Source organism: Pinus tabuliformis, chromosome X (genome assembly GCF_031772625.1).
Source record: "Pinus tabuliformis cultivar Carrire ecotype Pingquan chromosome X, CPIR1, whole genome shotgun sequence".
NCBI lineage: Eukaryota > Viridiplantae > Streptophyta > Pinopsida > Pinales > Pinaceae > Pinus > Pinus tabuliformis.
The window spans coordinates 1,344,036,166-1,344,324,523 of NC_142308.1; the positions used below are offsets into that span (position 1 = coordinate 1,344,036,166).

The window sequence follows — 288,358 nt, forward strand, 5'->3', positions numbered from 1 at the left end:
TAGGAAGAAGGGCAGGCATTATTCCTATGTGACTAATACATGATGATTTCAGGTTTTTTGACATTAAATGGAGCAAAGACCACGCAGGAGGAGACAAGGAGACAGCAAAGGTGGCATTGCAGGTTTATAGGGAGGTTGTCCACAGTCTTGAATGACCTCCCTCGTGATCTCCACCCCAACTCCGAGCTCCAACAGCTATCCCCACCGAGCTAAAAGGCAGCCAACGGATTCTACAGGAACAACAGTTTACTTTTAGTTGGACAGCCGAGCTCCACTAATTGAGGAAGCCAGCTTGATCCTCATCATGTATAAATATTGAGGCCGTAGCCTTTGATAGAAGCTTTTTGAACTTTTGAACTACTGTTGCAATTTCTAAGCACGAGCTACAGCTCGGTTTTTGCTTTTTGTAAGCCAGTTTTGGCATGTTGTTAGACTCATGATTATTTAATAAAGGCAGGCAGCTTTGGATTCAATTCTGAGTTCTTAAGGGAGCTATAGCTCTCAGGTTAGGGCCCAACCTAAGAGCAATAGACCTCCTTTTCCTTGTATTGTTACTTGTCTTTCCTTTCAGCACTTCATTTCTTTGCTTTGACATGCATTTGGAAAACACAGTCTGCTGATTTAATTTCTTTAATGTGATTGAGTAGGATTAGTTTATGGTTAAAGTGCTTTCAGTAGCTTAGATTAGAGTAGGAGGATTAGCATTCATTAGAGCTCCAAGAAAAGGTTGACAGTGCACTCACTGCCATCTCTGTTTAGAGATTGGGGGTGTAGACCGTACCAACCACAAAAAAAAACGCAGTCTTATACGTTCATGCAAGCTGCAACACAATCATTTCAATCATAGAACCGTCCATGCATTCTGATCTTGAGCAGTACTTCTTCGTTCCAACACCATGCACGATTTCTCTCTGAAGTTTACATTGTTGTTCGTTGGTTTAATAACACAGTTAAAATAGGTTGATGGAATTCTCGGTTTTGTGCAAGACATAGAGGATTTGTTCCATTTACATTGCGCAGCATTGTTCTATTATCTTCTTCTTCTTCTCAACCGCGCCTAAGCCACCTGCTTAACCTCTGTTCAACTCGTTTGCCTTCCAACCCTTCTACTGTTCACGTAGCTCCATCTTTTTGACTTTTCATTGCTTCCACCCTTCTATCCACCAACCAACTGCATGCACTCTCTCTCCATCCCATCTCTCTATCCCTGAGCCATCACTAGCCCCCTTTTCATCCTACCTATCCACCCATACCGCTCCTTCACTCCTCCATCACCAAAAACTCCAACCGCAGAACATCCTGTAGAAGTTAGCAGACTTCCTGTAGAAATCCCGAGCTTCCTGTAGGATCCCCTGCAGACATCCTGTAGAAGCCTGCAAACTCGGTTGCCAAGCACCTGAACGTTGTGGACTCCTGTGGAATGATGTTAGGGATCCCCTGGAACCTCTCCTAGCCCTCCTGACCTTTTTCAAGCCTTCCTTCCCTTCGAACTACCCCTGCACAGTCAAAACCTAATAAGAAACAAAGTCATAATAACTCCAACCACTTAAGCAAAAATATAAAAACAATGTTCTTTTCAATGGAAGTAGTTTAAATTCATGCATCTCATATCACTAGAAGTAATGGCACCATTTTTAGGAGTTACATTCCCATCGTTGCATTGTAAGGATTAAGCTAGTCAGATTAGGGTTTACTAGGGTTTCCATGTTTGGTTGGCTTTCAGTTCATTCTTGCAAAGTAGGTTAATTTCCTTTGAGATAGTCTTCGTTCATCATTTAGAAAGCTTCTTCTGAGAACATATAGAAGTTGGCTTGAGCCCTAGCGGACTTGTGCCAGCTGACCAAGTGACAGCTGCGACAAGAGCTAGTACTTGTGCATACAGCACCGTCGCTTCCAAGTTTGTTACGAACTACCGGGTTGATAAAATTAGAGATAGGAAGCTCCAGGAGTTGTAGCATTATTGCTACAATATTGGAGCCCACCACTCTCGACAAGGTATTACTACTCCTTGATGGCATCCCGAAATGAATTCCAAGTGGGTGCGGCTGAAAATAGTGAGCCTGTACTTTCATCCTTCTGCTCACAGTAGGTTTCCCACCAATTCTTGACATGGGGGGCTGCTTTGAGAAGAGCGAAAATATTCTTTTCTCGACTGGAAAAATCATGAACAGAAAAATAACCCTCTAGCAGATTTAACCATTTATCGATGGCATCTACGTCTATTTGACCCTTGAATATGGGGATTTCATAATTAACTTGTACCTTAAACGGTGTGGCGTTTCCAAAGTAGTTGTTGGAAGCCGATGAGTCGCCCCTAGGTAGCCCCTGAAAGATCTGGGCAAAGTTGTCCATCATCGCATTCCTTTGTCGCTTGAGGGCTTCTTCGAGCAATATTTTGATAGGATCTTCTGCCCCCTCATCTTTCTTTTCATCCTCCATGGGATGCTGTCGGGATTTGTGAGGCTGGTCTTGCAAAGGTTCGACCAGTTCAAGCCCTAACTCCTTATATCCTGACCTCGTTGGGGAAATGCAAAGAAAAAAAAGAAAAAAAGCAGACTGCTCTGATACCACTGATCCAGATTTAAACATGAACACAACAAATTACAGAGATAACCATAAACACAAAGATGCAACAAAAATAATATTTCATTTCATTAATGTAAAAATACTGAAATATGCTTACAAACAGAAATGGAAATAAACTAGCTAGGGCGATGGTAGCTTATCTCTGAGAAGAGATGTGGTGGCTACATGCCTTTGAACAGCCTTACAATGAGGCTCAAGGGCCTTTTTATTATTGAACTATCAGAGCAAACCCTAAACAACCAAAACCCTAACCCGAGGAGATGTAACACCAAGAGTTTATGGTCCCCGTTGGGGTGAGATGGACAACCAACTTCCTGGGGTTGTGACTTGGTCATATTATCTCTGTTTGATGCGCATGATAACCCGTTGGAAAGATCTCTCCAAGGACTAAGATGACAAAGAAAATTTTAGACAGAAAATCAATGGTGGTAAATTTCCAAAAAAACGTCGTTTAGGGCCTCAAAACAGCTCCAGAGGACCCGAAAAAACTGCTAAAAATAGTAAACTGTGCTACAATTAAGGAATTTGAAAAACTAAAAGAAGCAATGGTGGGGGTCCAAGTGGAATTGGTGGATTGCCACCAATATCCACCTGGATCAAAATCACTCACAATTGATGGTCGGACCATATAACTAGATAGGGCTCCTACACCAACGGTGTGAGGTCTAATTGGGATTTCACATCGGGGAGCTCCCCTATATGTTGGCAACATCCAACACCGTAAACACTTAGTTAAGGGCTACCAAATATAAAATGATCATTTCATAGTTAGTCTTGAAAAAATGCATGCATGTCCATTTTAGTTCATTCGATGATATTGATGATTCTAATCCCTTATGTGACTTGGCAGAAAGAGAAGCTAGTTTTTATGATTCATTGGTTATTGATGACATGGAAGCATTTCACCCCATGGTTGTTGTGAGTGTGTTATATATTTTGTACAAATACCTCCACATGTTGTATGTCATGTTAGGTATAGAAAGCGACTCGCAGGAGAGTGAAATCCCCCCTACACAGGGGTTTGGGGGCAATGCCCCCAAAAATAATAGGGAGAATTTTTCAATCTATTTTTTGTGGTTTTGGGCACAAAGTTTTCACTTTAGCATTTTTTGGGTGCATGGTGGTTTAACCCATGGTTTTGTAGTTTTAGTGGTCTAGATTGGATCATTATATTTTTTAACATCCATATTGATGGTTTCAAAGTAGAAAAATGGGGGATTCAGCTCACAGGGCCATTTTACCGACGGGACTTAGTTTGGAAAATTGAAGTCTAAAACCTTCCTAGAGTAGTTTGAGGCATAAAATGGTGTTTTGTGGGTGTAAAAATGTGTTTCTTAATCATGCAACTTTTTTTTTATTTTCACACAGAGAACTTTTCAACAACGCTATAATCGCCTTAATCAGAGTCTATATGTCAAATTTATGCCTCTTAGAAGTTGAACTTCTTGTTTTGACCACCATAATTTGATAGGATGCCACATCAACCCCCATTATCCATGGAAAAGGGTATAGTCACATGATCAAGATAAAGAAAACTCTATAATGGTCAATATTGTAACTCTAGTTAAGAGTTGAAGGATTCAAACCTAACAACTAGTAGGATATTGAGATATATTATAACTAGGCCACTAGGAGAAAAAGGGGTTCAATTTTATTTGAGTGAAGTTTGTTCCATAGATGAGCATAGTAGTCAAGAGTGGATAGGGAGAGAGAAAATAAATAGGATTTGTGCACTGTAGCAACCCACAATCCATATGCGTCAATTCTTCCTTCTTACATCAATTTTTCTTTCAGATAAAGAGAGTAAAGTAGCTTCACCTTTCAACTGGGTTTTCTCTTGAAAGGGTTTCTCAAGGTATATCTTGTGTTCTTACAGTTGTGAGTTATTGGATTTTTTTCTACTCTTTATTTTTTGCAGTTTACATATTGCATGCATGAAATTTAAACGGAAAAATAATGGACATAATATAGATTTCACATTTTTAAGTATAATTTTATAGATCTGTTGTGATAAACTATCCAGTGGAATATCCATGGAAGTTTATGGATCATTCAGTTAAATAATTATTAATGTATTCTAATCTAGAGTAAATGGATTGGCAGTTTATGAATGTCGTGGGATATATGATTGTATGTATGTATGTATTGTAGCACTATAAAAAATAATATATTGGAGAATGTTTATGGTTTCCCTAGTTTGGGTTTCCAAAGTAGAATCTCTATATTAATGTGTATGTTTTCCATTGCATATTTTTTGTTTTATTTAAAATATGTTTGTAGCAATTAATAGTACAGGGTTAAAACCTACATTTGGTATCAGAGTAGCTTTAGGTTCTGGGGGTTATTTCATGGCTAAGGGGTTGCGCTCAAGCTTGTGGTAGACCCTATTATAGTGTGAGATATATGGAGTCAACTCTTGCAGTGAAAGGAAATGGAAAGTAGTTCAAAGATAGAGATTAAGAAATCAATGGGAATATTTTTGAGACGTGGAACATCAAATGGAAGATTTGTTGGTGGACAAAGATCGATGGATCGTTGTTGATGTCAGTACTACACTAGTATGGATATTAATAGAATATTGGACTAAGTTGGATTGAAAGGAAAATAACACAATATAATTATGTTTATATGATTCAACATTAATAAATGTTTTAGCAAAAGTTATAATGAAGGCATTGTGGAAGTTAGGTACTTTGTATCAGTCTATGTATCTAGTGACCAAATTGTTCATATAGAAAAGTTGTATAACCAATTGATGAAGAATGAAGACTCGATAACCTAGAACCTAAATGCCTTGTTTCGTCAATTTAATGTTCTTAAATTGAAAGCATAAATTATCGACCCGAGTTGGCAAAATTATGAAGTGCAGGCACACTATATATGCTAGAAGCCTTTCCTTAGTTTGTAAGATGATGGTTATGTTTGTTTTGGGATTTTCGTTGTTATTTAGATTTAGATTTCTATAAGTTAATAAGTAGAAGTTAAGCTACTGTTAGATTTAATCTACCAAGTTATATCTATATTGAGTATCATCCTAAAATATCTTATGTTATTCATCCTAAAATTATGAACCTATCTAAACACCTTGCTGCTATGAAACAAAGTATTGAAATTCAAATTATTCTAATGATCCTTCAAAAGCTTGTCTACAAAATATATATACAAATTCTAATTTTAAAGAGCATGAAAGAAATCTCTAATTGCAGACTACAAAGTATATACAAATTCTAATTCTAAAAAGCATGAGAATACTAACTATAATGAAGCGAAAAACGTTGAAGAACTAAACCATTAAACGACTATAAGCATAAACTAAATAATGAAATGGTCAACGAAATAACTGAGTTATAACAAAATAATAGAAACAACGAAGTAAGCAAACTAAAATATAATGCAGTGCTAATGTGAGAACAAAAAGCGATTAAATGAAAATAATATAAAACAATGAAATGAAATAAACTAAAACCTTGATTGTCTGCTTACAAATAGAAATGGAAAAAAACCAGCTAGGGCAATGGTAGCTTATCTCTGAGAAGAGATGTGGCGGCTACATGCCTCTGAACTGCCTTGCAATGAGGCTCAAGGGCCTTTTTATTATTGAACAATAAGAGCAAACCCTAAACAACCAAAACCCTAACCCGAGCAGATGTAACACCAAGAGTTTATGGGCCCGTTGGGGTGAGTTAGACAACCAACTTTCCAGGGTCGCGACTTGGTCATATTATCTCCGATTGACGCGCATGACAGCCAGTTGGAAAGATCTCTCCTAGGACTACGACGGACAAGATTATTTTAGACAAAAAATCATTGGTAGTAGATTTCTAAAAAAACGTCATTTAGGGCCTCAAAATGGCTCCAAAAGTTTAGGACCTGAAAAATTGCTAAAAATAGTAAAATGTGCTACAATTAAGGAAACTAAAAAACTGAAAGAAGCAATGGTGGGGGTCCAAGTGGAGTTGGCGGGTGGCCACCAATATCCACCTAGATCATTCCTCCCCCTTAGGAAGCAATGGTCCCCATTGCGTTGAGTTCCTCCATGAGATGAGGGAACTTCTACTGAACTTGGACCCTGGTGAGCCACTTGCCCTGGTGAAGGAGTTGGCCTGCTTTGACAACTCGATACAATTGGATATTCTGCTAGCGAGTGTTCTTGATCTATGTGTCCATGATCTGATCAGTTGCAGCTTGTTCCATGCAATCTAGATTTAACTATGTGGGTGTGAGCTGTTCTGTAATGTCGAATGTGTCTAGTAATGGTGGAAAGTATGGCCGAAGGTGGTCCACATTGAACACTGAGTGCAAGCCAAGGAATGGGGGAATGTTGAGCTCAAATGCATTGTCTCCCACAACCTTGGTAATGGTGTAAGGACCATATCGGAGCGGCCTGAGTTTCCAATAGGCTCCGGTAAGGCATTCCTTTTGCAAATGCAACCAAACTTTGTCGCCCACCTGAAACTTGTGTGGCACCCGATGTTGATCATGTCGCTACCTGTACTTGGCATTTGATTTCTCCAAAATGTCATGGACCTACTGGCAAATATGTTGGATGTGCTCAATGAAGCTGTTTGCCTTATCTGTTTTAGACTGGACATGAGTCGACTCTGCGTGAGTAGCTACAAATGGCATGGCCACATCAATGGGACATAGTGTCTGGAATCCCAAGCCCACCTAAAAAGGGTTGTGGCTAGTTGAGCTGTGGAGAGCCCGGTTGTAGCTGTGCTAAACATAGGGGAGGCTCTTGTCCCATGTGCGTGGATGCTTTGAGTTGTACATGCGCAGAATGTGTACGATCATCCTGTTGACAACCTCTATCTGGCCATCAGTTTGAGGATGGAAGGTTGTGGACTTAGTGAGTTTGGTGTCCAACATCGACTAGAGACTGGACCAAAATGTACTGAGGAACCTACTATCCCAATATGAGATGATAGACTGTGGGATCCCAAAGTGTACCCACACTCATTCAAAGAAGATTTTAGCAGTGGCTTTTGCTGTGATATTCTTCTTGCAAGGTGCCATAATGGCCATCTTCGAGAACCTGTCGATGACCACAAAAGCACAGTCATTTCCATGCTTAGTGGAAGGAAGGCCTGACATGTAATCCATGGAGATGGATTCCCAAGGTTGACTAGGGGTAAGCAGCGGGGTATAGAGGCCTTGCTTCTTGATGGTCGGTTTGGAAATGGCGCAGGCATTGCATGATATAATGTACTTCCCGACATCCTGTTGAAGATTAGGCCAATAGAAATACTTCTGCAGTATTGCCACCATTTTCTCAACCCCGAAATGCCCAACAGCCCGACTGTAGTGTGCTTCCAAAATCATCTTGGCATGCTCGCTTGAAGGAACACAAAGGTGACCCAGGTGGAATAATAGGGCATATTGGAGGTGAAAATATGGAACATGTTGACCCTCCAACAGTGTCTGGTATGTGTGGCTGAATTCTGGATCGCTTTTGTAGAAAAGTGGCCAATCAGAAGTCTCGTGCCTAGAAGAGTTGAGCACGGTGGTTAACACCATGATCGGTGGTCGACTGAGGCAATCTGCAACATTATTGGTGCTGCCCTTCTTATACTTGATATTCAAATGGAACTGTTGCAGGTACGTGGACCACTATTGATGACAATCATTCTACAATTTCCCTTGGTTCTGTATGAACTACAGGGTTTAGTGGTCTGTGTGGATGACCATTTCCTTCCCCAAAATGTAATGCTTCCATTGTCGGCAGGCCTGCACAATGGAATACATCTCTTTGTCATAAGTGGGATAATTCCATACTATGTCTGAAAGTGTCTCACTGTGATATTCCACTGCATGCCCGTGTTGAGTAAGGACTGCCCCAATAGCATGGTCAGAGGCATCTGTCTTGACCTCAAACGGTTGTTGCAAGTCTAGTAATGAGAGGACTGGTGCCGAGTAGAGGTGATCTTTCAACTCTGTGAATGCCTTTTGTTGAGATTCAAACCAAAAGAATTTTGCTTTCACTCCTCCCTTGGTGACTTGACTCAAGGGCCAAGTGATATGAGAAAATCCCAACACGAACCTGCGGTAGAAGTTGACAATATCTAGAAAGCTCCGAAGCTCTGTCAGATTGGTTGGAAATGGCCAATCTCGAATGACTTGGATCTTGGTTGGATCCACATGCACCCCCTATTCATCAATAATGTATCCTAGATTCTGAACCTGGGTCATGCCAAAAGTGCATTTCTCCATATTGGCACATAACTTGTGTTTAGATAGAGGAGGAATGACCTGTTATAGAGTTTTTGTGAACCCAACGTTTTGGACTACCAAGTGAGTCCATCATTAGGGGATGCGTCAATAGATATTCTCTAGATCTTAATGATGTATCCAAGAGCTAGATTTAGGTTATATATATATATATATATATATGATATTAAAGAAAACATGTAAGAAAATAGGTACAATTTTTAAGAAAATTTAGATTGTAACTGAGTTTAGCTCTGGATAATCTTAATTTCTCGAATTCTGATGCGCTGTCCATCATATCCCTTCCATGGTAGGATTTTATGTTGTTAAATAATGAATCCATACAGGTGAGGATAGTTTTTAGATAGAGGAGGAATGACCTGTTATAGAGTTTTTGTGAACCCAACGTTTCGGACTACCAAGTGAGTCCATCATTAGGGGATGCGTCAATAGATATTCTCCAGATCTTAATGATGTATCCATGAGCTAGATTTAGGTTATATATATATGATATTAAAGAAAAGATGTAAGAAAATAGGTACAATTTTTAATAAAATTTAGATTGGAACTGAGTTTAACTCTAGATAATCTTAATTTCTCGAATTCTAATGCGTTGTCCATCATATCCCTTCCATGGTAGGATTTGATGTTGTTAAATAGTGAATCCATACAGGTGAGGATAGTTTTTAGATAGAGGAGGAATGACCTGTTATAGAGTTTTTGTGAACCCAACGTTTCGGACTACCAAATGAGTCCATCATGTTGAAAAGTGTGCAACAAGAAATGCTTGTTGAGAGTGCAACAAGATGATGGAGCTTAGTGAAAAGAGTCGCCTTCACTAAGTGGGCCCGCGGGCTATTTTTGGCGCAAGTCTATTTTTAGACTATGTCTATTTTTAGACATATGGATCATGTCTATGGATTGCAGGTTGTTGTTTATGGATGATTGGTCAAGTTGGGAAAAATAGATGGACTTCTATTTTTGATGAAAGTGTGAGTGATCACAGTGTGAGTGATCACAGTGTGAGTGATCAAAGTCTATTTTTAGACTGGCTGTCAAAAATAGAAAAGTCAAATATTATTGTCTCATAATAATATTTGGACTATAAACTTGATCTTATTCGCTTGGAGCACTTCAGGATGAGCTACGGATGTGGTACATGCAGATCCCAGAGGGAAATACGTGGTTACCTATGGGATGACTAATATTTGCATGCAAGACTTCAGTTAGAACTCAAGTGAGTTGAGTTTAGTGGACTGGAGGTGCAGTTGATGGAGTTGTGTTCAGTTTAGCTTTGTTAAACTGGTTGTATTTAGTCTAACTGATCAATAGACTAGAGATGAGTTGGGTGAATTAGTTATTAATTAATTCACAAGTTATTAACTCATAATACAACTATAGAATACATCAGTTAACTCAGTTGCATGTCAGTGCATGTTCAGTTCAGCAGGGACAGGTGGTAGAGAATCAGATTGCTATCAGTTGTGACTATAGTTGTGCACCAGATCTTGCACAATCAAGGGATTGAGTATGCCAATGAGTTTGCTCACGTATTTTCCCAGTATTGTAGCCTTTGCTCACGTCCAACAAAGTGTGAGTGATTATTTTGAGGTGAAATACGAGTTTGGTGAGCCATTCTCATCAATTCTTGAGCAGGTATTGAGTAGTGGAGGCAGGCAAGCAGTGGAATAGATTTGGAGATCAGATCTGAGCTGTATTGTGTGTAACAGGTGGAGTTGGTACTGGATTGCTTGTGATAAGCATTGTACTTTGTAATGTTACATGATTCAATCAATATAATATACAGATAGTGTGGGGTTTTTAGCGAGATGCTTTCCCCGGGATACATACTGTGTTTATGAGTTTGATTGATGCTTCTATGTGTGCCTGTGAATGTTTCTGCTTCTGTAAATTGATGATCAACGTAGAGGAGATTATGTATTATACATGTTCCGCTTATAATTGTATGATCAGGATAATCTCTGTGAATATGTGTCATATTATTCAAAATTTCTACATGGTATCGGAGCCCTTTGATTTGTAGGAAAAGTTCTACAGGATATCAAAGCGAGGATTGATCATCAGATCTACTATTCAGAAAGTGTTTACAATTTATTTCTTCAGGCAGAGTCTGTAATCGGGCCAGGTAGCCTCTGGATTCATCCTTCTTTTGGAAGGTGAGATATCCGGTGAATGCCCATACAGTCGATCTCTGTACAAGAAATACTTTGTTCTCACGAATTCTAGATCGGAAGTGGTTGAGTTTTTGAGCTGGTGGAATTCGAATTTAATTCCAAAGCAAGAGCAAAGCTCAGAAACATTCAGTGTGAGAATGGAGACAGTATGCCCCAGTATCTCATGAAGTTCACCCAATTCCAGGATGAGCTGGGAAGTGTGGGGGTGACTGTCAGATGAGGATGGTGAGTCTAGCACTCCTTGACCTTCCTAAGAGTTGGCATAGCTACCAGGACTCGGTGAATGGAAGGGAGAAACTACCAGGATGGGAGAGACTTTGGTCGGATCTTGTGCAGGAGGAGATTAGATGGAGCACCAGAGACGGTTCTTCATCCATGCAGGATGAGGAGAACTGTGCCTTAGCGAGTAAGGTGAAGAAGGGGAAGGAGAAGGGTTCTCTTTCCGAATCCAATTCTTCCAATGATGGGAAGAAGGTTGACAAGGCGAAGGTGAGATGCTTTCGTTGTCATGAGTTGGGTCATTATGCTACTAATTGCCCAAAGAAGAAGTCCAAGAAGGGATCCGGGGAAGGATCTGAAGGTGAGGCACTTGCTTCACAGTTTGAGTTGGATTTCACACTCTTCGCATGCATGGCTTCATCCATGGTGGGAAGTGGTTGGTTTCTTGATAGTAGAGCTTCTTTCCACGTGACCTGTGACAAAAGTTTGTTCAGTACTTTTGAGGAGAAAGATCTCCAGATACTCATAGGGATGGGTAATGATGAGAAGTATAGTGTCTCAGGTGTAGGCATGGTTATTTTTCAGAGGGAGCATGGAGCTCGCCTTACCTTGACCGATGTCAAGTATGTACCAGGACTGAAGAGAAACTTGGTGTCGATCGCGATGTTGGAAGACAGAGGCTATGATGTGGTCTTTAGTAAGGGAAAGGTTTTCCTTAGACACATCATCACTAGACAGGTGAAGCAGATTGGTTCACGGGTCAAGAACCTGTATGCTCTTGAGGTTCAAGATGCATGAAAAGCCTTGAGCAGCGAGGCAACCGATGGAGCCTTGGTGGTTGAGAGGGAGCGTATATTACCTCTCAACATGTAGAGCCAGAAGAAGTCTCAGACGATTGTGGAGGAGCCACGATTGGTGCAGCAGCTTCAGGAGGTTGTGGAGGAGCCACAACAAGAGAAGCTGAGAGGAGATCGAGTAGAGACATCTACTCATCCAGAGACCTCCAGTAGGGGGAAACTTCGAGCCAGGTGGGCTGAGGGATCGCATGCAGCCATACCTCCAGGTAGGAGGTGGGGTGATGTGGATTGATTGTCCCAAGGAGGAGGGGCAGGATCCTTGAGGTACCCAACCTCTTGGATGAGACCTTGCTACGGGAGCCCCGATGTGTAGTAGCAGGAACTGACTGATTGGGTAAAGACAGATGCGGATGGAGCGGCAGAGAGAGCGACAGTGCAAGGAATCCCAGGACAGCGCATAGCTAGCAGGCTGTAGCAATGCGAGAGGCACAAGTGTTTTGCACAGTGCTAGGTGGCACAGAGAGGTGTGCAATGGTGCGAGATGCATGGAGATGTTGCAGTAGCGCAGATGTCAGAGAGGGAGCACTTGTCAGCAGCAGGTAGAGCTTCAGCCTCAGAGGATGTTTCTATCCCAACAGGGAGGTCAGTTGGGAGGTGCAGTGCGGATGCAATGCTGGGAGATAGAACCAGCAACAGCACGGATGCAGTCAGAGATCAAAGTGACAGAGGCTAGAGCAGTCAGATACTGAAGAGCACAGAGATGCAGAGTTTCAGTCGACAGAGGCAATAGCAGTCAGAGACTTTGATGACAGAGCAAGTGGACCGGCCAGATGTGTTGCATGGAGAACATTCCAGAGTTACAGGATCGGGTTTGAGAGGAAGCCTTTCTTGTTGAGAGGGAGTGTTGAAAAGTGTGCAACAAGAAATGCTTGTTGAGAGTGCAACAAGATGATGGAGCTTAGTGAAAAGAGTCGCCTTCACTAAGTGGGCCCGCAAGCTATTTTTGGTGCAAGTCTATTTTTAGACATATGGATCATGTCTATGGATTGCAGGTTGTTGTTTATGGATGATTGGTCAAGTTGGGAGAAATAGATGGACTTCTATTTTTGATGAAAGTGTGAGTGATCAAAGTCTATTTTTAGACTGGCTGTCAAAAATAGAAAAGTCAAATATTATTGTCTCATAATAATATTTGGACTATAAACTTGATCTTATTCTCTTGGAGCACTTCAGGATGAGCTACGGATGTGGTACATGCAGATCCCAGAGGGAAATACGTGGTTACCTATGGGATGACTAATATTTGCATGCAGGACTTCAGTTAGAACTCAAGTGAGTTGAGTTTAGTGGACTGGAGGTGCAGTTGAAGGAGTTGTGTTCAGTTTAGCTTTGTTAAACTGGTTGTATTTAGTCTAACTGATCAATAGACTAGAGATGAGTTGGGTGAATTAGTTATTAATTAATTCACAAGTTATTAACTCATAATACAACTATAGAATACATCAGTTAACTCAGTTGCATGTCAGTGCATGTTCAGTTCAGCAGGGACAGGTGGTAGAGAATCAGATTGCTATCAGTTGTGACTAGAGTTGTGCACCAGATCTTGCACAATCAAGGGATTGAGTATGCCAATGAGTTTGCTCACGTATTTGCCCAGTATTGTAGCCTTTTCTCACGTCCAACAAAGTGTGAGTGATTATTTTGAGGTGAAATACGAGTTTGGTGAGCCATTCTCATCAATTCTTGAGCAGGTATTGAGTAGTGGAGGCAGGCAAGCAGTGGAATAGATTTGGAGATCAGATCTGAGCTGTATTGTGTGTAACAGGTGGAGCTGGTACTGGATTGCTTGTGATAAGCATTGTACTTTGTAATGTTACATGATTCAATCAATATAATATACAGATAGTGTGGGGTTTTTAGCGAGATGCTTTCCCCGGGATACATACTGTGTTTATGAGTTTGATTGATGCTTCTATGTGTGCCTGTGAATGTTTCTGCTTCTGTAAATTGATGATCAACGTAGAGGAGATTATGTATTATACATGTTCCGCTTATAATTGTATGATCAAGATAATCTCTGTGAATATGTGTCATATTATTCAAAATTTCTACACATCATCAGGGGATGCATCAATAGATATTCTCCAGATCTTAATGATGTATCCAGGAGCTAGATTTAGGTTATATATATATATGATATTAAAGAAAAGATGTAAGAAAATATGTACAATTTTTAAGAAAATTTAGATTGGAACTGAGTTTAGCTCTGCATAATCTTAATTTCTCGAATTCTGATGTATTGTCCATCATATCCCTTCCATGGTAGGATTTGATGTTGTTAAATAGTGAATCCATACAGGTGAGGATAGTTTTTAGATAAAGGAGGAATGACCTGTTATAGAGTTTTTGTGAACCCAACATTTCGGACTACTAAGTGAGTCCATCATCAAGGGATGCGTCAATAGATATTCTCCAAATCTTAATGATGTATCCAGGAGCTAGATTTAGGTTATATATATAGGATATTAAAGAAAAGATGTAAGAAAATAGGTACAATTTTTAAGAAAATTTAGATTGGAACTGAGTTTAGCTCTGGATAATCTTAATTTCTTGAATTCTGATGCGTTGTCCATCATATCCCTTCCATGGTAGGATTTGATGTTGTTAAATAGTGAATCCATACAGGTGAGGATAGTTTTTAGATAGAGGAGGAATGACCTGTTATAGAGTTTTTTTGAACCCAACTTTTCGGACTACCAAGTGAGTCCATCATCAGGGGATGCGTCAATAGATATTCTCCAAATCTTAGTGATGTATCCAGGAGCTAGATTTAGGTTATATATATAGGATGTTAAAGAAAAGATGTAAGAAAATAGGTACAATTTTTAAGAAAATCTAGATTGGAACTGAGTTTAGCTCTAGATAATCTTAATTTATCGAATTCTAATGCACTGTCCATCATATCCCTTCCATGGTAGGATTTGATGTTGTTAAATAGTGAATCCATACAGGTGAGGATAGTTTTTAGATAGAGGAGGAATGACCTGTTATAGAGTTTTTTTGAACCCAACGTTTTTGACTACCAAGTGAGTCCATCATCAGGGGATGTGTCAATAAATATTCTCCAAATCTTAATGATGTATCCAAGAGCTAGATTTAGGTTATTAAAGAAAAGATGTAAGAAAATAGGTACAATTTGTAAGAAAATCTAGATTGGAACTGAGTTTAGCTCTGGATAATCTTAATTTCTCGAATTCTGATGCATTGTCCATCATATCCCTTCCATGGTAGGATTTGATGTTGTTAAATAGTGAATCCATACAGGTGAGGATAGTTTTTAGATAGAGGAGGAATGACCTATTATAGAGTTTTTTTGAACCCAATGTTTCGGACTACCAAGTGAGTCCATCATCAGGGGATGCGTCAATAGATATTCTCCAAATCTTAATGATGTATCTAGGAGCTAGATTTAGGTTATATATATAGGATATTAAAAAAAAGATGTAAGAAAATAGGTACAATTTTAAAGAAAATCTAGATTGGAACTGAGTTTAGCTCTAGATAATCTTAATTTCTCGAATTCTGATGCGTTTTCCATCATATCCCTTCCATGGTAGGATTTGATGTTGTTAAATAGTGAATCCATACAGGTGAGGATAGTTTTTAGATAGAGGAGGAATGACCTATTATAGAGTTTTTGTGAACCCAACGTTTCAGACTACCAAGTGAGTCCATCATTAGGGGATGCGTCAATAGATATTCTCCAAATCTTAATGATGTATCCAGGAGCTAGATTTAGGTTATATATATAGGATATTAAAGAAAAGATGTAAGAAAATAGGTACAATTTTTAAGAAAATTTAGATTGGAACTGAGTTTAGCTCTAGAAAATCTTAATTTCTCGAATTCTGATGTGTTGTCCATCATATCCCTTCCATGGTAGGATTTGATGTTGTTAAATAGTGAATCCATACAGGTGAGGATAGTTTTTAGATAGAGGAGGAATGACCTGTTATAGATTTTTTGTGAACCCAACGTTTCGGACTACCAAGTGAGTCCATCATCAGGGGATGTGTCAATAGATATTCTCTACATCTTAATGATGTATCTAGGAGCTAGATTTAGGTTATATATATAGGATATTAAAGAAAAGATTTAAGAAAATAGGTACAATTTTTAAGAAAATTTAGATTGGAACTTAGTTTAGCTCTGGATAATCTTAATTTCTAGAGTTTTTGTGAACCCAACGTTTCGGACTACCAAGTGAGTCCATCATCAGGGGATGTGTCAATAGATATTCTCCAAATATTAATGATGTATCCAGGAGCTATATTTAGGTTATATATAGGATATTAAAGAAAAGATGTAAGAAATAGGTACAATTTTTAAGAAAATTTAGATTGGAACTGAGTTTAGCTCTGGATAATCTTAATTTCTAGAGTTTTTATGAACCAACGTTTCGAACTACCAAGTGAGTCCATCTTAATTGTACCTATTTTCTTACATCTTTTCTTTAATATCCTATATATATAACCTAAATCTAGCTCCTGGATACATCATTAAGATCTGGAGAATATCTATTGACGCATCCCCTGATGATGGACTCACTTGGTAGTCTGAAACGCTGGGTTCACAAAACTCTATAACATGTCATTCCTACTCTATCTAAAAACTATCCTCACCTGTATAGATTCACTATTTAATAACTTGTGTTGCCGCAATGTTTGGAGAACCTGTCGGATGTGGTGGAGGTGCTCTTCCCAACTCTGGCTGAAGATCAAGATGTCATCCAAGTATACGACTACAAATGAGTTGGTGAATGGCCGCAAGATGTCATCCATTAGCCTCATGAAGGTTGCAGGAGCATTCATCCATCCAAAAGGCATAACCAACCATTCGAAAAGGCCCTCCTTGGCTTTGAAGGCATTCTTCCACACATCAGAGGGTTCCATTGGTACCTGGTGATATTCTGACTTCAAATCGATCTTGCTAAAATATTTTGCCCCCTTCAGTTGGTCCAGAAGGTCATCAATCCATGGGATCGGGTACCTATTATGGACAGTGATCTTGTTCAATGCCCGATAGTCAATAAAGAGTCTCCAAGTCCCATCCTTCTTCTGTACCAACACAATCGGGCTCCCACAGGGCGATGAACTCAGATGGATGTGACCTTCCTGCAGCAGATCCTGAATCTGCCTCTTGATTTTGTCGTTCTCCAAAATGGAGCGCCAATAGATTGGTCCATTGGGCAGCGACGCACCTGGGGTCAGATCAATGGAGTGCTTGACCTGACAGTGTAGAGGAACCCCTGCAGGGGAGGTGAAGATGTCCTCGTACTCCTCCATGACCTTGTACATCTGTAGTTGTCGTGCGGAGGGGCCCCATCTGGAGGTTGTGGCCACCGTCTTCTTCTTTCCTTGAGGGTGTATCATTAGGAAAACAAATTTCCCAATTTTGGAAATGAGCTTACTGCATTGTTTTGCAGTAACCAAAGAGATGGCAGTAGGCGGTGCTACCTCTGGTATCCTATACAACTTCTTTCCCAAAGTAACAATAACAGCACGGGGCCTTGATTCATACACAACATGTCGCTTCCACAAGTTTTGTTGTCCTAATAATACATCAAAAACTTCAAGGGGAGCAATGTCACATAATACCTCATCCGTGAAGGGCTTGATGTTGTATGGAAGGCGACATTGTTGGCTCACGCAAAGATCCCATCCTTGGTGAAGCCACCCGATGGTGTATGGTTGTGGATGTGTTGTGGTCAGTAAGCCCAGCCGCTTCACGACCTCTACCGAAATGAGATTCTTTTGGCTCCCGCTATCGAAAATGAATTGTAGCGGGGAGCCCTTTACCCACATCTGGGAGTGGAAGAGACGCTCCTCCTCCTCTAGATCTTCTGGTTCCTCTTTCTGGATCTTCGTGGTGGCAATGGTGGTGTTGGGCTTCGCATTGATAATCTGCTTTCTTTTGTCATTCTCCTTGTCAAGTTCGGACTTAGAGTCGGAACATGCATCTAATTCTAAGACTTTAGCTTGGCCACCAGTGACTGCTTGGCCCGACACTAACTTGTGTTGTGAGTGGAGCTCTTATTCAATTCACACCACTTTCCACTGTCCATTTTTGGCTTCACGACGTTGTTCTTTGCTTGCACCTTTGGCGGGTTGTCTTGGGTCGCCCTGCCTTGGCTTTGTCCTTTGTTATACGGTTTGGGGGCACCTTTTCCTTGCTTCGGATTCACAGATCCAAAGTCTCGCTTCTTCTGTTTAAACTTTTGCTCAACCTTGACGACGTATCAGTACGTCATGTCGAGCAAGGAGATGTTCAGGAATTCTATTTCTTCCTGGATGTACTTGTGCAGGCAGCCACGGTATTTGAGTTCCAAATTTTGCTCTGTATCCTTGATACCCAACTTTGTGCGAAGGGTATGGAAAATATTGGTAAACTCCAGCACGTTTTGGTCCCTTCCCTGCCGTAGCGTGGTCCACTTTATGTATTGATCCTCATGGCTTCCGACAGGGTAGTATTGCTCCTTGATGGCATCCCGGAATGAATTCCAAGTGGGTGCAGCTGAAAATAGTGAGCCTATACTTTCATCCTTCTGCTTGCAATAGGTTTCCCATCAGTCCTTGACGTGGGGGGATGCTTTGAGAAGAGCGAAAATAATCTTTTCCTGATTGGAAAAATCATGAATAGAAAAATAACCCTCTAGAAGATTTAACCATTTATCGACAGCATCTGCGTCTGTCTGACCCTCAAATACGAGGATTTCAAAATTAACTTGTACCTTAAACAGTGTGGTGTTTACAGAGTAGCTGTTGGAAGCCGATGCGTCGCCCCTGGGTAGTTGCTGAAGGATCTAGGCAAAGTTGTCCATCATTGTGTTCCTTTGTCGCTCGAGGGATTCTTTGAGCAATATTTTGATAGGATCTCCTACCCCCTCGTCTTTCTTTTCATCCGCCATGGGAGGCCGTCAGGATTTGTGAGGCTGGTCTTGCAAGGTTTGACTAGTTCAAGCCCTAACTCCTTATATCTCGACCTCCTTCGGGACATGCAATGAAAAACAGAGAAAAAAAGCAGACCGCTCTGATACCACTGATCCAGATTTAAACATGAACGCAACAATTTACAGAGATAACCATAAATACATATTCAGTGGAAATAATACTTCATTTCATTAATGTAAAACACTGAAAAATGCTTACAAATAGAAATGGAAATAAACCAGCTAGGGCGATGATAGCTTATCTCTGAGAAGAGATGTGGCGGCTACATGCCTCTAAACTGCATTACAATGAGGCTCAAGGGCCTTTTTGTTATTGAACAATAAGAGCAAACCCTAAACAACCAAAACCATAACCCGAGAAGATGTAACACCAAGAGTTTAGGGGCCCCGTTGGGGTGAGTTGGACATCCAACTTCCCGGGGTCGCGACTTGGTCATATTATCTCCATTTGATGCGCATGATAGCCCATTGGAAATATCTCTCCGAGGATTATGACGGAAAAGGTAATTTTGGGCAAAAAATCGCTAGCGGTAGATTTCCAAAAAAACGTTGTTTAGGGCCTCAAAACAGCTTCGGAAGTTTAGAACCCGAAAAACTACTAAAAATAGTAAATTGTGCTACAATTAAGGAAACTGAATGAAAAAAAAATAAAAAAATTGAAAGAAGCAATGGTAGGGGTCCAAGTGGAGTTGGCAGGTGGCCACCAATATCCACCTGGATCAGCCCTCCACATCCAGTAGTTGTAAATCACACTCAAATACACATCGAATCATAGAAAGGTAACTTCAATTAATACGAGAACAAAGGTTTGTTTCACAATTCTTTAGCAATTAACTATTACTTCCTCCCTGGTATCATTTACAGAGGATACATAATTATATATAAAATGCGTGCTCAACAGTTTGAGACTTATACGCCTACAAGTCTGTTGATCAATCCTTATTCAAATTTGAAACTAAACAGAAAAAGCGTTATCTCGTCAATTTGCTATTTGGAAAGCAAATCAAAAAAACGTGATGCATTCGGACTTCTGTTGCTATGTGTTTGACACATGCCTTTAACCACGCCACTATGTGATTCCTTCAGTGAATTGACTCGAGCGAATAGGAAGAGATCCATGAGGGTATCAATCCTCAACTACCCATGTGCTTATTTGCTTCATTGGCGTATTAGAACCCAACAAACCATGGAGGTACCTGCACATTTATAAAATAGCTGCAGAATCATGTTAATTTTGTAGCTAATGCAATATTTAACATAACAATAAGAAACATTAACGAAATATGAAAAATAAGACATGTAAGAGTTTTTACCTTATCAAAATTTATGATTTACTACTTTTATTGAGTTGATAGTGATGTTGAAAAAGAGGAAAATGGAGGGAAAAAGATGTCAAAACGAAAGAGTTATGGAACTCTACATTCCCCCACACCGAAGATTTTGTATGTCCTCATACAAAATGAAAAATTTATATCTTTATTGTACCACTGCATTTGCTTGGACACTTCTACCAGTACATCTAACTTCATCCTTTTCACTTTCTTTCCAGTCATTTATTTTCTTGGTTTCCTCATGAGGATCTTGTATTTCAAATTTATAACCAGTCTTTGTAAAGCCTTGTTTTTTTCTTCAGTTTCTTGTTCTTATTAAACCACAAAATTAGATGTAAGAGGAGGTTGTCACTCTTAGATATTTGGATTTCATTTTGTGCTTTCAAGGCTTGATTTTCATTTTTAATGTACATGTTTAATGTCTCTAGTTCGAAGATTTATTGTTTCAATATATTGATTATTGGAGGTTCTAGTGGTTCGTTAAACTAGACGTCTTCTTCCTCTTGAATTGGAATTGATTCTCTTGTTGCGTCCCTTTTCTCCATGGATTCAATATAATCATAGATCTCTTGCTACACCAGATAAATATTTGGTGTTCTTCATCTTGGGCTCTGAGGGGGCACGGTGACAGTTGTTGATGAAAACCTCAATGATGAAACCCTTGGAGTAGTTCCTGAATCTTTTTCTTCTACTTTTGAGTTTTCTTCTATTTCTATATTGACATGCTCTGTGCTCTTTGAGGGTAGTTCTTTTGTTGAGCTGAGTCTAGTATTCCTTATTAAAACTATGATAGGGGTCTTTTGAGTTTTCTTCCTTTCTGTTTTAGGCTTCTCTGCTTGTGGTGAAATCTTTGTTTCTTTACTGGCTTTCTTTCTTCTAACCTTTCTTTTGTTTATTTTCTTTAAAACTTATGCAAGAGGGATGTCATCTTCTAACAGTTTTTGTGGTTGTTGTGGTTCTTGTTCCTGTGTCCTATCAATTTTTATTTTCCTTCCCCTCTTAGTTCTGCGGCTATTTGACTGTCTATGAGTTTCTTCCTGAAAGTGATTTCTTACTAAAAATATTTCCCAATTATCACCTATGTTTTGGAGATGAAATTCAACAAGTATTTTGACCAGACCATGGTGATACATTGTATTATCTATAAACTGAATTCTCCTCTGAACATTTCCTAACATCTTTCTAAGACTATTCAGCAAGAAATACGGAAGATTTATCTCATTTTCTTCAAGAAAATTCATTAGCAGCCGAATATGATAGAAAAACATACATCCAAACCTTCCTTCGCAGGTAACAAATTTTTGGATTATTAGAAGTAGGTTCCTCCACTTACTTTTCAATGTCGTGCTTGGGATGCCCTTCTTGAAAATGGTGGTGTCCATGCTTGGTTTCTTCAGGAAAACCTTCCAGTCTTATTTTTCAATACCTTTGTTCTTGAACCATTTCTCTCCAATCTGTGGCATTCCAGTGGCTTTGGCTATAAATGACTCTGTCACTATGAATTTTATGTCCCCTATCTCCACTTCGACTCCATCAAAAGCCCTGGCGAAGGATTTGGTCACTTCTCTATAGAATCCATCAAATTTCTCTACAAATTCTAGCCATTGAACTTTCTATAATAATTCTTTTGTCTGTGGATACCCCTCCAAAAATTTATTCCTTGTTGGAAATGTTCTGACTATCACTCCCATGGCCGAGAAGCTTTGTTTCAAAACTGTTTTGTTTGACGGGGTAGGATAGCTTGGTAGGGTTTTTAGAGTGGAAAGGTCGAGAATGTGAGTGATGGAATAATGAGAGCGTAGGTAGTGAGGGTATAGGGGAATGAGGCAAAATCTAACCATTAAGATCATTTATGCTTATGTTTTGGGAGGCTGATTCAATAGATCGGGATATGAGTTATGATGATTGGGAGTGAATGGTGGATTATGAAAGATTTGACATGACACGATCAACTCTTTGCAATAATGATTTTGATTTTTTCAGTAGTACTATGTCTTATAATTCATATATGTAATGTTTTGATCCCTATTATTAAATTAAAGAAGTGCATACCTTTGAATTATTTGCTTGCTAACCTTTGGTTTCCTTTTATGTTGTCTTCAGGTACTTTGCAGTTGAGGGAGTCAATCATTCCTTCAATTGTATGATTAGAGGTGTCTGTCAAATTGGCTACAGAAACTCATTAGAGCTACAGAAAATCAATAATTCTGTAGCTATTTATTATTTTTGAAAATAAATGGATAAAAGAAGATGGATTTTTAGAAAATAGGATACAAATTAAACTTAAGATGCCAAGAATTCTTGGTTTTCACCTTGAATTTTCTGCATAAACATGCCAACAATTGTTGGTTTTCATGTTTATACATTATTATTATCATTATTATTATTAGAAAAAGAAAAGTTTAAGGTGGAGAAGAAGAAGAAAAATTCTTAACTAAATTCAAATCAGAGTTGTCCTGGAAAATCTTTACATATTCATCCTTTGTCATTGGCTTATGATAGATCATGAGTTAATCTCCATTCACTAAGAGAGGAACTTTTTCTTCATCAATAGTACTAATTCTAACTGCTCCATTATCAAAAACATTTTCAATCTCATAAGGCCCAAGCCAGTGTGTTGGGTCCCTATAATACTAGTGATTACCCCATTACTATTGTAGTTATACCCCTTATTAATATTGTTGTGCCCCTATTGCCCCCATATTGTTATTACTGTGCCCCATAGAATCCCTCTATTGTTATTTTTGTGGCTTTATATTATTATTGTTAGGTCGGTTGGATTATATTGTGACTCCTTAGACTCCTATATATAGAAAGGAGGTTTTGTCATTTGAATCATCCAAGAATTGTTCATTTATGTAATGTAAAGGAGGTTTCCCCCTCGAAGAGGCTGAATTCTAAGGCGTTGATCTATCTTTTATATCTTTTCTTGAGCTGGTTTCATAACATTTGGTATCAGAGCTTTGGATTTTAGGGTTTCACTGCTCCAAACAGGTCATCGTGGAATTTTCACTATAACATTTTTTTTGCGACGTTTCAGAAGTTGCAAAAAAAACCCATTTGAGAAGAAATCACGCTGAACCTCGGGTCCAAATTTCAGAGCTTTTTGCGCTATATTTGCGGAGATATGATCTGAGGAATTTGGTATTTTTGCAGACTCCTAAATTACATTCCAAACAGGTGACCTAGGGAAAATCGTCATAACTTTCATTCTGAGCATCGGATTGAAATTTTGTAAGAAGGTACAGAAAGAGGACGGAATGTAGTTTTTTTGTATATATTTTGCAGAGTCAAAGGTCTAAACAGTGACACGTGGCACTTCATACAAGTTCGCTCTACTGAACTAGTCTATAATCAGGTCACTGCGGGAGATTGTGCATAACTCTTTCTTGGAGAATCCAATTTGGATCAGACTAGTGGCATTGGAAAGAGGACACAGAAGGCTACTACAGGTCACAATTTCAGAATTGGATGATTCGAAATTACAGAGATACATCAGATTCAATATCAGGCTTCTACAAAGTGAAAAAAGGTGTGTAGTTTTTTTTTTTAATTTTTGCATAAGCTTTGTTTGAAGGAATTCAAAGGGCATAGTAAAGCATTATTATCGGTAATTGATGCCCCGAGGAAAGAAAATGCAAACACCTAGTAAGAAACCTGAAAGCTCTAGCATGACTTATGAAGAAGAGGAAGAAATGCAACATGATATAGCAAAATTACGAGACCAAGTGCAACAAGTGTCACTTGCACAAAAAGGAACAGAATCTAAGATGGATGGTTTAAAGAAAGACGTAGAAGCTAAGATGGATGGTTTAAAGAAAGGCGTAGAAGCTAAGATGGACGATTTGAAAATAGATTTGAAGACAGACATGGAAGAATTGAAGAAGTTGCTACAAGAAAGGGTCACTAATGGTGAAAGGGTAGTAAAGGAAACTCATGATGAGAACAAAAGAAATGTTAATCATGATTCCATAGACTCTAATGTTGGATCGAAGACCCACCATATTCCAAAAATCGATATGAGGAAGTTTGATGGCAAGGATCCCGCAACATGGATATTACAATGGAGCAATTCTTCGATCTCAATAATGTGCAAAACACACAAAAGGTACGTATGGAAACTTTATATTTGGAACCAAATCAGTTTGTATGGTATCAATGGCTTTGCTCTCGTAAAAAATTTATCACTTGGGCAATTTTTACGGAAGAATTGATAGCACATTATGAGGATACAAAAAGCAACACTTTTTTTAGCCAATTGATAAGTCTCAAACAAAAGGGTTCAATAATGGAGCACATTGAGGAGTTCCAAAAATTGAACATAAGGGTAAAAGATATTCCAGAGGAGCATAGGATTGATGTGTTCATAGGGTCTTTAAAGGATAATATCCAACATGATGTTCGCCTTTGGGAACCTGATTCATTAGAGAAGGCATTCAGGTTAGCAAGAAAAATGGAAAGCAAAATTATGGCAACCAGGAAGCATACCACTCACAACTATAAAGACGGAAGTGTTGTTGCCCCTAGTCTTCCACAACCTATAAGGTTGACACCACAACAATTGGAAGAAAAAAGAGAAAAAGGGCTTTGTTACAGTTGTGATAGCAAATACACTAAAGGTCATAAGTGTGCTGAGAAGAAATTATTCTACATAGATTGTGAAGAGGAAGAAGAAAAGGAGCAAGAAAGGTCAAAAGAAGAGGATATACTTCAGGAACAAAGCCTAGATGAAGAACAAATAAATCCGACCATATCTTGTAATGCATTGGCGGGAATTACCACTCCTCAAACCATCAAGATAGAAGGACAAATCAAGAAGAAAAAAGTAATAGTGTTGATTGATTCAGGAAGCACCCACAATTTTATTCATTGTAAGGTAGCAAAAGAATTGAATTGCTTCCTATATCCAGCACCAGAGTGTCAAGTGATGATTGCAAATGGAGGAACAATAAATTGCTCTGGAAAGTGCCATAATATCAAGCTATCCATGGGAGAATATGTATTGACTAGCCCAATGCTTTCCATTCCAATGGGAGGTGCTGATGTTGTACTAGGAGTCCAATGGCTACAATCCTTGGGTACAATAGCTTTTAATTTTCAAGAACTTTTCATAAAATTTTCTACGGAAGGAAAGGAAGTTGAATTAAGGGGTATTGCAGGGAAACCAGGAAAGATAATCAGCTCTAATGGTATGACAAAGCTTCTAAAAAAGGAGCAAAGAGGTGTAATTGCACAATTATGTTCGCTAGATGTTTCCACATCGAAATCATCTATTTCTCCAGATCTCCAAAAAGTCCTGGACAATCATTCCAAGGTATTTGAGACTCCCAAAGGTCTCCCACCTATGCGTGATCATGATCATGCTATTCATCTGATTCCAGGAAGTGTTCCTCCAAACATCAGGCCGTACAGATATCCCTATGTCCAAAAGAGTGAAATTGAACGTATGGTTGCAGAAATGCTAGAGGCTGGTATAATTCAACCAAGTCAAAGTTCTTTCTCTGCTCCAGTAGTATTGGTGCACAAGAAGGATGGATCATGGCGCATGTGTCCGGATTATAGGGAGCTCAACAAGCTCACTATTAAAGATAAGTTCCCCATTCCTGTCATTGATGAATTACTGGATGAATTGCATGGATCAATTTACTTCACCAAGTTGGATCTTCGTTCAGGATATCATCAAATCAGAATGAAGATTGAAGACATTCCGAAAACAACATTTAGAACTCATGAGGGTCATTATGAATTTTTGGTCATGCCTTTTGGCCTTACCAATGCACCTTCAACATTTCAAGGTTTGATGAATTCAATTTTCAAACCATTCCTTAGAAAATTTGTGTTAGTATTTTTTGATGATATACTAATCTACAACAAGTCTTGGAAGGATCATGTTGAACATGTTGACAGGGTGCTACAACTATTGGAGGAGAAACAATTATATGCAAAAAGATCCAAATGTTTCTTTGGAGTCCAGGAGGTGGAATATCTGGGTCATATTGTATCTCATGAAGGAGTTAAGGTAGACCCTAGCAAAATTAAAGCCATTAAGGAATGGAAAATCCCCACATCCATAAAGCATCTGCGAGGATTTCTCGGGTTGACAGGGTATTATCGCAAGTTTGTTAAGAATTATGGGAGAATAGCAGCACCTCTAACAACATTATTGAAGAAAGATGCATTTTCATGGACTCCGGAAGCAACAAAGGCCTTTGAACATCTTAAAGAGGCAATGTGCCAAGCACCGGTCTTAGCTACACCGGACTTCACAAAAACCTTTATTGTGGAATGTGATGCTTCAGGAAATGGAATTGGTGTTGTTCTAATGCAAGATGAAAGACCCATTGCTTTTGAAAGTCGTCCAATCAAGGGAAAGTTTTTAAGAAAAGCTATTTATGAGAAGGAAATGTTGGCAATACTCCATGCACTTAAGAAATGGCGACCCTACCTAATGGGAAGACACTTCAAGGTAAAAACGGATCATGATAGCCTTAAATACTTTTTAGAACAAAGATTATCCTCTGAAGAGCAACAAAAGTGGGTCACAAAGATGTTGGGTTATGACTTTGAAATCATCTACAAAAAAGGGAAGCAAAATGTGGTGGCAGATGCACTCTCAAGAAAGGATGAGGATGTGGAAGCATTGTTGTGCGCCATTTCTATTATCCAACCAGATTGGATAAATGAAGCAAGGGAGGAATGGAAGAATGACGAAGAAGTGTGGGCACTTATTCGAAAGTTACAACAAGATTCCAGTACGTCTGATACATTTAGCTGGCAAAATGATTCGTTATGGTACAAAGATCGCTTATACCTCTGTAAGAATTCCCAGCTAAAACAAAAGATTCTTATGGAATTGCACACTTCTCCCTTAGGAGGGCACTCAGGATTTTTAAAAACTTACCACAGGGTTAAGAAGGAATTTTTTTGGGATGGCCTTAAATCAGATATTCAAAAGTTTGTGGCGGAATGTTTGGTTTGCCAACAAAATAAAGTTGAAACAATTAAGACACCGGGTCTATTACAACCTTTATCCATTCCAAGCCAACGTTGGGAGGAGGTTTCAATGGATTTTATCACAGGTTTACCCAAGTCTGAGGGAAAGAGTGTCATCATGGTGGTAGTTGACAGACTTACCAAGTATGCACACTTTTGTGCATTATCACATCCATTTAAAGCCAGTACAGTTTCTACTGCATTTATGGAAACAATTCAAAAGCTACATGGAAACCCAAAGATTATTGTAAGTGACAGAGATCCCATTTTCACTGGAAATTTTTGGACAGAATTATTTTCTTGTCTTGGTACTCAGTTAGCTCATAGCTCATCTTATCATCCTCAATCTGATGGGCAAACTGAGATAGTAAACAAATGTTTGGAAGGATATCTTCGTTGCTTTGTATCTGATAAACAGACACAATGGGTCAAATGGTTGCCTCTGGCTGAATGGTGGTATAACACTTCCTTCCATACAGCAACAAAAATGACCCCATTTATGGCACTTTATGGGTATCAACCACCATCCATCACATCATATTTAAGAGAAAATTCTAAGGTTCAGGCAGTGGAACATCACATCGAACATCAACAACAAGTCCTCCAACTCTTAAAGGATAACCTCGTGTTGGCACAGAATAGAATGAAACAACAGGCAGATCAACATCGCAGTGAAAGAAGTTTTGATGTAGGTGATTGGGTATTCCTACGGCTACAACCATATAAGCAAATGTCCCTCAAGCAAGCTAAGAAGGATAATAAATTATCACCAAAGTATTATGGTCCGTACAAGGTGTTGCAAAATATTGGTACTATGGCATACAAATTGGAGCTTCCTGCAGCTTCTCGATTGCACCCAGTTTTCCATGTTTCATGTTTAAAGAAGGTTATAGGTGACAAGCTCCCAGTTCAAACAATATTGCCAGAACTTGACGAGGAAGGAAAAATTATATTGGAACCGGAAGTAGTCACAGAAACAAGAACTCGACAGCTACGAAATCGATCAATTTCAGAGTATCTTATCAAGTGGAAGAACTTATCCGCTGAAGATTCCACATGGGAGGATGAGAATTTTATGCAGAAGTATCCAGAACTACTCAAGCGTTGAGGACAACACTTTTTTGAAGGAGAGGGGCATGTTGGGTCCCTATAATACTAGTGATTACCCCATTACTATTGTAGTTATACCCCTTATTAATATTGTTGTGCCCCTATTGCCCCCATATTGTTATTACTGTGCCCCATAGAATCCCTCTATTGTTATTTTTGTGTCTTTATATTATTATTGTTAGGTCGGCTGGATTATATTGTGACTCCTTAGACTCCTATATATAGAAAGGAGGTTTTGTCATTTGAATCATCCAAGAATTGTTCATTTATGTAATGTAAAGGAGGTTTCCCCCTCGAAGAGGCTGAATTCTAAGGCGTTGATCTATCTTTTCTATTTTTTCTTGAGCTGGTTTCATAACACAGTGAGTTCGAAATTTTCCTTGGAAATTTTTGAACTTTGAATCAAAGAGTAATACCCAATCTCCTAGCAGGAAATTTCTTTCTTTGATGTATTTATAATGATATCTGGATCTCTGTTGCTGGACTAAACTAGTCTTATGGATAACATCTTGCCTTATTTCATCAAGCTCATTGAGTTATCCCATTCTTTGCTTTTTTGCTTCTAATAAGTCAAGTCCCAACTTGACTGTTGTCTTGTAGGCCTGAATCTGGAACTGAATTGGAAATAGGATCTCCTTCCCATAAACAAGTTCATAGGGAGTATGTCCCGTACTGCTTCTCCATATGGTATGGTAGGCCCATAAAGCTTCTGTAATATTTTCTGCCCAGTACCTTCTGTGCAAGTGAACTGTCTTGGTGATGATTTATTCAATCACTTTGTTGGTAGACTCTACTTGTCCCATTTCTTGTGGATGGTATGGAGTATACTTCCAATGCTTGATTTTCTATTTTTCCACTATCTTTTGCACTACACTTGATGTAAATTGCTTTCCTTGATTTGTTACAACTTCTCTTGGGGCACCATAACAAGTAAAAATATCCTCAAAAATAAATGAAACTACAACATTTTCAGTAGCAAAGGAAAGTTCTTTAGCTTCTATCCATTTAGTAACATAATCAGTGCATACAAGAATATCTATTTTTTTGTTTTGAAGATGGATTAATTGGTCCAACAAAATCCAAAGCCCATTTTTCGAAGGGTTCGATGAGTACCTGAGGTCGTAGTGGCATTTCGTCTGAAGGAATAGGTTTCCCTATTCTTTGACAGTTATCACGTCTCTTAACATATTCCTTGGCATCTCTAAAAATGGAAGGCCAATAATACCCCAAGAGAAGGACTTTATAAGCAGTTCTTTTGTCAGCAAAATGACCCCCATATGGTTCATCATGGCATGCTTTGAGTATTTCAAGTATTTCATCTTCTCTTACACACCTTCGGATGATGAGATATGGTCATGTCTTATATAATTCTTCATTTATCCATGAATAAGATGCATTTGTTTGGATGATTCTTCTCTTTTATCTAGGAAACAAATAGGAGGGTAACTTCCCTGAAACTAAATAATTGGCAATATCTGCAAACCAAGGTGATTTAGTAGATACTGCAAAAATATATTCATCGAGAAACTTATCCTCTACAAGTGTATCATTGTTATCATTTTGAATTATGGATAAAAAGTCAACAATTGTGTTTTGTTTTCCACGTCGGTCCAGAATGGTGATATTGAATTCTTGTAACAGTAATAGCCATCTTGTTACTCTACCATTAGTGACTGATTTAGTCATTAAATATCTAATGGTAGAATGGTCTGTATGAACGAAAGTTTCATAGCCAGTAATGTAATGTCTAAATTTATTAATGACATGAATGGCAACTTAAAACTCCTTTTCAGTTACAGTATAATTTAGTTCTGCAGGAGTGAAATTTTTACTGGTATAATAAATGGCATAAGGAGTGAGGTATCTTTTTCCTAACAGAGCTCCTAGAGTTGTGTCTGAAGCATCATTTGATATATGAAAGGAAATTTCCAATTAGGTCCTTTTAAGATGGGTGCTTCAGAAATATTCTTTTTCAAAGTTTCAAAAGCCTTTTGACAATCAAATTTCCAACTGAACTCACAATTTTTGGTGAGTAATTTGAAGAGTGGAGTTGCAATATTTGTGAAGTTTTCTATGAATCTTCTATAATATCCAGTAAAACCAAGAAAACTCCTAACATCTCGTTGACAACTTGGGATTCATAATTTGGAAATAATTTCTACCTTAGATGAGTCTACTTTAATTCCATTTCCTGAAATATGGTGACCCAAAACAATTCCTTCATTAAACATCATAAAACATTTTTCATGACTTAATGAAATATTTTCTTATTTGCATCTTATGAGAACTTTTTCTAAATTTTCAAGTGCTTCTTCAAAAGAAATTCCATAAACTGTAAAATCATCCATATACACTTCCACACAATCATGGATAAGATCAAAGAAAATTCATAGTACTTCTCTTTGGAATGTTGCTGGAGCATTGCATAATCCAAATGGAAGTACTTGGTAAGCTTAAGTCCCCCATGGACAGGTGAATGTGGTTTTGCCTTGGTCTTCAGGGGCTACCTGAATCTTATTGTACCCACTAAAACCATCCAAAAACGAGAAATGTTTTTTTCCTGCTAATGTATCTAAAACATGATCTATGAAAGGAAGTGGAAAGTGATATTTCGAAGTTGATTTATTCAATTCTCTGTAATCAATGCATACTCTCCATTTTCCATTTTTCTTAGGAACGATTACTAGGGGTGAAACCCATTGACTGAATGATATTGGATAGATGAAATTTACATTTAACAGTTTCTGCAATTCCTCTTTAACAATTTCTTTTAAGTTTGGATTCATTCTTCTTTGTGGTTTTCGAACTAGTCTAGCATTTTATTTAATATAAATATCATGCATGCAGGTTTTAGGATCAATTCCTTTCATATCAGTGTATTCTCATGCATATGCAGAAGAGTGTTTTTCCAATATTTCTACCAATTTATTTTTCTGTAATTCTTCCAGGTTTTCATTGATGTTCAAGAATTTTCCTGGAAAAATTTCTGTTGAAGAATTTCCAAAATTTTCCATAGAATGTAAAGAAATTTGTCTAGATGATAGATATTCAATATTACATTGTTCTTGAAAATTGACTATTGTCATAATATAAAGAGGGTTCATTATTTTCTATTGAATTTAAAATTTGGTCCTCTTCATTTATTTGTGCAATAGTGAAAACTGGTTGTATACCATTATCATCATCTATCCATTCTTCATTTTCTACTTATATTATTGTTTTTGCGGGCGGGTACAATGTAAATTTCTTTATCGAGCTTCCATCTGAGATAAACATGTCTCCTTATCTACGACTGATAAAAGCATCGGTTGTAGCTAACCATGGCCTTCCTAAAATTAATGGATGTCCTCCTAAATTATTCTTGGGTGTTAGAAAAATGAAATCAATAGGATATTCCCAATAATCTAAGGATACATATATATCTTCTAACACGCCATCAGGTTTAATTACAAACTTGTCTGCTAATTGTAACAATGTTGGTGTGTATTGAAGATTAGGAAGTGTCAATCCATAGTTTGTTTGCTCATTATGTTTATGGTTGCTCCTAGATCAATCAGGGTGTTTGGTATTTCAGTTCCATTGATGTGTGTTTTTACAATGGGGCTTCCTGGATCTAAATATTTTTGAATTGTTGTCTTCCCCATCATGATATCTGCAATTCTCTCGACTAGTTGAATTATTTTTATTTCTTTTCTTTTCCTTCTTGATCCTTTAGTAATCAATTCCTTAATTGATTTTGCAAAAATCAGTATTTCTTTTATTGCTTGTAATAAAGGAATTTTATACAGACATTTTTCAATTAATCTAACATATCATAATCAGGCAATATGATTTTTTTTTTCTACTCCTTTATCGATTTTCAACCTTTTAGGAAAAGGTGGTCTTAGGAGTATTATTAGAATGTGTGGGATTTTTCTCTGTTTCAATATTTTCTTTATGAGGAAGGGAAATCTCTTCTTCAAAGTTATTATTATATTTTTTAAGAATTATTTTATGTTTCCTGAATAACAATGGATGGTTTCTTCCTTTCTAATACTCTACCAGACCTTGATTGAACATTATTCAGATCTAATGGAGTTATCATATAAGTTTGAGGATTCTATTCTTCTATGTTGTAAACAGGTTGTGAAGTTTTATTGTTTGGATTTGGGAGTGGTTGAACGGATAAGTGATTCGGTCTTTGTGAAAATGGCAAAGAAAGTTGTGGATTTTCATTTTGAGCTTGAGCTTGAGGTAACTGGTTGGTTTGAGGGAAGTATTGTGGTGGAAAATTTGGATAAGGTGGTGGATATTGTTGATATTGAGAATATCTTCCATAAGGATTTTTCCATCCTTGATTCCAAGATTATGGTTGAGCCCAAGGCTGCCATGGCATAGGTTGATTCCAATTATTTTGTGAAGATTGGGCAAATTGTTGAGGATTAAAACCTTTATTTTGATTTTTTTGGGGATTTTTCCATGGTATTTTGGCAGTAAAGTAAAGAGGGTCTACCTGACTTGGCATTCCTTCTTCACTAAACACAGCCTTAATACCTGGTATAGAGGGACATTCTTTTGTATCTTGATTTCTCGCGCATATAGCAGAGGTTTCTATGAATTTTAAATCTAAAGGACATTCTCTCATAACATGTTTCTTTCTACACCTAGGACAAAAGATGGATAATGTAGCATTTTTGGCTTTCTGCTTCTTTTGTATTTTAAGGGTATCAATTTGCTCACTAAGACTCCCTAAAATATATGTTTTAAAGTTAACAAGAAAACTACCTATTTTTGCCCTACTTATTGTCCCGGCTACAGATTTATTTACTCTTGATAAAAGAGGATCCCTTGAATTTTTCCCTATTATTGCTTTACCTCTTGAAATATGTACACATAGATCACAAATATCTGCAAATGGTAACTGATAAATATCTCCTTTTCCCATTAGGTTGAGAAGATAAATCCACTCATCTTTAATGGATTTGAGTAAGAGAGCTTTCAAACTTTCCTCTTCCAAATTATTCGTTTTTTCCCTTTTGATATTATAAACAAATCTTTCAACAAAGTCTTCAAGATTCTCATCTTCTTTTTGTACCATTTTAAAGACTACATATTTAATGCCATGAGGCATACAATAATCCTTATATTTCTCTAAGAATGCATCTTTCGTTTGTGCCCATGTCCTTATAGAATTTGTTTCTAAACTCATAAACCATTTTAATTTTGAATCCTTTAAGGTGGCAGGGAACAATTTTAGTTTTTGAGCATCATGTAGATAATCATATGATCTACATAATACTTCAAATTCAAAGAGGAATGTCTCTGGGTCTTCATTTCTTATTCCATGAAAATTGGGGAGAATAGGAGGCGATATGTTTTTCATTGCTAATGTTATATCCTCATCAAGGATAAGAAACCCAAAAGGTTTTGGATTTCTTCTTCCTCTACCTCTACCACCTCCTCTTCCACCTCCTCTGTTTCCTCCTCCTCCTCCTCCTCCAATCCTATGTTGTTTACCATTAACATTGTGTACTTCTCCTTCTCCTTCTTTAGTCATGATGGATTCCTCAGAATAGATATCTGGTTCTACAACAGGATTATCTAGTTTTTCTTCTAATTCTTCTGGTTCCTTTATCAATGGTTTGAAGTAAGTTTCTCCCTCTTCTTCTTCAGTAGACACTTCCAAATCTTGAGCTAAAATTTGTTCTCCAATTGAAGATAGGAAAATTATTCCAGTTGTTGGAGATGTAGGATCTACTTCTATCACAACCTCCGTTGATGAAGTTGGTGAACCTTTAGATTGGATTCCGGATCTTAAGACTTCAAGAAGTCTATATTGGCATGCTATGGATGGAGTTCCAATTTGTATGGGCGGCATGGAACTATGAGTTCGTGGTGGAGTGAGTGATGATGTAGGAATTAAACTTCTTCCTCAACCTACAAACCTACCTATAGATTCTCTTTCCCTATGCATGTCATGTTTTTATTTGATGATTTTTTTAAGCCTTCTATTTACACTTCCTCAGTGACGATGCTAAAATATTTGATCAATTTAATGTTCTTAAATTGCAAACGTAAATTATCGACCCGAGTTGGTAAACTTATTAAGTGCAGGTGCACTATATATGCTAGAAGCCTTTCCCTTGGTTTGTAAGATGATGGTTATGTTTTTTTTGGGATTTTTGTTGGTATTTAGAGTTAGATTTCTACAAGTTAATAAGTAGAAGTAAGATACTGTTGCATTTAATCTACCAGCTTATATCTATATTGAGTATCATCCTAAAATATCTTATGTTATTCATCCTAAAATTATGAACCTATCTTAACACCTTGCTGCTATGAAACAGATTATTGAAATTCAAATTATTCTAATGATCCTTCAAAAGCCTGTCTACAAAATATATATATACAAATTCTGATTTTAAAGAGCATGAAATAAATCTCTAATTGCAGACTACATAGTAGATACGAGTTCTAATTCGAAAAAGCATGAAAATCCTAATTGTAATAAGCGAAAAATGTTGAAGAACTAAACCATTAAATGACTGTAAGCATAAATGAAATAACGAAATGGTAAACGAAATAATTGAGTTATAACAAAATAATGAAAATAACAAAGTAAGGAAACTAAACTAGAATGCAATGATAATGCGATAACAGAAAGCGATTAAATGAAAATAATATAAAACAACGAAATGAAATAAACTAAAACCTTGACAGTTTGCAGGGGCCCTTTGCATCCAGTAGGTGTAAATCACTCTAAAATATGCATCGAATCACATAAAGGTAACTTCAATTAATACGAGAACAAAGGTCTGTTTCACAATTCTTGAACAATTAATTACTACTTCGTCCTTGCTATTGTTTACATAGGATACATACTTATATATAAAATGTGTGCTCAACAGGTTGAGATTTATACGACTACAAGTTTGTTGATCAATCCTTATTCAAATTTGAAACTAAACATAAAAATTGTTATCTCGTCGATTTGCTATTTGGAAAGCAAATCGAAGAAACGTGATGCATTTGGACTTCTGCTGCTACGTGTTTTACATGTGCCTTTGACTGTGCCACTGTGTGATTCCTTCAGTGAATTGGCTTGAGCGAATAGGAGGAGATCCATGAGGGGATCAATACTCAACTACCCATGTGCTTATTTTCTTCATTGGCATACTAGAACCCCACAAACCATGGAGGTAGCTGCAGATTTATAAAATAGCTGCAGAATAACGTTAATTCCATAGCTAACGCAATCTTTAACATAGCAATAAGGCACATTAACAAAATATGAAAAATAAGACATGTAAGAGTTTTTACCTTATCAAATTCTATGATTTACTGCTTTTATTGAGTTGATAGTGATGATGAAAAAGAGGAAAATGGAGGGAAAAGGATGTCAAAACAAAACATTTATGGAACTCTACATGCCTTCAATATTGTGGTAAGTCAACCATTATCTATTGATATTAATATGAAGATGAGTGTATCATTTTGTTGTGTTCTTTGCTAAACTCATGGGATAGTTTGGTTGTTGCCATAAGTAGTAATGCAACTAAGTTTATGTTTCAACGATATAGTCACCATCCTTATTATTAGAAGAGTTGAGACAGAAAAATATGGAAAGTCAGAACACAGTTTCCTTGTCTATACAAAGATGCTCCCATAATAGAAATAAAAATAAGGCCTCAAGTGGGAGATACAAATCTAGGGGAAGATCTAAAACTCTAGGAAATTATATACATTTATGGTGTGGGTGAGGAAAAGAAGGGTATTACAAGAGAGAATGTATATTTGACGTTGCTAATAAAGGGAAGGGATCCGATGATGCTCCTTCTTCAAAATCAAAAACCTCCTTAGATGAAGGAGATGATGTGCGTTTAGCTTCTTCAAGTACATATGTAGATCATGAGGTATGGCTAGTTAGCTCAGGTGTATGCTTTCATATGCCTCCTCATAGGGAGTGGGTTTAGTGAGTATGAAAGATATCATGGTGATGATGTTTTCTTGGGAGATGACTTGACAGCTAGAATCATAGGACGAGGAAAAGTCAAGTTGAAGCTCATGCTCCATGGTATTTTGCACAACCCTAGATTAGCCAGAAATTTGTTATTAGCAATATGAATGGTGGAGGTGTAAAAATAGGGTTTGAAAAGGACACGTGTAAGATGATTTGAGGAGCAATTATATTGTTGGGAAGATTTTGGATTGGAACTCTGTATAAACTAGTAATAAGTAGTGTTAGTGATGGGTGCAACTATTTTCTTATTCCTAAGAGTGGAGTTGAAGATGGAAAAACTCCTATAGTCTATGGATAAAAGACTATGATGTGGCATCAAGGATTGGGACACATCAAAGAGAAGGGCCTTCAAGTACTAAATGGTAAATATATGGTAGAAGGTATACAATTGGTCTCTAGATCTATATTTCAATGAACATTATTTATATGGGAAGTAGAACTAAATAAGATTCTCCTTTAGTAAGTTTGGACCTGTATTTTTTCCATCACAAGGTAAATTTGTGTATGATGTCTAATTTATAGATGACTTCTCAAGGAATACATAAATTTGTTTCCTTAGAAATAAACCTGATGTCTTTGACAAATTCAAAGGTTTTAAGGCTCTTCTGAACAATTGGACAGAAAAGAAAATTAAGGTGTTGAGGATAGATATTGGTGGATAATTATTGGAGAATGAATTTTAAGAATATTGTAAGAAATGTGATTTAGCAATACAGAAGACTACTCCATATAATGAAAATACAGAAAGGACGAATAGGACATTTATGGAGAAATCAAGGAGCATGCATAGTGGTGCCAAGTTGGAATAGGAATTTTGGGCAAAGGCAGTGGACACTATGTGAAACTTTTTAAATAGACCACCCTTGTCAATGTTAGATGACAAGACTTCACATGACTTGTGGACTAATAAGAAACCCTTTCCTAAACATTTGATGGTATTTGGTTCTGATTCATGTACATGTTCCAAATGAGAATAGGAGGAACCTATATATGATAGTTGAAAAGTGTATCTTTATTGGATATAAAGATGGTATGAAAGGTTATAATCTTTGGAACCTAGAAACTAAGAATTTCATGTATAGTAGAGATGAGGAATTTAGAGAAAATAAATATGTTTGCAAACAAGAAGTCCTACCAAGGGAGAAAGAACTAGAAAAGATAATGTTTGTATCAAAGGATGATATTTCAAATTCTACAGAACAACGAGAATTAGAAGAAGAAGAAACACATACTCTAATATTAAGGAGATTAGTTCGATAAATAAGGTAGCTAGAAGGATATACCCCACTCGATTAAGTTGAAACTTTACTTTGTCTATTACTAATGATGATCCTAGAACTGTTAGGGAGGAAATGGATTTAGAGGATGGTAAACTCTAGAAAAAGGTCATGGTTGAAGAAACGACATCCTTGGACAAGAATGAGGATTTGAATCTAGCATAGTTTATGGCTAGAAGAAATCCCATTGGCAGCAAAGGGATATTTAAGTAGAAGTTGAATGCATAAGCCACAGTGGAGAAATACAAAGTTTCGCTAAAGAGAGAAAAAAAGAAGAAGGTTATCCCCAAGTAGAGGGAATTGATTTTGGTTAGATATTTTCTATTGTTGCCAAGTTACCTTCTATTAGATTTATTCTATCTATTATTGTTACTTTTAATTTTGAAATAGAATAGATTGACATAAAGACAACGTTCTTGCATCGAGATCTAGAAGAAGAAATCTACATGAAGCAGCCAAAAGGCTTTACGGTGAAGAGAAAGAAAGAGTTGGTATGTAAGATGAAAACGTCTCTATATGGGTTAAAGCAATCACTAAGGATGTGGTATCAAAAATTGATATTTTACTTCAAAAGGAGAAAACTGGATCAACACATGTATTTCAAATTGTTGGCACGCTCTGGCCAAGGGCGTCAACAAGAAGAAACAAAATGCTAAAAAACTAATTGTAGCAATAAACACTCATTACAGAAATAAACACCACTACTAAAACAAATAAAATACTGAAAATAGAAGGACAAAGAAATTGATGCAAAGCAAACTAACAACAAAATTTACCAGCCCATTGCATCACACTACATAGCTACAAATACGACTGCCATAAGCACATAACACAATCATGATATACAAGAAATCGGATTCAATTTTCCATTAACATGAAACGGAAGTGTACATTGGTTACAAGCCTCCCTACCATGGCAACGCGAGGGGTTGCACTGCCTCTACAAATCCTCACGCACGCTCCAAGCCTACGCAACCCTCTCAAGATTCAAAAGATAGACCCCAAATCTGCCTTACCTGCTCCTCAAAACCTGTGACCCTAGAGAGAATATTTTAATGTTTTTAATAAAATATCTAACAACCAACTTTCCCTCCAAATGAAACACACATTTTACAAGAAATAATTTACATCTCATGTCATTTCACTTTCACTTACATATAAGTATTCTAATAGTTACATTCAGGCTCCAACAGACCCCCCCGCAAAAATCACAACTCTTCCAAAGCCAATAGCAGGCGAACATCCACTTGTGTTGTCACTGCACAATCACAAGCTACTTCTGAATTATGATTTGCAGGATAATCCTTAATTTTCTGCTCGTAAGAACCCATGTCATCTCCTCCTCTCTACTCTACTATATCCCCTATTGCAACCTACATCCAGTGTCCTATTGCCCTCTCCTCTTCCACTGTCCACGTCCATTACATCTTCTCGAATTCGTTGCATACTATCACTTGATGGTGTCGTTGGACTCTGTTGCTATTTAGGGTATTTGTTGTAAAACTCTATCTCTGTCCTATACCTTTTGTTGTTCTAGGGCATCTGAAAAATGCAGTGTGCAAAATTGTTTCTTAATAAAGATTTCCCATATATTTTTCCCACATTTCATTTACATGCTATAGGTTCTGCGTGAGCTGAAAAACATAAAATAAAGCAATGAAAATATCATAAATAACCAGGCCTGTAAAAATTTGTTGTAAACATTTCTCAGCTCTATGGTTTCAGGATTGTGACTCCCTAACACAATCAGTTGCCAAGTAAAGACAATTAAGTGCCTGCATTGTTATTATACCCAACATCTTCAAGATCACCCATACACCTTTGCCAATTGTTGAAAGCAACCCTTCAGCTCTTCTTGGATACTCCTCTAATTAACCAATCATTTTATACACCTTTATTCATAAGTTGAAGGTATCGACACTAGGTTCAACATAAGTATCCCTCATTTTTTAGTATAGTGACTTATCCATCTTAAGTCAACCCGCACCTACAAGGACACTGAGTAAATATATAGAATTAGGTTGCGGTTCAAGTCTCATTACCTCCATTTCCTTGAGAACTTCAAAGGCCTGGTCCACCATGTCCCATCTCTTCAAAGACAGTTCACCTTGTAAAGCCTAGCTAATAGAAGTATCCCCCACACACTACTTAAATCCAATAGTATATATCAATGGAAGAATTTAGTACACCTCATAACAAAGGTCAATAATAATGAAGTAGAATAGGTTCCTTTAGGACTCATACTTCTCTCAAGTGTCTTATGGTTTCACACTCGAATAACCTATACATGGTCAAAAGACCACTCCTAGGTACAATTGAGCTAAAGTACCAATTCTCTCTTCACCAAAAGAGTGATTTCAATAAGAAAACTTTGATACTATGTGGGTATTTTGTGAATTGAGGTTCTTCTGCAAATTTAGAGGTTACACCTCTTTAGATGTTTTAAAGATCTAATCCTTGTGAATTAACAACCTTAGGGTTGAATTGTGATATATATTATTACAATAAAAAATGGACAATATTGCACTTTACATCAACCACGATACACTAGGAAACCCAAAATACAAGATACCAAATATATGGTGACAAGTTTCAACTGTTTAAGGCAATGTTTTCATGCATAAACCATATCTAAAACCATTGTAGTTAATGCATATTTATGCCAATAACTATATCTTATTGTCTTTGTTGGATTCTAGATTTGGCACATTTTAATAATCTTTGTACACCCTTGTTTCACCCTTAATCCTTTATATTCACCATTTTACTAGTTTGTCACCACGTTATTCATATAAATTACTTCAAAGCTACCCATTGTCAATATCATTATGGATTTTTTTTGTTTTTTAATGAATTTATGAATTGAATTATGTGTTTTTATGAATTCCTCTAAATTAGAATTTTCTTAATTTTAATGAATTGAATTGAATTATGTGCCTTTGTGAATTCCTATAACTAACATTGAATTTCAGTAGCCACCTCCATAATTGGAATATCATCACAATTCCGTAGGGAAATATATCACATGGGTTTTGTTGACAAATGCATCATATGGTTATTTGTTGTTCAAATCATGCCCAAGTCAAACACAGATAGCTCCAAATAATGATTAATGTATCAAATCAAATTGTGTCAAGTAGAAATGAACAACGATATTGACATATAATTTTCAAATCGATGAGGCTAAATTTGGAGGATCCAAGACATGTGTTGTGCATAGAATGTGCCCAATTAGTCAAGTTCCATGTATATTTCGCTAGAAAATGTGTGATTTGGGAGATACACGTGTTTCTTCAAAGTGGATTTTTCCTTTTGTGGTAATTTTTCAAAAGGATGATATTGAATTAAATGATGAAGACTATTCTCAGACATTTTATAATATGGGAATATTATCCAAATATATCACTTTTTATCTTAGATAATAACCAACCCAAATTGTAATGAAACGATTTACATGTCACGTAATTGGATGATTATGGTAGCTTTAATGTTATCACTCCAATGTAATTGAGTAATTCCTGCAAAAAATCATAGATTACTAGAAGGGTTGCATTCAAAACAAGCACAATTAGAGGAAATCCAAATTAACATTTTGTAATAGCTCAACACTATTATATGACTACATTTCAACTCCACGAGATTATACATGTAACCTTTTAGCTCCATGAGATTGTACATATAATTTTATGGTTTTATTTATAGCATGGAAAGCAAACTTTAAGGGATTCAATGATATCTCTTTAGCAATTGACTCCTCCGATTTTCCAAATTCTATATATATGATATAAATAATTGTATCTAAAAAAAGAGGATAGAGATAGGAATGGAGATATAATTTATGAAACTAAAATGATCTCAGTTGTAATAGTCTTAATTCAAAGTCAATACAAAACTTTATTTATTTTATTCATATATTGAAGATTACTTGTGATCTTCTTGACTTGTAGTAGCACATGCCACATGTACTTGGCCAAGAGCCCCCCCTTGCTTTTAGTTCATGTTGCCTTGTTTCTTTTATGTAAAATCCTCCGCACACATCCATACACACACACATACATACATATATTTTTCTTGCATCTCCTATGTCTACAAACTCCATATTGATAATTTAATGTCACCAATTTAAGAAATTTAATTGCTTAACAAGTTAGTATAATCCTCCAAGCTTTCTAAACCCCTAGTTACAAAAAACCAAGAGAAATTTTAACTCCCCAATGATTCCACAGCAAGTTGGAATAACCACTAGCAAGTACTCGTTGGCCTTATGTAAGTTGTCTTCTCTTCTCTTCCTCATCAACAAGTACAATTTATGGTTTATCACCAAACCAAACTCTAATTCCTTCTTAGGGATCAAACCCTAGATTTAGACTTCGAGAATGCTCCAAGAAACCTTAGCTCCTAAAGATTAAGAGAGAGAGAGAGAGAGATAGAGTATAAAGAAGATTGAATCAGAGAATAAGAGAATAATACCCATCCTCTTACATATTTGACCCAAATGTAATCAAGAATAATTACACATGCATGGTTGATGATGATAATGATTTTGTCCTTCCTTTATCTACATGATAGGTAAGTGGGGTCTACAATCACAAATGAACCTAGTCCATTATGACAGTGTACATGACAAAAGAGGGTCTACAAATGTGAAATTCTCTACTCCAAGTGGTACATGTCAATCTCTAAGGTGATGATAATCAACAAGAAAGACTTTGAGGCATCAATGACTCTCCATAAGGTATAATGGTCCTATTCAAAGGCTTTGAAGCCCCATTGCAACCAAAAGGTTACGTGCCTCCTAAAGGACTATCATACCCACACATCTACTTCCTTAGCCCATGCATCCTCAAGTGAAGTGTAAGCCTCAATGCAAGAAAATTAACAACCCTGTGTTGTTAGGGCTCAACCTCCTCCTCCAAAAGTCCCAATGGCCCTCCTCCAATGGAGAGAACCCCATAACAAAGAAACCTCCCTCTATATGTTGGTTACGTGAGGTCACCAATATCCATAGATCTGCAATGCTCTAAGGAAAGTTGTCATATTAGTGTCCTTGCAAGGTCTAGAAACTCAAGAGTAAGCCACTTCCAATCTGCAATTCTATCAGGGAAGACCATAGGTCAATCATACACCATGGTCCCCACATATTATGAAGCACCTCTAAACATTATGTAAGCACTTTTGGAGTAACCATAAAAGTGAACAATGTCCAACATGGGATATGGAACAATTGGATTTTATTATCTTAACAACAATTATATTCAATTGTAGCTATAGACCACAAAAGATATAAGGTTTTGAAATTTGTATAACTTCTTATTTCCTTTTTGTCTGTATAAAAATGACTATTTATGATGAATAAAATAAACCCATCTTGTCCTTTCTAGAAAGTGTGTAAGAAATGTTGGGGTGATTGCAAGACCATAGGCAATAACTATGTAAGCACTATAGAACACTTGTGATGAATTTGAAATCTTTATTATGCTAACCATCCTATAAATTTAAAATTTGCAATATCCTTCCTAGTTTGAGGGTTGCACTATTTTGCTTAGAATTGCACATATGATACAATGGACAATTGTTGTAAATAACAAGCATATTTAATTTGGGCTACAAAATACAAAATACAAGCTTTTCAAAATTACTCTAATTTTGTATTGCAAGAACATAAGCAATGACTTAGAAAGCACCCTTGAACCCAAGTGAAGGGTAGTCGCAAAACCATAAGAAATAACTAGAAAAGTACCAATAAACCTCTTTGGAAGAATTAAATACTTTTAAATTTGCACTAAATTGTGCATAAAATGATTGCCAATTTTGAGTTCTTAGCCAACTCATTTCCAACCCAAGGTTATGAAATTCCTACCTTTTATTAGCTTAAAATTACATGTATTATGATATGCATAGCTTCCAATGAGAAACAAATGTACTTGAGTCTAGTTGAAAATCACAAAAGGTGCAAGCTTTGGAAATTCTAATTTCTTATTGCCTTTTATATGTAAAATGATGACTATGAATTATGAATGCAGGATGTCCACCACGGAATTTTTGGAAACTGTGCAAGAAACTTTAGGAAAATTAAAAAACAATAAGCAAAATTATTAACATACGCATGGACCTTTATAAAGGATATAACTAATAACAAACACAAATCTTAACAAACTACAAGAAAAATAACACACCGTGGAGATGAAAGGAGAAGAAGAAGAAATCGCAATAAACAAAGTAGACAAAGAAAAATGATGTTAATGACAGTTGGAAAAATATCATAACAATATTTGCATTCTAAACAATATGGGAAAGGAATTGTAAAAAGGCAAGGACCAAAGATGTCATCAAGTAAGAATTTTTTATGCACATCAACGAGTAGTACAAACAAATCTAATAACATTGATATGATAATTAACTCAAATTGGATGATTATATAATTTATCATCTATATTGATACTTTTTGGGGAGGGGAATTTGGAGGAATTAGCTTGCAAGGCCCATTTTGGTGGCAGGTAATAGTTTGGAAAATTGAGGCCTAGAACCTTCCAGAGCCATTTATATGCATCAAATGACATTCTTTTTGGTCAAAACTTTGTGAGAATATATCACACTCATGTGATGCTATTCTACACCTTGAGATCTTTGTAATGGTGCAAATATCACCTTAATAAGAGCTCATATACAGAAGTTATTCCTCCTGCAAGTTGACCTGCTTAGTGGATCACCATGGTACGAGTGGATGCCACATCAATCCCCATTACTCGAACTAGTGGGGCTAGTCGCATGAGTAATTTCAAAATATTCTAGAAGGAACAAAACCTTATCACATTTAGGGATGAGGTAGTCAAACCATTAACCTTAGATGACTATTTGACAATGTTAAATATTGGGTTGCTAGGAGGAAAAGGGGTTCCATTATTTTGCATTATACTTGTTCCATAACTAAGCAAAAACATCTAGGAGTGATGTTTTCAAACATAAAAAAGGATGAGGAGGATTCTATAGTAGATGTTCAAGCCATAGTGTCAAATGTAGCTCCATAGGAGTGTCAATTCCTTTGTATGTGCCTTTTTATAACTAAAGCAAAGGGAGAAGAGGATAGGCCACACCTTCTAGCTAGGTTTTCTCTCCTATTGGATTTCCTAAGATAAATCTTGAGATCATTGGTGTGGATTGTGTTTTTATGTGCCTATTCTTTCTATTTCTTATTTCAATTATTTCATAAATTCAAATAGTTAATAAAAAATAATTTTGGTTCTAAGGAAATAGCTTGCATAAATATGAGATTTCATATCATTGTAAGATTTGTCGTGATGAATTGGTCCATTGAAATATCCAAGACAATTTATAGATTATATTGGTACCAAGAAAATTTCTATCTCGAGCATTTGTAGAAAATTGAAAGATCTAGGAATTGGCTCAAGAAAAGAGTCACAAAACCCTGGCCATGGTAGATGATTTTGTTCATAACAACCCTCAAGATCTAGCATAATAGAGATTTGTGAGGCTAGAAGAGCAAGTCATTGATATCTCTAAAAATGTGGCCCTCCACACAGTAATTCTAACAAACAAGCTCAAACCATTAAGGGACGTTGGAGGCTCTAACTTAGAGATCAGATCACAAGGGAAATTGAGAGATAACGAAGACTCAAAAAAGGAGTCGAGGAAAGAGCCTATGAAATAGCAACCAAGTTTCAATACCATTACCCCTTCATAGTTTTTATTTAAAATCAAAGCGAAAGTGGATATGAAACCATACCAAGGTGAGAAGGATGCAATAAAGTTGAATCACTAGTTGCAACCATTAGAGGTTTACTTTGGTGCACATCATATATATGAAGATTGGAAGATTTATTTTGCTAGATTGAAATTAGAGAGCCATGCAATAACTTAGTGGGAAAGTGAGAAGGAGACAATTAGCCTTGAGGGTGATTCACCATTAACTAAGTGGGAGGATTTCAAAATATTTAATTAAACCTTGATTTTACCCTATTGAGTATGTAGAGGACTACTATATAGATTGGAATTACTTCAGGGAATAGTAGGTGTAAAGTATGTGTTGTCACTTTTAATGGCATTCATAGCACAAGTGCTCCGGGAGACATAGAAAGATTCGTAGAGACAGCTTCTGGGTTGATTGTAGATCAGTTCCTATGACATCTTAAATAGAGGAATGCATGGAAGGTTATCAATAGGGGCTCTTGGTTGCACTCTAATTGTCACGAAGTTTAAAAATCTAATAAAAGAGGGCTTGGTTCAATAGCCCTTCATAAAGGTAGATTGAAGCCAATACATGGGTCCAAATTCTCATGGGGTAAATCACGTTGACCTCAAATAGAAATGTCTGGTTCTGGTGGCCGACACACAACAACGGGCAACTTAATATTAATGTTGTATCAAAGTGAAGAGGAGGAAAGAGAGGACGAAAATCGGTGCGTAGGGCTGACTGTAATGCAGAATCCTAAGCCACAATGTTCCAGCAAAAATATGGAAGAGGGAGGAGATGAAAAAGCAGTAGGAGTGGAGCGCTAGTCATGGTTTTAGGCCATATACTCATGGGAACATTTGCATCCAAAAGCTCAAGAAAATATGTAGCTGACACAGGTAATGTTTCTACTTGGTAACAAATATACAATCATGAACAAGAGAGAAATTGACAGCGTCATCACACTATTTTAGAGAAATACAAACAAAGATGGGATGAGATTACAAAGGGGAGACATATTGTGCATTGATCTGCTTGGAATCACCTGGATAGTTTCATTAATACTTGGAGGGTCCAAATAACCAATCCATTAGATTCAGTAGTGCATCCTACGAGTCCCTTGTGAAAAAGCCATTAGAACCAAATGGAACCAAAGAATTTGGACCACTTGGGTGAAAAATTATGGAACCAGTATTAAATGTTTCTCTCCCTTATTTATACAAAGAAGGGGGGATTTGAATCAACATTTACAAAATATCTCAACCTAGGGCCTGCTGTCAAATCGACTAGCTGCCTAGGCCTGCGATAGGTCTACTACCCAAAATGATTTCCAAGGATTTGATTCCTTTCTTGAAAACAAACAGAAATTACAGAATAATGAAAAGAAAAGGAAAATGGAAAGATGATGAAGTGTCCCTCTGTTGTTCCTGTGAAGGCCTTTGATCAAGCCACGTCTCTGCCATGATGTGCATTTCCTGTTGCTCAACCAATTCTCGTCGCTTTCATCTTAATTGTCTGACTTCCCCACTCTCTGGAACCGATAGCGATCGATTGTGGTTGCTTGTTATAGAGTAGAAGCAGAGTTTGTTGAGACAGTCCTTTACATTTACGATTGAGTGGATATCCATGCAGAGACATTAATCTTCCTGAGTCCCCCCATACTGATTTGTCCCTGCACCATACCCTTATTTAATACTTCAACTGCCGACTCATCTGCCTTCAAATCTCTATACAATGTGAAGCACTTAATACAAGTGTATCAAAGCTCAGAGACTGAGGGCTTTAAAATTAAACATGCTTTATAAACCGCGAAGGCTTTAAAACTGAACATGCTTTTTAAACTGCGAACGTCAATCTCCTTTGGCCCCCCTTTCATTTTTTCTGCATCATAGGACCATGGGCTGTGACCTGGAGCTCAACCAAATAACGAAGGTCGGAAAATCAACGATTTCCTTTCAATATCCTTTGGTGCATCCTCCTGAAACTTTTGATCGTCGATCACCTTTACGTTAAGACCTTAGATCTTTGGCACCTGATGTGACCGCAGCTAACCCCTACATCGGAGCCCCTTTTATCAGTGGATCATAGTTAGGGTTCAAATTTAATATAACAACATGCCTCAACCTGCAAACACTAATTTGTGATCTCCGATGTGACGTCACGCTCTGCCATGTGTCACCTTGCGGTGACACGTGTCACTCGGGTATGCTCTCTTTGGACCCTTGAAAATTCCAGATTTGCGTGCCACATGTCCTTCGTACCATGATGTCATGTTGACATCAGCTTCCATGTGGATTCATCGGGACCAATGGTATTCCGCCACGTGGCCTGTTGGAGGAGAGAGAAAAGGCTCGTCCTTCTCTGGTTTTGCAACTAATTTCCTTTGTTAATCGCAATCGGCCCTCTCTAGCGTTTTAACACTAGAGGCCTAAATCTCGGTGATTTTTAATGTTATTAGCCTTTGGAAATTTCATGATGTTGTATTTGGTTGTACTCTCTGGTACTTGCGATCGTTGATATGTCCTTTCCCCCTGAACCTCTGATTGCCTACTCATCTGTCACTGCCAAGACCTCCGATCACTAATAGATTGTTCCTTGAAACTCTAATTTGCAATTTGCAATATCGGTGATCATTGATCGTAAATTTCATTGTCTTCCTTGGCTGCTGCTTCAGTAAACTTCGATTGTGATTTGCGATGAGCCTTACCCTTGGTCTTTTTCTATTTGTTTTCTTGCTTTCAAAGGGTAACTTCAATATGCTCTAACTTCTGATCCAGAAGTCCATTTTTGGACTTCCTCATACCGCTGGAAAGCTTATTCTAAGCACTATCTAATGGAGAGGGGCCAATTTATCTTTGAGTGATTATTCATTTTGGGAGATGGTTGCAAATGTTTCTTCTCTTTCTCACCCTTTTGACAACTGAAAACATGTTTAGTAGCGAGTGACAAAATTGGCTCCAAGTCGGGGACAATGCCTTGTTGGCAAAGTGCTGAGAACCTGCAGACCAGTAGCCTTCACCATTTGGAATGGAGTCAAAAATATAATGAATCTTATATAACCATAAAATATCCATGAAACTTTACTCACAGATAGTCCTTTCCTCATCAAACTAAAATGCGGAAAAATAAATTCTACCAACTGGAAAGTAAATGCTTAGCTAGCGAACTTATTTATATACACTCCTACTTATATACAGGGTTCAATTCACCTAAGTGAGTTCAACCATCCAATGGAGCTAGGACAACATTTGGGTGCTGGACCTAATGCCTTCATGATGTTGAAATTTAAAAATTACAACCAACATGCACCATGAAAAATCTTTGGATAAAATTTTTGATATATGCCCCCACCTTGGAAGTTAATGATCAACTATTTTAATATCCTCCATGAAACTTCTAATGGGTTGTGTTCTTGAAAATGAGTAACATGCACATGCACCCCATAGGAGCTTCAGACCAAAGGTTTGCCATATACCTTGGAATAGATGTATATTGTTGCAGGCCAAAGAAAGATACCATGTAGTCAACTATTGGATCATGAAATTGATGAGGAAAATTTGTAGCTATCTCCCTTTCTTGAAAAGTTTCCAGGGATGAATCTTTCTGCAACAAGCAGCCACATACTTTTCTTGGCTCTTCAACTTTGGGCTCTTCTTGAAAAATTTATCGTCGGAAGCTCTCTCTCCAATTGTTTGTAAGTAGATCCCTTTGATAATCTGTAACCATCTCATCCTCCTGAGAATCATATGAATCATAAATCACAGGAGGTTCTTGAACTTGTTCTCCAAGTGAATCGTAAACTGGAGCCTCTTCTTTTTGTGCATATTCCCATGACTGGGACTGCTGTAGTTCTGCATCGCTCGACTTCCCATCAGAATCATACACATCATAAGAAGGAGGATCATCAAATTTGGATGAATAATATCTCTGAGGGTTGTTCCATGTATTCATGATCTTTGAGGTGTTGTTCAGGCCTTCTATCTATGTCTCCGCTGAATCTAGGCAAATAGGTATTCCATTCATGAAACGAAGGAACATGATTGGGATAACCAACAATAGAAGAAAAATCCAGTGGGGAAAATTTGTTGGCCAAGAATGCAGGGATGGCCATTTCGAAAGCCTTCCTAGATGAGTGATCTCACATTCAAAGGTACAAAAAATTTTCGGTTGCTTTAGCATCAAAGTGAGTACGAGGTTGCATGAAATCCAGGGCGATAAAATAGAGATATTTACAGTGGAGTCGTTGGGATGTTTACCACAAAATTGAAACAGTGGAGTTATCGAGATGTTTACCATAAAATTGAAATTGTGGAGTCACCAAGGTGAGAGATCTTCAACCCACACTTCCCTTGCTCACCTAACAGAGGGAATGTGAAACTTTGTTGTACCCAGGGAAAAATATTCTAATCCATTTTCCGGCAATGGCACCAGAAAGATGTTGTCACTTTTAATGGCACTCATAGCACAAGTGCTATGGGAGACATAGAAAGCTTCCTAGAGATAACCTCTAGGTTGATTGTAGACCAGTGCTTAGGACATCTTAAATAGAGGAGTGCATGGAAGGTTATCAATGGGGGCTCTTGGTTGCACTCCAGTTGTCACGAAGTTTAAAAGGATAATAAAAGGGGGCTTGGTTCAATAGCCCTTCATAAAGGTAGACTGAAGCCAATACATGGGTCCAAATGCTCATGAGGTAAATTAGGTTGACCTCAAAGAAAAATGTGTGGTTTCAGTAGCCAACACACAACAACAGGTAACTTTATATTAACGTTGCAGCAAAGTGTAGAGGAGGAAAGAGAGGAGGGAAATCGGTGTGTAGGGCTAATTGCAATGCATAAGGATAAGCCACAATGTTCTAGCAGAAATATGGAAGAGGGAGGAGATGAAAAAATAGCAGGAGTGGAGCGCTAGTCAAGGTTTTAGGCCATATACTCATGGGCGCATTTGTATAAAAAATCTTAAGCAAATATGTGCACATTACAGGTACTTAAGTAAATATGTAGCTAACATAGGTATTGTTGCTACTTGGTAACAAATATACAATCATGAACAAGAGAGAAATTGACAGTTTCATCACACTATTTTAGAGAAAGAAAAACATGGTTGGAATGAGATTAGAGAGGGGAAACATATTGCGCATTGATATGCTTGGAATCACCCGAATAGTTTCATTAATACTTGGAGGGTCCAAATAACCAGTCCATTACATTCTGCAGTGCATCCTATGAGTCCCTTATGAAAAATCCATTAGAATCAAATGGAACCAAAGAATTTGGACCACTCGAGTGCAGAATTCTGGAACCAGTATTAAGGGTTTCTCCCCCTTATTTATACAGAGAATGGGGGGTTTGAATCAACATTTACAAAATATCTCAACTTAGGGCTAGCTGTCAGATCGACTAGTTACCTAGGTCTGCGATAGCTCTACTGCCCAAAATGATTTCCAAGGATTTGATTCCTTTCTTGAAAACAAACAAAAATTAGAGAATAATGAAAAGAAAAGGAAAACAGAAAGATGATGGAGGAAGTGTCCCTCTAATGTTCCTGTGAAGGCCTTTGATCAAGCCATGTCTCTGCCATGATGCGCCTTTCCTGCTGCTCCGTCAGTTCCTGTCACTTTCATCTTTATTTTCCTACTTCCCCACTCTCTGGAACCGATAGCGATCGACTGTGGTTGCTTGTAACAGAGTAGAAGCAGAGTTTCTCAGGGCAGTTCTTTACATTTACGACTAAGTGGAGATCCATGCTGAGCCATTAATCTTCCTGAGTCCCCCCATACTAATTTTCCGTTGCACCATGCCTTTATTTAATATTTCAGGTGCCTACCCGTCCGCCTTCAAAGCGTTGTACTATGCTTATCAGAGCCAATTATGCCCCGTGAAGCAGTTAATACAAGTGTATTGGAGCTCAAAGATCAAGGGATTTAAAAATGAACAGGCTTTATAAACTGCGAACGTCGATCTCCTTTAGCCCCCTATGGTTTATCCCCTTTCAGTGTTTTTGCAAAATAGGACCATGGGTTGTGACCTGGGGCTCAGCCAAATATTGAAGGTCGGCAAATTGACGATTTCCTTTCAATTTCCGTTGGGCATCCCCTTGAAACTTGCGATTGTCGATCGCCTTTATGTTAAGCCCTTGGATCTTCGGCACCTTATGTGACTGCAACTAACCCCTGTATCGGAGCCCCTTTTATCGGCGGATCACAATCGTGGCTTCAAATTTAATGTAACAACGTGCCTCAACCTACAAACGTTGATTTGTGATCTCCGATGTGATGTCACCCTCTGCCATGTGTCACCTTGTGTGGCGACATGTGTCACCCAGGTATGCCCTCTTTGGACCTTTGAAAATGCCAGATCTGCGTGTCACATGTCCTTCGTACCACCATGTCATGCTGACGTTAACTTCCATGTGGATTCATCGGGACCAATGGTATTCTGCCACGTGGCCTGTCGAAGGAGAGAGAAAAGGCCCATCCTTGTCTAGTTTTGAAACTGACTTCCTTTATTAATCGCAATCGGCCCTCTCCAGCGTTTTAACACTAGAGGCCCGAATCTCGATGGTTTTTAATTTTATCGGCCTTCGTCGGTTTCATGATGTCGTATTTGATTGTACCCTCTGGTACTTGCGATCGTCGATATGTTGATTCCCCTTGAACCTCTGATTTCCTACTCATTCGTAGCTGCCAAGACCTCCGATCGTCGATAGACTGGGCCTTGAAAATTCGATTTGCGATATCGGTGATCGATGATTGCAGATATCACTGTCTTCCCTGGCTGCTACTTCAGTAAGCTCTGATTGCGATTTACGATGAGCCTTACCCTTGGTATTTTTCTCTTTGTTTCTTGGCTTTCAAAGGGCAGCTTCAATCTTCTCTAACTTCTGATCCAGAAGTCCATTTTTGGACTTCCACATACTACTGGAAAGCCTATTCTGAGCACTATCCAATGGAGAGGGCTCGATTTAGCTTTGAGTGATTTTGTGATTTTGGAGATGGCTGCAAAATTTTCTGCTCTTTTCACCCTTTTGACAACTGAAAACATGCAGCGAGTGGCAACTGTATGTAAGAGTACACGACTAAGTTCAAGAATATGTTGATCATTGCTATGTGTTCCACCCAAGAAGACAAATGTACTCCTCAAGTATTTGGAGTGTCTACATAGTCATTTGCAAAATAAATTGATGCTTTTCAAGTCTAGGGCGTTGATGAGGCTTGTGTGCAAGCACAATGTCTCGAAAATATAGGCCATGAAAAAGGGAAATCAAGTGGTTTCAAATAGAATCAAGATGCTTCCAAGTAGGGAAAAAATAAGCAGAAAGGGAAATATAAGAAGATAATAGCTACTACAAATCAATGCAAGGATCCAAGTAACCATTGCAATGTAGATGGTCACACTAAAGAAATGTGTTGGAAACTAGATCTAGAGTTGAATCCTAAGAATCACAAGAAGGGTGCCAATAAGAAGAACCTTTTGTCCATAGATTTAAGAATTCATGTAAAAGTAGCTCAAATGTGGATGAGAAGGTTTCCTGCACTTTAGTACAAATAGAGGCGAATTTGAGTATCCTTCATTAGAAGGAGGAGAAGGAGATGAAAAAAACTCTCCCATATCAAGATACAAATCAAGAAGACCAAGGGAGAAACCTTATGTCATTCTAGTTCACAGACCAATATTGTAGGAAATGACCTACTTGGCAAGCTTGGTTTGAAGGTTCATAGTCATCCAAGCCCATACCCATTGGAGTGGGTGAACACAAATGAAAAAATAAATGTCACAAAACAATTTAAGATCAAATTTGTTATTAGAATAGAGTTTATTGATGAAGTTGAGTTAGACATAGTACCCTCTTGATGTGTGTGTTGTAGTGTTTGAAAACCCCAACATGTATATGAGGGACACAATCTTCATGTGGAGAGAAAGCAAGTGTCGCCTAATCAAGGATGGGAAATCATATATCATCAATATACACAAAGGTAAATTGAAAACCTCACCAGTAAGTGCTAACCAACTTAATAAGTTGATTACTTACAATAAGAAATACATGTTACTTTTCTTAAGAGAGAATCAAACAGGTGATGAATCAATAATGGAAAAGGCATTCTTAGAGGGATGCACTAAAGAGAAAAAACAATAGTTGGAGTTGTTATGGGAATATAGAGGGGTGCTCCAGAAGCCTAAGGGGCTACCACCTAAGAGGGGAGTGGAGCATGAGATATGAATCTTGCATGGTTCCCTGTTGCTGAATATTGGGATGGGTAGATAGTTTGTTTTGGAAGAAGATAAAGTGAAGACACAATTGTAGTAATTGTCAAAGTACGTAGTGATTAATCCAAACACCTCAACTTCTGGGTCACTTATCATTATCATGCCAAAGATGGATGGGAATTGGTAGATGCATATCGGCTACTAAGCATTGAATAATACTACACTTAAGAATTGATACCCTTTACCTAGGTTGATGATTTGATAGACCAGTTGTAGCATGGCAAGTACTTCACCAAGCTAGATTTGAAATTAGGGTACCACTAGGCATGTGTCAAAGAAGAAGAAACCTGGAAAACAAGGCAAGGCTTTTATGAATGGTTGGTCATTCCATTTGGTTTATGTAAAGCACCGACTACATTTATGAGTATGATGAATGGCATATTACACCCACATATAGATTCATTTGTTGTGTATTTGGATGATATATTGGTTTCTATCTCTACTTGGAAGGAGCACATCACATCTCATGTAGGTAATGGAGACTCTAAAGAAGCACCAATTGTTGGAACCTCAAGAAATGTGAGTTTGCTTAGTATTCATTGGTGTATTTAGGGTATGTAATCAATGGAGGGGGACTAAAGATAGATCTTGTAAAGATGGGTGCCAACATAAAATGACTAGTTCCTACTAATGTCATAGAAGTTAAGAGTTTTTCTTGGGGCATATTAATACTTGTGGAAGTTCATATTATCATTTTCAACGAGTAGTAAGAATTTCCAATGGGGAAAGAAACAACATATTGATTTTGACAAGATGAAATGGAAGATAAATCAAGCACCAATTCTCGCATTACCAACTTGCAATTTTTTTTTGAATTAGAGACATGTGCAAGTGGGTATGATATGGGACTAGTCTTGATGCAAGGAGGAACATTGGTTTACTATCATTGTGAATTGATTCAAAGGTGGTGGGGGGGGGGGGGCTTAAACTACCCTACCTATTATAAGGAACTCTATGGGTTGGTGCATGTTGTTAAGAAGTGGAAGCATTATCTGATGGCCAATGAAACTATCATTCACACAATCTAACCATTACAATATTTGCAAGCCTGGGGTAAGCTTCAACAAACCAGACATTATAAGTGGATGAGGCTCTTATAAAAATTTGATTTAGTCATCAAATACAAGAAGATAAACACTAATAAGCTGGAAGATATATTGTTAAGGGCACCAATAGCCAATATTATAGCTTTGGGAACTCTTACACACATGGATCCATTTACCCATGGTACGTAGAAATATCCATACATAGAAGGACATACTTCAAGGAGGTGTTTCAACGGATATAGGGTCAAATCCATGTAGAAGAAGGTGACAAAAAAGCTAACTATCCTCTCCAGCATGGGTTACTGTACAAGTTGGACAAGCTATGTATCCCTAAAGGTGAAAGGTTGCAAATTATGAAAGAGGCTCACACCTTTAATGTTGTAAGACATCTTGGTGTTGGGAAGACAATTGTTAACTCACAAAGATATGTGTACTAGCCCAAAATGTAAGAAGATGTAACATGCAATATTAAAGGATGCATACTATGTTTTAGCAACAAGCCAAGTAACATAAAACAACATCTATACCATCCATTACATGTACTGACATGACCTTGGGAGAGCATTCCATGGATTTTATAAGTGGGTTACCAACAACATAAAAAAGACATGACTATTTATTTGTAGTAGTTGACATGTTTAGCAAAATGTGCATTTGATGCCTTGTAAAATGACCATTAAAGGAAAGTAAGTAACAAACATGTTATTTGAATGGGTCTCAACGCACTTTGGGATACCAAGGAGCATCATCTTAGTTAGGGATATTATATTTATCAATGCCTTCTGGACTACACTTTTGAAGAAGATGGAAATTGGGTTTAGGAGGTCTACAACATTCCATACGCAGACAAATGGGAAGATAGAAGTAGTTAAGAGTACTTTGGTGGAGCTTTTGAGGATTTATAACTAGAACTATCCAAAGCCCCGAGATGAAATCTTATTTATATTCAACACTCTTATAATAGAGAAATCCACACTTCTACTAGTAAGTCCCATTTTGAAACTTGTTTTGGGTATTTGACACCTTCACCTTTGGATCTTGTACATGGGAAACTAAGAGGAGTGAGAAGTCACATATAGGTACAACACTTAACATAACCAACATATAATAGAGAACTCATTCAAAGTGGCAGACAAATTTTGGTTACAACTAAATACGGAAGGATTATATGGTCTTGGTAAGAAGATCAAGGCTCTGTCGTATGGCCTTCTGAGGTATTGGAGAAGGCGGGAGATAATGCCTAAAAACTTAGTCTACCCCTATACATGCACACTTACTTAGTAATGGATGTGGAGAATTTGAAACTCTATGACCCATCCACATTGGATTAAGAGGAGGAGAAGGTCTTACCTACCATGCAAGACTTAACACTATATACTCAAGCAAAGGTGGTAGAAGACACAATTTTGTAGAAGAAGTTCAAAACTACAAAATAGGGGCAATACGACCTTTGGTAGATTGGGTTGAAAGGACAACTTCTAAGGAAAGTAAAATGGCACTCCAAGGAGAAAGCAGAGAGAAATTTTCCTTGACTCATTTAGTAAACCTTATGGGAACTAAAATCCTCCCTAAATGGGGAGGTGTGATCCACATTGGATCATCATATAATTTGCAATCTATCTTGGTATCTTATGGGTGGAAAAATTGGAGGAAATGGCTTGTGGGACCATATTAATGGTGGGTCCCAATATGGAAAATTAGGGTTGGAAACCTTCCAAAGAAATTTGAGGCATCAAATATCAATTTTTTGTGTCAAAACACTATGATAATAGCACACATCTACACAATGTTTTTCTACACTTTGAGACCTTTCCAATGGTCCAAATATCACCTCAATTGAAGATCATATGTGGAGATTATGCCTCTTGCAAGTTGACCTACCTAGTTGACCACCATGGTGTGAGTGGATGTCATGGCAACCCCCATTACTCACACATGTTGGGCTGGCCACATGAGGGCTTTCTAGAATATTTTAGGAGGACTAAATCCTTATCACATTGAGGGTCAAGGAAGTCAAACCCCTCACCCTACATGGCTATTGGGCTATTTTAAATACCATACTACTTGGAGGAAAAGGCGTTCCATTCTTTTGCATTGTACTTGTTCCATAGTTGAGCAAAAACATCTTAGAGTGGTATTTGTTTAGAGCATAATAAAGAAGGAGGAGGTTTCTATTTGTTTCATCTATAATGTTAAAAGTAGCTTCATAAGAATTCCCTCCTCTGTATGTGCAATTTTTATGGCTAAAGCAAAGAGAGGAGAGGATATGCCTCACCTTCTAGCTGAGTTTTCTCTTGTATTTGGTTTCACGAGATAAATCTTGTAACTATTTGTGTAGGTGGTGTTTTTATGTGCATGTTCTTCCAATTTATTATTCCAGTCATTTCATAAATTCAAATAAAGTTAGTGATAAATAATTTAGGATCTAACAAAATAATTTGAATAAATACAAAATTTTAGAATATTGTAACATATGTTGTGATGAGTTATTTTAGTGGCATATCCATGGAAATTTATAGATCAATAACTCATTTTAATATTCTTTTAGGCACAATTTTTTTGGCTTTGACAATTGAAAAATGGTGTCTGCTTGCAATTCAAGACTAATTGACTAAGCAATGCACCATGGTCCCCACATCCCTTAATCACTATAAGATAATGGTTCAATATCATTAGCAGGTAAATAAGCTCCCACGCAGCAAGAAGACTACCATAGGCAATTGAAAATATTACAATACAACATCAAGTATTTAAAACACTTTTTTGATGGAAATCCAACAAAAAGGGAAGAATTTGCCTATGTAAATCAATCATTGACAATACAACCTTATCAAATTTCTACCTTGGAAAGAAAAATATATGCACAAATATCACTTTAATTTCAAATAAGGTTTATGGTTTAAAAAAAACTTAAATCAAACGCCAATGGAGGATTATAGACATGCATAGTATCCTTGCGTGTTTTATCTATTGCAACCAACCATGCTTGAGTCTATCTTACAAACTTCATGTATAGGCTCCATAAATCTTGAAATCATCAAGAAATAAACCATGGTCGACTACAATTCACTATTTAGACAAGAATGTTGTCATAATTCTCAAGCACATTTGTTTCACCTTGGATGTAAGTTGCTTTAAAGCAAGGCAAAATGAGACCCACAAGACTACGAAGTAAAATAAAATGAAGGCTACGATATTGCTACACAAATGTAGGTCGATCAACATGTTTGAAGTCTATGCTACTTAAGGTTCAACCATAAGAAGACCTGTAAAATTTGATTAGAGACACGATTCACAATTTAATCCACCACACCAAAAGAGTGGGCATGTTAGGAAACTAGTTTGGGTATTGTGCTTGAGCAATTGTTTGTCTAGGATCAAGAATTACAAAAAAGAAAAGGACAACCTCTCAAATAGAAGATCATGATCTATTGTAAACCAGATAAACAAGGTTATGAAATATATTATTGAATCTCCTCTTAATCAATTAGTGTATCCCCTGAGGATGGACTCATTTGGAAGTCCGAAACGTTGGGTTAAATAAACTCTTTAACATGTTATTCCTCTCTTATTAAAATTCTCCCCACCTGTATGGATTCATTATTTAAGAAAATCTATTGTCATTTTTTTGCTATTTCTTCCTTGCTTAACTATCGAGTAATATAGAGTTCAACGACACATAGTGGGAGATTTGCAAAAGGAAAACACAACTTGCCATAAGAATTCACTACTTAAAGCCTTGGTCAAAAAAACCTTCATATCACTTAAGCACATTTATTTCCCAAAATGTGCTTTGCTCTCAAGAAAGGAAAAACTACACTGAAATCACTTTCAAGAAAAACAAAACTAAATCTAAAGCAATGTCACATAATAAGTTCAAAATCTATTCTAGTGAAGTATTGAATTAGGTAGGCCCGGTATTAAATTATTCCACTATTTATCTAATTAATTACAATGACCTAAGCCAATGAAAGTAGAGTTGCATTGCAATTTTCAAAAGATCAATGCAAATGCTAATGGATAGTTTGTAAGTGAGGAAGGGATAACAACTCAACTATTTGCATAGGTTAATCCCTTTTAAGTTGTTTAATATTGTTGCCAGTGTCCGTTATGCAAAATGACCCCCACCAAAAATGTCTAACTCACTTGACAATGCAATGTAGGGAAAGTCATTGGAAATAACAACACTTGGATGAGTGGTTGTCAATAGAACTAGCAACCCAACAAAATGATAAGATCAACAATCCATGTTCGTGAATAGAACCATAGCCCTCTTTTATTGATCGATTCCTTCCAAAGATATCTAAAATTGTCGGGAACCAATGAGAATGACAACACTGCAAATAATGAGCAATTGTAGAGCTAAAGCACTAAATGAGAAATTGTATGAACAAATCATTGATATTGAAAACACCCATATGATAGGGTATAATAGAATTGTTAGCCAAACAAAGTGAAAAGAATGGAACTAGTTGGAACTATTTAGAACCAAAGGAACCTCTATTATAAGCTCCCTAAAATTGTTGGACACCATTGAGAATGACAAAAATGGTATACCAATTATTGAGAATGAGTAATTTTAGGTTTAAACGTTGAACAAGAGATTGTAAGATCCAAACATCTAGAAACATGACACCTAGGTAAGGAACCATGAAATAGAAATACCTTAGATATCATTTACTGGGATTCAACTGCGTTAAGTAAGTCATTCATATGATTTTTGAATAGTCCACTTAGCACTCATTGCATCGGGTGATGCTCACATGGGTGAATAAGTGGGATTGAAACTAGTGAAATGAATCACATAGCGTTAATCATCACTTCCGGGGCTTGCACCCAGTAACCAGGATTTCCCAGGAGGTCACCCATCCCAAATCGCCTCTAGCTCAAGCGCGCTTAACTATGGATTTTTCCCTACAATCAAGCCCACTTAGCTTTCTACCCCATTTGCAAAACCTTAACAAGTATTGTGCCTCATGAAATACCTTTTAAAGCTCTGTGAAATTGTTGCAAAGCATTGAGAATGAGAAAACATAGGAAAAATCCTTCATGACAAAGAAATGAGAGGGAAATAACCTCTACGAATTGGGAAGAATTCAATACTCCAACCACTAAGAATGAGTAATTGCAAGTCCCAAACACCCCAAAGGACAACAGACGTATAACATATCATGAACAAAGCTCACAACCTAACAAAACAACCAACATAACACTTGATGACCACAAACTCATTTAAGCCATCTAGGTAATATCCTCCACGACAAAGTAATAAGAGGGAAAATGTCTCCATGGACTCATAAGAATTTTGCACTACATCTATCAAGAATTCAATACTCCATCACATCCTTCTTACAACATCTTTAATGATAGACTTGCCATTCCTTGAATGTGATGGGTACCCAATGCTTTTTCCCTTAATTTTTCATTGCACCCAATTATGAGAAGTAAAGGGATTAAATGTTGGAACAACACACAAGAGAAAACTAAAAGAGTTAGATTTTCTAATTTTCTTAGAAACCATATCAATAGTGATATTTTAGAAGACTTAGCAAAACTTTATATTAAAAAAATTGCTTACATGTAGGGAGGGACTAATCAACATAAGTGATTGCTATAGTCATAGTGGGTTGGGACTAATGTTTTAAAAATTGGACTTAGTTGATTTGACTGAGTTAATCCCTTGCCGAACTATTTTGGTCTTCAAAACAACTACGGGGATTGGTTTTGTACCAAACTAGTGGAGTCATACACTAACTTGACTGGCTCAGTACCAAACTAGTCCAATTTAGGTGAGTCGAATCAAGTTTACATCTCAAAATTCCATGATCCATAGATTAAAGGAAAAACCTTAAAAAAAATATTAAACTAATATCTAATTTCACTCACTTTAAAGCCTAAAACATGTTTATAAAGAGACCAACCTCTTCTATTTTCCTCACACCTCTCTCATTGAGTTTTTGGAGCAACATTGGCCATGATTTCGATGCATGTGATAGTGACTTGGTATGGGTTGATTTGGTTGTGGATCCACTAGTAGTAGGTGACGTAGGTGTAGATCCAGACATGGCAGGCAATGACACCACCCAACATAGCCATGTAACTAGTGCTTCTATTAGTATTACTATTGCAATTATAGATTTCCTCAAGGAGTTTGAGGAGTCCAAGGACTTCAAGCTGGATATTGATGCCAAGGATCCCATTTTTAGTAGTGGTGATGAGTTTGTTGATTGATCATGTTGATTACTGACAAGCAATAGGCCAATAATTTGTAACATATTATTTTTTGGACTTCAAAGACCATTTAAAATTTCATTGTTCATATTTTGTTTTAGATGAATTGCACTCAATATCGTTTTTGATATATTCACCTTTACATGATATCTTAGACAATGTGTAAACCTATCATAATTCAGTTGTCAACCCAGTAGTGGGGACAACCATCATTGGTTGTTATTCACAAATCTAGGGTGACTCATCAATGTTATTCAAGGAAAACCACACCACTTGGAATTCCTCGTTGGCTATCTTTAAAGGGCCAGACTTTCCCTCCTGCGAGATGTCTCTAGGTCATGTGTCGTTAACTTGTTTCCTTATGTTTGAAGAAGATAATATCTAAGCCAAGCAAAAGCAGTTTTAATTCACCTTTACATGATATACATAAACAAAATTTATATATTTCTTTTTTATTATTGGATACCTTATTTATTTTTAATAATTAAATTATTAAATTTTAAGCCTTCTATAATGATTTTTTATTTTTATTTTAATTAAAATTAAAATTATATATATATATATATATATATATATATAGGTAAAAAAAAAATGGCTTTCAATTAGTTTTGAAATTTTTAAACAAACGAATTCTGTAAAGTTTATTAAACTTTAGGAAAAAATAAATATTAAACCGAATATTTTGAAAATGAAAATATATATACTCTTTATTTTTTAAAATGTTTTTTGCAAATTGGTTGACGGCTATTTTTATGTGGTTTTAAATTGAATTGTCATATATAAAAATTATATTAAAAAAAAGTTTATATTCTCTTAGTGTCATAATAATTTCGGCTTTATTACAATATCATGGTCCAATAACATGGCTTATTAATACCACATGACCAAAAACCATAACTCATTTCAAAATTAAAATATTTTATAAATATTATATTTTAATTTAATTTTATAATATTTTTTAAATTAAAATTCTTCACGTGAATATTTATTCTATTTTACCATGGATATTATTAACTTGTAAACAAGATTTGTTATAACATTATGACCAATAATATAGGTTATCAATACCACTTGCCCATAAACCATAACTCGTTTCAAAATCAAAATATTTTATTTTATTTTTATAATATTTATAGATAAAAATTCTTAAGAACCATCGAGTATTTTTGGTTGCTAGCCTTAATAATTTTTGTTTGACTTCACCTTAATAATTCTAAGAACCATTGGGTATTTTTGGTTGCTAGCGTTGGTCTTATTCGCTTTGAGATTTCGAGGATAGGAAAAAGTCTTAATCTTATCTCTGTGAGTTCTCGTTACATTTAGAACTCTCAATTTAATTTTTGCTGCCCTTTGGACGAGGATCGATGCGTGTTCAGCGTTAAAGGCTCTTCGGGTGGAGGATCTTTGGAAGAGAAAGCAGTATTTGAAGTTTATCAGTCTGTCTAGAAATACCTCTCCTCTTCCCTTACTCAATTACCTCCACTGTGGATGGTCAACCCTCCACGTCAAGGCTGTTATCTGGCTTGCCCCGCTCCCCTTTTTCATCCTTCGCTCTAGTTTCAGAATCGTTGTCCTTCGTGCCCCCCTCTAGAACTTATCGTGGCTCGATTTCATCGCCTAGTCCCGAGGTTTCACCCTCTTCCTATTTCTCGTTGACCTCTTTTGAGGTGCGTGGTAATTGGTTTAATTCTTCTGTTTCTAGGTTTAAACCTAGTAATGATTTTAAATCCGAGAATAATAATAACAATTTTAAGGATGCGAACATTAATTTTAATAGAATTGGAATTAATAATATGAATGATAATAATAATATTAATCAATTCTCGAATATAATAATAATTATAATAAAAATCACCTCTCTATTATTAAGAATCATAATAGATATTTTAATAAAATAGAATTGGACTTAATAATTTAATAATAATATTAATAGTATGAATGATAATAATAATATTAACCAATTCTCTAATACTAATAATAATTATAGTAAAAATCACTTCTCTAATATTAAGAATAATAATGACCTTTTTTCTAATAGCAATAATTTCTTTTCTATGGATTATAGGCACAATAAGGAAATTAAGACTTCTTCTAACAATAAGGTGGTTAATCTCTTAAATTTTTCTTTTGATCCTCATGTTTTAAACTTTGCCTTAGCTTCGAGAAAAATCCTTGTGCATGATATATTTGTGAGATTGAATTCAGGATTAAGGACTTACCGGATGCTACTAAAGATATTATTAGGCAAGATTGTGCGGTTATCCTAAGAAACGCGAAGCCCCCAAAGAACAACCTCGACAAACCTGAATTTGAGGTTCTTAATGCCTTGAACAATAACAAGGACATCGTTGTTCTTAAAGGTTACAAAGGGGGTGATGCTGTTATCCTAAACAAAGATGATTACCAGAGAAAGATGTTAGATCACTTGTATAATAGCGGGAGATATAGAAAACTTGACAAGAATCCCCTAAAAAAGGTTTCTAGAACAGATACTCTAGCCATAAAATCTAGTAGCATTGTTAGCTCCCTTAGCAAGAAGCTCATTCAGAATAGCCCTCTTACCCCGAGGATTTATGGTCTTCCAAAGATCCATAAGGAAGGCCCTCCCATATGCCCCATAGTCAACACCATAGGAGGCCAACTTATCTTCTCGCTAATTTTTTAGCTAATAAGCTTAAACTTCTCGTTGGCTGAACTGAATCCTTTGTCAAAGATTCGTCTTCATTCGTTAACGAGCTTAAGGGTATCATAATTGATTCAGAAAATAATCTGGCGATTTTTTATGTGGTCTCTTTATACACTAGTATCCCCATTAATGAGGCCATTAAAGTCATCAATCACATTACGGATCTTGACACTGCTTATCTAGTTAAAATCTATCTCACCTCTACTTTCTTTAGTTTCAAAGGGGTGTTTTATGAGCACACCTGTGGCGTTTCCATGGGTTCACCCCTTTCCCCAATGGTGACTAATATTTTCATGGAGGACTTTGAATCAAAAATCTTGTCATTAGCTCTATACCAGCTCAAACTTTAGAAAAGGTTTGTAGATGACACTTGCGTCATCTGGGCTCATGGCAAAGAAAAGTTGGAGTTGTTTTTCCAACATCTTAACATCCAATCTAATTCCATAAAGTTCACTATGGAATGTGAATTTGATGGTAGTCTTCCTTTTCTTGATGTTCTTATTTCAAAAATGGTTGACAGTTCTTTCTCTTATCAAGTGTTTCAGAAGAAAACTTACACGGAGCAATATCTTGATGTGAGTTTGCATCATTTCCTTACTCAAAATCCCAGTGTTCTCAACACTTTAGCCACCCGGCCGTTACAAGTTTCTGATGAAAATCACCTCAAATATGAAAAATCCCACCTCCTTAAGGTTTTTAGTAAGAATGGCTATAGCAAGTCCCAATGTCTTAGAGCCTTCCTTAAGGCGGAAGGAGGTCCTAGGAAGAGGAATGATCCCAAGGATCTATTTTATGGAGTGCACCTTCCGTTCATTCAAGGGACCACAGATAAGATTGCAAGGGTCCTAAAAAAGCATAATATTCCTTCGACATTTAAGCCCCTTAGCACTATTCAGAGCTCCCTAAGACTGGTTAAGGACCCCGTGAACCCTAAAAATGGGAAAAGTGTTTACATCATTCCTTGCTCCTGTGGAACTTCATATATTGGTGAAACAGGTCGATCAATAAATCAAAGGATTTATGAACACACTGTTGACATCAAGCATGGTAGATCTCGCTCCTCCGCTTTGGCAGAACATGAAGAAAAGACAAATAATCACATATGCATCGAAGTGGCTAGGGTCATTCCAAGGATCAACCACTTTTATCATCATAAATTGAGGGAGGTCATGGAAATTGAAAAAAGGCATAAAAATCGGAATAGAGATGATGGTTGGAGTATCAACAATTATTGGATCCCTGCACTATCTTCCTAAGTTTTTTTTTTAGAAGTTTTTTTTATTTATTTATTTGTTAATAAAAATATTTATACTAATATAAAAAAAAATTATAAGTTTTATTGGTTTTTTTCTATATATATCTTGTTTTGTAATATTATTATAATCAATCTTTTTTATAATAATAAATTTTATTACTAGTTATTTTTAATAAAGTTATTTTGAACATTTTTTTTCTATAGATTTATAAATATTATAAATAAATAAATAACTATTTATAATAAATTTACTTTGAATAAATATTTCTTACTTTTCAATAATTTTATTTTATTTTATTATTAACGGTTGTTTAATCAAACTAGCCGTTATAATCTTTGGTAGTATTATTATTATAATTCTCTTTATTAATAATATTACTAATTAATTTAAATAACATTACTTATTTATAATTTGTATAAATTTATAAATAAATATTATTATTTATAGTTAATTCATTTTGAATAAATTATTTCTATATAATAATTTTGATTAATATTAATAAAAAATTCTTGAGTCAAACTAGCCATTAGAATCTAATTACTAGTTGGCTTTTCTCTACATCTATTTATTTTGTTACCTAGATCACGTTCCTCATCTTGTCCTGAAGATGAACCACACTAGTTGGTTCAAAACGCAAAAATAAAAATTCTAATTTGACAAAATATTATGAAAAAACTCTTCATGGTATTACAATTTTGTCTTTGCTCATAATTTTTTGTTGTTTATCCATAGTTTAGCATTGAGAATTCAATTTTTGATTTTTTCTATTATTATTTAAATTTTTTTATTTGTAAGGTGATTGGTTGAGGTCTTATTATGAGTTGTTTAGTAACTTCCATTTTTATGAGTTACTATTTTTATTTTTATTATTTCCATTTTCATGAATTATAGTTTTTTTCTCCATATTTTCAATTTAATATGACTTATTATTATTTGAAAAAAGAGGTTTATCGAGAAGCTGAGAATGTTTATTGCGAGGCTTCATAGGAAAATGACCAAATACATCAACTAGATGAAGAAGCAATCTGTCCCATAGGCTATCTTTAGCCTCTTGGACGTTAAAATGATTTTCTTTCTTTCATATTTTAACAAGTGTTAAGTAGTAGCTAGTACTTCCCGCTTAGTTTAAATATAGCTAATTGGAGTATCAACTGCTAACATGATGTGATATGATCAATTAAAATCTTCATAAAAAAATAGAAATAAAAGTGAAAATGTTGCCTTTTGGTGAGCGCCCTACCTCATTGGTTGTAATGAAGATTTATAAGATGATCAAATAAAGCCTTCATAAAAAAATAGAAATAAAAGTGGAAATGTTGTGCTAAAATGTTGCCTTTTGGTGAGCGCCCTACCTCATTGGTTGTAATGAAGCTTTATAACTTTATTTTTTTGACATTGTTTGGTTCAAATTGATATGGAGAAACTTAGTTTCAACTCAATGAGATGTCAGTTCCAAGAAACTTGTTTTGCACAACCAATTGTCTCCTACAAGGTTAATGAGAATTGTACATGATTGATATAGAGTTGAATGCAATTGTGTTTGTGGTAGTGAAGACATGGCAATATGGAACAAAACTTTTAATGTTATCTCTCAGATGGCTTCCAGTTTTAAATAGGGCATCTTTCTTTTGCAGAGTAAAATGGAGTTGGGATGATTTATAATTTGTGATTTAGTATTAAATTAATTTTTAAATTAAATTGTAAAGATGATTTAATATTTATGAATAATTCGTAATAACAATTGTTTTACTATTAATTTAAAAGCTAAATTATGACTAGCACGGTTATATAAATTAAATCACTAGTAACTATAGATGGATATCAAAACACTTAGTTTCTAATCAAAATACTTAGTTCCTAAAACATTTCCTATCGTGAACATAAATAAATAAATTATTAAAATAAATAAAATATATCATTATACTTTTGTCTATGATTTGTGATTTGGTCTTAAAATGAATGAATTTGACAAAGTCACTTTGAATAAAACGAATAGAGTTGAAGTAGATTAAACCGCTTTAATAAAATTCACACATTAACTTTTTGCATGGTAAATGAGACCAATCTTATATGTTTGGTTAGAGGAAAGAAGATAAAACAATTTTTAACAAACCAATTGAAACATATGAGAAATTGAAAGCTAATCTCCCAATAAATAAATGTCGAGCAATCTCCAGTGACTTGAAATAGAATATGGAACTTCAAAGTGGGATCCTTTGACCTACCAGAACAACAGATATTAATTGAAAGGATAAAAAAAAAAAACTTCTTGAATTCAAGAAGATCAATTTATTGAATCCTTGAATTCAATTTCTTGTTATAAAATCAAAATTTTGAATTCTTCTACACGGAAATTATTACTTCAAAGTGGGATCCTTTGACCTACCAGAACAACAGACATTAATCACAGACACACGAAAGGATAATAAAAAAAAACTTATTGAATTCAAGAAGATCAATTTCTTGAATTCTTGAATTCAATTTCTTGTTATAAAATCAATTTTTTGAATTCTTCTACACAGAAATTATAAAAACTATGTGTAAATAAAACAAACTCAACAAAGTTAGGAAAAAGATGTTCACTAAATCCTAAAAATTAGTAATTATACATCAATAAAACTTTCTTAAAAAAGTTAGGAAATAAATGCTTACAAGATTCTAAAAACTAATAACTAATGATATAGTTATGAATTATAAAAGCTATGTGTAAACAAGAAAAACAATTATGATTAATGTAATTGGAATTGAAAATAGAGAAAAAAATAGAAAAAGAAAAAAAAAATATAAGTCAAATTAAAAAAATATATGGAGTTGTTTTTAGTGCGACTTTTGGGACTTTCCGGCAGAAAAAAATGAAGTGAAATCTTGATTTGTGTTATTTAAACTGGTTTTTGATTGTATATATGAGGCCTTCAAAGACAACAGGGAAAGTTATGCAGATACACTGGCAACTAGCTCTTGGGATAATCTATTTAACGAGGGGTTTGTCGAGAAGATGGGAGCATTTATTGTGAAGCTTCACAAAAAAAGGGCCGAATACATCAAGCAGATGAAGAAGCAATCTGTCCCATAGGCTATCTTTAGCCTCGTGGACTTTAAAATAATTTCCTTCCTTCCTATGGATTCAACACCCTAAAAAACCCTAGGGCACTTCCATTGTGCAGGGGTTACCCATCAAGCTTGTGATTTCAATAAATTCCTGTTGGTTTTAGAGAAGAGAAATTAGACAGGAAAAACCCACCAGAAAAACTTCCAAAAAGTCTCACTAAGGACAACTCGAAAATGCATATATATATATATATATATATATATATATATATATATATATATATATATATATATATATATATATATATATATATATATATATATTTAACAAGATCGGATAGTGGATATATTACCAAAAGTTGTGGTGGAGCAAGCTCCTATTACAATCAATTGTAGCATAGAAGGAAACTAAGCATTGAGAATGTACTGGGAGCGCAATCCCTTCTCCTGTGCATGTATTCAAAATTTCACAGATCTATATGGCTATTCTTGAGTACTGTCTAACATATTGACCTACTAATAAAGCAAATTTACATAACATTGATTCTCTGATAATTTTTCATGGCTTGTAAACTGACTGCTCCTGAGAAGGTTGTTTCTTCTTGTCATAGTTAACAGAGTTCTCACCTTCTTGGCTCATGGTATTGTTTTTTAAGTATGTCACTGCCTCCTCTAAATGCTTGCATTTATTTTTAAGAGCCATGATCTCTTCTTTCTACATTTCCATGTTCCTTTTCTGATAGTTATACTCCATTCTCATTTCAGACCTGATATCTTTCAGTGATTCTTGTAGTCGATTAATCATGAATTTGTTCGCTTTGCATGCTGGGCATGCATCATTCCTTGCTACCTTTTCAATGGGGTTGAATTCCATTTGATTTTCTTTCCTCTTGAGCTGCTTGTTGTTCTTTGTGTAGTTGTGCTTCCTGTGCCTTGTGTTACCTGAATTATTCCTTCTTTTGTTGTAGCTGCCTACAAGCCTTTTGCGTTGATCTTTACTGCTTGCTAGGGAGGATGTAACTTGGCGTTCCTGAGGCTGAAAAATAGGGAGGAGTGGCGCTGGGAGGGAGGGAGTAAACAGAAGGCGAAGGTAATTTCTAGTGAAGGAGTGAGCGGGGTGAAGATGATGACTGAAGATTTGCACAACGACTGGCCTATAGATGGCTGAGAGCTTAAATGGAGAGAGGACGATATGCAAAGCAAGAGGGAAATCTCCAGTGAATTGAAACAGAATATGGAACTTCAAAGTGGGATCCTTTGACCTACCAGAACAATAGACATTAATCGAAAGGATAAAAAAAAAAACTTCTTGAATTCAAGAAGATCAATTTATTGAATTCTTGAATTCAATTTCTTGTTATAAAATCAATTTTTTAAATTCTTCTACACGGAAATTATAACTTCAAAGTGGGATCCTTTGACCTACCAGAACAACAGACATTAATATAAACACACGAAAGGCTAAAAAAAAACTTCTTGAATTGAATTCAAGAAGATCAATTTCTTGAATTCTTGAATTCAATTTCTTGTTATAAAATCAATTTTTTGAATTCTTCTACGCGGAAATTATAAAAACTATGCGTAAATAAAACAAATTCAACAAAGTTAGGAAAAAAATGTTCACTAAATCCTAAAAATTAGTAACTATACATCAATAAAACTTTCTTAAAAAAGTTAGGAAATAAATGCTTACAAGATTCTAAAAACTAATAACTAATGATATAGTTATTAATTATAAAAGCTATATGTAAACAAGAAAAACAATTATGATTAATGTAATTGGAATTGAAAATAGAGAAAAAAAAAATAGAAAAAGACAAAAAAAATATAAGTCAAATTAAAAAAATATATGGAGTTGTTTTTAGTGCGACTTTTTGGACTTTCCGGCGGAAAAAATTGAGGTGAAATCTTGATTTGTGTTATTTAAATTGATTTTTTTACTGTACATATGGATTCAACACCCTGAAAAACCCTAGGGCAATTCCATTGTGCAGGGGTTACCCATCAAGCTCGTGATTTCAATAAATTCCTGCTTGTTTTAGAGAAGAGAAATTAGACTAGAAAAACCCACCGGAAAAGCTTCCAAAAAGTCTCACTAAGGACAACTCGAATATATATATATATATATATATATATATATATATATATATATATATATAACAAGATCGGATAGTGGATATATTACCAAAAGTTGTGGTGGAGCAAACTCCTATTACAATCGACTGTAGCATAGAAGGAAACTAAGCATTGAGAATGTACTGGGAGCGCAATCCCTTTTCCTGTGTATGTATTCAAAATTTCATATATTTCTATGACTATTCTTGAGTACTGCCTAACATATTGACCTACTAATAAAGCAAGTTTACATAACATTGATTCTCTGATAATTTTTCATGGCTTGTAAACTGACTGCTCCTGAGAAGGTTGTTTCTTCTTGTCATAGTTAACAGAGTTCTCGCCTTCTTGGCTCATGGTATTGTTTTTGAAGTATGTCACTGCCTCCTCTAAATGCTTGCATTTATTTTTAAGAGCCATGATCTCTTCTTTCTACATTTCCATGTTCCTTTTTTGATAGCTATACTCCATTCTCATTTCAGACCTGATATCTTTCAGTGATTCTTGTAGTCGATTAATCATGAATTTGTTCGCTTTGCATTCTTGGCATGCATCATTCTGTTTTGCCTTTTCAATGGGGTTGAATTCCATTTGATTTGCTTTCCTCTTGTTCCTCTTGAGCTGCTTGCCTTTCCTTGTGTTGTTGTGCTTCCTGTGCCTTGTGTTACATGAATTATTCCTTCTTTTGTTGTAGCTGCCTATAAGCCTTTTGTGTTGATCTTTACTACTTGTTGGGGAGGATGTAACTTGGCATTCTTGAGGGTGAAAAACAGGGAGGAGTGGCGCTGGGAGGGAGGGAGTAAACAAAAGGCGAAGGTAATTTCTAGTGAAGGAGTGAGCGGGGTGAAGATGATGACTGAAGATTTGCACAACGACTGGCCTATAGATGGCTCAGAGCTTAAATGGAGAGAGGACGATATGCAAAGCAGGAGGGCAATCTCCAGTGACTTGAAACAGAATATGGAACTTCAAAGTGGAATCCTTTGATCTACTAGAACAACAGACATTAATCGAAAGGATAAAAAAAAACTTCTTGAATTCAAGAAGATCAATTTATTGAATTCTTGAATTCAATTTCTTGTTATAAAATCAATTTTTTTAATTCTTCTACAAGGAAATTATAACTTCAAAGTGGGATCCTTTGACCTACCAGAACAACAGACATTAATCACAGACACACGAAAGGATAAAAAAAAAACTTCTTCAATTCAAGAAGATCAATTTCTTGAATTCTTGAATTCAATTTCTTGTTATACAATCAATTTTTTGAATTCTTCTATGCGGAAATTATAAAAACTATGCGTAAAACAAATTCAACAAAGTTAGGAAAAAAACATGTTCACTAAATCCTAAAAATTAGTAAATATACATTAATAAAACTTTCTTTAAAAAGTTAGGAAATAAATGCTTACAAGATTCTAAAAACTAATAACTAATGATATAGTTATTAATTATAAAAGCTATGTGTAAACAAGAAAAACAATTATGATTTAATGTAATTGGAATTGAAAATAGAGAGAGAAAAAAAGAAAAAGACAAAAAATATAAGTCAAATTAAAAAAATATATGGAGTTGTTTTTAGTGCGACCTTTTGGACTTTGCGACGGAAAAAATTGAGGTGAAATCTTGATTTGTGTTATTTAAACTAGTTTTTTGACTATATATATGGATTCAACACCCTGGAAAACCCTAGGGCACTTCCATTGTGCAGGGGTTACCCATCAAGCTCGCAATTTCAATAAATTCCTGTTGGTTTTAGAGAAGAGAAATTAGACCGGAAAAGCTTCCAAAAAGTCTCACTAGGGACAACTCAAAAATGTATGTATATATATATATATATATATATATATATATATATATTAACAAGATCGAATAGTGGATATATTACCAAAAGTTGTGGTGGAGAAAGCTCCTATTACAATTGACTGTAGCATAGAAGGAAACTAAGCATTGAGAATGTACTGGGAGCGCAATCCCTTCTCCTGTGCATGTATTCAAAATTTCATAGATTTCTATGGCTATTCTTGAGTATTGCCTAACATATTGACCTACTAATAAAGCAAATTTACATAACATCGATTCTCTGATAATTTTTCATGGCTTGTAAACTGACTGCTCCTAAGAAGGTTGTTTCTTCTTGTCATAGTTAACAGAGTTCTCGCCTTCTTGGCTCATGGTATTGTTTTTTAAGTATGTCACTGCCTCCTCTAAATGCTTGCATTTATTTTTAAGAGCCATGATCTCTTCTTTCCGCGTTTCCATGTTCCTTTTCTAATAGCTATACTCCATTCTCATTTCAGACCTGATATCTTTCAGTGATTCTTGTAGTCGATTAATCATGAATTTGTTCACTTTGCATGTTGGGCATGCATCATTCCTTGCTGCCTTTTCAATGGGGTTGAATTCCATTTGATTTGCTTTCCTCTTGTTCCTCTTGAGCTACTTGTTGTTCCTTGTGTTGTTGTGCTTCCTATGCCTTGTGTTACCTGAATTATTCCATCTTCTGCTGTAGCTGCCTACAAGCCTTTTGCCCTGATCTTTACTGCTTGCTGGGGAGGATGTAACTTGGCATTCTTGAGGGTGAAAAACAGGGAGGAGTGGCACTGGGAGGGAGGGGGTAAACAAAAGACGAAGGTAATTTCTAGTGAAGGAGTGAGTGGGGTGAAGATGATGACTGAAGATTTGCACAACGATTGACCTATAGATGGCTGGGAGCTTAAATGGAGAGAGGACGATATGCAAAGCAGGAGGTCAATCTCCAGTGACTTGAAACACAATATGGAATTTCAAAGTGGGATCCTTTCACCTACCAGAACAACAAACATTAATCGAAAGGATAAAAAAAAACTTCTTAAATTCAAGAAGATCAATTTATTGAATTCTTGAATTCAATTTCTTGTTATAAAATCAATTTTTTGAACTCTTTTACATGGAAATTATAACTTCAAAGTGGATCCTTTGACCTGCCAGAACAACAGACATTAATCACAAACACATGAAAGGATAAAAAAAAACTTCTTGAATTCAAGAAGATCAATTCTTGAATTCTTGAATTCAATTTCTTGTTATAAAATCAATTTTTTGAATTCTTCTACGCGGAAATTATAAAAACTATGTGTAAATAAAACAAATTCAACAAAGTTAGGAAAAAATGTTCACTAAATCCTAAAAATTAGTAACTATACATCAATAAAACTTTCTTTAAAAAGTTAGGAAATAAATGCTTACATGATTCTAAAGACTAATGACTAATGATATAGTTATTAATTATAAAAGCTATGTGTAAACAAGAAAATCAATTATGATTAATGTAATTGGATTTGAAAATAGAGAAAAATGTAGAAAAAGACAAAAAAATAGAAGTCAAATTAAAAAAATATATGGAGTTGTTTTTAGTGCGACTTTTTGGACTTTTCGGCGGAAAAATTTGAGCTGAAACCTTGATTTGTGTTATTTAAACTGGTTTTTTGACTGTATATATGGATTCAACACCCTGAAAAACCCTAGGGCACTTCCATTGTGCAGGGGTTACCCATCAAGCTTGTGATTTCAATAAATTCCTACTGGTTTTAGAGAAGAGAAATTAGACTGGAAAAACCCACCGGAAAAGCTTCCAAAAAGTCTCACTAAGGACAACTCGAAAATGTGTGTGTGTGTGTGTGTATATATATATATATTTAACAAGATCGGATAGTGGATATATTACCAAAAGTTGTGGTGGAGGAAGCTCCTATTACAATCGACTGTAGCATAGAAGGAAACTAAGCATTGAGAATGTACTAGGAGCGCAATCCCTTCTCCTGTGCATGTATTCAAAATTTCATAGATTTCTATGGCTATTCTTGAGTACTGCCTAACATATTGACCTACTAATAAAGCAAATTTACATAACATTGATTCTTTGATAATTTTTCATGTCTTCTAAACTGACTGCTCCTGAGAAGGATGTTTCTTCTTGTCATAGTTAACAGAGTTCTCGCCTTCTTGGCTCATGGTATTGTTTTTGAAGTATGTCACTGCCTCCTCTAAATGCTTGCATTTATTTTTAAGAGCCATGATCTCTTGTTTCTGCATTTCCATATTCCTTTTCTGATAGCTATACTCCATTCTCATTTTAGACCTGATATCTTTCAGTGATTCTTGTAGTTGATTAATCATGAATTTGTTCGCTTTGCATGTTGGGCATGCATCATTCCTTGTTGCCTTTTCAATGGGGTTGAATTCCATTTGATTTGCTTTCCTCTTGTTCCTCTTGAGCTGCTTGTTGTTCCTTGTGTTGTTGTGCTTCCTGTGCCTTGTGTTCCCTGAATTATTCCTTCTTCTATTGTAGTTGCCTAAAAGCCTTTTGCACTGATCTTTACTGCTTACTGGGGAGGATGTAACTTGGCGTTCCTGAGGGTGAAAAACAGGGAGGAGTGGCGTTGGGAGGGGGGGGAGTGAACAAAAGGCGAAGGTAATTTCTAGTGAAGGAGTGAGCGGGGTGAAGATGATGACTGAATATTTGCACAACAACTAGCCTATAGATGGCTGAGATCTTAAATGGAGAGAGGATGATATGCAAAGCAGGAGGGAAATTGAGAGGAGTCGAGACGGGACTTAGAGAATTCGAAGACGCTTGGAGCACGGCAGGGGATGTGAGGGGCGAATGAGGAAAACAAATTTGCCTGGGAATGGAGCTGCTGGGGATATTACAATTCCAGATGTATTTAAAGAGGCTGAGAGTTGTCCGATGCCTTTCGCTGATGAGATAGATTGCTACGTGATTCCTATGAACTTGATCACAATCGTCCTTGTAGCCAGAACACTTGTGATTTTTTGATCTTCTTTGATTTCTCCTCTGGATTCTCATGACCCTCTAATTGTTTTTGGAGTGATATTCTTTTTGTTGAAATCTTGCTGTTTTTTTTTTTTTTGGGGAATACTCATTGTTTCTTCTTTTTGAGAGGATTCATGCTTGTTATCCTTTGGATGGACTTATGGGACAGAGGTGTGATATTCCTCTTTGTTTTCCCGAGTGCTCCCTTCAGATCTTTTAACTGCTTGATTAGCGAAATGGTCTGCCTATTGATTATGAGTTCGCAAAACATGTCTGAAAATCGCATCTCCTGAGCCTTCTAAATTCTTCCTGATTCTCCTGTATACTTTGTTCATGAATTCATTGTTGGGATTTTTGTGACGAGCCATTGCCTCTATTATTATGGCTGGGTCTCCTATTATAATAGGGTCTTGTATCATTCTTTTTTTGATTATTATTGTTCCCATTAACAGGCTGTAGGCTTCAGCCTTATTATTTGAAGCTTCTACAAGTCCCCATTCCTAGGTAAAAATTTATTTCCCATCTGGATCAAGGATAATTCCCCCTGCCCCTGCCTTCCTGGGATTATGTTTTGAAGCCCCATCAAAGTAGAGACAATGTCTTTTCTGATTTTTTTCCATGTTATGAATTCTTCTTCACTCAGTCTAATTTTCCAGCTATGTTCTGAAGGTTTTTTCCTTTGTCCTTTTTTCCCATTGTTAGTTATTATGGCTTTGTTGAGCCAACTTTCTCTTCTTGTTGTAGAATGTTGTAGTCTATTGATGCTGTTCTTTTAACATTTAGGATTTCAGAAGTTAAACCCCATGTTTTTTGAAAGGGTTTTCCCTATTCCTGGGGTTTGGCTTTTGAAAATGCTTTTGTTTCTCATCAACCAAATTTGCCAACAAAGAACTCTTGGGATGCATTTCCAAAACCTCTATATCGTCACTTTCCTCTTTATTGTATATGGATAGGCCTTCTCCCAGGCTTGGAAAAAGTTCGACAGAGGCTTTTCAAAATTTATATTGATTTCAAGAGGACTTATGAGTTGTTGCCAACAATCTTTGGCAAAAAGGCAGTCCTGAAATAAATGTTGTATGGTTTCTTCTGCCTGCAAGCACATTGGACATCTTGAGGGACCTTGGAAGCCTTTTTTTTTAAGTTTTCACTAGTTAAAATCTTCCCTTTTAAGAGTGTCCAGGTGAGAATTTTGATTATAGGCAGGCTTTCAGAGTTCCAGACTGCCTTCTAGAGACCCCAATCTTGTTGGTTTGGTTGTTCTTGTAAAATTTTGTATCCAGTCTTGACTGTGTATTTTCCACAACTTGGGTCCCAAAGGAAGTCATCTTCTTCATCGTAGCTTATGGGTGTTGCCCCTTTAAGAAGCTGCCTTAATTTGCTCCATTGCACTTCCAGATTTGCAGGGATTGTTAAGGTTTGCCATTCTTGCCATTCTCTCTAATTCCAAAGAGAGATTGAGTGTAGTGTATTTAGACCTTTTCCTCTCATCCATTTTTGAATACCCTCAATTTCTGAGTGAGTTTTTAAAGGTTCTTTTCCCATAATTCTATCCTCCCAAATCGATATTGTTTTTTCTGTTGCCTGGGATTTTAGAAATATGATTGCTCATTAAAGGGATTGTCTTTTTTACTAACTTCCAGACTTGAGTACATTGTCTTGATGGGATATTTCCATTCAGCTAACTTCTCCTAGAGCTATCCATGTATTTTGAGGCGAGTTTTTTTTCTTTCCACCAGCTCTCTTTCCCTGTGATCAATCTCCATATTATTTTCATTCCCAAGGCAACATTCATGAGGCCAGGTAGCCAGATTGATAGGCCTCCTTGTTCATATGGTAATACTACTTGCTCCCACTTGACCAAACTGAATTTTTTGTTTTCTTGCTTCCTTCCCTGCCATAGAAATCTTCTTAGGATTAACTCCATTTGTTTATGGGCACTTGCTGGAGCCAAGATTATTGCATATTGGTAGATTAGGAGTGCTGCTAGGAGTGCTTTGATTAATATCACCCTCCCTGCCATGTTTAGCCACATCATTCCCCAACTCTGGATTTTGTTTTTCATTTTTTCAATCTGTTTGGTCCATATTTCAGCCTTCATGTTTTCTTTTGAGATGGGGAGTCCCAAATAAAAGAAATGAGTCCATTTTTCCTGTATGGGGATATCTAGGATTTGTGAAATCCTTTGCATGGTTCTGGGAGGGGTATTCCAGCCATATATTCTGCATTTTGTGTTGTTTAAGAGCCCACCTGAAACCTGTAGGAAATCATCCAATATTCTTTTGAATCTTTTTGCAATTATTGTAGAGGCCCCTCCCAATAACAGAGTGTCATCCACAAACAAGGAGTGGTTTATGGTCTTTACTCCTCTTGCTATTCGAAGCCCAGTGATATTTCTTTCTTTTCTTTGTTTTTCCAAGGCTCTGCTTAAAGTTTCTGCCATTATAATATATAGGAAGGGGGAGAGTGGACATCCTTGTCTGAGGCCTCTTGTGCTTTGAAAGAATTCGCTGGGCCTTCCATTTATAAGAGGAGCAATCCAAGGAGTAGTGATGCAAGCTTGAATGACCTCTATTATTTCTTTTGAGAATCCAAGTTTTTTGAGAACTGCCATTAGATATGGGAGGCTGACCCTGTCAAATGCATTTGCCATATCCAGTTTGATAATGATTCCTTTTTCTTTTCTTTGCATGCTGGAATGAACAACTTCCTGTACAATAATTACATTATCTATGATTTCCCTGTTGGGCACAAATCCTCCTTGGTTTTCAGATATTATTGTTGGAAGAACTTCTTTGATTCTATTTGCAATTATTTTTGTGATGATCTTATAGGAGGAATTGCAAAGGGAGATGGGGTGAAATCTATTGAAAGTGGAGGGGTTGGATTCTTTTGGGACTAATGCAAGATAGGAGGATTTTGTGTTGCTTCCTATTTTTTTTTTGAAGACATTCTTTACCATTCTTAAGAAATCCTTTCTTATTATGTTCCAATGGAATCTGTAGAAAGCTATTGTAAAACCATCTGGCCCTAGGGCTTTGTCTGGATGTAGGCTCCATATGGCCGCCACTACCTCTTCTTCTGTTATCTCTTTGCATATTTCTGAGTTTTGCTCTTTTTTAAATATTTTTTTTTGTATGCTGTAGGAAGCTTTCATACTCAGTCGTTTCTTCTCTAGCTGAAAGTAAATTTTTAAAATGCTTGTGGGCTGCTCTTTTTAGATCCTCTGCACCTTTGACCTCTTGACCATCAACTTGTATTTTTTCTATCTGATTTCTTGCTCTTCTTATCTTAATGGTATTGTGAAAGAAGGAGGTGTTTTTATCCCTTACCTTGAGCCAAAGGCTTCTAGATTTCAGTCTGGCCTCTTCTTCCTCTTTCCTGTTTTCCCTGTATATTTCCCAAAATATCTCCTTCTCTCTTAAATAATCCTGCTTGTCTTCTTCTTTGTTTTCTTTTTCAGTTTGTATGTTGTCCATTTTCTTTTGCAGCTCTGTTTTCCTTTCTTTTTTTTTTGATTTCATTTGCTCTTGCCCATTCCTTCAGCTTGGCTCTTAAATTTTTTAATTTTGTTTCCCAAATATATTGGGGTGATCCCGATATTCTTGGTGCCCATGCTTCCTTGATTAGTTTGCTGAATTATGTATTGTTGTCCCATATTGAGAAGTATCTAAATGGGTATGGAGGATTTTAGATTTAATAGAGTTGTTTACTGCTGCTATGTTTTCTTGAATCAGAATTCTATCTAGCCTCTCTTTAATATTATTTTTGCCCACTCTTTTGTTGCTCCAAGTATATTTTTCGTTGTTTGGGGGAATGTCTATTAAGTTGTGTTGTTCCATTATTGCTTCCAGAGCGTCCCTAGATGGGTTTGTGTGATATGTCCCTCCAAACTTCTCTTCTATACTTCTTACCAGATTTAAATCCCCTCCAAGGATTATTTTCCCAGTTTGTATTTCATTTAGTGCTTCCTTTATGGTGTCCCAACATTGCTCTTTTTCCTTGTAATGATTGGGGGCATATATGTTTATGAAACTGTACTTCTCTTTTGTGCTTGTTTTCTTTAGATCTATTTGTATCCAGTGTTGATCTTTCTTTTGTTGTATCATTTCCCAATGTCCTTTTTTCCATATTGTGCAGATTCCGCTTGAAGCTCCTATAGCTTGTATTGCTTCCCCTTCATAATTTTCAAATATTTTTATTATTTTTTCAGTTTCATAACTATTTGTTTTGGTCTCCTGAATCATAGAAATGCCTGGATTTTCTTTTTCCAGAATGTCTCTTGTGGCATTTTCTTTAAAGGGTGATCCCATTCTTCGATAATTCCAGGAGACCACTATCATTATTTGCTTGTTGGGTGGTGCAAGGGGCCTTTCCCTCTTTGTTGGCTTTTATCATTGTTTCCTGAGCTTATTCCCAGAAAGAATTCCATTGGTTGTTGCATTCCTAAAGCCATTTCCTTTGCTGCAGCTTCATCCCTCAGTTCTTTGTTTGACTTTCTTCTTATTTTTTTTGTTGTTGTTATATTTTACATTTTGAAGAGTTTCCTTTAAATGATTTATTGTTAGAATTTTGTCAACTGAAGGAAGGGGTGGAGATTGAGTATTTGAGATCGGAGGGGATGTTGGGGGGTTGAGAGTATGGGGAGGGGATCTGGATCTAGGGGATGGGGGGGCTGTGGGGTCCAATGGCCCAAAAGGATTTAGGCTAATGAGAGGGTTGTTGTCTGCTTTTGGTGATGGAGGGAGGAGGTCAAAGGATGCAAGGGGCTGCGATGAAGTGTGAAGGGGTTGTTTGTTGGATGTCTTCTTCCTTTTAGCCTGCTCCCATTTGTTTTTTGAGTCTTCAACATTTTCATTTTCATTTTTTTTGTACATCTATTAGCAAAATGACCATATTCGTGACATACCTTGCATTTGAAAGGAATTTGCTCATAATCCAGTTGTTGAATGTGCGTCCACTGATCCACTTTGATTTTGATTGCCTTCGGAAGCCCTTTCCCTAGATCCACTTCTACGCAGATTCTGGCACATGCATGCATATTTTCCTTTGGTTCACACTTGTCTATGTATTTCTCGACTGCATTTCCTATAGCTTTAACTGAATCATCTCCCCAGCAGTGAAGGGGGAGGTGCGACAGCCTGACCCAGACTGGTATAGCACTAGGAACGTCCATTTCTGGATCAAAATATGGTGTCCATCTATTTAGGTACAGACCCCTTGTACCCATGAAGTATGGGCCATTCCTAAATATCAGATTCTGATTCTCCTTGGTTTCGAAGTGGAAGGTGTAGTACCCTCTTCCACAGAACTTGATTGAAATTTTCCCGTTTATTGACGCAGTCCAGTTCCTTCCTATTCATTTTTGGGTGAGGGCCATAACCCAATGAGCTGCCCAACTAATCCACGCTCCGCTAGGGACAGAGCTGCTCTACATGGGAGAGCAGGGGGAAGAGAAATTTCAGGGGTGTCTTCCAATCTTTTAACAAACTTGGTTATTGACGGTCGGTTTTTGGCCGGACACATTGCAGATATGAGAGAGGCGAATGCTTTTGCTGTTCCTTCATTTTCTTGTTGGCGATCAAGGAGAGGATCTCTGTCCTCTAGAGGATCCATCGAGCCAAGGCCTCAACAGCAGGAGGCCACTGAGGAGCAGTTGCGTGTTGTTTTCTATTGGCTAGGGCTGCGCAGTTCAACGCTCAGCAACAACAGTGCGTTTTTTAAATGAATTTATAAATTTATCAAAATGTATATATATTGGAAATAATACAAAAAGGAAAAAAAAAATCAAAAGGTTAAATAAAAAACAATAAAACAAAAAACAAAAAATTAGTAACAAATAGAAATGAAAGTGTCAGACCAGGAGTAACTCCAGACTAGGCAAAAAACTGATTCATAAATTTCATTAGGTAGCTATTGTTATATACATGAATGTGACTGATCAGTTCATCTTCTTGATGATTGTTCACATTCCACATTCACCCAATCACAGAGGATTAGGTGTCAACATTCCCCCCCTTAATCTGAAGGGATGTTGGTGAGTCCAAGCATCGTTCTGAATCTTTCAAGCTTTTCTCTTCCAAGCGCTTTGGTGAAGATGTCTGCAATTTGCTCATTTGTGGAACAATGACGAAGATGGATTGTTTTGGCCTCAACATGATGTCGGATCAGATGATATTTAGTATTGATGTGCTTTGTACGATCATGGAACTTTGGGTTCTTGGCCAAGTTTATTGCAGAGGTGTTGTCAATCATGAGTGGAGTTGATTGTACTTGTTTTACCTGCAAATCTTCAAGAATTTTCCTGAGCCACACAATTTCTTTCGTTGCTTCAGCTGCTGCCACGTATTCTGCTTCTATTGTGGAATCTGTTGGAACTGATTGTTTGCGTGATCTCTAAGAGACAGCTCCTGATCCAAGACTCATAGCATATCCTGAAGTAGATACTCCAGTTTCTTTGTCTCCATCGAAGTCTGAATCAGAGTATCCAATCAAGTTGAAGTCGTCCACCTGTGTATAATTGATTCCAAGGTCTTGAGTTCCCTTCAAGTACCTTAGAACTCTTTTTGCAGCAGACCAATGTCCCTCACAAGGCTTTTGCATAAACCTGGAGAGGATTCCAACAACAAATGAAATGTCTGGTCTGGTAGTAGTGAGGTAGATGAGACTTCCTATAAGTTGTCTATACTTTGTTGCATCCTCAAATTCCTTTCCTTCAATAGATGTGAGCTTTAAGTTTTGTTCCATTGGAGTAGAAAGAGGATTGCACTCTGTCATGCCAAATCTTTTTAACAAATCTCCAATGTATTTCTTTTGAGAAAGAAATATGGATTTTGGATGTTGGGTTACTTCAATGCCAAGATAGTAATGAACATAGCCCAAATCAGTCATTTCAAAACTTTTTCCTAATTCTTTCTTTATGGATGCAATATAGCTTTCATTGTTCCCTGTCATTAAAAGATCATCTACATATACCACAAGATATACAACTGTTTTGCCAACTTTCTTGACAAATAAAGTTGCATCATCAAGATCAAAATGATTGAAGTTGAGTTTCAGAAGATGCTCAGTTAATTTTTCATACGAGGCTCGCGGTGCTTGTTTGAGGCCATACAAGGACTTCACAAGTTTGCATACTTTTTGTTCATGTCCTTTCACAGCAAATCCTTCAGGCTGGGACATAAAAACATTCTCTTTTAGATCTCCATTCAAGAATGCAGTCTTTACATCCATTTGATGGACTTTCCAACCGTTCTGAGCTGCTAGTGCAAAGAGTGTCCGGATGGTGGCCCATTTTGCTGTGGGGGCAAAAGTTTCCTCATAATCGACCCCTTCCTTCTGTGCAAAACCTTTTGCCACAAGCTTAGCTTTGTGCTTGTCAAGTGAGCCATCAACTTTGTACTTGTTCTTGTAGACCCACTTGCAGCCAATTGGTTTGGTTCCAAATGGAGGGTCAACCAGCTTCCAAGTGCCATTCTTTATGAGGGCATCATACTCCTTTTTCATCGCTTCTTTCCATTCATCATGAGAAGCAGCTTCTTTGAAGGAAGTTGGTTCAAAATCTGTAGACAAGTTCAATTCACAATCATAAGTAACATCCATATCAACAGGTGAATTAGAGTCATCTACATCACCTCCATTTTGTCGGTTTGAATTTTTGGTTCCTGTTTTTCCAATTTCATCAGGATGAACACTTTCAAGTGTCTTTGTCAGCCACTTTGGGGGACCTTTCTGAGATGGTCCAGGCTGTTCTGTTGATTGAGTTGGGACTGAATCAAGATTGAGTCTCCCAATTCTATCAATTACATCACTTAAAGCATCATCCGTTGTTGGAGTTTCATGCAGGGGAGATTGTTCTTCAGAAGAAGATTCCACATGTTGTTCTAGTATAGGAATCCCCCCTTCAAGATGTGGAATCTGATTATCAAATTCTTGAAATGATTTCGTTTTTGCGAATCTATCCAAGCGATCAAGTTGCCACTCAACAACATTGTCAGATTTGGATGATTCAAGAAAAATGACATCTCTAGATACAACAAACTTTTTATTTACTTCATCATAGAGGCGGTATGCTTTAGATGTGTTTGAATACCCCAGGAAGATACACTTACGACTTCTAGCACCAAGTTTGTTTCTATGTACCTTTGGTATCAAAGCATAACAGGTGGAACCAAAGATCCTGAGATGTTTTACCGAAGGAACATGTCCATACCACAATTCATAAGGAGTCTTGTTTCTTATAGCATTAGATGGACATCTATTCTTTATATATGCAGCACATAGAACAGCATCAGCCCAAAACATTATCTTTACATTTTTGAAGAAAAGCATGGATCGTACCATATTCAAAATTGTTCTATTCATTCTTTCTGCTACACCATTCTGTTGGGGATTATAAGGTACAGTTGTTTGATGTTTAATCCCATGTTGGCGAAGATAGTGTTCAAATTCATTTGATGTATATTCTTTTCCATTATCAGTGCGAATAGACCCAATATGAGATTGTGCATCATTTTCAATCCATTTATGAAAATTCTTGAATGTTTGAAAAGCATCAGATTTGTTCTTCAATAAGTAAACCCAACACATTCTGGTGTAATCATCAATAAATGTCATGATATATTTATTTCCATTTGCAGAAGGAACAGGCATTGGACCACATAAATCTGAATGAATGAGTTCAAGCTTCCTATGTGCTCTTGAATGTGAATCATGAAAAGACTGTTTGCTATGCTTTCCTAGAATGCAAGCATCACATTGCTTATGTTTCCTAGGAATTGTAGGCAAAACAGCAACACCATTTTTCTTCAATAAGCGGAGACTGTCATAGTTTAAATGTCCAAATCTAGCATGCCATAATAAACTTGATGGAAGTGTACCTTCTTCATGATGAGAAATATATGAGAAATGTTGTGCATGAGCAGAGGTTCCTTGCAGTTTGAGAAGCCTTTCTTCTTCTATTCCCCTCATGACAAGTGAGTGGTCAGATGCTTTTCTTACCTCAAGCTTGCCATCAAACATATGAATGGAGTGACCTTGCTGGCAGATGTGGACCAAGGACAACAAGTTTCTCTTGAGCTGTGGGAGATATAGAACATGATCCAGAAGAAAGTCTGGAAGACCAGGCAGTTTAAGCCTGATTGTGCCAAGCCCTGATGGCTTGATTTTTGACTGATCTGCAAAGTATACTGCTCCATCAACATTGTCAGTGAAATCTTCAAAAAAATCTTTCCTATGAGTCATATGACAGGTTGCTCCTGAATCAAGCAACCAATCATTTTTGAAGAAGCAAGTGAAGCATTAAACAAATCTTCATTTACTCCAATGTTACATTGTGCCTCAATATAGTGAGCGGATTCAGGTGCTTTACCTTTGTCTGTATCATCAGTTTTACCTTTCTGCTGGTTTCTTTTCTGCTCAATTTTGTCCCATGGTAGCTTGCATGTAGAAGCATCATGTGATCCATTTCGTTTGCAGCGAATGCAATGCAGATATGCTTTTTCTCCTTGAGAATGTCTGCCCCCCTGCCTCTGAAGTATCTTCCTCTTCCTCTTCGTCCACCTCTTCCTCTTGTAGAATCTTGAGCAGGATGCTTTTCTTTATGAGCAAGGCAAACAGTCTCTTCAGAAGATTCAGGGACTGTCTTCTTTCCAAAGGCTTTCTCTCTTTCAGCAAACTTTTTCACAAGAGAGTCAAAGGTTATATCTTTAAGATTTCCATTTGCTTGTAAAGACTCAAGATAATTGGAGTAAGTAGGATAGAGTGCCTTGAGAAAAGCAATAAGAGGGATATCCAGCTCAACCTTAGTGGATTTGATATCATGCATTATGGATTTAACTTCAGATGCAAGAGCAAGAGGATCATTATTTTTCAGTTCAAGAGTGAAGAGTTTAATCATGAGCTGAACAACTTCAAGTGCAGAATGTGAGTCATAGAGTTCTTTGAGCTTTTGTAAAGCTTCAAAGGCAGTTGAATATGATGAAATATGGCGACTTACTTCTTCATTTACAGATGCTGCGATTAATGCATATGCTTTGCTGTTCTTGTTATCCCAAATGACGAGCTCTTTGTCTGATGTAGGCTGTACTGGGTCATTGTCTCCTTCTCCGACACACACTCCCTTCCACAACTCATTGAAGATGAGGGTGTGTTTTATCATCCGGGACCATTCAGGATAGTTCTCCTTGCCAGTGAGAACTATCCCTACCATAGAGATGATTGAATGCATTCTGTAAAAATTCTTCTGCTGAAAAAAATCCTTATGTCACAGCCTTATGCACTTTATTTTCCTCTAACGTTTGATAGAAGCATCAACATTTCTTTGTACATATCACTTCAATATATCATGCAATACTACTATGTTGAAAAAACGCACAAGGGATCACTTCAATATATATCAATATATCATGCAATACCACTTTGAAAGCAGCGCAATATATCACTGTATCACTTCAATGTATCAATATATCACTTCAATATATCATGCAATACTATTTTGAAAGCAGCGCAGTATATGACTATATCATTTCAATGTATTAATGTATCACTTCAATATATCATCCAATACTATTTTGAAAGCAGCGCAATATATAAACGCTTTAAAAATTTTGAATGATACTGCATAATACTCAAACGTTTTAAACTCTTAGTCTTCACTGTTTCAGCAGATTGAGTCTCTTCCAAGCGCAGAGACAGTGTACTCTGCTCCACCGTCGGTCAATTTGTGAAATTGCTGTAGCGGCTGCAAAACATGGAAAGCGACTTTCGTTGCATTCTGGCTGGGGATCCCAAGAGTTTTTGTACTCGATGTCTTTCCCTTGCTTAAATGAATCTATGCCAGCCTTTATATAGAGAGCAGCCAATGTATGATACAGATATAATGTGTATTTAGAGAGAAACATGACACACAGAAGTTGATGCTCACCCTCACCCAAACTGCAAACCGCAGATCGAACATCGCTCCTCTTTGTGCAAATATCTCAAAACTTATTTCTGATTCTTAATCGTTGGCTCCTTGCACTTTATAACTACGTGAATCGATGCCTTTCCCTTGCTTTTGGCATAGCTCTTGAAGCTCAATCACAGGATGCAGTTCAAAAGCAAACTCGATCGCTTGCGAGTCAAATCTGTGGAGAGTCCAGACCCACTAACGTGTGAAGAGTTTAGACAAGAGATCTACGGCGGCCTATAAAAGTATATACCGTAGAAGGGACGATCGAGGAATATAGAGATTTAGTCTTCACTTTCGTTGAAGGGGTCGGATCTTGTACAGAGGTGTAACCACTGTGGATTGCAGTTCAAGTGTATCTGGACTCACTAGTGGTTCTAACAGCGGCTTGAAATCTCCACAACGGAAGGATTCGTCTTCAATATTTTTTCACAAAGTCCTCAATGATCCGTTGCGGAGTCGGTGCATCTTGTGTGGAGAGGTAGCGAATCCACGATGGAATCTTGAGCCTTTGTCAGCGTGGAGAGGCAACGAAAAGGGCTCATAACCGATGCGCAGAGAATCAATGAGACGCAGGACAGAGGCAGCGCTCAGGTATTCATGCGCAGAGAATCAATGAGAGGAGTTACGACTATTCTTAGGACTGGCTTTGATACCATGTCAGACCAGGGGTAACTCCAGACTAGGCAAAAAACCGATTCATAAATTTCATTAGGTAGCTATTGTTATATACATGAATGTGACTGATCAATTCATCTTCTTGATGATTGTTCACATTCCACATTCACCCAATCGCAGAGGATTAGGTGTCAACAAAAAGTTACTAAACAACCTATAATAAGACCTCAACCAATCACCTTAAAAATAAATCAATTAAAAAATAATAAAAAATAACAAAAAAAAATGAATTCCTAAAGTTAAACTAAGAATAAGGTACATAAATTTGTGATAAAAAACAAACTAATTAATTATAAAAATTATATATGTTAATAAAAAATAACATATAAATATAAAACAAATAAACATATATATATATTAAAGTGTTAAAAAACAAACTAATTGATTATAAAAATTATATATATTAATAAAAAATAACATATAAATATATATAAAACAAATAAACATATATATATTAAGGCGTAGTCTAACAATGACCTTGTTCACAACCATTTTTATTCTAATTTAAAATTATATTAAATCATGTTATATTTATAATTTTATATAAATTTAAAATTATCAATTAAATTATTATTATTAAAAATGATCAATTACATACCTAGTAGAGAGTCTCCATCTCCAAAGCCATACAAGTTTTAAGACATTGGTTTGGACTAAAAATGAGATTGTCGGGGAGGAAAATCATTATCGAGCGCCTTCGATAGCGTGGACAGAAATTTGCATTGGATGAAGCAATTACATAATAATCGTAGGAATTCACAGAGTTACAGCACCGTTGTATGAGAAGTGGGTCAACATGGCCATGACCCTTTTGCCTAGTCGCTTGTACGAGCTAAGCTTGAAGACAATGAAAGTCCAAAGCCTAACCACCTGTAATTCCAAGCTAAGAAGGAAAGGCATTGTCTCAACCTGTTGCAGCACCTCACCTGGCACGCCCCAAAGGTTGCCATACTCGCATATCTTCAATGATAAGAGTAATATAATATTTGGTCTATGTTCGTTCTCTTTCATTTCTATTGCATATGTGAGCAATTTCGAGTGTTTGTGTGGCCAGATATGCTGTTTTGGGCGCTGGTTTTGCAGGCATTTCCGTGGCTTGGCATCTGTTACAGGTGTTAATATTCTTATCCCAAATGCCCACTTTAAATAAATTATAATCTGTTCAATCTCTGTTATAAGATATGGAAGAACCTTTGGAATAGTTGAAAAGGGACCTTATTACTTAAAAGGATAAATAAGTTAAACTTGGACCCTGCCTGAAAAGCCGGTTCAACTAGAGGCAGAACCAGCCTGTGAATTGGACACTCAGCATGTATCGAGGCTCATAATTGCAGTCTCTCTTGGTAATTTTCAACCTGCGATTTTTTTGGCCCTTCACGTGTATGTGGGTTGCTAGAATGAAGCTAACTTCACATTTTCCTAAGATAACTTGGTTCTGAAACACTGTAGGGTTGTGTTTTAGGTCAACCAGGGTTCGAGCCTAGAGTACTATGCAGGATAACAAGAAATCATCTAATGTACAATCAGCTAATATTATGTTTAGAATATTTAATGAAGACCATGATGAAAATGAAAGAGGCCTCGTTCGTGCAAGTTATGCTCTTGTACAATGAGAATCCCATCAGGGGCGAGTATACAATCTCAATTTTGCTGCGGCTGTAAAGGGAAATCCTGGACAGCCAGCTAGTGGGCGGATATAAGAGATGGTAATTGGGGCATTTTGGCTATTTACATGGAAAATTAAGGGACTTACATCAAGCCGAGATGAAAACTTTAATGGGAGGAATCAATACTTGCCTGAAATTAGGTTTGGAAAGAGTGGAGATTGATGAAGAGGCTCAAGTCATAACAAGGCTCATGCAATATTTGACATCTCTAGAATGAAATCGTGGAACCCGTAGCAGAAAGGTCAGGGTGGTATCTGTCGGAAGGTTGAAATTGGATACCATATTGTGAGAAAGACTGCCAACGAAGTAATCAGATTATTGAACGTTAAAGGGCAAAGATGATAATCTTAGGATTAAAATGATTGAGGGGGTTGGAGAGTCAGATTGAATGGGAAAATAAGTCATTGAAGTCAATTGAAAATATCGAAATTGAGGGTCCCTTGGAAGATAACGTTTTGGGTGTCTAGCCCCCATGTGTGTAATGATTAATCAAATTCTAATACGAAATAGGAAGGTCCCAAACTCTGGAAAGAATGGCCTTGACACATTAAATTTTCTGAATAATGAGAAGGTTTGGAATCCCATTGAAAACTACGATATGGTAGCTGGCATTAATGAGCCTCAACATCAAGCATCCACCAAGCTTGCATCCCCATCTTGACCCTTGGGTTAAATTGTAATTAATTATGCTAATGGTATTGTATTTCTTGTATCAGCATTTAAATGTCATCGTTGCCACAAATCGAATTGAACGATTAAAAACAATGTGTATGTAAATATTTCTTTGATAATTAAAAATGCTGAGCAACCGTCTGGGAACATATGAGCATTGATACGGGCTATGATACCACAAGTGGGAAAATGATAAGGATGTTGTAGGGAATTGTCTTGCCAAAACCTTGCCATGAAATTCAAATTTCAATCTGAGCCTTTTCCCTCTCGCCCAAGAACCAATTGATTGTGAATAACTGGCTAGTTGGAACAACCACCCTCATAAATATGGAAGTTGGTGTGGCAATTGCAATAGTGCTTCAAACTTTACTGGCAAGAATGCGTTGAGTACATTCCCTGGATTTTGAAGTTAACACACGGATTCCCTAGGAGACTGAGGTGAATGTGGGATCGTACAACAACATACTACATTGAACTTGGAAAAATCTGGAAGGGGTTAGAGACCCACGAAGGGAAAAGGTAAAAAACAATAATTCACACACGAATTTGAAACATATACTGAGAAAGCAAAGGCACACGCATGCTTGGGGTAGTGAATTCACGAGTAGAGTGATACCATTCTTGAGTGGAAGATTAGCTGGGATGTTTTGAGTGATTATACTAAGTTTTGGGTGCCCAAATATGCCTAGGAAAGTGCCAATCATAGGTTGGAACAATGCTGGTGTGTTTTGTGCCTTCTAAAAATGAGCTTTTGTTAAAATTGGCAACTAGGGCCAAACTCCATGTGGGTCATCTTATTTATGGAAGCTGATATTTTTCTTGGATTCCTCTCGTCGAGAGGTGTAATATTGATCTAACGATCATCTGATTCCGACATGTATTCATGGAGATATGAATTTATTTGTATTTCTTGACAATTTGTCAAGGTCGGCCAGCAAGATAAAGTGTGTGGCACACCCCCAGCTAAATCTCAACGTTGCATATAAAGGAAGGAGACATTGTGCCTCAATTCACCATCACTCATCACATCATCTTCTCTCTTTTAATCTGATTGGGCAAGCATAGGAACAATTGATCTCTCACACGTGCTAGAAGGAGGACGAATTTCTGTTTTTAGTGTTGCGTTGACCGAGGTGTAGGGTTGCTGACCATTGACCGAGCTGCTGGGTAGTGTGTTGACCCTGCGTTGACCAGATCGGAACTACGCATTTATGTTTTGGGTGATACGTTGACCAGCTTTGATTGGTTAGGGCTGACCGCAGGCTGTGCTGTTCATTGACTGCTGTTTGACTGTTGCCTGAGGTTGTTTTGGGCTGCCTATGTTTGCTGTTGAAGACTGAGTTCTTCAAGGTTGACTTGAGGCCAAATTGGAGCTGTTTGACCAACTTTGACTTTGTTGGTTAGTGTTGTATTGTTGCTGATATAAAATCACAGATTTGTGATATTGTACTCTCTCTCTCTCTCTGTGTTGAATTATTGAAGAATATAGAAGAATTGATCAAAGGGTTTCCCTGCATTGGGGTTTGTCATTGGCTAGCCGCCACATCTTGTGTCTCTTGTCTTGGCTTGTCTTCTATCCATTTTATTTATGTTCTATCAACATTTTACTTATATGTTAATGTGATTGCTATACTTAGAATTGACACTGGGCTAATAAGAAGAAATTGAAGTAAACTGCTCTAAGCATAGAACATACCATAATTTAACAGTTTTGCATACCAAATACTCATCGGGGAGTTTCAGAACTTAGTTAACCAATCACAGATTCGAACAATGTTGGTGTGTTTTGGGCCCTTTAAAAATGAATTTTGCATACCAAATACTCATCGGCGAGTTTCAGAACTTAGTTAGCCAATTACAGATTGAAACAATGCTGGTGTGTTTTGGGCCCTCTAAAAATGAGTTTTGCATACCAAATACTCATCGGGGAGTTTCAGAACTTAGTTGAGCAGTGGGGATCACAAATTGATGTGAGTTGGGTGAGCATGATAAGTAATGGGCAAGGAAATCGCCGAGGTACTGTAGGGTAGAAAAGGGTTTTTTGTATTCCTATGCAAGTCGACTGAGAGGCGTTTGAAACTTGTTGAGATCCCAAGCTTAGCAGAAAGAGAAGTTCTTTGATATACTTGTATTTGTGAAGGAGAGTTTTTTCCGACCATCCCAAATTTTTGAGTGTTAATAGTTTCACTTTGTAGTATTACTGCTTGGCTAGGGGGTGGCTAGCTGTAGAGATCTGTGGTGCAAATGAGCTTATGGTTGGGTGGAAAAGGCTCCTTCCCAAATCAATTTCCAGCGTGAAACTTTAGATAAGTGTTGCCTTTGGTCATTTGCTCCTTGAATGATATTGTTAAATTACAAATGAAAATTTGGACCTTTTGTTGTATGGGGTTTGGAATGTGGTTCATATGTTAAATTGTCCTATATCTCTAGTTATGAGAATGGTTGTTAGTGCTTAGGACTCAGGAGGATTTGTTGAAATATGTAACTAGGTTCAGTCTTCATAATGTCTTATGTATTCTTGATTTCATGTACTTGATGTAAAAGAGAAAAGGAAAATTATTATTGTTATTTTATAACATGGGTTTCATGCTCAAGGTCAATTTATTTTTAGGTCAAAACACCCATTGTGTGCTCCTAGGATTTGTCATAGAGTCAAGAAGTCAATAGAGTCATTGTCATATGTAAAAGACCCCATTGGGAATCTTGTAACAAGTCAAAAGAATTAATTTTGAGTCAAAAATGTTAAATTACCCTTCCAAGGCCAAGTCGGTCTGACAGTGAAGAAGTCGGCCTAATTAGGGCTATTCGTTCTCCCTGGAAGCCTATATATAAGAGATCATTCGACCTCATTTGGGACTCACTCGCTCATTCATGCAAGAAAGCAAGAACAAGAAACAAGAAGGCAAATGAAGGGCTATAAGGAAGAAGGAAGACAATTTTTTTTGATTTTTCTCTCTCTATCTCTCACACGTGTGAAAGAGGCTAGGGTTTTTGCAGCTACAAGGTCGAAGTTTCTAAAGAAGAAAAGAAGGGACGAAATCCAAGGAAAGAAAGTCAATTTGATCACATACAAGCCTTTGAAGAAGAAGTAGCCCAAGCGAAGGAAGGAGGAAGCCTAAAAAGCCCTAATTCATCCACATGTGCGAAGTTGCAGCGTGTTGCATGGGGCCGAAAATTTCAGATCTGCAATAAGGGCTGAAATTTGTGGCTAGGGGTCGGAGTTGTGCAGTTGGAAGAGATTTGACTGGGTTTAACTTGGTGAAGAAGAAGCACATCCTTAGGAAGGTTGACTTGGTCTTGGGAGAGTCTTGGTCTTGAGTCTAAGGGTCTTGGAATTCGTCATTTGAAGATTCTATAAGAAGAGGAGATTTCTTTGTGGGTTTTCCTCTCTAGGAGAGATTTTGGCCCTGGCTAGTAGCCTACATCTTGTGTCCACTTGTTAAGTCGAGAAGCTCATTCTACAACCCAGTATGAGGGGATGTGTAAGTTTGTTCGTCTGTCTGTCCATCGATTTGACACGTGCCTCTTTAAAATAAAAATAAATTATGCTCTAAATAGAAAAATAATGTCCTCTATACCAACAAAAATGAATATGATGTAAAGTGATTAGAAGTAAAAAAATGTGTGAGTAAAATGTTTAAGCCTTATACTTTTCAAAAATATTTCAATAGTAGATCTATGTTAACTAAGTTATGTGGATATCAACTTCATATATATCTATATGAAGAAGAAAAATTGTTAAAATTAATATTGGCATATACTGAAAAATATATTAATAATAAAAAAACCATTTTAATTTGCACCAATAAAATGTCTCAATGTACATGTTATGTAAAATATTTTAATGTCAATTATGTATATATCATTTAAAGAAATTATGTATATATCATGAAAACAATAATTTTTTATGGTGAAAATGTTTATTTGGTCCTATATATCAATGTTGTTAAAAGCGCGAGCGGGATTAAATCGGCGCCGGGAATGAAGCGGAAAAAATCGGAAAAAGCGGGAAAAAAGCGAGAAAAAAGCGTTTGGTACAAAAATATTCATTTTTTCATTTTTTTCAATTTTCATTATAAATCGTGCTGCCAGGGACCCCCGAGCTTTTTTACGAAAAAAGCGCGTTTTTTTCGAAAAAAGCGGCAAAAAAATTTTTAGGCGCTTTTTTCCCATAAAAAGCGCGATTAAATCGGCTTAGGGAAAAAAGCAAAAAAACGCGATTTAATCGCGCTTTTAACAACACTGCTATATATACTCTATGTAGCATTCAAAAATACAATTTAAACAATGGAAAATTACACATTGTATTTTGCACTCTAAAGAAGTTTGCACGTGAAGAAATTTGATCCCTTGGCTCATGTTAGATCCGTATTTAAGATGGATCTATGCTGGTTCTATTGATCTTCATGTTTTGGTAGCTGTTTGATGATAAGAACACCTTAATAATAAGAGAAGAAGGAGCTAATTATAAACAAAAGTAAAAGTAGATCACAAGCAGTTATCAAGTTAAAGAGAAATCACTCAAATCTAAGCCCTATTGATTTCTCAACATGATTATCATGTTGAATAGTTGTTGTCTCTATATATTGGGGCTCAATTATGCGTACCTGTAAAAAGGTTGGTTTGTGTGCTTGAGGTTGCATAGATGATGTAATGGCTATGTTATGTAATCTTAAGATGCTGTAGTTGTGACTTTCTTGGTTATATGCAATTCACATATGTAGGCGCTGAGCTTGAGGCTCATTTGCTTCGAACTATAGTTCTTTCCCTGATTGAATCCTTGAATTTATGAGGAAGACGAAGTGTTATAAGTCTTCACAAAACATTTGCATACAAGAGAATACAATCTTCACTATGAATGATAATTCGTGAAAAATTAAGCAATGGGTTGTTAGTTATTTTGAGTGATACGCAAGTTTGAGACTTCCTTGATAGTAAAATATAGAGTTGTTTCATACTTGAGGATGCAAAATCAAATGGTCTTAAAAGTATAACTGCAGTTTGAAGGCCTTACAAGGCTAACTCAAATCATTTGGGGATCTCTTATTATCTACCAAGAACTATATGACCAAGACTTGCACTACAAAGAAAAAAAAGATTATTCGCAGCACTTATAGGTGCTTTTGAAGAAGACAACATATGGGTGATTGACAATGGAACTTCTAGACATATGACAGGTGAACATGGACATCTAAAGACTATGAAAATTCTATCACTGCAACGACTGATTTAGTTTTCCTACTTATTTCATCATAAGTTATTCATGAAATTACTTCAGCAAACATTAAAAATAAATACTGCTGCAAATATCACACTGTAATGCAGAAACAAACATATGCACACATTGACACAGTTATTTTGGACTAATGTCCCCGGAAAAACCCAATGTGGGAAAACCGGTGCAGCAAGGGAGGATTTTATTATTCAACAATCTTCTTGTACAACAGGGTGTCAAACTGGCTTACCCACAGATAAACAAACTTCTAGCATTTTTTAAAACCCGACGTAGGCCCTACTGACCTCTGCTACAGCCTGAAACCCTCTGCGTCAGCCTACTGAGGCTTTGCGCAGCCTCTCTGGGCTTCGGCGTCACTCCTGTAGCCTTTGTGTGGATGACGCGGGCCCTTCTGGCTCTGCGTAATCTCTGCTGTCTCTGCGTGGCTTCCTCTGGCTCTGTGTCTGCCTCTTCTGCGCTGATCTCCCATCTCTCTGTTCTGTACTTGCTGCCTCCTGACTGCTCTCCAGACCACTGGTTCAATTTCTCAGCAAACCCTGCTCCAGAAATTGAACTGACTGGTCTCCCTTAGTGTGTTCTCCAAGTACCCCTCAAGCCTCCTCTTATACTTTTTCTGTTGACATCTCAACGACCGAGATTAAGTCCCTAATCAACGGCTAAGATTAAATCTGGCTTGATCCATCTCTTTTGGACCATTCTAACGCAGATTCATATTAATACACATTAATATTTTATTTTCCCCAAGTTTAGACTTAGGGACTCCATTAAAAATATTAATTATTTTAATATCTCCTGATCTGTTTAGAATCTGCCCAAACCCTTTTTGGGTATTGGAGATCTTATGTGCCCCAACCTCTCCACCAAATTTCGTGGCTAGAGCACATCCGATGCTGCCCCAAATCAATACTCCCTCTTAGTGAGGACTGTGCTCTAGCAATACTCCTCATTGAGAATTACTCTGATCATCCGACATCGGTACTTGTGCTGATGTTAGGCCTTCCTGCCCAACATCCTTTGCACTGCTGCCTCCTGTATTGCTGCCCATGACTCTGCTACTGTCACTGCTGCATCTGTACGACAACTCCCTCTGCATCCGTGTTGCTGCTGGTCCTTTCTCCCAACACTGCATCCGCACTGCAACTTCCTCTGCATCTGTGCTGCTGTTGGTCCTTTCTCCCAACACTGTATCTGCACTGCAACTCCCTCTTCATCTGTGCTGCTGTTAGTCGTTTCTCCCAACACTGCATCTGCACTGCAACTCCCTCTTCATTCGTGCTGCTAATATACTACTTCTGAAAGGGGTTCTTTACCATCCCCATCTTTTCCTTGAAGTAGTCAAATTTTGACTTTCCAAGGGCTTTGGTGAGGATATCTGCCACTTGTTCCCCTGTAGGAGTGTAGCTCAACTGTACAGCTCCTTGTTGGACACAATCTTTGACAAAGTGACACCGAATATCAATATGCTTTGACCTATCATGAAATACTAGATTCTCAGAGAGTTTGATGCAACTCTGATTATCACACATGATCCTGGTTGCCTCCATATTTCTTTTGAATAGGTTTACCAACAGTTTTTTAAGCCATATGGCCTCACACGAAGCTGTGTTTGCTGCCGTATATTCCGCCTCGGACGAGCTCAGAGCCATGGACTTTTGTTTCCTACTGCACCAGGAGGTTATTCCTGATCCAATGTTGAAACAATACCCAGAGGCACTTTTCTGATCCACTGAACTTCTTGCCCAATCTGCATCAGTAAATCCACTCAACCTAATATCCTTCCCCTTGTTGTACAAGAGCCTATAATCAACTGTTCCTTGTAAATACCTGAGAACATGTTTGGCTGCTGCCTAGTGAGCCCTCTTTGGTTCCACCATGAACTGACTGAGGGTGTTGACAGCATAGCAAATATCTAGCCTGGTATTGACTAGATACATCAGGGAGCTTATGAGCTGTCAGTATAGGGTGGGATTGACATCCTTGTCTTCTGATACATAAATCTTCTTCCAGTTGGTGATCATTGGCGTAGCCATAGGTCTACAGTCTCCCATCCCGAACCTTTTCAGGATTTTTGTAGCATACCTTCCTTACCCAAAGAAGATTTCTCCTTTCTGCTGCCAAACTTCCAACCCTAGGAAATAGTGCATTCGTCCCAAATCCTTCATATCGAACTCTGTGGCTAGATTCTTCTTGCAGTTTTCAATGAATCTGGATGATTCTGTCAGGAAGAGATCATCCACATATAATACTAAGATAAGTGGCTCGCTCTCTACGACCAAATAGTAGAGATTTAGATCCGCGTCACTCTTGACAAACCCCATCTTCTGCAAGTAGCCATTTATTCGACCATACCACGCTCTTGGTGCCTGCTTCAGCCCATACAAGGTTTTCTTCAGTCTGCATACATGAGACTTCTTCTCATAAGTTTCAAAGCTCTCTGGTTGTTCAATGTATACTTCTTCTTCTATTACCTCGTTCAGAAATGACGTCTTGACATCCATCTAATGGATCTCCCATCCCATCTGGGCTACAAGAGATATCACGGTCCTAATAGATGTATACTTGGCTATCGGGCCGAATGTTTCCTCATAGTCAATCCCTTCATTTTGAGCATACCCCTTAGCCATAAACCTGGTCTTGTATTTTTCAATACTGTCGTCCGCAACATATTTGATCTTGTAGATCCATCTTGAACCTACCACAGATCTGTCTTGAGGCCTTGACACCACCTCCTAGACATTGTTTATCATTATGGAGTTATACTCTTCCGCGATCGCATCTAGCCAGACCTGATGCTGAGCTGCCTCCTTGAAGCTGGCAGGCTCTCCATCCTGAGCTACTAACGCCTGATAGCTGTCTGGCTGTTTTCACTCCCTTTTACTGTTCCTTGGCTCTTCGATGAAGTTCTCTGCATCACGCAGAATCTAACGAAGTTCCCTGTTGGTTCTTCCTCTGCCAATAGGTGCTTCTGTTCACTCCTCTTCCTCATCCTGAGAATCTTCCTGATCTGAGGAAGGATTCTTCACTTCCATTGGTTGAAGAGGTATGACCAACAAATCCTCTTTCGACTGCTCCTTGGAAGGCATTTCGCGAGATCTTCTGAAAGCTCTGTCCTCCATGAATTTTACATCTCGTCGTGCTACTACCTTCCTGCTCCTTGGAAGATAGATCCTGTATGCCTTAGCGTTCTCGCTATATCCTGCTAGATACCCCTCTTCTGCAGTCTGATCTAGCTTATTCCTCTTTTCTTCGGGTATGCGACAATATGCCAAACTCCCAAATATTCTAAAATGACTGACTTCAGGTGTCTTCCCAGTGAAGACTTTCTCTGGAGTAATCTTGCCCAATGCTTGAACGTAGACAATTGTGTTGCATGCTTCTGCCCACAGGAATTTTGGCATACCCTGATCATACAGCATGGCTTCTACAATAGTCCTGTTTTTCCTTTCTACCACCCCATTCTGCTCCGGATTGTAGGTGGTTGTCCACTCTCTTCTGATGCCCTCCTTAGCGCAATAATCAGTGAAGTCCTTATCGACATATTCTCCACCATTATCTGAGCGCAAGACTTTTATTTTCTTACCTGTCAGATTCTCCACTAGAGCTTTGAACTCTTTGAATCAATAGAAAACCTCATCCTTGGTTTTCAGAAAATAGATCCGAGTTTTCCTCGAGTGGTCATCAATGAAGGTAAGGAAATACTCGGCACCGCTGAGAGCTTTGACGGACATAGGTCCGCAGATATGTGTATCAATCCTAGTACACTCTTGGTCCTGTGGTTGCTCCTAGGAAATGCCGCCTTGGCATACTTTCCTAGAGCACATCCCCTGCATACATCATCTCGTTTCGTACTCAGATTCAGAACTCCTGTTACAGTGCTCCTGAGAATTCTCAGAGCTCCATGGTGCAAGTGACCCATCCTTCTGTGCCATAGTTCGTTCAAGTCTTTGTCCCCATGACTGCCTATTAGTGCCATTGGAGATTCTAGCTGTAACCTGTACAACCGATTACTTTTGATCTCGATTTGCACTTTCTTTTTCCAGCTCGGGTGTTTGACGTATACCTTTTCCTTGATGAAGTAGACGTAATAGCCCTTGCCTTGTAGTTGTGACACAGAAAGTAAGTTCATCCTTAATCCTGGCACATGCAGCATGTTGACCACTACGTGTCAACGACCCATAGCAGTACACCCCCTTTTCTCGCAAAAGGAATAGCCCTTGATCGACGTGTCCATGCCGTTCAACTATCATTATCAGCCTGATCATCATGTTATATTGTAAACCCTTTCTGCATGTGTAAATTGTAAATAATCTCAGCAGATCCGTGTCGTGTATGTAATTGCCTAGGTAAACCTATTTTTCTAGTGACGATCTACATTCCAGGAAGTTATTTGTCTCACCGATCCATTCTCGGATGGTTGATAGAGTTTTCCTTTAGCGTTACCCCAAAGCCGGAATGGATTTTGTCACTTGTATCTTAGGGGGGTCCTAGTGTTCTAGATCAAGTCTATGTAAAAGTGATTTGGAGATAATTCTAACTATTTGGTTATGTTATTTTATTACAAATTGCTTGATCTGCTAGATTATATTTGTGTCACAAAACTAGGTAGTCTGTGAGGGTCTTTTGCAAATGGGTTTTCCCCCTTGAGATATAAAAAATGTGAAAATCATGATGTAAAGTGTCTTGAGGGTTAAAAAATAATTTATTTCCTCATAAGTTAATTAATTAATTTTTTTGGCCAAAATTAATTAAAACCTTAAGCCAAAAATTTAATTAATTATAGGTCCTAGGTAAATTTAAATTTTTCAAAGGCAAAATTCATGGGTCCTTTAAAAATTAAATTTTAAGAGGTCCAGGAACTAAGGTTAATTGATTATTTTGCTAAATTTTAAGCTTTTGGTCCTTGGGGTTAAGTCAAAGTCAAAATTTTGAGGAAATTATTTTTGAATTAATTAAAATGAATTTAATTGAAAAATTTGAAATTTCCTCAATAATTAAAATTTCGACGGATGAGATTAAAAGAAATTTGGTCCTCATCAATGGTCAAGATCACTTTGACAAGGATCACTCGAACTAGTCGTTGGAAGATTTATCTTTAAATAGGAGCTCAGTTGTCAGTGGAGATCATCCGATCTTTTGATTGTGTACTATGCTCTCAAGCTCTCTTGTATACTTTTTTGAATTAATGCAAATGTCTTTGGGGTTTCAATGCGCTGTAGTGTTCTTCTTCATGAATTTATGGTAACATTGTTTTAATTTCTATTTAATATTATGTGAAAACTATCAATCAATAGCTCTCTTAGAATAATCTGAATACATGTATCTTATTCAGTTTGTTGGATCTAGGGTAACATTTTTAATTTTGATTGAAGTAGCAAGTATCTCTATTTCTTCATAATTTTATTGTTATTCTATTTCTCTACTTGATTTGATGGTTGATCTAGTGTTTGCAGAAGATCTCTCAGGTTCTCATTGAGCGTTTGGAGATAGTCCTCGGTTGGACCAACTAACTCTCGACACATATTTTCTAAAGAGCCTACTTCATATAAGCCTCAGGATTTATCTAACGATAATCTTTTTTCCGCAGGGTGTTTTTGGGCTAGTACCTTTCTAAAATTTCAAAATCTTTTAAATATTTTGTGGAAATTTTGATAGATCTGGTTATTAAGAGCCTTAGATTATCAGATCTGGGAGCGGAGTTGGACTCATACTTCTTAGATCTGATAGATTTGTTATTTATTTGTATAGATCTGTAAATTATTTGTATAGATCTATTATTTACTTGTGTAGATCTGAAATTTTTGTAACATAATTTTGAATTTTAACACTTGGGTTTTTGAGATTTTCTTTATTTTTGTACATATTGGGTATTGGGTTTTTCTCTTTTCACTTGTGTAGAAATAGATCTGAGAAATCAACCAAGAAAATTTTCAGATCTGAGCTAGATCTAGACCCTGGAGGACAAGATTTGGGCTCAAAGATTGTTTGCAGGAATAGATCTGAGAAATCAGCTAAGTAAATCTTCAGATCTGAGCTAGATCTAGACCCTGGAGGTCAAGATCTGGGCTCAAAGATTGTATGCAGGAATAGATCTAAGAAATCAACCAAGTAAATCTTCAGTTGAGATTTTTCAAGCAGATCTGGGGGTTTTGAAACAGATCTAGGCCCTGGAGGGCAATATCTTATCCCAAATCTTTTTGCAAAGCCATCCATTAAAAATTTTGCAATAAATCTGAAGATCTAAAGCAATTTATTTATTTATTTTTCTTTTTTGTTTGTTTTGTTTTCAGAACAAGAGTTTCAAGTTTTGGGGCTCCTAAACCCAGATTTGCCTTCTCCTAGCCCAATGCTAGTTCTATTGGGCATAGTGCTAGCTCTCATTGGCCCTAGATTCCCTTGCTCCATTTCTGATTTGAATATTTGATTTTCTGAAGCTAATCATTGGTGGGTTTTTGCAGAAAATTTGGTAAAAATTTGTGTTTCAGGTATTGATTTTTTTTTGGCAATTTGGGCAAGTGATCTTCAAGGCCTAGGGCCTGAGGGTTTGATCTCTAAACCATGTTTTTCCTCACTGTTTGCTACAACAGTCATGTACCTTTCTAATAGTGGTGAAAAACACATCTAAGTGGTTTGAAATTAATTAAAAAAATTGCTAAATACATTAATAAGTCATTTATGTTTGATGTGTATAAAAAATTTGGCCTAGATCTACATTTTGGGTGACTGTTATCTCTGAATAATTAAGTTTTTGAAGTCTGAAATATAATAGTGGCAAAATTTCATGTGGATTAGCTTAAAATCAGTTCCTAAGTTGTTTAATACATTAAGGAATTAATTTCTTGAGTTGGGCATTCATCATTAGGCTTATTTCATGTTTTAATTGTTAGTTGTAATAAGTATATCATATCTGATATAATTTCGGAAATCACATCATAACAGGCTGAAATTTTTTGATAATTCATGTGGGCAAGTTTGGAAAAATTTCAGTGAATTTTTGGCATAAAGATAGCATTGATAGCTTATTGTTTTCGTTGTCATATTGCTGTTGTCATAAAGTTTTTCTTACTGCTATCCTAAAAATTAATTTATGAAAATTAAGTACTCTGTCATGGAATTGTGATAAAATGCATATCCTTTGTTTCATAAACTGAGTATTTTTTGAGCATCTGTTGATATTAATTGCAAAGAAGTTTTTGTTCTCTTTGAGCTATAATTGTATCAGAAAGATTTGAAATAAGCGTGTGCTCTAATTGTAATATCTTCAGGGGTTTAATTTTGAGTCTTCATTTAATAAAGCGAACAATTCATTTGGGTATTGGAAGTTTCTACGACATATGCATCTTTTCATCCTTGAATCTAACTTCATTTCATCTTCTCATCATCTGGTGCATTTGCATATAAGTTAGTTTTACATAAATAAAATTTACTTCAAGCATAAGCTTGGTCAATAGAGAGATAGATATCCATCAATCTTTTGCTTGAGAAGCCTGTTTTAATAGTACTTAAAACGGTGACCTTGCAGTCGTCAGAGCCACAACTCTCTGCAGCGCCGGAGGCACCGGGTATGTTAGAATTTCAGGAGAGGTATCGTTAATCACACCTTAGTGTGCTTCTTCTTATATTCTCTCTGCCAATTACTACGAAATCAAGCTCAACACAGAAATGATTGAAGGATTCGCATTCAAGTAGGCATTTAACTAAAATTAACGAAGATTCTTGCATCTCACATTAGTTTTAGGATCTGCATTTCATATAAAATAGTCATTCATCTAAGCAGCAGTTGCTAATCGATTACTTGGTCTTCATTTCCCTAGCAAGATCGTTGACTCCATAAGGCACTGGTATCGATCGTTTAAAATCTAATCAAATCCTATAAGTCTTGATAATCTTAATCAAGTACTTGATCCCTTCACTGTGTCTCCCGAACTAGCTGGTTCCAAACTAATTCTTCTCCATTCCACTTTTCCATAGGGTCTACCCCCCTTAGCTTGTTGTAGGGAGACAACTTAAACAGAGAGATTGGGGATCAAGGTGACAACCCCTGATCTGAGTCGTTGTCCTGGTGTCTAGACATTCTGTGCGACAACACAACACATTTGTGGCATGAAACCGCTCTCCCGATTCTGTCTGAAAAATTATGGTACCCTTTTCTACTGGAGTACGCTTTGCGTTGTTCTCCATGGTGATCTGAAAGTTCATCTTCTCTTCTTGATATTCTGAGAAACACTCCCTGATTCCCGTCATATGCCACGAGGCTCCACTGTATATATACCATACTTCTGATGATGCAGCACTAGTCATGCTCGCCACTTCTTCTTCCAACCTGGAAGCCAACATAGAGAAATCGAAATCTCTCTCTCTTGTGCAATCTTCTGAAAATCTGCGTGAGTCCCCTGGGGTGGATGCTTCTGCATCGTGGTCTCGATTCATAATTGATTTTCCCTTTCTGTCTCTGATTACTTGCTCTGATACCATGTGAAAATTCTATAACTGCAGCAACTGATATACTTTTCCTACTTATTTCATCATAAGTTATTCATGAAATTACTTCAACAAACATTAAATATAAATACTGTTGCAGATATCACACCGTAATACAGAAACAAACATATGCACACATTGACACAATTATTTTGGACTAATGTCGCCGGAAAAACCCAAAGTGGGAAAACCGGTGCAGCAAGGGAGAATTTTATTATTCAACATTTTTCTTGTACAACAGGGTGCCAAACTGGCTTACCCACAGATAGACAAACTTCCAACACTTTTTTAAACCTGGCATAGGCCCTACTGACCTCTGCTATAGCCTGAAACCCTCTACGTCAACCTATTGAGTCTCTGCGCAGCCTCTCTGGGTTTCTGTGTCACTCCTGTAGCCTCTGCGTGGATGACACAAGCCCTTTTGGCTCTGTGCAGTCTCTGCTGCCTCTGCGTGGCTTCCTCTGACTCTGCGCCTGCCTCTTCTGCGTTGATCTCCTATTTCTTTGTTTCGTACTTGCTGCCTCCTGACTGCTCTCCAGACCACTGGTTCAATTTCTCAGCAAACCCCGCTCTAGAAATTGAACTCACTGGTCTCCCTCAGTGTGTTCTCCAAGTGCCCCTCAAGCCTCCTCTTATACTTTTTCTGTTGACATCTCAATGGCCGAGATTAAGTCCCTGATCAACGGATAAGATTAGATTTGGCTTGATCTATGTCTTTTGGACCATTCTAACGCATATTCATATTAATACACATTAATATTTTATTTTCTCTAAGTTTAGACTTAGGACTCCATTAAAAATATTAGTTATTTTAATATCTCATGATTTGTTTAGAATCTGCCCAAACTCTTTCTGGGTATTGGAGATCTTATGTGCCCCAACCTCTCCACCAAATTTCGTGGCTAGAGCACATCCGATGCTATCTCAAATCAACAAAGACCCTATCAAAAAGAATATCTTCTCATTCAGTTGAGCTTGGAGACAAGAACTATGCAATAAAAGGAATTGGATCAACCACACTGCAGCTGGAAGATGGAGGAAACATACATCTCAACAACATACTATATGTCCTAGGTTTGAAGAAATTACTTTCTATTTCTTGTTTAGAAGATAAAGGAGATATAATTGCTTTTGTTGATGGAAAAGTTATGGTATGGGGTAAGGGCTCTAGCATTAATTATGCAAAATCATTGGGATTCGTGAGGGTAGGCTCTATAGATTACTTACACCTCTCTCTCAAGCCTTGGTTCACCTTGAAATCAATCCATGTGAACTTTGACATAAAAGGTTTGGACACCTTCATTACAAAATCATACCATCCTTAAACTCCATGGTAAATGGTATCCCTGAATTGAAGAAAGAGTATGAAGGAATTTGTAAGGGATGTGCATTAGGCAAAAATGTGAAGAAACCTTTTGGGAGCAGTACTACAAGATCTAAGGAAATTTTGGATCTCATTCACTCTAATGTTTGTGGTCCTATGGCTACAAAATCTCTTGGAGGTCATCTATATTATGTAACTTTCATTGATGACCACTCAAGAAAGACTTGGATTTATCTTTTTAAGTCCAAGGATGAAGTATTTGATAAATTTCAAGAATTCAAGGCAGAAGTGGAAACTCTTACAGAGAGAAAGATAAAAGTGCTAGGATCTAATAATGGAGGGAAATATACATGAAAATAACTCATTGCTTTCTGTAAGGAGGCTGGAATTAAGAGGGAGTTGATAGTTCCATACAACCCTGAACAAAATGGAGTAGCAGAAAGAAAGAATTGTACAATTGAAGAATGCATTAGAGCTATGTTACATGATCAAGACTTACATCAATTCCTGTGGGGTGAAGCATCCAAAACAACAATCTATAGTCAAAACTAAAGTACTCATAAGATACTTGACAACATGACTTTTGAAGAAGCGTTTACTGGAAGAAAGCCTTGTGTAGATCATCTTCGAATATTTGGTTGACCAGTCTACATTCACATTCCGAAAGATAAAAGGAAGAAATCAGATCCTACAAGCATGAAGGGCATATTTGTTGGTTATAGTGCCTTATCAAAGGCATATAGAATCTACATCAAGGAAGGTCACTGAATTGAAGTAAGTAGAGATGTGATTTTTGATGAAAACATTGCTGGTCTAAAGATCTCCCTATTGATTTCGATGATGAATAACTACCTATATTTGAAGAATGTCCAAGGGAAGAAGAAGATACTATACCTAATGATGAAGAACAAGGTCCCGATGAACTTGTACAACAAGTCATAATCCCTTAAACTCGTAAGAGACCCACTTGGTTAACATCAACTCTTAAAGAAGTAGAAGGACATGTTGTAGCTAAAGAAACATTTAGGGAAAGTAAAAAGCCTAAAAGATATTAAGGGTATGCAACCTATATGACAAAATTGATTGAAACAGAACCATCCTCTTTTCAAGAAGCTGTCAAACATCAAGAATGGAAAGATGCTATGAAAGAAGAATATCAATCTATACTTAAAAATGGAGTTTAAGAAATCGTTTCTAGGCCGAATGATAAATCTGTTGTAACTTCCAAATGGCTTTACAAGATTAAGCATGCATAAGATGTTGAAATTTCTAAGTATTACCTGTTAGAAATTTTATCTGTATTCTCTGGTTTATTTCTCCTACTTGTTAATTACGAACAAGTTATTTAGCCATATAAATATCGAAATAAACACAATACAGTCTCAACCATCTACAGATCAACAACTGAAAGAAATAGCAAACACACAAGTGACACCGTTATTTTTGGCCAACTCATCCCCGGAAAAACCCAACTTGGGAAAATCGGTGCAGCAATTCTGAGGGTTTATTTTATTATGCAGTCTTTCCTTGAGTACAACTAGGTGCCACACTGGCTAACCCGACAGAGAAAATAATCTGGCAGTGATACCTCTCTATTCAGAAGCAGATATTTAGAAAATCTGCCCCACAAAACCCTCTCTAGCTACCTCCGAAGCTCAGCGTTAGCCCACCTGGCCTCAACGTCAGCTCGAAACCCCTTGCGTCAGCCCTCTGAGGCACTACGCAGCCTCTACGGCCCTCTGCGTCACTCCTGCAACCTCTACGTGGATGACATAGGCCCTTCTAGCCTCTGCGCAATCCTTGCTAGCTCTGCGTGGCTCTCTCTAGCTCAGCGTCTGCCTCTCTCTTCTTCTGCGTTAGTCCCTTGGCACTATCTTTGCCTCATACTCATTGCCCCTCGCTGCGACTGATCACTGATTCGATTTATTTTAGCAAACCTCGCTCTAGAAAATTGAATGACTGATAACTCTGGTGTATTCTCCAACTGACCCTCAAGCCTCCTCCTATACTTTTCCTGTTGGTCCTTCAACGACCGAGATTACATCTCTAATCAACGACTAAGATTAGGTTTGGCTTGATCCATGTCATTTGGAACCTTCTAACCCAGTTTTATATTAATACCCATTAATATTTTATTTTTCCTAAGTTTAGACTTAGGAACTCCATTAAAAATATTAATTATTTTAATATCTCCTTAACCGGGTAGATTTTGCCCAAACCATTTCTGGGTCTTGGAGATCTCATGTGCTTTAGCCTCTCCACTAATTTTCATGGCTAGAGCACATCCAATGCTACCCCAAATCAACATTAGATGGAAGCATTGACAAGTACAAAACAAGGTTTGTGGCTAGGGGTTTCTCTCAACAAGAAGGCATTAATTATGAAGAAACATTTGCTCCTACAAGATACATAACAATAAGATCATTAATCTCTTTGGCAACAACTATGGGATGGATCATCCATCAAATGGATGTCAAAACAACATTCCCGAATGGCACCATAGATGAAGTATATATTGAGCAACCCTTGGGATTCAAAGTACATAGTAAAGAAACTCATGTCTGCAGGCTGAAGAAGGCACTTTATGGCCTTAAACAAGCCCCAAGGGCTTGGTATGCTAGGATGGATACATATCTACTAAGGATTGGTTTTTCAAGAAGTTCTACAGATCCAAATCTTTATATCAAAGTAGTGAAGGATGAACCAATGATCATTCTTCTATATGTAGATGACCTTCTCATAAGAGGTGTGGAAATTCGTAATCAAGAATGCAAGAAAGAATTGGAAGCAAAATTCGATATTAAGGATCTAGGGCTTATGCATTATCACTTGGGGTTCAAAGTTTGGGAAAAATCTGGCAAAATATATCTAGGTCAAGGAAAGTATGTAATTAAGATGCTACAAAGGTTTGGCATGGTGGATAGCAAACTGATGACAAATCCCATGGTTACAAATTTGAAGAGGTTAAGAAGTTCAGAATCAAGCCCTGTGGATCCTACAAGTTATAGACAATTGGTTGGCCCTCTGATGTATCTTGTGAACAAATGTCTCGACATTTGTTTTGCAGTGAATGTACTCAATCAATTTTAGATGGAGCCTAGACATGACCACTGGATAGCAGCGAAACATATATTGAGATATTTGCGAGGGACTATACATTACTGCCTGAAGTATGAAGAAAAGAACAATATCCATCTAATGGGATACAATGATTCAGATTGGGGAGGCAGTGAGATAGATGGAAGAAGCACTATTGGAGGATGTTTTAGCTTGGGATACTCTATGATCTCATGGATGAGTAGAAAGCAAGAATTAGTTGCATTAACTAATGTTGAAGTTGAATACATTGCATCATGTGAAGTTGGTAGAGAAGTTGTTTGGTTAAGGAAGCTGCTATCTAATTTATTCAAAGGATCGATGGACCCTACAACTATATGTTGTCGCAACACAAGTTGCATAAGGTTGTCTGAAGACCCTATATTCCATGCAAAGACAAAGCGCATAAACAACAAGTATCATTACATACGAAAATTGTTACAAGATGGGGTGGTACCTCCACAAGTATCTCCAAAGCGCATAAACAACAAGTATCTCCACCGATGAGCAGGTAGCTGATATTTTGACAAATTCTCTTCCTAATAAGAAGCTTGTGTATTTAAGAAACAAGCTTGGACTGGTTTATATCTCCTCCCTAGTTGAGAGGGAGATATAGACACATCATTCTTGTCTTCAAATTATGAAGAAAGAATGGAGGATTGGGTAAGCATCTGATTTCGATACTCTTTGAGGATGAGGTAGGGCATCCATTAGGTAAGAGTAGTCGAAGATGAAATTCCTTGATGATGTGTAAATCCTAGATAGGAATTGTCCTAAAAGGACATACCTTGTGATCATCCGGATGGGGTATGTGCCTTGAGACACAATGATGAAGGTGTCTATAAGTCATTGTCTCCCCAACATTGTGCTCTAATCTAGTGGAGAGATAGAGTTTTTAGTCAAGGCCTTGCTATATGACAATGTTGGTTGATATGATTAGATGCACTGATATAAGCTGAATAGATAGCTTATGAGATGGCTTACCAATCCGACTCTTCTTATGAGAATTCTTCAGTATGAGAATGTCCATGTACCATCTATGTATTATGAATACCTCCCTGGTTAATAGGGTGTATTGAAATATGTAGCTAGGTTTGGTCTTCATAATGTCTTATGTATTCTTGATTTTATGTACTTGATGTAAAAGAGAAAAGAAAAAATATTATTGTTATTTTATAGCATGGGTTTCATGCTCAAGGTCAATTTATTTTTAAGTCAAAGCACCCATTGTGTGCTCCTAGGATTTGTCATAGAGTCAAAAAGTCAATAGAGTCATTGTCATATGTAAAATACCCCATTGGGCATCTTGTAACTTGTCAAAAGCATTAATTTTGAGTCAAAAGTGTCAAATGACCCCTCCAAGACCAAGGTAGCCTGGCAGTGAAGAAGTCAGCCTAATTAGGGCTATTCGTCCTCCCTAGAAGCCTATATATAAGAGATCATTCCACATCATTTGGAACTCACTCACTCATTCATTCAAGAAGCAAGAAGGAAAGTGAAGGGCTAGAAGGAAGACACAAATTTTCGATTTTTCTCTCTCTATCTCTCACAGGTGCGAAAGAGGCTAAGGTTTTTGTAGCTACAAGGTCAAAGTTTCTAAAGAAGAAAATAAGGGACAAAATTCAAGGAAGGGAAGTCAATTTGATCACATAGAAGCCTTTGAAGAAGAAGCAACCCAAGCGAAGGAAGGAGGAAGCCTAAAAAGTCCTAATTCATCCACACGTGCGAAGTTGGGGCTTGTTGCATGGGGTCGAAAATTTCAGATCTGCAGTGAGGGCCAAATTTTGTTGCTAGGGATTGAAGTTGTGCACTTGGAAGAGATTTGTCTGGGTTGGACTTGATGAAGAAGAAGCACATCCTTAGGAAGGTTGACTTGGTCTTGACTTGGTCTTGAGTCTAAGGGTCTTGGAATTCGTCATTTGAAGATTCTATAAGAAAAGGAGATTTCTTTTGTGGGTTTTCCTCTCTAGGAGAGATTTTGGCCCTGGTTAGTAGCCTACATCTTGTGTCCACTTGTTGAGCCGAGAGGCTCATTCTACAACCCAATATGAGGGGATGTGTAAGTTTGTTCGTCTGCGCGTCCATCGATTTGACACGTGCCTCTTTAAAATAAAAATAAATTACACTCTAAATATAAAAATAATGTCCACTATACTAACAGAAATGAATATGATGTAAAGTAATTAAAAGTAAAAAAATATGTGAGTAAAATGTTTAAGCCTTATACTTTTCAAAAATATTTCAATAGTAGATCTATGTTAACTAATTTATGTGGATATCAACTTCATATATATCTATATGAAGAAGAAAAATTGTTAAAATTAATATTGGCATATACAAAAATATATTAATAATAAAAAAACCATTTTAATTTGCGCTGATAAATGTCTCAATGTACATGTTATGTAAAATATTTTGATGTCAATTATGTATATATCATGAAAAAATATTTTTTTATGGTGAAAATGTTTATTTGGTCCTATATATACTCTATGTAGCATTCAAAAATACAATTTAAACAATGGAAAATTACACATTGTATTTTGCACTTTAAAGAAGTTTGCACGTGAAGAAATTTGATCCCTCTCGGCTCATGTTAGATCCGTATTTAGGATGGATCTATGCTGGTTCTATTGATCTTCATGTTTTGGTAGCTGTTTGATGATAAGAACACCTTAATAATAAGAGAAGAAAAAGCTAATTATAAACAAAAGTAAAAGTAGATCACAAGCAGTTATCAAGTTAAAGAGCAATCACTCAAATCTAAGCCCTATTGATTTCTCAACACGGTTATCATGTTGAATAGTTGTTGTCTCTATATATTGGGGCTCAATTGTGCATACCTGTTAAAAGGTTGGTTTGTGTGCTTGAGGTTGCATAGATGATGTAATGGCTAAGTGTTATGTAATCTTAAGATGCTGTAATTGTGACTTTCTTGGTTGTATGCAATTCACATATGTGGGAGCTGAGCTTGAGGCTCATTTGCTTCGAACTGTAGTTCTTTCCCTGATTGAATCCTTGAATTTACGAGGAAGATGAAGTGTTATAAGTCTTCACGGAACATCTGAAGACAAGAGAATACAATCTTCGCTATGAATGGTAATTCCTGAAAAATTAAGCAATGGGTTGCTAGTTATTCTGAATGATAGGCAAGTTTGAGACTTCCTTAATAGTAAATATAGAGCTGTTGCGTACTTGAGGAGGAAAAATCAAATGGTCTTAAAAGTATAGTTGCTATTTGAAGGCCTTACAAGGCTGACCCTTGAAAAGGAATTAGGCCAATACTTTGGCCTTGATGTGTGACTTGTTATGGGCTTTGGGAGGCCTTAAATTATCTCACTTGAATTAGAGCAACAATTCTCACCTACAATTTGTCAACCGGGGGAACAAGCTAATCTATGCCTCATCTGAATCCACTTATGAAACCCTGCTTACAATAAGCTTAAAGGATGTAAGACTGTCATTTTATTTTTTTTCTCTATCTCTTCATGTATATGGGTAAGCCCTTGGTCTGGTATGGCCTGAGCTAGAGGTCATGTGTATGGAGGAAAACTCACTTCACATAAATATAAATATATTCCTCTAGGTGTTTGTATATAATTAGAAGGAAAATGTACCAATATGTTTCCTAATTATAGGTTATATGCAAAAGAGTTGCGTAATTGGTGGGTAGTAATTTTTTGTGAGAATTTAACTATTACTAGAGGAGAGTGAATTTTGTAACGTTCCATTTTTTGAAGATAAAAAATTATTTATATGTCTATTATATGCGCACACACATATGCAAGATTTGTACTTGTATTTTTGGGTTTGATAACTCTAGGTAAGAATGGGTATTTTACCAAAATTTACGAGTGACTCTTAATAGTTTATTGTGTAATGGTAAGAAATTAATTACATATTACTCCTACCTATTTTTGTGCAAAGATTTGAATAAATAATAGCGGGGAGTAACTGTTGGTAATATATGCTTATTTATGTGGATGTAAAGGATTTGTGAATTGCCTTATTCTCCAGAATTGGGACGTTATAGGTTCATATATGTTTTGAAGCAAAGATTACATGAATTTTAGGTTTTGTTAATGACTTTTAAAACCCTTATTTACCAACCTAAGGAATTATTCAAAATTTGCTAGGTTTAGGTTGGTAAATAAGATTTTTAATAGTCATTACTGAAGCCTAAAATTCATGTAATCTTTGCTTCCAAACATACATGAACCTATATAATTTAAGCCACAATTATGGAGAATAAGGCAATTATTTATAACCAAGTAAATAAGCATATTTTACCAATAGTTACGTGCCACCATTATTAATGCAAATCTTTGCAAAAAATAGGTAGGAGTAATATGTAACTAATTTCTTACATTTAGACAAGAAATTACTCTAAGTCACTCATGAATTTTTGTAAAATACCCATTCTTACCTCTTGTTTATTTGAAGACAGTTCTAGGCTCGGGAACTGTGCCAAAGCATCTAAATAAGGATTTTGTTTGAAAGGGATGATCAATGACTCAAACCATTTACATGTACATTATCCAAAAACTTTAAAGATTTCTTAGAGTGCTGATTCCAATATTAACAACATACAATCCTTTAAATGCTTGTGATAGATGAAAAAAATGATATATGATAACTAATATCCTTTCTGAATATTTGAATTATCCAATATAGTAGAGGCGTATAGAAAGTTTTCTATAGCTAACATGTATATATTTAAGAGATGGCAGAAGGCAAAAATTTATTGATGCAGAGGTACTAATTTAAACAAACTATTCAATTAGTTATTCTCATTTCAGGGAGATTAACACTCAACCTCGCTTACCCAGTACTTCTATGTTACCTCAAATATATGAAGAATAACAAAAATGATTACACAGGAAAACTCACATGAACACAAATGCTGCTAAAAATTGAAGCCAGAAGCCTTTGATTATCTTCAAAATTTCTAGAATACAATGAAATTTCTTGGTCTTGTCAAAGTATCAACCCTTCTTACTTCGAATTACAAAGTATATATAGAGTTTTTTCAAAATATCTAATCTATTACAATTTTTACATGAAAAGGTAAAACTTTATCCAAAATGATTTGGATAACTCTAATTAATATAACTCAAAATAGAGATCCTTGAACTGATTTAGTGGAATTGCACACTATTCGAGGATCCTGTTTTCGACTGCTAGCTTTAAATTTGCACTGTTCTAATTGTGCTATTGTTTTTGTTGAAATATCACCTGAAAACTTGCTTGTTACTCAATTGATAAGTTCAACGAACTTATCCCACTGATCATCATCTGGGCATGAAAATTTTATTACCTTTCTGTATGCCTCATCTACCTCAGTATATTTTTCAAAAGTGGGTTTACTGACAAAAAAATGATGAATTTCATGTGAAATAAATAAATCGTCTTCTAAACCTTGGAGAAAACTTTTACCACTAATATTTTGCTTTAACTTTGGCAAATCTTGATTTATATGCTGCTATATCATGTAGCCTTTGTTGATAATCTTCCTGCTGAATTAATTGACCATGAGAATCCCTTAATGATGGTAGTCCTTTCTGTTGAAGAACAAAGAACTTTTATGAAACTTCTTGATCTGAACTTCAAGATTTTGACATTTATTCTCCAGTTGTAGCATCAAACACCTTTTAGTCAATACCTTCCTTACTTTGAGGACTGCATCTGTCCTATCTTCAATCCCCATGTCTTCTAGCTCTTCTCTGGTTTTGAATTTAAGACCTTGATGATTCTAGTCGCTTCTCGAGGTTATGTTCCAATTCTTCTTTGATCTATCCAATGGCTGCTTTTGCTTTGTTCACCAATTGTTCTTGTTTAAAAATAATTTCTATAGATGTCCAAAAATCCGTAATGGCTGCATTAATGTCTATCCAAATCTTCTCCTTAGATTCTGACAGATTTTGTGCACTCATTGATTCATCTATATATTTTCAAGCTGTTTTGTAAGCTTGAAATTCTTATGTACTTCTGAAATGTATGCATTGTCTGCTTTAATCTTATTTTCTTCTGCCCTTTGCAATGATGCTTTTAATTTCTCAATTTCCATATTTCTTAATGACAGATCTCCCATTGCCTTACACAACTGTTCTGTTGAATCTTGGCTGGCTGATCTTGTTTCCATTGTTGAAGTCCCTGCACTAGCTTGCTGTTCTTTCTCCTTCAGAAGTTTTTCCATTTTTAACTCCATTTTTTGTATCTGAAGGTTTTGCTCAACAATAATACGTAACATATTTTCCTTTTCCTTTTCTAATTCCCTTACCTCCCGAGCTTGAGGATGCTCCATTGTTGACAATTTTAATTATCTGCATTTCTATTCTTGATGATTTCTTGAGCTGCATCAACATTATTAGGATCCAATCCTAATTTGATAACAATGTCTTCTAAAGCCTTTATCCTTGTATCTTTTGCCAATGATGACATCCTTTCCAACTTTAGCTGAGTATGAATATTATTTAAAGAAGATTGTAGTTTTGAAGTAGCCATATCACAACTTGTTAGAGAAGAATATATCATTTCACCAACTTGTTTATGTAGATCTATTTGATCTATAGGATGGATTTGTTTTGTACCAAAAGTGAACAATGAGGTCTTGTAATTCTCTTCAAATTTCGAAACCAGGACCTTTTGTTCAAGAAATGCCAATTGAAACTGACCTTTGTCAGGAGCTAGTAAAGACAATGACCTGTTTTGGGTGGAAGAAGTCCGTTTCTAGAACTGAGAATAGGTGGCAGTTTTAAGTAATTCATTTTTATGTTTCAATTCTTTGAATTTAGCAAAAATGTTTTGTCTCCAGCCCAGTCTGCATCAACAAAGCCACGAATATCCAACACTCTGTCCAATCCTGGTCTTCCTTGGTAGCACAAACCATAATCACTAGTGCCACGCAAATACCTGAAAACTTGCTTCACTGCTGTCCAATGCTCCTTTCCTGGTTTTGACATAAACCTGCTCAATACTCCCATTGCATGTGCAATGTCTGGTCTAGTACAGACCATTGCATACATCAGACTATCGACTGCACTTGCATATGGAACACGGGACATGTCCTCTTCCTCTTCTTGTGTCTTGGGACACTGTTCATCAGATAACTTTACACCTACAGGAATAAGAACCTTCATCGGTTTACTATCTTGCATATTAAACCTCTGTAGTATTGTCTCGACATACTTCCTCTGGTTTAACCAGAGCTTCCTCTTTTCCCTCTCTCTTTTAATTCCCATGCCCAAAATATAGTTTGCAGCACCAAGATCTTTCATGTCGAATTTGGAGGACAATTGGGTCTTCAAATCCTGGATAATTTCTTTGTCATTTCCAACCAGCAACATATCATCCACATACAAGACCAGATAAATAACACGGTTACCAATTAATTTAAAATACACACAGTGATCTGCTTTGCTTCTGGTGAAGCCAAGTCTTTGTATAAATGTATCAAATTACCACATCCTTGGTGACTGTTTTAGCCCATACAGAGATTTCTTTAACTTGCATACTAGTTTTTTCTTACCCTTCACCGCAAAACCTTCAGGTTGCTTCATGTAGATCTCCTCTTCTGTAGAGTCTGATTCTTCCTCCTTTAGCTCAAACTCTATCTTCTCAGGTTCCTTTGGTTGGACTTTATGTTTAATAACATCTTTCACCTCTCTGAACACCACATCTCGGTTGTACACAACCTTCCTTGTTACTGGGTTCCAAAGCTTATAACCCTTTAAACCATCCTTATACCCAATAAAGATGCACTTTTCGGATTTACTATCTAACTTTGTTCTTTTCTCCTTTGGAACATGTACATATGTATCACATCCAAATACCGTCAGATGTGAAAGAGAGGGTTTCTTACCAGTCCATACCTCTTGTGGAGTCTTATCCTCCAATGCTGATGAAGGTGACTTGTTGACCAGGTAACATGCAGTCTCCACCGCCTTTGTCCAAAATTCATGTCCTAACCCGACGCCACTGAGCATGCTTCTTTCCCTTTCCATCAACGTCTTGTTCATTCTTTCTGCAACTCCATTTTGCTGAGGTGTATATGGAGTAGTCTTCTACCATGCTATACCACACTTCTTACAGAATTCTTCAAATTCCTTACTGCAAAACTCTCCACCGTTATCTGCCCTTAGCACCTTTATCTTCTTCTCTGTCTGGTTTTCCACCAGAGCCTTAAATTCTTTAAACTTGTCAATGACTTCAGATTTCTTCTTAAGGAAATATATCTATGTATTCCTTGAGAAGTCATCTATAAATGATACATAGTACACAGACTTACCCAGTGATGGAACCTTCACAGGTCCAAACACATCACTGTGCACAAGCTCTAATATCTTTTTCACACTCTTACCATTAGAGGGGAAACTCACCCGATTCTGCTTCCCATATATACAATTTTCACAGAAATCAAAATCCAAAGAGCTATTACTCATACCTTTTACCATACCTTTATTATGAAGTATTCGAAGGCCCTTCTCTCCAATATGTCCAAGCCTTTGATGCCACAACATGGTTTTCTCTCCAAAGACCATTAGATTTTTTGCTCCACTTTCAGGAACCACATAACTGTTGCACCCATCAACAACCGTGCTACCTTGCAGCTTGTACAGAGTTCCAATCCGAACTCCACGCATCAATACCAGTGCTCCCTGAACCATCTTGCAGGTATCTTTCTCGAACACTGTTTTTACACCTGCATTATCCAATTTGCTTACAGAAATCAAATTTCTGGCCAATGCATGAATATGCAGAACACCCGGAAGTGTTCTAACCCTTCCACCTTGTAACTTCAACTTTACTTTTCTGCGACCAACGATTTTAGCCTTCCTATCATCCCCTAAGAAGACATCACCACCATCGTATTTCTTATATTCGCAGAACCACTCTCCATGGGGAGTGAAGTGAAAGGATGCACTTGATTCAATCAACCATGCCTCATGATCTACATGTGTACTTGAAGAAGCCAAGTACACATCCCCACCTTCATCTGAGGTGGTTTTCGCCTTTGCAGAAGGAGCATCATCAGATCCCTTTCCTTTATCAGGAGATTTAGATTTACAGTCCCTTTTATAGTGCCATTCCTTTCCGCATTTCCAGCACACCACCTTTATAGGTTTTCCTGCAGATTTAGATCTCCCATTCGAGGACTTATTTTTGTTTCTGTTCTGGGACCGTCCTCGTACAGACAAGGCATCACCATTTTGGCTCTCCATATTTTTCCGTCTCATCTCCTCCGTCAGCAAGGATGAGACTATTTCATCAAACGGCAAGGCAGTTGCATTGCTACCTATTGCAATAACCAGATTATCCCATGAATGTGGTAGAGAACACAACAAACTGATGCACTTATCTTCATCTGAAATTTTAATATCAATAGGTGCTAACTGACTTACCACAGTATTAAATGCGTTCAGATGCTCTGTCACCGAGTCTCCATCTTTCATCCTCAGGTTATACAGTTTTTTCTTGTAGGAACAGTTTATTCACTAGAGACTTAGATTGGTACAAAGTCCCTAACTTGTCCCACAAAGCCTTCGCCGTAGCTTCCCCTGATACATTCAACAATACTGAATCTGAGACACACAATCGTATTGTGCTCTTTGCTTTCCGATCCAATTTCTTCCATTCTTCATCGGACACTCCCGTTGGTTTAGTACCTGGATCTACTGCGATCCACTGATCTTTATCCACCAACAGATCCTCCATCTTGAGTTTCCACAACTCAAAACTCTGACCATTAAATTTCTCGATCTTTATCTTTCCACTACTCACCATCTTCTTTCACCACCAGAATCGATCTCGTAGATCTCCCACTGAACAGGGTCTACCACAAGCTCGAGCAAAACCCCTCAGCAACAAAGGCGTCCCCTTGAAGCCAAAACAACTCTAATACCAAATGTAGGTTTTAACCTCGTACAGGAATTACCTGCATACAAATTCTAAAACATAGAAAATAAACAATGCGAGAGCATAACACATAAAACACATATGCACAGAGATTTTCCCCTGGATCCCAAAACCGGGACTACTAGCTTGATTTTTCATTATGTTTCTTTCAATGTTACAATACATATTTATAGATGCCGGAGCATCCAATACCATGGACCGAAAACCATCGCGTCCAAAACCATGTGTGAATGTCATGCACAAAACCATAGGTGGGTCCGCCCAACCTAACATAGGGTCTAAAACTAAAATTTTCCGTGGCGCTGCCCCGGACCCCATAGAGTGGGCTTACCTGCACCCCTCAAACCCCCTGTGACCCCCCCGCTACATAATCGGCGCAACGAAGGGGGGGTCACAGGGGGGTCCGCCCCCCCCCCCAACCCCCTCCTAACCCCTCGGTTATCTACGTGGGCTAGTCGTGGAAAGAATATAACACAATCCAACATCATGGATTGTTTCTTCAATTTGTTGTAAAGTGAAAACAAGCTCGCTTGATACCATTATTGTAGTAGACACCTCTATGTTTCTGGCTTCAAATTATTCTTCTTCTGTATCCCTTGTCTTTCTTCTTTTGAAAACTCTAAACTTTGCTGCTTTAGAACCTACACCAGCAGGAAAACACTGTCACTTGGTCTTTTTAATTCCTTTTCTTTCCAAGGTTGTTTGACTAGAAACCTGCTCTTCGACTTCTTGCAAAGTATTCTCTTCCCAAACATCCTAATTAACATATTGTTCAATTTCTGGTTTGGAGACATGTGTATAAGGGGCAAACTTCCGCTCAAGTCTAATAGATGAAATCACTCCCAAAGGGTCATAAGTCCAGCTGAAACTTAATTTAAACTTCATTTGAGACAATAAACTCTCTGCTTCCTTATCAACTTATCTTTGATTTACTATGAAAGGACCAATTTGAGCTTTTAGTTTAAATTGTGCCTTCTTCTTCCAAAGCAAAAATTCTCACAGGAACAAAAACTAGCAGCTTGTAGGGTGGCAATTCACAACCATAAACCCTAATTTCTATAAATTTTTGGTATAAGTACCAGTATTCCACCTTCGACTGCTCACTCAGATGTAAAATTCTTTTAATCTCTATCGATATTCTTGGAACTGCATCACTACTAAAAAGATTGACAAATATAGAAACTGATCTACAAAGTCATTAAAAAAATAATCTTCTGACTTCTTTCTGACTAGTGAAGTCCAATGAATGATAGACTGTGGCCTTCCCTGTGAATCTAACTTTTGGAGTAGCATCTTGAACCTTTCTGCTTGATGATATAAAAACAAATACACTAATACAGATTGATGTTTAAAGGCCCTTTCTGCATTAAACTTCAAGAATTGTTCATGAATGATATCTAAAATGCACTGACCAAAATTGAAAAAGACAAATGGTTTTTTCCCAGATGCAAAGGCTGACAGGAATCCTAAGATGACCTCATTAATCCATTCATCACCTTGATAACCTAGAAGACAACATACAATAGAAATTATTTGTCTAGACATTTTTGGAAATGTTGTTGAGGAATATGGTGGATTATGACGAGGCAATTCAGAACCTTCTGACATAAATGACTTGAAAATGTTGGCTCTTTGTTGAAAGGTAAGTTTCTGATAGATTTCCATTAATGAATCAATTGAAAAAGTATGAAGAGAGCTTGGGGGACTAATTTGCAAAGCCTAGCAAATGGACTCCGGGGTTATACAGAACAAGGTTTCACCATTTCTGGTTACTATTGCTCTCTAACCGGGCAAATAACGGTTTTCACACCAGGAGACAAATTCAGGAAATTGATGGGTTTGAGGGAAAACAAACTGAGCGAACATGGATTTCCAAAAGCTAGCGTCTTCAAACTTTTGCAAGGTCCAACTGTGCAATTCGTACAAGTCAAATTCACATTTGGTCTCTGCAATTTTAAAATCAACATTTACTAATGGGAAGTCATCTAGATTCGGGATTTGGGGAAGCAGAGGTTTTTCTACAACTATCTTACTCTTTCCCTTTTGACTACTCATTTTCAATTAAAAGGAAAGCAGGAAATTATGAATACCCGGTGAATTTTTGACTGTTTGATAGGGTCGATAGCGAAATTCTAGAGTTTTTTTTGCTACTAAGTGCTCCTGTAAACACTGCTGATATGAGGAAAATGATAGATTTAATCGAGGATAGTTTAGTTTTAGAGAATGTTTTTAACTTTTGAATATCTGTTAATGAATTTAATGCTTGGAGCCTTGGCGCGTCCAAAACAACTATTGGAACGTTGGCGGGAATAACGGTTATATAATGAAGAATAGCGAAGGGAATAGTTGTAACTATATTGGCGGCTAATTCGTAGACATGATAGCAGAGGGATAAGTTAGCGGGAATAACGATTAGGTGGGAGAGTGGTTTGCAGGGGGGTCGACAGTAAGTAGTTTTAGGAGGGGGTGTGCAATGGATGAGTGCTCGACACGTAACCTTTGGTAGTTTTCATGAAACTGGATTGCGGAACCCCCCCTTTTGTTAAACATCGGGAGTGCGGGGGGCTCCCGTAATTAATTGTTGACCTTTGATTGCAGCAGGGTAAGTTTTGGCCATTGAAACATGCACGAACAATAAGTGTGTTGGAGACAGTTGAATATTTTATTTGAAAAACGATAAAACTATATTATTTGCCTAAAATTCAAAATGAAAGTGGCATCTATAAACATGCCAACCTTATTACAAAGTGCGAGATAACTTGTATAATGTTTTTTAGAAAAATGGTACAATTTTAGAATCAGATTGTAGGAGTAAAGAAAAGTTACAACAGGGGGCATCAATGGAGGCTCCAAGCCACATGCCATGGTACAAGGGTAGCAAGGATGAGGGAAGCCCACACTTGGGTGTATAGATGAAGGAGGGAGCAATCGTGGTACATGAATTACCCTGACCTTTGTTTTTCCACCCGTCTTCATATGCCTTTTGCCTTTTATTGATTTTTCTCTTTGTAACTGCTCAAGGATCTAGGGAATGAGAGCATGATGTGTGAGATATAACAATGATCACCCCCTTAACCATATATGCCAAGAAGGAAGTAACCACACTCAGTGAAATGTGGTCTCTATGAAAGATAGACAGATGAAACCAGACTTAAAGCAAAAGAAGATGTGGGATCAAAGGAGCAAGCATTTGCTACAATGGCCAAGAGAAAGGAAAAATTTGGAAAATTTGGTCCACGAAGAACAAACAACAAAGACATGTCCAAAATCCAATGCTATGGATGTCAAGAATATGGACACTACAAAAGGAATTGTCCTAAGCTTAAGAAGGACAACAACAAGAAAAGAAAGAGGGAAGAAGCTCACATGACTTAAGAGGTGAAAGAAGAAGAAAATAAGCAAAAGAAGGAAGATCCTCTGAATCTCTACTATGACTAAGTCAAACTCTTTACTTCAAGTCTTCTTTCAAAATTTTGAGTAGGATAGGAGCATGTAGGAATAAAATAAAATTGCATGGCTAGAAACATCTTCTAGAATCTAGAAGCATGAAGTACATAAAGTTCTAGATACTCATGAAGAAGTAGCATTTATAATGACAACAAAATGCATGGTTAGAAATATCTTCTAGAATATAGGAGCATGATAGATATAGCTCAAGATATTCATGTAGAAGGAGCATACCTAGAATAGGACCTCATCCACGATGAAAGGAAAATTGATCATGATTAAGAATCTTAGAAGACCTCCATCATCAAAAGGAAAGAAACATTTGCAAGGCAAGGGTCTTTAAGATCCTATGATGGAATCTTCAAAAGAAGGTTCATGAACCAAAGCAGATGTCTCATTGGGAATCCCATTCATGGGATTCAAGAAAGGGATGATATGCAGGCAAGCTAAGATGAAGCAAGAAGGGCCACACCAAGGACAACCAAATGAAGCTAAGATGATCAAAGGAGAATCAAGATGAGGTATGTATGCATTAAAGTTTAGTCATGTTATCATCTGTATATTATTGAGTCATGGGGATAGTTCTATAACATGATCAAATATGAAAGAATCTCTTTCACCAAGGACATGCTTGAAGGCATGTGCTACATTGCAATGAAGGTCAACAAAAGAATATGCTCACATAAGGAGTATAAGATTGTTGACTAAGAAGCAAGAAGAAATGCTGACTAGTCCAAGAAGTAAGTAATGAAGAAATGCTCTCACAAGGAGCATAAGTGTTGATTTGGGGTAGTATCGGATGTGCTGTAGCCATGAAAATTGGTGGAGAGGCTAAAGCACATGAGATCTCCAAGACCCAAAAATGGTTTGGGCAGATTCTAATGGGTTTGGGAGATATTAAAATAATTAATATTTTTAATGGAGTTCCTAAGTCCAAACTTAGGAAAAATAAAATATGAACGAGTATTAATGTAAAACTGGGTTAAAAGGTTCCAAAAGTCATGGATCAAGCCAAATCTAATCTTAGCCGTTGATTAGAGATTTAATCTCGGGCGTTGAAGGACCAATAGGAAAAGTATAAGAAGAGGCTTGAGGGTCAGCTGGAGAACACACTGAGGGAGACTAGTTAGTTTGATTTCTGGAGCAGGGTTAGCTGAGAAATTCAAACCAGTGATTTGGGGAGTAGCAGGAGGCAACGGGTACAAAACAGAGAGTCGGGATCATCACTAGAAGACCAGTGCAGAGGTTGGAGAGGAAGATGCAGAGGCATCAGACTGCGTAGTCATTGGAGGGCTTGCGTGGGTGACATAAAGAGGCAGGAGCTTATGTAGTAGGTCTGGGAGCTGTGTAGAGGCCAGTAAGCCTAATGCTAAGGTTGGGAGAAGTGCTGGAGAATTTTATTCTCTGTTGGGTAAGCCAGTTTGGCACCCAGTTGTACTGAAGAATTGCTTAATAATGAAATCCTCCTCTACTGCACCGATTTTCCCGCATTGGGTTTTTCCGGGGACATTTGTCCAAAATATCTGTGTTGATGTGTTGATTCTTGTGCATGTATTTGTTTCTGTATTATGGTGTGATATCTGCAACAAAGTTTATTTTAATGTTTACTGAAGGGTTTTCGTAAATAACTTATTGAAAAATAAGTAGGTAAAATAAATCAGTTGTTGCAGTGATAGAATTTTCACATGGTATCAGAGCAAGTAATCAGAGACAGGAAGGGAAAATCAATTATGGGTCGAGACCATGACGCAAAGGCATCTACGTCATACCCACACATCTTTCTTCGAGCTTGTAAGAAACCTCAGAGTCAGCAAGCGTAGCCCTCTTTCCCTTGACTGGCACGTGTTTACGCTGCCATATGTCGTCAGCGCATATTCCTCAGTCACCTGCGTTCCTTTCTCTGCTCACCATTCGCCTTATCTGCAACAAACTCCTGCGCTTCTGCCATCCCACGCTGCAAAACCTTCTAGAATCGCATTACCTGCACCCATTCCACTTGCGTTGCTCCCCTTAGCTCCAAACCTGCAAAAGGAAAACGCATTCTGCTGCCCAACATTCCCACGCAGCCTCCATTGAACCAGCATTCTCCATGCTACCCAAACGCTGGCCCAAACCTACGTCAATCCCAGCTCTCTCTCACTGCTCCGTCATGCTGCCTTCGCCGCCTATCCAACCTGCAAAACAAACGCAATAAAAATTCAAAACATTTCGATTTTCATTGTCAAACATTTGATAAGATTAGGTTTTTTTTAAGTTAGACGTTTCGATTTTAGTTTCCTTTTTTTTGTTTATGTATAGTTTAGCTTAGGTTTAGTCTATTTAGATTTTAGAATTAAATTTTTGTCTTAGTTTAGATACATTTAATTTTGTTCGATTAAAGTTATTTGTTTTGTGTGATTTTTCTTAAGACAGGGTTTAGTTTTGACATTTAGAAATTTTTTAAAAGTTTAGTTTTGTTTTGATAAATAAAAAAATCTCATAAAAAAAATAGTAATAAAAAAATAAAATTAATAAATCATAAAAAATATAAAAATAAAAAGAATTTCGGTTTTCATTTTTGTATATAGATTAGGTGTTGATTTCTTTTAATTTTGATTCTAATTTCATAAATTAGAAGTTATAAAATATAAATATATATATATATATTTTAAAGCCATAAAAATGTTAATTCTAGAGTTTGATTCATTTAGGGTAGATTTTTTATAGTCTTTATTTAGTTTTTTTTTTTTAGAATTAGATTTTTTAATTTTTAGTTTTAAACTTCATTTAGTTTAGTTTAGTAAATTTAAGTTTCATTTACTGTAGTTTTTGCTTAGTTTAGTTTTATTTAAAAATATAAAAATATTTAAAAAATTAAAAAAATTTGAAAAGCTTAAACTAAAAAATTCATTTTTTGATGTCTTTTGTGGTATCTATGTTCCACTTTTCTGTAGTTAAATGTGCTTAAAATGTTTATATCTGGAGATTAACTATTTGAAATCTGGTCAGCATTTAAATTTTATGGTTGTTTAAAGCATTTAATCTTTAGAAATTTAATTGTTGGATCATTGTTAAGGCATTGTGCATTTATTGATTATCTCGCATTTGGCAATTTTCATCTTTGCTTGGGTTATTTGATGATAAATGATTACAAGGTTCATATTTCTGCAACATTTAATAAATAATCATTTAATCATTAACTCCATAAGGCATTGGTACATTAATTTCTAAATCAATCAGGTGCTAAATTGCCTTGCTGTGTCTCCCAACCCAACTGGTGCACAGTTGGTCTTCCTTTATCCCATATGGTCTACCCCCCTTAGCCTCGGGAGACGGCTTAAACGAAGAGATCGGGGATCAAGGTGACAGCCCCCGGTCTGAGCATTGTCGCGCTGCCCAGACCATTTGTGTGACAACAATGCCCCTTGACATATGCTTGCTGCACAACTTGCAAGTCAAATATTGTCTTTTGACCCCCACCTTGGGCATCTGGTTCACCTTATTCTCACAAAGGGTCCACCTGCCATCCACCTGCCTCGACATTTTGTTTGAACTTGAATTTGAACCTAGGGCACAATTTAAAAAAAAAAAAAAAATTAAAACCTACCCATCACATAAGAATCAAGATATATATTAAAAGATTACAAAAAATCAAATTGTGAAATTAAATGCCTCTTCTCACTCACTGAAGTTAACACACTCAGATTCGTTCAAGCATTTTGTGATGTGTATCAGGCTAGTATCGAGCATCAACCCACATACTCACAAATGTACAGTGCACAAGATAGCAACAAAAAACAGGGGCTCAAGAAACATGGGAACAATCTATGCTAAAGAATAATAAGGACCATGCTCTCAGTGGCCCAGCTCTAGTGACAACTAAAGTCTGAAACATTTTGATTCAAAGCTGCAACAAACTAAAAAAAATAAAAATAAAACTGATAGGCTTTTCTAAACCATTTGCGGGTTTAGGGTTGCGGGTTAGCTTGATGGGGTTCTCTTGACGGTTATTGGATACGTAATAGCCACAAGGTTAATCTCAGTCAATCATTCACCATATATATTGCAAAAATCAACAACAGCATGTACCATAACAAAGAGAATCCATACCTTCAAATTGGCGGTTGCTGTCACTCATGTTGAGCAGTGGACAAAAATCCAAATCCATGCCACAAAACCTGTCAAATCTCCTCCTCCTCGGCAGTGATAAACTCCTCTCTCCATGGGGTTGAATCATTGAGCATTGAGTGCAAAATGACTGAAAAAGTCAAATTTTCCTTCGCTTATACATGGCCCTGAAAAGACATGCGAGATTTTGGATCAAATCGTGATAAACTCGTGATTTTATTGATTAAATCGCAAATTTTTGACAGTTTAAAAACTCTCGAAGAAATCGGTCGATAACATTGGTGAGTTGAAAAAGTTGCGATTTGCCGGTTTTATCAGAGGCTGGCAACAGAGCAAGCAATAGCTCCACCGCTTCATCTGCCAAAATTCCAGAAAACATATGCCAACAAATCCATCTTTTGGCAAGCCACTCAGTTGGCCCATAAGCTGGATGCAAACCCTGCAAGCCATTTAACATGCTCAAATGCTGGCTGCGAAGTGGCAAATCTTTCTCCAAAAGAACAAGATTGCCCAAAGAATGAGAATACAACAGGATTGTGTTTCCAAAAGTCTTGAATGCCGGCATGAGAATACAACTGGTAATACCATTGAAGTAAACCTTCATGCATAAAAAACTTTTAGTAAACAGCAATGCACAAGTTCAAACATTTTACAGGTCATCTACAGGTTGTCTTTGGAGGTGTTTGCCAAACAATTACCAACTTCAGCTGAAGCAATCATGTGTATAACACATTTTAAATTCGGCAATGGACATTATTGAATGGATGCTTTGACTAAGATAGAAGTACCTATAGGTATAAATTGGCGCCACTGGTAACTAGTATATACTTTGAGTTTGAACACAAAATCAACCCCATAATTTAACTGCAGTTTCTAACAGCACAACCATGGCCTATGCGCAATTGGTTAACATGAAGGCTTAAAGCTATACTAGTAAATGTCATTAACCTTCTCACAGTAAGCTCTTGTAGTTATTATCATACATACAACAACAAGAAAGTTCTTCAAAATAGTCACTAAATCCAAAATACAGTTCTTTAGCATTTATGAGAACTTAGAAGCTTGATGTGCAGCATGCAATTTCCAGCACCCATTTTCATCTCAAGAAGTTTCTTAGACTGCTACAAGGAGGAATTCATTGCCGCCTTGTCGTTTAAGTTTTTGTCCTTCATGTTTTCTTCTGCCCCTTGTCTGTTCCAAGGCTTCTTCAAGAGTCTTTTTCAAGGAAAATGGTACTTCTCTCTTTCTATTGATATTGTTTCGAATTACTAGTGCTACCCCTTATTGCTTCCTTCAAATCCAATTTCTGCTGTATGCACTATTGTATGCATTGTTGTATGGGGTTGTAGCTGTAAACTTGTAATAAGTCCCAATCGTGACTGTTTTATATTTTCTACATCTGTCCATCTTATGTTCATGTCACGAGTTCAACCTAACCCTCTTGATTATCACTGTTGCAGCACTGTTCCAAGACATCACCAACATGCATTGAAATATATGATGAGGTTGGAATTGGTGGAGGAGCTTCAGGTGTTTCGGGAGGACTTTTGCATCCATATTCTCCTAAAGGTTGCAACTACTCACTCTTGCTTTTGGTATGTTAGAGTTCGACCTTGTCCTTTTGTAAGTGTTGTATATTCAACTTCCATTATTCCCTATCACATGTTCCACTGCATGGGCGACCCAATGTGTATGTGTATTGTTTTCTTTCTAGGAAGCTATGTCTATAAATGGACATCTTGTAGTTATTCCTTTCGAGTAGGTCTATTACTGTGCAGGTTGACTTTTGCAGGCAAGCTTCTTTGGAATGGTGCAGAATGCTGGGAAGAGGCTCTAAAGCTTATAACAGTAGCAGAAGCATCAGTTATTTCAGAATTACCAAGCGGCGAAATTGATAGTGAAAATAAACAGCATACTGTTGCAGAACCTTTCGTCTGGAGAAGGTTTCAGTCTTAACCCTGTTTATCTCAATGCAGAAAAGTTTCAATATCTGACTCGCAGTTCTCATTTGTCTGTTGGTGTTGTTCCTTATGAAAGATGAATGTAATGTTGATAAAACAGACTCTTCTTAGAATGCAAACATTCCCTCTGTTGCTAAATTAGCAAAGGGATATTTACATTGTTCCAAAAGCTTTGAGCAATGTACAGCTTGCTGGTTCTGCCATCAGGGGTTGCTGCATGTAATAACTGGAAGGATCAGAAGTCAGAATCAAGAAAAGCGGTTGCGGTTTGCTTATCTTAATAATTATCAGTATAACGAGTATTCAATCTGAGTTTGGAAGCAAGTGTTCAATCCCATGTCTAAGAGAAGTTTTCCTCTTTTACAAGCTAGTTTCAAGATCCAATTTTACACTCAAAACCCCACAAGGAAAAAACTTTGATTTTAAATTAGTTTCCTCCTGCAGGGCTTTGATATAAATGCAATTTTCCTCTAAATATGGTGCATAGAGGGATGAAAATGATTGAGCAGCAGAAGATTGTTTTTCCATTAAATGACATCATAGCATGGTGACTAATTTGAATCTCTTTCTTAAGCAACAGGCTTTGCTACAATTTGAGAGAAATTTTGATTTATAAGTCTCTTAGATTGAAAATTTCCTCTACCTGAAGTGGTAAACTTTTGCTGGTATGCACAACAGGCTTAGTCCAATTGAACTTTATACTCTACACATTGGCTTTTGAGGAGAGGAGATAAGATAAAATAAGATAATTTTATTGAAATCTAATAAATGATGAAGAAAATAGGTCAATGGGACTGATGAGGACAATGATATCATTACAAAGTGAGATCACCAAATTGGCTCCTTTAGCATGTCCATCAGCCAAACATGTGACAAAAATAAATGTTTGAATTACCACATACAAGAATTTTTTTGACAAATTTGTTGAGGTTTTTGCAACAGCAGGCAGACATTCTCCCATGGGGTCATGCTGATTTGACAAAGGGAGAATGATACATTCACCCGTAGGGCAATGCTGATTTGGCTAGGGATGAATGGCCCAGGGGCGGTCTTTCTCCCAATGCGGCCATGCTGATTTTGCTAGGGGAGATTGGCCCATGATGCTCACATTGTTTACTCTGGGATGGAGTGAGCTATTTTTTATTACACCCGAAATGTTGGACGGATTATAAATCCTATTCACAGTTTTCTCCTGAAATCTTCTTATAATGAACAATTGTAGAATCTTCACTCTCTCATAAACAATTCTAGTCTAATGTTGAGTTGTAATGTAGGCTCCCTAAGTGAAAGGGTTCTTGTGACGAGGTGCCTCTTTATGGGTCTCCACTCAACATTGGAACTCTATATAAATAGACAAGCATGTGAGGAGACAAATCATCAACATAGCAAGCTCATTGAATCTTTTCCAGTGGAGGAGAAGTTCACCAAGGAGAAATCGTTTGCTAGAGATCATCTTTTATCTTTTCTTCATTTCTATCTCTCTCGTGGAGGCCACACGTGTGAAAAGGACGAGTTTGACGATGCCACATTGACTGAAGTTTGATTGAGTTTGATCAGTGTTGACTGATCCACACAACCAAGTTTTGACTGGCGTTGACCTTGCTTATTTGACCAAATTTGAATGTAGATTTGGCTGCACATGCGGGTTGATTGCAAACAATTGACCGCAGGGTTGAGTTTGACCAAGCTGAAGTTTGACTGTAGAGTTGGATTTTGACCAGCATTGACTATTTAACAATTTGACTAAGTTTGACTGGTATTTGACTTGTAATGTTGGCACTGGTTTCTAGACAAATTTCTGATTTGTAAACTTTGCTAAAAAGACAATTTCTCCTTAAGAAAAGATCGATGGGTTTTCTCCCAAGGTTGGGTTTCCTGGGTAAAAATATTGTGTCTGTTGCACATGTTTGTCTTTCTATGATCTTAATTGTTTCTGTTGCACATACAATTGATATTTTCTGTGTGATTATTCAATGATATTAGTGGCATGAAGAATACTGTTTGAAAATTGTTAGGAAGTAATTATCAGTTTAGAAAATTGTATTCTGCTACACATGCTGTAGAATTTCAGCATGGTTTCAGAGCTTTGAGGAAGATCAACCATCAATTTAGCCCCAAGTATTCAACAACTTGTTTATATTTCTGATCTCTTGTCAAGATGGTGCCCAGTCTTAGAGTAGAGGATAGGTTGGATGGTGCTACAAATCATAGATCTTGGAAGACTAGGATACTCCTTGTCTTGGATGAAAATTGGATTCATAATTACATGAACGAGAATGTCTTAGAACCACAAGATGCTCAGGAGAAAGGCAAGATAAGAGGAATGAAGTAAAGGCTAAGAGGATCTTGATAGATTCCATAAAGGATCACTTGATTCCATAAAGAAATGGTTGATGCTTTGGTGGGATTGTTCGAGAGTAAGAACACTAGTAGGAAATTAGCCTTAAGGCATAAACTCCGTGGTGTCATGATGTCCAGATCAGATTTAGTTGCCACTTATCTCATGAGAGTCTTCCAGTTGAGAGATCAACTTAGAGCCATTGGAGATACCATTGATGATGCAGAGCTTGTTATAATGACTCTTAATGGATTTCCTTCTTCATGGGATCCATTTGTACAAGGTATTTGTGCATGAGATGAGCTGCCCAAGTTTGATCAGCTTTGGACTGATTGTGTCCAAGAGGAGGCTAGATTGTTGTCCAAGAACAACTTGCAGAGACCTCAAGATGAAGAAACTCAAGCCCTTGCAGCTCATGCAAGGAAAGGAAAAGGAAGAAGAAATGTTGATAAGAAAAATATAAGTGGAAGATCAACTCCAGTTCAAGATAAGAAGAAGAAGGATCTTTCAAAGATCAAATGCTTCAAATGTCATATATTTGGTCACTATGCCTCCCAGTGTCCTTAGAAGAAAAGGAAGGGAAAGCAACATGCATCAACAACTGATGTTGATGATGATGATGAGCATCTACCACAAGAAAAGACAACAAAATCTATACTTAATGAGTTTACAGATGAACTTCGAAAGGAATATTTCTTTGTCTCCACTCTTATAGGCACTATTACTGACAACATTGATATTTGGTTGGAGTGGTGCTTCGAGGCACATGACAGGTTCATGAGACTCTCTCATAGATTTGAAAAAGAAGGATTCGACATTGTACATGGAATTTGGAGATAATGCGAAATATGAAGTGAAAGGAGTTGGGACAATATCATTTTAGTTGGAGTCCGAAGATTCTCTACACATGAGAGATGTATTGTTTGTTCCAAGATTGAAGAAAAACTTGCTCTCTATTTTAGCTTTGGAGGATAGAGGTTACAGAGTTGTGTTTGTTGATGGTCAGGTTCTTGTATGGCCTAAGGGATCAAGCATAGACTCAATGGGAGTGATTGGTGTTCGAGAGGGAGGACTATACAAATTGTTAGGATGTCCAGCCCAGGCATTGGTACATGACAATATTAGTTTATGTGAGTTATGGCATCAAAGATTTGCTCACTTGCATTATAGGGCTTTTCCAACATTGAGGAGGATGGTTACAGGTCTTCTAGAGCTCTAGGTAGAGCATGATGGTGTTTGCAGGGGTTGTGCACTTGGCAAGAATGCCAAGGGATATTTTCCAAGTAGTGATAGTAGGTCCAAGGGGATCTTGGATCTAGTACATTCAAATGTATGTGGATTGATGACAATATCATCTTTGGGCGGTTTCTTGTACTATGTGACATTCATTGATGATTTCTCCTGGAAGACATGGATCTACTTCATGAAGACCAAGGATGAGGTCTTCAACAAGTTCCAAGAGTTCAGGGCTCAGGTAGAGAACTTGACAGAAAAGAAGATCAAGGTTTTGAGGTCAGATAATGGAGAAGAGTCTACTTCCAAGGACTTCAATGTTTTTTGCAGGGAGGCAGGGATCAAGATGGAGTGGATAGTTCCTTACAATCCTCAGCAGAATGGGGTTGCAGAAAGGAAGAACAAGTCCGATGTGGAGGCTATCAAAGCGATGATTCATGATCAAGATGTACCCATTTCCTTATGGGTAAAAGCATCCAACACGACAATTTATGTTCAGAAAAGGAGTCCTCACCAGATATTGGAGGACAAGACTCTTGAGGAGGTGTCATGCCCCTTCCTAAATCATTTTGGAACAAGATTAAATTTTGTATTATGGGGCCAATTTTGGAGTTAGTGGACCCCATTCGATTTTATTAGGAGATTAGACTTAGGAGAAGATGTTTGTTTTGTAGTTAAGTTACACATGGGGACCACCCTCACTAGGGAATTACGCACTCCCTAGTTCGATTTGCATGGAGGGGGTTAACTTTTGCATGATGGTGGTTAAGTGAGGGCCCACGATGGAGGACGAAATGGAGGGAAAAGTGCTCCATGAAAACTATATAAGGAAGGCAACTCTCCTCTTCTCATTCATCATTGGAGTATATCGATTTCTCTTTGGTTGCTCGAGCTGCTTAGCCGAGTCACTGGCTGTTTAGCACGAGTTCTTCAAGCGAAGAGCTCACCCTTTCTTTGGGGGACTTCAAGTGCCACCCTAGGAAGGTTTTCTTCATTTCTTTAGGAGGAGGATCACATTGTGATTTCCAGCAGTAGCATTTCCTTCCAGGTGGTGCGTATTACTGGAAGACGCAATGGAGAGGAGGTCGAGTTTGATGGTGGTGCTTAGTAGTGGAGATTTGATGTGAGATTTTTCGGAGAGGAGGCTAGGGAGGATTGCTAGCATTGGGAGAATTTGGGAGCTGATTGAGCTTCTGGCTTGGTAGTGTGACCTTCGCAGTACCTGGGCCAGCGCAGAGGCAGTGTGTAGGAGCTCATTTGGTGGGTAGAGTATCAATCCTTGAGGTTGAGCTTTGCCATGGAGGTTAGAGGAGATATTTGGAGTGGTGTTTGCTTCCCTTTCAGAGCTTGGAGGAGGACTTTGTGGCCATTCCTTGCAGGCCGTATTTCTGAAGCTATTTGGAGGGCCTGGGCTATAGTGGAGGTCGAAATTGGAAGGTTGGATTAAGGCCAAACCCTTTTTGGGTTTTGGCCAAGGAGCTTGTGGGTAAAGTTTCATCATTTTCTGAGCATTGGAGACGGGGTTTCTTATAGCTCCTTTCCAGCCAACAGTTCTAGTTACTAGGAGATAGCGCAAAGCATTAGAGGAGCAGTTCTTTCTAGTATTGAGATTACTGTTTGACACCTGGGTTCTGTCAAGCTTGCCCTTGAGGCAAGCCCGTGTGCATTTTCCACACTATTGTACTTGCTCCATTCCATTAATAAAATGCTCCGCTGGTTCTCAATGCTGTTGTGTATTCAGCATTTGCTGATTGTTTAATTTTTCTGTGTATGAATCGTATTTGCTTTTGTATGTCATTGTTTGTTTAAGTTTGGAGCATTACAGGAGACATTCACAAGAGTGAAGCAAGAGGTCAGTCATTTGAGGATCTTTGGTTGTCCAATATACATCCACATGCCCAAGGAGAGGAGGAAGAGGTTAGAACCTTCTGGGAGGAAGGGTACTTTTGTGGGATACAGTGAGACATTGAAGGCCTATAGGATCTACATTCTAGGACAACCTCAGATTGAGGTTAGCCAGGATGTAACTTTTGATGACAAGGTAGGTTTCAGGAGGTCTAGAAAGTCTTATATGGAGATTGATAGTGAGGAGCATGAGGCTCTATAGGATGCGGGTATAGATCCATTTAGTCTAGTTGTTCATCCTTCAGACTATCAAGAGGAGTTGGTAGAGCCAGCAGAGCCAGTGGACTCGCTTATAGATGTTGCAGGAACTAGGAAGAGATTGATATGTCTTCGTGACACTTTGCAGGATGTAGAGGCATGCAACTCCTTGCAGTACTTCCAGGGAGAGTAGACGACCACAAAGGTTCTCGAGTTATATGGCATGGATAAGCCACGCCATTGATTCTGAGCCTTCTAGTTATGATGAGTGTTGAAAAGTGTAACTAGGTTCGGTCTTCATAATGACATGTAATTGTGATTTTATGTAAGAGATGCAAAGAAGAAAAATAAAATTATTGTAATGCTTGCATCATGGGTTTCATGAGTAAGAGATTTCATTATTAGTTAAGGCTCCCATTGAGAGCCTTTAGGAATTTTGTCATCTAGTCATAAAGAGTCATTGTCATGTAATGAAGACATGTTACACATTGTAAAGAGTCACACTTGTCTATGTAAATTCATCCTCCAAGACCTTGTCACTAGCCCTCTTCAAGTCGGCCTACAACGAAGGGAGAAATCCAGAAGATGATGTCGGCCCTCCTTCAAGTGATCATGTCGGCCTACAACGAATGGAGAAATCTAGAAGATGATGTCGGCCTTCCTTCAAGTAATCATGTCGGCCTAAAAGACATGAGAAAACATGTATATATAACAGTGCTTGGCCTCATTTGGAGGCAAGCAATTCGATGAAACAAGCCTCTATCATAAGTATGAAAAATCATCTAAGAAGGACTAGAAAAGAAGCGATGGACGAAGGAAGCATAGTGAATGGAGGAACACTTTTGGAAGTTTGATTTGGGCTAATATATTCCCCACGTGCGAAGGCAGCAGATCCAAAGACATCTAGAGAAGGTTAAAGAAATTGTAGTTACATTGAGGTGATCTTGTTTGGGTAAAGGATCTCACTAGAAGAAGCAGAGTAGAAGTAGGTCTCTCTCTCTTGAAGAGACTAATTGAGGAATGAAATTGTAGGGTTTCTGATATAGGGTTGTAGACCTAAGAGACAGAGATTCTCTAGGAAGCCAAGAAAGGGAAGAGGAAGAGCAGTGTGGAAAGGAGGACATTGAGATTCTCAAGGAAGCCGAGAAAGGGAAGAGGAAGAGCAGTGTGGAAAGAGACTAGTGACTTGGTCTTGGGAGGACTCTAGTGTCAAGGGTCTTTGTCATGGTCTTGGTGGTCGTCAATTGAAGATCTATACGAAGAATTTCGTTTGGGTTTTCCTCTCAAAGAGTGAGAGGTTTTGGCCCTGGCTGACAAGCCTATATACTGTGTCTCTTGTCTTTTATTGTTCATGATTTGGTAATTGTCTTGATGAAAAGAACACAATAATAACCTTAAGAAGAGAAGATCATAATCAAGAAGTAAATGTCTATCACAAGCAATTATCTTAAGAAGAGAAATCTCCTAACTATTGATGCCCTAGATTTCTCAACAATGAGGCAACATGATAGCATGTTTGAAAGGATGCCTGTTAGCTTTGCTGTACAAAAGAATCAAAAATGGATTCAAACACTCTCAAAGGCTGCAAACACTCTTATAATCATGCCAAAGGATCCATTGATGCTGTTCAAATTCTCAAATCATGGCTAAAAGTCTTCCACCGATCGAAAAAATTGCAAGGGGAAAGCCCTTTGGAGGGCAGAAATACACTATCGGGAGGCGGAAATACCCCAAAAACCATGTAAAAATCAAAATCACAGGCCTAAGGCTCCACTTTAATCTCAGCCGTTGGATCTGGCCGATCAGCGGTCCAGATCGCGTCGGCATATCGCAATCGGAGGAGGCGGGCAGTGGCAGCGACATGAGACTTCGCCGATGGGCCGGACCCGACGGCCATACAACGCTGCACTTTATATTATTTCGGGTCCGCGGCGATCGCCGATATCGCATCGACACTTTCAAAGGGGCGGGGCTTTAACATAAGTTATGGTGCGGGCCGACGGGCCGGACCCGATATATGCACAACACCCCATTTCATATTTTTTCAAGTCCGCGCCCATAGCGTTTTCAATGTATTTTGTGTATTTTCTTTGTATAAAGAAAATACAAAGGGAAGCTTGTGTCAAGCGCCGATTGCGATGGGATTTCGGATCCGAAAGGGTTCTAAAGGCCAAATATATATTTCAAATCCGCCAAAGCCAATTTTTCATGGTTTGCGGCAGTTTTGCAGGTATTTGTCAAATATTAAAAAACAAAGGAGGAGCCTGTTTTAATGTGAATTGCGAGCCAAAGGCGGACCCGATAATGAATAAACCATGCCTGAGCCTTTTAAAAGTCAACATGGAAGCAGTGATGGGCGGGAATGAATAGTTTGGGCAGCGTTTCACTGTTTTAAAGCCAAAACAGTCATGATAGAGCCGTTTAATGATTCAGCAGCAACATTTAATCAGCAGTATGGCCGAGGAGGAAACAGGACACCACAGATCCAGACAGAGCATTCAATGGTTATGGGTTTCACCCATATTTCATTCCACTTGCCCAAGGAGGACCGCAGAGAGCCAGAGAGGGTCAAATCTATTTAAAACTCAGACAGATTTGTATCAGAGGCCCATTTCTGAATATGAATATGGTTGGTGGCCATTTATGGGCTCCTCCACGCATTGTTTAACAGAGATATTTTGTATTGTAACACTATATATACTCAGAACTCAGATGTAATCGGATTTGATGAGTGTTTGATGAATGAAAGCTTTGTTGTTGCCTTTAACTTCTGGAGACTGTAAATACTATGAGGCCTGCAGCTTCTGGTCTTGATTTTCAACTAATACAAGCTTCTTTTGCTGTCACCTGCTCACTTTCCACTTCTTTTTCTTGTTCTAGGCTGTGCCTGCTTGCATTTATTTGATGTGCTGTGAATGTTTGATATCAGAGGGGCTGTCATCCCACCTCTGTATTATAATTTAGTGGCTCATTGAAATTGCTTGCAGATTGCTGTTGTTTAATATCAGGGAGCTGTCATCCTGTCTGTATATTAAACGATAGTTCTACAGATCTTCTGACTGGTTGCAGCTGGCCATCACAGGGTCCTGTGCATCTGCTGGTGCAATTAGTTTTCTCCATCATCACCTTTACCTTAAACTGTGAGTAGTTGGTGGTTGAAAGCCTTGTAGTTTGGGGGTCTTCACCCATGTCTGGGGATAGTCATAGTAGGAGTGGTTATCTGGCTTAAATGTGCAGCGTATCTTCATTTATCCATCATCTTATCCAACATAATTGTTGAATTTTTAATGTTCCTGAGCATCACTGATTTACAACCTAGGTGAGTTTCTTGGGGTGATAACAATGCCATGATGGAGTGTTAGTCCATCACGAAGAATGATGTGTGGGAGATAGTTTCGAGACCAAAGGGGAATTCAGTAGTGACCTCCAAGTGGATCTATAAGATCAAACATGCAACATATGGCAACATTGAGAATTACAAAGCAAGGTTTTTGGCGAGAGGGTTCTCCTAAAAAGACGGAAAGGACTGAGGAAAACTTTACTCCAGTCGCCTGGTACACTTCTATCAGGACTATTGGTTCTCTCGCTTCAGTTATGAGTTGGAGGTTACACCAGATGGATGTAAGGACCACATTCCTTGATGGTGTGATTGAGGAGAAAGTGTACATAGAGTAAGCTCAGCGCTTTGTGATACATGGGAAGGAGTCCCGTGTTTACAGATTGAAGAAGGCTTTGTACAGACTCAAGTAGGCAGTCAGGGCATGGTATTCCAAGATTAATGGATACTTTATGAGTTCTAGCTTCGCCAAGAGTGATGCAGATCCTGACCTTTACTTCATGGTTGTTGATGGTGATTCGTTGATCTTAGTGTTGTATGTTGATTATCTGCTCCTTACTAGGGTAGAGAGGCTCATTGTCGGGTGCAAGAGGGAGTTGGATTCATAGTTCAAGATGAAGGTTCTTGGCTTGATGCATTATTTCTTGGGATTGGAGGTGTGGCAAAAGCTAGGTGAGATCTTCCTTGGACAAGGGAAGTACATAGTCCATATTTTGAGGAGATTTGGTATGATGGATTGCAAGTCCATGGCTACACCTATGGTGACAAATCTAAAGAAGCTAAGTGATTCTGCTTTAGATTCAGATTTGGTGGATCCCACTATGTATAGGCACTTGATGTACATGGTTAACACCATGCAAGATATTTGCTTTGCAGTGAACATCTTGAGCTAGTTTATCATTGAGCCGAGACATGTACATTGGGTTGCAGAGAAGCATGTGTCGAGGTACTTGTGTGGTACAATTGGATATGGTCTGAGATATCTCTCAAGTTGTGAAGTGAGGCTGTAGGGATACGCTGATTCTGGTGGGGTTGGGAGTGCAATGGATAGAAAGAGCACCTTGGGGTGCTGCTTCAGCTTGGGATCAACGCCGATATCTTGATTTAGCAGAAAGTAGACTTTTGTTGCACTCAATACAACAAAAGCGGAGTATATCGTAGTCAGTGCCGCAAGTCAAGATGCAGTGTGGCTTTGGAAGTTTCTTGTAGGGCTATTTGATCAGGTGCTAGAGATGACATTGATATATTGTTATAATCAAAGTTGTGTCAAGCTTTCGGAGAGTCCAATATTTCATGACAGGTCGAAGCACATTGAGATCAAATATCACTTCCTCCGAGGTAGGGTGCAGAAGGGAGTAGTGAAGCTCCAATACATATCCACAAATGAGCAGACTGCAGATATTATTACCAAGCCTTTGTCTAGGGGGAAGTTTGTATACTTCAGAGACAAGCTTAGTGTGATGTAGAATGTCTCTCTCATTAAGAGGGAGTGTTGATGTTTTTGCAGGATTAGGTAGACATTTTCTGTTGGGTCCCTATAATACTAGTGATTACCCCATTACTATTGTAGCTGTACCCCTTATTAATATTGTTGTGCCCCTATTATCCCCATATTGTTATTACTGTGCCCCATAGAATCCCTCTATTGTTATTTTTGTGGCTTTATATTATTATTGTTAGGTCTGCTGGGTTATATTGTGACTCCTTATACTCCTATATATAGAAAGGAGGTTTTGTCATTTGAATCATCAAAGAATTGTTCATTTATGTAATGTAAAGGAGGTTGCCCCCTCGAAGAGGCTGAATTCTAAGACGTTGATCTATCTTTTCTATATTTTCTTGAGCTGGTTTCATAACATTTGGTATCAGAGCTTTGGATTCTAGGGTTTCACTGCTCCAAACAGGTCATCGTGGCATTTTTGCTATAACTTTTTTTCTGCGACGTTTCAGAAGTTGCAAAAAAAACCCATTTGAGAAGAAATCGCACTGAACCTCGGGTCCAAATTTCAGAGCTGTTCACGCTATATTTGCGGAGATATGATCTGAGGAAGTTGGTCTTTTTGCAGACTCCTGAATTACATTCCAAACAGGTGATCTGGGGAAAATCGTCATAACTTTCTCTCTGAGGATCGGATTGAATTTTCGTAAGAAGGTACAGAAAGAGGACAGACTGTAGTTTCTTGTATGCATTTTTCAGATCCAAAGGTCGAAACAGTGACTCGTGGCACGTCGTACAAGTTTGCTCTACTGAACTAGTCTATAATCAAGTCACTGTGGGAGATTTTGCATAACTCTTCCTTGGAGAATCCAATTTGGGTCAGACTTGTGGCATTGGAAAGAGGACACAGAGGGCTATTGCAGGTCACAAATTCAGATCTAGATGATTGGAAAGTACAGAGATACATCAGAGGCAATATCGAGCTCCTACAAAGTGAAAAAATGTGTGTAGATTTTCTTAAATTTTTGCTTAAGCTTGGTTTGAAAATTTATTTTGAAGGAATTCAAAGGGCATAGTAGAGCATTATTATCGGTAACTGATGCTCCGAGGAAAGAAAATGCAAACACCTAGTAAGGAACCTGAAAGCTCTAGCATGACTCATGAAGAAGAGGAAGAAATGCAACATGATATATCAAAATTACAAGACCAAGTGCAACAACTGTCCCTTGGACAAAAAGGAACAGAATCTAAGATGGATGGTTTAAAGAAAGGCGTAGAAGCTAAGATGGATTGTTTAAAGAAAGGTGTAGAAGCTAAGATGAATGACGTGGAAGCTAAGATGGATGATTTGAAGATAGATTTGAAGACATACATGGAAGAATTGAAGATAAATATGAATAAGTTGCTACAAGAAAGGGTCACTAATGGTGAAAGGGTAGTAAAGGAAACTCATGATGAGAACAAAAGAAATGTTAATCATGATTCCATAGACTCTAATGTTGGATCAAAGACCCACCATATTCCAAAAATCGATATGAGGAAGTTTGATGGCAAGGATCCCGCAACATGGATATTACAGATGGAGCAATTTTTCGATCTCAATAATGTGCAAAACACACAAAAGGTATGTATTGCAATTTTATATTTGGAACCAAATCAGTTGGTATGGTATCAATGGCTTTGCTCTCGTAAACAATTTATCACTTGGGCAATTTTTACGGAAGAATTGATAACACATTATGAGGATACAAAAAGCAACACTTTTTTTAGCCAATTGATAAGTCTCAAACAAAAGGGTTCAATAATGGAGCACATTGAGGAGTTCCAAAAATTGAACATAAGGGTAAAATATATTCCAAAGGAGCATAGGATTGATGTGTTCATAGGGTCTTTAAAGGATAATATCCAACATGATGTTCGCCTTTGGGAACCTGATTCATTAGAGAAGGCATTCAGGTTAGCAAGAAAAATGGAAAGCAAAATTATGGCAACCAGGAAGCATACCACTCACAACTATAAAGACAAAAGTGTTGTTGCCGCTAGTCTTCCACAACCTATAAGGTTGACACCACAAAAATTGGAAGAAAAAAGAGCAAAAGGGCTTTGTTACAGTTGTGATAGCAAATACACTAAAGGTCATAAGTGTGTCGAGAAGAAATTATTCTACATAGATTGTGAAGAGGAAGAAGAAAAGGAGCAAGAAGGTCAAAGGAAGAGGATATACTCCAGGAACAAAGCCTAGATAAAGAAGAAATGAATCCGACCATATCTTGTAATACATTGGCGGGAATTACCACTCCTCAAACTATCAAGATAGAAGGACAAATCAAGAAGAAAAAGGTAATAGTGTTGATTGATTCAGGAAGTACCCACAATTTTATTCATTGTAAGGTAGCAAGAGAATTGAATTGCTTCTTATATCTAGCACCAGAGTGTCAAGTGATGGTTGCAAATGGAGGAACAATAAGTTGCTCGGGAAAGTGCCATAATATCAAGCTATCCATGGGAGAATATGTATTGAATAGCCCAATGCTTTCCATTCCAATGGGAGGTGCTGATGTTGTACTAGGAGTCCAATGGCTACAATCCTTGGGTACAATAGCTTTTAATTTTCAAGAACTTTTCATGAAATTTTCTATGGAAGGAAAAGAAGTTGAATTAAGGGGTATTGCAGGGAAACGGGGAAAGATAATCAGCTCTAACGGTATGACAAAACTTCTAAAAAAGGAACAAAGAGGTGTAATTGCACAATTATGTTCGCTAGATGTGTCCACAGTGGAATCATCTATTTCTCTAGATCTCCAAAAAGTCTTGGACAATCATTCCAAGGTATTTGAGACTCCCAAAGGTCTCCCACCTATTCATGATCATGATCATGCTATTCATCTGATTCCAGGAAGTGTTCCTCCAAACATCAGGCTGTACAGATATCCCTATGCCCAAAAGAGTGAAATTGAACGTATGCTTGCAGAAATGCTAGACGCTGGTATAATTCAACCAAGTCAAAGTTCTTTCTCCGCTCCAGTTGTATTGGTGCACAAGAAGGATGGATCATGGCGCATGTGTCCGGATTATAGGGAGCTCAACAAGCTCGCTATTAAAGATAAATTTCCCATTCTTGTCATTGATGAATTACTGGATGAATTGCATGGATCAATTTACTTCACCAAGTTGGATCTTCGTTCAGGATATCATCAAATCAGAATGAAGATTGAAGACATTCCGAAAACAACATTTAGAACTCATGAGGGTCATTATGAATTTTTGGTCATGCCTTTTGGCCTTACCAATGCACCTTCAACATTTCAAGGATTGATGAATTCAATTTTCAAACCATTCCTTAGAAAATTTGTGTTAGTATTTTTTGATGATATACTAATCTACAACAAGTCTTGGAAGGATCATGTTGAACATGTTGACAGGGTGCTACAACTATTGGAGGAGAGACAATTATATGCAAAAAGATCCAAATGTTTCTTTGGAGTATAAGAGGTGGAATATCTGGGTCATATTGTATCTCATGAAGGAGTTAAGGTAGACCCTAGCAAAATTAAAGCCATTAAGGAATGGAAAATTCCCACATCCATAAAGCATCTGCGAGGATTTCTCGGGTTGACAGGGTATTATCGCAAGTTTGTTAAGAATTATGGGAGAATAGCAGCACCTCTAACAACATTATTGAAGAAAGATGCATTTTCATGGACTCCAGAAGCAACAAAGGCATTCGAACATCTTAAAGAGGCAATGTGCCAAGCACGGTCTTAGCTACACCGGACTTCACAAAAACCTTTATTGTGGAATGTGATGCTTCAGGAAATGGAATTGGTGCTGTTTTAATGCAAGATGAAAGACCCATTGCTTTTGAAAGTCGTCCAAAGTTTTTACACAAAGCTATTTATGAGAAGGAAATGTTGGCAATACTCCATGCACTTAAGAAATGGCGACCCTACCTAATGGGAAGACACTTCAAGGTAAAAATGGATCATGATAGCCTTAAATACTTTTTAGAACAAAGATTATCCTCTGAAGAGCAACAAAAGTGGGTCACAAAGATGTTGGGTTATGACTTTGAAATCATCTACAAAAAAGGGAAGCAAAATGTGGTGGCAGATGCACTCTCAAGAAAGGATGAGGATGTGGAAGCATTGTTGTGCGCCATTTCTATTATCCAACCAGATTGGATAAACGAAGCAAGGGAGGAATGGAAGAATGACGAAGAAGTGTGGACACTTATTCGAAAGTTACAACAAGATTCCAGTATGTCTGATACATTTAGCTGGCAAAATGATTCGTTATGGTACAAAGATCGCTTATACCTCTGTAAGAATTCCCAGCTAAAACAAAAGGTTCTTATGGAATTGCACACTTCTTCCTTAATAGGGCACTCAGGATTTTTAAAAACTTACCACAGGGTTAAGAAGGAATTTTTTTGGGATGGCCTTAAATCAGATATTCAAAAGTTTGTGGCGGAATGTTTGGTTTGCCAACAAAATAAAGTTGAAACAATTAAGACACCCGGTCTATTACAACCTTTATCCATTCCAAGCCAACGTTGGGAGGAGGTTTCAATGGATTTTATCACAGGTTTACCCAAGTCTGAGGGAAAGAGTGTCATTATGGTGGTAATTGATAGACTTACCAAGTATGCACACTTTTGTGCATTATCACATCCATTTAAAGCCAGTACAATTTCTACTGCATTTATGGAAACAATTCAAAAGCTACATGGAAACCCAAAGATTATTGTAAGTGATAGAGATCCCATTTTCACTGTAAATTTTTGGACAGAATTATTTTCTTGTCTTGGTACTCAGTTAGCTCATAGCTCATCTTATCATCCTCAATCTGATGGGCAAACTGAGATAGTAAACAAATGTTTGGAAGGATATCTTCGTTGCTTTGTATCTGATAAACAGACACAATGGGTCAAATGGTTGCCTTTGGCTGAATGGTGGTTAATACTTCCTTCCATACTGATCCGGATTTAGACAGGAACGCAACAAATTACAGAGATAACCATAAATACAGAGATGCAATAACCATAAACACATAGATGCAGCGGAAATAATGATTCATTTCATTAATGGAAAATACTGAATACAACCAGAAATGGAAATACACCAGCTAGGGCGATGGTAGCTATCTCTGAGAAGAGATGTGCGGCTACATGCCTCTGAACTGTTCCGAACTGTATTACAATGAGGCTCGAAGGCCTATTTATTGTTGAGAAACAATGGAAAATCGTTCACATCCCGAAACCTAACCCTAGAAGATGAAACGCCAAATTGTGGGCCCCGTTTTTGGGTAAGTTGGTACATCAACTTCCCGGGGTCGCGAATTGGTCATACTATCTCCGTTTGACGTGCATGATAGCCCATTGGAAAGATCTCTCCGAGGACTACGACGGAAAAGACGATTTTTATTAGAAAAAGCGGTAGATTTCCCAAAAAACGTCGTTTAGGGCCTCAAAACGGCTCCGGAAGTTCAGGACCCGAAAAACTGCTAAAAATAGTAAGTTGTGCTGTAATTTAGGAAACTGAAAAGACTGAAAGAGACAGTTGTGGGGGTCCAAATGGGTTGGTGGGTGGCCACCAACATCCACCTGGATCATTCCTCCCCCCTTAGGAAGCAATGGTCCCCATTGCGTTGAGTTCCTCCCTGAGATGAGGAAGCTTCTGCTGAGCGGGGTCTCTGGTGAGCTGTTCTGCAATCTTTGATGTGTCCAGAAATGGTGGAAAGCATGGTCGACAATGGTCCACATTGAACACTCGGTGCAAGCGAAGGAATGGAGGAATGCTGTGCTTCAAAGCATTGTTGCCCGTAGCCTTGGTGCTGGTGTAAGGACCATGTCGGAGTTGCCTGAGTTTCTGATGGGTTCTGGTAAGGCGTTCTCTCTGCAGATGTAACCAAACTTTGTCGCCCACCTGAAACTTGTGTGGTACCCCTGTGGGTGAGGAGAAGTTGTTCCTGTGTTCTGTCATGACCATATCTCTTTGCTGCTGCTGCTGCGTGGAGAAACCCTTTGCAGGGGTCATGGATGTAGCAACGATCTTCCCCTTACTTTGGGAGTGAACCAGACAAATGAATTTCCTGGTCTGTGATATGAGCTTGCTGCCTTTCTTGGTACTGATCAAGGATGTGGCAGTAGGTGGGGATACCTCTGGTATCCTGTATAATGAATTATTCAAAGAAATAATGACAGCACGAGGCCTGGACTCATACACAGCATGTCGCCTCCATAAGTATGGCTGGCCTAATAATACATCGCAAACATCCAGAGGTGTAACATCACACAATATCTCGTCTCTGAAGGGTTTGATGCTGTAGGGAAGGCGGCACTGCTGGCGAACTTTGAGATCTCGTCCTTCATGAAGCCACCCGATATTGTACGGTTGTGGGTGTGGTGTAGTCGGTAGGCCCAACCGCTTCACGACCTCTGCTGAAACGAGGTTCTTTTGGCTGCCACTGTCGACAATGAATTGCAGCGGCGAACCCTTCACCCACATCTGTGAGTGGAAAAGGCGCTCCCCCTCTTCTGGATTTTCGGGCTTATCTTTCTGGATCTTGGCGGTGGCAACAGTGGCGCTGGGATCCGCATCGATGATCTGCTTCCCTTTTCCATTCCCCTTGTCGGGTTTTGGCTCAGGGTCAGGACATGCACCTGATTCAGAAGCCTTCAACTCGGCCACTAGCGACTGCTTGGTCCGACACTCATTTGTGTTATGAGTGGGACTCTTGTGGAACTCACACCACTTTCCTGTGTCCTTCTTCGGCTTCGTGGTGTTGTTCTTTTCTTGTGGCTTCGACGGGTTGTCTTGGGTCACCCCGCCTTGGCTTTGTCCTTTGGGCTTCGGATTTGCAGATCCAAAGTCTCGCTTCTTCTGTTTGAACTTTTGCTCGATTTTGACAGCGTATCGGTATGCTGTGCCGAGTGAGGAGATGTTCAAGAACACCATCTCTTCCTGGATGTACTTGTGCAGGCAGCCACGGTATTTGAGTACCAGATGCAGCTCAGAATCTTTGATACCCAACTGTGTGCGAAGGGTATGAAAAATGTTTGTGAACTCCGGCACATCTTGGTCTCGTCCCTGCCGCAGTGTGGTCCATTTGATGTATTTGTCCTCATAGGTTCCGACAGGGTAGTACTGCTCTTTGATGGCATCCCGGAAGTCATTCCAAGTGGGTGCGGCTGAAAATAGTGAGCCTGTACTTTCATCATTCTGCTCGCAGTAGGTTTCCCACCAGTCCTTGACGTGGGGGGCTGCTTTGAGAAGAGCGAAAACAATCTTTTCCCGACTTGAAAATTCATGAACAGAAAAATACCCATCTAGCAGATTTAACCATTTATCTACGGCATCTGCGTCTATTTTACCCTCGAAGATGGGGATTTCAAAATTTACTTGTACCTTAAACGGTGTGGCGTTTCCAGAGTTGCTGTTGGAAGTCGATGCGTCGCCTCTGGGTAGCCGCTGAAGAATCTGCGCAAAGCTATCCATCATCGCGTTCCTTTGCCGCTCGAGCGCTTCTTCGAGCAAGATTTTGATAGGATCTCCTGCCCCCTCGTCTTTCTTCTCATCCGCCATGGGAGGCCGTCGGGATTTGCGAGGCTGGTCTTGCAAAGGTTCGACCAGTTCAAGCCCTAACTCCTTATATCCCGACCTCGTTGGGGACATGCAAAGAAAAACAGAGAAAAAGCAGACCGCTCTGATACCACTGATCCGGATTTAGACAGGAACGCAACAAATTACAGAGATAACCATAAATACAGAGATGCAATAACCATAAACACATAGATGCAGCGGAAATAATGATTCATTTCATTAATGGAAAATACTGAATACAACCAGAAATGGAAATACACCAGCTAGGGCGATGGTAGCTATCTCTGAGAAGAGATGTGCGGCTACATGCCTCTGAACTGTTCCGAACTGTATTACAATGAGGCTCGAAGGCCTATTTATTGTTGAGAAACAATGGAAAACCCTTCACATCCCGAAACCTAACCCTAGAAGATGAAACGCCAAATTGTGGGCCCCGTTTTTGGGTAAGTTGGTACATCAACTTCCCGGGGTCGCGAATTGGTCATACTATCTCCGTTTGACGTGCATGATAGCCCATTGGAAAGATCTCTCCGAGGACTACGACGGAAAAGACGATTTTTATCAGAAAAATCGCTGGCAGTAGATTTCCCAAAAAACGTTGTTTAGGGCCTCAAAACGGCTCCGGAAGTTCAGGACCCGAAAAACTGCTAAAAATAGTAAGTTGTGCTGTAATTTAGGAAACTGAAAAGACTGAAAGAGACAGTTGTGGGGGTCCAAATGGGTTGGTGGGTGGCCACCAACATCCATTTGGATCACATATAGCAACAAAAATGACCCCATTTATGGCACTTTATGGGTATCAGCCACCATCCATCACATCATATTTAAGAGAAAATTCTAAGGTTCAAGCAGTGGAACATCACATTGAACATCAACAACAAGTCCTCCAACTCTTAAAGGATAACCTCGTGTTGGCACAGAATAGAATGAAACAACAGGCAGATCAACATCGTAGCGAAAGAAGTTTTGATGTAGGTGATTTGGTATTCCTATGGCTACAACCATATAAGCAAATGTCCCTCAAGCGAGCTAAGAAGGATAATAAATTATCACCAAAGTATTATGGTCCATACAAGGTGTTGCAAAAGATTGGTACTATGGCATACAAATTGGAGCTTCCTGCAGCTTCTCGATTGCACCCAGTTTTCCAAGTTTCATGTTTAAAGAAGGTTATAGGTGACAAGCTCCCAATTCAAACAATATTGCCAGAACTTGATGAGGAAGGAAAAATTATATTGGAACCGGAAGCAGTCATAGATACAAGAACTCGACAGCTACGAAATCGATCAATTTCGGAGTATCTTATCAAGTGGAAGAACTTATCTGCTGAAGATTCCACATGGGAGGATGAGAATTTTATACAGAAGCATCCAGAACTTCTCAAACGTTGAGGACAACACTTTTTTGAGGGAGAGGGGCATGTTGGGTCCCTATAATACTAGTGATTACCCCATTACTATTGTAGTTGTACCCCTTATTAATATTGTTGTGCCCCTATTATCCCCATATTGTTATTACTGTGCCCCATATAATCCCTCTATTGTTATTTTTGTGGCTTTATATTATTATTGTTAGGTCGGCTGGGTTATATTGTGACTCCTTATACTCCTATATATAGAAAGGAGGTTTTGTCATTTGAATCATCAAAGAATTGTTCATTTATGTAATGTAAAGGAGGTTTCCCCCTCGAAGAGGTTGAATTCTAAGGCGTTTATCTATCTTTTCTATCTTTTCTTGAGCTGGTTTCATAACATTTTCCCATGGTGTCATGCTGATTTGACTAGGGGAGAATGATGCATTCACCCATGGGGCCATGTTGATTTGGCTAGGGGTGAATGGCCTAGGGGTAGTCTTTCTCCCATGGGGCCATGTTGATTTGCCTAGGGGAGATTGACTTATGATGTTCACATCGCTTGCTTCGGGATGAAGTGGTCTATTTTTTATAGAGTGGGTTTCATTCTAAGTTGCACGAAACGCCGAAACGTTTCGGAGTTTCCGAAACAGGTACGTTTAGAAACGTCACCTCCCAAAAATGGAAACGTCGGCCGAAACGTTAGCAGAAACGTCATATATGTATATCTAGAAATATATATATATATATATATATATATATATATAAAGAAATAAGTGAATAACACATTATCTTGCCAGAAAAAAGGGAATAAGACCCATATATGACAATTTAAAAGGAAAAATAAGTCTATATTAACTCTAATATATGATTACATGATGGTCGAGTTTCGACCAAGTTTCGGAGTTTTGGGCACGGGTACGGCCCGAAACGCTGGGTTCTTTGAAGTTTCGTGCAACATAGGTTTCATTTGTTTATGTAGTTGGGGTTTGCACCAATAAGTGGAATAAACAATTCTAGTCTAATGTTGAGTTGTAATGTAGGCTCCATAAGTGAAGGGGTTCTTGTGATGAGGTGCCTCTTTATGGGTCTCCACTCAACATTAGAGCTCTATATAAATAGACAAGCATGTGAGGAGACAAATCATCAACATAGCAAACTCATTGAATCTTTTCTAGTGGAGGAGAAATTCAGCCAAGGAGAAATCTGTTGCTAGAGATCATCTTTTATCTTTTCTTCATCATTTCTATCTCTTTCTTGGAGGCTGCACATGTGAGAAGGACAAGTTTGGCTAGGCTGCATTGGTTGAAGTTTGACTGAGTTTGACAAATGTTTATTGATATGTATAGTTGAGTTTTGACTAGCGTTGGCTATTTGATCAAATTTGTTCGCAGTGCGGGTTGGCCACAGACTGCAAGGCTGCACGTGCGGGTTGACCGCAGGGTCGAGTTTGACCGAACCAAAATTTGATCGCTGAGTTGACTTTTGACTAGTTTTCTCAACATTAACCAAGCAACAATTTGACCAGGTTTGATTGGTATTTGACTTGTAAGGTTGGCACATATTTCTAAATAAATTTCTGATTTGTAAACCTTGCTGAAAAGAGAATTTCTCCTTAAACAAAGATCGTTGGGTTTTCTCCCATGGTTGGGTTTCCCATTGTAAAAATTATTGTGTCTGTTGTGCGTGGCTGTCTTTCTGATCATCTTTATTGTTTCTGCTACGCTTATAGTTGAGATTTTTTGTGTGTAATTATTCAATGATATTAGTGGTATGCAAAATATTGTTTGAAAATCGTTAGGAAGTAATTATTAGATCATAAAATTGTATTCTACTGCACATGCTATAGAATTTATACAAAATTAAAACAAGTGCAAGAGTTGCCATGGAAAATTGCCAAATCTCAATTACAATGGTTGCCTATCAATTACTCTTACTTGTTTCATCGTACTTTTCATCGTAACAATATCTACAATATTTCATTTTTTTTGAGAATGCAACATCTATTTCACTAATAATCAATAAACATGTACATCAAGATCAACATACCTAGGAGTCAAATAGTGGGCATTGTTATCCCACAAACGCTCATTTCTTGAGATAAAGTCTTAAAGCTCAAGCAAAGCTTTGGTGTAACTAAGAGGGAGGCCATTGTCATTGTTGCCTCAAAATCTAGTAGGCCTTGTGAGATCCCTCGACAGGCAAGGGCCAAATCTAGATGCAACAATGGGGTGGATTACCTACATGGGAGGCTTCTTAGTTTTCACAAGGTGATATCAATCAAAGGCTAAGAAAGGTACTTTTTGAATGGACAAGGGCACAATTCTCTATGTGTCACGTTAGGTCAACAATTCTACTCCTGCTCTTAAGATGATCCAAACTCCACATGGGTCATCTTATTTATGACCGCTGATATTTTTCTTGGATTCCTCTCTCCGAGAGGTGTAGGATTGATCTAAAGATCATCTGATTCCGACGTGTACAAATGAAGTTATGAATTTATTTTGATTATGGACAAATCGTCAAGGTCGGCCAACAAACTTATGTAGGCTCAGAAGCCCAACAATCACATCTATTCATTCTCAACGTTTGCTATAAATACATGATGCCTTAGCCTCATTTGGACACACTCATCTTCACACTTCTCTCTCTCTCCTCATTGATTGGGTACGGATTTATGAGCCTCTCTCTCTCCACGTTCGAAATTTCAGGAGAGCAAAATTTCAGGAGGCCAAAATTCCAGGAGGCCAAAATTTCAGGAGAGCGAAATTTCAAGAGGCGGAAATTTCAGGAGGCGGAAATTTCAGGAGACTGAATTTCTGGACAGTTTGACCAAGCGTTGACCAACATGCGTTGACCTCCTTTGACTGCGTTTTTTAGAGGGCTATCTCTGCTTGGGTAGTTCGCATTTCTGGGCACAAAAATCGAGGCTAAACGTTGATTGTTGACCAGCGTTGACTGCAGCTAGGGCTGACCGCAGGTGGGCTGTTTGACCAAAGTTTGACTGGGCTAAATTTGACTATTTTGAGAGCTGTTTATCTTGCTGTTTGGAGGCTGAAGTTGACCAATTTGCTGAGGGTCAAATCTGCCATGTTGACCAACGTTGACTTTTCTGGTTAGGGCTCTTTCGCTGCTGTTATAAATTATTAGATTTGTATATTGTACTATCTCTCTGTTGAACTATTGAAGACTAAAAGAAGATTTGATCAAGGGTTTCCCCACATTGGCGTTTGTCCTTGGCTGGTGCCACATCTTGTGTCCTCTTGCCTTGGCTTGTCTTCTACTGTTTATGTTTATGTTCTATCTGCATTTTACTATCATGTTGATGTGATTGCTAATCTGAATATTGATACTGGGCTAATAAAGAAATTGAAGTAAAATTGCTCTAAAGCATAGAACATACCATTGTTGCCTAAAATTAACATGGTATCAGAGCTGAGGTGAAGACAAAGCCCAAGCAAGAGTGAAAGAGCAATCACCAAAGACAGTTGGACAAGGACAAAAGGTTCAATGGGTTCCTCATCCTACTTCCCGGCTGAAGACAAGCTCCATGATAAATTTGACTATCATGGATGGAAGATGTCTCTTGATTTGACCTTGGAAGAAAAAGAAGTGATGGACTATGTGCAGGGTAAAATCCCTGAACCTCCTTCAAATGCACCGGCTGCTGCGAAGACCAAGTACAATAGGGTTGAAGTCAAAGCAAAGAAGATTATCATGGATTCCATTGACAAGCATCTGGTGGCCTACATCTCTGAATTGAAGACCTCCAAGGAGATCTACGACAGGTTGGTCGACATGTTCAGGGTTAGTAATGCTAATCAAATTCTATTTCTCAAGAATAAGTTGAAGGATATTAAGAAGGGCAAGGACAAGGACATTCAATCCTATTTCTTGAGGATTACTGAGATCAAGAATGATCTACTCTCGATTGGAGAAATCATTCCTGACAGGGAACTTACTCTCACCACCCTTGGAGGACTCCCACCTGAGTGGTATGTATTTAGAACCACTATACTCAACAATGATCGAATTCCAGGGTTTGAAGAATTGATGTCGAGATGCATTCAAGAAGAAACAAGAATGGTGGAGCAAGAAATGCCTTCTAATAGAAGCAACCCCATTGCATTCTCCTCTCATGCCAAAAGGAGAAATAATGCAACGTCTAAAGATCATTTCTGTGGAAGCCTGGATCTAAGGGAGGAAGGAAGGGCAGGTGCTTTGTTTGCAATAAGTTTGGCCACTATGCAAGGGAGTGTCCAAATAGAAGGGACACATCGCATGATGATGATCACAATCATTCCAGGGGCAACTTCAACAACAACGATCAAAGGAATGGCAGGTCCAATGGAAAAGGAAAAAAGAATGCGGGACATCAAGGAAATGGTCGACCCTCCAAGAAATCAAGGAACTCCAGGTATGAAGAATCAAATGTTGTTAACAATAAGCAAAAAGAGTACTATCTTATATTGGCCCTCTCCACTGCCTCTCCTCTAGACACTTTGGGAAATTGGCTGATTGATAGTGGTGCCTCAAGGCACTTCACCGAATACAAGGAAGCCCTCTCTAATCTGATAAAAAAGGAGACAAACTTGGAGATCATCCTTGGAGATGATGCCACCTATCCTGTGAAGGGAGTAGGGAATGTTACCCTTCAATTGAATCAAGGTAACACTATTCATTTGCAAGAAGTACTATATGTACCTGATCTCAAGAAGAACCTGGTGTCCATTTCATCCATGGAGGACAAAGGATTCAAGGTGGCATTCATCGATGGAAAGGTACGTGTTTGGAAAAGAAATTTTAAAGATTCTTTTACTCTTGGGTTTAGGGTTGACACTTCGTATCAAGTTGGAGGAAGTCCATTGGGAGCATGTCTTGCGACACATCTCTACAATCTGAACTATGGCACTGGAGGTTTGCCCATCTTCATTATAAGGCCCTACCCGATGTGAGACAGATTGTGACAAGTATGCCCGAGTTCAAAGTAGAGCATGAAAGCATATGTCCGGGATGTGTCGAAGGAAAACTTACAAGGGGACCATTCCCCTCAAGTAATAGCAAGACCACAGCTATATTGCAATTGATCCACTCCTACATATTTGGTATGATGCCCATAAACTCTTTGGGAGGATACTTATATTATCTCACCTTTACAGATTATTATTCTTGCAAGACCTGGATATACTTCTTGAAGAAGAAGGATGAAGTGCTCACCTAGTTCCGACACTTCAAAGCCTTAATCGAAAACCAATCTGAGAAGAAAATCAAGATATTGAGGACTGATAATGGGACCGAGTATGAATCCAATGAATTCCAAGATTATTGCAGAGACGCTGGCATTAAGAGGGAGACTACAACGCCATACACTCCTGAGCAGAATGGTATGGTTGAAAGGAAGAATCGCTCTATTGTAGAAGCAGTTCGTGCCATGCTTCATGATCAAGGCCTTCCGAAGTTCCTATGGGTTGAAGCTGCAAATACCGCTGTGTATGTTCAAAACTGATGCCCTCATCAAGCATTGGACTCCAAGACGCCCCGAAGAAATGTTCACTAGTAAGAAACCCGATGTCTCTCATTTTAGAATTTTTGGAAGTCCTGTATATTTTCATGTGCTAAAAGAGAAAAGAAGCAAATTGGGTGCATGTGGGAAGAAATGAAGCCTTTAAAAGGCACTTGACACCTAAGGTTTCAAGATGTAATTCAATAAGTGAGTATATAGACATATAAGCACAAAGAAAAGGTTTGCAAATGATGAAGTCAATAAACAGAGAGGACAAACCTTCAGAAACAATATCTACAATTTTTCATTGTCTTTGAGAATGCGACATCTATTTCACTAATAATCAATAAACATGTACATCAAGATCAACATATCTAGGAGTCAAATAGTGGGCATTGTTATCCCACAAATCTTCATTTCTTGAGATAAAGTCTTAAAGCTCAAGCAAAGCTTTGGTGTAACTAAGAGGGAGGCCATTGTAATTGTTGCCTCAAAATCTATTAGGCCTTGTGAGATCCCTTGAAAGGCAAGGGCTAGACTGTACTATTCTTTTCCAAATAAATGACTCAAATAGTTAAGACTTTCTGGGTTTTCTCTGAAGTTTCAATAACAACTTTAATCAAACATATTGTGCATGCGCTGCTGTAGGTATGTATGAGTAGTTTGCACTTCAAACAGTGATTTATTAGGAATCTCATCATCCAAATATCAGTTTTCAATTCATGGAATGTGATGGCAAGCAACCCATAAAATGAACAGTACAGGACACCATTTAAATACACCTTCCTTTTCTCAGAATGCTAGTTTATAATTCATGGAGCACGAGGCATAATACAACTTTCAGCACTTTATTAAAAATGACAACAATGGCATAACCCAGAAATGATATATGTGGAACCTGGACTTCCGAGGAATGCTGGACAACCTTGAAGAAAACCTGAAATCTCTGTGTTAGCCTACAGGACAGCTTCTCACTTGAGTCTGTTTGTAACAGCCATCAATTTTTGGCCCTCCTCAATCTCAACACAGCCCAGAAAATGAGTCCGAGGGACTGCTCACACACCAGCAATAGATAACTCTGTTCTGGGTTTTTAGACAGCTAGCAAAGCCTTCAGCGTAGCTTCAATCTGGTAGAGTGTTCGCTTCTTCTGTGTATAGGAAGGTTACGGCTCACTGTATTGCTGCTAGCACGAGTCCTGAGAGTGGCCATGACCTAGTTAAAGAGGGACTTTGATTCTCTTTGTCTCTGCAATGAACTCGTCCAGATTTATGAGGAGTTTCAGCTCACCAATCTCTTCTAGATATACGTCTTCCTCTCCAACAGAAATTCAAAGCACACTTCAGCTTTTCAGCTCACAATGAAGCTTGAGAAATCGTGGCTCAGTTCTGGCAATGTCCCCAACCTGAAAGAAGATAGTTGAAGTAAGATAAACAAAGATTTCAACTGATAAAACCTCTTTCAACTCAAGCTCTTGTAAATCTTATTCTCCATTGAAGCTCAGCAGAGAAATCTGTGTGATTTCACTCTCAAATCCCAAACTAGGGTGTCTTTTTTCAAGACTGAAGTCTGCTATGGTGGCTAGGGTTCGAAACCCTCAACTTCTCCTAAACTCTCTCCAAGAGCTCTTTCTCCAAACTCACCAAAATGCATGAATGAGGAGAGTCTCATCATTTTCCTTCTTTTATCAGTTTAGGGTTGCCTTTTCACCTTCTCTTTTTATTAAATTCACTTTATAATATTTCACTTTATAAAGTTAAAGTGACTTCTAATTTGCCTAAGAAATATACCCTTTCTCTTTTTTTGAACTTTATAAAGTTTCCTTAGGCAATTTAAGTCCCCTTATTAAATATTTCCCTGCTTTAGCCTATGGGAACCACTTTAGGCTAGCGGACTCCATCATAAGCTTCCTAAGGGGTCGGGGACATTACAGTCCTCCCTGCCCAAGATTGCTTGTCCTCAAGCAATTTCAATTTAGGATGTTTGAGCACCTGTTCACCCTCCCAGGTAGCATCTTCTACTGGAAAATCCTTCCATTTTACCAGGTACTCCTTGATCATTCTACTCTGCAGCTTCCTTTCCCTTGTATCTAGGATCTTTTTAGGAACTAAGACCAATTCTCCCTCTTCATCCAATGGTGGAAGCTCTGTGGAAGCAACAACATGTTATCCCAAGGCCTTTTTGAGGCATGAGACATGAAAAACGTTGTGAATCTTGCATCCCTCTTGAAGCTCAAGCTCATTGGCCATTTCTCCTACTCTTCTCAATATCTTGAAGGGCCCATAGAACCTGGGTTTTAATTTTTCAACGCCTTTGGTTTTGAGTGAAGACTATCTGTGGGGCTGAAGTCGAAGGTATACCATATCTCCAACTTCAAAGTTGCGCTACACCCCGTCTGTCTGCATACAACTTTTGTTGGTTTTGAGCCATGTGTAGATTATCCTTGAGGACTTTTAAAATGTCTTGGATCTCCTGGATCCAGTCTTTGGTCAGTGGTGCCCGACTATCTCCAAATATCCTATCTGCAAAAGTTGGGACATCATATCCATATAATGTTTTGAAGGGAGTCATGCCAATGGACATGTGGTAAGTGGTATTGTAGCAATGTTCCCCCAAATGCAACCACTTCAGCCATGTCTTTTGTTGGCCAGTCACATAATTTTTTATATAGCCCTCCGATCACTTGTTGACTATCTCTGTTTGCCCATCAATCTGTGGATGATAACTAGTGCACAGAGTGAGCTTAGTCCCCACAAGTCTGAAAAGATCTTGCTAGAAGCCGCCCATGAACCTGCTATCTTTGCCACTGACAATGTTCTTCGACAACCCATGCAATATGAAAACCTCCTTGAAAAATAATTCGATCACTTGTGAAGCTGAATATTTTGATGATATGGCAAAGAAATGGGCAAATTTTGTAAGCTGATCTAACCCCACATGTATGCAATCTTTGCCTTGCACTGGAGGTAAGCCAGTGATAAGGTCCATGGAAACGCTCTCTCATTTTTCCTCCATGATGGGGAGGGGCTGCAACAAGCCTACCAGATGGGTATGCTCTACCTTGTTTTGCTGGCAAGTGTTGCATTTCCTCACAAATCTCAACACATCTGACTTGAGGCCTTTCCAAGTGAACCTCTCCCTGACCTTCTTGTAGGTTTTGAGATATCCCGGATGTCTTGCTAAGGGTGAGTTGTGCGCTGCTTGCATGATTCTTTCTTTGAGTTTTGATTCTGGTACAATATAGATTTGGTCCTTATAGTATATAACATCATTCATACCCGATATCTGTCATCACAGATCAATACATCTAGAATCTCGCAAGCGAACTTATTCTTTGAATACTCCACCAACAATAGCGACTTCCAATCTTCCGTCATTTCTATGAGTGAGAAGGTGGGTGGCATTCTCGATAGAGCATCAGCCACTACGTTGTTCTTGCCCTTGACGTATTCTATCTCAAAGTCATAGGCCTGCAACTTACTTATCCACTTTTGTTGCCTCTCACTCAATTCTTTCTACCCCATGATGAATTTCAGGCTGTTGTGGTCTGTTTATCTTAAATCTGCATCCTACCAGATACTGCCTGAATTTGGCCAATGCATGCATTATGGCCAACATCTCCTTATCATATATCGAATAGTGCAACTCATAATCTCTAAGCTTGCGACTTTCAAATGCTATGGGGTGTTGATTTTGCATAAGGACCACTCCTATTCCTGTCCCCGAAGCATCGCATTCCAGCACGAATGGCTGGGTGAAATCAGGTAAAGCAAGCACAGGGCAAGTGCTCATCACCTCCATCCTTTCAAATGTTTCCTGTGCTTTCTCCGACCAGCTGAAGGCTCCCTTTTTGGTGAGATCTGTAAGAGGAGTTGTTAACTGTGAAAACCCCTTAACAAATTTCTTGTAGTAAGTGCAAAGTCCAAGGAAGCTCTTCAACTTTGTGACATTCTTTGGGGTGGGCCATTCAATGATTCCCTGAATTTTCTCCTAATGCACCCGTACCCCATCGTGACCAATCACATGCCCTAGATAGAGCATCTCCATCATGCCAAACTCACACTTGGACTCCTTTGCATACAATTCCTTCTCCAGAATTCCCAACACCTCGTCCAAGTGCCTTAAGTGTTCTTCCCATTTCTTGCTATAGACCAATATGTCATCGAAGAAGACCAGCGAGTACTTTCGCAACTGCTTATTAAAATACATGGTTCATACAGGACTGGAAAGTCGCGGGAGCGTTGGTTAGCCCAAATGGCATAACCAAAAACTCGTAGTGCCCATAGTGGCACCTGAAAGCTGTCTTCGGGATGTCTTGCTCTCGAACCCGGATTTGATGATAGCCAGAACAAAGATCAATCTTCAAAAAATATTTGGCCCCTTTCAAGTTATCCATCAACTCATCAATCCTGGGAATAGGATACTGGTTCTTGATTGTTTTCTTATTGAGAGCTCGATAGTCTATACACATTGTAAGGTGCCGTCCTTCTTCTTAGCCATCATTACTAAAGAAGAGAACGAACTAGAGCTCGGGCAAATATGGCCCAATCTCAATAGCTCCTTTATGGCCTTCTCTATTTCATCTTTATAAAATTTGGGATGTCGATAAGGAGTGGTTATAACTGCCTGCACACCCTCCTCAAGTTCTATGACATGTTCAAAGCCTCTATCTGGTGGTCTACCTGGAGGAATATCAACAAAAACTTTATGATGTTTACGAAGTAATACCTGTATGTCCTTTGAGTGTTGCCGTGGCTGCTCTGGTTGCTTGTTGTTAGTGATAATTCACTCCACTGGCCACTCAATATCACCTCGTCTTAATACAACCTCCATGTGGTTGGATGATACAAGCTTGGGCGGGTATTTATGCATGGCTCTTAAGACTACCCTCCTACCATCTACTGGATCGTTGAACTCCATCTCCATGTTCCGCTGGTCTGTGGTGTACTTTCCGATGTAGTAAAGCCATTGACACCCCAACACCACATTAGCATCTGGTACATCCACCACGAAGAAGTCATTTGTCACTGTGTAGTTCCCCATGGTGAGTTGTAGCTTGGGAATGTACCTGTTGCAGTCCATCTGATGTTTCCCTGGTATGATGACTGTAAAACCATCGAACTTTGCTGTAGGAATTCCCCTCTGTTCCTTAGGAGCAAAGTGTGATATCTAGGGAATCCTGACATAGAGGCTAAAATAGGAGCTTTGCCCTCTGCATGCGAGGACTCACCTCCAACAGTCTGGTGCATCTGCCCCTGTACCTGTTCTTATACCGATCCTTGTATCTGCTCCTCATTCCCATCATCACTGTCACTTTCTGAGTACACCTCAATGTAATGAGCTTTGTCTCTTTTGTCTTTGCCAACACACTTGTGTTCCCGTGCCCGTGGCTCCTGACAGTTGAAACAAAATTTCTTCTTCCTTATCTCTTTCCGGGTTTCCTCATCCAACTTTGGTTTCCTGGTCCACTCCTTTTGAGGGGGCTTGACTTCTTTACCTTTATGAGGGAAAGAAGGTTTAGGAGTGAATTTATTTTTGGAAGCGACATCCTGTAAGTCCTTGGTTTTATTGATTGCCACACGAAGTGTGGTGGGTTCAAAACTCTTGACCCATCCACGTAGAGGTTCTTCCAACCCCTCTACAAATAGCATCACCAATCTGGCCTCTGAAATATCTGTGACCATGATTGCCAGTCTCCAAAACTTTGTAATATAAGCCTCTGAACTACTTGTCTGCTTGACCTGTGCGAGCACTCTAAAATGAGTCTCTTGATCCTTCCTGTCAAAGCAGTCAATTAGCCTATGAGTGAACTCTGTATGAGGTGATGCTATTATGCCCCAACGTTACCAACCCATGGTACCACCACTCATGGGCCTCACCATCCAAGTGCAGGGTGGCCAATTTGATAGCCTCCTCCTTTGTCATATGATGCAACTGAAAATAAGTGTCCAATTTTTGCACCCATGATTGAGTTGAGCATTTGGATGACCCATCAAAACAGGGGATGGTCACCTTCCCCAAACTTTTCAGCAACTCCTGATTCTGCCTTGGAAACCTCTGAGATGGTTTGGGCCTGCTCTTCAATTAAAGGTGGCAAAAATCCGTAAAGCTCATAGCAACGTGAAAATCCCATCCTAGAGCCCGATACCACTTCATGTAATCTACATAAGGGATTCCAAAGTCAACCGACATTGTTAAGTCCTCTACGACCTCTTGTACAAATTGAGGCATATTGGGTCTGGGCATCTTACTAGCAGTGCGTGATTGGTTTTGCACATGAGTACGGGCTTGATTTCCCTCAACATTGTTGGACCCTTCCCCATTCAATGGCTCCTTCCCAGTGGAAGTCCTTGTGTTGTCATACCTTTCATCAAATCCACCATCTCCTTTTGGCCCTTGGCCAAGTCATTTATAGCCCTGAGCAAGCTATTAAAAGCTTGTTCCTCCTTATCCCCCATATCTGGTCTTTCAAACTCAGGTGTTTTCTCTATTCCCTTGCCCTTTTTGGTGTCTAGTCTCTTCACTCTTTGTATCAGGGATATCTTCCTCTGTAAGGGGAGTTGGTTCTCTGTAAGTGTGTTTTCTCCTATATGTTATCCCTATATAGGGGTTTTCTTCTGTCATGAAAACATTGTCAAGGAGCAACTTGTGAAAATTCCGAAACCCAGAATCCCATTGCAACAACTGGAAATTATTCTCCTAATTGTTAATTGGATTTAACAATTTATTTATTGTTTCCTACAACAAACACTGAATAACTCACACTGCAACCTACACAAATAAAACTGCGGAAGAATAAATGTTGGAAGAAATGCTAGCAGATACACATAAAATTACACAATTATTTTTGGACAAATGTCCCCGGAAAAAACCAACTTGGGAAAACCGATGCGTAGTTGAGGGTTTTAATATTAAGTAGCAGTGAAATAATCTGAGTACGACCAGATGCTGCAACTGGCAATCCTACAAAGAAATACTGGCAAAAATCTGGAGAGGAAATTTCCTCACCCCATAGGCAATTTTCCGGCAGAACTTGCCTTCAGAATTTTGGCCTTCTAAGGCACGGCATTAGCCTCAACGCTGCTATGCGTAGGTGGTTGGATGACTTGCCTTTTGCTGGATTCTGATGAAGTCGTTTTGCCTTCTGCTGACCAGAAAGACGCTTCTCCGACACTTTGGGACTCCTTCTTAGCATCTGGAACTGAAAACGTTAGTCTCTCCCAGCAAATCGACTTTGCCTCTAGAGGCTGTTGCGTAGATCTGCGTCAGCCTCTCTATGGCTCCTCTGCCTCTCTGCAAATGCACTCACCAGATCTGGAATCCTTCCTCCGACTTCACTGCCCCTGCCCCTCTCTCACTGCTTCGATCTCACTAGCTCTCTCTGTTGAGATTGCAACAAGATGATGGAGCTTAGTGAAAAGAGTCGCCTTCACTAAGTGGGCCCGCGGGCTATTTTTGGCGCAAGTCTATTTTTAGACTATGTCTATTTTTAGACATATGGATCATGTCTATGGATTGCAGGTTGCTGTTTATGGATGATTGGTCAAGTTGGGAAAAATAGATGGACTTCTATTTTTGATCAAAGTGTGAGTGATCAAAGTCTATTTTTAGACTGGCTGTCAAAAATAGAAAAGTCAAATATTATTATCTCATAATAATATTTGGACTATAAACTTGATCTTATTCTCTTGGAGCACTTCAGTTTGAGCTACAGAGGTGGCACATGCAGCTGTCAGAAGGAAATACGTTTTTCTTATGAGTCAGTTGAGTTGTTGCATGCATGACTTCAGTTAGAACTCAATCAGTTGAGTTTGGTGGAGTTGATTGTGGAGTTGATGGAGTTGTGTTCAGTTTGACTTAGTTAAACTAGTTGTAATTAGTCTAACTGCAAATAGACTAATGATGAGTTGTTAAACTAATTATTAACTCATGATGCAACTAATGAATACATCAGTTAACTCAGTTGCATGTCAGTGCATGTTCAGTTCAACAGGGACATGTGGTAGAGAATCAGATTGCTATCAGTTGTGACTATAGTTGTGCACTAGATCTTGCACAATCAAGGGATTGAGTATGCCAATGAGTTTGCTCACGTATTTGCCCAGTATTGTAGCCTTTGCTCACGTCCAACAAAGTGTGAGTGATTATTTTGAGGTGAAATACGAGTTTGGTAAGCCATTCTCATCAGTTCTTGAGCAGGTATTGAGCAGTGGAGGCAGGCAAGCAGTGGAATAGATTTGGAGATCAGATCTGAGCTGTATTGTGTGTAACAGGTGGAGCTGGTACTGGATTGCTTGTGATAAGAATTGTACTTTGTAATGTTACATGGTCTCAATCATTAATATACAGATAGTTGGGGTTTTTAGCGAGATGCTTTCCCCGGGTTACATACTGTGTTAATGTGTGAATGCTCTTGATGTTTTATTGTTATTGATGCTGCTATATTGATGATCAACGTAGAGGAGCTTATGTATTGTGTATGTATTCCGCAATAGTACATGATCAGGATAATCTCTGTTGAATATGTGTTAAATTATTCAAAATTTCTACACTCTCTCTGACAACTGACTGCTGCTACTCTGGAAATCGATCTGTTGTTGAAATCGAACTTCTCAAGTGTCTTCTCCAAGTGCCCATCGACTTCTTTTTGTAATCCTCTGTTGGGACTCCAACGACCAAGATTAAATCTTAATCGATGGCTAGGATTAACTTGAAGTCGATCTGTGTGAGTTTCTCCAACATTCACGCCTTGACTTAATTAATTATGATTAATTAACCATATTCCCTAAGTTTAGACTTAGGAAATATTAAAAACTGGCTAATAATCTAATTAAGTCATTTCTAGGCGAAATTTCTAGAAACGATTTTTGGGTTTTGGAGATCTCCTATATTCTAACCTCTCCACAAAATTTTGTGGCTACAACACATCTGATGCTACAAAAACTAACACAACTAAGTCTTCAAACTGTTAACCCACATCTGAGCCAAGACTAAGGCTTTGATAGCATTGTACTTTTCTTTTCCAAATAAATGACTCAAATAGTTAAAACCTTCTTGGTTTTCTGTGAAGTTTCAGTAACACCTTTAATCAAACATATTATGCATGCGCTAATATAGATATGTATGAGTAATTTGCATTTCCAAACAATGATTTATTAAGAATCTCATCATCCAAATATCAATTTTCAATTCATGGAATGTGATGGCAAGCAAACCATAAAATGAACAGTACTGGACACCATTTAAATACACCTTCCGTTTCTCAGAATGTTAGTTTATAATTTATGGAGCACAAGGAATACAACTTTCATCACTTTATTAAAAATGACAATAATGGCATAACCCAAAAATGATATATGTGGAACTTGGGCTGCTGAGGAACGGTGGATAACCTTGATGAAAACCTAGAATCTCTGCATTAGCCTACAAGACAACTTCTCGCGTGAGTCTCTTTGTAACAACCATCATTTTTGGCCCTCCTCAATCTCAACATAGCCCAGAAAATGAGTCCGAGGGACTGTTCACGCACTAACAATAGATAACTCTGTTTTAGGTTCGAGACAACTAACAAAATTTTCAGCGTAGCTTCAATCTAGTAGAGCGTTCACTTCTGCATTGTATAGGAAGGTTACAACTCACTGTATTGCTGCTAGCATGGGTCCTGAGAGTGGCCATGACCCAGGTAAAGAGGGAGTTCGATTCTCTTTGTCTCTTCAATGAACTTGTTCAAGTTTATGAGGAGTTTCAACTCACCAATCTCTGCTAGGAATACGCCTTCCTCTCCAATAGAAATTCGAACCACTTCAGCTTTTCGGCTCACAATGAAGTTTAAGAAATCGTGGCTCAGTTTTGGCAATGTCCCCAACCTGAAAGAAGATAGGTGAAGTAAGATATGATAAAACCTCTTTCAACTCAAGATCTCTTGAAAATCTTATTCTCCATTGAAGCTCAACGGTGAAATCTGTGTGATTTCACTCTCAAATCTCAAACTAGGGTGTTTTGTTTCAACACCAAAGTCTACTATGGCGGCTAGGGTTCCAAACCCTCAACTTCTCCTTCAAACTCTCTCCAAGAGCTCTTTCTCCAAACTCACCAAAATGCATGAATGAGGAGAGTCTCCTCATTTTCCTTCTTTTATGAGTTTAGGGTTGCCTTTTCACCTTCCCTTTTTATTAAATTCACTCTAATAAAGTCATTTTATAATATTTCACTTTATAAAGTTAAAGTGACTTCTAACTTGCCTAGGAAAGATCACCCTTTCTCTTTTTGAACTTTATAAAGTTTCCTTAGGCAATTTAAGTCCCCTTATTAAATATTTCCCCACTTTAGCCTATGGGAACCACTTTAGGCTAGCAGACTCCATTATAAGCTTCCTAAGGGGTCGGGGATGTTGGAAAATGTAACTATGTTCAGTCTTCAATAATGTACTTGAGTCATTATGTAATGTACTTGTCAAAAGAATAAAGAAAAGAATAATTATTAATATTTATTGTAGTTTATTAAAGCATGGGTTTCATGCTTGGGTCACCATGTTTTAGGTCGAAGTTGTAGGAATTTACAGGGTAAGTTCCTCAGATAGAACACCAAAGGACATTGTTGACAAACAGATCACAGATCAATACACCAGTATTCTTGACCTGGTTAAAACCCTCAAAGAGGGAAACAATCCACGACCTGAGCCAACGCGACCACTTCAGGCAATTTATCAATAAAAGAAAGAAAATTTACATAAGCTTCTCTCATGAACGGTCACCCTACAAATGACCCTCCATGCTCTTAAAATAGAGATCATGGACCAATTGGGTGTTAAGCCACGGATCAAGTGTCGGTCATAACGAGGAGAGAATGAACCGTTGGATCACTTCATGTCTAGAACATATCGTCACCGTCGGATTGTAAGTTACAAGTGTACATAGTAAAGAAACACACTTTACCTAACTCTACACTAGACCAAGTTATACTTAACTATTTCCTATGTGTCGGAATATCCTAACATTCCCCTTTAAGAACAACTTGGGATAGGATTGAAGGATGTACAAATATGACACAATAGGAGAAGGAGGAGGCATTAGAACCTATCTCCCCTTAGTGACAACTTCCTCAACTCCAACCATAAATCGAAGTTTAGTAAACTTCGCCTCTGTGAGAGCCTTTGTAAAGATGTTTGCAACTTGATCATCGGTTGAACATTATTGCACTTCAAGAACATGGTCATGAATGAGCTTTCTGATGAAGTGCATGTGTAGTTCAATGTGTTTGTTGCGCTGATGTTGGACTGGATCTTTGCATAGTTGAATGGCACTTTGATTATAATTTATCACACCAAAGTGTAGTCGGATGCTGTTGCTAAAAGCCAAACTCTGACAGGATCTGACGAAGCTACAAGGCTTCCTTACTAGCTTCTACAGCGCCACGATACTCTGCTTCTGCTGAAGAAAGAGAAATGGCACTTTGTTTCTTGCAAGCCCATGTAATAGGTCTAGAACCAAGAGTGAAGACATAACCTGGAGTAGACTTCCAATCATCATGGTCACCAGCCCAATCGGAATCAGTGAAACCAACCAATAGAGGAGATGTTTTTGCACTGTAATGAATCCCAAACTGAACTGTACCTCGAACATAACGAGGTATTCTTTTAGCTGCATAAACCGAGCAATAAGGCCAACAACAAAGGAAAGTTCGGGACGGGTATGGGTCAAATACAAAAGTTTTCCTACAAGATGATGGTATAAGGTAGCATCAACTTCAGGGGAAGTACAAGTGAATGAAAGTTTGGCTCCAGACTGAAAGGGAGAAGGGGCTGGCTTACAGTCTTCCATGTGAAAGTGGCGTAGAAGATCACATGCATACTTAGACTGGGAAAGGGAAATACCTTCCTTGGATTGCGAGACTTGAAGACCAAGTAAATAATGCAAGTGTCCTAAGTCTGTCATTTCAAACTGCTTTTTAAGGCTAGACTTCACATGTTTTATAAGGTTGGGATCACTACCAGTAATGATAAGATGATCAACATAAAGAACAAGAATGATAAGAGACTTACCCACTTTCTTGGTGTAGACAATATTGTCAGAATGACAACTAGAAAAGCTAGTATCTAAAAGAAAGCCATTTATTTTGGCATACCAAGCTCTAGGGGATTGCTTGAGACCATAAAGGGATTTCTTGAGCCGACATACAAGGTTGGAGTCTATTTGTACAAAGCTAGGAGGTTGTTCCATATAGATTTCTTCATGCAAAAACCAATTTGATGGACTTCCCATTTGAAAGAGGGAACGAGGGAAAGAACAAGGCGGATAGAGTTCATTTTGGCAAGAGGGGAGAAGGTTTCAGTATAGTCAATGCCTTCAACTTATGAAAAACCCTTAGCAACAAGACGAGCTTTATGTTTATCAACTTTTCCATCTGGTCCATACTTGGTTTTGTAAACCCATTTGCATCTAACAAGTTTTCATCCCTTTGGAAGAGGAACAAGATCCCATGTATCATTTGCCAATAATGAATGATATTCTTCATTCATAGTTGCGTCCCAATCTGGATGGCCTGAAGCTTCTGCAAAGGTGTCAGGATCATAATTCGCTGAAGCTTGAGCTAGTAAAGAAGAGGCTCTATCGAACTGAGAACGTGTACGTCGCTGATTTGTAGGATCACCTGCAAGAGCACCTGCTGCATCCCGAGTAGCACGGACCCATTTTGGAAGTTGAGGAGCTGAAGGAGGATCCTGAGAAGGTGGGGGAGGATTGTCATCCTCGCTGTCATCATCTGAAGAAGAAATATTTTCAGAAGTAGAAGGGATAGAGAGAGGTGGCACATCCGCCGAACTAGGCTCGTAGGCCGATATATTTTCAGCAAACTTTACATCTCTTCTAATGATAACATTTTTGGACTTAAGTGGAATAAGTCTATATCCTTTGACATCTTCAGAATATGCAACAAAAATACATTTTTCACTCTTAGATTCTAAGGCTTTATGTTTCTCATCGGGAATATGGGCCCATGCTTCACTTCCAAAACACAAAAGTGACTTACATCTGGTTTAATTGAGCTCCATGCTTCTTCTGGAGTGATATTCTTTAAAAGCTTAGCAGGCGTGTGATTTACTATGTAATTTGCACAGTTAATTGCTTATGCCCAAAAATTAAGACTAAGTTTTTTAGATTGAAGCATAAAATTAGCCATTTCCTTTAAGGTGCGATTCTTCCTTTCAGCTACACCATTTTGTTGTGGAGTATATGGAACAGTATGTTGCATTTGAATTCCATGCTCAGTGCAAAAGTTGATGAATTTGTTGTTAACATATTCTCCACCATTATCAGATCTTAGCTTAAGAATTTGATGTCCAGATTGTTTCTCAACAAAGGCCTTAAAGGCCAAGAATATGTTAAATACTTCACTCTTGAGTTTTAAGAAGTATACCCTAGTGCGTCTGGAGAAATCATCAATGAAAGTTAAGAAATATGTGTTGCCAGAGAATGAAACAACTGGAAGTGGACCACATAAATCACTATGCACAAGTTGTAAAGGGGCTGAGGCGTGCCAAGAGGCACGTTTTTCAAAACTATCACGATGATGTTTTCCGAGTACACATCCGGAACAAACACCATCTCTGCAAGATACCATAGGAAGACTTGTCACCATATTTTCTTTACATAGATTTTGAAGGGAGCGATAGTTTAAGTGACCAAATCGCTCATGCCAAAGTTTGCTCACTTCATCATTATGAGCAACAAATATTGAGGGAAGAGTTGATGACCCAAAGTTGTTAAACTTATACAACCTTGTAGAATCATCAGCAATGCCAGTAGCTAAAATCTGTCTAGGATCTCTTAGGTCCTTAATTACAACATCATGAGGTGAAAATTCAACGATTTTACCTTCACCTGAATGAGTTATCTGCTATACAGAGAGAAGGTTGCAAGATAAGGTTGGAACTCAATACATCATTAAATTGACCATTGTCTAGATGAATGGTTCCAGACCCTACAACACTAAGAGATCTATCATCACCAACATATATATTTTTGGTGTTACAATCATTTAAAGAAGAAAACATGGCTTTGTTTTTGGCCACGTGATAAGAAGCTCCAAAATCAATGAGCCACTCATGAGAATGAGAAGAAGAAGATACATTTAGTGCATAACCAGAACGAGATGCTTGACAACCACGTGCAGAAAGTGCTATTCCTAAAGATGAAGTTGAAGTTGAAGAATGCTCCAAATGGATGTTATGCTTCTTCATTACTACTTCCAAGGCTTCCATCTTTTTAAAGCATTTGGATTCTAAGTGTCCATCTCGATTACAAAAATTGCAATGTCTATCAGTCTTCTTCCATTTGTTTTTATTTGCTATATCATTTTGTTGAATTGATTTTTCATTTTGAGACTGAAATTGCTTAGGACCCTTGTTTGGTTTAGGACCATTCTTTTTAGGATACTGCTTCTTAGGATTTTTTGAATTTGGTTGTTGTTGGGCGGCTAAGGTTTTCTTAGAAGAGTTTCCAAGATTAAGAAGACCGAGATGTAAGAGTTTTTCTTGTTCTCTTATTAAAGAATCACAAAAGGGATCAAAAGAGGGAGACTTGTAGTCTTGTCCTTGAGAAATGAAGGCTTCTCTAGTAGAATGGAAGGTGGAAACAAACACAGAGTAGGTTGGTCCCAACTTAGTAAGAATGAAATAGATAAGGCTACCATCTTCTTTCTTGACCTTAACACCTTCCAAGAGAAGTCTAAGGGTCTTGAACTTGGACAAAAAATCTTCAGTGAAAGAAAAATTATTGGGGTCCAACATAAACAACTCATTTTCGAGTTGATGGGCTCTAATTTCATTTTTAATTACAAAAACTTTAGTGAGCGGTTTCATTGCTTCATTAGGGGTATCAAGTTGTGCGATATGGAATCTAAGGTCTGGAGAAATAGACACCCCTATTAACCGACGTGCTTGATCTTGCCTATTTTCCCATTTGGCTGCCTTATCTTCATTTTTAGGTTTAGTTTCTTGGCCTGAGGCTATTCTGTAAAGACCTGTACTTCTAAGTAAATCCACAATGTAGGACCACCATTGGAAGTAGTTGGTGTTGTCAAAAATAACTTGGCATGGACTTTACATTTTAACAGAAACTGAAGCTATAGATGCTGAAACTAAGTGTTCCAATAGAAAGATCTCGAAAAATTAGGCCGATTAAAAAAAACGGCTTCCGAATGAAGAAGTTGTGGCTTTTTGAAGAAAAATTGTTGAAGATGCTGACGAAGTGCGTGAATGTGCGAAAGTGAATGATAATGTTATATTTAAAAAAAATGCTCCCCTTTCCAAACTTAATTTAATTAGCTCACTTTAAAAAAGATTTTATGTGACCCACTTTTATAAATAAGTGAGTCACTTTTTCAATGGTACTTTATGAGCTACTCACTAAATTGTAACTTAAATAAAAGATAAAGAGACTTTAGAATTATAAGTGACTCACTTTTTATAATGGGTGAGAACACTTTTATATAAAGTAACTTTAAAACATAAGTTACATGTGCTTTTTGAAAAAGTAACTGAACAAAAAAAAAAAGACTTGAACCCAAGACCTCTATTCTCATAAAGTAACTTTGGACCAAGTGAGCTAGTTTAAAAGGTTAGTAATTTTTGGAAAAGAGGAAGGGGTTTATTTTATTTTTCTTAGTCACTGAAGCTTGGGGGTGCGTGCTTTACTTGAAAAAACTCTTTTTGCCTAGAAAACAAAAAACCATGCAACCCAACACGGACATGCAAAAAAAAAAAAAAAAAAAAAAACCTTATGGCTTGAAGTTAGCTTTCGTCGGAAACTAAATATTTTCCTCAATGTTTCTGATTTTCGGAGATCACACTAAGGCGTGGCGAAAAATAGCATACGCATGACAAAAATCCTTCATTTCTGTTTCTAATTTGCCCAGATCGCATAGAGTCGCGAGACAAAGAGCATACGTAGAAATGAAAGATATAGATCCGGTAATAAAAAACAGAGAGCTAAATAAACCGAAATAAACATAGAGATGAATAACTAAAACTGCAAATAAAGACTGTATACCTCCAGATCTTAAAAATGACGTAGCTAGGGCTACCAAAAACCTTTTTGCGTGAAACGAAAGGGGTTCCTCACTGGAACAGATGCCCCTAACACAATAGAGCAGTTCTCTTGGCCCGAAAGCAGTCAGAAACAGTAGATCTAGGAAACGACAGTCGGATGCAGTTGTACCGGCTTCGAATTTGGATCACCAACGGATGCGGCCCTCTAATAGCTTCGATACCATGTAGGGATTTACAGGGCAAGTTCTTCAGATAGAACACCAAAGAACACTGCTCACAAACAGATCACAGATCAATACACCAATATTCTTGATGTGGTTAAAACCCTCAAAGAGGGAAACAGTCCATGGCCTGAGCCAACGCGATCACTTCAGACAATTTATTAATAAAAGAAAGAAAATTTACATAAGCTTCTCTCATGAACGGTCACCCTACAAATGACACTCCATGCTCCTTAAATAGAGATCATGGACCAATCAGGTGTTAAGCCACGAATCAAGCGTCGGTAATACTGAGGAGAGAATGAATTGTCGGATCACTTCATGTCTAGAACATATCGTGACCGTCGGATTGTAAGTTACAAATGTACATAGTAAAGAAACACACTTTACCTAACTCTACACTAGACCAAGTTATACTTAATTATTTCCTATGTGTCTGGAATATCCTAACAAAAGTCCCCATTGAGGACTTCTAGGATTTATTTTGAGTCTATAGAGTTATTTTACATTTAAAGAGATCTTCTTGGGCTTTTGAATCATGTAAAAAAGTTAAGTATTGAGTCAAATATGAATTATGTGACCTCCACACCATGTCAGCCTAAGAGAAGATCAAGTCGGCCTAAGGACCTAAGAGAAGATCAAGAAGCCTATAAAGGAAGCACATCGAATTCATTTGGAGCATCATTCTCTCATCAAGTTCGAACTCTCTTGTAGCTGGGAAGAAGTGCGAAATTCTCTTGTTGTTGGGTAGAAGTGCGAAGTTCTCTTGTAGTTGGGAAAAGGTGCGAAAGTCTGTTGCTCGAAAGCCGAAGTGAACGCGAGTTTGGGGAAGTCTAAGGAGACAAGGAGAATCAAAATTTTGGTGTCTCTCTTTCTTTGTTTCATGCCCTAGATTGGGAGATCGGAGTCTTCCAAGTTTCATTGTTGCCGGAAGTTGCCAGTTGCCGTAAGTTGCTACATAGTCGAAGTTGCTAGGTAGAGGTCAAAGATCTTGGAAGTTGATATGGTGTGGAAGGAAAGTCTGGTCTTGGTCTAGGGTGAAGAGTCTCAAAGAATACTATTGAAAGGAAGAATTATCTCGACTGGGTTTTCCCCTCGAGGGGGGTTTTGCCTTGGCATGTGCCTACATCTGGTGTCTATTGTTTTTTGTGCTGCTGCTTTTGGTAATTGCTTAATGAACTAAATAAAGAAGATATAAAGAATCGTAATAATAAGAAACATCACAAGTAATTATCAAGTATAAGAAAATCTTTACTGCCTTTCTGATTTTCCAACATGGTTTTAGAGCTTTGGTGAAGAAGGAAGAAAAAGGCAGTCTCAAGCACATGATCCATTCATAGGTACTATCTCAGGGAAGGAGTCTATTATATTCAAATGGGATGTCTAACTCAATCAAGGCTAAGAACAAACTTGAAGGAGCCTCAAAAGACTCAGAAAACTCATCATTACTAGTATCACTTATTACAATCCCCCACAGGGTGTAGAATCTAGGTACAAGAAAGATGATGAAAAGATAGAAATAGAGTTAAAAAACTTTGTTGAGTGATGATATTTGATGGTACAAGTGTCCTTTGGATCATCCTTGGGCATGAAGTCTTCATATAATCAAATGTTGACCACTTCAGTGGTCAACATTTGGCTCCATATGGGGATGCATGCTAGATATGAAGTGATAGTGTGCAAGAACCTGGAATTTGCATCCACCCACAAGAGACATATATCAACAGTATCCATTCAAAATATCATCAAATGAAATAAAGTACAGAAATGAAGAAATTGAAATTTATTCTAAGAGCATAAATGACGATTTATTCATGAAATAAAACTAATTAAACAAAAATGACAAAGGATAAGGTTAAAAATTTGATACCAAAAGATGCCCCATGGCATCAAATGTCTTCGGTGAAATCTATCTTGAGAACCTGCCTACTCACAGGCAAGTCCATAGGTTCTTTCTGTGATGTGACTTATCCAATTCTAACTATCTTGGGACTTCGACTCGCCCCAATATTAACCTCTTTGTGGCCATCAGATATACCAAACCTCTTCCTTTTCCTTTTTCGACTATTGATGTGTTGAGGCTTGATCTTGCTCAAAACTGGTGATTCATTGTTTATATCTTTTTTCTTTTTTTGCTTTTTTGCTTTTCTTCTTGGTTAGTTGCGATGGTGATGATGATGCATTTATTGTCAATCCTACTGCTTTGTCTTGAAAATGCTCTGATGGAAGATTGAAGTACCCAAGCTTTTTGAGCTATGCCTAATTTCTTCATTTTGAATTTGCTTTGTTAGGGGGGGAAGAAAATTTGTCAACACTGCATCACTTCCTGTCTGGCATGATCTATAGATAATCTCATTGTTGGGTTTCCTTGGATCCTCAACATGATATATTTTCTCTAACTCCCGATCAAGTCTGACAAAGGTATTATTAGGCATGGGGATGGTGGCATATGATAAGTCCATTTGAAGGCTACCACCTAAATTTGATGCCCATTTTCTTGATAGGATCATTCCCCATGAATCAGGAACATTTATCACAACAATATCCATAGTCATTATTTTGTCTGGGTATGCAGTTAGGAAAACCTGTAAATCTTTAATTATCCCACACAATTCAATTCTTTTAGAATCCATTGAAGATATGTTGTGATAGGGCCTAGATACCCTTAAATTCAGTTGCTCCATGACTTTTTTGGTCATGACATTTGATGAAGCCCCTGAATCAAGCATGCAGTTGTGTAAAAGACAATCATTCACTATCAAAGAAACATAAAACGGTAGATGATCTTCATTCCCCACATAACAGTTCATACTTTTCAATACAATTTCCTCATCTTCTGGTTCATCACTAGGCTTTTCTTCCCTTTGAGTAACTTTAATGGCACTTAATAACTTGGCCTTTTGAGATGGTATCTTTAAAAGTTCTGTCACTAGAATAGAAACCTTTGCATTAATCACCCAATTTCTTAAGTCAAAATTTAATTCTGAAGTAGGAGGAGAAATTTTTTTGTGATTATTCCGGTCTTGGATATCCCTTCTATGATAAGTCATCCCTTTGTGTTTTTCCATAGCAAGAATCTGTCAAGATGTAGGTTTTTCCCCAAAAATCTTAGTGACTTTGTTAAAATTTGCAATCATGTTGTCAACCCCAAGATTATTAGGTCTATGGTCAATCTCTTGATTTCTTTCAATGGTGTATATTTGATCTTCCATGGAGAACATATTGATTTGACCACTTGTCCCTACATGTTCATCTCCTAACATGCCACTTTCCATGATTCTCTTCACATATGGGCATGTGGCCTCTTCATGGAACTCATTACATGGCCTACAAAAAGGGGGAATCTGATCTACCATGTTGGTGGACTCCAATGAATTTGGAGGCCTATGCTCTTGTTGGGGGCCTTTATTCTTTTGTCATCTATCATTTGGCCTAGGTTGGAATCTTTGCACTTGTGATCTTTCCATGGCCACCAACCTATTTTGCATGACTTGCATTTCTTTAATGTGATTCGCTTCCATGCTCTTGATGAGTTGAGTTAATTTTTTAATAGGATCATGTGTAGTCTCTTCCTTGGCCTTGCCTTTGGTATCATTTCATTTTGATGTTGGAATTTCTAAGTTTAACCCGTTAGAAATTCTTCCTGTACTATTTGATTTATTCCTTCCTACTTGTTCAATTACTTAACAAGTTATTTACCATGTAAGTACTGAAAATAAATACAAGTACAATATCAACACATACAAATCATCAACTGAAAGTAAACAAGCACACAAGTGACACCGTTGTTTTTGGACTAATGTCCCTGGAAAAACCCAATGCGGGAAAACTGGTGCAGCTATTCAGAGGGTTTTATTATTATGCAGTTTTAGAATACAACCTAGGGGCACGAAATGGCTCACCCAACAGAGAATGCCCTCGGCAGTAGTACCTCTAAGTTGGAGACAGATATTCCCGCTAAATCACTGAATGAACGATCCCACAACAACAATACAGCTTCAATTGCTTTGCGTCACCCTGATAGGGACTGTGTCACCCTATCCAGCTCTCCAGCTCCAATCTGTCCCACGAAAATCTCCCAGCGCTGCCTCTAGGGCCTGTGTCAGCCTCTCTAGCCCCAGCGTCAGCCTATTTGGCCTAGCGTCAGCCTCTCGGGGCTCTGCGTAAGCCTCTGGAGCCTCTGCATCTCACACGCTAGCCCTCTCTGGCTCTGCGCAACTCCTGGTTGCCTCTGCGTGGCCTCTCACTACCTCTGCATGGCCTCTAGCTGGCTCTGCGTCCACCTCTCCTTGCTTCTGTGCTGATCCTCCTGGTACTAACTCTGCCTCTTTGCTATGCATTCACTGCCCCTCAGCTGCAACTCAGATCACTTCACTCAATTTCCTTAGCAAACCCTGCCCCAAAAAATCGAGTTCTTGATCTCTCTTGTTGTGTTCTCCAACTGACCCTCAAGCCTCCTCTTATACTTTTCTCGTTGGTCCATCAACGGCCGAGATTAAATTTCTAATCAACGAATAATATTAGATTTGGCTTGATCCATGACTTTTGAACCATTCTAACCCAGTTTTATATTAATACCCATTAATATTTTATTTTTCCTAAGTTTAGACTTAGGAACTCTATTAAAAATATTAATTATTTTAATATCTCTCAAACCGTTAGATTTTGCCCAAACCATTTTTAGGTCTTGGAGATCTCATGTGCTTTAGCCTCTCCACCAATTTTCGTGGCTAGAGCACATCTGATGCTACCCCAAATCAACACTCCCTCTTAGCGAGGACTATGCTCTAATAATACTCCTCACTGAGTATCACCCTTATCATCCAGCATCGGTCCCTGTGCTGATCCTAGGTCTCCCTGCCCAACATCCTCTGCATTGCTGCATCATGCACTGCTACCCATGGCCCTGCCACTGCCACTGTTGCATCCATGCTGCTGCCCATGGCCCTGCCACTGCCATTTCTGCATTTGCACTACATCCCCTCTCATCATGCTGCATCCTGCGGCCCATAACACTGCCACTGCAACTCAGTTACTGAGAAGTAACTAAACCTCCCAATTATGACATCTCTGTCAGGCTAGAAACACTCCCGATGCTGAAGCTACCTCTGTTGCCGACAAGTGCTCCCTCTACTAACTTCTGCGCTGTTGCAACAACTCCATGCATCTCGCACTGCTGCCTCACGCTGTCCCAGGACTCCTGCACTGTAGCACTCTTTGTTGCTTCATCTGCATCCTTTTCTACCGACATCTGCCAGTCCTACTACTCCTCTTCAGGGCTCCTGTAGCAAGGTATAATCCAAGAGGTTGGGTACCTCGAGGATCCTGCCCCTCATCGCCTGTAGTCCGTCTGACTACAACTCGATGTCTCCCCACTTCCTCTCAAGTGGTGCATAAGCACTCATGGAACAATCGTCATCTGTCTCCCCCAGGACTCCTGCACTGTAGCACTCTTTGTTGCTTCATCTGCATCCTTTTCTACCGACATCTGCCAGTCCTACTACTCCTCTTCAGGGCTCCTGTAGCAAGGTATAATCCAAGAGGTTGGGTACCTCGAGGATCCTGCCCCTCATCGCCTGTAGTCCGTCTGACTACAACTCGATGTCTCCCCACTTCCTCTCAAGTGGTGCATAAGCACTCATGGAACAATCGTCATCTGTCTCCACTTCTTTCGCCGCTCTCGCTGGTGCTGCCTCGGTCTCAGAAGCCTCTCCCTTGCTCTTCTTCCTTGGACACTGGTTCACATAGTGACCCAGTTCCCCACAGTGGAAGCACTTGACCTTGGAGAAGTCCTTCCATTTCTCCTGTTTTCCCGCAGATGCTAGAGCAACATCCTCGTCTTCCTCCTTGTTGATTCTGATCCCCTCACTGCTACTCCCTGCCTTGGTTAGCCGTCTTATTTCCTCTTGACGAAGAGCCGCCCACAGTTCCTCCCAATTCGGAAGGTTTGACCTGCCCAGTATGCTCTGGACAAATACCTCCCAGTCCTCTGAGACTGCGTTCAGTGCAGTCCTCACCAACATCTCCTCATCCGACGTGGCCCCTATGGAAGTCAACTGGTCCTAGATCTCTGTCAATCGCCTTAGGAAGATATCTATTTGCTCTCCCCTCTGCATCTGGTATGACTGCAACTGATTTTCTAGAAGCATCTTCCTCTACACGGAAGTATGCTAATACAACTTCTTCAGGGCATCCCACATCTCATTTTTCGTACCCTTCTCGGCAATATGTGGTACCACATGATCCTTGACCCCATCAAGGATGATGCACTTAGCCCTGGCCATTGCCTCTTCATACTTCTCATTTTCAGCCGGGTCAACTGGGATCGCTATCGTTTTCAAGGCGAAGTGCTTGATGCAATACCTGTCTAGAATGGACAAGATCCTAGCCTTCTAGACTACGAAGTTGGAAGCTCTGTCCAGTCTATCTTGGTCTCTCAGCCCATTCACTGCCATTTTACTGCTCCTCTTTTGACTCTTTTGAGTTTCTCTACTTCCCTCTTAGAAGTCCTCTGATCGACTCCTGCTGAGTCTCTCAACTTCTCGTCTGGAAGTTCTCAGTTTGACTCCCTCTGAGCCTTGATTTTCCTTCTGGAAACCCTTATGCCAATGTCGAGATGCCCCACTCCGATCATTTGTGCAACTGCACCACTGATCCAGATTTCTTGGCTAGAAATCCTCGACAGCAACTCCATCCACCTTGGTCTTGCCATGTTAGGTACTGTTCTAACCACAGTTCCCACCAGCTTTGCTCTGCAACTCACCCACAGCCTCTTATGCCTCAACAATTTGAAGGTTTGAGCCTCTAGGCTCTGCTCAATCCCGACACTAGCAAAATCTGCACCTCCTGGCTAGAGCGTCGATCCTTCCTGACTGAGAAAGATGACCGAGCACTACGTAGGTTAGGTCTGCTCCTCTCTGCCTCAACGCTGATCCTCCTCCTGGCTCAGATTGATGACGCAGGCTCTCTACGTCACCCCTTCCTTGTTGTTTTCTGCTAGGAACAACTTCTGTCACTCGGGACAACTGTTTCTGTTGTTGCTGCTCTGCTCGGCTGATGCCTTCAGTGATCTTGTGATCTGCAACCACGCTCTGATACCATGTTGGAATTTCTAAGTTTAACCCGTTAGAAATTATTCCTGTACTATCTGATTTATTCCTTCCTACTTGTTCAATTACTTAACAAGTTATTTACCATGTAAACACTGAAAATAAATACAAGTACAATATCAACACATACAGATCAGCATTTGAAAGTAAACAAGCACACAAGTGACACCGTTGTTTTTGGACTAATGTCCCTGGAAAAACTGAATGCGGGAAAACCGATGTAATTATTCAGAGGGTTTTATTATTATGTAGTTTCAGAATACAACCTGGGTGCCAGAAATGGCTCACCCAATAGAGAATGCCCTTAGTAGTAGTACCTCTCAGTAAGAGACAAATATTTCGGCTAAATCACCGAATGAACAATCCCACAGCAACAATACAACTTCCACTGCTCTACGTCACCCTATCCAGCACTCTCGCTGCAATCTGTCCCACGAAATCTTCCAGCATTGCCTCTAGGGCCTGCGTCAACCTCTCTGGCCCTGCGTTAGCCTCTCGGAGCTCTGCGTCAACCTCTCGGGGCTCTGCGTCAGCGTCCGGAGCCTCTCCGTCTCATGCGCTGGCCCTCTCTGGCTCTGCAGCTCCTGGCTGCCTCTGCGTGGCCTCTAGCTGGCTTTGCGTCCACCTCTCTTGGCTTCTGCGTTGATCCTCCCAGTACCAACTCTGCCTCTCTGCTATGTATTCACTACCCCTCAGTTGCAACTCAGATCACTTCACTCAATTTCCTCAGCAAACCCTGCCCCAGAAAATCGAGTTCTTGATCTCTCTTGGTGTGTTCTCCAACTGACCCTCAAGTCTCTTCTTATACTTTTCTCGTTGGTCCATCAACAACCGAGATTAAATCTCTAATCAACGGCTAAGATTAAATTTGGCTTGATCCATGACTTTTGGACCATTCTAACCCAGTTTTATATTAATACCCATTAATATTTTATTTTTCCTAAGTTTAGACTTAGGAACTCCATTAAAAATATTAATTATTTTAATATCTCTCAAACCGGTTAGATTCTGCCCAAACCATTTCTGGGTCTTGGAGATCTCATGTGCTTAGCCTCTCCACCAATTTTCGTGGCTAGAGCACATCTGATGCTCTGAGTGGATTTCTCCATGAAGGAAAAAGTTTATACAACTTTCCATCCTGTTGTCGAATCACAAAATTTTTCCATGGTGGGAATTTAGAATCTGTTTCTTGGATAGAACCATCTAGAAGTTCCCACTTATGCTTCCTTGGAGTTCCTGATCTCATCATGTTAACATGAAACTGGGAGCATACTGACTTTATTAATTCTTCTCCTTTTGCCCTGACAACAATCAGATGCTTTGGCAGATTAGGCTTTGAGAACATACTTTGAATTTTTGGAGAGAATTCAGGAGTACGGAGAGAAGGAATGATAACACGATTCTCCTCTAATTTCTTTTCTACATATTGAAGCAATTGCAACAACCAACTGGACAAACTTGGCCATCTCCAGTTTAGAATTTTTTTGAGAAATAGATTTGATTTTGTAGAAATTGCCTGTTCTGAAATGAAACTTTTGCTAGAAAAAGTTCTACAGAAACAAGAATATAATACAGTCTGTCTGAATAACAGTGTAAAAACTCTGGCAGAAAATGATCAAACCATTGCTCAGAGTCTAGACAGATTATCAATTCAAACTGAAAAGAAGATCCATGAAGCAACAGTAGCTCATGGAAAGGAAATCATCAAGGTAAGCAAAAGCCTTGATATAGTAAAACATCAAGTATGGGTTGTATCTACTGGAGTAGAATCATTGAAAAAGAAGCCTAGTGCAGAGGCTTACAAATCCACCACTCTGTTTTCTGAGCCTAAAACATCAGTCCCATACTCTATAACTCCTTCTGTGGAAAGTCTGATCAAAGCTCCTAGTTCTATAAACTTTCCACCACCTACTTCTACACATCCTTATTCTTTGTTTGCTAATCCCAGTGTTTTCAGTAAAGTTCCTTATTTGTCAGAAAAACCTCATGAAGAAAAATCTGATGAATTTAAAGGAAGTGTTTCTGAATTCATGTTTGGTGAATCTTCTCAAGACAAGGATGATGTAGATACAAGTCTCCACAAGATTGAAATAGCCCTAGAACTTGAGGATCTTGAGGCTTGTATTAATAAATTTTCTGCACAGGATAAAGAGCAATTTGGCATCACAGAGCCGGAAGAAGATACAGAACATCAGGTTAATGCTACTTCTTCCAGATCCAAGTGGAATTCTACTTGGGATCCAGCCCCAGACCGAAGAGATTTAATGAAATCTGAATATCACAAAGATTGGTCTGCCAATTCCACCTATTCGTGGAATATTGATAATTGCACTGAGGCAGAGGTAATGTCAGTCTTACATTCCATGCTAGTATGCTATAGAACATATCTTGCAGATGACATTGGCCCTATTAATGCTTGCAGAAGAATAATTGGAGGATTTGAAGGTACTTTGGATGCATGGTTAAGAGCAGAAACATTAAAAGAACCAAACCTTCTTCCCTCTTGGGAACAGTCAGTTATGCTGAATGAAGATGGGACTACATATATGGATCCTGTTACCCATCTTCTGTAAATAATATGATAGGAAAACTACTCTATGGGATCACTGTAAATTTTGTTGGTTTTCCTCAGATTACAAATGAAATCACAACCATAACACTGCTTGCTATGAAGTTGCACAATATGCAACATTTTGATGAATACTTTAATGAGTTTTTGCACAGACTCCATACTTTGTCTCCTGACTTGATTCTTAAACCTAAATGGAAGGAAATCTTTGTTGCCTCTCTTCCACAATGGGTATCTTTAGCAATAGTTAATAAGCTTCCAGGGAAAGTTGGAGACTATAAATTTGGTGTAATAAGGCAAGCAGTCAAAGCTGTAATTGTTGAGCTTTGTTCACATATGAAAATTTCTCGAGCCGCCACAAATCCAAGAAAACCTCATGGCTATCAGCAGCTCTGCAAGCAATGGCACCTTGGGAAAGCTGGCAATTCTGAGGGGCAGAAGCGAAGGAAAAAGTTCCATTCTAAGAAGAATTCCCAGCATTCCAAAAGCAAACCAAAGAGACATTTCAAGAAGAAGCCATATAAACATACATAAATGTTCTCTAAAGATAAAGAAATAATCTATTACAACTGCAACAAAAAATGGCATACTGCAAACAAATGTCCTGAGAAGAAGAAGGAATCAAAGAAGAAGATTACATACAAAAATAAAAAAGGAAAGGTCAATTTCTTTGATCTCCCAAGCAGTTGTGATGAACTGATCAGTTCTGAGTCTGACTCAGAAAATGAATTAAATTATGCAGATTACTCTTCATCATCAGAAGAAGAAATATGCAGAGATCCTTACTGCACTGAATGCCGAGATTGTGAATGCAGTGACCCAGACGTCTGCAATTGCAATGCAGTAAGAATGATGAAGACAGATTACGAAGAGACTAGCATGAATCTCTTCACACAGATGATGGCCGCAACAGATCCATAATTGAAGAAAATATATAAAACTATGTTGATGGATCATCTAAAGCAAGTACCCTCAAGTTTAAAGAATTAGCCACATAAAGGGTATGTTCCTCCTGCAACGTTATTCTCAGTAGAAGCATTAACAAGGCAGTTCAGGACTGAAGATTTTGGAGAAGATCTTCCACAGACCCTTCCAGCTATCCATCAGGCTATAAAAGAGCTAAGGAAGACTGTGAAAGAAAATAAGAGATTGTGCATTGAAAATCACAAAGATCTATCAGTCAAAATGATGGGATCTCAAGGAGCTTCTACTTCAAAAAATCCTCCACTTTCGGGAAAAATAGAAAATTGGACATATGTGGTTAATCCAATTTCTGAGCAGATAAATAAACAAGAGGAACCAGAAGAAAAGAATGAGGATGATAGGATCTCACTTGGATGCAATATTATGAATCGAGATGTCATGTATTGTATCAAGATGAGAATAAGGATCGGAGACCAGTATGAAGACTGGAAGGTTTTAATAGACACTGGTTCAAGATTGAACATTGTGAGTGATGCAGTAGTTAGTGCACACCTAAGAAGACCTATTGCATGTCCCAGGGTGATCACTGCTAGTGGTGAAATTGAAACAAAAACAGAGTCAGAAGTTGAGATATTCTTGACAAAAGATGTTGGAGTAAGGGTAGTATGCCCAATAGTTCCTAATATGGATTGTGCTATGTATTTAGGAACTCCATTTTTCCAGAATTTCACCAAGCATGGAGCCAAGCTTGACGTTGCTACTCAAAGGTATGGTTATTTTGTTAGCTTGGATGATAGAGAGATATTCTTTCCTTTCATTAATTCAAATGCACCAAATAGACTAAGAAGAATAGAAAGATTGGAAAGTCTATTGGCTAAGATGGAAATAAAGAAAGAATCTCTAAAAATAGATGAGCTTTTAGATAATGGGAAATATGCAAAAGAAATAGCAGACCTCACTGCTAAATTCAAAGAATGCTGTTCAGATGACCCTAATGCCTTTTGGCACATTCATAAGCATGAGGTGGAACTCCCATTAAAAGCAGACTTCAATGGTAAACTCAGAAGATCCAAAGCAGTTCCAATGAATGAAGAACAAATGAAGATGTGTAGAGAAGAAATTAAAGATCTTCTGAGAAAAGGATTAATAAGGAAAAGCAAGAGCCCTATTGCTTGCTTTGCATTCTATGTAAACAAACATGCAGAGATTGCTAGAGGTAAGCCTAGGTTGGTAGTCAATTACAAGCCTCTAAACAACATTCTCGACTATGATGCTTATCCATTACCGAAGCCATCCACCATTCTGGCCCAAATATCAAAATCTAAAGTATTTTCTAAATTTGATTTGAAGTCAGGTTTTTGGCAGGTTGGTATCAAAGAAGCTGATAAATGGAAAACAACTTTCTCAGTTCCACAAGGGCATTATGAGTGGAACATTATGCCTTTTGGTCTCATCAATGCACCTTCAACATTCCAGAGAATAATGGATGAAACCTTAGAAGGTATGGATGAATTCTTGAAGAAATATATTGATGATTTGTTAATACATTCTGACAATATACCAGATCATATCAAGCATTTGAAGATTTTCTTGAAAAGAGTCAAAGATATGGGCATTGTTCTATCTGCATCAAAAATGAAGCTTTTCAAGACTATGATAGATTTTCTGGGATACAATATCCAGTATGGTTCTTATACTGTGATTCAAAGAAGTCTAAATTTTGTTGATCATTTCCCAGACGAGATAACTGATAAGAATCAGTTACAAAGATTCCTAGGGAGTCTTAATTATATTTCAAAGTTCTTGAGTCATTGTGCACAGGACAGAAAGCTACTAAATAAGAGACTTCAGAAAATCCCTATTCCATGGGATGAAAATTGCACCCAAGCAGTAAAAAGGATAAAGGAAAGAGTAAAGAGTATCCAGCCACTGTCTCCAATAAGAGAGGAATGGAGAAAGATAATCATGACAGATGCCAGTCAGGCTGGATGGGGAGCAGTTTTGTGCCAAGAAAATCCAGATAAGTCTGGAGGAAAGAAAGAAATAGAGGTATGCCAGTATGCCTCTGGACTTTGGGCCAAAAACCAATTAAATTGGTCTAGCTTGAAGAAAGAATTAAGAGCAGTCTGTCTTGGTATCGCCAAGTTTAAAGACTTTGTCATATATACCAAGTTCACAGTAAGGACAGACTGTCAAGCTTTGAAATATGCCATCCATAAATGCCAATTTGAAGATGCAGCAATGGTTAGATGGATCATGGAACTAAGCCAATACTCTTTTGATATTGAATTCGTTCCAGGAGATAAAAATAGTTTTGCAGATATGTTAAGCAGGGAATTCCTATCAGAACATTCAATTCTTGCCTTTAAATGTAATTTTTTAAGAAGACATGAAGACACTGTTGAAATTGAAACTTCGGCTGGTTGGGTTTCATATGAATTAGATAAGGCTTTGTTAGACCATGATAATGATTGGCGGCCAATTAAAGAAGTTCGTTACAGAATAGGTTTCCCTCACCTCTGGAAAAATCCTTTGCAAGATGAACTGAATGATGAAGCTTTAGAAGCTTTGGATTATTTGAGACACATTGGAAGCATAGCCTACAGAATCGAAAGGGATAATGATGATGATGATCGAATCACAAGTTGTCATATAACATTCAGAAGGTTTGATAATCATCTCAACAGGTCAAACTATGATGGAGAACGCCAAAAGGAGGCTTTTTGTGCAGGAATGAACCTCCAGAATTTTTCTACTAATCTATTTTACTCCTTATAGTTTTCTTTCTTATTTGAAGGCATTACAGTTGAAGATATGGAAGAAGATGATCCTCTCCCTGACTTATTCATGGAATGGTGGAAGATATATGGTTTATCACCTCTCATACTTAAACCATACTCTTTCACACTACTCAAGATTCCAGATTTTACTCCTCATAGTATGCTCATCTGAAGTCCTTTACAAAACAATAAGGAATCTTTTGGAACTAGAGGACATAAATTTCCTATGAGGAGTCAGAAGATGTGGCTATGTCCGATGGTTTGTAATAAATCATTATAAAGCAAGATCTATTGGCACAAGTACAAATTATGCCGAATTCCATGGACAGATGGATCCGAATCTAAATCCGTTCATGAATTTAAACTATCTGGACTTACCTGACCCACATAGTACTGCAATTTGGGAATCTGAGAAAGAAGTATGGGTCCAATACTATTCAAATTACATGATTGAAACGTGGAACTACCAATACTACACTCATCCTCAGATTGATTACTACCCCTTTTGAAGTGTCGTCTTTCCAACCGACGATGGTGTTGGACAAGCTTTCGTGGGTTCCCTTGATCTGGAATCTCCACTGTGTAATTTTGTACAAAATGAGATTTGCATATCTCTGCTTTTATCTTCTGTCTTTTCGAGCTTTCGTGGGTTCACTCGTTCCAAGAACTTCCACTGTGTGAATAATTAAAGGTACTAGATTCGATCCCCACATGCCTCTGGCTATTCGTAAAAGGAGAAGGGATGTGATAACATGGGATAGTCCTCCCATGCCCGAATCTAGCTTTCGGCGATCTGTTCGGTCTCGATTAACATCTTACCTTTTGAGTCATCAGTCTGTACATTTTACTGTCGGCAATTCACGAATGCTTGTCCCCTTTGCTAGTTCTATAAATATTTTGAACTACAAGGTAAGGTTCATTGGGGAATTGAGAATTGGAGAGTTAGTTTGAGTCGAGTTTTTCTCCTGCTTTGCATTTGCGGACTTTTAGTCTGAACTGCTTGCAACACGAGAATTATTCAAGTCTTAGGTGATTTGGGAGCTTGCGCATCAGTGCTTGACGCTGGTGAGAACCTAAAGTGGCCGAATCATATAGAGAGTCTATGAGTCTGTAAGCCTATAAGTTTTTGAGACTTAGCCTGCACGCATGCCAGGTAGCCTACGAATTTCTTAAGCTGCGGCTAAGATATATTCATTAAATGTTGTTGCAGTCAAACTAAGGAAGAAAACTCAGTCTTGCAAGTGTCCACTGTTGTAATCATCAGTTTATAATTTATAAAGAAAGATATTTCCGCATACCTGTGTATTTGAATGTGTTGATCCTGAAAATGGTATCAGAGCCAAATTTTCCTATTGACTCAGAAGAACTTGCAGAGTCCATTTTCTTCAAATTAAAGAAAGATAAATACCCGGTATGATTTTGTAGTATGATAACAGGAAGAGATTGCGGCTTCCTTTTGCTGGCTAAATTGCGGCTTCCTCAACTTGAATTCTCAGTCGAACGTCTTCAACACCCTCCAAACACCAACTCCGGCAACAATGGGCTAGAAACGCTATTCACGACCTCAGGCAAATTCACGATCCTCTCAAACAATATAGCACTAGCAAAATCCACTCAGACCCCAAATCAACATTTGATGGCCCTTTATTGAAACCAGGAATTTCAAATTTTTCTGATTGCTTTCTAGCCCTTTCTATCTTCAAGGCCTCAGATTGAGCTACACTTAGATTCGTAGGCTCCTTCCTCCTCAACTCATAGGCAGTGTCAACCCCAAAAGCATCTAGATATGAACATAAAAGAAATTCATCATAAGGTTTAATGGTAGCAGGCATGCTTTTTACTAATTCATTGAATCTCCTATTAAACTCCTCCATGGTTTCATTCTCATTTTTTTTTATGTTGCTAATGGCATTGACCAAATGCCTATTTTCCTTCTTCTCTCCAAACTTATCTAAAAATGCAGCGAGAATGGCTTGTCAAGAGTTATATGAGTTAGTAGGTTGCTCAGTGAGCCAATCAAGAGCATCATCTTCTAAAGATAAAACAAAAAGTCTCAGCTTCACATCCTCATAGTTAGCAGTGTTACACCATTTAAAGATACAAACATTAAAGTTTGTCACATGAGATGTAGCACTAATGGCACTGTTACCTTGAAAGGAAGACAACTTTCCAATAGCCGTGTCATGGATATTGTGAGGATAGACATTTATGTTCGTGAAGTCACAAGGAGCAAAAAGATCATGCATGATGCTAGGCTCTACTTCTTCTGGAAAAGGCAAATGAATATCAGAAATAGCCTCTTGCCCAAGACGAGCAAGAGCTCTACTATGGGAAAGTCTATTCAACCTCTCTAAAATCATTTCAGGATTAGGGTAGGGGCTAACTAGACCACTTGAATTTCTCCTAGTAGAGACTCTTGCAAAATTCGGATTGAGTGGAGTCGCCACTTGAGCAAGGATCTAAATCTAAAGTTCAAAAATGCTAAAACCAAAAGGTTTGTCGATTTCTTAGGTACAAGAAAGCTTGTTCCCAGCAACAACGCCAAAGATGTTGTCACCTGCCGCCTACACCTATCTATAGGTTAGTGAGAAAAGCCTTCAACCCCACAAGGTGTGGTTAGTGGCAGGGAACTCAGAGAAGGGGTTGTCACACTGTTCCCAACTCTCTCCGTCTAAGCTATCTCCTAGGTTAGCTAAGGGGGCTGGTCCCTAATGAAAAGTTAAGTTAAAAGTGATATGAGGTTCTAGGAGGAAAGTTAATTTGGATTACTTGTCAAAAATAACTTGTTTCCAAGAATTAAGCAAGCATATAAATGCGCAAATTTCAATGATATATTCAAAGTATAGACCAGTGCATTCAAGTAAATAACAATAGCTTGCTCAAAAAATGAAATCAAGATACAATGATAGACAATTCAAATGTTAGACCATAATAAGCATATGAACACCAATTGCAACGATAAAGAAAATAGTACTTTGGAAGAAAATGCCCCAGATAACAAGATACATCAATTACTCATGAGCATAATGATCATCAAAGCAATAACATGAAATAGAACTACACCAATGATCAATATTCTAAGTACAAGAAAATTAAATTGTTGCAAAAGTAAAGGACTCACAATACTTGCATCATAAATGCTTCTTGAAATGAAAAGAATGATATTTGCAAATGAAACTCAAAACACATCAAGATAGCAAAATGGGAAATTGCAAGTAAAGTAAAATGATGATGTAAATGTGCTCTTGGTTGATTTTATTAGTTAAACTCTAAAAGCAAGATTTCAATTAAACTCCAATCCTCAGACCTCACCCTCGCCCGAAAATTCGGACCTCACAGTGAGGAGTCAATAGAGGTGGAGGGTCCCTAAATGTCTATACAACCAACTTAAGTTGGAGGTTAATTTTGAATGAGGCTTTGGAAGCTTGTAAAATGCAACTAATTTAATATGTCTACTATGTCATGCAAGTAAATTTGCAAAAGTTAAGTAAATGATAGAAATTGCCTTAAACACAAGATTGCATACACATGTAGGATTTGTGAAAAATATTTGTTTTGCCTTATGATAGTTTTGTGATTTACTCAAAAATAAATAAAACTTGAGAGATGCCTTGCAAGTAAGTAAATAACAATGTTTGTGATTAAGTGAACTCAAAATTGATTAACTTTGCAAAAGAAATGGACTTGAATTTGCAATATGAAATTAAAATGATTTATAGAAAATTAAGTTAATGAACATGTGAAGAGTAGATTGTTCAAAGTAAAGTGCTTGTAGCTCAAATCAACATATAAAATGGAGAATGCAAAACCTTAAGTTGAATTTGTAGCAAACTTATTTGAACAAAATAAAAATGTGATGAGTGAGGTTGTGTAAATTTTAAGCATGCAATTAAAATGGAAAACGAGAAGATGCAAAAGTTAATTCACTCACATGTTTCTCTCTCTAAATGGAGAGAAGAGATTCCATGGGTAAAACCTAGGCTCCCGCAAGAAAAATAGATATTTTATTGGCTTTTTACAACGAATAGAAAACCCCTTAATGGATTGCTTGTCCAAAAGATGGCAGAGACAATTACAAAATAGGAGTCTATAGGAACTAAGATCTCCATCCAAGAAGTAGCAACCGCAATGGCCAAGAAACAACTCTTGAAATCTGAAAATTACAAGTGCACAAAGGCCCGCGACCAAGCTAATTTGCTGCTATCCAAGATTGCCCATGACCTCCTTAAAGTTGATCTTCAAGTGCTCTTGGGGTCCTACAACAAATAGTTAGAGTTTCAAACTTTAGCTTTCTCAATCCTGTCCAATGTTACAGTAATCGTTATCGGGATATTATCGGCGAGGGGAAAAAATCGGAAAAAAAATCGTAAAAATCGGGAAAAAATCGGTAAAAATCGGGAAAAAATCGTAAAATACAAAAATATTCATTTTTTTTTCAAAATTTTTAATATCTAATGTATCTACAACATAAAATAAATACATTGACACATAAATATGAGAAAAGAACTAATATATAAGATGTGTAATATCATTTCTAGTGCTACATCACACATAACAGTGAATCATGCCCTGAATAGTCCTGACTCCTGAGTCCCAACTCAACCTCAAAATATCAACAAAAAATATAATAATGTATCTCATATCATGAGTCATAATGTCATATACAGTGAAATGAACCAAATAACTAAAGTCTAATACCACTGATTTCCTCTGCCCCTCTAGATGTAGATGCCGGTGGAGTTGGTAGCGGACTCTGTTGTGCTCTAGAAGCTATAGAACTAGGAGCTACAGGAGGTAGACCACGTCCTTTACTGGTGACAGGGGTAGCCTGGGTAGGTTGTGTCACCTCCTCCTCCTGTTCAATGTTGCACGAAGCGGGAGCGAAGCGGAAGCGGTTTTTGGAAGCGGGGACGCCGAAGCGTCATTTTCCAAAAATCTAGGAAGCGAAGCGTCCGCGGAAGCGTCTGCTATATATATATATATTTTATATTTTTTTGCATTTATACTCAAAACAAACATCCCAAATACCAAATTAATTGTAGAAGACATGAAAACATGCATATTTTTGCATAAATCAAGATAGATATAACATCCATTGTACATTAATGATCTAGAATCTAGATTCTTCTCCTCTTGTCTAGCCTTTGCCTCTACCTCGATTGTCTAGGGATATTAGTCAACATTGCCCAATTTTGATCAAACTACCTAATTCAAGACTTAAAATATGGTAGAAAAAGCTTAACATGTTTGATCGATGATTTTGACTTGATTGAAAGGTAATTTTTTGCTAAGGGCATGCCGCGTGACAAAGGAGTTCAACAATTAACACCACCAACACCAGGGTACATATAGTGCTTGGTGCTCTTGATTAAATGCTAATCGCATACCTTCATACTTGATATAATCTAATGAAATGCCACAATCCCATTGATCCTGAATACCTGAAAGCTGTTAAGTCTGCTGAATTTTGAATAGGATATGAAATTCTATTTTCTCCATATGAAGTCCAATGACGCTGGAACCACTCTCAAACATTCTGAGTCATTTCATGGTAATGTTAAAAATTTAAGTAAAAGGATGAAAATGAAAAATAAAGGAGAATGTCACTTTTACTTTAAGAATTTAACATTACCATGAGGGAGCATCTGCTACATTTATATTTTTTTTTGCTTTCATTTGTCACCCTAACCCAAGGTGGACCCACCCCCAACAAGCAAACTCACCTAAAATTTAAAAAAAAATTGAAAAAAAAAAACGATTTTCTAAATGCTTTTCCGGAAGCGTCTGGGAAGCGCCGTACGAAGCGCACTTCGGCGCTTCGGAAGCACCAGCGCTTCCAAATTTCCAGGAAGCGTCTAAAAATTTCGGAAGCGCGCTTCCGGCCAAGCTTCCTAGGCGCTTCCGTACGGGACGCGCTTCGGGGCTTGGAACCGGTGGGGGGGGGGGGGCGCTTCGTGCAACTATGCTCCTGTTGCTCCTTCTCCTCATCAAAAAATCAAGGAAGAAGAAGATTTTTTTTTTTCAAGATTTTTTTCCAAAAAATCGTGATTTTTTCAAGTTATCGCGATTTTTTGGGAAAAAAATTAGCTTAAATATCGGGCTATAATATCGCCAAACTCAGAAAATCGTGATTTTCGCAACACTGATCTTGTCAACACAAAGGTGAACATAGTCCATAAATAGATCTAAATTTTCTGCAAAACTCACACTCAAACTTAGTGTAAAACAAAGAGAAAAGTTAGCAAATATAATCTACAAATATTTTACAAAATTTAGACTAAGGAATTTGAGCGAAACTCCAATTCTTGCCTAATTTTCAACATGCTCTTCAGTAGCGAAATAAAATCATTATTAGCACAAGAAATTGAGACAAATGATTTTAATTGAAATTGGATTTTGAAACACAAGCTAAAAACCAAGGATCCTTGCAACACAAAATCGTGAGATGAGGCCTTGGGAGATGACAAATGCAGATTCTTCAGTGAACTTGCTCAAGAGTGGGATGATTCTTCCAAGAATTTCTCCTCATGCTTGAGGCTTGATCCAAGAGATGTCTCTACACAACTTCGAATAAACATTAGATCCACATGGGTTAAAAGAAATACAATGATAACAAGATCTTTAGAGAATTAAACAAAAATCAACTAAAACTCTATCTAGGGCAAACTCTCAAAACCAAATGCATCTCACATTAACAAATCCTTAAAAGCATAATGGAAACTAATGAACACAATAGCATAAGTAGAAAATGAGACACAATGATCAAGATATTACTTTGCTCAAGAAGAACAACACCTCATATATGAAACCCCAAAGTCTTTTATTGCAATAGAGCATAAGTGTACATACAAGCAGCGATTCCCCAAGCACAATAGCTCGTTTTCAATTTATAAAATGAGAGTCGAAGGCTCATTTAAATAGAACTATGGGAGCCAATCCCAATGAAAGATCAAATGACAAGTGGCTAATGATGACAATCCCAAAGCTAGGAAAACTCCTCTAGGTGTAAACCAGACTGGCTGTATAAACTATGAAGTGGCAGCATAAATCTCTTAGACAGGGCAGTGTATCAGTTTGAATGGCAGAAGTTTACAGCTGTGTGGGAATAAAGGGAAACTTATCCCACAATTTACTATTGAAAAGTGCCACCAAACAAATCTATTAACCGTTGAATGATCCCCTGATTTAGGCCTGCGTATAGACTAAAAAATCTGCCAGCGTTGATGCCTCCGTATACACTGAAAAATCTGCCAGCGTTGATGCTCGAGGACTGATGTGTAACTGTTGTGAACTGCGTGTTCCTTTTCTTGGCCTGCGTGTGCATATCATTATTGCCAAGTGTGAAATTTGTGTGTTATCATCAACATATAACTGCATCTAATTGTTGCGTACAAGTTGTAGTTGACTGCTGCGTGTAGCCTGTCAAGTATACTTTGCATGTGGGTTGGACTGAACTTTGAAAACAGGCTGCATATCTTCTCAGTGGACTGCCAACTGAGTGGAGTTTAGTGGGGAATAAGTGGGAGACAAGGTCTGTTCCATGTGGCAGTCTTGTCCCCACTTTCCTTTTACAAATCCATAAACTGATTTTAACTGCCTTTTTGATGATTCGTGGCCCTCCTTGACTGATTTGTTGACTTGGCTAACTAGAGCTCCAATGTGGCTGCCATGTCATACCTTTTGTCCCCCACTAACTTTGTTAAAGGTTCAGTTTTATAATATGCCTTGCACTTTAATTCCACTATGTTTAAATTAAATCCAAAATGAATTTTTAGCTGACGTAATACTTCATGACTTCATCTGGAAACAATTTGACTGCCTTTGACTTGACACATGGCACATTTGACTTTGACTTGTACCTTATGTGGTGGGCCCCACATACTTTCCACATCAGCGTTGACTTCTCCTTTGAACTTCCATGTCACCCTTTGACTCTTTTTTTACTTCGGAAAAAAAGAATTATTTTTTTCAATTATTTATTTTTTTGAATTTCTTCTTATTTTTGCCATTGACATTAGGAAAATCGGCTTTTGAGAGACTTTCAGTTGTTTTTTGACTCCCAAAGTGGGTCTTAGGATAACGCTGGGTCTCTGAAGATGAATTTCGAGTAGTCACATGCCCCAAACATTTCCCAAGGCCATTTATTTACATCATTACATAGAAAATAATTAAAACATCTCGTTTTGCGGGAAATTTTTAATTATTAAAAAATCCTGCTTAGACTTCGCCAAATTTCACGAATTTTTTGTGTAATCTAGTATGGTAATATATATCAAATCTAGACACTAAGATGTGTTAGGGGCTCAACCTTCAAACCGTCAGACCGGCTTTGGGGTAAAAAGTGAGTAAAAAACCCAAAAAATTATCCGCTTCTGAAAAAGAAAGGATAATTAACTAGATAAAAAACACTCCATTGTGTACTCGTTCATTGATCGAGTCGCAACATCCTAGGCCTGTTACCTAAGTTGCAGGAAACGTGCCCTAGGGGTCCGTTTTCGGCCGGAAACGAAACGGAAACGCGTTTCCGCGTACCGTACGGCCTGGAAACGCGTTTCCGGCGGTACGGGCACGTTTCCCGAAATGGAAACGTGCCCGTACGGCCGGAAACGCGTTTCCAGGCCGTACGGGCCCCGTTTCCCAAAAAAATGACTTGTTTTTTAATTTTTTTTTTTTCTAATTAGTTTTTAAATTTTTTTAGGGTTTCTAAGCTGTTCTAGAAGCTGTTTCTAGGGTTTCTAAGCTGTTCTAGAAATTTTTTTAGGGTTTCTAAGCTGTTCTAGAAGCTGTTTTAGGGTTTCTAAGCTGTGACTTGTCTCTATATATATATATTATTATATATATTCGCGTTTCCCCGTTTCCAAAATTTGGGGAGGTCGCGTTTCGTTTCGCTTCCCCGTTTCGTTTCGCTTCCGCGTTTCCCCGTTTCGTGCAACTTAGCCTGTTACAGACTTAAAAAACTCATCATCACTAGTATCACTTATTACAATTCCCCGCAGGGTGTGGAATTTGGGTACAAGAAAGATGATGAGAAAATACAAGTAGAGTTAAAAAACTCTGTTGACTGATGATATCTTATGGTACAAGTGTCCTTTGGATCATCCTTGGGCGTGGAGTCTTCATATAATCAAATGTTGACCACTCTAGTGGTCAACAAGGTGCAGAGGATACAAAGGAGCAGAGCAGTGGTGGCATCACTATTGATACCTAGGGAGATTCACTTCTTGGGTCCCTCAAGGAGGATTTGGAGGGGAGAATGGAGGGGAGATCCATTCATCAGAGGGTATGGTGATGTGACGGTGGAGGTGATGATGTCGGTCGGGTGCAGACCAACGCATATGGACACAAATTTAGGCCATCACATCCAGGGATGTGTACGAGCATCTAGCATTGAGAAGTGGTCTGCAGATGGGCATGGAGATGCATGGTGGTGTGTTGTAATGTATTGGATTGCGTTGTGGAGTGGGATTGTCTTACATCGCATTGATTACATGCAGGGAGTGACAGGTGCAGTGGCATAGGTAGGACACAGGACGATACAAGATGGTATAGCAGTAGTTGGGGGTATCTTGTGGTGTATATGGACAGGTTGTGCCTTATAGTGGCATGCCAAGGAGGGTGGAGATACTTGGTGGTATGTGGTGGCATGTGATGCGACACAATGGGCTCTTGGAGCATTGCCTTCAAAGAGACTTATGGGCAGGGGCGTTAGGCATACCATCGGATGCAGCTCACCTAAGATCGATGAGGACATTGTTGAGCATCTGGGGACACCATGTTTGTGGAGACAGGTCTTCGAGGGCGTTATCAGTAGATTTGAGGCAGAGAGAGGGTCGTCCATAGGATTACTCTTCAGTATCCCGGCAGACTCTTGATCATACCCTTGGGGACCTACCCAACCATCATCCTCCAGTGTCGCTTACATTCGTAGAGCGTTTGGTTTCCGCCCCTCGATGCTCTTCGTTCAGGCAGTAGGACATGGGAGGCATACTCTAGGCAGTTGGATGAGACACCGCGTGACATGGGCGGGGAGAAGACTCTCCAGTTGATACATTTGGTGGATGCATGAGCTGATGGAAACAAGTTTGGGGATCACATGGTTATTTCCAAGGTGGCATATGTTCCACCTCTGGGCTCACACTTGGAGAGGTGTTTCCGAGGGAGTTGCATGATACACTTTTGGCGAGACAGTCTGAGGCGCTACATGAGCAAGAGGGACAATGGGTGGTAGACTTCATCTACAGGAGGGTGTCCAAACTGCGAGCATTATCCGGACATATCATCGAGAGTTGGGATAGCAGATATCACTATGTGGTTTGGCAGGAACAGGGCAAATTGGCATGCCTGGGACAAATTCTTGATACTTGGGGACCACCTATGGGAAACATACAAGGATCAAAGATGAGGGTCGGATGGGCTCTAGTAGGTAGCAGTGCTACGCAGCAGCCACCCATGAGGTGTGGAAGTTGTGAGCTCCCAGTATGGTTGGGGATCTAGGGATCAGCGTGTTGAGCGAATCACTCCACTTCTCGATGGGTAGGGTTATGATGGAGAGTATGTTATCGATATAATTCATATAAAAATAATAAATATAAATATAATAAATAATAGTTAATTAACTAATGGTTTGTTAGTTAGTAATGAAGAGGCATGTCTTAGAGACATGACCATTCATTAAAGGACACCTACCTAGGGTATATAAGTAGGCCCTAATTCTCATTTGTAATCATCTCATATCTAACATCAATTCAATATACAATTACATGTCTTACAATGGACATTTATGCCTTTGAAGTATTTTAAAGATTTCAACTGCGTGTACGACTTTTGGTCGTTATAGAGTGATCCAATTCTTTCCCAGGCGTCACATGGGGGATCACTGAGAGCATCATCATATGGAGAGGCAGGTTGCTGCTCAGGATCGAGGCTAGTCGTGGAATGGTGGACTCTAGCATTGCAGAGTTGCCTTGGCAGGTTGGTCATAACGTTGATAGTGACAGATATAGTGGTCGAGCGTTACTAGGGAGGAGGGTCCAATACGAGCGTGTTGAGCAGTCGGGCATGACCAAGGTGTCATGAAGTCAGTAGGATAGGTTCCTTCTACGACGGGCAGGGGATTCTGGCGTAACAAGGCTTAGCAGTTCAACTACCCGTAGAGGTGAGCTGGTTTCTACAGGGGAAGACCATCCAGATCTTCCATTGGGTTTGTGATTCATTGATGGTGTGGGGAACTTCACCGGTGTGGCAAGGTGATTAGCAGGAGGAGATCAGGGGAAGCTCAGGTAGACGAGGCTCGAATCCCACTAGGAATGGATTACATCTTCTAGAGTCCACTCTTGAAGTGCACGAGAGGAACTATTCAATAGAGCAGTTTCATGAGGGGATGATCGAGATCTTATACTACCATGATGCTCTACTTAGTGGCGATATGCAGAGGGCGTCTGGTGCCTATGATGAGCTGGACAACGAATGGAGCAAGGGATGCCTCACGCTGATTAGGATGGCTTGGGATCTTGGCAGGACAGGGCAGAGATCAGGGATGGCTGGGTGGTACAGTTGGGACCCCGGTATTGGGTGCATTGATTGTTTGGGTTAGCTGATCGAGAGGGTGCTTGTTTCAGGCATTGCTTGAGGACAAGCAATTTTTGGTGGGGAGGACTGTAATGTCCCCAAATTAATTGATTTTGTTAAGAAGAATTTCCGTTTTTGTAATTTTGGCAATTGGGGAAATATTTTGGCCCACAACTTAGGAGAATGGAGAAATCAAAGGAAGATTTGATTTTTGGGTAAAGAGAAGGCCTACTTTAGAAATTAAAAAAAGGGGAAAAATTATGGAGTTGGTGGAATGTGGGGGCCACCCATCAAGGAATACGCGAATTTGGGAGGTCGAAATATTTGGAGGAGGGACCCACAAGGAAAGGGAAGGAAACAACTATAAATATAAGGGTGAGGGCAGCAATTGGGATCTTTTGCTCATCTGATACTTGAACCGTTGTTTGCTCACGCTGTTTCGTTGTGTCAACATAGTGCTGCTTAGCACACTAGATTTCCGAAGTGAGATCTCAACTCCTACTTCGGTGGTCTTCTAGTGCCACCCTAGCGGAGCTTTGCTACATTTTTGGAGTTGTTTCGGAGGAATTTCACAGGGAAATTTGAGCTATTGAGGAGCAAGTTGTGCGCAGTAAGCAACCACGCACTCTTGTGGGGAGTGAGCTTCATGATAGCGTGGGTTCCGGGGATTTAGAGGCATATTCTCTTGGCACCTAGAATTGATTTTGTAGTGGTTTGAAGGGTTGTCTAAGTGGATTACATATAAGCCGAAATTCTTCTTCCTGGGCCAGCGTAGAAGTGGTTTGGCTAGGCTTGTGCAGTCATTGGAGGAACACGTTGGTTGAGGGGGTTTGAATTGGAGTTAGGGATGAAGATTTACAAAGGGGCATAAGGATAATTCTTGGAGGTATTCTTAGCTAATTTTGGAGAGCTTTGGCAGCTATTTTTCAGGCAGTAAAAATTACCCAGCTGTAGAGGGTGCTCACACAAATTGGGGGTGATTTTGGAAGGTTGGAATTAGGCCCAACCCTTTTTGGGTTTGTTGAGGAGAGGCCAAGACTAATTTTGCTGAATTTTCTGAGCACTCTAGCGGGTTCAAACATGTGTCTCTTTCCAACCAGTAGCTCTTGGTAATTTGCTCCATTTTGTGGGTTTCTAGTGTGAAGGATTGAGATCAATTCCTTTCTGGGTCCTGTGCGAAAAATTAAGAGGAAGCTACAAAAACAATTTCAGGCCAATTCGAGCATTCCAGCAGTAGTGGCACAATTTATGGGCAGCGCAAAGGCAGTTTGGGGGTCGAAGTTTCTACTCATTGGGGCATCTTTCTCACCTTGGGTTTGCTTCAACTTGCTTATGCAAGCCCAGGTGCACTTGTTCCTTGTTATTGTACTCCCATTTATTCCAGATTTTTAATAAAATGGCTCAATTGTTGTTCTAAAACTTGTATTGGGTGTTTTGGTGCCTTGTGTGTAAAGATTTTTGGTCGTTTTCTAGTTCATGCTTCATTTATTCATTGCATAATTCCATTAGGAACATTACATCATTACATCAGATGATTTTCTGATGAAGTACATGAGTATTAAATGAGGAGTTCAATATCTTCCTTATATAGAAAAAATGAGAGGATCAAACCCCTCCAAGTGGAAAATAATGACTAGTTCCTTGATTGCTTGATTCTTGTCCAAATAATTTGATCCGTTGATCTTCTTGAAAAAATTCGATCTCCTTAGTTGATGGAGAATTTTTTTTTGATCCCAATCAAAATTTGAATTTTATTCCTTGATTTTGAGGAAAAATTCGAATTCCACATTAAACCCCCTTTTCTTAGTCCAAAAATTAATATTTTGAACTTTAACCTTCAAAAAATCTTCTTTGACTTAACCACCATGGTCCAAAGGGTCAATTTCTCTTAAAAATTTGATTTTTCCCTTGATGGATTACCCCAAAAAATTAATTCTTTTTTGATCCATGAAGTTTTGACAGTTTTCCACTTCGAGTGAATTTAAGTTCTTTCAAATTATTTTTAAACACAATTTAATTAGTTTTTTGGCTAATTATTTTCTTTTATTTTTGCCAGAAAAATTAATTAAAAGACTCTAGAGTGGAATTACACATTTTCCACCCTCAAAGTGGGTGTAAAAAATATTTTGGCAAGGGTGTTCTAATTATGAGGAACCATTCACCAAAAATATTCCTAGGCAATGCTTTTACATCAAGATATTGCAATAATTCAACATTTAGAAGGGGGATTTACAATAGACACATAATCCCTTCGCCATATTCTGTGACACAAGACATATGATCTAGTATAATAAATATTAAAAATACATAGACTTGATAACTCAAGGACTTACCTAAGACCTCACCAACGAGCTCCACCCTAGCTTTGGGGTATATCTGGGAGAGAAACTCTACCAATTATCTGTGTTTACAAACACAAATAATTTGGGGAGGTTAAAAAACTCCCTAGAGTGAAGCCCTTTGAGAAGAATCATAAGCTTACCTAGGTGTTGTTACATGGTTTAATAGTCATACTAGAATCATTTACAATAAAAACACAAAATTTGGGATTACAATGATAAGTTGGCGGCTTCGTGATGATAATGACTTTGAAAAAAATTATACTTCTAACAAGTACTCTGCTTCTTGGAACAATTGACATAAGGTGTGGTCAACATGACTCATGCAAATGGTAGGGGAATGTGGCATATCATCATAAAGGAGCAATATGTAGGGCTAGTAGCTGGTCAACTATCCAAGATAGGAGAAAATTAAATTCTTGGTTAATTTTTGCATGTTGAATATATCTTCCTTGAAATTCATAGGAGATCTCCTAGTGTGCTTCTCCTATTTAATTTCTCCCATCACAAAAAAGATAGATAGGGTTTATTTAAATGGAAACAAGATATTTTCTCCCCTTACTCCAATCATTTGTCTTTTTATCTTTTGAAATCTCCCTAAAGACTCCATCACCCAAGTAGGATTAGGCATAGGCAACCTTTGTGTTGATCAACAACTTTGATATACTAAACATTTTTCTTCTTTTCTAATTTTCTAGGCCTTTTAAGACAAGTCAGTAGGGCATTTAACTAGGGCTTAATTGATTTAGGGCACTTGTAGATGAGTGTTTGTGGTAATAAAACCTAGGATTATCTTGGTGATCCTTTTAAGTTGAAATCTAGCCTTTCAACTTCAGGCTTAATTGGAAGGTTTGCTTTATTATTTTGTTGATCTTACTTCTAAGTAAACCCTTTCTTTGATTTTTATGTACCTAGGTTCTCCTTTATTGCTACATTCAAGAAACCCTAGGTCATATGTCTTTATTAAGTCTAGGTGCATGATACATTGTTCCTAATTAAGAAGAATCAAGCCTTTGTCCATTAAAGAGTGTCTTTACCAAGCCTATACTTTTGTCACCTTGAACCATATAACAAAGAATATCCTCTTTGGTGATCACTGGGAAGCCTTCCTTGTGGTGAAATTCTACTAAAGAGTAGGAGGAAGACTGTTGAGGTGACAATGGCAATCTACCTCATTGTTGCAACAAGATTTGGCCCTTGTCTTGTGAGTCTTCTCACAAGACCTCCTAGATTTTGAGGCAACATGGATCATTCTCCCCTAACCCTTGCTTGTGTTCCTCCTTATGTAACCACTCAAGTGCTCTCTCCATTATAGACCTCTAGGTGTTTACACTCCCCCATGCAAATTATACACACACACATCAATGTAAAGCAAAACCATCAAATGCCAAGTATGCAAAGTTTTCTCATGTATATAGTATGTAATGGTGACCATAGAAAAATGGCACCATGTGTGATACATATTCGAAAGAAGATACATTAACATCAAGGCTCTAAATGGCCTTGAGAATCCAAAAAACATGATGCTACAACAAATAACTGCATCTTATCAAAATCATCCCCTACATTGGGATCCTCATTATTAGTAGCATCCTTTAACCCCTCATATAGCCTTTGCCTTGATCCTCTAGGAATATCAATACTGGTGCTTGGTGTTACTTGTGGTTCCAAGTCCATTCACTTTGTTGTTGCTCAAGTTGACACCCTTCAATTTTGCTGAAATTGGCTATCCCAAGGTTAAAATGAGGCATGGAGCTTAACATGCCTAATTGGTGGTTTTGGCTTGAAAGAAGGATACATTTTTGTTAAAGTCATGATAGATGAGTTCAACATTTAGTACCACCAACAGTGGGGTACATAGAGGGTTTGATTCTCTTGATTAATGCCAATCCCATACCCTCTTACATCATAGAATCCAATTGTGAAATGTTGCAAGCCCATCGATCCTGAAATGTTGAAATCAGTGTTGAAAATATCGGTATCGGCAATATATCGGCGAGGGTCCTGAAAACATCTTATCGGCAATATCGGCGAAAATATCAGCAAAATATCGGAAAATATTGGCAAACATAAAAAATCAAAATTTTCAGATTTTTAAGCATATAAAGCAATAATGATATTTAGCTGATATTTTCAAAATATGGCGATATTTAGCCGAGATTTTGAAAATATCGTGATATTTTCAAATCTGAAAATATCACGATATTTACCTGCTGAAATATCATTTGCCTGGAAATATCGTGATATTTCGCGAAATATCGCTGATATTATCAATACTGGTTGAAATCTTGAAAATTGTTATGTCTACTGAATTCTGAATGGGATATGAGATTCTATTTTCTTCATATTAATTTCACTATATCTTATTCTATGCCATGTTACTACCATATACTCCATTGAATATATACCACTATATATATAAATGCCATGCCATTAGCATCTATGACAAGATATCAGAACAGTTCGGATGTTAAACATATAAACGGCTTCATTGCCAATAATTACATGACAAAATTCCACTTGCTTTGGTGACTACATCAACTGCAAACACAGCATTGCCAGAATCATCGTTGTCCTCTAATTAACATTTCTCGAGAATTGAATATTGGCAGTTATGGCTTCCAACAGAAAATAAAGTAAAACAAATTGACCAAAAACAATCAAATTTTGGCTTATGTTGGCCTTGTTTGATGATTTTTTTGAAAAAGTTGCAATGTTTCCTAAAATTGTAATTTTTCCAATTTTTTGTGAACAATCAATTTTTTCTAGGCAATTTTTCATTTTTGCCTTCAACTCGTGATTTTTCACTAATTTTTTCCTGATATTTTAGTGATGTTTTCAACTATGTTTAGGATACCAAAGTGGAAGCAGTGGCACATTAACAATACTGCTTTATTGGTGTTTGTTACTATTTGGACATATCTTACCATGACACCAGAGTTGTCATATGGCTTGAGAGAAAAAATTAAGGGATGATAACATTGTTGGTCGGAGCATATTCTAACATGTTTATTGAACATAATCATTAGAACTTGAAATGTTTACTTTTCTGTGGTTGTTATACTGGATACAATCTACTGTGCTGAAATTCAGACTCTTATATGTAAAGCTTGCAAAGTTTGAAGTGTTACTCTTACTAATGCTTGTTCTGGTGTTTATACCAGGGGCATCTTGAGAATTGCAGCAACTGCAAAGAATGTGTATGATATGAAGAAGGTAAGAACCAGCTTAGTTTGTTTGAGAGTTTCCAGTATTATCTATTTGCCAGGTGTAATGCAAGTCAATCTGTGTTATAACTGATATCTGCAGCTTGTTCTATATTATTTGTATATGTATGACAAGGGTGCCCAAGATTCACTGTCGAATTGCAAAATCTCCTATATAAATAGCTTTGCAGCAAAGGAACTTCTGCCTGAATTGGTTCTCCATTCAGATTTTGCCCTTTACATGCCTCAAGCTGTCAACATCCATCCTGAGCGCTACCTTAAGGTACAAGTATATTACCTGCCTAGCTTCTAATATATATTTATGATTCAGTTTTTGAAAGATGATAGACTTTAACAACAAAAATTTCCACTTTTTCATTTCAACATGCTCAATTTACAAGTTTACTGTAATGAACTATATAGCATTTATTTAAAGTGCAGGCCCTGTTTATGGCATGTCAAAGAAAAGCTAGGGATTTATCAGCTTCACGAAGTTCAGGAACTCAGGTGTCATTGCACAAAAGAAATGTTGGTAGTCTCCTCGAGTTTTCAGGTGATTTAATTGATATGGCACTACCTATATCACTCTTACCTATTCTAATCAGCTTTGTTAGCAATTGCTTTGTTTGCATTATTCTAATGTGAATGCAAGCTGACTGTTTCCATGGAATCATAAATATGGTGACACCTCCTAATATTTACGGGACTGCTATGATCACCCACACCTTTCCCAAACTTTATGCCACAGCCCTTGATCTTTTGCTTATTCACCTGGTTCAGCAGGGATGGGTGTAAGGCTCGAGGCTAGGTCAGCTTTAGGAGAGACTACCAGGTAATGGATCACCTAATTAATCTCTGGGATATCATTGAGGAGGCTAGACAGAGGTCTTCAAAATTCTATTGCTGCTTTGTTGACTTCTGAAAGGCTTTCACATGGTTGCTAGACACTTACTCATGGAGAAACTGTGAAAAATCAGTTACCCGATTTGTACTGCAGCAAACTGATGATATTTCTCCTATTTGTTAAATTACTTTCAACAAATTATTTGCAGTTTTCTACGGCAAATACCGAAATACATACACTGCAGCCTACACAAAATAAAATATTGCGGAAACTAAATACTGCACTGGAGAGAAATAAACACACACACAATTACACTGTTGTTTTTGGACAAACATCCCCAGAAAAGACTCAATGTGGGAAAATTGGTGCAGCAATTGAGGGTTTTTATTATTATGCAGTAGTAATCTAAGCACAAATCATTAGATGCCCAAACTGGCAATTTGATACAGAGAATAAACTGGCAAAGAGGTAGTGAGAAAAATCCCACACTGTCACTGGCGATCCAAATCTGATCGGAGCTCTGGATGGCTAGCCCCATGCTGCCTCTGCATCACAGCCTCTAGAGACTGCGTCACCTCCTCCTCTAATCTTCCGCTGGCTGGAAACGCGACCCTCTGGCACTCCGGTCTCACACCCCAGCTTCTGGCACTAGATCTTGACTGCTCCTCAGCAGAATTTTGGACTCCCTCTGAAGCATTGTGTTGCCTCTGCGTGGCACTGCGTTGTCTCTCTGAACCTCTCTCTGCCTTCTCTGCCTTGCACTCCTCGGAACTGGAAAATCTCCTCCAGTCTACTATCCCTACCCCTCTCTCACTGCTTCAACTTTACTGAATCACTTCCGGCAACTCACAGCTGCTACTCAGGAAATCGACTTCCCAACAAAATCGAACTGCACAAGTGTGTTCTCCAAGTGCCCATCGAACTCCTTATAATCTCTCGTTGGAGCACCAACAGCCAAGATTAAAACATAATCAATGGCTAAGATTAACTGGGAGTTGATCCTCGTCTTCTTCTAGAAGATTCGCACCATATTTAATTAATACCTTTTAATTAACCAGATTTCCTAAGTTTAGACTTAGGGAACCATTTTAAAAAGTTAATTATTTTAATTAAATCATCTCTAGGTAGAATTTTCCCAAATGACTTCTAGGTATTGGAGAATGCATGTGTCTTAGCCTCTCTGCAAAATCTCAAGGCTAGAGCACATCCGATGCTACAAAAATTAACAGAAACTTCATATATTAGGGCATGCATATTCTCCTTGTTAGTTGTGATGTTTCTGCATGACACTTGTGGGTTGTTTTCACACCTCTTAGGGGCTTGTTACCGCTCAATTTAGCAGGGGTCCTAGGAGGGGTTCCTAAGGGACTACTACTAGATCAAGTGGTGACAATGGGACAAAGACCCACTGTCAACCTTAGTCGAAGTCCCCTGCTCTTTACAGACCTTGATCGATGGGAGGAGGTCCAATATAAAGGAAATCACTTGAATGATAGGATCAATGGCAAGGTATAATGTAATTTCCAAGGCTCATTCAAAGGAGAGGCTCAATTAATGGTTCAAATGCTTAAAGGAAAAGTTGAAAGGCTCCCCAAGAAAGACCTATGAAGGATGACCTCGGGCTTAGTGCTAAAAATGATGAAAGATAACCAAGAGATAATTGCTTAGTTATTAGATGACAAGAAGATAGATGCTCTTAAGAAAAAATGATCAATATGACAAAGATAAAATTATCATCCACAATAGATTTTAACCGTGAAACAATAATGACAATGATGGCAAGTAAAAGAGATTAGAGCACTTATCCAAAATGTTACTTGGAATAATTAACCAAGGTTTTCTTCAACACTTATATGAGACTATACAAGAATGAAAAGGATATTAATGACAATTGCCCAAGAGATACACAATTAGATGATCAATGTTCTCAACACCATTAGCAAATTTCCAAGTTATGTCAATCAATTATCACAATGCCAAATTTAATGTGTAGCAATTAGATCTTAATGTAATTTTGAAAGGACAAGAAATGCCAATATCCAATAATTCCTTGAATTACCAATTTAAGCGATATTAACCTTTCGACAAGATAATATCTTAGGATTTTGTGCTTATGTGAGTGAAGTTATTAAGTGCAAGATTATGAACTTTAGGATTATGAAACTCACAAGAAAACAGATGTTAGATCTCTTGAACAATAGGAGCAATGTAACAATTAAACTAATGGTAAATTTGCTTCAACTATCCTTTACACAATATGCTATCAAACACTTCAAGAAACCCTAGGTAACTTATGTTCCAATTAACATGAGCAAAATGAACTTTTGTAACAGCAGTGCCAAATATGCCAAAACAGTCCCAAAGTTATCTCTTCTTTCTAATTTAGATGAGAGCGCTTAAGATGAAATGCAAGCAATGAGAAGATGCTTATGTCACTGTTACATATCAGACCTTAGTATGCTAATGACAGAACAATTTTCATGAAATAAGCCCAACAGTTATTTACCCAATTTGTGCAATTCACTTAGCAATGTGTTAGATGAATTATCAATTAAATTTGAACCACTTAGATGAGTTATATTTCACTGCTATCAAGTGATTATCTGGCTGTAAATAAAACAGTGAGGAAGTGAGTGTTAGATGAAGCAAACCAGTAGGCCCTTAGGCCTTGGAGATGACCCACTTGCTTGCCCAAAATTCTTCTAGGGAGAAAACTACCTCCAATCACAACAATTTGATCCAAAATCTCTGCAAAACACTAACTATTAGCTCAAAAACCAAATGTTAACCAAATCAGCAATGGAATGAGGCAAAGAGGGCAAGAAGCAAGGGCTAGAGTGTTGAGAATTCAATAGGGCAGTAATTATGTTAATTCACTTTAGCTTGATAATTGTTTGTGTTACCTTTTTCCTAATTAGCTTTGTTCATTATTATTACAGTGTGAGATACATCAAACAACTACCAAAACAATAAGAATAGTGACACCATATATAGGTTGCAAGCTAGGGCCAAAACCCCTCCTCTTGAGGGGAAAAACCTTAAATCTCTTCTCTTCTTATAGATCTTTCAATTGACGAATACCATGACCTAGTGACTTAGACAAATACCCTCCAAGATCAAGATCAAATCGGCCTCCCACTGCAAGGACTTCGACCTCCTATTGTAGATCTGAAATTATGTCTCCCAGCAACTACTGCAACTACTGTTACTCCTCTTAGAGACTTCGATCTCCTTCGTATAGCCTTCTCTTCCCTTCGCTTGCCTTTTTTTGAGAATTAGGGCTAGTTAGACACCCTAAGTGACCTTCGCTTGCCTTCCCTTCTCTTTCTTCCAAGATCGAACCAAAGATAGTCCTAGCACAAAAACCCTAACTTTGACTTTCACAAGAGAGAGAGAACTAGCCCAAGCATTTAAACTTCTTCAACTTCCTCTTCGTTCCTTCTTCTTCGACCTTTCTTCTTCCTCTTCTTCTCATAGAATGAGATGAGTGAGTGTGTCTAATGGAGGACGAGTTCCTCTCTATATATAGGCTTCTTTCAAAGGTAGATGTGGCTCTTCATGTAGGCCGACTTGACAGCTTCTAGGCCGACTTCATCTTGGAGGTATTTTGACACTTTAAAGACAATAAGATTTCTTTACAAGATACAATGTGCCCATAGGGTCTTCAATATATGACAATGACTCTTAAACCTAGGACAAACCCTAGAAGCATTCAATGGGTGCTTGAATAAAAGAACTTGAACATGAAACCCATGCTCCAATAATAATTTATTTTCATTTTATTTACAAGAGTACATTTCATACTTATCAAGACCGAACCTAGTTACACATTTTTCAACCCTCCCTTTTAACTAGGGAGGTATTCATAAGAGGTACATGGTCATTCTCAATCTCAAGAGATCTCATAAAAAGAGTCGGATTGGTAACCCATCTGTCTAGCATCATATCAACCAGCATTGTTACATAGCAAGGCCTTGACTAACAACTCTATCCACGTGATCAAAGCACAATGCTGGTGAGACCAATGATTTATTAACCATAATCATTGTCTCTTAAAGTACACACTCCACCCAGGCGTTCACCAAGTATGACCTTCCTTTGGACTATTCTTATCTTGGATAGCTAGTCCTCAAAGAATATCGGTCCACGACTACTCTTGTCTTGAATGCCCTATTAGTTTTTGGTAGCATCGGAAATGCTCTAGCCTTGATAATTGGTGGAGAGACTAAGGCACACGAGTTCTAAAGAACCCAGAAACTGTTTGGTGAAATTCCACCTGGTTGTATTTTATTAAAATAATTAATATTTTTAATGGAGTTCCTAAGTCTAAACTTAGGGAAATTAAAATATTAATGGGTATTAATCAAATTATGGGTGAGAATGATCTAGAAGGTGGATCAAATCGTGTTTTAATCTTAGCCGTTGATTAGAGACTTAATCTCGATCATTGAAGACTCAACAGGAAAAGTATAAAATGGAGGCTTACGGTTCATTTGGAAATACACACGGAGAGAACAAATTGATCTAGAGTTCGATTTTTAGTGCTAGGAAGCTGAGAAATTCGAACTAAATGATCATTCAGCAGTAGAGGGGCAGTGAGAATCCGGAAGGAGTTTCTGGAGAATGCTGAAGAGAGGCGAAGAGAGCTTGCAGAGGGGCAGCGCAGCAGTCGAGAGAGCTGATGCTGGGCCAGTCGGGCCCACACAATCCTAATGTAGAGCCAGAAGGGCCAGCGCAGAGCAGAAAAGTTGCCTGTCACGCAAAATCCAGAGCTGTCGGAGTAGTCGGAAGAGCTGATGTAGAGGGCAAAGAAGGTGGCGCAGGGCTAACGTAGAGCCAACGCAGAAATAGTCAGGGTTAGCCAGTCTTGTGCCAGATCATCTAGAATTCTGCCGAGTGAAGTGAGGTAAAACTCACTCAGATTCTCCGCCAATATTTTCTCTGTAAAGGATTGCTAGATGAGCATCCTAGATTTGTATTCAGATATTTCTCCTGCATAGTAATAAACCCTCAGAATTGTTGCACCAGTTTTCCCACGTTAGGTTTTTCCGAGGACTATTGTGTCCAAAAATAAGTGTGTTTTCTGTATCTTGTTCTTTGCTCTATTTTCTGTTTCATGAGATCACAATTCAAATATTTAATTAGTGTAGGTTGCAGAAGTAATTTGCTTCAATATTCAGAAGAATAACTTGATGAATGTAATTTAAAAATCAAGTAGGTGAAGTAGATTCAGATTTGCTGCAGTAGGGGTTCCTTCGAGTGTAGGAATTTTCACATGGTATCAGAGGATTGATTTTGAAACAGAAAGAGCAGATCCAGTGCTGAGCAGTGAGGCCGAAAGCTGCACTTGGCAGCAATTCGAATCCCCTTGAAGGGATTGCGCAGTCCTTGTCGGGAAGCAGATACGAGGAAATCTCTCTCTGAGTGAGACGACAAAGAGGTACGATTTCCAGTTCGTGAGTTTGCAGAGGTAGAGGGAGTGACGCAAAACCTCAGCGTAGTGCTTGAAGGGCGCAATTTCTGTCGAGGCAGAAATCCGTTGGAAAAAAGCGAAGACACGTAGAAGGGGAATTTTCTCATCGGAGAACTTTCCGCCAAAAAGTTCGAACTTCTCACTTGTTGAGCAGTGCTAAGAAGTGACTAGAGGAATCAGTTTGACAATAGGGTAAGATGGCATCGCATGGGCTCAGAGATCAGGACAGGTTGGAAGGAGCTTCCAACTATGTCATATGGAAGACCAGAATCATAGTTGTTATGGAGGAACATGATCTCGAGACCTACGTCAATAGTGTTTTAGTTGTTCCTACTGACAACGATCAAAAGAAGAAATACAAGGCCGAGTAGGGGAAGGCAAAGAGGTTCATTCTCGATGGAGTTCGAGATCACGTGGTCTCACACTTGAAGGGCAAGGATACAGCCCGAGAAATGTGGGAAGCCTTGCCTTCTCTGTATGAAGGCTCTTCCGAACAGCGGAAGATGTACTTAGAGTAGAAGTTGCAGCAGCCCTTGATGCAAAAAGGAGAAGGGGTGAACCTCTATCTTCAACGTCTTCATGACACTAGAGACCAGCTTGCTGTAGTAGGGTCCACTCAACCAATCGCGATGGTGAGGATAGCCCTAAATGGAGTCTCAAATGAATGGCAAGTTTTTGTCCAAAGCATATTGGGCAGAGAAAAATTATATTCATGGGAGGAGATGTGGGCGGCTCTTCAACAGGAGGAGTTAAGGAGGGACCTAGTGAAGGTCAACCTCAGTGGCAGCAGTGGGAGTGGCACGAAGACGAAGGAGGAGGAGGAGAATGCAGCTCTAGCATTGAAGGGACAACAAAAGCCGAAGCAAAAGAAGGACATTTTGAAGGTAAAATGTTTCAGTTGTGACAAGATGGGCCACTATGCATCCCAGTGTCCTTTGAAGAAAAAGGACAAGGATGAGAAACATGATCCTAAGGCTGCTTCAACAAAGATTTACGAGGATGAGTTTGCCATGAGTTCCCATGCATCTCCAGGAGGGAGATGGGGCGATATTGAGCTGTAGTCGGGAGGACTACATGTGGGTAGGATCCTTGAGGAGTCCACCTCTTGGATCAATTCCTTGCTACGGGAGCCCAAGATTCAGTAGTAGCGAGATGGACTTAGTGTCAGATGATGCAGTGGATTGTTTAGAGGACAGATGCAGTGGCTGGGGACTAGAGATTGATCAATGCAGAGCAAGGTTGGCAGCAATGCAGTTGGCACAATGCAGGAGTCAGCAGTAGCGCAGAAGATTCAGAGGGTTAGAATTAGCAGTAGTCAGATTCCAACATTCATTGTATTATGTTGAACACAATTAACTTCAACTAATTCTGGATTTTTTCAGTTGCTTCTCTCAACAACAGAGTTGCAATACAGATGCAGTGTGAGCAGTGGCAGTGCTAGCAGCATAGCAGATGCAGCGTTTCTGAGGGAGCTGTAGTATAGATGCAACAGTGGAAGTGGCAGTGCCGTGGACAACAGTATAGGAGTAGTAGCAACACAGTGTTGGTGGCAGCAGCAGTGCAGAAGGAGATGCTTTAGAAACAGAGCAGAATGCAGGTGGACATTGTTGCTAGAGCACTTTCCTCGCTAAGGGGGAGTGTTAGTTTTTGGTAGCATCAGAAGTGCTCTAACCTTGAAAATTGGTGGAGAGGCTATGCCACACGAGTTCTAAAGAACCCAGAAACCATTTGGTGAAAATCCACTCGAATTGTATTTTATTAAAATAGTTAATATTTTTAATGGAGTTCCTAAGTCTAAACATAGGGAAATTAAAGTATTAATGGGTATTAATCAAAATATGGGTAAGAATGATCTATAAGGCAGATCAAGTCATGTTTTAATCTTATTCGTTGATTAGAGACTTAATCTCGGTCGTTGAAGACTCAACAGGAAAAGTATAAAATGGAGGCTTGGGGTTCATTTGGAAATACATAGAGAGAACGAATTGATCTAGAGTTCGATTTCTAGGGCTAGGAAGCTGAGAGATTCGAACTAAGTGATCATTCATCAGTAGAGGGGCAGTGAGAATCTGGAAGGAATTTCCGGAGAATACTGACAGAGCGGCAAAGAGAGTTTGCATAGAGGCAGTGCAGAAGCCAAGAGAGCTAACGTTGGGCCTGCGCAGTCCTGATGCAGGGCCAAAAGGGCCAACACAGAGCAGAAAATTTGTCTGTCACGCAGAATCCAGAATTGTCGGGAACTATCAGGAACTGTCGGGAGAGCTAATGCAAAGGGCAGAGAAGGTGACGCAGGGCTGACGCAGAGCCAGTGCAGAAATAGTTGGGGTTAGCCAGTCTTGTGCCGGATCAGCCGAAATTCTGGCGGGTGAAGTGAGGTAAAACTCACTCTGATTTTTCGCGAGTATTTTCTCTGTAAAGTATTGCTAGATGAGCATCCTATATATTTCTCCTACATAATAATAAACTCTTAGAACTGCTGCACCGATTTTCCCGCAATGGGTTTTTCCAGGGACTATTGTGTCCAAAAATAAGTGTGTTTTGTGTATCTTGTTCTTTGCTCTGTTTTCTATTTCATGTGATCAAATATTTAATTAGTGTAGGCTGCAGAAGTAATTTGCTTCAATATTCAGAAGAATAACTTGATGAATGTAATTTAAATATCAAGTAGGTGAAGTAGATTCAGATTTGCTGCAGTAGGGGTTCCTTTGAGTCTAGGAATTTTCACATGCCCTACCACATTCTCAAAGAGTATCGAATGCCAGATGGTTACCCAATCCTCCATTCTTTCTTCCAAATGAATACAAGAATGTATTGTATATCTCTCCCTCTCAATTAGGGAGGATACGTCAACCAAACCAAGCTTGTCTCTCAAATATACAAGCTTCTTGTTTGGAAGTGACTTTGTCAATATGTCAGCTACCCGCTCATCAGTGGAGATACACTGTAGTTGCAGCACACCATTTTGTACTAGCTCTCGAATATAGTGATACTTGTTGTTTATATGCTTTGCCTTTCCATGAAACACTGGATCTTCAGACAAACGTATACAACTGATGTTATAACAAAGTATCACTGTAGAGTTCATCGGTCCTTCAAACAGGGCAGATAGCAACTTCCTCAACCATATAGCTTCTCTACTGACTTCGCAGGTTGCACATATTCAACCTCAGCACTACTCAAAGCAACTGTGTCCTGCTTTCTGCTTATCCATGAGACCATGGAGGATCCCAAACTAAAACATCCTATCGTAGTACTCCTTCCATCTTGTTCACTGCCTCCCCAATCGGAATCTGAATATCAAATCAATTGGACATCATTCCTTCTATCATACTTCAGACAGTAGTGGATGGTTCCTCGCAAATATCTCAGAATATGTTTTGCTGCTACCCAATGATCATGCTTCGACTCCACTTGGAATTGACTGAGAACATTTACTGCAAAGCATATGTTTGGTCGAGTATTCACCAAGTACATCAATGAGCCAATAAGTTGCCTATACTTGGAAGGATCCACAGGGCTAGATTCGGAACTCCTTAGTCTCTTCAAGTTTGTGATCATCAGAGTGGTCATAGGTTTGCAATCCATCATGTCAAACCTTTTCAGTATCTCGATCACGTACTTTCCTTGACCCAAATAAACTTCATCAGGTCCTTGCCAGACTTCTAGTCCCAAATAGTAATGCATCAACCCAAGATCCTTCATGTCAAATTTTGCTGCTAGTTGCTTCTTACATTCTTCAATTCGACCTTCTACACCTGTCAAGAGAAGATCATCTACATACAGAAGAATGATTATAGGTTCACCATCTACAACCTTAATATAAAGGTTTGAATCAATAGAGCTTTTTTTGAAGCCTATTCTTTGTAGGCGTGCGTCCATTCTAGCATACCATGCCCTTGGTGCGTGCTTGAGGCCATATAATGCTTTCTTCAATCTGCAAACATATGCCTTCCTATCTTTAACTTTGAATCCCAAGGGTTGCTCTATATAGACTTCTTCATCTATTGTGCCATTTAGAAACGCAGTCTTGACATCCATTTGGTGGATGTTCCATCCCATCGATGCTGCCAAAGAGACTAATGATCGAATCATTGTATATCTTGTTGTTGGAGCAAATGTCTCTTCATAGTCGATGCCTTCAAGTTGAGAGAAGCCTCTAGCCACAAATCTTGCTTTATACTTATCTATACTTCCATCAACTGCATGTTTGATCTTATAGATCCACTTGGAAGTAACCACAGATTTGTCTTCAAGCCTAGGTACGATCTCCCAGACTCCATTCTTCATTATAGATTGATACTCTTCATTCATGGCATCCTTCCATTCTCGATTATTTACAACCTCTTCAAAGGAGGATGGTTATGCTTCTATCAGTTTTGTCATGTATGCAGCATATCCAGAATATCTCTTGGGTTTCTTGCTTTCTCTAAATGAGTTGTTGGTCTCCATGACCTTCTGCATCAAGTAGTGTAGATTTCAACCAATTAGGTCTTTTCCTTGTTTCAGGGATGACCATAGGTTGAACAGGTTCACAAGGACCTTCTTCTTCATGGTGTGATTCTTCTTTCCCTTGGTCAACTTCCTCCTCAAATATTAGAAGTTCTTCATCATCAGAGTCTATGGAAAGTTCCTTTGATTTCTTGAATGCTATGCTCTCATCAAATATGACATCACAACTGACTTCTATGTGATGTCCATCTTTCATGTAGATCCTATAAGCTTTTGATGAGTTGCTATACCCAACAAATGTTCCCTTCATGCCGAAAGGATCCAACTTCTTTCTTTTGTCCTTTGGTATATGGATATATACAGGACACCCAAAGATCCAGAGATGATCTATAGATGACTTCTTTCCAATGAACACTTCTTCTGGAGTTTTGTTGTCTAGAGATCTGTGGGGACTTTGATTCTGAATGTAGACAACTGTCTTCGTGGCTTCTCCCCACAGAAACTTAGGTAGATCTTGATCGTGTAACATTGCTTTTACACTTTCTTCAATGGATCTATTCTTTCTTTCTGCAACTCCATTTTGTTTGAGATTATATGGGACTATCAACTCCCTCTTAATCCCAAACTCCTTACAGAATGCTATAATTTCTTTGGATGTGTATTCTCCTCCATTATCAGATCTTAGTATCTTGATTCTTCTTTCTGTAAGGTTCTCCACTTCAGCTTTGAATTCTTGAAATTTTGTAAATACTTCGTCCTTGGTTTTCATTAAGTAAACCCAGGTCTTTCTTGAATGATCATCTATAAATGTGACATAATATAGATGACCTCCAAGTGATTTAGGAGTCATAGGGCCACATACATCGGAGTGAATGAGATCCAAGATTTCTTTTGACCGTGAAGCACTGCTTCCAAATGGTCTCTTGGTATTCTTACCCAATGCACATCCCTTACAAACACCTTCATGATCTTCCTTCAGATTAGGAATTCCATCTACTATGGAACTTAGAGTTGGAAGGATTTTGAAATGTAGATGACCAAATCTTCGATGCCAAAGTTCACATGGGCTAATTTCAATGTGAACTAGGGCTTGGGCCACAGGAGATATCAGTCTGTAGAGTCTTCCTTCTCGAATGCCAATAACTTTGGCTTGATCTATACTTGAGTCTTTTCCCCAAACAACGACCTTTCCATCAATGAAGGCTATTTTATCTCCGTAAGACTTGAAATAGAAAGTAAGTTCTTGTGCAAACCTGGAACAAATAGAATGTTGTTGAGGTGAATGTTGCTTCCGTCTTCTAGCTTTATGGAGGTTGATCCAATGCCTTTCACGGGATAGCTCTTGTTATCTCCAAGTTCCACTGAGTAAGCATATTTTCCTTTTGATAAGGTCTTCAATCGATTGGAATGGCCAATCATGTGCCTTGATGCACCACTGTCAATTACCCAAATGTCTTCATCTTGGAATGTGCCAGAGAGAGCCGAGAAGAGACCTTCATTTGTTTCTTTGACTGATACCTTCTTTGAAGTAAATAAGAAACTCCATGCTTCCTTGATACCTTTCTTGAGATGGCTTGCGATCTTCTTGATGAGCTTCTTCACTGTAGAGGATATCTTCATGATGCCCTTAGATAACCTTAGCTCTGATACCATGTTGAGAATTCAATAGGGCAATAAATATGTTAATTCTCTTTAACTTGATAACTGTTTGTGTTACCTTTTTCCTTATTAGCTTTGTTCCTTATTATTACAGTGTGAGATACATCAAACAACTACCAAAACAATAAGAATAGTGACACAATATATAGGCTGCAAGCCAGGGCCAAAACCCCTCCTCTTGAGGGGAAAACCCTTAAATATATTCTCTTCTTATAGATCTTTCAATTAACGAATACCATTATTTAGTGACTCGGACAAATACCCTGCAAGATCAAGATCAACTTGACCTCCCACTGCAAGGACTTCGACCTCCTGCTGTAGATCCTAAATTCTGTCTCCCGGAAATTGTTGCAACTATTGCTGCTCCTCTTAGAGACTTCGATCTCCTTCGTATAGCCTTCTCTTCCCTTCGCTTTCCTTTTCTTGAGACTTAGGGCTAGTGAGACACCCTAAGTGACCTTCGCTTGCCTTCCCTTCTCTCTTTCTTCCAAGATCGAACCAGAGATAGTCCCAGCGCAAAAACCCTAACTTCGACTTTCACAAGAGAGAGAACTAGCCCAAGCACTTCGACTTCTTCGACTTCCTCTTTGTTCCTTCTTCTTCGACCTTTCTTCTTCCTCTTCTTCGCATAGAATGAGATGAGTGAGTGTGTCTAATGGAGGACGAGTTCCTCTCTATATATAGGCTCCTTTCAAGGGTAGACGTGGCTCTTCATGTAGGCCGACTTGACAGCTTCTAGGCCGACTTGATCTTGGAGGTATTTCAACACTTTAAAGACAAAATAAATGTTCTTTACAAGATACAATGTGCCCATAGGGTCTTCAATATATGACAATGACTCTTAAACCTAGGACAAACCCTAGAAGCACTCAATTGGTGCTTCTCCTATAAAATAAAAGAACTTGAGCATGAAACCCATGCTCCAATAATAATTTCCTTTCATTTTATTTACAAGAGTACATTTCATACTTATGAAGACCCAACCTAGTTACACATTTTTCAACATAGAGGAGGGCCAAAGGCCAACCCTAGGCCTAGGATGGGCAATGGCTAGGGCTAGTGGCCATGTAGGCCTACGCAAAGGAAGGAGGCTTTTAGGGCTAACGTCAAGGGTCAAAGATGCTATGATAGGGTTGATAAGGGACTCTAAGGGTTGTCATGAGGGTTGGGAGGCCTATCTAGGCCTGTGACTTTAAGAAGAAGGGCTTCAAGGGGGATTAGGGCTTTCCCAAGCCCACAATTTCAAGGGAATGTTGAGAATTCAATAGGGCAATGAATATGTTAATTCTCTTAACTTGATAATTGTTTGTGTTACCTTTTACTTATTAGCTTTGTTTGTTATTATTCCAATGTGCAATACATCAAACAACTACCAAAACAGTAAGAACAATGGCACAGTATATAGGTTGCAAGCCAGGGCCAAAACCCCTCCTCTTAAGGGGAAAACCCGTAAACCTCTTCTTTATCTTTCAGATCTTTCAATTGACAAATACCATGACCTAGACCCAGACAAATACCCCCCAAGATCAAGTCTACCATGGCCTCCTATTGCAATATCTTTGACCTCCCAGTGTATTTGAAATTCTGCTTGCCAGCAACTGTTGCTACGAGACTTCGATCTCCCTCTAATAGCCTTCCTCTTGACTTCACTTGCCTTGACTTGAGTCCTAGGGCTAGTAAGATGCCCTAAAAGACCTTTGCTTGCCTTCCCTTCTCTTCTGCTTCCAAAATCGAACCCAGAAGATCCAGCACAGAAAACCCTAACTTCGATCTTCCCAAAAGAATAGATAAGGCCTAGAAACTTTGACTTCTTCGACTTCCCCTTCTTCGCACTTCCTTCTTTGACTTCTCCTTCTTCGCACTTCCTTCTTCGACTAAGAGATGAGAGAGTGAGTGATCCAAATGGAGGACGAGTTCCTCTTATATATAGGCTTCTTCAAGGGTGGACGTGGCTCTTCATGTAGGCCGACTTGATAGCTCATTAGGCCGATTTGATCTTGGAGGTATTTTGACACTTTAAAGACAATAATTTTTTCTTTACAATTTACAATGTGCCCTAAGGTCTTCAATATATGACAATGACTCTTATACTTAAGACAAACCCTAAAAGCACTCAATTGGTGCTTGACCTATAAAATAAAAGAACTTGAGCATGAAACCCATGCTCCAATAATAATAATAATAATTTCTTTTTTGTTTTATATTTACAAGAATACATTTCATACTTATGAAGACCGAACCTAGTTACATATTTTTCAACAGGGAAAGCCCACTAGAGCTCACGGAGGGCTACGAAAAGGTTACGGCCCATTGAAAGAGGACAAGGGGAGCTGCGGCTAGGTTAATGGATGCACGACTAGGCCTTAAAGGCCTCAGAAAAAATCTCGGACCACTGCAAAACTAAAGAAAATTGGTTAGAGTACCAAAATCACCACAAAATGCCAAGATTCTTCCTTGTAGGGCCAACGTCTTCCTCTCTTAGTTGAGTGTTGAGCTTGGAGGGAAGCTAGAGGGTGGATCTTGCCTTCCAGGCCTAGATCCACCTTAAAACCCCAACAATTTTTCTTCAAGAAGGCTAGAAACCCTCACAAAATTGATATGGCTTGATAATTCACCTGCACAAATGAAATAAAATCTTCCCAAAACCCCAATATATACAGAGTCCAAAATAAACCTTGTTGTCGCCCGGATTGTACAGACACCGTGACAACCGCTCAGGGTGGGAGTTGTCACTCTGATCCCCGCCCACTCCTTTCTGGCTGTCTCTCGATAATAGGCTATGGGGGCAGTCCCTATGGAAATGAGGTGAAGGAAAATAAGTTGGGAACCAACTTGTTTGGGAGACATGGATGAGTGACCTAGCTACTTGGTAGAATTTAGCAAGATAAATGGAGTCACAATTCTTGCTTATTACAAATTTAGACCAAGTAACCGGATGGACACTCGCTGCTTAATATGATAGACTAACCTATATGAAGTGCAATCCTTAAGATCTAAGTATGATGCAAGGATCTTGGAAAATTTTAGATTAGATGTCTATTTTAAGTTGAACCTCTCCCTTAACTGTTTTGAAAAACAATCTTCAGAGTAGGTTGTGAGATGGAAGACTCCGACGCTGCAGAGACTATGGCTTTGACAACTGCAAGGTCACTGTTTTAACTACTAAGAAGGGTTGAATCTCTCAAGCTAATTGGAAAAGGGTTGCCTTAGGAGTCTATCAACCAACTTATGCTTGGGGCTAAATTATTAATGCAAACTAAGTCCTAGGATGCTTATGCAACAATTACGAGTGAAGTTATCTTGAGTTAAGATTGGTTTATGTTATTTAAATACTTAATGTGAATTATCTTATAGCATGAGTACTCAACAATGATGAGATAACAATCTTAAACAAGATAAGTGCTTAAAAAATACAAGTGTAAGCTTCAACTATAGGTTAAACCACAAGATGCTTAACAATTACAAGAACCTAGAGCAACTTAAATGATTACAAGATGCCAATCATAACTTATCAAGGATGATTCCAACAATATCATTTGTGATCTTATTATTCAATGCCAATTATCAAGAGATGTTCGATTAGATCCACAAGATATTAATATGCCCAAGAGATTCTTAACATTAAGATGATTTATGATTCAAGTGCTTTAGTGAGTGAGCTTTTTAGATATGAAATATGAATTCTTATAGCACATCAAATCACAAGCAGAACACAATGTTAGCCACTTCCACAATGTAAATGCTAGGAACAAGAAACAACAAAATATAAAGCTATGAAAACACTAATGTACTTTATGTTCCAATGACCTTTTTATGAGCAATAACTGACTATTGTGACAGCAGTAAGGAAAACACCTTAGATCCAAGAGATAACAAGCCAATAGTGACTAGATATGATCAGTGAGATGCCCAACAACTTGCCAAAGTAAAATAATGATTTTTAGCCCACCTTAAGATGCAGTATTCAGAAAAATTTTCAGATCTGATCTATTTATTACAACAGTAGAAAAAGATGAGAATAGTGAGTTATCTATGCTACAACAAGTTGCCAAAACATGCCCAAAACTTGGAAAAAATTGCCAAAATTGAAAACTTAACCTTTTGAGCCCTTTTAGATGTGTGATTCAGAAAATTGTAGATCTGATATGTTCAGTTATGTAGTAAATTCCAGCAAGAAAAATTCTAGATCTAGGCTAGATCACCAATGCCTAAGTGGCCAAAATTTAGGAAAATTTTTGCAATTTTGAGTTATTTTGACCAATTTAAATGTGATTTTAGGGCCTATTTATCACTGTTATAAACATAAAATTATAAAACAATGCAATTTAGGGATTAGAGAGCAAAACCTAGGCCCAAGGCCTTGAAGATCCCTTGGTCAAAATTTGCTGAAACTTTGGGATCAAGTTTCCACTTGGAAAATAGAGTTTTTGAGGCCCAAAACCTGCAAATCCACCAAGTATGCAGTCCAAAAATTTAAGATGGATTTAGGGCAAACTAGGGCTAGAGGATGACAGCAAGAGGAAAGAGAGCAAAGAAGGGCTGAAAAGGTCAATGGCTAAGGAAGAGAAAGGAAAGGAAGTAAGAAATGGCCAAGAAGGGTGTCGCAGGGGCTAAGAAGGAAAACACTGGCCTTGGGAGGGCTAGATCTGGGCCCGGGAAGGCCAAAAATGAAACCCTTGCTTCATAAAATTTCTTCTCTTCCAAGATTCGAACTTTTTTGCAAATTTCTCAATGGCTAGTCTTGCAAGAAAATTCTAGAGACTAGATCTTACCCTCAAGGGCCTAGATCTAGCTCTACTTTGACCTCTTCTCTTGATTTAACCTGCAAAAAATGAAAATAAAACACCCAAAACCCCAAATATATACAAAATCCCAAAATCCCAATTAGCAAAATAATTTACAAAATTATTCACAAAACTATACAAATATACAAGGGTTTTGAAATTTAAATTTTTTGAGAAATAATATTTTTATGGCTATTTTTCTTTGATAAATTACTAAAAATACTTTAGAAACCCCACGCACACTATAGCCATAGCAAAAATTTAATCCACCACATAAATATTTAGGATCCAAGCAAAGTTGATCACTGCCCACGGTTTGTCAACTTGGAGACCAATGACTGAAGTATCTGCAAACACTATGTATTTATCTCAAGACAATCTGTTAATCATATGGCGAATCAAATCACCTAAGATTAGCCAAAAACTATCAATAGAATGATTTTATCTCCATCTAATGAAAAACAAATCTTAGCATTTATCAACACGACATAAAAAAGCATGTAGTCAGTACATATCACAAATCAATGAACATGGACACCTCGAGTTGCACTCCAAAGTCTTTATTATGATAGAAAAAATAGCTCCCAGTGGGACAATAGTTTACACAAATGCTTTAACAACAATTTCTTAGCCAAAAATCAGAGACTCAAATGACTCTAATTTATAGATAAAATTGGCAACTAGGGCCAAACTCTATGTGGGCCATCTTATTTATGGCAGTTGATATTTTTCTTGGATTCCTCTCATCGAGAGGTGTAGGATTGATCTAAAGATCATCCAATTTCGATAAGTATTCTTGGAGATATGAATTTATTTGTGTTATGGGAAAATTCGTCAAGGTCAGCCAACAAACAAACTGCCCCCACTTGTGCTCCACATTTTAGTATAAATACAAGTGCCTTGCAAGTCATTTGAACACACAACTCTCTTGAGATTTCTTCTTCTCCACTTGTTTTGGGTTTTAGTGGAAAGAAGAATCTCTAAGGGAAAAACGCAGTCCTAGAGGATGATGCCCTAGCTCATGAAAGCCCTACGCATAGATCCAGGACGCTGTCATATTAAGAAGCAGACATGCCCAAATCCTTCGTGCTGTCATAGAAGACAACCCTTGTCTAATACGCTGTCCAAAGGGAGACCCTCACTACTGTCATGAAGGAGATTGAAGTAGGCTCCCTCGTTGTCCTATAAGGGTTTACTATATGCCCTAAACTGCTGCGCATTCAAGCCCTAGCCCTAGCCGTAGGTCTAATGGAAGATCTTTGTTTTGAGGCCACAACATGAGAGGATAGGGCAACATGGGTTGGAGGACTATTTCATGGGTTGAACAAAGTCCGAAGTCTGTTCTTGAAGGCCGAGACAGGGAGGATAAGTTTCAGAGCTGTTTGTGGTGGTTCTTGGGTGGAGAAGCCTTGGGAGGGCAATGTAGATTGTTGTGGTTAGGTCACAGGCCCTACCTCACTGTTAAAGGTAGTGTAGGGTATATTGAGGGTTTTTCATGCCCAGAACAACATCAAGTCAGGTGAGCATCTCTCCTAGTATAGGCCGCAGCCAAGGAGGGTTGTTTGGATGACTGTTTAGGGGCTGCCAATATGCCCTAACCAATCACAGTCACAACAACTATATTGCAGACCTGAAACTGCAGTAAGACATAGTGATAGTGCAATAAGATGCATGGGTAGCATGATGCAGTAAGGTGCATAAAGAAGCATGATAAATGCAGTGACTGTTGTAGGCAGCATGGATGCAGTACAATGCAACACATTGGTACAGCCTGATGATGATGAGCATGATGTGAATAGTGCAACAGCAAAAGGTATTGAAGCAGCATGTTGAAGTGATGATACATTGTAGTATACATTGAGCACAGTGATGGGTACAGTCATGATTAGTGAAGCATGATGAGATGTAGCATGGTGCAGCACAGTGAGGTGCAACATGATAATGAGGTGCAACATGGTGATGGAGTCACCTTGGAGAATCAGTTGAAGCAGCATGTCATCAACTGAGTTCAGCTACCTCATGTATCATCTTCTTAGAGATGATCTCTGCTCTTATTTAGATAAGTCAAAGTGTTGACTTCTATTGTATATGTACTATCTCTCTCTCTGCTAAACTATTGAAGAACATATAAGAAGAATTGATCAAGGGTTTCCCCACATTGGGGTTTGTCCCTAGCTAGCGCCACATCTTGTGTCCTCTTGTTTTCTGCGATTTATGTTTATGTTCTATCTGCATTTTACTATCATGCTAAATGTGATTGCTAATATGGAATTGATATTGAGCTATATGGAAAATTGAAGTAAAATTGCTCTCAGCATAGAACATACCTAAAATTAACATGGTATCAGAGTTGAGGTGAAGACAAAGCCCAAGCAAGAGTGAAAGAGCAATCTCCGAAGATAGTTGGAAAGGACAAAAAGGCTCAATGGGTTCTTCATCCCTCTTCAGATTCACCAAGGGTGAAATCGAAGCAGAGAACATTATTAGAATGGCACAGCGAAAGCTTCTGATGGCCTACCTAAAGATCACTTCAATGGGAAGTCTGGATCTAAGGGTGGAAGGAAAGGCAGATGCCTTGCTTGCAATAAGTTCAACCATTATACAAAGGAGTCTCCGAATGGCAGGGACACATCACTTGATGATGATAACAATCAATCCAGGGACATCTTCAATGATCAGAGGAATGACAGGTAATGCAATTCATCAAGGAAATGGCTGACTCTTCAAAGAAAGCAAGGAACCTTAGGTATGCAGAATCAAATGTTGTTTTTGATAATCTAAAAGAGTGTTACCCTATATTGGCCCTCGCCACTACTCTTTGGGAATCTGGCTTATTGATTGTAGTACTTCAAGGCACTTCATCGGATAGAAGGATACTCTCTCTTATTTGGTAGAGATGGAAACAATCATGGGATTATACTTGGAGTTAATGCCACCTATCCTGGAAAGGGTGTAGGGAATGTTACCCCTCAATTGAATGAGGGTAACTCGATTCATTTACAAGAATCTCTTTATGTACCTGATCACAAGAAGAACTTGGTGTCCATTTCGACAATGAAAGTCAAAGGTTTCAAGGTGGCATTCATCGATGGAAAGGTACGTGTTTGAAAAGGGAATTTTCAAAGATGCTTTTATTCTTGCATTCAGGGTTGGCAATTTGTATCAAGTTGCAGGAAGTCCATTGGGGATCATGTAGGTTGACACATCTCTTCTATAGCACCGAAGGTCTGCTTATTATGGGGCCCTACATGAATTCAAGAAGAGTATGAAGGTACATGTCCGAGATGTACCAAAGGAAAATCTTACAAGGGGACCATTCCCCTCATGTAGTAGGTCCACAGATTTGGAAAAACTCGAGGGGTTTGAGATTCATGATCGGGAATCTCATGTATGCATGTGGAAGAAATCCCTTTATGGCTTGAAGCAAAACACCCGGGCTTGATATGAAAAGATTGATAGTTGTCTGATGAAGATGAGATTCACTAGGAGTGAAACCGATCCAAACCTTTGCTTGAAGGTTGTGGATGATAGACCTCTCATACTGGCACCTTCTGAGGACGACCTCTTTCTGACAAGTGTAGACCCTCTCATTTGCAAAAGTAAGAGGGAGTTGGATTCCAGATTTGGAATGGTGAACTACAAGCCCGTGACTACCTCGATGGAGCTTAACTTTCAAAAGTTATGTGGTAGGGATGTCGAACCTGATTTGGGAAATGCCTCTAAGTTTCATAAACTCATTCTAGCATTGATGTTCTTGGTGAACTCCCATCCGGATATATGTTTTGCAGTTAGCATGTTGAGCTCATATATGGTTGAGCCTCACTGGATTGGTGCCAAGAATCTTCTGAGATATCTTCGGGGCACAATCTCTCATGGATTGAGATACACTGCCAGAAATGTGAAGCTACATGATTATTCGAACGCTGACTGGGCAGGCAGTGTGGAGGATTGCAAGAGCACTTCTAGGTGTTGGTTCTCTTTGAGTTCAGCTTCGATATCTTGGATGAGCAGGAAGCAGAAGACGGTTGTTTTGAGCACCGTTGAGGTTGGATACATAGTTGGGAGTATGACCTTGTGCGAAGTTGTCTGGTTGTGGAAGCTCTTCAGTGAGCTATTTGGACACTTGTTGGATATCATCGTGATCTTCTGTGACAACCAAAGGGGGATTCGATTGTTAAGGAATCCCATGTTCTATGATCGCTCCAAGCATATAGACATCAGGTACTACTTTATCTGGGATATAGTACATCGAGGAGCAAGAAGGTTCCATCGCATTGGGACTAATGTGCACGTCGTCGATATTCTGTCGAAGCCCCTGGGAAAGGTCAAATTCTTGACTTCCTGAGAACAACTAGGAGTCGTGGAGAGACTCTCTCCTAAGGGTCGTGTATGATATGGACATTGAGCTCTAGGAGCTCTGGGGGGCTTGGGGGTACATCTTGGAGCGATGAACAACCATAGGGTGAGTTGTCCAACCTTCCCCTAGTGGTTTGCTATGTAGGCAGGATGAGTGGTTCATCCTTCTCCCACCGAGACACAATCATAGGGTGAGTGGTTCAACCTTCCCCTAGTGATTTGTTGTGTACAGGGTGAGTGGTTCAGCCTTCCCCTGGGATACCCCTTGCGACATGCAAACAGGATGAGTGGTTCATCCTTCTCCTACTGAGACATCCTACCCATGTAGTCTGGGACTCATGGGAAGTACCTCTCATTTGGCCAATGAGCAAGGAAATGATGATAGGAACATTAGTAGTACCGATGGATGCATCGTGTTACTACCGTACTCCCTATGCTAGGATGATATTGATCTGGGATCAATTGGAACTGACTTCGGGATAGTAAGAGTGGTATGAGACACTCTCGTTTGGAATTGACTTCGGGTCAGTAAGAGTGGTATGAGACACTCTTTATTTGGAATTGATTTCGGATCAGTAAGAGTGGTATGAGACACTCTTTATTTGGAACCAATTTCGAATCAGTAAGAGTGGTATGACACACTCTCTTCATATGGGACTGACTTCGGGTCAGTAGAGAATGGTATGAGACATTCTCGATCAATTCTTCTTCTTCATGGTTCAGCAGAGCAGAGCAAAGCAGTGCAGGACACTGATGGCAGAGATAGTATAGCCCGGCAGATGGATCAGGGGATGGAGTTCTCCTAGTTGAGAGGGAGTGTTAAAATTGGCAACTAGGGCCAAACTCCATGTGGGTTATCTTATTTATGGCATTTGATATTTTTCTTGGATTCCTCTCATCGAGAGGTGTAGGATTGATCTAAAGATCATCCGATTCCGATAAGTATTCATGGAGATATGAATTTATTTGTGTTATGGGACAATTCGTCAAGGTCAACCAGCAACCAAACTGCCCCCACTTGTGCTCCACGTTTTAGTATATATACAAGTGCCTTACAAGCTCTGAAACCAGATTCGTTCAAACAGGGCGACGTGTCTCGAATCCGGCGAATCAGACGCAATTCGTGTCCGGAAATCGAGACACGTCATGTCCGATTGGGACACGAATTCGGAAAAAAGGGACCCGCGTGGCCATAAAAAGGCGAAATTTGTTGTTATTTTCATCATTTTCACTCATCTCTTTTGCAATAGGTTGGTTGTGGGTTCGCTGTGAGGGGTTTGGAGCAAAGAGCAAAGGGTGTGGGAGCGTTTTCAAGGAGATTCAAGCAACAGGTAAGTGCATTTCCTCTCTATTTTTTTGCATTTGTATTACAACTATTTGCATATGCATTTATTTTAGAAATTTGTGCATTTTTTGTTTATTTTTTTTACAGTATTCATGGCTCAATGAAGGGCAGTAGGTAAGGGGAAAAGGAAGGGGAAGAATGTCCCCATTGGAGATGCCCCTTCTCCCCCAATTTCATTAGAGTCTGCTGCAAGTATTCCCTCTATTGCAAGTAATGTTGAGGGAAGACTTCCTCCTAAAGGTAACATTGAGAAATATCCCTTGTGGAAATATGTCACAAGAGAGGAAGGGCCAAGCAGCAAGGTGAAGGGAGGAGGCAATGTGAATTGGAGATACAACTTTTGCCACAGTACTTTTACAAGCACATATTTCCGTGTGAAAGGCAATTTGTTGGCTTTACCAGGTTGTGGAGTTGGAGCTTGTACAAAAGTTCCTTTACAAAAGAGGAAAGAAATGGAAAGAAAGCTCAATGTTGGTATGGAAAATGTGGCCGCAAAATAAAAAAAACCAAGAATGATGATCCCCTTCCATTTTTGAGGAAAGGCAACAACAAATTCCCATTTTAAGAGTTCTAGTGGGGGACAAGCAGCAAAAAGAAAGGGAATTTCACTTGGTCCAATGGACAAGACTTTTCAAAAGGAGAAACGGGAAGAGCTTGATCTCACCATTGCCTTTTTTCTATCAAAACTTCATTTCCTTTAATGTCGCATGCTCACTTCTATTTATTGAGATGTGCCGAGCTGTAATTCAAGGGGCTCCATCATGGTATGTGCTTCTTGTTCAAAGAAGCTTAGAACCACATTGTTGACGAAGGCAAAAAAGAGGTGCAAAAAATGCTTGAGCCTATTAAATCATCATGGCCAACATCTGGGGTTAGCATTGTTTCCGATGGATGGACAGATCCAGCATGACACCCACTCATCAAATTCATGGTGTCTTCCTTGAATGGTCCAGTTTTCTTGAAAGCAATGGATACACTTGGAGAATACAAGGATGCACAATATATGGGTGAGTTGTTTATTAAAGTTATTGAAGATGTAGGTGTTGATTCTTGTGTGCAAATCATTATAGATAATGCACATGTTTGCAAGGTTGTTGGCATGATTGTGGAAGCTAAATATCCACAGGTGTTTTGGACACCTTGCATTGTCCATTCATTGAACTTAGCACTGAAATCCATTGCTTCTTATGTGCTTTGGATTGGTAACATTATTGAGGATGCATGGCATATCCGTAACTTCGTACAAAATCATACAAACGCCCTCACTATCTACTAGGAGTACAACAATTTATCATTGTTGAAGATTGTGTATACATGGTTTGCCCCTTTATTCATCATGTTGAAGAGGTTGAGGGAGGTCAAGACCGCTCTTGGGGCCATGGTTATTTCAAAGTTTTGGTCTTTTTGGAGAAAGACAGATCAAGTAGCTTCTAAAAGAGTGAAGGACACAATGCTAGATGATGCTTGGTGGGAGAGGGTAGATCTACTTATTCAGATCATGGACCCTATCATTTCTTTGTTTCGATTTGTAGATACAGACCAACCTATCCTAGGAGAGGTTTATGAGGGATGGGATTCCATGATTGAGTTTGTGAGGAGCCTTATTTTATAGAGTGAGTGCCTCGAGTATGATACATCACCAGAGGCCTTCTGTGGTACTATACAGGATATTCTTGTCAGCAAATGGGGCAAGAATTGCACACCTTTACATTGTTTGGCTCACTCATTGAACCCAAAATACTACAGCCATGAGTGGCTGTATGGTGGACCTTCCTGCAGATTCCCTGCTCACATGGATGGTGAAATCTCGCAGGGAAGGAAAGATGCATTTAGGCGGGTTTTTCAGGATAGAGCATTGCTTGATGAGGTGGAGGATGCCTCTGCAGAGTTTTCCACTGGGACTGGTCGATTTGCAGGATATGATGTGATTAGAGACAGGGGGGCTAAGAAGACCTATTCTTGGTGGGCAAATCATGGGGCAACAAGCCCTCCTCTACAGCAGTTAGCCAGGAGGCTCCTCTCTCAGGTGACTTCATCCTCTTGTTGCGAGAGGAATTGGAGCACATATGGGAATTTGTATAGTATTAAGAAGAGCAGGCTTGAGCAGTCCAGGGCAAAGATAATGGTGTATGTGCACACCAACCTTTATTTTATTTACAAGCAGAGGGAAGAGTGGTTGAAGGGAAAGACAAAGATGTGGGATGTCTTTCCAGATGATATGGGTTTGGACAACAGTGTTGAGTTGGCATTAGCCAACCTGGATCTCAATGATCTAGTGCTAGAGCCTGTTAGATTTGATGATGGTGATACTGTATAGGGGTCATCCTCCACACTGGCAGATGCAGAGACGACTTTGGATACAGGGGAGGAGGATGCAGTAGAGGAGAGTAGTGGTGACCATGATGATGAGGACAGTGTTGTCACACAGATTGTCACGACAATGCTCAGATCGGAGGTTGTCACCCTGATCCCCGATCTCTCCGTTTAAGCCTGTCTCCTGCGGCTAAGGGGGGTAGACCCTATGGGGTAATGAATGACCAACTGGGGACCAGTTGGGTTGGGAGACACGAAGGGAAAACAAGCACTAAATTGATTTTACTAAGTTAATATACCAGTGCCTTATGAAATGAATGATGAAAAGATTATTTATCAAATGCTGCATGTTAGCGCTTGGAATTCACCTAGGCTGAGATAGACAAACTCTCAAGGCTACATCAAACCATTTCACCTCGTAGCTAGCCCTACGAGGTATGAGAAGGCTCTCTCGGGTCAGATTCGGTAGATCTTTCAATATGATAAGCTGACCAATTAGGGATAAAGATTTTAGGCTAGTAAATTGATAAGGGAGGTTGATTTTAAAGATTTTTGGGGTTTTTGGTGGCAATTGGAGGGAGTGCAATTCAGGGTGCGGGGATTGGATTCAGTTTTCGCAGGGGGATCTTTGGGGCAAGGTAGGAGTGAGTGCTGATGCCTTAATCTGAGATGGATGATCAGGAATGATAGAGGAGGAGCTAAAGAGGGCAAACAACAACTTTGAATCCTCTTTAGACAGTGGAAAACATAGATATTGAACAAAATTAAAAGCTGAGCATGGCATGCATGAATTCAAACTTTAACACTTCATCTGTTCAATTAGCAGCAAAGAAAGAGATGGAAACACATAAACACACTTACAATAACATGTAGAGAACACACCATCAACACAACAATCCACAAGAATCCACAATGATGTCTGCAAAACCCTGGCCTTCCTTTTCCTTAAATTGCAGTAATAGATGTACAATATGCAATAATACTTCTCCCACAAGAGTCCAACCATGAAAATGAGCAAGAGAAGGCATAATATAGACCATCTAACTCCTTTCCCCACCTCTAGGGGTCGAGCTCGGCTTCCGAGGAGCAGTTTGAACTGATTCTAAACTAAGCACTAGATAATAGGTAGTCAAACAACTTGCCTCTATTACTTAGCTAACTTATCCATGCATTAATTATTCACTTTTTACATCAAGGAAGCTTCTAGAAGGGTAAAGAGAGATAAAATCTATCATTGTGCCATGAAAATTATACATTCATCCATCATCTACAAGTAAAAATCATCAACCAAGGTGAAAACAGTGTTTTTTGGCCTGAAAAGTCAAAACTGCCAAATTCAGCTCGAGTGGTCGCGCCCCTTTGCAGCAACTGTTGAGTGGGTTCCACTGGTCCAAATCAGGTGCAAGATGGCTCATTGGAAAGCTTGGTCTGTCTACTTTCCATCCCAAGTGGAATTTCTGGATTTGGAGTTGATTTGACCCCTCAAAAGTCAATTCTCCCAAGGTCACTTTCTGCAACTCAAAAAGTGGGCAGAAAGTCAAAATTTTGATGTATTTTGAGCTTTTGGAGGCCCAAATCTCAAAATCAAGTTGACCCCAAGTATAGGTAATTCTAGTTTTTGCATGCCCTTTCCAAAAATGTCAACTTTTTGTGATTCTGAGCAGTCCTCCCGAGTGGTCGCGCGCGGGGTGAGACCACTCCAATGGCCAAAACCTGTAAATTGCACAAAAAATTCACAAATGACAAAATTTTCTCCAAATTTCTTGAAATTTGGGCTGGGAGTCCCCAATCAAGTACCATGCTCAGTCAAAGAGGCTTTGGCCAAAGTTTGGAGTGGATCGGGCGTTTTCCTTCGTTTTTGTGCTTTGGCCAACCGTCCTTGGAGCACCTTCGTTCTCGCCGGTATTTTTGACATTTCTCTCAAACCATGACACCTGTGTAAAAAGTGAAAGAGGTTTTTCTTCCTTGGCATGTTGTGGACAAAAACCTCTCTCAGTTTTGCAAAATTCATCTTTGATTGCTCAGAAACAGCTTTTGAGTGAAACTTGTCCCGATGTGTGAAACAAGGGATTTTGTCGAAATGGAGCGAAATGAAGGGGATAGGGGGCTTCTAAATTCTTGGGGAAATTTTTGGGAGTGGGGAGGGATGTTAGGAAGCAAGGGAAAGTGGAATCTCAGAGATTGAGTGAGGGGAAGGGGTCGAAAAGGGCAAAACACAGGTCAAACCTAGAAAATTGCCAGGTTGTAGCTAGAAACTAGGGTTTGTGCAAAAATGAGGAATTTGGCGGATCTAAGGGATGGGAAGTGTTTGATAAGGTACTTTAAAGATAGGGGAAGGTGTATGAACATCAGGAAACAAGTTTTGCCGGTGATTTGACCATCCAAGAAAAATTAGCTTTCAAAACCCTAGGAGAGGGAAATGAGCTTGCCTAGGCACAACTGAAGCATGAACAAGATGTAAAATGACCCATTAGATACTGACATGACGATGACAACCCTCTAAATGATGATACACTCAGCTGAATGATGACATAGACTGACATTTGGGCAAACCCTAGGCCTAATGACTAGTGACCAAATTTTGCTTGAAAACTCTTTGAAATGACAAAATTTGACTTTGACACTCTGAGATCACTTTGTAAGAGCATATTTGATCACTGTAGGAAGGCTGGAAAGGCTGACACTAACATTGGCTCCAATGGGGATGGTAGCTCCTTGGAGGTGCCAAGAACCACAGAACTCTGGGAGAGCGGACCAGTGCCTTACAATCATTGGGCAATGGAGTCATTATTTACACATGTGACCCAACACTTTGACACATTTATTAGATGAAAACTTGACTGAACACTGACTGCAACTTAACTTAAGCTTGACTCAAACCGACTCAATGACAAGCTGAAACAATTTGAAAAACTCACTCAATAGACCAACACAAATGACTCATGATTGACTTAACTAAAACAAGAACTTACAAAGCTTGTTGAAGGGCAGCAGTCCATCAAGATTTGAAATCATGATGACAACCACCTGTATTTCTTACAAGACAATATACATCAAACTATATCAAAATGCCAATGCAACCAATCAAGCAGATGCCTTCTTGATTGATTCTCCTGATCAGAGCTCATGATCAACAATAGATAGTGATAACTGGGCATCCAAAAACATACCTGACCATGATCTCCTTCATCACTGAACACTGCAATAAACACTATCACTGCTGGCTGCAACAAACTTGCTAGAGGATCATGAAAAACATGAAGATTTGCCACTGCCACCTCCTGCTGAAAGATCAAGGTGTCCTTTGTTTCAAATTCTGATCTACCTTCATCATGTGCTTCGGTAAAAGTAGGCTCATAAGCTTCAAAAAATTCCGAACAAATGGATGAGCAGATCTCTTCTTGAAAAAACATTTCAGCACATGAAACATATGAAGAATCTGAAAGGTAATCCTGTATGCTATGATCTTCGGTAGTCAGACAATATGGTGGGTGATCTTCATATGGTATCATAACCAAATTATCAAGTTCCTTATTACATTCTTCAATCATAAGGAAAGAAACTTCAGCTGATTCTTGAAGTGCAAAAATGACATTTCTATCACCTACCATAAATTCATCCAAAGGAACTGTTTCACTTACTTGAATGAAGATGTCATCTTGCTTTTCATGAACTGACTGAATTACCTCCTCATGCAGACTCTGTTCTGATGGCATGAGAACATTTGGATCAAAAACTTTGTCTATGGTCTCAACAACAAAACCCTCCTTTTCAGAAGAAGAAGAAGGTCCACCATCATCTTTTTGACCATGTGCACACTGCATTTCTGCGTTAACTTGAGCTGGAACAAGACCTCTCAAAAGTAGATCTATCTCATCTTCAGATAGAGGAGATAATACCTTTTGTTTTCTTTTGTTCAAACAGTGATTGTCTTCATATGACAAGGCATTCAAACTATCATTTTTTACTGAGTTATTGAAAGGAGATTCATCACTTACTTGCACAAAAGTCTCACCTTGCTGTTCATGAACATCTGAATCCAAAACTCGGTCTATGATCTCAACATTAGAGCTCTCTTTGATGGGTTGCATGTTGTTGTCTTCTGTGGGCAGATCTGAAACAAGCTCTTCTCTTTCATCATCTACAGCCATATGACCATCTTCAACCTGCTGATCTTGACAAATATCCTCTAAGATTTCTGTGTGCTGCTGAAATGGATTCTCATACAAAGCCTCCATGATCTCTTCATCCATGAAATTATCATCTTCATAAAACTTCTCAAGGCTTTCAATAAAAGTATAAGCATGTTGGCAACAATCTTGAACTAGATTTAATGATGGATAAGAGTCCTTATATCGTTCAATGAACAAGGCATGAAAATCCTTTAAACAGTAAATACAAGCAGGTGGCAAACTTTCATACCATGATTGAGCTTTACCTTCCAGAGTGGCCAAGAATATCTTCATCAAGCAATCTTCAGGAAAATCCACCTTCAATTTGCGAATATGCATATGAAACCTAACCAGATGTAAAGCAGCATCCTTCTTACCATCATCTTTGAATGTAGGCAGATTCCTTGACCAATCTACCTTGGGAATCTTATTCGGAAAACCTGGAATGTGATCTCGGCTCAAGGGAGCGTATCTTCTTGCAATCCGATCCATCTTGAAAATCTCAGAGCTACTGATCTCTCTGCAGTGAAGTCACCATGAAGCACAGGTTGCTGGATTCTTCAGTGAAAGGAGTCGCCAGTGAATGATTTCAGCCTTTCAAGTGTCTGATCGTTGTCCACCATCAACAATCAGATCTGAACTTGATACATGTACTGGGGTAAAGAGTCAATGAAGCGCTACGTTCACAAGCTCACGGAGATTGACTGAAGCAGCATTTATCTACTAACGCTGATGTAAAACAAGAGCGTTTTCGAAGGCTACCTGGCGTAACTTCAGGCTCTGTCTAAGACTTATGAAATAACACATCAATGAGCAAAAGATCAGTTTGTTCTCCCCAGTATGGTCGCCAATATGTTAGCGCTTGGAATTCACCTAGGCTGAGATAGACAAACTCTCAAGGCTACATCAAACCATTTCACCTCGTAGCTAGCCCTACGAGGTATGAGAAGGCTCTCTCGGGTCAGATTCGGTAGATCTTTCAATATGATAAGCTGACCAATTAGGGATAAAGATTTTAGGCTAGTAAATTGATAAGGGAGGTTGATTTAAAGATTTTTGGGGTTTTTGGTGGCAATTGGAGGGAGTGCAATTCAGGGTGCGGGGATTGGGCTCAGTTTTCGCAGGGGGATCTTTGGGGCAAGGTAGGAGTGAGTGCTGATGCCTTAATCTGAGATGGATGATCAGGAATGATAGAGGAGGAGCTAAAGAGGGCAAACAACAACTTTGAATCCTCTTTAGACAGTGGAAAACATAGATATTGAACAAAATTAAAAGCTGAGCATGGCATGCATGAATTCAAACTTTAACACTTCATCTGTTCAATTAGCAGCAAAGAAAGAGATGGAAACACATAAACACACTTACAATAACATGTAGAGAACACACCATCAACACAACAATCCACAAAAATCCACAATGATGTCTGCAAAATCCTGGCCTTCCTTTTCCTTAAATTGCATTAATAGATGTACAATATGCAATAATATTTCTCCCACAAGAGTCCAACCATGAAAATGAGCAAGAGAAGGCATAATATAGACCATCTAACTCCTTTCCCCACCTCTAGGGGTCGATCTCAGCTTCCTAGGAGCAGTTTGAACTGATTCTAAACTAAGCACTAGATAATAGGTAGTCAAACAACTTGCCTCTATTACTTAGCTAACTTATCCATGCATTAATTATTCACTTTTTACATCAAGGAAGCTTCTAGAAAGGTAAAGAGAGATAAAATCTATCAATGTGCCATGAAAATTATACATTCATCCATCATCTACAAGTAAAAATCATCAACCAAGGTGAAAACAGTGTTTTCTGGCCTGAAAAGTCAAAACTGCCAAATTCAGCTCGAGTGGTCGCGCCCCCTGCTCGAGTGGTCGCGCCCCTTTGCAGCAACTTTTGAGTGGGTTCCACTGGTCCAAATTAGGTGCAAGATGGCTCATTGGAAAGCTTGGTCTGTCTACTTTCCATCCCAAGTGGAATTTCTGGATTTGGAGTTGATTTGACCCCTCAAAAGTCAATTCTCCCAAGGTCACTTTCTGCAACTCAAAAAGTGGGCAGAAAGTCAAAATTTTGATGTATTTTGAGCTTTTGGAGGCCCAAATCTCAAAATCAAGTTGACCCCAAGTATAGGTAATTCTAGTTTTTGCATGCCCTTTCCAAAAATGTCAACTTTTTGTGATTCTGAGCAGTCCTCCCGAGTGGTCGCGCGCGGGGTGAGACTACTCCAATGGCCAAAACCTGTAAATTGCACAAAAAATTCACAAATGACAAAATTTTCTCCAAATTTCTTGAAATTTGGGCTGGGAGTCCCCAATCAAGTACCATGCTCAGTCAAAGAGGCTTTGGCCAAAGTTTGGAGTGGATCGGGCGTTTTCCTTCGTTTTTGTGCTTTGGCCAACCATCCTTGGAGCACCTTCGTTCTCGCCGGTATTTTTGACATTTCTCTCAAACCATGACACCTGTGTAAAAAGTGAAAGAGTTTTTCTTCCTTGGCATGTTGTGGACAAAAACCTCTCTCAGTTTTGCAAAATTCATCTTTGATTGCTCAGAAACAGCTTTTGAGTGAAACTTGTCCCGATGTGTGAAACAAGGGATTTTGTCGAAATGGAGCGAAATGAAGAGGATAGGGGGCTTCTAAATTCTTGGGGAAATTTTTGGGAGTGGGGAGGGATGTTAGGAAGCAAGGGAAAGTGGAATCTCAGAGATTGAGTGAGGGGAAGGGGTCGAAAAGGGCAAAACACAGGTCAAACCTAGAAAATTGCCAGGTTGTAGCTAGAAACTAGGGTTTGTGCAAAAATGAGGAATTTGGCGGATCTAAGGGATGGGAAGTGTTTGATAAGGTACTTTAAAGATAGGGGAAGGTGTATGAACATCAGGAAACAAGTTTTGCCGGTGATTTGACCATCCAAGAAAAATTAGCTTTCAAAACCCTAGGAGAGGGAAATGAGCTTGCCTAGGCACAACTGAAGCATGAACAAGATGTAAAATGACCCATTAGATACTGACATGACGATGACAACCCTCTGAATGATGATACACTCAGCTGATAGACTGACATTTGGGCAAACCCTAGGCCTAATGCCTAGTGACCAAATTTTGCTTGAAAACTCTTTGAAATGACAAAATTTGACTTTGACACTCTGAGATCACTTTGTAAGAGCATATTTGATCACTGTAGGAAGGCTGGAAAGGCTGACACTAACACTGCAGAAGTATGAACTCATTAACAATCATTTACCATCAAACAACTCAAACAAAGATTAACTTTTACCAAATGTGAGATAATCAATAAACGCTCAATGGTTTAACAATACTCCAGCAATTAAAATTTCGAAAAAGATTAAATGCTGTAAATAACCCGTAATTTTAAATGCTAACCAAAGATCAGATTCATATAGCTAATCTTTAAATGATCTTCTAAGCGTATTTAACCACATGAAAATGATAAATATTAGTCCCACATCAAATTTTAGCCTCAGCAGAAAAGATATATTGCAAACACGACAAATCCTTGAGCCAACACTGAATCCGGCAAAATATTTCCAAAATATATTTTTATATTTTTCAAATAAAATAAAACTAAAGGCTAAATGAAACTTTAAATAAAAAATCTAAAAATCTAAATTAAAAGAAAAGAAACTCTTTATGCTTTTTGTAATTTTATAATTTTTATGAATTTTTTATTGTTATATTTTTTCAAAAGAAAAATAAAAAATAAACTAAACAAAATAACTCAAATCCTGAATCTAAATCTAAAACTAAAGTCAAAATCTAAACTAAATTAAAAGAAACCTTTTTTATTTTTTATTTTTTTATTTATTGTAAAATTAGATCTAAAATCTAAAATCTATATAAAACCTTAGACTAAATTCTAAACAAAATGAAATCAAAATTAAAACTAATGAAAAATCAAATCTAACCCCTTTTTTACTTTTTTGTTTTTAATGAAATTTTTTATTTTACATATGAAGCTGCAAGTTAAAAATTAAAAAAAAAAAAAACAAAAAAACAAAAAACTGAATTTAAATAAAAATTAGAACCAAAACGTAACAAAAAAATTTAATTCTAACTGTAAGAGCTAACTTAAATCAATGCATAAGCACATAGAAACACCTACGCTAAACCTGAAAATCGATTATGCCAACCACGCAAGAATGGATTTTCGACCCTTTTTTGCTTATCGTTGCTAATATGCAGGTCGGATGGCGGAAGTAAGGCGTGAGGAGCTGCGGCTGAGGGCAATGGCAGCAGTGGAGAGTGAAATGACGGGAAAATGGAACTGCAGGGCAGGTTGACGGCTTGGGAGGGAACTGCGGTTTTTTTTATTGGAGTTTGTGGTGCGTTTGCAGGTCTAGCAGAGAGGAGAAAACCCGCTGAAGAGAGGGTGAGGTGTGCTGTGGGAAGGAGAGCGAGGGTATGGAGGCAACTCGGGCCAGGACTGCGTGGGCCTCTTTTCTTTTTGTTTGTTTGCAGGCTGTGGGCGTTGCATGAAGGGAATGGAGCTTGCGTGAAGGAGGAAAATCGAGTGCTGCGGTGGTTGTAGATTTTATTGTGGAAACAATGAAACGTGGGCAGCAGCAAATGAATGGTAGAGTTGAGGAGCAAGGATGGAGCCACGATGGGAAATGAAATCGCTTGGAGAGTGAGGGTCTAGTTTGCAGATTGAAACGCAGGGAGCTAAGGAGATGAACGCAGGAGATATGGCAGCAATCCAGCCTGCCCAAAAGAAAGAATTTTTCCTGTAACAAAAATAAACCCCGAGCAGCAAAATACTTTGATCAAATCCTCGGAAATCTTCAGAAAACCCTGCAACCTGTAATGGAAAAAAACCCAAAAATAATATGTGCAGAAAACGAAGCTAAAACCCTAACTAAATAATTACAATATTCACAAACTGCAGGCTCTAAAATAGCCAGATTTCTTGTTATGCCACAAATATTTTCAGAAATTTAATTTAATGTGAAATGCTTCAAAAAAACCCTGCATGTATTCATAAAAATTTCAAATGATAAGACCGAGCTTAACACTAGCTGGGCTCTTTCAGAAAACACAATCCGGGAGTTGGCTGGTTCAGCCGAGAACTTCCCCTAACGCCCGGTAAACTCAAAACTAAGATTTCTTGCACAGCTTAAAATCAACCATTAACATAGAGGGAGAAAACAATAGTGAAACCCAGATCAAATGGAGATACCTGCCATTATATTTCAGAATCTAAACTATCATTCAAACCCCAGAGATCAGGCAAGATACCTGTGCCTGAATCAATCTTCATCAAGCTATTATCGATGACTGAAAATAAAACTATGCAGAAAAATAAAACAATCTTACAGCATTTCCAGAAGAGTAACACCAGCAAGATTTTTAACCCCAAAGTCTTTCTTTATTGCACAAAAAATGACTACAAGAGAGCTTCCTTTAGCACCAGACTCTAAGATCCAATCTGATCTCAAATGACCCCTAGCACCCTATTTAAAGGAAAAATTCCCAACAGCTAGTTCGAGTGATCCATGTCAAACTAATCTCGACCGTCGATGAGGATCAAGATTTCTTTTAATCTCATCCGTCAAATTTTTAAATGCATTTTAATATATTAAAAAATTAAAATTCTGCATTTATTTACTCAAAAAATTGACTTATTATTATTTTATTATTTTTTAAATTTTTATTTTTTAATTTTTTAATTTTATTATTATTTTTATTTATTTTTTTAATTTTTAATTTTTTTAATTTTTTTTTAATTTTTTAATTATTTATATCTTTATTTATTTATTTATTTTTAAATTATTTTTTTAAATGGATCCTCGAACTTAGCCTTTGGAAAAATCACCTAGGACCTAGGACTTAGGACTTAGGACCCATGACCTATGAGGGGATTAAAACATTTCCTAACCCTCAAGACACTTTACATCATGACTTTTACAATTTTACATCTCAAGGGGGAAAAACCCATTTGACATAGACCCTCATAGACCACCCAGTTCTGCAACCAAATATAATCTAGCAGATCAACGCACTAGGATTCCCCTAAGATTCTAATGACAAAATTCATTCCGGCTTTGGGGTTAGGCTGAAGGAAAACTCTGCCGATCATGGATCGGTGAGACAAAAAACCTTCAAGAACGTAGATTATCACTAGAAAATTAGATCCACCTAGGCGATATACATACATGACTCAACTCTGCTAAGATTATTTACTATTTATACATGCAGACTGGGTTTACAACATAACATGATCAGGTCAACAATGACTGTCGAATGGCACGAACACGTCGATCAAGCGCTATCCCTTTTGCGAAGAAAAGGGGGTGTACTGCTATGGGTAGTTGACATATAGTGGTCAACAGACAGTGATGCTGATTTTGATGATGACTATGAGGATTGATGACTCATGAGTCATGAACTACCTACAACCTTGAGGCTTGTATACTTGTAGTTGTTTTGTATTTTCTATTTCTATTTTCCATTGGCATTGCACTACCTATGTAACAAATTTTGATTTTGATGACTTAATGAGAAAACTACAGTTGTCAATGTTTTTATCTTACTATCTTGTCTTTCTCCTATTAGATCATTGATGAATTGAATATGTATTATGATTTATCATTTATGAATTTAGAATTTATGATTCATTGATTTATCATTTATGTGACATGTCACAAATTACAATTGTATTTGAATTTTGTATGTACTATGCATGCTATAATGTTACTAACTTACTTTGTAAACAATAAAACTTACATCTAGATGAAGATCTATGTTTGAAATCAATGAATTTGTATCGTGAATGAGAATTTGTGTAAGAAATATCTATTTTTTAATATATATATATATATAACGTGTCCAATTTTGAGGGGTCAACATACCCGTGTCGAACACTGGAATCCTTGTGTCCTGCGTGTCTCGTGTCAGGTGACTTAGGTTTACTGTGATCTCTTGAAGAGAGTGAATGGTTGAAATTTTTCATGTATAACTACTTAATGATTGGAATGCTATATGAAGACTAATTGTATCATTGGAAGGAGTTATTGATTTGAAAATTTGTACTAGTCTTAATTGCACTTAAAAATCAACACTTTCCAGGGGCTACTAGCCCTCGCTAGTCTTTGAAGGTGATACCATCCTCATCTAGACCCTGGATCAACTGCCCTCCATCAATTGGTGTTAAGGCCAGCCTTTGGGCATGTTGGATCTAGTTGTGTCACCTTGAAGAATCATCAAATCTAGTGCAAAGTGTGGTACAATGTCTTGGGTGCAGGGGGTTCCCTGGAACATGTGTGAAATGTTGTTGCTGCTAAGAGGTTGAAGAATCTCAAAGTCTCACTTAATAGTGCCAATATACTTCTTTAATGGTCTAGGTACTTGTGGAAAGGTGCCCAAGACATGGGTTGTTGAACCACTTGACAATCACAACATATATTCTAGTGAACGCAACCAGTCACTAGGGACAAAAATCATTGTTGCATCTCAATGAACCAAGCTTGAGAGTCATGGGCTATTTGATACTTCAAATAGGGATCCCCTTCCAAAATCAGGGTCTTGAGCTCGCAATGGTGGTTTCATCTTAGGTAGGAGTGGTTAAAGGACTTAGGTGTTTCCAGCCCTTGAGGGAAAGTAGCATTTCCTAAATCCACCCTTCAATTGATAGGTGTTAGCGAATAATAATGATGGTCACGGAGGGGATAAGACTTCATGGCCAAGTGCCATGGTCAAAGGGATCAGTTGATGGAGGATCCACATCCTGAGTGTATAGATGTGAGGAGGGAGCATTCATGGATGCTTGAATTACCAACTTGGCCTTTGTTTTTCTCTTGTGTGCTTGAATTACAAAATGATTAAAGCACCTTTTGAGTGGAAGCCCACCTTTGTCCATGTGCCCATGCCAGATGAGTGAGAAGCATATGGCTGATGCAAGTGGTGGAGATATAATGGCATATTATGAACTAGTGGTGGTTGTCAGGGGCTGCTAGCTATGTGGTTGACTGGCTGGCTGTTAAGAATAGGAGAAAAGTTTTCTCCTATAGGGTTGCCCATTTTGGTGGGTAATAGGACTTAGGGGTAATTGCCTTTTCAATGAGGCGGCATAGCTCTAGCTTTATTATTTTTAAACTTTTGATTTTCACGCTCTTCACATCTAGCCACCTTGGCTTTATTTGACTTAGGTTTACATTGGTCTTCAATTTGCTAAGCTGGACATTGCTGAATGACATATGATAAGACAAACATGAACGAGAGTAAAAAAAAAAATTATGAAAGAGATGGAAGTGAAAAAGGGAAAGATGGAAAGTATTAAAGATCATGGCATAGCAATTGAAATAAATATCATGTGTATGAATTTATGAATTACCATTTGTAAGTGCAAATAGAGAATAGTGGATTTGATAATTATGTCAAAGAGATGCATTGTATTTTATAACTGCAGAGAACATTGGGTTAGATAATTATGCTACCAACTTCCAAAGGGGAACATCCTTTCTAATTAAGTATGAAATAGTATTTTGGCTTTGTGTAATTGGATTGTTGGTGTGGACTTGTGTGCTCACTGATAATGAAGTGTTTGAACTAGTGGCAGAACACTCTATTAGAGAAACAAGTTCAATGAAGAAACTTGTTGGATGCCCTTCGTGCTAAAGGATAGAATTTGCAGAAGGAAGTTGAAGCAATAGTGAAAAATATAATGCTTCCTTGTGAGGTGAAACAAAATCTGAGTGTACCTGGGTGACTGAAAGTATGAGTACAGGGTGAAGTTGAGGTTGCATTTATTCATGAGATTCCTTATGTTGGCTTTCATCTACAATACTTGTACTTTCTAAAGTATCGTCAACCAAGATAGATGATGTTGGGGCACTGTGTTGAGCATAAAATGCAAGATGTGCTTAATTGCTAGAGGAGTAATTCCCATGGAACTAGTAGACATCATTTCTTGTCGAAATGCAGAAAAATGTCAATGGAGTTTCTTGACTTGGACCCTCTTGACTGGAACTAGTGTACATCTATTCCTTGTGAAGTAATAATGCTGGAACATGGCCATATTGTCATGTATAATTTTGGCCCGAAACTCCTTTTATTGTTGCCACTACTCTTGAAGGATTTTAACCAAGAGTTGGATTAGATGTGAATCTTTGTGAGATTCTGCATCCTCCAGGACCTCATGACCTGGATGTCTAGAGCCCATGGGGACTTCCACTTGATAAGAGTCTAATAGATTGAATGAAGAAACTGAACTAAATGTCAAATTTGCAAATCCATAAACATTGGCAAATACAAAGAATGTGTGCTCATTGGACAGTTTAGAGCCTGTCAGATTCTATCTTTTGAGCTCTTTAGTGACTGATCACTTCTCTTTGAAGCATTATTTTCCTCCCATTTTCTCTTTTTCTTTTCCTGTAGTTTTCGATGTTGTCAATATATATTTTTTGTTCTTTTGCAGTTTTCTCAGAAATGCTTTGGCACTCCTAATGTTTACTTATCTTTCTATTTTTTACTGTCCCATTGGCAAACATTGGCCTTATTGGATGTTAATACTTAAATTTAAGTCAAATTAAATTAAATTTGACCAACTTTTGAGCATTAATTCTGGGCCAAATGTTTAAGGCTTGTCTACCAGCTCAAAATGTAAGGTGAAATAAATCTGAATCAAGACATCTATAATTCGTTAATGAATAACAAGAAGGATTGGCCCTTCTTTAGCAAGCCCCTTGAACTTTTTGTCCATCCTTTCATTCTTTGCCACTAATTATCTTCATTAGTTTTCTTACTGGTGGTCTCGAGGCATTACGACTGGATCTCAAAACTGATGTTTCTTAGGTCCTGGTACTTTATAAGAATCTGATCCTTATACCATCATTGACCTATTTTGTTTTGCTTATAATACACTAACATAAATGAGAACTGGAAATGCACCTTGAATAGTGATTGAAAATATCGTTGATATGTACGATGCTAAATTATCTTATGAATACATATGATATACATGTACACATACCATATTGTATTTATATGGAACACTCTGAAATCTACAACGTGCCTAGCATCTAAGTTCATTTGATTTTATCAAATTTCATTACTTTACAAGGACGTCATTTTTAACCTCATTTTTAATCATATGTCCATGCACACAAGCACATACACAAACCAATTGCATATTTCCATATGCACATACAAACCTGTTATTAAAAAACAAAATCTCAGAAAGCATTTTCTTTCTTGAAAACTTACATTCAAGTGGTAGGGAGACCATACCAAGAGCTACAAATGAATAGAAATCTATAGAGTCATCAGAATATGCTAATATTATCAATTATAGTGCAGCAAATTTGTGTTACATTTACTTTTGGTCAAGAAGTTTATGATAACTTCTTGTCCCTTGGTCTCATAGACAGTAAATAAAATCTGAACAAGATAGTCTAAAATTTATATTAGAATCATATAGTCTGCTCAAGGTCTATACAATCAATCATATTTAAGAGTATAAATTCCAAGCCCCTTCTAATACTGCACAACATACAAATAATCCAAGAACAAACGCTAGTATTATTCCCGACTTTTGTGTAAATCTTATCCTAAAAAAATTTAAGTTTACTCCTGGTTTTGAAACACATCATGATACGTAATCCAATATTGATGTTTATGCCATATTCAGAGTTAAGGCCCATTAAGAACAAATACAAATTGCAAGACTTCTGAATATAAAAATCTGTCTCAAGGATGCAATTGGGTTTGATATCCACAAATATTTGTATTGCAAAATTTTTAAAAGAACTTGTGGCTAATGCTTTCATTACATGATTACTCTTTTGCATGGTAAGTATTTTGTTTTTTGAGTAAGTTTTATATTTTTATGCAGGAGGGTATGACGCAGTAATTATTTGTTTGGGTGCAAAAGTTGGTTTGTTGCCAGAGCTCGTAGGCAAATTGCCTCTTTCCACATGCAAGGGAATTGTCGCTCATCTAGAATTGCCAACTGCTAATAGGTCAGCTTCTGTTACAACAAAATTGACATATGCTATAAGTCTATCTTGTTTAGACAACATCTATGAAATGTATTGTAACTGTTGTTCAATATATGCTTAAGATATAATTGTTATGTTTCTTTTTCAGAGAAATATACAACAATGAATCCCCTTCTATATTATCAAGTGCATGGCTTGCAGCACAAGGCCCTCGCAAGATTCTTATTGGAGCAACAAAAGAGTGGGGATCTTTCAACACTTCATGTGATGTATCTATAGAGGAAGCTTCTTTGGCACTTAAAGAACTCTTGCCAAAGATATCTACAGTATACCCTGCAGTAAAACAATGGACGGTCTTAGGGACTAAAGCAGGTTTGAGGGCCATGCCACCTCGCACATCTCTTGGTGCATTGCCTCTTATAGGTTGCATTGATAATTTTGTTTTAGAGTCGATGCAAAAGGATAAGTTGTTTGGAAAGAAAAACACTCATTCTAGCCAAAAGGTGATTCCTAGATATTGGTTTGTGGGTGGTCTTGGCTCAAGAGGGCTTATATACCATGGGTTGCTGGGGAAATTGATTGCTAAAGCTGTTGCATCAGGTAATCAAGATGTCCTTCCTAGTGAACTGACATCATGGATGTTGTCCAGCTAGCGACATAAGTTTCATCCCCGAGGCTCAAAAGGTGGTTAATGTAAGTTTTATGGCATTTTCTTCACTTTAGAAAGTTTGGCATGATCTTCTAAACACTCACTGGTTGCATGAAAGTTAGATAGCCATACATCTTTAAGTGCTTATCTAATTAAGATTTATTGAGTTAAGCCTTGACATGTAGCTCTAATTTTTTTTATTGATTCCTGCTAATCTTTATTCTCTTTTATTGTTAGGTTGCCTAGCTTTCTTTTCATCTTTGTTCTTCAATGTAGATGCTCCTTTTTGGTATTTTTCTTTTGTTTTACTAAATCTCCCCTTTATTCTTAATTTTTTTTAAATAAGTCACACATTTGTTGTTGTTGTTGTGGAGAGCTGTCTTAAATTGGCTCTATACAAGTTTGAACATTAATTTAAATATGTAGAAATGCATCATTTTTTCTTTATTGTTTACAACCCAATCAACCACATATGGGTGCTTTAAGTCTTTTGTCATGAAGTTGTTGAGTTCATTCCAATAATTTTTCAGTGTTATGGTGGTTAATCTTGTCATGGTGACACTTGTAACCCACCTGGTGGTCATTATGTGGTCTCGTTGGTGTTGAAGAAAGTGTAACTAGGTTCGGTCTTCATAATGACATGTAATTATGATTGATGTAAATGATGTAATAAAGAGAACAAAATTATTATTGTAAACTTGCTTCATGGGTTTCATGAGCAAGTCATTTTTGAATAATAGGATTTGTCATTTAAAGTCTAGAATTAATGTCATGTATGAAGAGCTCTTCTTGAGCCTATGTTTAATGTATACAAGTCTATAGAAATGTCTAGAAGCCCTCCAAAGACAAGCACAATCCCTCTTGAAGAAGTCAGCCTCCAAACAATAACAAAGGAAGTCAAGTTGGCTCACATATGGAGACACACCCGTTCAACATGACATGTCAGCTCAAGTGTAGAGGCAAACCACTATTTATATGCGGCTAGGGTCACCACAGAAGGTAGAGAATTCGGACAAGCATCTCTGTGTTTTTCGGATGGGTACCATAGAGATGAAGTCTCGACCTCCTCATAGTCTCGGTGAATACAACAAAAAAAGGCTCGGACCTGTCTCCTTACAGTCTCGGCATATTTGTGATGAAGAGGATCTCAGTGGATACCACAGAAAAAGGGCTTAGACCTGTCTCCTTGCAGTCTCGACATATCTGTGATGAAGAGGATCTCGGTAATCCCACGGTAACACACTCTGTCTCGGCATACATTCTAGATACAGTGGTAATCTCGGCATAGATGTAATCATGTAGATACAATCATGATCTTGATGGAGACATAGTTACAAAGACATGATCTCGATGAATTTAGATGCGGCTCTCATATATATATATATATATATATGGAGAGAGAGAGAGAGAGATCTCGTTGTCATGGTGAAGATCTCGGTGAAGATGCAGCAATGGTGCAGTGGTAATGATCTCAGTGGTACAGTAGTGATGGCCTCAATGTTGCAATAGTGATGAATTTAGTAGCAGTGATGATGATCTCAGCAATGACAAAGAAGAGGATTGGTGTCTTGATCTTGGAGTGGCTAAATAGGTCAAGGGCCATGGTCTTGGTATCCGTCAATTTGAATCTCTATAAGAAGAATTTGTGCAGGTTTTCCTCTCAAAGAGTGAGAGGTTTTGGCCCTGGCAGAAAGCCAACATCTTTTGTTCTTGTCTCTTTTGTTTTGGTAACTATTTGATGAAGTAAGAAAACACGCTCTAATAATAACAAGAGAAGATTGTGCTAATAAGAAAAAGTAAAAAGTTCCTCACAAATAGTTATCATCGTGAGAAGAATCATATTAGCCTGATTGCCCTAGATTCTTCAATGTGGTATCAGAGCTAAGGTGTTGAAGTCAAAGGAAGGGCATAAAAGAGACACTTAAGGATCAAGTTTCAAGAAGGGCATCAAAGCAAGTTGAAGGGCTTTGTGTTTCAAGATCTACATCAAAGATTGAAGAATCCGTGTACAACAACTAGGACTTTTGTCTATATAATCAAAGAGATAGTCCGCAACAACAAGACAATTTAGGATAAGTACTACAATGAGACTGATTTGGATCCTTATTTGAAATTCTCGGATAATTTCATAGTCTCATGTTACCCACAATGTCAGTCTATGTCATACAGTGATCTCAATAATCTCAAAATGACATGATCTCAACATACCAGTTATAGTCACAACCTCGAATTGAAACCTTTTTCTATAAAGAATACAGTCTTGACAACTCAGATTCCCATAGCTTGATGATGCATACTCGATGGCATATAGAAGTGGATCATCTACAGCATAGTGCTCAGAAATAGGTGATGATTGTAGCAAGTAACCTCGATGCTCTATGATTCTACACGATGTTGCATACTACAAGGTTCCATAGTCCACTTGTGTGATAGCAATACAGTGTCATCTCAAGTATGTCAACAATTTGTTAATCATAAGGATCAGATGTATAAGTCAAAGTATCTTGAAGGCAAGAAGGCAAGCTTCCTATCATTTCAACAAGGATCTCATTCGGAGGAAGCATCAATGCATCTGCTTCAACCACCTTCAACATGATCAAGGTGAAGATTTCATCTTCACATGACAAGTAAGTATCTTTCATTCTATAATCAAGTTTGGTTAAATGACTTCGTGTTTGCAAGGAGATCTATAAATTGGTTGGGTCATCAAAATTCCTTGCATAAGAAAGGAGGATAGATATAAGTCCCCGAAAGAGAAGTCGTTGATATAAATGGAAAAGTCTCTGAAGGTCAAGCATTGTTTGAATGCATGGAAAAAGATCAAGGGACTTGTTGTCGCACAGAATGTCTAGGCACCGCAACAACGACTCAGAGTAAGGGCTGTCACTCTTGATCCTTACTCACTTCGTTTAGACTCTCTCCTAGGCAAATCAAGGGGGGTGGTCCCTAACTCTGAGCCGTTGTCGTGGTGCCTAGACATTCTTTGCGACAACATTTTTGGCGTCGTTGCCGGGGATATTTTATTCTCAGCATTTCAACGACATTTCCTCATCATTCTTCTCATTTCTCATTTGCGCTGACAACGACAACATTTTTTGGCACCATTGTCGGGGCCATTTTATTCTCGACATTTCCTCATCATTCTTCTCATTTCTCATCCATTCATTAGCCTGCCAAGCGGCACAACATTTTTTGGCATCATTTGATATTTTCATCGCTTCATCTTTAGTCATCTCATTAATCGTTTCATCTGCACTTTTAACGCCTGGACATATCGGTTCGTTTCTTGTTTGGGTGGCGACTCCACTTATTCATCCATTATTTCTCAAACAAGAAACCCTCCCTTATATCCAGTTGTTTTCCTTTTGGATCAATTGTTTTCTTTTTGGATCTTAGAGCTAGATTCATGTTCAGGTGGCGACTCCACTTCTTTCATTTCTTACAAGAATTTCTACTAGAAGCTCACTTCTTGTGGATCTCTTGATTTTCTTGAGCAGGGGTCTCTCTCTAGCATCCATTTGGTCCTTATCCCTTTAAGCAAGTCATCATGGATGATTTGTCTACCCCGTGTTATTTTACTGATTTTCTCCATGATATGCTGGAAGAGGCCATTCGTAAATTACCTTTGTTCTCGGGTGGTGATTCAGTAGTTGTTAGAAAGCATCTATGTAGGGTTACTTAGACAATAATCAAATATTGTAGTTCTCCCCAATATAAACATGAAGATGTCAAAATGCGTCTATTTGTTTTTTCTTTAGAGGGTGATGCTTTGAATTGGTTTCATAATTGTCCTGAAGATTCTTTTGCTTCTTTATAAGACATCGTCAATGCTTTTACAGATAGATATGGTGATCAAGGTAGCTTGCTTTGTCCCCTAACATTATGCAACAGGGTGAAAGTAATCTTGTAAAGGATCCAATTGAAGACAATTCTCCATATCAGAATGTACCATCCACTTGTATTGTTGCAAGACGAATCCATGATAGTGGAAAAGCAGGAACAAATTATCAAATCAGTGTCGACAATGAAAGGGAAAATAATAAGCATCTTATAAAAGAACTAACGAAGTTGGTTAGAGACATGCAATTCAGTCAAACGCAACTGGTAAAAAATATGGAGCTTAGTCAAGAAAAAATGATAGCTGATAACGCCAAGGATATGAGAACTTTATACACCCAGCTGGAAAAACGTGATGAGGAGATGGAAATCATGAAAATTAAACACTCTGATCACGTAATCGACGTAGTAGTAAAGTGTGCTCAGAATATGAAGGCTCATCATGAGAAAGAAAAGACTTCCATGGAAAACTATTTACTTGTCATGAGAGAAAAACATGCTAAGGAAATGGAAACCATGAAAGCTAATCATGAGAGAGAAATGAGCTCTATGCAAAATTGTTTGATGACCATAAAAGCGGATAATGATAGTAATAAAAGATATGGAAGTTGGCTAAATATGTCTTCAAAATAGATTATTGACCATGGAGGAAAACCATGCCAACGAAATCAGTGCTTTGAAAGTTGAACGCTCTAACCAGAGGGATGCGATAACAATACAGGTACAGAAATCTCAGCATCAGTCAGAGGATGAAAGAAACAAGGAAACGCCAACATATCATAAGCTTCCTTATCTATTGCAACAAGCTCCATCTTATTATGAAGAGGTCATTTGTTCCATTGAAAAGTGGCTAATTGAAGATGACTCAAATAAAATGGAAATTAATAAGAATCAGGTTGATGCTTACATGTTTGATCCATCGGTGATAAAAGATCAAGTTATAACTCATGACACATGTGAGACTGATCCATCATTCTTGACAAAGCAGATGTAGAATGAAGAGAGACATGTCATGCATATCTTACATACTTCATCTGAGAGTTTTGAAGCAGAATGTTCTACATCATCAGTGATACAACTTGCCACAAAGAAAAAGCGCAAGAGAAAGAGTGAGAAAGCGATTTGATGCATCAAATGGCCATGAGCAGCTTGATTTTCGGATAGGATAAAGTCCTACTATGTGCGGGATTGGACATGGCACATTTGAGAAACAACCGGCAGATTTGCTTGAAAGCAGGCAAATGCTCAGTATGCACTATATTGAACACATCTGATGCCATGGGGCATCTTTGTATTGTATTTCTAACCTTATGCCCTGTTATTTCAGTATTTCATTTTGTAGTTACATTTATGTTTTTCATGTTGTTAGATTAGTTAATAAATGAAGAGCTTATATCTTTCTTGTCCCTAATGTTATATGATGATTTTTGGATTGACGCTACTTATGTTATAGTGTGTGTTCCGTGGATGTAGATTATGGGTTCTCACATTCCTCCATTGCAGCAGCGTGTCCCCAAGTAGAGCTAGATGTTGACCACTACGTGTCAACGACCCATAGCAATACACCCCCTTTTTTCGCAAAAGGGATAGTGTCTGATCAACATGTCTGTGTCGTTCAGCTATCATCATCAGCCTAATTATCATGTTATAATGTAAACCCATTCTGCATGTGTATAATGTAAATAATCTCAGCAGATTCATGTCGTGTATGTAATTGCCTAGGTAAACCTACTTTTCTGGTGATGATCTACATTTCGGGAGGTTTTTTGTCTCATTGATACATTCTTGAATGGTCGGCAGAGTTTTCCTTTGGCCTTACCCCAAAGCCAAAATGGATTTTGTCATTGGGATCTTAGGCGAGTCCTAGTGTTATAAATTGAGTTATGTAAAAGTGATTTGAGAATAATCCTAACTATTTGGTTAGGTTATTTTATTACAAATTGTTTGGTCTGCTGGATTATATTTGTGTTGCAGAAATGGGTAATCTGTGAGGGTCTTTTTCAAATGGGTTTTCCCTCTTATGATATAAAAATATGAAAATTATGATATAAAGTGTCTTGAGGGTTGGAAAAAATAATTTATCCCCTCATAGGTTAATTAATTAAATTTTCTAACCAAAAAAATTAATTAAAATCTTAAATCAGAAATTTAATTAATTCTAGGTCCTAGGTAAATTTAAATTCTCCGAATGCAAAATTCGTCGGTTTTTAAAAATTAAATTTTAAGAGGTCTTGGGACTAAGGTAAACTGATTATTTTGCTAAATTTTAAACTTTTGGTCCCTGGGGTTAGTCAAAATCAAAATTTTGAGGAAATTAATTCAAAATTTTAATTTTTGAATTAAATAAAATGCATTTAATTGAAAAATTCGAATTTCCTCAAAAATTTAAAATTTCGACAGATGAGATTAAAAGAAATTTTGATCCTCATCAACAGTCGAGATTGCTTTGACGAGGATCACTTGAATTAGTCGTTAGAGGATTTATCTTTAAATAAGAGGTCATTTGTCAGTGAATTCATCCGACCTCTGAGTCGTGTGCTAAGCTAAACATCAAACATCATTACAATGATATAACTCAAACATCATTACAATGAACAACAAGAGTGGAACCATAATGATAGTCATCTATTATTGATAATCAACAAAGAAGAATACAACCATAGTTTTGACGTCAAATCCTCCTTTGGCTGGGTGATCAGCTACATATGTCTTGCAAAGCTTGTTGGGATTGGGAACAAGCCTCTCTCTCTTTGATTATGAATGCAAAGAAGACTCTTACAGCGATCTCTCAGACTTCTGACAGTATAATTCTCCCTATGCTCCAAAACTCCCTTGTCAAATACAACAGAACAAGCTTTTATAGATGGAGGAGGAGGAAGAGATACAATGAATCTAGTCATCAATGGGATTGGCATTATCATCGAAAAGCTATTATGGATAGAGATACGATGAATCTCGACATCCATGAGATTGGCATTATCCTTGAAAAGCTCCATGAGTCGAAAGGAAAAAACTTTTGGGCGTGCGTTTGTTAAAAAGCTTTTCCAAACTGGATTGGCGCGGGTATAACTCTGAGACAGAGCGCCAACTGGCGCGCCCTCTTTGGAGGATTTCCCCCATTGGCGCGGGTAATACACTGTGGATCCGCGCTAATGGAAAAATGGGACTTTTTAAGGATATTTTGCAGGAGATGTCTTCAAGGCATATGAAGTCCATACTTAGGGGAACATAATGCAAGTGTTTTTAAGTTATGTCACTTCTCACAGATTCCGGAATGAGTCCTCCAAAGTGCGAGAAAGGGGTAACAGGGACGGTGACAAATTACTGTATAACAATTATAGTCCCAGTTCATCTACTTGGGAGGACGCGGAGGAGATGCGTCACCGTTTTCCTTACCTATTCCAAGGACTTCGAGACGAAGTCTATTATTAAGAGGGGGTGTATGTAGTGCCTTGCTCTAGTTGACTGACAGTGATATGAAATTAACATTTATTTATCCCTAAGGCCTACACTTTATTCTTTGAGGATCTCAGGTTAAGGATCTGGACACATGACTCTATTATTAGTGGTTGTGATGTTTATGTATGTTCTCCATTGATATTATGATGATTGTAGCATTAATGGTTATGCATGTTCTCTATTGATATTATGATGATTGTAGCATAAATGGTTATGTTTGGTCTCTATTGAATTTATGATGATGATAGCAGTAAAGGATATGTATTATCTGTATTGATATCATGATGATGATAGCTTTGATGGATAGGTATGTTTTCTATTGATATTATGATGTTGATAACTTTGATGGATATGTATTATGATGATGATAGCCATGATGGATGTGTCCCCTATGTTACATACTTGCATTAGTTCTGGTTCACAATGAACAATGATGTGAATGACTAGGTGATGTTGATGATGCTAATATGACAATGACTAACACTAAGAAACCTTGTTATTGATGATTATTGAGTATGGCAGGAAAACACCAGAGGCACTCGCATATGACGAGTTAACGACACTTGGTTTGATGAAAATTTATATTTTGTCTTTGAAATTCTAAGTCAATTTTGAAACCTACTATATATGTTTATCTATATTCTGATGATATGTTAGTGGTTGCAGACACAGATTAGTTGCTTGGCCGAATGACTCACATATGGGTGATGGGGTTGTACAATTGGATGGAACTACATGGGAGGGGTGGGATAGTGTCCCTGATCTCACCCACTAGCACTCCCGTCGTGACTTGGGCTGGAAAGGTTGAAACACCTTCGCCTTGAAGATCACAATATCATGAGAGCAGGTCCCAAAGTTTGGTCGCTCATGAGGATTTTACTGGGGGGCACGCATCAAGGTGGATTCCTTGATCCTTGACACCATTAGTCTCACTATAGCAGGCAACATAAGAGATGATAGTGGTCTCTGTCGTTGCACCTATACTTTCCCCTCGTAACCACTAAATGCTTGAAGGGCAAGTGGTGTGGCACCCTTGGAACTGAAAAGGAATTTCTTGAAAGGCACGACCCACTTGGCACGCTTGGCATCACAAATACTCTGTTAAGCGTGGCACCCTTGGAACTTCAAAGGAATTTCTTGAAGGGCATGACCAACTTGGCACCCTTGGCATCACAAATAAATTGTTAGGCGTGGCACCCTTGGAACTTCAAGGGAAGTTCTTGAAGGGGGATCAAGAGACAACTAGGAGAAGAAATAGGAACCTTGTTGAAGTGAGGAAAAATATTAGTTTTAAATAAAAATATAAGTAAATAATTTTGGAGACCCTTGATGAGAGAGTGACACATGGCTGGGTGAATAATCAAACTATTGAATTATCAAAAATAATTAATATTTCATGACATGCCAAGTGTCACCTATGAGGACTCCTATAAAAGAAGGGGCAAGCCATGAGAGAAATGACCCTTTTTACCCTATGGTTGGATGGAACAATGTAAACTTTGAAACGAGAACTATAAACTCAAAACGGGAACTCTGGCCAAAAAACCCCGAAAAAACATCAAAAACAATGCTAAAAATGAAAAGTGTTGATGCTAGAATAACACATTTTTTTGTCCAGGGTAAATTTTCAACATGTTTTAAAAATGACGGTGAAAACCAATTTTTTGTGCAAAAATTGTCCAAAAAATACCCTCAAAACGAAGTGCTGATGTTCAAATAACATTTTTTTTTTCTCAATGTTAAATTTTGTGCAGAAAACACCCTCAAAACGAAAAGTGTTGATGCTGGGATAACAAATAATAGCATAAAATATTTTATCATGAGCCCGAAAAACATTAAAATTTCATATAAAAATAAAAATAAAAATAAAAAATAAAAAAGTTAAAACAATGAAAAAACACAAAACAAAAAAAATAAAAATAACAATAACAAAACATAAATAAAAATATATACTTCAAAAAAAAAAAAAAAACAAACAAACAAACAAACAAACATCAAAAATAAAAATCAATCATAAAAATGGAAATAAAAAACAAAATTAACCAATAAAAAATAAGAATTAAAAAACTAGGAAAAAAAATTACAAATTATAAACAAATAAATAGTAAAAAAAACATATTAAAAAAAAAAACAAATATGTAAACTAAAAAAATTTGGAAAAAGAAAAAAATACACATTAAAAAAAACTCTAAAATTAAGTAGGTAAAAATAGAAAAATTAAAAAACAAAATTAACAAAAAACTAAAAAAAAAAATTGAAAATTAAAAACAAACTAGATTTTCAAAAAAAAAATGGAAAATTAAAAAAAAAAATTAAAAACTAGTGAAATTAAAATTAAAATGATGATTACTTAAAAAAATAAATGTAAAAATATAAATTTAAATTATAAAAAAAACCCAAAAAAAACACGTATTTTTTATTAAAAAAAGAAAAAAATGCAATTATTTTTTATTAAACATATATATTTTATTTAAAAATAAATAATAATTTTTTATTTTTTTAAAACAATCTTTGTTTTTATTAAAAAAAAATAAAAAATTAAACAATTTTTATTTGAAAAAAATTAAAAAACAATTTAAAACGGAATTTTTATTTTTTTATGTGAAAAAAGATATATATTAAATTTTATTAAAAATTAAATTATTAAAAAAATTTAACAAAAATTTTTAATAAAAATTAAATTTTATTTTTATTTTTTAATTTTGATTTTATAAAAATAAATAAATTAATTAATTAAAAAAAAAAAAAAGTTTGTGCCCCCCGGGCGATTCCGGGAATCGCCCCAGGGCCGGCCAGGCGCCCGGGGGTGGCGCGGCCGGGGGCGGGGGCTCTGCCGAAATCGCCCGAGGGCCGGCCAGGCGCCCGGGGGTGGCGCGGCCGGCGTGCAGCGCCCCCGCCCCCAGCCGCGCCACCCCCGGGCGCCTGGCCGGCCCTCGGGCGATTCCGGGAATCGCCCCAGGGCTGGACAACCGCCCGGGGGTGATTCTGGGAATCGCCCAAGGCGCACAAACTATTTTTTTTTTTTTATTTTTTTTTATAAAATCAAAATTAAAAAATAAAAATAAAATTTAATTTTTATTTAAAAAATTTGTTAAATTTTTTTAATAATTTAATTTTTAATAAAATTTAATATATAATTTTTTTCACATAAAAAATAAAAATTTCATTTTAAATTGTTTTTTAATTTTTTTCAAATAAAAATTGTTTAAATTTTTTTTTATTTTTTATTTTTAATAAAAACAAAGATTGTTTAAAAAATATATATATTATTTATTTTTAAATAAAATATATATGTTTAATAAAAAATAATTGCATTTTTTTCTTTTTTTAATAAAAAATACGCGTCTTTTTGGGGTTTTTTTTATAATTTAAATTTGCTTGTGTGTTTTTTTTTAATATTAATTTTACGAGTTTTTTAATTTTTTTCCGCTAATTTTCTATTTTTTTTAAACTAGTTTGTTTTTAAATTTTTTTTTCCAAATTCTTTTATGGTTTATGAGATAATTTTTTTAACATTTTTTATTTTTTATTTTTGTCTTTTTTATATATATTTTTATATTTGTTTTTTAGAGACAATTATTTCATTTGGATTGAAAATTTAATTAACAATGTATAAATATGTAGTATATCGAAAATGCAAAATATCGACCTTCTTTAAATATGCAAATCAATAAAAACCCCACTACAAAAAAAATAAAAATTAAAATAAAAACTAGAAAATATGAAAAAGAAGACCACTTCCAAAATTATTAAATTTACGAAATAATTATTTACATTTCATATGTTAAAAAAATTTAAAGTCAAAAAATAGGTCTTTTAAAAAAAGGGTCTGACGCAGAATAACCACTTTTTTAAATCAGCATGAAAATCACTACCATTCTAAAACGCAATGTACATAAAAAAATTTAAAGTGCTAAAAACTATGCTTTAAAAAAAACATGTGTGTTCTGCATCACCCATTTTCAAAATCGGGTCACTTTTTTGCTATCTCTACAAAACGGGTAACAGTAGCAGTTCCCGTTTCAAAGTTTACATTGTTATGGAGGAGACTATGCCAGAGAGTGACTACCAACTATAGTGAGTTTGGTGAGGTAGAGGACTTTAGAGAAGAGACTCTTGAGCCAAGGAGTGCTCTCCTCTACCAGCTAATTACATTCCTCCATTGTCCAATCTCATTGCAGCTCGGGGGTCCGCGGGGAAGGAGAGTACCCAAGGAGTAGGTTGGGAGGTCAACCGGTGGGTCATTGCATTCGGATTAAGCACATTGACATTCACACTTGGAGGCGGACGACAATGAAAGAGGCCAAATAGCGGTAAGTCAAGTTTGAATCTCGTCTCCTGGTGAATGGTACCTATGTTGTTATAGTATTCCTTTGTATGCCTTCATTATGGTTTTAGCTAATAACATGTAAATTAGATGATATGTTCAATAAAGTGAAATTCAGAAAAGTTTTATATAATGCTTAATGATTTTTGAGTTCCCAAAACTATTTTCTTATGGTTGTATTAAAAAAAAAACAATTATAGGGTTGGTCCTTACAGTAAATCCACAAAATATTTCATCTCAATTAATTTTATCATAAAAAATATGTTTACATAATATGAAACAACGTTATGTACATAAAAAGACATATCGCAATTATTCATTAACATCTAACATACATTCATTCATTCATTAATCATAGACACAAAATACTTCATCTCAAAAAAAAATTATCATCAGAAATATGTTTTCATAATATGGTACGTGATGTTTCTAATGATATAACTGTTACAATCATCTATTTTTCTTTATTTTTGATGGCATGGTCATGTACTCATGATGTTGTCTAGATTGCCACAAGAGGGGTGGATCATCAGCGGAAACAAAAAAGAAATGTTAAATTGATATTTTTTGTTATTATTCATTAATAAAAATAGCATTAGATTTTTCTTTGCCTTGTGCACTAATTGACACTCTAATTTAGAAAATGAAACAATTACCATAATATCAAAAAAAGTGTAATTTTGTCGATACTTTTCATACAGAGCATAGATATTGGTCAAGACAACCAATATTGCCTCCCATCTTCACCAGTAACGTCTATGGCATCTATGTAGGAGTATGTTTAGAATTCATAGATGCCCCAAATGTTATTGGTGAAGACAGGAGGCAATATTGGCTCTCTTGATCAATATTGACGCTTTGTTTGAGAAGTATTTGCATAATTGTACTTTTCCATTTTGATATTGTGGTGATCATTTTCCTTCTTTAAAATTTTGAAGATCAATTCTACGTTTTGTAACGTCTTTCATTTTATTTTGAAACATGAATCACTAATGGACTGTGGAGATGCTACAATGGTTGAACGTTGTATTTGCCAAGAAGAGAACAACAAAGGAAATATGGAGATTCTAATATGGACAATTTGAAACAAAATCGTTCTAATATGGAGATTCTATTATAGACAATATGAATACCTGAATGAGCTCCTCTTGGTTTCGAGAATAATTTGTTGGAGTAGTTTAATCTTGGTCGAGCGAACCTCCCTCCACTCGACGAAGTAGCAGCGAAGTCAACATTGACTTTGTTGTTGCTCTGTTGGATTGAGGGTGTTTTGCTCCAAGATTATCCAAACCCTAATTTACTATACTGAACAGGGTCAACCACGTGAAGGTGGAATCTCTCATGCCCCCTTCTCACATCACTCTCAGTTCCCCAATACCCAATCTATTTACTATATAGGAAATCCACAAAATATTTCATCTCAATAAATTTAATCATAAAAAATATATTTACATAATATGAAACAATGTCATGTATATAAAGAGACATCTATCAATTATTCATTAACATGTAACTTTCATTCATTCATTCATTCGTAAATCCACAAAATATTTCATCTCAATAAATTTTATCATAAAAAATATGTTTACATAATATGAAACAATGTCGTGTACATAAAAAGACACATAGCAATTATTCATTAACATGTAACATTCATTCATTCGTAAATCCACAAAATATTTCATCTTAATAAATTTTATCATAAAAAATATGTTTACATAATATGAAACAACGTCATATAAATAAAGAGATATATAACAATTATTTATTAACATATAACATTCATTCATTAATCATAGACACAAATACTTGGGGTTTAGGGGAATAAATAAGAGGGGTTTGTATGAAATATTTAGGGAAGAGTGTAGTCGATGATGTTTTTAGATGCTTAAAATGAAAAATTTAATAGCACTGGAAAATTAATAATTGCACATTTATCCTTCAATAGATTAGGTCTCATCCAAACAGCATGCATGAGCATTGTTTTTGAAACTAGGCATCTGAATTGTTGCACCATTTAAAAAATCTAGAAACAAATATTGATCATGATTAAAGACTGAAATTCACTTTCTGAATAGGGTATCTGAATTAAGTTTGAAAACACATTGTTAAAAGATCAGACCTAGTCCGAAAACTACAGTCACCGTACTTGAATAAGACAAAGTGGTCTTGTACATACATATATAAGATCTAAAGTCTAAACAGGACTATAGAAGTCAAGACCTATGTTCGATGCATAGATCTTAATGATTAATATTGGATAAATGTTGGCATATGTGTATGCGTATGTGTGTGTGTTATGAACATGAAACTTCTAATATTGATCAAACTAAGAAAATAAAGAATATGAATAATCTACAGGAGCCCATACCTATGACACAATGTTTGCAAGATCTTATGAATATGGATTGAGGACAATAAACTACCTTCATTAAACGTATACTAATTAACCTAGACTTAGTGTACCACTTGAAGCTAGAGAGTCATGCAAATAGTGGAAGGTTGCAAGTCTTATATATTGCCACAATATGAATAGAACCTCAGAGCAATATTATGACATTCAATGATTATTGGGATAAAGCATGAGACGAGTTGATACACCATCCCATGAAGCATCAAGATTAGTCTCAATATAGACTAGTCAACATTGTTGGAATGGTTGCTATATTAATTTCTACTATATTTATTGTAACTAATCTATATATTGGTTGCATTTTGTAATCTATATTAGTCTAACAAAATTCTAACATATGTTAGTTTTCAATTCACAATAGTTTGTGATTATGATAACAATTTAAGTACACATGAGTGTAATGTCCATGATGGGATGTATGAATTGTCCTTCGCGCATTTTCCATCAATGATTATAACCTTGAATGGGCTAGCACTGGTTTATCATCACCATCTCAAAATGACCTGGCATGTTAGAAAATCAGAAAGGAAGAAATATTTTCTTATATAGATAATTGCTTATGATTCTTTTATCTTTATGTTCTTCTTGTATCTTCCAGTTCATCAAGCAATTACCAAAACAATAGCACAAAGACACTAGATATAGGCGGACAGCTAGGGAAAAACCCTTATCTAGGAGTAACCCAGTCAACAATTCTTCCTTCAATAGTTTCACGAGATAATCCAAGACTCTTGACCTAGACAAAGACTTCCTCCACACCAAGTCAACCATTTCTTCCCTCTTGCAGATGATAACCCTTCAACAAAGAATTTTACCTAGTAGCGACAACTTGTAGCAGCAACTTCGACCCAACAACTGGCAACAACAACAACTTCGACTTGGAGATAAAGACTTTGATCTTCCTAGATACTTCACTTGAGTGAGAGATAGATGGCCCAAAACTTCGATTTTGATGTCTTCTTCCTTCCTTCCAAATTTCGTACCCTTTTTCCATCTCTTTTCCAACTTCGCACTTTTTAGCTGCCTTTGCTTGAAAGTCAAACTTGTGTGTCTCAAATGAATTGCATTGCACTATATATATAGCCTTCTAGTGAGGTCGAATTAACCTTCTTGAAGCCAACTTGAACTCCTTGAGGCCAACTTGGTGTGGAGGGGACAAATAGCCTATTTGACTCAATATTAATTCTTTTTACATGATTCAAAATCCCAAGACATGTCTCTTTAAATGGACAGTCACTCTCATGACTCAGAATAAATCCTAGAAGTCCTAAATGGAGACTTTGACCTAAAAAAAGATGACCAAAGCATGAAACCCATGCTTTAATAATTCATCATAAAAATAATAATAATGTTTTATTCATTCTTTTAATCAATATATTTCATTGTGACTCAAATACATTTATGATGACCGAACCTAGTTATATATTTCAACACTCCCTCTTAACTAGGGAGGTATTCATAATAACAAGTACAAGGAAGATCTCAAAATACATGAACCATGAAGAGTTTAGGCACTGTAATGTCATGGACTAGATTCCTGACCAGGGAAATCTATCCAAGGTCCTTCAACAATTTAGACACCCACAGTGTCACAGACTAGATTCCTGACCAGCGCAATCTATCTAGGTGGGACTAAGATGAACCAAAGCTTTCAGCGTCTCTAAGTACCATCAAGCTTACTTGTTAACCATCAACCCAAGGATCCAGGTGCGTATCGCAGGTCAAAGCTCCATGACCAATGCCACCCTACCTACTTCGGGATCCAAACATCAACACAAAGTGCCAGTCAGATGTCCTCCTAGGCAATGTGTCTCACACACAAAGCCTCAACACTCTTGATTATTCCAATTGATAGCATATCCTCCCTGATCAAACAGATTGGTAACAAAACTCTCTCGTTTAACCAGCGTGTTATCAAACCTCTGAGAGATTTTCTTGTACAAACACAACCCCAATCAGTAACAAACTTTCAAATGTACATAAGTAAACACAAACCTCCAGGGTATTTCAGACAACTAGATGTTGCTTCTCAATTTGTCATAGTAGGGATTTCACACGAATCTTGACGGAAAACTCCTCAATCATACATCTTCCTTTCCTACTTCACATGCAACAACATATTCTACAAACAGATCCTGCTTTTCTTATCCCAACAACCCCTCAAAATGCATTCTCTAATTTCTTCTTTCAAGGTGTCCATCATGACTATGACATGCCCTCCCTCTCAACTAGGGAGATTCCTTTCATCCAAGCTCCCTCTTAACTTAGGGAGCTCAACTTCTTTTCTACGACATCGAAGAATTTTTCATGGCTTCCATCCTTCTTATCAGAGTTATCATGACAATCATCAGTCATATAACTTTCTTCATCATGCTTATCATATCAACTTTATTTACAAACATCTTCAACATCTTGAAGATTATGTACCTGCACAACATAGATAGCAAGTACAACGAAAACTATAAAAGCATGAAGTTAACCATATCATAATCATATAATGATGGAAGCATTAGACATTAGACATCAAATACCTAAACTTAGTTAGGTTCTTAAACAAGAAACATATATGTTTGTACTTCAACTACATACCAGGGTTTTGTCATAAACACTATATTTCATCATCAAGACTTCGAGCACCTCAATCAAGATAATAACCTTCATTATATCTAGGGCTTCAATATTTTTTCCAAAGATATGGCATACCCTACTATAGAATATTGTGAACCCTAGAAGCAATTCAAACAAATATAATGCATCCAACAAATTTAGAACTCATATGTTAGACTTCTACTAGGATCCTAGATTTCATACATGAGCCATTAAGCTTCAACAATCAAAACCAATCATAGCTCAATTTTAGATTTCAACAATCTTTCATAAATCTCAGATTATCATATTGTCATGATATATTAGAGAATTGAGCTTCCACTAAGGTTTAGTTATAAAACCCTAGAGTTCACAAACATTATCATCCTAGAGAATCAAACTTCCACTAGGGCTTAGTTCCAAACCCTAGGACTCATGACCATCAACAATTAAGTCAATACATATATTTAGGGTTCCATCATCATGCACAAGCATATCATAACATGTGTTAGTCAAACCCAATGACATTAAAATTAAAGTTAGACATATAACAAACTTGATCAAACTAGGGTTTCAATCGAAAAAACACACATACACCTAAGATTTCATTTCTAGGACATTAATAAGGGTCTTGCTTATACACCCTACCAAACCTTAATGATTTAGGGTTTCAATACAAAACATAGAAAACCCTAATTTATCAATATTTTGAAGGTTTGAGATTTCAGACATCACCATTCAACCCTAACAAGTTATGGTTTTCATAACCATATCAAAACCACAAACATGACAACATCAAACATCAAGAATAGCATTCTCTTAGGCTTCACCAATAACCCTAAGTAGGCTAGGGTTTCACACATTATTATCAACATACCCTTAAGTTAAGGTTTTTACAAAGAACCTTTTTAGGGTTCCACAAGAATAATCAAAGATATGAGGAGGGTAGATTTATCTGATGATGAATCACCCAATCAAGAATATTTATGATTCAAGAGAGCTAGAGACAATAATGTTAGTAATGTAGAAATGAATATACTTTTATCATGAAGAGAACAAAATCGGTAGTGTAAAGCATACATGTTGTTTCTTAACAAACCTTGTAATTGTTTTGCCTTGTGAGGCCTTCTTTCATGATCCTTGCATATTCAGAAAGTCTTTCCTAAGCAAGGAAAATATGAATATAAATGTGATTATTATTTAATGCAAACAAACTTAGATAAGTAAGGGAAACCAAAAATGAAAAGGTAGTAAGATACTTATATTTGGAAGTTAGTGAGGGCTCCCTCCAAGCTCGAGGGATACCTATACCCTTCTAGAAACAATTCAAAAATGTTTTACAAAATATGTTAAACCTACAAATCAAAAATGAAATAACTATAGCTTAGAGAAAAGAACTTAGTAGTGTAAGTCCCTTATATGTAATTCCTTGACTTTATTCTTATTTGGAGATCCTTCTTCAGTAACATTAGCCTGGTCCCTGCTCCTTTGTTATTCTTCGGATTGTCAAGATAGTCACTTCTATAGTGACCCATTTTATGACATTGGTAGCATTCTATTTTGGATATATCTACCTTCCTTCTTGGCCCTTTTGACTTCTTGAAGTTTCCTTTCTTGTGAGAAGTGGAGTATGCATTTGAAACTTTCTCTTCTTCATTGTTGGAAACTAATGATATTCTCATCTCTTCTTGACTACATGCATTCCATAATTGTTCAAATAAGGGAGTTTCTTTCCAGTTGTTGAGTCCTGAAGCAAAAGCACTCCATGTAGGTGGTAATCCCAATAATGTAGTAATGACTAACTCTTTTTTCGGTACAATCTCATCAATGGCTAGAAGGTCATCTCTAATTCTAGTTATCCTTATAAAGAAGGAAGCCATGGTGTCATATTTTGTCATTTTTGTGGTCCTCAGTTCATTCTTGAGGCTTGCTACGTGACCGATGTTCTTGATAGTGAAAATTTGGATAAGGCTTCATACATTTCTTGAGCATGGTCTATGATGGAAATGTTTGGGACAAGATTTTCCTTTATACTTTCTACCATTAGTGTCATAGCCAATATTTCTGACTCTCTAAACTTCACTTTGTCTCCATTACTAAATCCTTCGGTAGGTTTCTTCACTTTTCCTTTGACCAAATCCAAGACTTTGTTCTTTTCAAGAATAAGGTCAATTCTCTTCTTCCATGACCTGTAATTTAATGCTCCTTCCAATTTGTTCTCTCCCTTTATTGTGTTAGACGTTGTCCTTGAAGGTAATAAGCTTCTTCCCTTATAGGATCTCCTTATATGATCCCTTGCTCAATGCTTTTGAGGTTTCTTAGACTCCTTTTAGTAGATCCACAAACTACCTTTTTCCTTCACCTTAGCTCTGATTCCATGTTAGAAAATCAGAAAGGCAGAAAGATTTTATTATATAGATAATTACTTGTGATTCTTTTATCTTTATGTTCTTCTTTTATCTTTTAGTTCATCAAGAAATTACCAAAACAATAGCACAAAGACACCAAATATAGGTGGACAGCCAAGGAAAAACCCTTATCTAGGAGAAAACCTAGTCAACAATTCTTTCTTCAATAGTTTCATGATATAATCCAAGACTCTTGACCTAGACAAAGACTTCCTCCACACCAAGTCAACCCTTTCTTCCCTCTTGCAAATGATAACCCTTCAACAACAACTTCGACCTGGCAGCAACTTCGACCTGGCAGCAACTTCAACCCAGCAACTAGCAGCAACAACTTCGAATTGGAGATAAATACTTCGATCTCCCTCGATATGTTATGCAACGAACTCACAAAATAGAAGAAAATAAAGATAAACGCCTTCAAAATCAGCTTCTTCGATGGGGAAACGTCCTTTACATTACACAAATAAACAATTTTTGGATGATTCAAATGACAATACATCCTTTCTATATATAGGAATCTAAGGGGTCACAATATAATCAAAGTCGACATAACAATAATAATATAAGGGCACAACAATAACAATAGTGGGATTCTATGGGGCACAATAATAACAATATGGGGACAACATGGGCACAACAATAACAATAAGGGGTACAATGATAATAATAATAAGGGAATACACTAGTATTATAGGGACCTAACATGCCCCTCTCCTTCAAAAAAGTGTTTTCCTCAAGCTTGAATAGTTCTGGATGCTTCTATATAAAATTCTCATCCTCCCATGTAGAATCTTCAATGGGTAAGTTCTTCCACTTGATGAGATACGCTAAAATTGATCGATTTTGCAGTTGTTGAGTTCTTGTTTTTATGACTGCTTCAGGTTCCAATATGATTTTTCCTTCCTCTTCAAGCTCTGGCAATATTGTTTGAAATGGGAGCTTGTCACCTATAACCTTCTTTAAGTGTGAAACATGGAAAACTGGGTGCACTCAAGAAGATGCAGGAAGTTCCAATTTGTATGCCATAGTACCAATCTTTTGCAACACCTTGTATGGACTGTAATACTTTGGTGATAATTTATTATCCTTCTTAACTTGCTTGAGGGACATTTGTTTGTATGGTTGTAGTTGTAGAAATACCCAGTCACCTACATCAAAACTTCTTTCGCTGCAATGTTGATTTTCCTGTTATTTCATTCTATTATGCGCCAAAGTGAGGTTATCCTTTAACAGTTGGAGAACTTTTTGTTGATGCTCGATGTGATCTTCCACTGCTTGAACCTTAGAATTTTCTCTTAAATATGATGTGATGGATGGTGGATGATATCCATAAAGCGCCATAAATGGGGTCATTTTTGCTGCGGTATGGAAAGAAGTGTTATACCACCATTCAGCGAGAGGCAACCATTTGACCTATTGTGTTTGTTTATCAGATACAAAGCAACGGAGATATCCTTCCAAACATTTGTTCACTATCTCAGTTTGTCGATCAGATTGGGGATGATAAGGTGAGCTATGAGCTAACTAAGTACACATACAAGAAAATAATTTTGTCCAAAATTTTCCAATGAAAATAGGATCTCTGTCACTCACAATAATATTTGGGTTTCCATGTAGCTTTTGAATTGTTTCCATAAATGCATTAGCAACTTTATTGGCTTTAAATGGATGAGATAATGCACAAAAGTATGCATACTTGATAAGTCTATCAACTACCACCATGATGACATTCTTTCCTTCGGACTTGGGTAAACCTGTGATAAAATCCATTGAAACCTCCTCCCAACATTGACTTGGAATGGATAAAGGTTGTAATAGACCTAAGGTCTTAATTGCCTCAACTTTATTTTGTTGGCAAACCAAACATTCTACCACAAAATTTTGAATATCAAATTTAAGGCCATCCCAAAAAAATCCTTCTTAACACTGTGATAAGTTTTTAAAAATCTTGAATGCCCTCCAAAGGGAGATGTGTGCAATTCCCTAAGAATATTTTGTTTGAGTTGGGAATTTTTACAGAGGTATAAGTGATCTTTATACCATAACGAATCATTTTTCTAGCTAAATGTATCAGATGTACTAGGATCTTGCTGCAACTTTTGAATGAGTGCCCACACTTCTTCGTCATTCTTCCATTCATCCCTTGCTTCATTTATCCAATCTGGTTGGATAATAGAAATGGCATAAAGCAATGCTTTCACATCCTCATCCTTTCTTGAGAGTGCATCTGCAACAACATTTTGCTTCCATTTTTTGTAGATGATTTCAAAGTCATATCCCAACATCTTTGTGATACATTTTTGTGACCCAACATCTTTCTTAACCCAACCTTGAAGTGTCTTCCCATTAGGTAAGGTCACAATTTCTTAAGTGCATGTAGTATTGCCAACATCTTTGTGACCCAACATCCTTCTTAACCCAACCTTGAAGTGTTTTCCCATTAGGTAAGGTCGTCATTTCTTAATTGCATGTAGTATTGCCAACATTTCCTTCTCATAATAGCTTTGTGTAAATATTTTCCTTTCATTGGACGGATTTCAAAAGCAATGGGTCTTTCTTCTTGCATTAAAACAACACCAATTCCATTTTTTGAGGCATCACATTCCACAATAAAGGTTTTTGTGAAGTCTAGCGTAGCTAAGACCGGTGGTTGGCACATTGCGTCTTTAAGATGTTCAAAGGCCTTCTTTGCTTCTAGAGTCCAAGAAAATGCATCTTTCGTCAGTAATGTTGTTAGAGGTGTCGATATTCTCCCATAATTCTTCACAAACTTGCGATAATACTCTATCAACGTGATAAATCCTCGCAAATGCTTTATGGATGTGGGGATTTTCCATTCCTTAATGGCTTTAATTTTGCTAGGGTCTACCTTAACACCTTCATGAGATACAATATGACCCAAATATTCTACCTCTTGTACTCCAAAGAAACATTTGGAGGTTTTTGCATATAATTGTTTCTCCTCCAATAGTTTGAGCACTCTATCAACATGTTGAACATGATCCTTCCAAGACTTGTTGTAGATTAGTATATCATCAAAAAATACTAACACAATTTTTCTAAGGAAGGGTTTGAAAATGGAATTCATCAAACCTTGAAATGTAGAAGGTGCATTGGTAAGGACAAAAGGCATGACCAAAAATTCATAATGACCCTCATGAGTTTTAAATGCTATTTTGGGAATGTCTTCGGTCTTAATTTTGATTTGATGATATCTTGAATGAAGGTCTAACTTGGTGAAGTAAATTGCTCCATGCAATTCATCCAATAATTCATCAATGATAGGAATGGGGAATTTATCTTTAATAGTGAGCTTGTTGATCTCCCTATAATCCAAACACATGTGCCATGATCCATCCTTCTTATGCACCAATACTACTGGAGCAGAGAAAGAACTTTGACTAGGTTGAATTATACCATCCTCTAGCATCTCTGCAACCATACGTTCAATTTAACTCTTTTGGGCATAGGGATATCTGTAAGGCCTGATGTTTGGAGGAACACTTCCTGGAATCAAATGAATAGCATGATCATGATCAAAAATAGGTTGGAGGCCTTTGGGGGTCTCAAATACCCTAGAATGATTGTCCAAGACTTTTTGGAGATCTGGAGAAATAGATGATTCCAATGTGGAAACCTCTAGCGAGCATAATTGTGCAATTACACCTCGTTGTTATTTCTTTAGAAGCTTTGTCATGCCGTTAGAGTTGATTATCTTTCCTAGTTTCCCTGTAATACCCTATAATTGAACTTCCTTTCCTTCCGAAACAAATTTCATGAAAAGTTCTTGAAAATTAAAAGTTATCATACCCAAAGATTGTATCCATTGGACTCCTAGTACAACATCAACACGAATGGAAAGCATTGGACTATTCAACACATATTCTCCATGGATAGCTTGATATTATGGCACTTTCCATAGCAATATATGGTTCCTCCATTTGCAACCATCACTTGACACTCTGGTGCTGGATATAGGAAGAAATCCAATTCCTTGGTTATCTTACAATGAATAAAATTATGGGTACTACCCGAATCAATCAACACTATTACCTTTTTCTTTTTGATATGTCCTTCTATTTTGATAGTTTGAGGAGTGGTAATTCTGGCCAATGCATTACAAGATATGGTCGAATTCATTTCTTCTTTCTCTAGGGTTTGTTCCTGGTGTGTATCCTCTTCTTTTGATGTTTTTTGTTCATTTTCTTCCTTCTTTTCACAATCTATGTAAAATAATTTCTTCTCATCACACTTATGACCTTTAGTGTATTTGCTATCACAATTGTAACAACACTTCCATCTTTATAGTTGTGAGTGGTAGGATTCCTTGTTGCCATAATTTTGCTTTCAATTTTTCTTGCCAACCTGAATGCCTTCTTCAATGAATCAGGTTCTGAAAGGCAAACCTCATGTTGGATGTTATCCTTTAAAGTCCCTATGAACACATTAATCATATGCTCCTCTGGAATATATTTTACCCTTATATTCAATTTTTGAAAGTCCCCAATGTGTTCCACCATTGAACCCTTTTGTTTGAGATTTATCAATTGGCTAAAAAAGGTGTTGCTTTTTGTATCCTCATAATATGCTATCATTTCTTCCATAAAAATCTCCCCAGTGACAATTTGTTTACAAGAAAAAAGCCATCAATACCATACAAATTGATTGGGTTACAAATATAAAGTTGCAATCTGTACATTTTGTGTGCTTTGCATATTATGGAGATTGAAATATTGTTCCATCTATAGTATCCATGTTACGGGATCATTGCCATCAAACTTCCTCATATCGATCTTTGGAACATGGTGGGTCTTCAATCCGACGTTAGAGTCTATGAAATCATGACTAACATTTATTTTGTTCTCATCATGAATTTCATTTACTACCGTTTCACCATTAGTAAACATTTTTTGTAGCAACTTTGTCAAATCTATCTTCATATCTTCCATGTTGCTTTTAAGTTTTGCTTCTATACCATCCATCTTAGCTTCCATGCCATCCATCTTAGCTTACATTCCATTCTTTAAACCATCCATCTTAACTTCCATGCCTTTCTTTAAACCATCCAACTTAGCTTCCACGCCATCCATCTCAACTTCCACACATTTCTTTAAACTATCTATCTTAGCTTTTGTTACTTTTTGTGAGAGTGAATTTTGTTGCACTTGGTCTCGTAATTTTGATATATCATGTTGCATTTCTTCCTCTTCTTCATGATTCATGCTAGAGATTTCAGGTTGCTTACTAGGTGTTTCCATTTTTTTTCTTTGAGGCATCAATTAATGATAATAATGCTTCAATATGCCCTTTAAATTCCTTAAAACTAATTTTTTAGACCAAACTTATGCAAAATTTAAAAAAAAACTACACACATTTTTCACTTTGTAGGAACTCGATATTGAATCTATTGTATCTCTGTCATTTAGGATCTCCAAGGTGTGAAATTGCCTCATGTGGTAGCCCTCTGAGTCCTCTTTCCAGCCTCGCAAGTCTGATAAAGATTGGATTCTCCAAGGAAGAGTTATGCCAAATCTCCTACGATGGCCAGATTATAGATTAGTTCAGTAGAGCGAACTTGTACGAAGTGCCACGTGTCACTATTTCGACCTTAGGACCTGAAACCGATACACAGAAAACTACATGTCATCCTCTTTCTGTAAATTTTTACGAAATTTAAATCTTATGCTCAGAGATAAAAGTGATGATGATTTTCCCCATGTCACCTGTTTGAGATATAATTCGGAAGCCTACAAAAACCCTAACTTCTTTAGATCATATTTCCGAAAATATAGTGAGACAAGATCTAAAATTCGGACCCGAGGTTTAGCAAGATTTTGGCTTAAATGGGTTTTTTTAGCTTCTGAAACGTCGCAGAAAAAAAGTTACAGAGAAAATGCCACGATGACCTGTTTGGAGCAACAAAACCCTAGAATCCAAACCTTTGATACCAAATGTTATGCAACCAGCTCACAAAATAGAAGAAAAGAGAGATAAGCGCTTTCAAAATCAACCTCTTCAAGGGGGAATCTCCTTTACATTACACAAATGAACAATTCTTGGATGATTGAAATGACAAGAACTCTTTTCTATATATAGGAGTCTAAGGGGTCACAATATAATCAGAGCCGACATAACAATAATAATATAAGGGCACAACAATAACAATAGTGGGCTTCTATGGGGCTTAATAATAACAATATGGGGACAACATGGGCACAACATAACAATAAGGGGTACAATGACAATAATAATAAGGGAATATAGTAGTACTATAGGGACCTAACACAATACTTCACTTGAGTGAGATATGGATGGCCCAAAACTTCGATTTTGATGTCTTCTTCCTTCCTTCCAAATTGCGTACCCTTTTTCCATCTCTTTTCCAACTTCACACTTGTTAGTTGCCTTTGCTTGAAAGGTGAACTTGTGTGTCTCAAATGAATTGCACAACATTGTATATATAGCCTTCTAGTGAGGTTGAATTACCGTTCTTGAAACCGACTTGATCTCCTTGAAGCCGACTTGGTGTGGAGGGAACAAATAGCCTATTTGAATCAATATTAGTTCTTTTTACATGATTCAAAAGCCCAATAAAGGTCCCTTTAAATGGAGAATGACTCAATGAATCCTAAAAGTCTTCAATGGGGACTTTGACCTAAAACAAGATGACCCAAGCATGAAACCCATGCTTTAATAAGTCATAATAATAATAATAATAATAATAATATTCTTCATTCTTTTGATAAATATATTTCATTGTGACTCAAATACATTTATAAAAACCGAATCTAGTTACATATTTTAACATGGCAGATGAAAATTTACCATGTATGTAATCATCACTTCACATTGTCTCATAGATGACCCCTTCTACAAATTATATGCATGAATTTTTGGTAGACCATCCCCTCTACCTAACCTATGATTGATTGTGAGAACAGGTGAACAAAGTACAATTTACAAGTAGGGGATCTTGTCAACAAAGATCAGTCAATTATCCTTTATTCACTAGTCACAATCAATCACAGGATAGGTAAAGGGGATGGCCTTCCATAAATTCATACATATAATCTGTAGAAAGGGTCATCCATGAGATAGTGTGAAGTGATGATGACAGACATGGTAAATTTTCATCTATCGAGTCATTTTGAGATGATGATGATAGACCATTGCTAGACTATTCAAAGTTATTATAATCTTTGACCGGCAATTTGGGGATGACAATTCATGTGTCCCACTATGGACATTAAACACATACGTACTTAAATTTTCATCATAATCACAATTGGTGTGACTATGCATTGAAGCAAGAGTAGTTGGCACCTAAATTAGGAGTGTGGTAGTGTATGGTGGAGTAGGATAGGTATACAAATTAGTAAATGGTTGACTTATCATGGGCACGAATTGTGTAAAGGCTTAGTTTAAGACAATAATCTGATTATAGGCTTTTGGTGTTCATAATAGAGTTAATTGACTTGTACTATGAATTTATCAAATATATGGTATTCTACACCGTCCTTGTATCACAAAAAATATGTTTACGCAATATGAAACAAAACCGTTCTAATTTTCTACAATGGAAAAATCACAAATTTTTATTAAGATACTCTAAAGTTACATGTGCACATGCCATGAGGCATTCAACCTCTCAGTCAAAATGTGGTACTAAAAAAAAGGGCTCTTAATAAACAAGTTTAGTCATTTTTTGTCAGCGTTCTTTCTCATGTTTAACATGTAATTAGCCAGGATGTCTTGATCTTGGCCCCCTTCAGTTGTTGTGGTCTCTAGTGTAATATGTCTTATTGATGACCTAGTCATACGACTATGTTACTCCAAGTGGGGTCGGGCAACAACTGCAATAAGAAAGAAATTTTAAATTCGTATTTATAGTTATTATTATTACAAATGTTTTATTAATAAAAAAAGTAGTACAGTGTTCTTTACATACTTCAGTAGTGGAGGGAAGCGGAATACTTTCGAATGTGGTCAAATGTTCCTCCTCTTCTCTAGCCACACCTTGTACATGTTCTGGTGTAGAAACAAAAAAGGCTATAATTAATACACCATTTGCATTCAAATATTTTTAATTGTATTCCATACTACAATTTTTTTTTATAGCACATGAAATACCTCCAGTTCCTAGTTGGACATCATTCTCAAGATCAGGCACTCCACCATCAGTAGGCTCATGTGTTGTATGTACATTGTTTGCCTTCTTTTTCCAATCAAGCACATTACTTTATGGCCAAAAATAATAACCAATAATGGTACAAGTAATGATTTATAAATTCTATTTGTTGCTTTTATTTGCTTGAGTGTTATGTTCAATATTGGAACACTGTGAAGACGTTAAGCTTATCCTCCATTCAACCATGGCTTGATAGTCGTACTTGAAAGCAAGCTTTAGGTCTTCCTTTATGGGAGCCTCTTTGAATTGTGTCCCCTGCAATTTTTCATTAGAACATGATTTTTTCTTCTTCTGTGATATTAAATTAAAATTGTTAACAATTTATAATTTGGATGCAAATTATTTTTTTATATGCTTACAAATTTTGTGGCCAGTTTCGAGTAACCACTTAGTCTAAGACGATGTTGCCCATGTTTGTCTATTCTAGCCTGTGTGGCTTTGGAAGTATTTGGGAGCCTATATTTAAAACATTGAAAAACTTAATTAGATGTCACAATGATGATAAAGCATCATAATTACATTATTAAATGTGCCTCATACCTTCCTGGTCCGGGTGGAGTCTTCCCTGCTTTTTGAAGTGCCTTCTCGTGTGCATATTCCATGAGTGCTCTCCACTCCATCTATGGAATCAATGGAGGGCGCTCATGTGACCTGGCCCTTTCCAATTGAGACCTATATTGGTCCCGTAAATCTTTTAAATGTAGGCTTTCCTTTGAGGTAACTTCGGATTTGTTGTGGACCTTAACTGCCTTGTTGTTTCTAAGGACTAGTCTGTGTTGTTATGTCTGGTTTCCTATGTATCTTTCTCTTATCGCAGTTCTGTTGAGTATATACTAGTAGAATAATATGAGTGTTGTCTCGTTTTGAATTTTTGTTGGATAATTGGGCCTGGTTCGATAGCCTACATATGCAGCTTATGAAGCCCAGTGATGTAATGGAATTGTAAAGTTCCCGAGTCTCTGGCGCGACTAGATGTAGAATTAATATAATCAGTACTATTCAATGTTAAAAAAAACTCTGAAAAGGTATCATCACCGAACAGGGAAACCATCGTGTTAATAAGTTCCTCTTTTAACTTGGAACTTTGGGATTTCCAATTTGTGTGAATGGTCGGCCCAAATATTTCCAAGGTTATGTCATACAAACGCCTATAAAATACATCATTTCTTGCAAAACGATATTATCATTAGTTTAAAATAATCACAGAATATACATTAATTTCATTTAGATTGTACTTAATATTTAAAACACTTCTTAAATACTTGGAAATTTCTCTATTTTCATAGGGACATTGTCATCATCTACCAAAAACATGATCGGTAGTGATCATGTGCTAATAACATGGGAAGATCCAGGAAAGCTCATTTCAAATTGTGCAATTGTATCATGCTTTGCATTCACAACATCATGTGTAGACCCTGACGTTCAGGGAGTTCAAATCCTTTTTTTGGTGATTGAGCATTTGTACCGGTCTCAATGACCAGTGACTCACTCACAAGCGAGCATCGGCGTTGCTACCAACGTCGGCCTGACCCATAGTCGTAGCATGAGGATCGAACTCCACCAAAAACTCCTGTAAAATAAAGAGCTTTGTTATAAAGGATGAGATAACTAAATCATAAACAAATAATTGGGATAATTAAATGAGTTTCTCACCCCATACCGATGAACTTGTTGCAACAAGGTTTTGATTTCGCCTTTTATCTCATCTGTCTGAGGATCATTCAAAACTAAAGAATTAAGTTTCTTGGTTGCTTTGAATTTAAGCTTCCTTATTGCTTGCATTGGATCGACAGACATAAAAATTGCATCATTAGTAACCTCTTCCTCATCATGAGCATTTGTGGAATGCCCTAAGACGGATGCCTTCCCCTTGTCACCTAGTTTATCAAATAAATGTAATTTTCAATGCATCCACAATTAATCATCATTATATTAATAAGAAAATCACCATTGACATATGTCTAAATTTATATAGAAACTTCATGTAGTAAATGACAATCATAACATATAATAGGACATTGGTTACAAGTTGGGTAAAATTGAATACATAACGCTCTCATAATAGAAATATGTGTATTTATTCTATTCAAATTGTAATCAATAAGCAAATTTTCCCCTCCAATGATTGATTTAATGGCACACACAAATACACGGTTTCCTTCACGTCCCTCAAATATGCAATTGGGTTGCTTATTTATGGTGACAAGTCATGTACTATTTATAAACCATGCAATATTCCCTTTTACTTTTGGCCTTCCATCAATATATATAATTGCGCCTTTATTTTCATCAGTTTTTTAGTTGTATATAATTTGCAGCCACTCCATATATTCGCATACTTTTGGTATATTGGACTAGTCGTACCCAATCATTGTAGTTGTAATATGGTCTGATATACTATATATCAGTTCAGTTAATCCTCTGTAACATACCTTTATTCCATCCATGGAAAATAGCCCCAAACCATGTAATGATGATGGGGCAATGCAATATATCCTTTCATTGACAGAAAAATCAATGTTTATTTCAGGAAGATCCTTGGGTGCCCATTGTTTCACTAGATTTTTGTACCTCAAGGGCACCTCGATGTCATCTATGCTCTCATTATCATAAGAACATGACCCCCCTTTAGCGAGAAAAATATCCATGCGTCTATGGAATTTTCTTCTAATCTTTTCACCTCTAGTTGATCTTCGCCTACTAGACGACGTAGCAAATGTTTGGTCAATTTCTTCTATCCTACCTGAACTTTCATCACTTGACAAAGATAGATCTGACAAATACCTGTTTGGTTGAATGTCTTATAACACTCCATCAAATGAGAGAAATTGTTAGCGAGTGTCATAAGGGATGTTGAGAAACGTCTTGACGAAACCACAAGAACATTACATTAGTACAAGTGTGTTATAAGAAAGTTATTTGCATTTAAAATATTCAAGTAATATATAAAAACTTGGGAACATGAAAACCTATTCATCCTAACCAATGAACTCACTTGATAACTTGAGAACTCAACATAATCTGATAGCATTTAATCCTCCATTTCAAAAAAATTACCCACATACTTCGATATGTTGAAGAATGTAACTACTTCCGATGGAATAAAAGGAAAAGTTTTTGGATGTCAAGGTTGTTGAGATTTGTAGCTTGGGAAGTACTCCAAACCCTAGGCTATAGGGTTTTGGAGGAATTGGCACACAAAAGTGACTTGTGGGATAAGAACCCAAGCCCTTGGGATTTAGACCTAAGCGGGTGGGTGTGGAACCACAAGGCATTTCGATGATCTGACACATGGAGGTGTTAGAGGACTTTGAGAGTAACCGGGGGCAATGAAAATCATCACAATCTGAGTTGTCTATGTTGAGATTTTCATTTTTCTACATGGTTGTTAGGTTTGCTCATGATTTGTTCAAGTCAACTTTTGTAATTTTATGAGTTGTCAATCCCACAACAGCAGATTAGATGAAGGCATTGATATAGTAATAAATTAGAGTGAGAAGAGCCTCATTCTCACCAACACAAGTGCAATTCACCATAAGTGGGGAGTATCTAAAGTAGTCGCAGCCTAAAGGAGTCTTGTCAAGCATAGGAGGCATTTTTGGGTATGTTTTCACAAACAAGCTAAAGTACAACACTAGTGTAACAATGTCAAGAAAATCACCACCATGAGGAGACACTAAGTCCAAATGAAAAAATCAAAGAAGTAGCATATAACCCCTATGCCACCCTATATATTGAAACTAGGAGCCAAGATAGATTGAGTACAAATATTATGCAAGAAAATAATCCATGTATTATAAGAAACAAAGACAATGCTTGTCTAATGTAAGTTATATCAGAAGAGGAAATATTCGACGCAATCAATCATTTTGAACTTGATAAGGTATCAAGTATAGATGAATTCAACATTCATTTTTGGAATATTATTAAGTTTGAATTGGTGTGGATGGTGTGAATTCTTCAATATGTTCATCATTCCTTGCACCCAAGAGGAGGGACAAATTAATATTTCTTAAGTATAGTCCCAAAAGAGGTAATTCCATCATCCTTTGTACATTCAAGATGATATCATAGTGCAATGTGTCTTACAATATTATGTCTAAAATCATTTCTAATATATCAAAAAGTATACTCCCTAAGATTATCTTAGAAAACCGAGGTGGTTTTGTGAGGAAGAGACAAATTGTGGAAAATATCATCCTTATACATGAAGTTATCCCCTTTAGTAGGAATAATGAGGAAAAGTGGATGATCCTTAAGTTGGATATGGAAAATGTCTTTAATTGTGTCAAGCATAGCTTCATGTTTGGATTCCTTTAGAAATTTGGGTTTAATCCAGGATTCATTGCTTGGATCTCCACATGTATCAACAATTTGTTGGTTTCTCCTTTATGCAATGGGTTCTATATGCATTTTTTTGTGTTAGGACTTTGTTAGGGTTGGCCCTTATCAACTTTCATGTATATCATCATGGTAGAATCCCTTATCTAGAAATTGAATATAAATTGTTTTGGTAGCTTATTTCAAGTAGGTATGATTGGTGGAATCAAGTCATTCATAGGAAGAATCTAGGAGTGTGACGTCATTGCCTTGATCAGGTCATAGAAGTTAGAAAAGGTTCACAAGTCTAGAGGATTATCAATGTTGTTTTCCCTCCTTAATCTTAACTAACTTTGTTTCCAAGAAATAATGAGCATATCAACATTTGGCATGATAGTATCATGGGGAGGCCTCCTTTATCTCAACATTAAAACCTTGTCACCCTTAAAAAATTGTGGAACAACATGGGTCGTCATATCTTTTATTTCTCTTTACAAATCTAGAAAGGAAAGACTGGGATTTCAAATTATATCATCTGATTCATTTGTTTCGGGTGGATCTGAGCCATATATTAAGAAAATCGAATTCTTTTCCAGCCATTTCCTCCTTCACAAAAATGGCTAGAGTTTGAAGTACCAACCTCTGTTCTAGAATGAGATTCTATTGGGACCCATTTAATATTTTGTTTGGATTTTGGGCTTGAGCTTGAATCGAAATATTTTTTGAGGGTCATTAACCACAAGTTATTCTCTACATACCCATCATCACCTATAATATAGGGTCTAATTGCATATCATATGGCTTTAATACCTACATTATTCCAAAGTTCAAGTGGGATATTGGGAAATTTTACCCAAAATCAAAACATTATATGATTTATATGTATCCACACATCAAAAAAAGGGTGCCATAGTATAAGCCCAAGAAAACAATGATTCATTAACCATGTTTGGGCCAATATCTTCCATGCTCCCTCCTCATACCAAAGGATAAAACCATGCCATCCTCTCAATGTGAAATGACTAATGGCACTATACATGAGAAAAGGAAACCCAAATTATTGCATACACAAAGAAAAATGACCTATATTAACACATCAATTGAAGAACTTACTGACTAATGTTTTGTTGAGAAATTCCTCAACTTGATAAAGAGAAATGTCCTTTCCTACCACAAGAGCAATATTATTCCCATGGGATTTGATGAGCCTTGTCCTATACCAATGACTATTGTGGCTTGGTTTTGGAACAAGTAATGAACCTCTATGCTCCTCAATCCTTAATCCCACTCCAATGGAGGGAAAGGACGAAGAGTGCCAAACGTAGAGTTTGACCCACCTTCCATTGGGATAGTGCTACATGTCATGTTATGGACACCCATACCCACAAAACATCCACATTAAGTGCCACATGAGAGGTCTCAGGTCTATTATTAATCTCAAATTATGGTGGATGTAGACTGCCAAATCCATGAGTGGAAATGTTAGGAATTGTCAGTGAATACTTACTCGTCTTTAGTCTTCATAATTGTCTATGTACCATGACTTGATGTAATCAATGTACTTGTCAAAATAAAAAGAAAAGAAAATTGTATTTTTGCAAAAGAAAATTATTTATTCAAGAATGGGTTTCTTTCCCATTGATTATTTTGTCTTAGGTTTAGCACCCATTTGTGTGCTCTAGGGTTGTGACAAGGTCAAAGTCAAGGTCATGATGTAAAGTCCCATGAAGGGCTCTTGAATTGATGTAAAAGAAATATTTTAAATGTAAAAATGAGATCTAGAAGCTACCAAGTGATGGGTTGACCAAACCATTAAGTCGAGGCCCCACAAGAGGCCCTTGGACGTCACCAAAAGACTATATAAAGGAGATGTATTCGACCTCATTGTTTATAGATAAGAAATTTGCACTCTTCAATAAGTATGAGAAAAATTCAGAGCAAGAAAGAAGAGAAGGATAGCGAGGAAAGGAAGAAAAGTTTATTTGTTTGACTTCAGAGTTAATTCTTTGTTTGGCAAGCTCACATACTTATTTGTTCATATTTTGAGCCAAAGAAGAGCAGCAGACTGAGCTAAAGAAAGAAGCATTGTTGTTTGGTTGGTTGGCCTATCACTTGGTGAGTTGTCTTGATCAAAGGTTTCGAAAGTCTTCCTTGAATTTCTAAAAGCAAAGAAGTTTCTATCTTTTCCCCTATGCATGGGGTTTTTCCCTGGCATGGAGCCTATTTTTGGTGTTCTTGTTTGCATTGTGATTTTCTTTATTGGCATTGTCTTGATGATAAACACATCATAATAATAATGATAATGGACTGACACCGCATGATTATAACATTATGTGCAATTATATAGAAAGAACAATAACAATATAGCGGAAATAAAAGGAACATAAGAAGAAGAAAAATTCACATATAGAGACACTTATTACAACTTTACACTAGTCATATAAACATTGAAACCACTGACATATATGAACTATCATCATTGTAATATCATTAACTCTGTTTTGCCAATATTGTCACTAGGGTTTGAGGTTTCAAAAATGATAGCATGGATACCTTTGCTACATGGTGTCATATTACTGTGTTGCATACTGAGTTGCAATGAATAAATTAAACATGGTTCCATACTATTGTGTTGCACACATTTGCAGTGTCATGCCAATACTGAACTGTAGTGTGTAAATCATGCCATGCTAATATCATATCAATATTATAGATTGTATAGTTGAATAATGTTGTATTATGTTACAACGAGATCATCATACATATAGAGCCAAATATATATACGATCCCTGCCAATTATACCATGCAATGAAATCGCATAACAAAAGTGGCATATATACAATAGGGGGCTGCCAATATACCAAAGTAGTTCCTAGAACAACAGTGTCAACAATGGAGACGAGACCTTGGTATAAGTCCAAGACCTTATCACTGTAATAAAAGCATAGTTTTATTCAAAAGTAAGCAGAGGTGTCTTAAGCATATTTTGAAGAGACTAAACGGTCAAGAAATCCATCCTCTCAAGATCAAACTCATTTTTAGTTGTATCATAGTTCTAGGCACTATACGAAGCCCTATTCTCAAGTCCAAAACCACATATTTGTATTCAAAATCATTAAATTTTGAAAGAGAACAATATCATTGTTTGCAAGGATCTGAATAGCCACAGTCTTCACAAAGCTAAATTTTTGGTTGAGCTTAAACAATGAAGACATGTGAAGCAAAAGAAAGAAACCAAACCACTCAAAATTACAGTCCAAAGTAGTTTGGGGCAAGCATACAACACTAGTATATTGACTCTTTACCCTAACTTGCCTTATGAATTCTTTCGAATACCACATCATCTTTCAAATTGCATGTATGAACTTACTCGTCTCATGTTACCACTAAATGGTTACTCAGTTCACCACCTCTGGTCACCCATGACTAAATAAGATATTCACAAATAGATGAATAAGTCATAGCCCATGACTAAAAAAAGGACTCCAGAAGGAATGAACAAATTAATTAATTGATAACCATGCTACTACTCTCTTATTAATGCATACATGAAGAAAATAAGTTTTTGTTTTAGGGCATAAATGGTCTCAATTATGCCTAGCCTTAGGATTGTGACAATTTTGAAAACCCCAAAATTGCAGGTGTTAACGAAAGAATGTGGACTTACCATTGCCTAACCCTAATGATTGAATCCGCCAACGACTATGGATTCTTGGAGTCCACACAAAGAAGAGAATGTCGAATTAAATGTAGGGAGGAGCCACTGAGAATCGCCCATGCCTGTTTGCAAGAATCAAATGTATGGAGGAGCCACCGAAAAACACTCAAGTGAACACCGAATAAAATGTAGGGGGGAGTGACTAAGAAACCCTTAAGTCTACAAGAATCGAATGTAGGGAAGATCCATTGAGAAACACCCAATGGGAATGTTGAATCGAATGTAAGGAGAGGAGCCACCAAGAAACCCCACAAGAATCGAATGTAGGGAGTGGAGCCATTGAGAAACCTTAAGGTCTGTTGCAAGAATCGAATGTGGAGAGCATAGCCACTGAGAAACCCTCAAATATGTTGTAAGAATCGAATGTAGGGAGCAAAGCCACCGAGAAACCTGAAGGTCTACTACAAGAATCAAATATGGGGAGCAAAGCCACCGAGAAACCCTTGGGTCTGCTGCAAGAATCAAATGTATAAGGGGCCACCAAAAAAACTCACAATCTATGTGAAAACCATATGCAATGACATGCCAAAAACGTACAAGGGAGGGGAGCCACCAAGAAAAATCATTGTCTATTGTGAAAATCATATGCAATGACATGCCAAAAACATATAAAAGAGTGAAGCCACCGAGAATACTCTGTCTATGCGAAAACCATATGCAATGACATGCTAAAAACATATGTACAAGCTAAGAATTATTAATATAATAATTAATATGACATCATGGTTTAAGATACCATAAACAAATACTAGGCAAATATTATGTTATCTTAAATCAGTAAGTAAATCAAGCCTATGGTTTTGTAAATTACCATTCATAAATTAAATATTATGGTTTCACAAATCACCATCCCTAAACCAAATATTATTTGTAAATTAGCATTTATAAATTAAATATCATGGTTTCATAAATCACCATCACTAAACCGAATATTCTGTGCAATAGTATGGTTTGGTAAATCATTATAAAAGCAATCTTTAAATGGCTTTCATCATTTAGATTATTATAAATAAATATTTTTGGTAAATTTTATGGTTTGGTAAATCACCATAAGTAAACCAAAATTATGGCCTCGTAAATCACTTATGTAAACTAATATTATGGTTGTAAATCATCATTTATAAACAAAATAGCATGGTCTCGTAAATCATCATTTATAAACAAAATAGTATGATATAATCTAACTTATAGATAAAATGGTCTTTTTCACTACATTTTTTTGGTAATTTTTAATCAAAATCCTAGAGATTTTTTTAAATTTAAATTTAAGTTGTTTAATATGTAGAATCCAAGTGCTCCATGAATTTTTCAAAACGCTGAATCTATTTATACATTCAAAAATGTATTTTAAGCAATAAAATATCACATTCTTACCTAAAATTGTTTGCCAGATCATTTCCTCTACAAGTTGAACCAAAACCTACTCTAATAAATCACCATATATATGAGCAAATACTATGATTTGAAAAATCACCATCCTTCAACCAAATACTATAATCCAATAAATCACCTTCCTTAAACTAAATACCAAAACAAATACAATACTATAAACAAAAATAAATCTATAATTTCATAAATACAATCTCAATAACCTAATTAAATTAAATTAATCTCAAAAACCTAATTATTTTAAAATTAGAAAATCAATATATGAAAGAGCTAATTGGCTGGTCCAGTGGCTTAAAAAGACATTTAACATTTCTTTTCAGAATATTATTTATTTTTAACTAATTTGTTCGATAATCGAGGCATTAAGGTCTTTTTGAGTTATAGGAGTTAGGAAGGAACACAAGCCTGCTGCATTTGCCCTACACTTTCAGCTCGTAAAAACCCTCGAATAAAATCTTTTTTTACTTACGGGGACGGCACTGTACAAATGAAAACTATGAACCAAAATTTGCAATAGCAACGCTCATAAAATACAATAACGATGAGCGGCCACTCTCTATAGCTATGGTGGTCTGTGTTTTCTGGTTTCAATATTGCGTTAAGTCCATTTTTGTGGTAATTATTGTGCTTGTTTGCCCTTCAAGGCTGTAGTTTTAGCCACGTTATTACAGATTGATTTACTTTGCTGTATAAAGTAAATATGATGCAGAGCATCTCGACCTAGCCAGCAATGTAATGAATGTAATGAAATGGTCATATGTTGTGGCTAAAACAGAATGAAATTCACTGTCTGTCAGTCAAAATCGATTTACTGAGGAGGTTGGATTCCTCAAATAATTTGTTATTGTGATAAATAGGAGATTAGCTTATTTTGGATTTTGAGATAGCGCTGTTAGTCTAGGTGTGCTTGAAAAGCAACAGAATAGAAGAATTCTGTTCTTTCTTGGAAAAATAGGAAACTCTGTTAGATAATTTAGGAGAATTATTCGAGTAGATAATAAATAGAGGAAAATTGTAATGAGCGAGAGGGGATTTCTTTGATAGAGCTTAGAGTGACTGAGAGAGATTTTGTTAGATTTAGTGTGTGGCTTGGGTGAAGCGAAAGCTCGGATGTAGGTGTGACGATTGTGTTTTGCAATAACAGAGACCATTATCTGTATAATTTGACCGCAGAGCGAGGCTCTGTTCTTTTACTTTGTTATGAATGAATTCAATATTGTGTGCATATCTGTATAACAAGCGTGAAGCTTGAACACTGGGTTTTTAATGAAATATCGTGCGTTTTGTTTGAAACTGTAATATTTCCTACGATGTAAAATGTATATCGAAACCCTTTTGAGCGGATTTAAAATGTGTATTTGTTGATTGTGGGACTTATCGGGTCCGTGTAATTCTTCGCATCGGATAGGAATCATCCAATACAGCAATGAACCGGACGCGAAGTTGTATTAACTGAGTTTATGGCATATCGGGCCCGATAAGACCATCGCATCGGATCGGAAAGAAGTTTACAAGTCGCATGGTATGACATTGGAATGTGCCGATCTCCGATTTCTGATTGAATCGGATCGGAGCATAGGAATTGGCATTAGATCGGAGGTGGTCATTGCATATGTCAATGGAACGGATGCGAAAAGTTTATTGAACTGATTTAAATTGAGATCGGGTCCGGATAATATCGCATCATTGATGGGAATGCGACTTTCAACCACAGCGATTGGCAATCTTCGATTGAATCGGATCGGAGCATGGAAGGCTTACATCGCATCGGAATTGCGATGAACACGGAAACTGAAAGCACCTTTGCTGACTTCCGATTTGCGAAGTGATTATAGTGGAGGATCGGGTAGTCAAAAGCTACAGAAGGCGATATTGAAATATAGCGATTTCCGATTTCCGAACGGAATCGCATCAGAAACGTGAAGAGTCCAAAGGTGGAAGCACATTGAAACTGCGATCTCCGATCGCCGATTGTTCGCATCGGAGCTATAGCAAGTTGATCGGATCGGAGCAGTGGAGCTTGTATCGAATCGTAGATGGGTGAAGAATGCATGCGATTGTCGATTGAAATCGCATCAGAGTACAGGGATGTATTAAATCGGAATGGTGGAATCGGCGATCGAAGCAATCGCAATCGGAAGGTCGGGAGTCAGTAGTGTAGTGGAGTGATAACACTGCGGACCCACCGATTTTATAAATGCGCCCTTATATATTTTCATTAGATCCGGAGCGGATTTACATGGGGTTTTAATAAAGAACCTTGTGTATTTAAGTATGGTTCCATAAATATAAAAGTTGGAACAGATGTTTTTAGCTTCCGCTTATGAGAGTAGGGCTTTTGTGAACATATGTTGAAGAGCTTCCGTGTGTAAGATGATAGTTGTGGAATTGCTCGGACGAGGGAGAATTATTTGGGCGATTATTCGAGATGCATTTTGTATAGATGCATGAGTATGGAAAGATTCTGGGTTATGCAGGTTTAACCTGCATCAAAATAAAGACCTAGGATAAGGGGCTTATTAATAACCCCATCTGCCATCCTCTTTTCCTATTATGTTTTGCACATAATATTTTATCAGAGAGAATTAAAAACAACTCGTTCAGAAACAGTAATCCGATCCTATTAACAGCGCATACTCTTCAAAAACAGAAGGTGAGTCTAACCATACTTATGTACACAGGCCATGCTTTGAGATGAAAGCACCTTTCTCATTGAACCTAATCCCCATCTTTCTCGAGGCTGACCTCCAATGCAAAACAGGATGTTTAGTTAACATAGGATGCCTCGAAAATAATCAATGCATCCTCAACTAGAAAAGGACAACAGCAATGGAAATCTCCCAGATTGTGAAGACTATAACTATGTTTTAAGAAATATAAGACTTGGACATGCGATTTATAAAATAGACTTTCAAGTACTTTCAATAGCTTGGCAGAACATGTAGATTGCATGAGCTCTATTTTTTCCTAGAAGTCTCTTGTGTTGAGACCATTATAGAAAAGCCTTTTGGAAGGATGCCTGTTGAAGAAAATAAACTTTACACAAAACTGGCACTGCCTAGCCGCGGCCCTCTGTTAGGGTCCTAACAGTATCAGATCACTCATCTTTAACTTTACACTTTGCGAACTATGACACGCCTTTCTCTCTTGTATTCCACTTCATCCCTTTGATGCATGATAAGGAGAGCTCTTCGAACCTGAAATGAACAAATCAGCCCACTTGGTGAAAACCATGGCTATGATATCATTACTTCAGAGAAGCTGTAAACAACCTATGATATCATTACTTAAGAGAGGCTGTAAACAACATCATTAGCAAGGTTCTATAGGAGGTGACGAAAGCCATTTCTCCCCGTGATATACATTGCCTGTTGCGCAAACTACCCATAAAATGATCTACGGGTAAGCAATATAACTCCAATATTGAACTAGCTAACAAAACTAATTATAAAAGTAACATGTACTGACATTGGAAAATTATAATAAGAAAATAGTGACTGCCGAAACTCAGCAATATAATGAGTCTTGTAATTCTTACAGTTGATTCATTCAACCCCATTCTGACCATATCATCAATCAGACGCCTCTCAGATACGTTGATGCCGATTCCCATCCGTCTCTTTATCTGTGTCTCAACTTGCTGTTACAAGCATGTGGCACTAGCATGAGCAACCATCAATTTTCTTTATTGTTGCAAATCAAAGTCCATGACATAGTTCGCAAGCATAGCAGGCTTTTGGTTTGAAGAAAGAATCCACAAATATAGCTGTTCTTACTTGCTAGATTAGATGAGACACGTACCTGAATTTCACTTCTCATTTCTGGTGTCAAACTTATTTGTTCAGCAATGCCAGAGCGTGCAGCATCCATAGTAGAAACATTGAAAAGCCTCAAAGCTTCTGTGACATGTTCCTCTGTTGCTACAGTTGACCTGCATTAAAAACAATATTTTCAATTTTTCAGATGCAATCTGACGAAGGAAATCGATTGACTTTGATTAACAATAATGCATACATTGAAAAATTACAAAATAATGCTGGGACTACTCACAATTGCATCTTTGCAATGGACTCGCTTAATCGAATAATAGCTTCTAACTGCCTCACTGTTATAGGTATGGCAGGAGAATCTCCACTTTCATGAGCCTGTTGGCGCATTTGCTGAAAATTCCAGACATAATACCGATGATTCCACAATCAAAAACCGATTGAAAGTATATTTTTTTGGAAAACTCATATTTCCCATCGAGAAAAACGACCCACACACAAATGAGAGTACCTGTCTAATCCTAACATAGTTATTTTGTAACATTTTAGCAGCAGCATCTGATAATCGAGGCTTGATATGTCCTCGGCAGTATTCAATGTACCTGTTATTATGGCACATGCTCATAACAAATAAGAGCTCTATAAAACATGGTTTCCTTGTATACTTCTAAGTTTCTATATATGTACCTTCCATAAGCTTGTACTTGAAAGAATAAGATCAGATCATAAAACTGAAAGTTGTTCACAACCATACTGTGCTTACCTTTTAAGCCAATTTTCTCTATCCGTAGCATCTGAATCTTTAGAAGCGGCTCCTGCATTTGCATGGACTTTGATAATATGACTAGCAATAAGCTAGATACAGATCATTGTATTAGTCCTCTGGCAATTTTAACAAGTTTAGCAAGATATCAAATTCATCCTTCAAAAAACGACCCTCGTCATAGATCATCAGGTCATACCTTATCTTGATCATAGAGACGAACATCCTTTACAATGAAAATCAGATCAAATCGAGAAAGAATCGTCGTCTGCAAATCAATGTTGTCTTGTGCTGTCTGGAGATGCATCATTAATGAACTCGTATCAATTTCGAAGTAGATTGGATGTTGCATTACATAAAACATGTTATAAAGTCCATACACAACTGTTGTCCCACCTTGAGATCATCATAACGACCAGATGGAGGATTGGCTGCTGCAAGCACAGATGTGCGAGAGTTGAGGACAGTCGTGATGCCTGCTTTTGCAATGGATATTGTCTGTTGCTCCATTGCCTCGTGAATAGCAACTCTGTTAACCATACAGTGATTAATTTCACTAACAGGAACAACGAAAAAGTCTTCATAGTCAAGTTAGCATAGACATGTATTTACCACAGGAAAATACAAAACAACTACTCAAATAACCTGCCTGGCTACCTCAACGGCAACACAAAAAAATGGCTGCAAAAATATATGCAGCAGAAACCATGCCTTGAAAGGCAATAGAAAAATGGCTGCAAAAGAATGTGCAGCAGAAACCATGTCTTGGAAGACAATAGAGAAGAAACTACACCTGCCCATACTGGACGAATTCCAAGTACATTACTTGGACCACTGGAAATACTATTAGGGTTAGACAATGTGATGAACACCATCAATTTGAAGCACATAGTAACTACACTTCGGCGGCTATCAAATGCTAGGGCAAATATAGTTCGCAATCTCAGTCCTGGCTTATACTTCCGTTCTACAAGAATATATCGTATTCATGGGAAATTTTATGAATGAGTATTGCCCCTATCAGTATCTTGATAGACTATGACACCAAGCCCCCTGCCTCATACCATGTAGTAGGTTCTGTTAAAATTGCAAACAGTAACGATGTAGATCAAATCATCATGACAATCATTTGCAATTCAGCAACCCTGTCCCTGTACGGATCACATCCAATCAACTGGGAATCCGAAACAAGAGAACTGGATTGCAAGAATTCTTCAATTTGATATATACGGTACAACCCTCGAGAAGAGGGCGAACAGGCTGCAAACTGAAGCCATTCCGAAAGGAATAACTTCCAGGTTGAAAAGTAAGATGCTTGGAACATTTCCAATTGACGACGGGTTATTTACCCATTCATATCTCAGACAGGACTACCAGCTTTACATTTTTGTCATGACACCAAAATGGCTTAAGCCAGTCATTTTTTGTCGGATTACAACTAACTAATGACTTTAGTTAGTCATTTGCTGATATTGATTAGAGGACGGAGGCTAATAACCTAAATGCATGCAATCCACTCTAACTAGAGCAAAACGCAAACATCTAAATCAAATTGACAAGCAGGCAATTATCAATGCCAAACTAGAAAGACGTATTAAATCTAAAGACCAAATATATGACAAAAAGACTTAAAATGTCAAGAAGCATTACCTGTCTTCAGCCCTCATTTTGTCAAACTCGTCAATACAAACAACCCCTCCATCTGCCAACACCATTGCACCTCCCTCAAGATAAAACTCACGCTGCAATAAAATTTGAACAGATTATAATCAGTTTGTCTGCCAAATAGTTTTTGAAAAATCTGATGCTCAATGAATACATGCCCAATTATAACCGTGAGGAACAGTAGCCATTGTGAGAACAAAATAGAAGTTCCTTCAAACTAGATAATTATCATGAGAAAATGCTAGTCTTAAATAATTAGTAAGATGATCTAGAACCCATAATTGTTTACGTACAGTGCTGGAATCACGAATTACGGAAGCTGTTAGACCAGCAGCAGATGAACCTTTTCCAGAAGTGTAAACAGCAACCGGGGCTGTCTTCTCAACAAATTTAAGGAACTGCCAATAAACAAGAAATCGGCATTAACAATTACCGTCAAGTTCTGTGAGGAGAAACTAATCAGCCTGCACTTAAAATCTTTTATGAATTCAGAACCATTTTTATTAAATCTATCAAAAAAACATGTAACTATCCAAAGCCTACGTAAACGATGTGCTACACACTGAATTGATCATGCTGCACGCAGAAACAAGCATTACGCAGCTTGGTTTTTTAAGGATATGCTAATGAATGATTGATAAATCTTAGTGGTGATTACAGATAACATCTAACAACATAAAGCAAACCTGTGATTTCGCGGTGGATGGATCACCAAGTAACAGCACATTGATATCTCCTCTTAATCGAACTCCATCAGGCAGTCTCTACATAGGCCAAAACACAGTTACACCTAGCACATGACAGATATAAATGCTTGGAATACATCTGACAGTAATTGTAAATGTGAAATTCATACCTTCCTCGATCCGCCAAAGAGGAGGCAAGCAACTGCCTTCTTAACATCAGTGTGGCCAAATATAGATGGAGCAACCATGGCACAGAGCCTGGTATATGAATCGGGCCTTTGAGCAAATTCTTTGATCTCTATTTCCTAAGAAAGAAGGGGAAAAAGTATCGATAGTCAGATGAGGCCCATGTGCTAGTTTAAAAATACTACTGATAACCATCACCTATTCCCCAAATGGAAAGAACCCACACCTCGTCTACACTGAAGGAAGAAGGAACACCAGAAGTAGCTTCGGTGGCCTGCTCAATGCCCACAACTCTAATATAGGGCTGCCTGATCGCAACAGCCCCCCTATGACTGCAGAGATCAATTAGAAGGGAATGAATGGTCTAGGACTACCCAATCGAAAACCAATTTTAACATAATTGCAGCTAAGCACAGGAGTACTTACACGGAAGAATTGTTTGCTTGGTAGATACTATAAATTCCCAACACAGTCACTCGAGTGCCAGGTACGATAGACTGCACCAAGTTCCGATCCACGGCAAGCAGCATATTCCTAGGTAACTCTCCAGGCGGCACATCCTTTTATTAAAGTCAAGACATTTTAAAACATGTCAGAGGTAATTCTCAATAAATACGTTATGCGAATTTTATTAACACCTCAAGATTCTCAAAATATCGGATAGAAAATAAGCTATAAACCATGTATCAGAAGATGCAGTGTTAAAAGTAGCACTTCCGTTTCTACAACGTATCCAGGACTTTCAGGCTTTTAAAAGTATTGAATAACCTTGAATGTAGTTAACTCAACTGGGCTGGATGCATTTTTTGGAAACGGTGCATCGATCCATCAATAGACCCCACCATGGCAGTTTTACAGAGTTGTTACATGACATGATAAGAGTAAAACTCATGGAATTTTGTGTGAATGCCAAGCAACCGGCATATTTTTGTAATAGGTTACTGCTAGGGACTCTATTCTGTTAACCACCTCCCTTCGTCCTTCGTTAGTTATAGTCCTTGGAGACAGAATATTTGATGGTCGGACACAGATAAAAACATACAGGATGCGGTTGACCACCTGCCTTTTCTGTGAAATAGGATATGTATGTAATTTTCAAGGTTTCAAATCACATGTAACAATCCAGATTCCAACAAGGATAGGCATCTCTAAAAACTACAGATGCAATTCATGTGGTAATTTGCAGACTGCTGTAGATTTTATGATGTATTCTCTTTTGTTTATTGATGAAATATACGATTCATCGTCAAAATAATAAAATAAAATTATATATATATATATATTCTAGAAACAATGTCATTTGTAAGAATGTCTTACCTCTGGATTCTCCTGCATCTTTAAGGTTTGCTGGTCCACGTATTTGCTCTTATCGGGCATTATAACCCATGGATCTATGGGGCAAGGCTCCTCCCCAGGCTATAGCAAACCAAAGAAGCACTATTAAACAAAATTCTTCTAGCCACATCAACCAAAATAACAGCATTGAAGAAATAAGACCTAGTGGAGGGATAGTATAGATCATATTAACGTGGAACGAAATCGGGATATGGTAGTATAATTTCTATGGACTTCCATTTAAAAAGCTTCACAAAAGCAACGATCAGAGACAAAAGAATCCACAAAACACAAAGTACTTGAAAACAACAGTGGCAGAGTTATAACTTACTTGAGGAGCATGGTCACATGAACGAGGCACTATGGCACCACCAAGCCCGGGGCGGCATGGAACAGACTTAACATTCTTGCAGTTCTTACAAAGCAATGAAACGTATGTTGCCTTGGCCTTTGTTCTGGAAGCACCAATGATTATTCCGGATATCTTAACTAGTTTTGAGATAAAATCCGCCTGCAAAAAATATTTTCACTATCATTTAAGAACACGAAACTGATAAAAAAAACTTTGAAAACAATAGAAAATGCCGATTGCAGTCATGGTTCAGCCGCGCCGATAGTAACATGTCAAACTGTTCAGTTTCAATTTCCTCAAAGTCTGAATAGGTGGTATAGGGCCAAATACAAGTTTCAGATTATTTATATGGAAAAGGATCCCTGTCATGGCGGATTAGTTATGCGCCCATTAAACGCTATTTCACCCATAAAATGGAAACTGCTTGTGATTTCCAACCCCTTCAACCCAGTTATGGTGCTTAGAAAAATAAAAGTGATTTGAAATCAACAAAAAATAAAGAAAATAGCACAAAACAAAACCCAAAACATATAGTAAAAAATACTTACACCAAGGGACCGGATGGATATGGAGTTCTCCTTGGAGGACAGCAAAACCTGCACTTCACCAGTGCTTGGCTCCTCCATTTCACCTTTTTCCCGGCGATCTTCGATTTTCAGTCTAAAACCTCTGCAGCTGCCGACTCAAACTGACAACATCACGAAGCAAAACCATATCAGACTCGAGACCCTCTGAAACTTGAGCAGAACCATTTACGATAGCTAATCAATTTTCTTTCGGGTTTTTTGGAACTTTACCAGAGGTAAGAAATCGGCGGGAGCTTTGCGGACTTTCTCTGATAATTCTGCATCAAATGAATCGATGTCTTCTATGGCGACTGGCAGAAACTTCGGGTTGTGTACAAGGCCCTCTCTGAAAAACATGCATCGATTCATAAATGGCCTCTATAAAACAAAGGGGAGTGAGGGCATTATAATGGGGGTATAAGTACCTGTAAGGGAAGTCCCCTTTTACTCCATTGAAGCTGCGAATGAACTCCTTGAACTTGCGCAGGGCAGAGTGGCGCGTGAGGGCGCCATGATCAGGGTCTCCTCTGGGAAACTGCGCTTGATCACTGTAAAAGATAGGGCCTTCGTCCCACCCAGACATGTCTCGCTACAATAGTCTGGACGTCGATTGGGTAGATCTGTTCTGTTCCCGAGCTCGGTTTCAAACAGACACCTGCTTAGACCGGCTCAAAACAGCAGGGGAACCGTTGTTTTAACCGTGCAAATGTGAGAAATGATGTGGGCAACACGTGAAGGAAACGAAAGATGGACGGGAATCGAACCTCGAACGTGCTTGTAAGGTTCGGAGACCACAAATTACAGCAGGGATTAGGGATTCCGAATAATGGAGGCAATTGCATCCTCGGCTGTCTGGTATGTAGGGCGGGAAATGAAGAAATGTGGCGCCAATATTATGGCGCGAAACAAATTCCCGCCAAATTCACAGATCCGAAAAGCAGTGATAGTTCACAAATGCCTATCACGGAGATGTTACGCTTCATGTTTCTTATTATTATATATTAGCACCTGGGATTTCTTCGTTCCTTCCTTAGAACCAAGGCTTATGAAATCCTGACCCCGGCCTCTCCTTGTAAAATAATTTGTTGATCTTCCGGGCTGGCCCACTAACCCCTCGTCACCATTATTTAACACTACAACCTTTCCACCAACCTCTTGCAATTATTGAGCCACTGTGTTTCCTCCACGTGTGTTTCCCCGAAACCTAAAACCCAAACGTAATGCAAAAGCGCTTTGTCAATTCCCTTCGGGTAAGGCTTGACTCTGGCCTCAACACTAGACACATTGGCTGGTATTCCTCATCACCCCAATGTTGAATCAACCAGGTTTTTCCTTTGAATGCTTCTTATTCAATCGTCTTACAATCAATCGGGTCATGACCAATTAGGTCGGTCATTCCCTCAGCAAGCAATACGATCGGGAGAACCAATCAGGGGGAATAAAGTAAGATGAGTGCCAAATCGAGCCGATCGATCTGTAATAAGCCGAGGACGGAGGGGCAAGGCCTAAATGAACGATAAATAATATAAACAAGTGGGTCTCGCCTGTCCCGAAGCCGGGGAGGTCATCCCATGACCGGACCGGGCCAGACGGAGCTGTTCCTGGAATCCCTGAAATCCAACCAAGCGAACCTTGAAATTACCTGAAAATCAATAAATTACGCAAAATATTGAAATGAAATCCAATAAAGTAGAATGAAATGAAAGCCAATTAACCGAACTATCAGTTTATGTGCAAACAATTCGAGCTATGATTTCCCCTTCCAAAAAACCCAGTCAATTAAATCCAGAGATCCCAATCGTGTTTTTCGTGTCGCCCATTTGGAAATACCATCTTTCTGCATCCAACCATTTCGCATCCCTCCCGCATACTCTAGTGATAAACACAACTATTACTACCAGATGATTTTTTTTTTAAATGATGTACACCACAGTTACATCTAACTAAGGATATCAAAACCACTTGGATAACTATACTCATATAAACTTCATAATTTAGGTTCAAATAAAACCATAAATTTATTTACCCAAAAAGAAAAACTCATTAGAGATTTATTCTCTCATATTATCTAGGATATTTGCTTAGGTTACTATATGTTAACTAAAATCTTTTCTCATCTTGAATGCATATATATCCTAGGAACTATTACTATCCTAGTTAAAATACATTACTACAATTTCGTTTTTCTTTCTCTCATTTGCAAACTATATCTTAGGTTACTCTTATACTTTCCAACTCTCATCTCTAATTTCCTCTCACACATAAGCAGAGAATACTCTCATGGATGTAAATTAGTTAAAAAAAATGCCATAATATAATGTAAAATGTAAATATGTTTATTCACCAAAAAATAAATTAAATACAAATTTAAAATAAATTTGAAAAATGGCAAACTCTTTCTACCATTTAAACACTTAAAAAAAAAAAAAAAAGAGTAAAGGAAGTTTCATGGATAGACGAATTTAAGGATAGTGGGAGCTATGGGGTGTGTGGCGATCTTCTTGGAATTTTACACTCAAAAAGAGGTTTACATGTTAAGAGATTTGATCCCTCTTTACACTTAGGAAACCCAAATTTAAAATGGATTTATCCTTATTTATATTTTAAAAATTAAAGGTGGATCTTAGAATCCTTCAGTTGGAATCGTGGAAAAGGAAGATCTGACAATGACAAAAACAGTTTGATGATCTTCAGATCCTTTTTCTTGGAATTTTACACTCAAAAAGAGGTTTACATCTTAAGAGATTTGATCCCTCTTTACACTTAGGAAACCCAAACTTAAAATGGATTTATCCTTATTTATATTTTAAAAATTAAAGGTGGATCTTAGAATCCTTCAGTTGGAATCATGGAAAAGGAAGATCTGACAATGACAAAAACAGTTTGATGATCTTCAGATCCTTTTTCTTGGAATTTTACACTCAAAAAGAGGTTTACATCTTAGGAGATTTGATCCCTCTTTACACTTAGGAAACTCAAACTTAAAATGGATCTATCCTTATTTATATTTAAAAAATTAAAGGTGGATCTTAGAATCCTTCAGTTGGAATCATAGAAAAGGAAGATCTGACAATGACAACAACAGTTTGATGATCTTCAGATCCTTCACTATTACAGGGAGCATTATGTTCTAGTAGATCCACTCTCAAAGGAAGCTTTACTTGTGAATGTTGGCATTTGTACTTGCCCATAATTTCGCAATGGTGGTTTATCATAAATCTTTTCTTTTAATCTATTTAATCTTTCTTTTCCCATGAAAAGTTGTTTTTTCTTCTTTATATATGTCTGAAGCATATTTTGGATGTTAAGATAAAATGTTTGTTAACAAAT

The 288,358-nt window shown here is 37.8% G+C and overlaps 2 protein-coding genes across 5 annotated transcripts; one reads left to right on the plus strand and one right to left on the minus strand.

The window, feature by feature from the left end:
- The first annotated feature begins 87,112 nt into the window (after positions 1-87,112).
- LOC149145045 (FAD-dependent oxidoreductase family protein) lies at positions 87,113-239,137 on the plus strand. 4 transcript variants are annotated; one of them, XM_089449428.1, is made up of 10 exons: positions 87,114-87,443; positions 87,556-87,613; positions 125,904-126,012; positions 126,236-126,386; positions 198,026-198,077; positions 198,204-198,350; positions 198,509-198,620; positions 238,306-238,432; positions 238,560-238,783; positions 239,012-239,137. In XM_089449428.1, the coding sequence occupies exons 1-10, from the start codon at positions 87,298-87,300 to the stop codon at positions 239,062-239,064; spliced, it is 1,179 nt and encodes a 392-aa protein (XP_089305554.1). In that variant the 5' UTR covers positions 87,114-87,297; the 3' UTR covers positions 239,065-239,137. The 4 variants fall into 4 exon arrangements, with proteins under 4 accessions (XP_089305551.1, XP_089305552.1, XP_089305554.1 ...); XM_089449425.1 differs by having other exon boundaries at positions 87,113-87,443; positions 238,560-239,137; XM_089449427.1 differs by having other exon boundaries at positions 87,305-87,443; positions 125,904-126,038; positions 126,222-126,386; positions 238,560-239,137.
- Positions 239,138-278,396: 39,259 nt separating this feature from the next.
- LOC149145046 (DNA replication licensing factor MCM5-like) lies at positions 278,397-286,849 on the minus strand. The gene is given in 20 exon segments (XM_089446905.1): positions 278,397-278,905; positions 279,247-279,348; positions 279,510-279,639; positions 279,759-279,868; positions 279,987-280,077; positions 280,239-280,330; positions 280,438-280,533; positions 280,635-280,767; positions 281,889-281,980; positions 282,197-282,301; positions 282,590-282,667; positions 282,760-282,894; positions 283,002-283,107; positions 283,202-283,335; positions 284,093-284,191; positions 284,442-284,621; positions 285,011-285,123; positions 285,126-285,150; positions 285,260-285,374; positions 285,454-286,849. Coding segments are annotated over 20 exon segments (2,178 nt in total). The 5' UTR covers positions 285,612-286,849; the 3' UTR covers positions 278,397-278,821.
- Positions 286,850-288,358: the final 1,509 nt, after the last annotated feature.

Bases quoted from the DNA above. Each gene is read 5' to 3' on its own strand.
- LOC149145045 (XM_089449425.1), top strand. From the start codon at position 87,298: ATGGCCATGACCCTTTTGCCTAGTCGCTTGTACGAGCTAAGCTTGAAG. The intron at 126,013-126,235 runs GTTGCAACTACT...TGACTTTTGCAG, and splicing joins GCATCCATATTCTCCTAAAG to GCAAGCTTCTTTGGAATGGT. The intron at 198,621-238,305 runs GTGATTTAATTG...ATTTTTATGCAG, and splicing joins TAGTCTCCTCGAGTTTTCAG to GAGGGTATGACGCAGTAATT.